Source organism: Oncorhynchus mykiss, chromosome 24, assembly GCF_057628025.1.
Source record: "Oncorhynchus mykiss isolate SJ-2025 chromosome 24, ASM5762802v1, whole genome shotgun sequence".
NCBI classification, from domain to species: domain Eukaryota; kingdom Metazoa; phylum Chordata; class Actinopteri; order Salmoniformes; family Salmonidae; genus Oncorhynchus; species Oncorhynchus mykiss.
In genome coordinates, this window is record NC_143045.1 from 22,438,796 (window position 1) to 22,648,905 (window position 210,110).

The 210,110-nt window shown below is 43.1% G+C and overlaps 4 protein-coding genes and 1 long non-coding RNA gene across 14 annotated transcripts; 2 read left to right on the top strand and 3 right to left on the bottom strand.

Moving 5' to 3' along the window:
- The first annotated feature begins 801 nt into the window (after positions 1-801).
- On the top strand, positions 802-5,146 carry lbhl (LBH regulator of WNT signaling pathway, like). Its single transcript, XM_021582801.3, has 4 exons — positions 802-1,254; positions 4,089-4,173; positions 4,386-4,680; positions 4,851-5,146. The coding sequence occupies exons 1-4, from the start codon at positions 989-991 to the stop codon at positions 4,919-4,921; spliced, it is 717 nt and encodes a 238-aa protein (XP_021438476.1). The 5' UTR covers positions 802-988; the 3' UTR covers positions 4,922-5,146.
- A 3,216-nt stretch (positions 5,147-8,362) lies between these two features.
- On the bottom strand, positions 8,363-16,058 carry LOC149972402 (uncharacterized). The gene is made up of 2 exons (XR_016491389.1): positions 15,578-16,058; positions 8,363-13,094 (listed from the first exon to the last, which is right to left on the bottom strand). It is a non-coding gene; the product is annotated as an uncharacterized LOC149972402 (long non-coding RNA).
- Positions 13,583-21,642, top strand: LOC110504024 (C5a anaphylatoxin chemotactic receptor 1-like). The gene is made up of 2 exons (XM_021582802.3): positions 13,583-14,035; positions 17,743-21,642. Exons 1-2 carry the CDS (start codon positions 13,790-13,792, stop codon positions 18,808-18,810), a joined length of 1,314 nt encoding a protein of 437 aa, XP_021438477.1. The 5' UTR covers positions 13,583-13,789; the 3' UTR covers positions 18,811-21,642.
- A 4,556-nt stretch (positions 21,643-26,198) lies between these two features.
- Positions 26,199-36,966, bottom strand: LOC110504025 (dapper homolog 3-like). Of its 2 annotated transcripts, none has more exons than XM_021582803.3 (4): positions 36,429-36,966; positions 28,877-29,000; positions 28,382-28,495; positions 26,199-28,186 (listed from the first exon to the last, which is right to left on the bottom strand). In XM_021582803.3, the coding sequence occupies exons 1-4, from the start codon at positions 36,657-36,659 to the stop codon at positions 26,706-26,708; spliced, it is 1,950 nt and encodes a 649-aa protein (XP_021438478.2). In that variant the 5' UTR covers positions 36,660-36,966; the 3' UTR covers positions 26,199-26,705. The 2 variants fall into 2 exon arrangements, with proteins under 2 accessions (XP_021438478.2, XP_021438479.2); XM_021582804.3 differs by lacking the exon at positions 36,429-36,966 and adding an exon at positions 35,120-35,207.
- A 3,202-nt stretch (positions 36,967-40,168) lies between these two features.
- On the bottom strand, positions 40,169-131,592 carry LOC110504027 (protein Aster-B). 9 transcript variants are annotated; one of them, XM_090218737.1, is made up of 21 exons: positions 131,199-131,592; positions 104,585-104,662; positions 101,521-101,547; positions 62,833-63,052; positions 57,465-57,485; positions 56,697-56,720; positions 51,562-51,646; positions 51,213-51,316; positions 50,893-50,988; positions 50,695-50,775; positions 50,453-50,568; positions 50,035-50,221; positions 49,627-49,810; positions 49,311-49,457; positions 48,935-49,199; positions 48,721-48,824; positions 48,395-48,601; positions 48,069-48,159; positions 46,451-46,558; positions 46,065-46,185; positions 40,169-44,416 (listed from the first exon to the last, which is right to left on the bottom strand). In XM_090218737.1, the coding sequence occupies exons 4-21, from the start codon at positions 62,947-62,949 to the stop codon at positions 44,327-44,329; spliced, it is 2,148 nt and encodes a 715-aa protein (XP_090074863.1). In that variant the 5' UTR covers positions 62,950-63,052; positions 101,521-101,547; positions 104,585-104,662; positions 131,199-131,592; the 3' UTR covers positions 40,169-44,326. The 9 variants fall into 9 exon arrangements, with proteins under 9 accessions (XP_090074863.1, XP_090074858.1, XP_090074856.1 ...); XM_090218732.1 differs by lacking the exon at positions 131,199-131,592 and adding an exon at positions 119,901-121,156 and having other exon boundaries at positions 50,059-50,221; XM_090218730.1 differs by lacking the exon at positions 131,199-131,592 and adding an exon at positions 119,901-121,156.
- Between the last annotated feature and the right edge of the window lie 78,518 nt (positions 131,593-210,110).

Below are 210,110 nucleotides of genomic sequence, written 5' to 3' on the forward strand. Positions count from 1 at the left end.
GGGATTGCTATAGATGCAATCCCTGGGGAACCAGTTCATATGAGTCATACCAAACTGTCAGTACTTATTGTGACATCGACATACACAGCTGAGCTCTTCTTGTCTCTAATTACTCTGTATTTTGTCATCTTTCATGTTATGTGTGGACCCCAGGAAGAGTGCTACTGCTTTTGCAACAGCTAATGGGGATCCTAATAAAATAACAGAACCATTGACGTGAATAAGATGAGGTCCTATAGATCACAGAGATAAATCAATCATGGAACAAGGTTAATACTATTAAGCGTTAACATATCAATCAGTGGCTTCGGCACAGGTGCATGAGTGGAAAATCAATCAGTGAGGCCATTAAACAGGTTGACTGGCAGTGGCCGGTCGTCTCTCTGCTTGAACCACAGGATGTGTACTATGGGGATTACAGTGACTGATGCTGCGTTTGAGTGGACATAGCTTCCCTGCTGCCTGCTGCTATATATATCTCCACCACACCCCTGAGACTTTGATCCCAAGGCTAATTCCCTTGAATTGTCCAAATCCACTCTGACGAGAGTGACAGCACACACCAGGAGAGAGAGACAGAGAAATAGAGAGAGAGAAAGCTGGTGGGGGCATAGCCTGCTTAGTCTTGACTGAAGGCGTGAAACGTCTCCTCGGCAGACTGCGCGTGAGCAGCTGCACACTTACAGAGCCAACGTAACAGTGCACCCCGCTGGATGGTGTGCATGTTTCATGTTCCACAGATTTCCTGCACTGTGTGTCCACTTGGCAGAGGGACAGGCTGATGTCACCCACCCAACCTCCATAATCAAATGAGACGCTAATCCCACAATCCCACTTCTGCAAAGCCCTACCCGTAGAGAGAGCGGGGAGAGAGAAAAAGAGAGGTAGAGGGGGAGGGAGAGAGAGAGACAGAGAGGGGGAAGCTGGTAGACAGAGAAGCCCAGAGGCTGTGGACTAGTGGACCACGTTTATTTTTTATGTCAGTCCCATGTTGACCCACAGAAGGAGCGACCTTACAGATCACAGTCTCCACCCTCAGAACCCCTCCCACGTGGACCCCGCCACAGCCCATCCAGGCGTCACCCTGGAGACCAGCTGCTCCCCTGAGGGGCCAGCGGAGGGAGAGTGCTGTAGGAGCTGCACCCCTCCGTCTGCACCCCCTCCTCGGCCCCCTATGCCCACCATGGGAGTGACCACCTTGGAAGGCGTGGAGGTCTGCCAGGATGGGGAGGACTTCTGCCTGACCACAGAAGGGTAAGACTCCTCTCTGATTGTGTGTGTGGATCACACAGGTGTGCAGTGATGCTCTAGTTACAATTGATAATGACTGTTATGGAGATGTTGACCTGTGTCAGGACCTCATAGTAGAGTGTAGAAATTATACTAAGAAAGCACCAGTGGCAAAGTGTAAAGAAAGTGTGGGTTTGGGGAAATAGAGAGTCAAATTGGTGTATGGGTGAGTGAATCAGTGGTGGAGCTGAACATATTTGTGTTATCTGTGGTCTGTCATCAGTTTACACATTGTGATTTGTCCCCGTTTCCTGCCCACAATCCTCCTGCGCTACCATGAAGTGAGTGACCATGTTAGCTTCTTACTGACAGGCTGGCAGAGGAATGTTCAGGAGCGAGGGAAGAGATTACATCTAGGCTTAGCCAGCTGAACATTTTCCATCACAGATGACACACAAACAGTTTATCCATGCACATAGCACAGTTACTGTGTCAATAACATATGATAAAATAAATTGGGTCAAAAACATGCTATTTTTTAAGCTGAAACAAATTTCACAGAAAACTGGACATGAATGTAAAAGTGGTTTACACAGTTGTTCTGCTGCTTTGAGACTCTTACAGCCCAGCCTCATTAAAACGAAAGGCATGTCAACAGGAGTGAGTGATGGCCACTGTGACAGAAGGCCATAATACCAGACTTTCACTTGGAGGAGCGGTGAGAATGGAGAGACAGAACTTCAGTTCCTCTTAATCCTCGTGGGGCTTTTCTGGAAAACATAAACAGATTTAAAGTGGAAATAACTCAGGCTCACGCAGTGGAAATAATTCCGGCTCATACAGTGGAAATAATTCCGGCTCATACAGTGGAAATAATTCCGGCTCATACAGTGAATGGGAAACTACGTTTCTCCGTTTTAGCATGGAGGCTTGGCTTTGGACGCAGCGATATGATGACCACATTCTGCCAATACATCACATAATGAAAAACAAAAAGATGGACAAGGACGTGTTAAATTTTTATATGATAAAATCCATAAGCAATCTAATCTGAAGCTCAGTGCTAAATGTGTGTGTTTGTGTGTGTGTTCGTGCACATGCATGACTGTGTGGGTTGAGGGGCCATGTGAACATGGTGATTAGGCTCACCACAACTGGGATTCACTCTGCTACCTCACAGACCAGTCCCAGCCAATCAGCTATAGCACTGACCCCTCTGACCAATGAAGGGCCTGTTTCAAAGTGATGTGGGACACGCAATGTGGCCTGCATTCATGGGCATGAGGGACTAGAGAGAATTATCAGGCAATATCAGGCAGTGATGCAACCAGTCAGGATGCTCTCGATGGTGCAGCTTTAGAACCTTTTGAGGATCTGAGTACCCATGCCAAATCTTTTCAGGGGGAATAGGTTTTGTCGTGCCCTCTTCACGACTGTCTTGGTGTGCTTGGACCATGTTAGTTTGTTGGTGATGTGGACACCAAGGAACTTGAAGCTCTCAACCTGCTCCACTACAGCCCCGTCGATTTCCTGTAGTCCACGATCATCTCCTTTGTCTTGAACACTTAGAGGGAGAGGTTGTTGTCCTGGCACCACACGGTCAGGTCTCTGACCTCCTCCCTGTAGGCTGTCTCATCGTATTCGGTGATCAGTCCTACCACTGTGTCATTGGCAAACTTAATGATGGTGTTGGAGTTGTGCCTGGCTGTGCAGTCATGAGTGAACAGGGAGTACAGGAGGGAACTGATCACGCACCCCTGAGGGGCCCCTGTGTTGAGGATCTGCATGGCTGATGTGTTGTTACCTACCCTTACCACCTGGGGGCAGCCCATCAGGAAGTCCAGGATCCAGTTGCAGAGGGAGGTGTTTAGTCCCAGGGTCCTTGGCATATTTATTAGCTTTGAGGGAATTATGGTGTTGAATGCTAAGCTGTAGTCAATGAATAGCATTTTCACATAGGTGTTAATTTTGCCCAGGTGGGAAAGGGCGCTGTGGAGTGCAATAGAGATTGCATCATCTGTGGATTTGTTAGGGTGGTATGCAAATTGGAGTGTGTCTAGGTCAGCACATGCTCGCAGTACACGTCCTGGTAATCCGTCTGGCCCTGCGGCCTTGTGAATGTTGACCTGTTTAAAGGTCTTACATTGGCTGTGGAGAGCGTGATCACACAGTCATTTGGAACAGCTGGTGCTCTCATGCATGTTTCAATCTTATTTGCCTCGAATCCGTGTAGTACTACACAGCCAGTGTAGTACGATTCGATCTTAGTCCTGTATTGACACTTTGCCTGTTTGATGGTTCGTGGGAGGGCATAGCAGGATTTCTTATAAGCTTCCGGGTTAGAGTCTCGCTCTTTGAAAGCGGCAGCTCTAGCCTTTATCTCAGTGTGGATGTTGCCTGTAATCCATGGATTCTGGTTGGGGTTGTCCCCAGGTCACTCTGGGGACAACGTCATCGATGCACTTATTGATGAAGCCAATGATTGACGTGGTGTACTGCTCAATGCCATAGGAAGAATCCCGGAACATATTCCAATCTAGGGTCTACTCTGGTGCCAGGATTGCCAGCGCTAACAAGGGTTACATCAATACCACCTGATCCAAGGTTTTGTGTAGCTCAATAGCATATATTCCTTCTGAGACACTTGTGCATGCAGAATTGTGTATGTGTACAGTGTAGTATGAGTAAGATGTGTATTTTTGTTTCTGTCTACTAAGCCATGTAAAGTGTTGCATCAATGCTGAGTGTGAATGTGTTTCTGTCTAAGTGTACTGCGTTCCAGTAGTTCATCCCAGTGGCTTTGCACAGTATATACTTTGTGTGTGATATCAGTTAGCAGAACTATCTTTTACACACAGAGGTATGGAGGCGCTTGGTGCCCAGGAGTCATCGATGGGCGAGATGTCACCGCAGAGGAATAATGAGAACAGGTTACCTTTCCAGGTACATATCCACCCAACCTCTGCATCTATGTTCAATATCACATATATGTTTCTCGTTACAAATACCATTAATAAATGGCATGCTAATCAATAGATTATGATGGGTCTTCTAATAAGGTTTATAATACAGGTGTCTATACTAGTGAATTAATGTCACCATCCATGTCAGCCTACATTCAATCACCCACCTGTGGACCCTCCCTCTGCCTCCAGATCTTCCCAGAACCAGTGGAGGTGTCTCTGAGTCCAGAAGGCTCTCCCAATCATCTGCAGCAGTTCAGTCCCTCAGAGAAGGAGCGGCTTCCCTCCATCATGGTGGAGCCCACGGACATGAGCGAAGTGGAGAGTGGCGAGTTACGGTGGCCCCCGGAAGACATGGAATTCTGTTCTGAGGAGGATGATCTGTTCCTGGAGCAGTGTATCCCCCCAGCCAACATTGCAGACTGGGGAGAGGAGGAGGAAGAGAAGTCTGTTGTCATCAACCACCAGCAGAACACATCACTCATTGGTATGTTGTGTGTACCTCTGTATCTCTCTCTATAAATGCGTGTTCTCTTTCTCTTTTCAGACTCTCTTACTTTAATCCATGCTTCTTTGCTTGCGTAGATGAAAGACCAATAGGATCATCAGTCATTCTTTCTAACTCTCTGACAATGTATTATTATGTCTGTCTTACAGACCTCCAGTCAGATGCGTTCAGGGATGAAACACCTATTCTACCACCTAGCAGCTCACCTACCCTGAACTGAGTCACCAACCTCACCCCTAAACCCCTGCTATCTTCCCGAGGAAACCACTCACAGACCATGGGTCACTGGTCAATAGGAAACAGATTCCTGGACAGAATGGTACCACAGTTCAAATATTGTCCAACAATGAAAGGAGATAACTTATTTACATAACGTTGAAGATTAAGTTAGGCAGTAGTGTAATGTTCTATGCAAAATGTCATCAATAAAACCAAGGACAGCTCTGAGAGAGAAGGGTTATCTGAAGGAGTTGTGTGAAGAAGAAAATCTAACACTATCTAGCAAGAGTGCTTATTTTAAGAAAAGTACTAACACTCATCTGTGGAAAGAAGGAAATAACACTTTGCTGACATTTGTCATTTTTTCATGAAGTCAATACTTCATTTATTATTTTCCCTTATTTCCAAGGGCCCAACAGTGGTTTTGGAGTACATTGTAGTCCATACTAGAGTTAGTAATTGTATAATGTTTACATATGTTTATTGCATTGTTTAAATTATGGGATTGCCAAGGCATATGTAGTAGTGGTCGACCGATTATGATTTTTCAATACCGATACCAATTATCAAAGGACCAAAAAAGCCGATACCGATTAATCGGCCAATTTTTTTAAAATTCGTAATAATGACAATTACAACAATACTGAATGAACACTTATTTTAACTTAATATAATACATCAACAAAAGCAATTTAGCCTCAAGTAAATAATGAAACATGTTCAATTTGGTTTAAATAATGCAAAAACAAAGTGTTGGAGAAGAAAGTAAAAGTGCAATATGTGCTATGTAAGAAAGCTAACATTTAAGTACATTGCTCAGAACATGATAACATATGAAAGCTGGTGGTTCCTTTTAACATGGGTCTTCAATATTCCCAGGTAAGAAGTTTTAGGTTGTAGTTATTATAGGAATTATAGGGCTATTTCCCTCTATACCATTTGTATTTCATTAACCTTTGACTATTGGATGTTCTTATAGGCACTTTAGTATTGCCAGTGTAACAGTATAGCTTCCGTCCCTCTCCTCGCTCCTCCCTGGGCTCGAACCAGGAACACAACGACAACAGCCACCATCGAAGCAGCGTTACTCATGCAGAGCAAGGGGAACAACTACTAGAAGGCTCAGAGCGAGTGAAGTTTGAAACGCTATTACTGCGTGCTAACTAGCCAGCCATTTCACTTCAGTTACAACAGCCTCATCTCGGGAGTTGATAGGCTTGAAGTCATAAACAGCGCAATGCTTGACGCACAACGAAGAGCTGCTGGCAAAACGCACGAAAGTGCTGTTTGAATGAATGTTTACGTGCCTGCTTCTGCCTACCACCGCTCAGTCAGATACTTAGATACTTGTATGCTTAGTCAGATTATATGCAACGCTAGATAATATCTAGTAATATCATCAACCATGTGTTGACTAGTGATTATGATTGATTGTTTTTTTATAAGATAAGTTTAATGCTAGCTAGCAACTTACCTTGGTTTACTGCATTCGCGTAACCGGCAGTCACCTTGTGGAATGTAACGAGAGAGAGGCAGGTCGTTATAGCGCTGGACTAGTTGGTTGCAAGATTGGATCACCCGAGCTGACAAGGTGAAAATCTGTCCTTCTGCCCCTGAACAAGGCAGTTAACCCACTGTTCCTAGGCCGTCATTGAAAATAAGAATGTGTTCTTAATTGACTTGCCTAGTTAAATAAAGGCAATCGGTCGACCTCTAATATGTAGCCTGGTACGCCATCCCACGTGGTCCAAAGAGTTGCCAGCCAGGTTAGGGGATATGGCACTCCACCCATAAGGGTTAGACATACCAACCTGGCTGTGGGCTTTCCCACAAGCGATAGATTTATCAGTGTTGGCCTAAACCAAGAATGGGCAACTCCAGTCCTCAGGGGCCTGATTGGTGTCACAATTTTGGGCCAGCCCCAGCTAGCACATGTGACTCCAATAATTAACTAATCAATTAATTAATTATGTTCTTCAGTTTAGAATGAAATGAGTTTAATCGGCTGTGTTTGCGAGGGATGGGGATAAAGTGTGACACTACTCCAGGCACCGAGGACTGGAGTTACCCATCCCTGGCCTAAACCTTTCAAACTAAACTCTGGACCTCAAAGCCAGTTCCACTGCTTTTTAAAAATTGTTCCCCTCTAATCACTGGCTGATTTAGACCTGGAACACCAGGTGGGTTCAATTAATTATCAGGTAGAATAGAAAACCAGCAGGCTCCGGACCTCATAGGGTAAGAGTTGACCCATATACCCATATACCAGGGTTTCCAAAATTCAGTCCTGGGCACCCCCCGGGTGCACGTTTTGGAATTTGCCCTAGCACTACACACAGTGGTGGAAAAAGTACCCAAATGTCATACTTTAGTAAAAGTGAAGATTCCTTAATAGAAAATTAAAAGTGAAAGTCATCCAGTAAAATTTTACTTGAGTAAAAGTCTAAAAGTATTTGGTTTTAAATGTACTTAAGTATCAAAAGTAAATGTAATTGCTAAAATATACTTGAGTATTAAAAGTAAAAGTATAAATCATTTCAAAGGGCTTATATTAAAGCAAACCAGATGCACCATTTTCTTTTTTTCCCCTTTTTTTTACAGATAGCAAGAGGCACACTTCAATACTCAGACATAATTTACAAACAAAGCATTTGTGTTTAGTGAGTCCAACAGATCAGAGGCAATAGGGATGACCGGGGATGTTCTCTTGATAAGTGCATGAATTTGACAATTTTCCTGTCCTGCTAGCCATTCAAAATATACTTTTGGGTGTCAGGGAAAATGTATGGAGTAAAAAGTACATTATTTTCTTCAGGAATGTAGTGAAGTAAAAGCAAAAGTATAAATAGTAAAGTAAAGTACTGATACCCCAAAAAACTACTTAGGTAAAATACTTTAAAGTACTACTTAAGTACTTTACACCACTGACTACACAGCTGATTCAAATAATCAAAGCTTTATAATGAGTTGGTTATTTGAATCAGCTGTGTACTGCTAGGGAAAAAACCAAAACGTGCACCCGGGGCGGACCGAGTTAGGAAAACCTGGGCCTAGACCACACTTTTATGGGCACCTGATAGTGGTTGCTAGATCTGCACTATTGTCTAGGATTGATGTGCATTCCCGGTAATACACTTCTGCCCATCCGTGGACCAACTTGTGCATAAAGCATCCACCATTCAGGCTGTAAAGGCATCATTTTCCTACTTAACCAACTTTAATGGCAAGCTGGAAAACTATGCTTTGGCTGAACGCGGTGTGCAACATTCTAAGTTGTCCAAAAATGGTTATGGAATTGTTTTCTTTATTTAGACAGTACACATATTTTTCAGGGCGGCTAACCATTAAAGCTAGTTGGTTGCTTAGGCTAGGGCACCCACAAGAGTAAACACATGCAAACCTTGAAGGTACTTGTTGATATCAAAAGGGAACAACACAGTTATTGTGTCTGCATTTTGGCAGTTTAATATGGAGATACAGCTATATATAAAACATATGTGCAGTACAGGTGCTGTCATCATTCTCAACATGTGTGTATAGCTTTGGCCTCCCAACAAATTGTAAATATGAACAATGTCACATTTTTTTTATGTAACAGTACTGTAATAAGCATAAGGACTAACAATAAAGTTGTGAAATTCAGATTTAGTAGTGTAGTTAGACAAGGATTCTGTAAGGCTTGCTGTGTAAATTAACAATGATGACACTAACAGCTGCTAACATTAGCAATGTAGCTCAGGGGAAACACCTTTTTGAAAAAAATATGATAAGCTATGCACAAAATATATACAGTACATCACGACTCAAATGTTTGTGAAAAGTAGGATAGTTTCTACCTGATTAGAAGTAGGCCTGGGCTACAATATACATTGCATTCGGAAAGTATTTAGATCTTTTCACTTTTTCCATATTTTGTTATGTTATAGCCTTATTTGAAAATGTATGAAAAAAAATCCCCTCAATACACACAACATCCCAGACTGACAAAGCAAAAGTTTCAGACCCCTTTACTCAAGACTTTATTGAAGCACCTTTGGCAGCGATTACAGCCTCGACACTTCTTGGGTATGATGCTACAAGCTTGGCACACCTGTATTTGGGAAGATTCTCCCATTCTTCTCTGCAGATCCTCTCAAGATCTGCCAGGTTGAATGGGGAGCGTCGCTGCACAACTATTTTCAGGTCTCTCCAGAGATGTCGATCAAGTTCAAGTCCGGGCTCTGGCTGGGCCACTCAAGGACATTCAGATACTTGTTCCGAAGCCCCTCTTGCGTTGGCTGTGTATTGGCTGTGTATTGTCATGTCTTTGGGTATGCCGGATTAAGTGATATGACATGCTATTCTATAAAATAATTTCTCTGTAATTAATATTACCTGATTAAGCTAAACAGGATAATGTAATTAACTAGAAATTCGGGGCACCACGAAATAATGTTTATAGAGCTGTTATCTTCCAAATAAACTCTTAAAGACCTGGTAATCTTTTACCTCAATAGCAGTCAATATTTAATCGTCACTTTATTTAGTCTCATCTGAAAGTTGTAAATTCTTGGTTATCTTCACGAACCCTGGCTAACAAGTTGAATCAGCAATACAAAATTGGGTTTAATTATGTATTTACTAAATACCCAAATAATCACACAGAATTATATATACACAGAATGTGTCATACATTGATTACAAATTATGTCATAAAGGAAAACATCCCTAGCGGACAGAACAGATACGACGGCTGGTTACACAAAGAGAGTGGGTTGTGTTTGAGTGAAAGAGTGGGAAGACTGAGGAGCAAAAAAGGTTTTGTGTCTCTATCGGGCCGTAGGCAGCTATGCTATCGTAAATACAGTATCTTATGCATTCTAAATAACCGCCCATTTGATAAAGGAGAATGCAAAAACATATTTATTCTGAGCTGCACTTCGGTAGATTGTTCGTAGATGGGAGTCCGGGTGGACCAGCATGGATCTCTGGTCCTCTGAAGACTGTCTAGTGGTGAACTGGAGTGTGGTAGAATGGATACTCTGTCCGTCCTCTCCTAGCCCACGTTTAGCAGACGGAGGGGGTCTTCAACAGTCAATAGTAACAAAGGGATCTTCAATAGTCACATCGGTAGAGTAGAGAGAGGAAAAAGGGGAAAGGTATTTATGAGGGTCATAAACCTTCCCTCTAAAGCCAACTTCATGACAGTACTTAGGGTCGTTGTCCTGTTGGAAGGTGAACATTCGCGCCAGTCTGAGGTCCTGAGCGCTCTGGAACAGGTTTTCATCAAGGATCTCTCTGTACTTTACACCGTTCATCTTTTCTCAATTCTGACTAGTCTCCCAGTCCCTGCAGCTGAAAAACATCCCATACCCTTCCCCAGATCTGTGCCTCGACACAATCCTGTCTCGGAGCTCTATGGACAATTCCTTCGACCTCATGGCTTGGTTTTTGCTCTGACATGCACTGTTAACTGTGAGACCTTATATAGACGGGTGTGTGTCTTTCCAAATCATGTCCAATCAATTGAATATACCACAGGTGGATTCTAATCAAGTTGAAGAAACATCTCAAGGATGATCAATGGAAACAGGATGCACCTGAGCTCAATTTCGAGTCTCATAGCAAAGTGTCTGAATACTTATGTAAGTAAGTTTTATATGTTTTATACATTTGCAAGAAATTCTAAAAATGGTTTGTCATTATGGGCTATTGTGTGTAGATTGATGAGGAAAATGTATTTAATTTATTTTAGAATAAGGCTGTAACGTAACAAAATGTAGAAGTGAAGGGGTCTGAATACTTTCCGAATGCACTGTAAGGGGATTAATACAGTTGTATCCAGCAACTGGTGTTTTACTCGGGTGAAGCCCATGGGAAATGAAGAAGAAAAGTTTAAGTACACTGGGGTAGAGGAAGAAAAACAAACATAAAAGGCTGTAAACTGCTGTTACACCATGCTAACATGATTAAAATGATATTAAACGGTACCTTTCACGTCAGAGTTTATATTTTAAGCCCATAGAAACGGTAACAAATTTGGAGGCACTGCTGAGATTTATTTTTATGTGAGCACCGGCCCATATTCCTTGAACGGACAACGAGTGAGAGACATTGGGAGAGTAGCCAGCTAGCTAACGTTACCGGGCTAACCACCCAACCAATTTTAGCTATCTTGCCATTGCCTGCATGGTCGTTGTTGCCAAGTGAGTAGGACAATATGAGTCAAGAGAGGGAAACATTCGATGAAATCAAACAGAGTTTTTGGACTTTAACTGAGGACAATTTACGGCACCTGTCTGTATATTGTGGAATAGGAGGTGTAGATGACTCTGAAGTAGAAGAAAGAGCCATTGCGCCACAAACTGATTGAAGGTTACTGTGAGAAGAAGGAAGAAGGCTTCAGCTAAAAGATTAAATCAAAGGAATATCGAACTTGGAGGACGCTGTGAGTCTGCCTACATGTCCTAGTCAGTCGGCGCCAACAACGCAAGTGGACAGCGAACCCAGCGGAGAGACAGGAGCTGCGGCAGGACGAAAAGAGGGAGAGGCTCCTCAGTCCAGCAGAGAGGTGGGCCCAGCTCCAGCAAGGCACACACCACAGAGAGAGAGTGGAGTATGCCCAGTCATAAAGTCTTTAAAATCCATGGACAGATCAGAATCAGAAAGATAAGCTCAGCTTCAGCAGCCTAGAATATCAGATTGAAAATGGACTGAGAAAAGGATACAGTGAATTAGACATCATAGAAGCAGTAATCAGAGCTGTGAGCACAGGGCTTATGATGAGAAGTTATCTGGAGGGAAAAACAGGCATGACACTCTACACACTAAGGCAAATCTTGAGGACACATTATGCAGAGACGGATGCTACTGAACTGTATCACAAGTTGACTAAGGCAACACATGAGCCGGGAGAGTCCGCTTTGGACTTACTAGTCCCAGAAAGTGTTATCAGCCTCAGCTCGTTCCCAATCAGGACTGAAATATGGCACAGAGTTAGTCAAGAGCCATTGTTACTGGATTAACAACGATAACGTCAGGGCGGAGATGAGTGCGGCGGAGATGAGGGGGCATCTCCAGAAAATTAACACCAGTGATGAACTGTTGCTTGAGAAAATGCAAATTATCCAGGGAAACCACCCCAGCATAGAGGTCTGTGGAGAAAAGAACCACCCCAGCATAGAGGTCTGTGGAGAAAGGAACCACCCCAGCATAGAGGTCTGTGGAGAAAAGAACCACCCCAGCATAGAGGTCTGTGGAGAAAAGAACCACCCCAGCATAGAGGTCTGTGGAGAAAAGAACCACCCCAGCATAGAGGTATGTGGAGAAAAGAACCACCCCAGCATAGAGGTCTGTGGAGAAAAGAACCACCCCAGCATAGAGGTATGTGGAGAAAATAACCACCCCAGCATAGAGGTATGTGGAGAAAAGAACCAACCTCAGCATAGAGGTATGTGGAGAAAAGAACCACCCCAGCATAGAGGTATGTGGAGAAAAGAACCACCCCAGCATAGAGGTATGTGGAGAAAAGAACCAACCCCAGCATAGAGGTATGTGGAGAAAAGAACCACCCCAGCATAGAGGTATGTGGAGAAAAGAACCAACCCAGCATAGAGGTATGTGGAGAAAAGAACCAACCCAGCATAGAGGTCTGTGGAGAAAAGAACCACCCCAGCAAAAGCAGCAAAAATGTTGAGAGCACTGAGTCTGAGAGCTCAGATGAGGATTCTTATCCAGTATTCATTAACAAGCCATGTAGGGATGAAGAGAGCAGATAGAGTAGCACACAGCTAGTATCAGATCAAATCAAAATCAAATGTATTTATATAGCCCTTCGTACATCAGCTGATATCTCAAAGTGCTGTACAGAAACCCAGCCTAAAACCCCAAACAGCAAGCAATGCAGGTGTAGAAGCACGGTGGCTTGGAAAAACTCCCTAGAAAGGCCAAAACCTAGGAAGAAACCTAGAGAGGAACCAGGCTATGTGGGGTGGCCAGTCCTCTTCTGGCTGTGACGGGTGGAGATTATAACAGAACATGGCCAAGATGTTCAAATGTTCATAAATGACCAGCATGGTCCAATAATAATAAGGCAGAACAGTTGAAACTGGAGCAGCAGCACGACCAGGTGGACTGGGGACAGCAAGGAGTCATCATGTCAGGTAGTCCTGAGGCATGGTCCTAGGGCTCAGGTCCTCCGAGAGAGAGAAAGAAATAGAGAAAGAGAGAATTAGAGAGAGCACACTTAAATTCCCACAGGACACCGAATAGTACAGGAGAAGTACTCCAGATATAACAAACTGACCCTAGCCCCCTGACACATAAACTACTGCAGCATAAATACTGGAGGCTGAGACAGGAGGGGTCAGGAGACACTGTGGCCCCATCCGAGGACACCCCCGGACAGGGCCAAACAGGAAGGATATAACCCTGCCCACTTTGCCAAAGCACAGCCCCCACACCACTAGAGGAATATCTTCAACCACCAACTTACCATCCTGAGACAAGGCTGAGTATAGCCCACAAAGATCTCCGCCACGGCACAACCCAAGGGGGGGGGGGCACCAACAATCAGATAATAGTGAGGAACAGGGTCAAACTTCACTGTGAAGGAGTGCCAGCCTGTCCTCAGGGAGACCCCAGAAAAGACAATCATAAATATGGAAACAGCTAAGGGCTCAGAGATAAAGTGGACACTAATTCATTGGAGTCACCCATGACCTTGACATCCTAACCTATAACACTTTAGGGCTGCCAAGCTCTTATCAGGATACAAACTAGAGATGCTCAGATTTTTTTAATTTTTAATTCTTACTAATCAGTGTGATAATATTTAGTGGGGGTTGCGTCTTTGCCCACATAGGTAAACTGGGTATGTCTATATAGTTATATGGGTGTTCGTTCAGTTCTCAGGTGTTCTCATGACCAGTACTATGTCATTTGTGTTTGTATCTCTCCCTGTATATTTGGCAATGCGTTGACATTTTTACAATTCCTGATCATAAGGAGGTCAGGTCATGATTGGGTGAGGTGTCTGTGGACAGAAATTGTGCTAAAGAAGAACAGTTCCTATTTTTTCTGGTTGTGTGCGGAGTCATCTACAAGAGGACGCCGATACATAAATCTGAAATCTAAGGTAAAGTACCACCTTAATTGTAACCTTAATTTTACAGTGTTCGGTGATTGATTATCTGATTGAAATTATTTCATTTTAGAGGTATTTTGCACTTGAATGTCATTTAAAATGCTGACTGGTCTTGTATCACTTCATAAAGTGTGCTTGTGTTATTCCTCAATTTCAAATCCTGTTTAACCCTGCTATGACAACTAAGCCATTCCAGCATTAATGAAATGTGGTTATTTACTTTGGTCTTGATATGGACAATTACGGATTGAATAAAAAAAAAACTGTGTGAATAAACAACTAGCAAGTCATCATAATAGTATGTAATGGTAAAAGGGGGGATACCTAGTCAGTTGTACAACTGAAAGCCTTCAACTGAAATGTGTCTTATGCATTTAACCCCAACCAAGATCTTGCTTTCAATGCTCTAACAATTATACTATTCCATTCAAAAAAAGATTTCGTCGCATTATTTGAGCTAATTTTTAAAGGGCTGTGGAGAAAGGAACCACCCCAGCAAAGAGGTCTGTGGCAAAAGGAATCACCCCAGCATTTTTAAAGGGGAAAGATTTGCTTCAGGAAATTCCTAAATATTTTCAATATTATTCATTTCCATATGGGCTCTATGCCCAGAAATGCCATTATCCAGAGCAAAGGATCCCAAATCCAAACTCTGCTAAGAGTAGATATTGCAGATAGATTGTAGATATTGCAGATAGATTGTAGATATTGCAGATAGATTGTAGCTTCAATCAATGTAATTGTCTGCATCACTTCCAATCTCCCATATATATATTTGCAAATATACAGTACATGCATATCTCTCCTAAAAATGTGCATTAATTCAAACGAACTGAAGAGAGATCTTATGTAATTTCTTGCCCTCTGACTTCAAATAATGTTTCTCTCAAAACTGATCCTAACCAATGTGTCCGGAGATTTGAGGCTCTATTCAAATCAAATCAAATTTATTTGTCCCATACACATGGTTAGCAGATGTTAATACGAGTGTAGCGAAATGCTTGTGCTTCTAGTTCCAACAATGCAGTAATAACCAATGAGTAATCTAACCTAACAATTCCAAAACTACTACCTTATAGACACAAGTGTAAGGGGATAAAGAATATGTACATAAAGATATATGAATGAGTGATGGTACAGAACGGCATAGGCAAGACGGAGTAGATGGTATCGAGTACAGTATATACATATGAGATGAGTAATGTAGGGTATGTAAACAAAGTGGCATAGTTTAAAGTGGCTAGTGATACATGCATTACATAAAGACGCAGTAGATAATATAGAGTACAGTATATACATATATATTTGAGATTAGTAATGTAGGGTATGTAAACATTATATTAAGTAGCATTGTTTAAAGTGGCTAGTGATTTTTACATCAATTTCCATTATTAAAGTGGCTGGAGTTGAGTCAGTGTGTTGGCAGCAGCCACTCAATGTTAGTGGTGGCTGTTTAACAGTCTGATGGCCTTGAGATAGAAGCTGTTTTTCAGTCTCTCTGTCCCTGCTTTGATGCACCTGTACTGACCTCACCTTCTGGATGATAGCGGGGAGAACAGGCAGTGGTTCGGGTGGTTGTTGTCCTTGATTATCTTTATGGCCTTCCTGTGACATCGGGTGGTGTAGGTGTCCTGGAGGGCAGGTAGTTTGCCCCCGGTGATGCGTTGTGCAGACCTCACTACCCTCTGGAGAGCCTTACGGTTGTGGGCAGAGCAGTTGCCATACCAGGCAGTGATACAGCTCGACAGGAGGCTCTCGATCGATTGTGCATCTGTAGAAGTTGGTGAGTGCTTTTGGTGACAAGCTGAATTTCTTCAGCCTCCTGAGGTTGAAGAGGCGCTGCTGCGCCTTCTTCACGACGCTGTCTGTGTGGGTGGACCAATTCAGTTTGTCCGTGATGTGTATGCCGAGGAACTTAAAACTTACTACCCTCTCCACTACTGTCCCGTCGATGTGGATAGGGGGGGTGCTCCCTCTGCTGTTTCCTGAAGTCCACAATCATCTCCTTTGTTTTGTTGAGGTTGAGTGTGAGGTTGAGTGTGAGGTTATTCAATGCAGAAGTTCAGTGTTACAACTTGATTGAAATTTAAAGGCAATGTTCCCACTTTAGCAGAGACTGCATTCACTGTAAACGCTGCATACAGTATGTCGGCTAAAACAGAAATTACCTTCATTTCTAGCGTGCAAGCTGTTACGCTTCAACGAGACAGATTGAACAGAGCCGTTGGTTACCTCCGTCAGATTACTCTGAAATCCTGAATCAGGAATGAGCCGGGTCAGCTCCACCATAATATCCTTCATGTCCTCATTACATGTGGTGCAACGAGGTGGCCTGTAAAGTGCTCTACTTTTGATAGAATTACACAAACAATATTGAAATCATCGTGGTTTGTGACGTGGTGAGGTTGGACCAAGGTGCAGAGAAGAGACAAGGAATTAGTGGTTAAAGATAAATATAGTACTTTACTGAGAAATGGTAGCTACCAATGGTAGTGGGGGGGGGGACACTAAGTCTCAAACTCACTCAGGGGACGGACGCACACACGCACGCAAACTCCATCTCCCTTATACACTGAACAACATTTTTTGAGGAGTATTTCTGTCTGCAGTTATTGACTGATTTGCTGGGCCTGGCTCCCCAGTGGGTGGGCCTATGCCCTCCCAGGTCCACCCATGGCTGCACCCCTGCCCAGTCAAGTGTAATCCATGGATTAGGGCCTCGACAACTGTTGAAAGATAATTTAATGTTCATTTCTCTACAATAAGCCACATCCAACGTTATTTTAGAGAATTTGGTAGTACGTCCAACCGGCCTCACAACCGTAGACCATGTGTATGGCGTTGTGTCAGCGAGAGGGTTGCTGATGTCAACTTTGTGAACAGAGGTATGGGCAGGAATAATGAACACAATTGGGGACAATTCCCAGTCATGTGAAATCCATAGATTAGGGACTAATTTATTTATTTCAATAGACTGTATTCCTCATATGAACTATAACTCAATAAAATCAATGAAATGGTTTTAAGATAGGAATGAATTTTGGTTCAAATATGTTTATTTTAATTAGGTTTTGGAATCATAAAGCAACTGAGGGAAAACAACATTTATACTTTGTATATCACTTGAATGATGAAGAATAATGCATTTTTTGTCAACTCCGTAAAACATAATCTCGTCTAATGTTATCTCCGTCAGAATGCTGAAAGACCTGTTTTTACTGGGGATTTTCAATTTAACAATTTTCTATACTTTACAAATAATTGTACTTAACTTTTATTTTTAGAGGTACAAATATGTCTCTTTCAAGGATCACCTCCATCAGTGGCTTGTCAATATTCAGCAAAAATATTTATTCACTGTTCTGCAACATACAGTGCATTCGGAAAGTATTCAGACCCCTTGACTTTTCCCACATTTTGTTACGTTACAGCCTTATACTAAAACGGATTACATATATATTTTTCTCATCAATCTGCACACAATACCCCATAATGACAATGCAAAATCAGGTTGTTGGACAATAAATGTAAAAATGTAATTCCTTTTAAGGTGTCTGACGGAGTTAACATAAGTCCTATGAGAATATATATTTAAAAAAAGTTTGAGATTGTCACGTCTTTCAAGAATACCTGTATTATTGTATTGATACAATGCTATTATAGGAACTATCATACTGTCTTTCCCTTCCCCTCAACAGTCATCTCCAAGCATGGATGATTTGGGCTCGATTTTCACTGATGAGGAGTTGCGCCTCCTGAACTTCACTGAATGGGAATTTGTCGAGCTTGAGGACCTTGGTCCTGTGCTGGGGCCCCGTCACCTGTCCGCCCTGGTGTTCTATAGCTTGGTCTTCCTGCTGGGGGTCCCGGGCAACGCTCTGGTGGTGTGGGTGACGGGCTTCCGCATGCCGCGCTCCGTCACCTCCCTGTGGTTCCTCAACCTGGCCCTGGCTGACCTGCTGTGCTGCCTGTCCCTGCCCCTCCTCATGGTGCCCTTGGCCATGGACCAGCACTGGCCCTTTGGCCCCGTGGCCTGCAAGCTGCTCAAGGGACTCATCTACCTGGTCATGTATTGTAGCGTGCTGCTGCTAGTACTTATCAGCCTGGACCGCTGGCTGCTGGTCAGCTTGCCCGTGTGGTGCCAGAACTGGAGGAGGCCACGCAAGGCTGCCTGGGTATGTGTCGGGTTGTGGCTCCTGGCCCTGCTGGGCAGCATCCCCCAGTTTGTCTACGTGAAGGAGGTCCAGCTAAGCACCAGTAAATCAGAGTGTCTGGGATCTCACACTATAGTTAGCGGCTGGACTATCACTACAGTACGCTTCCTGTTGGGTTTTGTGATGCCATTCATCACCATCGTGGCGTGTCATTGGGTTGTGTATAGCAGGGCCGGGCGGGGGTCTGGGGTGGGGTCTGGGAGGGTGAGTGAGGTGCGCTCCAGACGCACCTTGAGGGTCATTTTTGCTGTGTTGCTGAGCTTCTTCCTGTGCTGGGTTCCACTGCACATATTGGATTTCCTGATCCTATTGACCCCCCGGCATTCATCGCACAGCGCCAACATACAGCTGGCCCACACCCTGGCCCTCTGTCTTGCCTACTGTAACAGCTGCCTCAACCCTCTGATCTATGTGTGTCTGGGACGAGGCTTTAAGCAGAGTATTAATCGTTCCCTGCGCAGTATGTTAAACTTCGCCACCGAGGAGCCGCTACCCAGAAAGAGCATGTCCAAGAGCACATCAGAAAGAACCCTGGAGATGAATATAATGTAAAGTTCTGTGTGTGCGTGTGTGTGTGTGTGTGTGTGTGTGTGTGTGTGTGTGTGTGTGTGTGTGTGTGTGTGTGTGTGTGTGTGTGTGTGTGTGTGTGTGTGTGTGTGTGTGTGTGTGTGTGTGTGTGTGTGTGTGTGTGTAAACCATGAGAACTTGCTGAGTCAGAGTGTTTTGTGACATTAAAAAGTGCTGAGAGACGTGATTCGAATCCAGTGTTGTTTAACAGAACAGGAACTTCTGCCTTCTCTGTAATATATTTCCGCCAGCAATCACACTTGTGCAATTACATTTGGCTTTATCTGTATTTTAGGGCTCTATTCAATCAGATCCGCTTTAGCTGACATCCCCAATAAGGTTGTTTTGGTGGTGTGAGAGGTGGAACTGTGTTAGAGCTGTCACACCAGTGCCATAATTACTGTATATATGTGATAACCTTTGTATGCTTGCAATGCGTAATGATGGAAAAGTACTGGGTAAATGGAGATGTACTGCTTTAGTTCTCAGGCTGAGAATTGTCTGCCCCTGCTGATAGTCACACAGGCTCAAGGCCGAGATAGTAGAGTGAAAAACCACAGTGTAGACATGTTTTTCTCATCTTAGATGCTTTGTATCTAATCCAGTGCAACAATGTTAACTGCTTAGTGATCCCTTCACGCACCAATCCCGTTAACTTCTTGGTGACAGGGGTCAGCATTTTCATGTCCCGGATGAAATGCATACCCAAATTCAACTGCCTGCTACTCATCCCCAGAAGATAAGATATGCATATTATTAGTAGATCTGGATAGAAAACACTGAAGATTCTAAAACTGTTTGAATCATGTCTGTGAGTATAGCAGAACTTATTTAGCAGGCGTAAGTAACCCTGAGGACAAACCATTCAGATTTTTTTTTTCAGGTCACTCTCTTTTCAATGGGATTTCATTGGGAATGCAGTTCCTATCGCGTCCACTGGATGTCACCAGTCTTTAGAAATTGGTTGAGGTTTTTCCTTTGTGTAATGAAGAAGTACGGCAATCTTGAACGAGGGTCACTTGAAGTGTACTGTTAGATAGAGGCGCGTGACCAGAAAGCTAGCTACAGTTTGTTTTCCTCCTGTATTGAACACAGATCATCCCGTCTTCAATTTTATATATTATTTGCGTAAAAAAATACCTAAAGTTGTATTACAAAAGTAGTTTGAAATGTTTTGGCAAAGTTTACAGGTAACTTTTGAGATATTTTGTAGTCACATTGTGTAAGTTGGAACCGTTGTTTTTCTGGATCAAACGCGCCAAATAAATGGACATTTTGGATATATAATCAACGGAATTAATTGAACAAAAGGACCATTTGTGATGTTTATGGGACATATTGGAGTGCCAACAAAAGAAGCTTGTCAAAGGTAAGGCATGAATTACAATTTTATTTCTGCGTTTTGTTCGGGTTGAAATATGCTTCTCTCTCTCTGTTTACTATGGTGCTATCCTCAGATAATAACATTGTTTGCTTTCGCCGAAAAAGCCTTTTAGAAATCTGTCATGTTGGCTGGATTCACAAAAAGTGTAGCTTTAATTTGCTATCTTGCTTGTGGGATTTCATTTATAGTAATTTATTTTAATTTGGCGCTCTGCATTTTCTCTGGCTTTTGGCCAGACACTACCGTCCCACATATCCCAGAGAGGTTAACGGGATTGATTTGACAACACCCAGTGAAATAGCAGCGTGCCAAATTCAAAAACAGAAATACTCATAATAATAATTCAGAAATCATACAAGTGTTATGCATCAGTTTAAAGATGAACTTCTTGTTAATCCAGCCACAGTGTCAGATTTCAAAAAGCCTTTATGGCGAAAGCAAACCATGCGATTATCTAAGGACAGCGCCCAGCATACCAACACATGAAAATCATATTTCAACACGCCAGGCGCGACACAAAAGTCAGAAATAACGATACAAGTCATGCCTTACCTTTGAAGATCTTCTTCTGTTGGCACTCCAATATGTCCATTAAACATCACAAATGGTCCTTTTGTTCGATAAACTCTGTCGTTATATCCCCAAAATTTCCATTTATTTGGTGCTCTTGATTCAGAAAATACACCGGTTCCAACTAGCGCAACATGACTACAAAGTATCTAATAAGTTACCTGTAAACTTGATCCAAACATTTCAAACAACTTTCCTAATACAACTTTTGGTATTTTTAAACGTAAATAATCTATAAAATTTAAGACGGAATAAACCATGTTCAATAGCGGATAAAATGAAAGTGGAGCAAGCTTTCAGGTCGCGTGCCCCAAACACAACAGTACACTTGGCTCGACTTCCAGAAAGGAAATAGCTACTTCTTCATTTCTCAAAGGAAAAACATCAACCAATTTCTAAAGACTGTTGACCTCTAGTGGAAGCTATAAGATCTGCAACCAGGTCCCTCATAAATCAAGTTCCCCATAGAAAACTAATTGAAAAGAGAGTGACCTCAAAAATAAAATTCCTGGATGGTTTGTCCTCGGGGTTTCGCCTGCCAAATAAGTTATGTTATACTCACATACATAATTTTAACAGTTTTAGAAACGTTAGAGTGTTGTCTATCCAAATCCACCATTATATGCATACCCTAGCTTCTGAGCCTGAGTAGCAGGCAGTTGACTTTTTTTTTTGTGCACACTTTTCATCCGGACGTGAAAATAGTGCCCCCTTGCCTTAATTAAGATATGATTGACGGTAGGTTGTATAAAGACTGTTGTCTCCTGTTTCGCGATACAAATCTTTACTATGGACTACTGAGGTACTCTGTATGTGAATCTCTGTCTGCAATTGCATTGTATTACTAAAGAGTTTTATACCAAGTTTCCTGTGTCTGTGTCATCTATCTGGAAGACTGTTGAAGGAAATCACCCCATGCAAAGGACCACCCAACAAGATCTTAGTTTTGATTTTAGTTCATTGTCATAGATATGTCATTTTGACAAATATGTCATGTTTCAGCCCTTAGATAATAACAACTCTTAATGAGCACACCACAACATGAATTGTGTCCCCCAAAAATATAAGAAATAAAATAAATAATACTGATCTTGTAAATAAATGTATTTGTGTTGAAATAAACATTTGCATGAAATCAAGTTGCTCTTTAAAATGCCTTTTTGGTGTCTTACTATCCCCACATCCAAGTCTTCTTCCTCTCCACCCCTACTGTGTTAAACTCTCTTTCAGATATCATCTGTGGTAATGACTAGGGTGGCTGGAGTCTTTGGCAATTTTTACGGCCTTCCTCTGACACCGCCTGTATAGAGGTCCTGAATGGCAGGAAGCTTGGCCCCAGTGATGTACTGGGCCTTCCACACTACCCTCTGTAGGCAGAGCAGTTGCCATACCAGGAGGTGATGCAACCAGATGCTCTCGATGGTGCAGCTGTATAACTTTTTGAGGATCAGAGGACCCATGCCAAGTCTTTTCAGTCTCCTGAGGGGGAATAGGCATTGTCATGCTCTCTTCACGACTGTCTTGGTGTGTTTGGACCATTATAGTTTGTTGGTGACAACAAGGAAGCTCTCAACCTGCTCTACTACAGCCCCATTGATGAGAATGGGGGCGTACTTGGCCCTCCTTTTCCTGTAGTCCATGATCATTTCCTTTGACTTGATTATGTTGAGGGAGAGGTTGTTGTCCTGGCACCACACTGCCAGGTCTCTGACCTCCCTATAGGCTGTCTCATCGTTGTAGATGATCAGGCCTACCACCGTTGTGTCGTAGGCAAAAACGTAATGATGGTGTTGGAGTCGTGCTTGGCCACGCAGTCATGGGTGAACAGGGAGTACTGGAGGGGACTAAGCATGCACCCCTGAGGGGCCCCTGTGTTGAGGATAAGAGTGGCAGATGTGTTGTTAACTACCCTTACCACCTGGGTGCGGCCCGTCAGAAAGTCCAGGATCCTGTTGCAGAGGCAGGTGTTTAGTCCCAGGGTCCATAGATTATTGATGAGCTTTGAGGGCACAATGGTGTTGAATGCTGAGATGTAGTCAATTAACAGCCTTCTCACATAGGTGTTCCTTTTGTCCAGGTGGGAAAGGGCCGTGTGGAGTGCAATAGAGATTGTGTCATCTGTGGATCTGTTGGGGCGGTATGCAAATTGGAGTGGGTTATTTAAGCAGGTTACCTTGGTGTTCTTAAGCATATGGATTATGATGGTCTGCTTGAAACATGTAGGTATTACAGACTATGCCAAGGACAGGTTGAAAATGTCAGTGAAGATACCCATGTGAGAGACGCAGACTCGGTCTCAACCTTTAAGTCTTTACTGAAGACTCATCTCTTCTAGTCTAAAGAAGGCCAGTTGTTTTGCTTCTTTAATCAGGACAACAGTTTTCAGCTGTGCTAGCAGAATTGCAAAAGGGTTTTCTAATGATCAATTAGCTAATCCAAGTCTATCATTTTAAAAGACTAATACAACATGCCATTGGAACACAGGAGTAATAGTTGCTGATAATGGGCCTATGTAGATATTCCATTAACAATCAGCCGTTTCCAGCTACAATAGTCATTTACAACATTAACAATGTCTACACTGTATTTCTGATCAATTTATGTTATTTTAATGGAAAGAAAATGTGTTTTTCTTTCAAAAACAAGGGCATTTCTAAGAGACCCGTAACTTTTGAATGGTAGTGTACATTTGTCTTCTAATGCCTGTTAAGGGGGAAGTAATCTAAAAGTAACTGCATGTAATCAGATTACGTTACTGATTACAATTTTGGATAGATAACTAGTAACTAACGGATTACATTTAGAAAGTAAGCTACCCAACCCTGTCACAAATACACAGCATTCCTGTTCTAGCACAGGAATGGCCTGGTGTTTTTCAGTGACCTTTTTGTTAATAACACGTGTCTCATTTGAAACTCTGAGTGTTGACCATAATATTCCCAATACACACTTTAGGTATTTCTAAAATCGTGACTTACCTAAAAAAATATTCCCCTTCATTTCCGCTCCTGCCTTTTAAAGTGTCTGGTTGAGAGGTGCTTAGACCTTAACCCCTATCTGAAGAGCACAATATCCAGGTTATACAACATGATACAGAACATTAACCTGCCTTCCTGGGTTACCCGATGACATTATGGCAACGTAGTATAGAGCGATTTCACATCTCATCATTTTGCTAAGGCACGGTCTCATTCAGTTCAAAGTCTTACACCGTCTCCATTACTCAAATTACAGACTGTTAAAAATATATCCAAATGCCGACCTAAAGTTTTGGAGATCCTATCAGAGTTCAGCAACTGTGGGGCATATGTTTTGGTCATGCCAATCTCTGAGGTGGTATTGAGACCCCGTATTGGATGTATTTTCATATCTATGTAACATCTGTTGACCCCAATCCGTTTACTGCTATTTTTGGTATACCACCTTTGGATTGTACTGTTACCACACACCAGATGAATGCAGTAGCATTTGCTTCACTTCTAGCTTGCTGTCTTACCCTCTTTTAATTGGCGGTCGGCAAGACTTCCTTCTCTTACGCAGTGCGTTATGGATGTGATGTCATCTCTGCCACTTGAAACGGTTAGATACATTTTGTGCAGGGGTCCTGAGAGAAGTTTGTCCTGACTTGGTCCCCTTTCAGTGAACATGTAGAGAGCCTATTTTTCATATAGTTTAGCTCTCACATTTCAGTATAGGCAGTCAGGTCCTGTGTAAGTGGCTGCGATTTGTTAATAGGAATCCACTGTTACTGTCATACCTGTTTTATCTTTGTTATATTTACTATTCTGTTCTCTGTTGCCTTGTTGTTGTCTCCAGCCACTGTAAAGACTGGATTCTCCTGGTCCTGGGGGCCCAGAGGGTGCAAGTCTTTGTACTTGCCCAAGTGATGGAACACTTGATTCAATTTACCAACTCATTACCAAACTTGTGACTGGAGTCGAGCGAGTTGAATGTGGGGGCGGGGATGTGTGCCCCCTCGTTTCCCCGGGGCCAGGACTGGGTGACGCTGTCGTGGGCCAGATGGTGTTTGAGCTGCTAGTGGAGAATGGCTGTCATTTTTTCAGTATAGGCAGTTATGTCAGAGGCTACAGTGTGCAGATAGGATTCCACTGTTATTGTGACACCCATTGTATTTTATTTTCTCTTTTGTGTTATTTAATGTTTTGTATTATTATATAGTTTTTTTGTAAAATGCCTTGGTGGTTGCGATAAAGGACTGGGGATGTTGTATTGATGTCAATGTCTCCATGTTCTCACATTTGAAAATAAATATGTGACATAGATATAAAAACAAAATATATGTGATTTGAATTGTGCATTTGAATTTGATTTGTTGTGCAACAGAACTATCTCTGTAATACGTTTCCAGCAGCAATCGCACTTGGCAATTAGATTTGGCTTTATCTGTATTTAAAGGCTGTTTTCGATCAGATCCGCTTTAGCTGACATCCACATAGAGGTTGTTGTTTTTGCGGTGTCTGAGGTGGAACTGTGTTAGAGCTGTTAAATCCACAAGTGGCTCCTGACATTATTCCTAAAGCAGATATTCTCTTTCACATATCATCTGTGGTAATCAACAGTGTCCCTTTCTCAATAAACCACCCCTGCATTCCCTCAATTTTTTATTTCACAGGTGTCACTTAGCAATCATTTCAAACACTTTATTTGCATAGTTCATATGTAGATGCTTTAGACTAACTATCTACTAACCTCATCCTTGACTTAAAGTTAACCCTTGGCCTAACCTTAACCTAACCCTTATTCTAAATCTAACCCTAACCGTAAGCTTAGCAGGCATTTGCTTATCAATAGATAGTTTGTTGATAGCATGATAATCTGTAGAGCATCTACAGGCACAATCTATCCAAATAAAGTGTGACTAAATTGTTTATCATTCACAATCTCTGTGCTCTGTGCTTGCCTAAAGATGAGGGGGTTCAACCTTGGGACATAGTTATTTTTAAGTTAAAAGGGTAAGGCCCAGGTTAGGGTTAGTATTTTCTACCATACTCTCATTAATGCACGAAGTGATGGAATAATGTCATTACATTTCAGAATGAACAACTTTTTCATAACTTGGTCTGTGAAAATATGCGGAAGCAGATGTTTGGAGAAAGATGAAGCAATTATTGCTGTAAGTTTAAGGCAGGTTTACTGATACACCCCAGGGGGGCGACAATGATGTACACTTTCTGTTATACAATGTTGCACACGGAAAGCAATTTAGGCTGCCAGAGAGGCTATGACTACACAGGCAGCTCAATTCTGATCTTTTTTTCACTAATTGGTCTTTTGACCAATCAGATCAGCTCTGAAAAATATCTGATTTGAAAAGAACTATTTATGTGTGAGAAATATCCAGTAGGCAAACATGAGGTTCCAGGTTGAATACTAGAAAGTGTCAAATGAAACACATGGCTTAAGAGACCACAAAACTTTTATTTACAAACTACATTCATACAAACAAGGCCACAGGTAGGTATTTACAGAAGTGTGTGTGTGTGTGTGTGTGTATGTGTGTGTGTGTTGACCCCTCACTGCAGTCACCCCCTACATGGCCAGTGCTACAGACATTGGCTTCAGGTCAAGGCTGCAAGGTGGTGCAGCTAAGAGAAGAGAGGTAGCAGTTCACGTTCAGGTGTCAATATGTGACATGGCAGTGTAACCATCAGAGGAGGACTTCATTAGACAAGTTGATGGTTAATGCACATTCTGATGATGATGAAATGTGGTTTAGCTAGATGATATCATCATGCTGATCTTAGGCCAGTTACAGACATCATAGTTTTTCCCAAAGGTAAAGTAGCTGATTTGTTTTTTATGACAGTGCTGCATGAACCAGCAGAGGTAGACGGAGGGTGTAAACTGTAGGTTATGTAGGATTAAAATGTGCAGGATATGGGCAGTAGAAGCAGTGACATATGTCTCAGACTGTGGTCATGACTTTGAGAGAGCCGGCGCGGAATCGCAGAATCTTCTTCTTCAGGGCGTGAGAGGCTTTGATTTTGACAAAGGTTTTGGGCTGTGAGGAGGCCTCTGGGGAGGCCTTAGGGGAGGAGGAAGCGGAGGGGGCCAGGCGAGGGGGCAGCTGCTGGGGCCATACCAGCCCCCCCTCATCAGAATCACTGGAGAGAGAGCTGGAGGCAGGGGAGTACACCTCACTCATGCTGGACTCTGACTCCCCAGGGGCGGCCCGCACATAGCCCTCCTCTCCCCAACACAGAGGTGCTCTCTCTGGGTATTCTGAGAGGCAAGGCTGGGCATGGACCTGGGAGTGGTGGTTGGGGTTGGGATGAGAGCAGGCCTGGGTGTGGCGGGCCCTACGAGGTGGGCGTCTGTGGGTCTGCTCACCCTGGGTCTCCCCTTCCTCCTGACTGAGCTCCAGGGTGGAGCACCAGCGTCGCCCCCCAGCATTGTTCTTATGCTGGGGGCCTGCATATGGGACCTGGCCCCTCTGGTGCTGGGGGTGCTCGGCTGTGCTGTACCTGCGCTTAGGGAGAGCCCTCTTCCCCATCAGACTGTTCTCAGACTGGGAGCGGCATGTCTTGTGGCCAGGCTTTTTGGAGCTCTGTCTCTCCTCATGGCTTTTCTTCCCCATGGCCCTGGGCTTTGAGCTGCTCTGGTCTGGGGACACAAAGGTTTGGCTGGGTTTGGAGGGCTCTAGAAGATAGTGTGAGGGGGAGCGTTCTGGAGGAAAGTGTGAGGGGGAGCGTACAGGGGTGTGGCAGGCCTGCCCAGGGATGTACTGGGCACTGACCAAGTGGTTATATGAAGCCGGGGAGTGGGGCAGCGGGTAGTGCTTGGGGGAATCAGGCGCACTACTAAAACAAGGGTCCAGAGCTCCACAAACGGGGTCCAGAAAGGGTGGATGGCCCCCGGCCAGGGAGTGGGGTCTGAAGTGGGGGTAGGGTAAAGACCGATAACAATCCTTCTCCATGGATGGGGCCTCTCCCCCCCATTCCTCCCTTTCTAGCGAGTCACACCACCAGGCCTGGCACTCAAGGTCAGGGTAGAGGTCCTGTGGGTCAGAGATGCAGTGCTCGGAGGTGTGAAGAGTAGGTTTCCTTCGCAGGCTGCTCTGCCTGTTTATGCTGGAGGAGTAGGGGGTGGAGGGGTCAGGCCCCAGGCTGGTACGAGGCATGCAGGGCCGGGGTGAGAGCGCGTAGCGATGGATGAGACCCAGGATGTAGCCTTTAACCCTCATGGCCTGCTGGAAATCCTCCTGGGTGGCCTGGTCCTCATCCTCCCAACCCTGGGCACAGTGTAGGTCCCACTGCCAGGGCTCCTCGGCCGTACCCTCCTCAGCGATTCCCTCAAGGTGTGGATAGGGGGCGGAGAAGGAGAGGGGAACAGTAGCATGAGGGGCTGGCTCCATCAGACTCTCACCTGTCAGCTGGAGGGCATAGCCTGTAGACAGAGAGCACAGAGAGAAGTCAATTGATCAATTGACTGGTTTGTTTTACTACTGATACGAGCACTTAATGCAACTAAAATAATGATGCAATAAAGTAAAGACAGTCCATGGTATTGTTGCTATGATACCATGAACCCTATTGTGGTTGAAAGAGAGCTGTTGAAAGTGGAGAGTGGAACTGAACTCACCCAGAGACTTCGGCCTCTCTGTGCTGCTGAAGCCCCAGCCAGGGTGGGGCTCTAGGAAGTCAGAGTGACAGGAATGCCCCCTTGGAGACTGGCTCTCACTCGACTCATAGAGCCCTGGGAAACACAGATGATGTCACTCATTAGACCTCTATCAGGCTTTCTCAAACCATATGCTGACAAAACTCATTTCCAATTTTATGTCCCTTTGACAAACCACAGAACAACTAACAGTAGCAAGAAGGGCATGAAAACAACCTTTGTCAAAACTAATGAAATGTTAGTCATTATATATGTACTTCAGTGAAATATAGGGCCACAATTCATGTAAAAAAGTACACAGAAAATATACAGAACATGGGTCAAACATGCAAAAAATAAGTTTAATTAAAAAGTGTCTACATTAAGAAAAATATAACTACACAATGCCCCTCTGATGTGGATCAGGGGTTAAAGTTCAGAGGTCAGAGAATTGAAAGGTGGTAGCATGAGGAGTACCTGAGCTGGGCCGACTGTCCCCTTGGGTCCCCTCATAGGTGACATCATCTGTGTCCACTCTCAGCTCGCCCACCTGCTGTTCCAGTGCCAGCATCAGCCCCCAGGGGGAGCTCTGGAGCGCACTCTGAGACAGACCAATACACAAGCATGATATACATACAGTACCAGTCAAAAGTTTGGACACACCTACTCATTCAAGGTTTTTCTTTATTTTTACTATTTTCTACATTGTAGAATAATAGCGAAGACATCAAAACTATGAAATAACACATATGGAATCATGTACTAAACAAAAAAGTGTTAAACAAATCAAAATAGCGGTAGAGATACTCTTAATGATTTGCCATGAAAAGCCAACTGACATTTACTCCTGAGGTGCTGACTTGCTGCACCCTCGACAACTAATGTGATTATTATTATTTGACCATGTTGGTCATTTATGAACATTTGAACATCTTGGCCATGTTCTGTTATAATCTCCACCCGGCACAGCCAGAAGAGGACTGGCCACCCCTCATAGCCTGGTTCCTCTCTAGGTTTCTTCCTAGGTATTGGCCTTTCTAGGGAGTTTTTCTTAGCCACCGTGCTTCTACACCTGCATTGCTTGCTGTTTGGGGTTTTAGGCTGGGTTTCTGTACAGCACTTTGAGATATCAGCTGATGTAAAAAGGGCTATATAAATAAATTTGATAATTAGGGCCGATTTCAAGTTTTCATAACAATCGGAAATCTGTATTTTTGGACAACGATTGGGCCAATTTATCATTATTTTTTTTTTTTTACACCATTATTGAATCTTTATTTAACTAGGCAAGTCAGTTAAGAACACAATCTTATTTTCAATGACTGCCTAGGAATGGTGGGTTAACTGCCTTGTTCAGGGTCAGAACAACAGATTTTTACCTTGTCAGCTCAGGGATTCAATCTTGCAACCTTACAGTTAACAAGTCCAACGCTCTAACCACCTGCCTCACGAGCATCCTGCCTGTTACGCGAATGCAGTAAGCCAAGGTAAGTTGCTAGCTAGAATTAAACTTATCTTATAAAAAACAATCAATCAATCATAAATCACTAGTTAACTACACATGGTTGATGATATTACTAGTTTATCTAGCGTGTCCTGCGTTGCATATTATCGATACGGTGCGTATTCGCGAAAAAGGACTGTCGTTGTTCCAATGTGTACTTAACCATAAACATCAATGCCTTTCTTAAAATCAATACACAGAAGTATATATTTTTAAACCTGCATATTTAGCTAAAAGAAATCCAGGTTAGCAGGCAATATTAACCAGGTGAAATTGTGTCACTTCTCTTGCGTTCATCGCACGCAGAGTCAGGGTATATGCAACAGTTTGGGCCGCCTAATTTGCCTACATTTTATGTAGTTATGACATAAAATTGAAGGTTGTGTAATGTAACAGGAATATTTAGACTTATGGATGCCACCCGTTAGATAAAATACGGAACGGTTCCGTATTTCACTGAAAGAATAAACGTCTTCTTTTCGAGATGATAGTATCCGGATTCGACCATATTAATGACCTAAGGCTCGTATTTCTGTGTGTTATTATGTTATAATTAAGTCTATGATTTGATAGAGCAGTCTGACTGAGCGATGGTAGGCACCAGCAGGCTCGTAAGCATTAATTCAAGCAGCACTTTAGTGCGTTTTGCCAGCAGCTCTTCACAATGCTTCAAGCATTGAGCTGTTTATGACTTCAAGCCTATCAACTCCCGAGATTAGGCTGGTGTAACCGATGTGAAATGGCTAGCTAGTTAGCGGGGTGCGCGCTAATAGTGTTTCAAACGTCACTCGCTCTGATACTTGGAGTGGTGGTTCCCCTGCTCTGCATGGGTAACGCTGCTTCGAGGGTGGCAGTTGTCGATGTGTTCCTGGGGTGAGGAGAGGGACGGAAGCTATACTGTTACACTGGCAATACTAAAGTGCCTATAAGAACATCCAATAGTCAAAGGTATATGAAATACAAATGGTATAGAGAGTAGAGGTCGACCGATTAATCGGAATGGCCGATTAATTAGGGCTGATTTCAAGTTTTCATAAGAATCGGAAATCTGTATTTTTGGGTGCCGATTTCCGATTCTTTTGTAAAAAAAAAATGTATTTAAATGTTTGTATACCTTTTTTTAAACTAGGCAAGTCAGTTAAGAACACATTCTTATTTTAAATGACTGCCTAGGAACTGTGGGTTAACTGCCTTGTTCAGGGGCAGAGCTACAGATTTTCACCTTGTCAGCTCAGGGGTTTCAATCTTGCAACTGCACAGTTAACTAGTCCAACGCTCTAACCATTGCACTCCACGAGTAGCCTGCCTATTACGCGAATGCAGTAGAAGGCAAGGAAAATTGCTAGCTAGCATTAAACTTATCTTATAAAAACAATCAATCATAATCACTAGTAATCCAGTTTAGCAGGCAATATTAACCAGGTGGAAATGTGTAATTTCATTGCACGCAGAGTCAGGGTATATGCAACAGTTTGGGCTGCCTGGCTAATTGCGAACTAATTTGCCAGAATTTTACGTAATTATGAAGGTTGTGCAATGTAACAAGAATATTTAGAGTTAGGGATGCCACCCGTTAGATAAAATACCGAACGGTTCCGTATTTCACTGAAATAATAAATGTTTTGTTTTCGAAATGATAGTTTCTGGATTCGATCATATTAATGACCAAAGGGGAGGACAGAAGCTATACTGTTACACTGGCAATACTATAGTGCCTATAAGAACATCCAATAGTCAAAGATATATGAAATACAAATGGTATAGAGAGAAATAGTCCTAAAAATAATATATTAACTACAACCTAAAACCTCTTACCTTGGAATATTGAAGTCTCATGTTAAAAGGAACCACCAACTTTCATATGTTCTTATGTTCTGAGCAAGGAACTTAAACGTTAGCTTTCTTACATGGCACATATTACTTTCTTCTCCAACACTTTGTTTTTGCATTATTTAAACCAAATTGAACATGTTTCATTATTTATTTGAGGCTACATTTATTTTATTGATGTATTATATTAGGTTAAAATAAGTGTACATTCAGTATTGTTGTAATTGTCATTATCACGAATATTTTTTTTTTTTTTTTTTTTTTTTTTTTTTTTAAATCGGCCGATTAATCGGCATCGGCTTTTTTTGGTCCTCCAATAATCAGTATCGGTATTGGCATTGAAAAATCATAATCGGTCGACCTCTAGTTGAGATGTTATTTTTGTGGATGCACTCACAGCCAACACACACTAGCTACGCATGGTGTCCCCAGCACACACACACACTTCAATTTGCCTTAAATGACTGTTGCTACATTATGTCATTTTAACAGATATCAGCAAAATGCTGTGACCTCCTCTACATTACAGAGTCTTGGGGATGGAGAGGCTGTTAGACAACTGACAGGAATTGCTCTGTGTGTGTGTGTGTGTGTGTGTGTGTGTGTGTGTGTGTGTGTGTGTGTGTGTGTGTGTGTGTGTGTGTGTGTGTGTGTGTGTGTGTGTGTGTGTGTGTGTGTGTGTGTGCAAGGGGATTATTTAAAAAAGGATGTAGCTGTACACTGCTGGAATGCAAAGGACCAAGGTTTTAGCAGCAAGCTGACTATCAGTGTGGAAGGGAGGGAAAATTCTTCCTTGAATTAAATGAGAGTATGTAGAGCGTGCAAAGACAGATTAATGAAAAATTCAGTCTGTCATTTTGTCATAATAAGGAGCCAAGCTTTACCTGAGCCAAACCAGCATCATACCAATGCAAGCTAACATAATGAGCTAGACAGTATAAAAACACTCCATATACTGTAGATCCCAACTTTCCTATTCGGATGCTGAGTCAAAAAACAACAAGCAGCAGCATATCTGGTCATGAGGTTGGCTGCTGTTTTGGTCACTCAGCAGCGCTGGAATCATTTCTGGGATTCTGGGTCATTTTTCTCAGGCAGACAAGAGTAGATCAGTGTGATAGAAGCGCTGTGTTTGCGAAGAGACAAAATACCCAAGCCAGGCTGTGTCTACCCAAGCATCCATTATGCAATGAAACCTATTGGCGATATGCTTTCTGTCACTAAACTAATATCAAACATGAAACCATTGTATTATGGTGGTTACTAATAGGTGAGTGGAAGAGATCTCCAGGTTTTATAGCTACCTGAGTGCGAGCAAAATAAATAATACAAGGAAAGAAGGAGGAAGAGAGTGTATTGGAAATCAATTTATCCATGACACACTTTCACCAAATTGATCATTAGGCCTAGGTCCTCCGGCAAGCTCACATGGATCTAGAACTAGCAGACACTGTGACAATTAGGCTGGCTAATTAAAACATAATGACACAGAACGCAAACAAAGCTTTGAGGACACACACACAGGACACATACACAAACATAGCTGACTTCCAGAGTGTGTAGCTCTGTAGGGGTCTCTGGCGGCTCCCTTTCATGACGATACTTTTGATTCTGCTGCATTATTAATTGACGCCTCTTGATCTCATAACGCACACTGCCTGGTGTCATTACTATTTGACTGCATCCTGTGCTCTCTCCGGTGGAGAGAGGGATGGAAGGGGAGCAGTCAGGCAGCTTCGTGGCAGCACACAGACATGCAAGCACACACACACCATGTTTACATAACAGGCGTGAATGAGGCATGCAGGCTGCACATGCCAGCCTCTGTGGTCTGCCTCCACAGCAAGGACAACAGGCTCTGAATGGACTCTATCCAGCTTGACTTCAGTCAGTCAGTGCTCAGGTGACACAGCTGCTCAGAGCCTCCAGCTCAGGGGGAAGCTAGGTTAAAGAAGACATTACGGGACACAGCCCGAGCCCAGGCAGCTCTCACCTACCCATTTCATCAGTCACTCAAATCGCCGAACCCAGGCAGATCTCACCTACCCATATCATCAGTCACTCAAATCCCCGGACCCAGGCAGCTCTCACCTACCTATATCATCAGTCACTCAAATCCCTGGACCCAGGCAGTTCTCACCTACCCATATCATCAGTCACTCAAATCCCCGGACCCAGGCAGTTCTCACCTACCCATATCATCAGTCACTCAAATCCCTAGACCCAGGCAGCTCTCACCCACCCATATCATCAGTCACTCAAATCCCCGGACCCAGGCAGCTCTCACCCATGTATATCATCAGTCACTCAAATCCCCGAGCCCAGGCAGCTCTCACCCACCCAGACATCAGTCACTCAAAGCCCCAGGACCAGGCAGCTCTCACCCATCTATATCATCAGTCACTCAAAGCCCCGGGGCCAGGCAGCTCTCACCCATCTATATCATCAGTCACTCAATGCTCCGGGCCCAGGCAGCTCTCACCCACCCAGACATCAGTCATTCAAAGTCCCCGGCCCAGGCAGCTCTCACCCACCCAGACATCAGTCATTCAAAGCCCCCCCCCGGGCCCAGGCAGCTCTCACCCACGCAGACATCAGTCACTCACCGCTGAGAAGGGAACTCACACTAATGATGTGGCACTCACAGTAATGATGTGGCACTCACACTAATGATGTGGCACTCTATGGAAGACATGGGCACACAGCGTCTTAGACATGCCCAAATCACCACACACTGAGGCCAAGCATATAGATCAATAGAGACGCAGATGTATGCGCTCGCACACACACAAGTCTATCGACACACACGCACACACGGGCTTGCTAATGCTTGCACTCTCCAAACACACACAGCATGGTGGCTCAGAGTGGGGTCAATGTCTTGTGCTTTACCAGCTGCTGTCTGGCATGGCATGGCTATCAGCAACTACACACTGGGCCTCTGGGCCTATAGACAGGACAGGAGGACCTGGGGCAAAAGCAAAGGCCAAGGAAACTGTCCCAAACATTCCCAGGAGAGGGCAACATGGGTCAGTAGCTTATGTGTGAATCTGCCTTAAAAACACCACACAACATAGACTCTCTACATGCAAAATGAGATTGGGTCCAGTGGGAAACACATGGAGAAGTGATGTTTGAAGGGCTCAATAGACATTCTTGTTACACAATTCTCCAACCAATAATCTCCAAGGAATTTTCTGCAAAATGATTTGCATGCTTGGAAAGACAATTAAGTTAATATCTGTCAGTATCTATCGATCCAAATTTACAGATCCCTCAAATGGACCGACCGGAATGACTTAATGAAACGTGCACAACAAATTGCGAGAACTTGTGCGGCATTTAGGGGGAGTCAATCGTCGCACAGTGTAAAAAATAGTATTCACCATCACCGTCGAAGCGGAGCCAGTTTGCTCTGCGTTGACATCTTATTGGGTGATGTGTTCCAGTTGTGCATTCAAAGCGGCGGCCGAGGTGCATGATTCGCCTGTCGGCACACCGAGTCCCTCGTGTGCATTAGTATTCCTCTCCATATGCGCCTATTGTTTGGGCCGCGGCGGAGGAGAGGAACGCGGGGGGAAGCTGGGAGGAGAGGGAGGCGGCTGCTTTAATTTCTTTCACCCTCTTTTATAGGAGCGTTCTATTGAGAACAGTGGGCCGTGTGCGAGTCGATGGTGTAGTATAGTCTAAAGGCTACTAGCCTGTATATCTTTCTTTTTTTAAAGATAGAGGGCTGAAAATTGGGCGTAAGGAGATAACTGTTACATCCCATTCATTCAAAAGAAAAACATGTATTGTTTGAATATATATTTTATTTTTTACAAAAGCCCATTTTCTCTATAATAGGCTAATGTTAAGCATGCGTAATAGTTGCCATCACGGATAGCTAACGCTCTTTTTATTATTATTTGGGATGACATCGGTTGGATGGTCGGATTCTCCGTATGGGAGGTGATTTGAGTGGTGGGACACGCATCACGCCCACCTCTGGCAGCATAGTACATCCCTGCCTATAAACTAACGTTAGTTCCCACAAGGACAACGAAAATCTCCACAGTCTAAAGAAACGTGCCTCATAACTTATATCTAAATCACGTCATATATGATACTATACTATCAGATGAAAATGTATTTAATACAAATATAACTATTCACATGTCCTATCAGCTCCCGTTATGAACTCATTTGAAAAATAAAAGTCAACGAATGAATATGTATAAACACTTGCTAAGTAAAATACAACATAAATGTAGGACCATGCAGGGAACATGCAGGGAACAATGGGTCATTAAACAGTGGACTCCAAAAGACGGGTGCTCCACCCCCCATTCCGTTTCCCCAAGGCATATATTTGCAGCCGAAGGATGGAAACGATTAGATCCTTTCAGATGGGGATACTATTAATCAAGTTAAGTAACTTTTCTTGCAGATAAGTTTCGTCGCTGGACAATAGGCGCACACCACCAATGCATTGTCCACTAACGGGGGAAAATAAATCGTATTTTATATAGGCTACGTAGCCTATCCCTCTATAGAGCCTAGGGGTAAACTGGGGGTTAATCGCGGTGGCGACCGACCACCCTGGTCGAGTAGCCATTCTGTGCACTACAACAATGTTCCTACGAGGTGAATTAGCCTATATCACATAAAAAGGCAACAATGTCCAAACTACCTCCACCTCTTTTAACGTCTTACCAGATGACGTCTCAATGTCAAGTTCTCTTGCCCCCAACTTCTGAAACCCGATAGCTCGTTCCTTGTGTAATTTTCGGGCATGGGCTCCCCCAGGGCCAGAGCACCGAGGACCAGGCACTCCTGCCTCTGCTTGCGGATCTCCAGCTCACAAAGTCCGGTCAGACTGGCCTCCATACGCTCCTTATTCCGACTGCGCTCCGTAGTCATTGGGAAAGAAAAGGCACCGTACATGGTTCCAAAACCTTTTCCAATGGTTTGATAGAAACACCTGAATTACTTGCAATATTTATTTTTACAAAATATTCTTGCTCAAGTCCTTATCTTGTTGTTTTTGACCCCCCCTTGTTGCAACCACTTTTGTTCTTCATCGCACATGTGGATATCCAAGCTGATTTCTTTTCATTTAGGTTAGGCTACAACGCTGGTTGCCTATTTGCAGCATGAGTGCCTGTGGCTGTGCGCTATACATTTTCTATTTCGTAGCTGTCAGACGTAGAATGGTGTGCTCCGCCCTCCTCCACAGTCTATTGGCTCTGATATCACAGTCAGGATTTCATCCACCCCTTGCAATCTAGCCTCAATTGTCATTTGATAAAGAATGCTATGTGTCTTGGTGGGATGGCTATAGCCCATTCCCTATTTTTTATTTCACCTTTATTTAACCAGGTAGGCTAGTTGAGAACAAGTTCTAATTTGCAACTGCGACCTGGCCAAGATAAAGCATAGCAGTGTGAACAGACAAAACAGAGTTATTTACTTTTACGCACTATACATCTTCCTCAGCCATGCACACTCGAATACTGTGGGTTGAGGCTGGCCGGATGGTGTTATCCTGTTGATGGCATGCTTCATTGGGACATTTTGAGTGAAATATGACGAGGGTCAAGAGATATGAACTGGCCATTAACCCTTATCATCAATGGTATCGTTAGTCATATCCCAGTAAGCAACATGAAGTAACACATATATTTTAGACATATTTTCCAGGCGTTGCCATCAGGTGCAATTTAGGTGCTGAATGAAAGATGAAAATACATTTTAAAAAACGTCATTTATTTGTGATTGATTCTACGATTAAATTTCAACTGCACATACTGTATATTTTCAATTAAGTAAGCATGATATTACAATAATATTTTTTCAAGCCCATTAATATAAGAAAAGAGGAGCCAACTGATGATTGCAACAGAATATTTATTTTTGCTCCCTTCTGTCACATCCACTTATGTTAGAACTGGCAGCAATTATGTTCAAACCTATAGAATAAACCAATAGACCACTCCAACTAGAATAACATTCTCAGTAAGGTTTACAGAATGTTATTGTGTTGCTATGACTATTATATGTTGTTGTGTATCTATCTACCTTAGTTGAATGCACTGTCTGTAAGTGACTCCGGATAAAAGTAGAGAGAGTACATTAGAGTAAAGTTGGGAAGAATACAGTACCCTATACTTTTCTTTACTGTACTCTACTGTCCCCTAGCTAAAAAACGTTAGCTGACCTCTCCCACACAGCCTAACGCCTCCTCTGCTACCACACAGCCCAACGCTTCATTCTGCCCCCACACAGCCTAAATCCACACATCCTACATCCTCCTTCTGCTCCCACACAGCCTCCTTTTGCTCCCACACTTCCTATGCCTCACAGTCAGTTCTGTGTCTGCGCCTCCTAGAGACTGGGCGAGCACGAGAGTAGCGTCTGCGTCTGGGCGTTATGATGATAGATGATATTTCAAACTATACAGATTGAGCGGTTGAACCCGCGCTATTTACAGCTTTCCGCGTCAGTGACGTACGTCATCACATTCACATGATGCAACAACCAACAAAGCAAATAACTTGTGACGTCATCCCCATGGGACTATAAAAGGGACTGCACGGGCATCCCTCTGAATTCAGATGATATTTTGAAACGATCATGGATTCAATAGTTTTATACTAAATCAGAAGTATCAACAGTAGCGGCAAAGCTGCCACAGATGTGGTTCTACTGTAGTTCTACTCCCGCGCCATAATGAGAAGTTACACCCTAAAAGTCCCTTCAGTGGTGGCTTCGGCCGGGCAATATTTGTCTGGCAGGCCAGCCTTGACAACAAGAGCTGTGGCAATCACCCATTGAAAATCTGGTGGATTTCTCTATTTAGTTTTTTATTTTATTTTCTTAAAATGTTTATTTCAAAAGTATATTTATTTGAATAAATAAATATATTTTAATATAACTTTCATTATTTATTTATGTCGGATGTCTTTGTATATATTTGGGTAAATATTGTAAAACAAAATGTATTAAAGACATTTTGTATTTAATTATTTCATACATTACTGTGATACAAATTAAATATAACTTCAAATAGATAAAAATTACATACTTAAAATGTGGAGGTTCAAAATACCATGTTTCTCTTAAAATTACCTTGAATTTACCTTGAAAAGGCCTTTATGTAAGACATATTAGCTTGTTCTGTCACACCCTGATCTGTTTCACCTGTCTTTGTGATTGTCTCCACCCCATCCAGGTGTCGCCCATCTTCCCCTGTGTATTTATACCTGTGTTCTCTGTTTGCCTGTTGCCAGTTTGTCTTGTTTGTCAAGCTTACCAAGCCTTTGTCCTGTCAACTCCTGGTTGCCTGTCCTGACCCTGAACCTGCTGCCTGACCACTCTGAGACCTGAGCCTGCCTGCCGTCCTGTACCTTTTCCCCATCTGATTTCCGACCTGCCTGACAAAAACCTGACCCGACCTGCCTGAAAAAGTGCAGAAATATATCAGTATCACATTGGTGTGTGTGTGGGTCCAACATGTTCCCGCAACATGTTCCCACAATACACATTTCTGAATGTCAAGAAAGGTCTTTAAGGATAAGGAACTGATTTTGCAAGGAGAACAGTGAAGTCTGAAATCTGATGGTCAAAATATTGACACATTTTGAGAAGGTATGAGTAATGAATTTGTTGTGCGCATGGGGATTTCTGCACAAATTAATTACTGATGTGTTGTTGTAGGATAATGGCTGAAGCAGGAACAACCCACACACTATAGTGCTAAACGTACATTTATTTTACAGGTTACATAGCGTAATATTAGTCTGGTAAATATGTATCCAGTACTACAAGCGTGGGAGGGCATTATTCTAAAAAACACGTAAATCAGTCCCTCATTGACAGCCTACTTAGTATGCGTAGATGAACCATGTCCCCATCTTGTGGCCTAAATAATAATTGCATTAGCATGCCACAGGGGCATGGCTGAGAGTTTCTTGAAATATATTTATAACTAACCACATAGTTGGAATGGCTCCTCTGTGAAGTGAGCATGTGCACAAACCAATTTCGACTGTGCACCGATGTTTAATTAATGGATGAGAACATTATTAGGTGTTGAGAAAAGGTTCTAAACGGATGATTCAGTTTCATATCCCCTGTGACGTGTCTGGGTTTTTGTGTCTGTGGTTTCCTTTTGCAAGGGTGGAGACTTCGTTCTAACTCGTATAAACACAAATTAATCACACAGCTGACCAAATTACGCAAAATATTACTTCTGGGTTAACAGAGATTAAATATAGTATGTCCAGGTGAGCTTGATAAAATGTGTTATTAACCAAGACTGCAAGAACCCCAGAATCTAACTCACCAATGTTCCCCTCTTTGCCTTGCATGTTCAGTTGTTGCTGATGTAGTTATTGTAGGCTTCATCATGGAGAACATATTTTTTAAAAGAGGAAACGTCACAATCTTGAATCTTTTTGTTCAATTTTTATTCATACCTCCAATCTCAACTTCACATCTACCAGAAAGCCACTTTATCTTAGTCTCTATTAGGCAAAGTCATTGGCAAGTCAAAACCCACGCACAGCGCAGGTTTGATTCTCTTGTCAGTGTGTGTAGACTGCAGATATACACAACGTATACGTACAGTATACCATATATAAATCTAATTAAGAATCATTTTACAGATCAAAACAGGTCTAAAAAACAAAACATTAGGTTTTTGAACTGAGCTACACCAGTAAGATAATGCCAAGACACACTTGTTAGAAGTGTTCAGTAGTCATTTGTTCAGTAGTCATTTTCAAGGAGGTTGGGACTCCTGTAAGTTAGCCAGAGATTCAGCAAGGCATATTTCAATTAATGTAGTCAGTGAAGCACATAATGTATGCAGTGTTGATGACAACATAATGGCGCTGTCAAGACATCTGGAGCCTTGGTTACAGAGCTTTAGAGCCAGAATAGCAATCATACTTGCTAATGCCAAAATATGTGAGAGCGAGTGCGAAAAACAAAACACTAAAACAAAACAAAAAAAAAGCTAATCAGATCTATAAGGGGTCATGAGTTTTATTTTTTAGGTGATTGCTTGTAATGCTGAATAATATGATTGAATATCCTGTGTTTTCTATGAATATTGTTACACTATGGTATAATAGCTTGTTGCATAAACAAACATCAACCATACCCTTATAACTAGTTCATAAGCACGAGCATAAGGTGTTTACTCATATGATACATAACATGCTATAATTCTGCAAAACAGCTAATTCCATACTTATAAACGAGTTGTAATGTTTTGTGGTATTGTCCCGAATTTCAGAATTAGATGACTTTAAGTTTAACATTTGGAATGTGTGACAATTAATACACCTATCTTATGGAGACATTCTAGTTGCTAACATGAGAAACCCAATGGGTATGTTACCGTGCTTCTTTCAGATGATTTGAAATGGTCCATTTCAATTACTGAAATAAATATAGAAATCCAAGCAATTTTATAACTCAAAAAGTCCATACACTTTAAAAATAAACAAAGCATTTCAATCACATTTTTACATATGAAATATAATCACATATTTGAAACATAACCTCCGCACATCTTTCAGTATAATATAGCTTGATTGTGAAAGGGATTTCTATAAAACAGAAATACTTTCCAATCACTGATGTTCAGATCTTAAGATTTCCACAAATGATCAATAATATACCTTGTGATATTAAAAGTAATCATATGACACGCTGCAGGAGAGCCAAGCCTAAAACATGTTCATTCAGTAACCTTGGAAACCCAGAACTAGAATCTAGCCTATAGTCTGTCATGAGAGATCACTCATTCAGTAACTCACCAATGCAACGCCAGCACACATTAAAGCCAGGGAGTCAAACATTTTCAACATACTTTAAAACGACTAAAACCAAATTGAAACTGTGCAGAAATCATATAATGGACTTACATTCATACAGTTTCTTGACTGTGTCCAGCTTGTTATCAATCACCAAAATTAAAGCTAGACAGTCAGAATAGATGATTTTCTTTGTTGCACATTTTGATTGCGAGTAAATACTGTATAACACATTTTCAAAAAGTCACTCGTTCATTGAGGACCGAATGCGGCCCCTGGGGCAAAATCCGTTTGACGCCCCTGCATTAAAAGAGATAGATATCCACTCCTCCACAGTTCACGCACAACCCACTCCTGTCCTGTCTAACCCTGAAATATTTAAGAGAACAGTCACTCACAAAATCATGTAATTACATCATCAAGTGAACAGAAATGTGTTGAAAGGAAATTTCAATCAAAGATACAGAGTAAGCATTCTATTATATTGGATAAACATAATACTTGTTAGAATGCAAAAAGGGCTTCCGTTTCACTATAACATAAGGGCTGCAATACCACGGAATTTCTTTCATTCACTATTTGGAAGGTCTTTAAAGTGCAGTACTGATCCTCTTTTTGGAAGTGATTTTATCACTGAGCTCATGCCGCAGCTAGGGGTTACACTTCAGACATTGCCTACCTGAGGTTAATCCAGCAGGTACATTTACTTGTCTTTCAATAAATCAATGATAAATAGCTAAGTGAAAATGAATGGCATCTTCTGAAGGCTTTTATCTACCCTCTGTTATGGTCCAATTGAATTGTGTACAGATTCCAACCCAAACACTGGACGTGGAGAATGGGGGTGTGTATATGATTTGGAATAAGCAGGGATGCAGGTTGTTGATATGGATAAGCAAAGAGGGTGTGTGTATGTGTGTGGTTGAGTCAAGCCACTTGGCATGGACACAGAGATGTCCATATGGGCTGATTGTAAACTGTTAGCCAGAGAGGCTAATGCAAGGCTGCATCCAAACGCATGGGCATTATAAAAGGCAGTTTGGCTACATGTGCCAGAAATTAAATGTTGAGACACATCCATGTGTGGAATGATAGAAATGTCACACTGTATAAATTAACACATGTGCACACACACACGCACACATAAACATACAGTACACTCAAGCACACATGCATACTAGACATGTCACAGACATATCTGGCATGCTTTTCTGAAGAAAACAGTTTTCTTTATAAATTATTGTACCCAGCTAGAGCTTTGATAACTTTCCTATATACATAAATAAACAATTAATATATGCTATGTATATATCTTGAAATATTCAATATTGAAATATACATATATATTTCAAATATATTTATATAATTTTTTTCATCCTCAAACATTTTTAAGAGATATAGTCACAGTTTAGTAATAAAACACTTACATAAGAACACAGGTCTCCCTAATTGTCTTGCTGCAGTATCCCTTTTTCAAGTATCAATGACTTCTTAGTCTGCGTGCTGTCTTTTCCTACAGAAAAGACTACGGGTCAAGTTGTACTACATTCTCGGGTCTTATGGATCAGTACAAACTCATTTTGATAAATGTGCAACAAATAATGGAACTAATTAACACTGTGCATAAAACAAATCACCAGTAACTGATAAATAAAAGCTCCGTATTGTTGCCGTACTTGGAAAGTAGAAGTGACAGGCTAGCTATCATTCTTAAAAATGGATCAAAATACTGTTCCACAACTGATAAGTTGATAAGTCTGATGGACAATGAACTGCATTGCCCAACTAGTACAATAGTGGCAATACCACGTAAAGCTCATTCATAAACCTTCAAGAAGACTCTAAATTCCATAAATTCCTGTTGTTAACAGGAGATCCATTTGCCACCAAGCATGGATGTTTTGACACGCCACATTACATATCCTCTCTATCCCGAACAACATCCTGCAATCTCTTAACGTTTCTCTTTATTGAGTACCTGTGAGAAGGAACCTCCTCCACCTAAGTCAATCATTATGCAAATTCCAACACAACAGCCTAGCTCTAGGTGATTAGGGAAACCAGCCCTGCTGCACTGTTGAGCCCGGGGCAAAAACAAGGCAGTTGAGACATTTCAGTGGAAATGTGCTTGCACATACATATACTCTATAATATATATTTGCTGGTGATCCTGCTACTCTAGAGCATGATCTGTGGCCACGATCAGAGGAGTTCATAAAAGGGACACTGCAGCGCGCACCTGTAGGGGAGGATCGGTATGGAACAGTCAAGGGAGTGTAGAAAGTCTTGATACTGTAGGTCCCCTTTCCTCATCTATCTCTCCTCTTTTGTTTGTCTTTAGACACTCACAGAGCAGGAATGGAACCACAGACAGACGCTCATTGAGAGGAGTTAAGGTGATGAGTAAAATCACATGCTGAGCTTTTTGTTGTCCTCCATTCCCCATGTGGCAATGGCTGACAGTACGAAGTCCTTCCAACATTAAAAGACAAAGAAAAATAAGAGACAGAAGTGGCGTCAAGGTAAGCGGAGCTGTTGCCTTCCCACGATGCCTCAGTGCTGTGGGAACCCCACTGTTCAATTCCTGTCTGTGATAGGGGCACGTCCTGACCTGCGGGGTCATGACCTCTGAGCTGGAGGACGGCAGCCGGTAGGCGGTCCCTGTCACACTGGGGCCAGCTTGCCTGGCAGTCGGTTGGTCTATTGTCTCTCATTGTTTTGTTTGCATACTTATACACAAACAGTTCCTATATTGCACACCATGCCCTCATGGCCTAAGCTCGTATGTCAGTTGTAACCGCTTCTTTTCTCCTCAGCTTCTGAGCTGTAGTCCCTTAAGCCAATGCCCCTTTGAAGGTTCAGTAGAGAGTCTTTCATCTGTAGAGGAAAACAGAAAACATTAAAACCTTTGCATGTAACTATAAGCATAGTTTCTTATGAGAAATATCTTTCACACTTTGAGACCCTGCAGAAAAACCTATAGGATTTGATTCTTAGCCTTGTGTTAATGCTTGTAACTGTATGTCTTCTGTGTTCCCTACCTGGTCTGATAGTACCACTGTTCCCTACCTGGTCTGATAGTACCACTGTTCCCTACCTGGTCTGATAGTACCACTGTTCCCTACCTGGTCTAATAGTACCACTGTTCCCTACCTGGTCTGATAGTACCACTGTTCCCTACCTGGTCTGATAGTACCACTGTTCCCTACCTGGTCTAATAGTACCACTGTTCCCTACCTGGTCTAATAGTACAACTGTTCCCTACCTGGTCTGATAGTACCACTGTTCCCTACCTGGTCTAATAGTACCACTGTTCCCTACCTGGTCTAATAGTACCACTGTTCCCTACCTGGTCTGATAGTACCACTGTTCCCTACCTGGTCTAATAGTACCACTGTTCCCTACCTGGTCTGCTAGTACCACTGCTCCCTACCTGGTCTGATACTACCACTGTTCCCTACCTGGTCTAATAGTACCACTGTTCCCTACCTGGTCTAATAGTACCACTGTTCCCTACCTGGTCTAATAGTACCACTGTTCCCTACCTGGTCTAATAGTACCACTGTTCCCTACCTGGTCTAATAGTACCACTGCTCCCTACCTGGTCTGATAGTACCACTGTTCCCTACCTGGTCTAATAGTACCACTGTTCCCTACCTGGTCTAATAGTACCACTGTTCCCTACCTGGTCTGATAGTACCACTGTTCCCTACCTGGTCTAATAGTACCACTGCTCCCTACCTGGTCTAATAGTACCACTGTTCCCTACCTGGTCTAATAGTACCACTGTTCCCTACCTGGTCTAATAGTACCACTGCTCCCTACCTGGTCTAATAGTACCACTGTTCCCTACCTGGTCTAATAGTACCACTGTTCCCTACCTGGTCTAATAGTACCACTGTTCCCTACCTGGTCTAATAGTACCACTGTTCCCTACCTGGTCTAATAGTACCACTGTTCCCTACCTGGTCTAATAGTACCACTGTTCCCTACCTGGTCTAATAGTACCACTGTTCCCTACCTGGTCTAATAGTACCACTGCTTCCTACCTGGTCTAATAGTACCACTGTTCCCTACCTGGTCTAATAGTACCACTGTTCCCTACCTGGTCTAATAGTACCACTGTTCCCTACCTGGTCTAATAGTACCACTGTTCCCTACCTGGTCTAATAGTACCACTGCTTCCTACCTGGTCTAATAGTACCACTGTTCCCTACCTGGTCTAATAGTACCACTGTTCCCTACCTGGTCTAATAGTACCACTGTTCCCTACCTGGTCTAATAGGACCACTGTTCCCTACCTGGTCTAATAGTACCACTGTTCCCTACCTGGTCTAATAGTACCACTGTTCCCTACCTGGTCTAATAGTACCACTGTTCCCTACCTGGTCTAATAGTACCACTGTTCCCTACCTGGTCTAATAGTACCACTGTTCCCTACCTGGTCTAATAGTACCACTGTTCCCTACCTGGTCTAATAGTACCACTGTTCCCTACCTGGTCTAATAGTACCACTGTTCCCTACCTGGTCTAACAGTACCACTGAGGATTTGATGATCTCTCTCCACTTCTGCAGCTCAGCGTCATGGTAAAGCTGTTGCGATTCCAGGAGCTGGGCCCACTCCATCTGCGTCTGGGGCAGTTTACTAGACAGAAATACACACATACTGTCAAACACACCCAGATGCCACGGCCAAGAGCAACTTAAAGCTAAGTATTGTTCAGGGGCAATTCTGCAGCATTGTTTGTTGAGGTTGGGAAAACAGGATGAAGCCCATGTGGTTTTCAGATGAAACTAAACAGGCATATGCAGTCTGGGTTTGACTAAGTACACAGTCACATCAATTATAGTATTATGTAGGCAATAGGCATAATGCCAAAAACCTATGGGTGGTTAGCGACTTAGCGTACCTTTCATGTATCCGCAGCCCTTGCCAGGTGGTAAGATGCTGTGCAGAATACTCCAGCATCCACAGCTTATAGAACAGCATCATGTTGAGGAACACCAGCAAAACCAGGCTGAAGGAGGAGAGGAAAACAGAAGAATATAAGGAACAAAGGAAAGAAGATGAGTAATGAAAGCTACACAGGTGCTTTAGTCTGCATATTCATTAACCTCTACAGGATCGGTGTCCAGACCTCGGGACGGTTGAGCTAATGTAGGCTAATGTGATTAGCATGAGGTTGTCAGAAAACAAAAAAAATCCCAGGACATAGACATATCTGATATGGGCAGAAAGCTTAAATTCTTGTTAATCTAACTGCACTGTCCAATATACAGTAGCTATTACAGTGAAAGAATATCAAGCTATTGTTTGAGGAGAGTGCACAATTATGAACTTGAAAATGTATGAATAAACCAATTAGGCACATTTAGGCAGTCTTGACAACATTTTGAATAGTATGCAATAGTTCATTGGATCAGTCTATAACGTTGAACAGACATTGCTCGGGGGCTAGAATAATTCATTATGGCCTTTCTCTTACATTTCAAAGAAAAATACAAAAAAACATGTTTTTTTTCTTTGTATTATCTTTGACCATATCTAATGTGTTATAGTCTCCTACATTAATTTCACATTTCCACAAACTTCAAAGTGTTTCCTTTCAAATGGTATCAAGATTATGCATGTCCTTGCTTCAGGTCCCGAGCCAGACACAGTTAGATTTGGGTATGTCATTTTAGGCAAAAATTGAAAAAAAGGGGCGGATCCTTAAGAGGTTTTGATGAACCAGTTAAAATGAGGGAGGAGTATGTTTCCTGTTCAGGTCTAAGTGGTTTATCTTTAGCCAGATGTACCTTAGACAGATCCTATGGCAAGCAATGAAAGGAGAGGAGAGGAGAGGAGAAGAGAAGAGAAGAGAAGAGAAGAGAAGAGAAGAGAAGAGAAGAGAGGAGAGGAGAGGAGAGGAGAGGAGAGGAGAGGAGAGGAGAGGAGAGGAGAGGAGAGGAGAGGAGAGGAGAGGAGAGGAGAGGAGAGGAGAGGAGAGGAGAGGAGAGGAGATGAGAGGAGAGGAGAGGAGAGGAGAGGAGAGGAGAGGAGAGGAGAGGACAGGAGAAGAGAGGAGAGGAGAGGAGAGGAGAGGAGAGGAGAGGAGAGGAGAGGAGAGGAGAGGAGAGGAGAGGAGAGGAGAGGAGAGGAGAGGAGAGGAGAAGAGAAGAGAGGAGAGGAGAGGAGAAGAGAGGACAGGACAGGAGAGGACAGGAGAGGAGAGGAGAGGAGAGGAGAGGAGAGGAGAGGACAGGAGAGGAGAGGAGAGGAGAGGAGAGGAGAGGAGAGGAGAGGAGAGGAGAGGAGAGGAGAGGAGAGGAGAGGAGAGGAGAGGAGAGGAGAGGAGAGGAGAATCACATTCAGAAGACAAACAAAACAAAGAAATGTTTAACACAGAATCAGATTTTTGCTAACTACTAAATATTTCAAAGAGAGTTGAACTGAAATAACTACAAATGATACACAAATGGTTAAGATGGATCTGAGAGTGAGTGTGTATACTGCATGTGTGTGTGTGTGTATGAGTGTGTACTCACACAAAGCTGATGATGAGCAGCAGTTTGGACACGCTGTAGAGGGCGAAGCCTCCAGGAAGGTGCTCAGGCATGTGCCTGGTCTGAGTGGAACCTGAGGGGGGCAGCCCAAACACAGACAAGGTCAACTAGATATATTTAACACAATGTGATGTGTGGAAATGTATAACAGTGTATGTAATGTATGTACCTTATGAAAGTGTATAAGAATCTACAGTGCATTAAGAGTTTATAAGAGTATAAAAAATATAAAATATATAATATATATAATATAATATATATAGTTTATATAATATTAACTTTTTTAAAGTGTCCCCCTGCCATCTGACCTGTCACGCCCGCATGTTTGATGCGGTGGATGACCTCATCGTCGGTTGGCGTGGTGACGGGGCTGAGGAGGGCGTCGTCCAGGTGCTGGCTCCGTAGGTGGACCAGGGGTCTCTTCCTCCGTCTCACAGACGTCTTCACCCCATTGACCTTGGGAGAAGGCAGGGTCGACCCCAAAACCACATCCTCCACCTTCGACAGCTCCAACTCTGACAGGGCACCACAGAAGCCGTTTTTACGTTAATACATTAGGATGGCATTCAGTCATCAGATTAAATGTTGCTGGATATTTGGTGTGACAGACATAACAGCTAGTAGAGGAATTTACCAAGATGGCGGAAATTCTCGTCCAGCCCGCTCCAGAAGTTCTTCTCGATAAAGCCCTTCACTAATCCCCATGGCTGTTTTCTGTAACGCAGCTCAGTGGACACCCTAGGGACAAGGCATCCACTGGTATAAGTTGAGGCAGTGTTTCTAAATGAACATGTAACAGTTTCAAGAGCCACATGTTATTACAACAGCTGCTATAAGGCCCTCCTCACCTTAAACGGCACTTGTTTTTGGCCACCCGTGTCAGCATGTAACGGTTGAGCGTGTAGAAGTAGTCGTGGTAGGGCACGTCGTGTGTGATGACCTCAGCATCGATGATGTAGCACTCACTCTCATGGCTGGCCTTGTACAGTGTCTGCGTCTCTGTGACCGTGGCTGTCTTGGGGGCCAGGGGGTTGGACAGGGAGATGGTGTACATGATCTCTCTCGTCTGGTTCCCCGCTGCGTCGTCCTTCTTCCAGGGGTGAAACACTATATCTGTGTGGCATTATATGGATACACATTCGATCACTACATAGTCAAAGGACAACACCAATGGAAGAGACAATAATGTGACGCTAACGCCAACGGACAGAATGTCTGACGGACCTGAAAACCTGCGCTGCTCCATGAAGTCGGTCATAAACTGGGATTCTGTGAAGAGGATGTCATACATCTTGTCCACACTGAACTTGTAAACCTCATCGATGTACTGTCTCCCTTTAAGGTCATCGTGGAAGGCCTGCACCTCCCCTGCTGGAGAACCATAGAGGGAAACACACTTTAGATGAAGTGCCCTTAGGGACATAATAACATATGGAGACAGTATTACCAAGACTTAGCGGCATCCCTGAAGAGCCTGTTTTATGCCATATATACAGTATATGCATCAAATCTGTTAATGGACGGAAGATTGAAGCCGTACCCTCGTCGTGGGTCTCTGAGGAGTCGCTAAGTTCGGTGGGGATGTCTTCATTGTCGTTGAAGTCCAGGGAGGTCGAGGGCACCAGGCCGCTGGCCTCCGCTAGCCTCTGCTCCAGCACCAGGGGCAAGGCCAGCAGTTCTCCGTCAGGGAGGCAGTCGATGTACTCCTCTGGAGGTAGGTCAAACTAGGACACACAGAGGGGGGGGGGGGGGGGGGGGGGGTGTCAGTCACTAGAAAGGCACTGTAGGATACTTTAGTACATAGTTACGAGTAGGATTGGGCTGTGTTCATGTTTTGGTTATCAAATTACGAAACATTCCCCATATGCAAGTTATAGGGCAGAATAACAAATGCATTTCCCACTCCATCAAAACAAATAACATAACAGTAATTGATTTAACCTCTGACCTCTATTATGTCGCTGAGACTCACAGAGAGGGGCTCGCTGCTGATGGATGAGCTGATGGTGCTGTTGGTGATGATGCATTTCTTGTGTATGGATGGTGGGCTGCCATCGTGTTTGGCCTCCGCGCTGCTCTTAGACGAGTTGTCATTACTGATCTCATTCTCCTCGTTAGGGATCTCCTCACAGAACCTGCACCATCACCGTGGGGGAACAGGGACCAGCTGGAGGTTAGGGTTAGGAGTTCTGGAGTGTTGCTGAGAGGGATGTGAAGCGGGGCTGAGAGAGTGGTGTGTATTTGTGTATGCTTCAGTAATGAGGCCAGCCTCTCATAACAACCCGCAGAAGATCAAGGGCATTTTAATCAACCATGGTAACTGATGAGGCATTGTTTATATCTGTAGCCATGGAAACCACACCCACCCCATGGTGTTGAAGTCGTCGTCAGGGGGAACGTAGTCTTCGTCGTCACTGGTCAGGCCTAGTTCGTTGCCATAGCACTGATGGACAAAGTGCCATAGCTCTTTGGGGCACAGGGGCTACAGCACAGGGTTAGAGACGACAATCAGTACGGCAGAGACTTGGATTCAATGGAAAAGAAAAGTAGCAATATACTGAACATGTAGATCTATTTGTGATGAGGTTAATTGAGGTTGCTGGCTTACTTTGTCCAGCAGTGCATTCTGCCATAATCTGAACATCATCATGTAGGTCCTGTCCCGCGCTCCAAATGAGGTGAAAAAGTGCTGTGAGGAGAGAATGGAAATAATTCAAAAAATATGCTCTGAAATAAGGCTAAGGAGAAGGTTTGAGCCTCCCCTCAGTCAGTGAATGCCAAAAATTCAGTCCCTATCCTGTCTTACCTTCTCACCATCTGTGGACACCTGGATGGCATTGGGGATGAGGCGGGCTGTCTTCTCCTTCGTCATGGTGCAGATGTCCTTCAGCCTCACTGTCAGCTGCACACACATGCAAGCAAAATAGTTTTTGTTCCAGCATTGCTTAATATTCAGATAAATATATCTGTTGAACTGTTACTGAACCACAATAATGCAATATATACTGTGATGCAAACTATAGAAATACAATCAATTCTATTTCAATATTGCAAACTAACCAATACCAGAGTAATATAGATAAGATCAAAAGAACAGAAAGCCCCAGGCAGAGGCCCAGTGCGTACCAGCGTTTCCCAGCGGAAGATGTTGCTATAAAAACAGATCCAGTTTTCTGAGAGGTAGAGTCGGCCCTGCAGGAGGATGTCTCGTTGTAGGGCGCAGGAGTAATCTGCCAGCACAGGTCAGAGGTCAAATATCAGAGCCCAGGAAGGATACATCCACCCATCAAGGTCGGGGTTAATTATATTTCAACATAGTCAATTCAAAAGATGCATTACCTGAATTGATAGTTTAAATGGAATTGACTCCAACCAGCCGATGCAAACGTGTCCAAAACCAAAAGATTGTCCTGTATCCACCGTATTGCTGACAGAATTGGCCATAGTTGCCTAGTATTTTGCGTTAGTAACTCACCCACGATGAGTCGCTCTGTGTCCGGTAGCTGCTTGAAGAGCTTCCTGAAGTCCTCATTACGCTGTTTGTATGTGGGGCTCAACACCTGGAGAGATGGAGAGCAACAATGATAACTTCTTGAGAGAGGGACGACTCACACGTACACATTCCTGAACACACGCTCTCTATCTCACACATACACATTCCTGAACACACGCTCTCTATCTCACACGTACACATTCCTGAACACACGCTCTCTATCTCACACATACACATTCCTGAACACACGCTCTCTATCTCACACATACACATTCCTGAACACACGCTCTCTATCTCACATATACACACTGGACTGCATCCATTTTCACAAGGGCATTTTATACAAAAGCACAATCCCCTGTTGACATTTAGCCACTTCAAAACATTCAATAAGCATGCTTTTGAGCATCGTGAGCATTCCTAATGTGAGTCACATTCCCAAGACAACAATATATAGTAACATCATTATACGAACACACACAATGCTGCTTTTTGTGGCGCAACAGATAATATGTAGGACAGAGAGGGACAAAGACACAAATCAAATCTGTTCTGTTAGCAAACCCTTATATTGGTTTATCTTATCAAATTTAGTCTCTGTCCATTGTCGGTTTAGAAATGTTCTGTTCTCACACAGAGGAATTCATTCTCTCTTGTTACATTCTCAGGCATTAAGGTACATCTTATCTTGGGCCTGGATTCAGGCTTGTTTAAAGAGGGAAGTATTGCTGTGACCCACAGCCAGTGTGAGTGCAGGGGTGAGTGCTCTATGTGTCTGAGCCAGATGTTGTCTTTTAATAGGAACAGCTTCAGGAAACAATGCCTGCCAGTACGGTAACCAAATACATCCCTTCATGGGAAAAACCTCTCGCTGCTTCAATCAGAAGGAAAACATCAGACTGTTCACATTAACATCAACTAGCTACAGTACATGTTCTATACTCATATAACCAGAACAGCCCAGAATGGATAGACATAATCTGTTTCTGTTAAGCTATGAATGAAAACCACTGGTGCCTGTCAAGAAAACTTGGTAAATTTGAGAACTTTGAAGGCTGGAAAAATGGATTATGAGTCGGACATATTTACAGTCTAGAAATGTTCACAGAAAGTACTCTCTATAACTGCCTAACATATCAAGAGTATTAGAGCCCCTGTTTCACAACAAAGGCCTGGCTATTCCCCTTAAACTGCAGCCTTCTTACTTTGTCCAGGGAAAGGGTCCATGAGTACTATGGGAATGCAAATAGCTACTGACTCATGCCTTTCATTTCATTTGCTTTCCAAAATACAATTGCGGGAGGGAACCACAGAGTTATGCTCTTGGAGAAAGGTACAGTACACAAACTGCCCATCCCAACCTTCTCACCCCTCTTCCCTCCCCGCCGCTACCCCTCCTGGCATCAGCTCTCTGGGGGGAGGGTCAGTCACTTACTGCAGGGACCTCCTCTGACTCCCAGTCCTGGTCTTGGTTGTCCAAGGCGACCCAGCCCCACTCCCAGCCAAACTCTCCCTGGGCCGGATCCTGTGGGAGCCACCCAGCCAGGGCTTTATCCAGCTCCAGCACCACCTGCCAGTCTGACTCCAGTCCTCTGTGAGCCTCCTGAGCCTCCATATTCCACTCACTTCCCTCAGGCACACCTAAACTAGTGGTGCCCTCGTGGGGTCCTCAGAGCGGTCGATTTAAATGCGAGTGATCCAGTGGTCCAGGTCGGCTGCAGACAAACAGACAGAGCTGTTGTGTGTCCAGTGGTTGTTTCTTGGAGACTGCTGTGACTGACCCGGTATGGGTGCTACTCCCTTTCAGTGTGAGAGCTGGACCCAGCTGACTGCTGCCACATGATTCCAGTCCTCTCTCCCTCTCCCTCTGTCTCTATCAAACACAGAGAGGAGCTGCGGCCGTTGGCCTCTAGTAACCCTGGCCACAAGTCTTTTATTATAATGGCAGCTCTGGCAGGCATGCAGTGTTACCCTGTCCAGATCCAGACGCCTCAGAGTGCTTTGGTGAGCACAGCTCAGACACACCAGCAGCGAAAGCAAGAAAAATATCCTTGGTAAAGAGAAAAACACAGAGAAAGAGAGAGTGTTTCCTAACTGGAAAGGAGTGCAGCCCTGTCTCGCTGGCTGACAAGGTGATTGAGTTACAGAGGACAGATGTGCACACAACCTTCAGTTACTTCTATGCTCCGTGAAGAAAAACATGTCCATTAATCTTGAGTGGTGCGGCACGGAGTCGCATGACGCCTCAGTCTAATGCAGTTGGAGTATTGCACCTCTGGGAGTATGTCCACTTCCCCTGTTTTTGACCATTCAGGTATTAGAAAGCAATTGCATGAGAGGCTTAACACATTTAGAGGTGTTACTATTACTAAACACCCCCCCTGGATCCCTGTGACCTATTTCCCTACTCTCTACCACCTACAACTCTCCTGGCCCTTAAGGTCAAGTAATGCACTCCTGAAACCAGATCCCTGTCAGTTACTACGATCAGACTAGATAGACAGGCACAGAGATTGGTTCTCATCTGACTGAGCTGGGTAAAACAACCTATCAGCACAGTGGTGGGAGGTGGACACGACAACAGCAACGAAACAAAAACTGTGGCTACATTTGGCACTCCATTAGTCTCAGTTGTGGTTGGAATTGTGCCCTGGAATTCCGCCACCAATTCTACACCTTTCCTGCTTACTCAATTTCCACAACCCGCCTCAACATCTAGCCAAATCAGCGAGGAGAAATACGCTCCAGGAAACTGAATCTGAAGGGAAGCAAAATAATCCTCAGCACACTATTGAAACCAGTGCAGATCATTCACAGATCCCTCTCAGACGTGAACAGCTTTCGCCCTGTTGAAAATGCCTCTGCATCCCGTGAATAAGGTTCCATCAGACGTTGGCGAGCCATGCAAGCCCACTCTCTTCGAAAACTGCATCCAAGAAAAACAGTCAGATAATCGAGTAGTATCTGAATTCAACGTTTTTCCAAGAGCTTTTCCTAAAAAGGAAAATGAAGACTAAAGCAAATGCAGAAGCTATTGATACGACTATCTCCCATCTTCTCCAGGTGACAATGTGACAAGTCCTAGGACAGTGTAGCTGCCAGGTGGTGATGGGGCTATAGACAGTCCCTGAGGTGGCGGTTAATCATTAACCTGCTGGGTAAACAGAGAGAGATGTCGGAGACCGGCACAGTCAACCAGGGTGGGGCCCCATTAGTTTCAGGGATGGTTTACAGTCTATCCCCACACAAACAATGACGCCAGTCTCTCACCCCACTGTCCGTAGGTTGCTACAAAACCACTGTAGAGAGGAGTGGTCAGGAAGGTGTATGCATGTGTATTGTAAGTGGCACTGTCAAGGGAGTGTGCATGAATGTGTGTGTGAAGACTTTCGTCTCTATCTGAAACACACCTTTCTTTGTCAATTTCCCTGCCATTGGTCTGTTAATGCTAGGAGGGTGGAGGGTCTGTTGATTAGAACCAGATGTGGGAACAGCTCAGCAGAGAGGTGCTGGCTGGTTTAGAAACACAGCCAAGCCAGGATCTCTGACTATTCACCCTGTCCTGCATAAGACACACTGCTGTAAAAAATATGTGTTAGATCTACAGTGGTTTCCTTTGTGTGAGAATCTACCTCAGAGTAAACATGTTCCCCCCCCCCCCCCCCCTTCTCTCTCTCTCTCATATGCAGGGGAGATAAACTAGAATGTTTTCATAGACCAGAGAGTATGAGGAGGTAGACATTTCACCTCACAAATCTCTAGGAGAAAAGCAGTCTCTTAAACCAGCCACTTTAGTCACTGTCGATACTATGAGCCACTACATTCGGTGTCTGGCAGACATTGATTTCCTTGTTAATACCTCAACTCCCTGCGTAGGTCCTGTACAGTTGCCATGAAAGCATTGCAACAGAGTCATTAGGAAAGTTGATACGGCAGGGTGGGGCCTGTTGTGTGTCTCTACTGGGCTTAGACCTCATATCAGGACGGTTGTGATGTAATCCCAGTAGGTTCAGTGCCATGGGAGAACATCACTGCCTTGTAGAGAAACACAGTGACTGCATTGGCCTAACACATACCCTCAGGTATAGCACTGCATCAGACAGATACCAATATACGTTTCAATGGTCCAGAACAGAGATTAGGCATAATTACATAGTTAATGCTTCTGGGAGCAACATCATGTCTAGATTGGCATTATGATGCTTTCCTTTAGTAATGGTAGAACAGTAGAGAAATGAATGTGAGTAGCTAAAGGTGAGAGTATCAGAAAGCATTAGATGTGGACCATGTTTTTCCTCAACATTCTGGAGAATCCCCATTTCAGGTTTCACTATGCAACAATGCCCAACTATAACCAATGAGTCCATAATGACAAAACGAACACATTTGAAGACGTGGGAGGACTGGAACATGCTAACCAGTCTCATGCTCCATTCCCCTGTCATTCAAGGCATTCAGGGCTGCTCCAGACACTGACCATGGTCCGTGGGTTTAGTATGATACATTGAGCAGACTTGTTACCACCTCGGGTGTATTCAGTAGTCGCAGACTACTGGGCACAGCAGACTGGCCTGTTGCAAAATGTTTTGCAATGGAAACTGTTTACCGTTTACTCTAGGAACCAAATGGAAGCAAACGGAACGAAACAGGGAGGGACATACAATAATTAATCCATTAGAAACTCTTGTTTTTGTTTACCTCAAAAAAGAAACAAAAGAAAAAGAAACATTTTCCATTTGGAGTAAACAGTTTCCGTTGGTGAAATTTTCGCAACAGACAAAATGTTTTGCAACGGTCTCCGACTAATGAATACACCCCTGTTGCATCACCACCATCACAGCTCTGAGAAGCCTATAGTTCCCCTTCACACAGCAGCCATTTTGAAAACACACTTTTTCCAGACACAACCACAATGTGGCCATGGCATTGGGTCATCTAACCACCATAGTGCTGCACATTGTGGCTTCGCTCTCAGGTGAAAGCAACATACTGATCAATCAAATCAATGAGCGATGAGGAGCAGACAAGTGGAAAGGCAGACCAGCCAAGTGATCCAAGAAAAAGGAATAAGCAGAGAGATATTTGAAACGTTGCACAAGAATACAAGTAATGCTTACTCTCAGGATGTGTTGTCTTTCATGCTAGGGAGAGAGGGGGAATATATAGACACAAAGAACAACAAAAGAAAGGAATAAAACAACAGAACAAGGGAAAAGAGTCCCACAGAGACACCATAGGAGAAACCATGGCTTCATAATACCACCATATCTGGGTATCAAATCCTTTCTCACATAAAGATGGCCAACTGAGCCATCAAGTAGATTTACTTGGCTGTTTTAGAAGAATCATAACGAAAGGAACTCATTTCAGCCCCATTAGAATGTAGCAACCTTGTCTCTTAGTACACTGGCCGGCAACATTGTGTCAAGTCAGGACCTCTTGGTGTAATGGTCTTGGTGTTGGACTGAGATCACTGGATCAGGCTGTCACCATACTTTCGCTACAAGACGCTTCTGTCTGTCAAACATTTCATCTATGAATCACATCTGTAGTAAGGTATAGGAGTTTGCAACAAAATGGACACTTTTATTCATCCTCACAGCATTTGGTTCATTCATTATTAATCAGTCATCAGTCATTTTCTCTGATTAATTCAGCATGCCATCACACTGTAAACCTAGATTCTTAGAACTCTAAATCCCACTGGTTAGCATCCTGGGTAAGCCTCAGCTCCATATGAAGGTGACCTTTGGCAAATAACCTTGTGTGATTCTAAACAGGGTCTAGGACCCTTCACCTCATAATCTCTCTCTCACACACACACACACACACACACACACACACACACCTCTTAACAGAAATAGTAAGAAGAGGATGAAACTTACATTGTACCAGCTCTGGCTCTTCTGTAGACAACGAGGAACAAAGCAGATAGGAGAGAACAAAGACAAGTGTAAGTCAATGAGACAAGGATACACCAATACTTGGCCACAGGGCTCAATATCATAAACACATAGAGGTCAAGGGACGATAAAAACCGACAGTGGGTATTTATAGAAGGTGTGAATGTCAACCTCTGGGTGGGCACCTCCTTCATTGAACACAGACCTCTGCTGCTATCCAACAGAGTTGTATCCCTTTGAGCTCGTCACATATTTTAGTTAGACTTTTCAACGATTTCTTGATTTCTTTGTTGTTTTTGGGCCTCACAAATATTCATTTGCATGGATATTTGATAAGCAGATGGTAGATTGGGCTAGGGTTGTGTGTGGTACAATATATTTATCTTTGTTTTTAAGTGTTTAAAATAATGTATTAACGATTTACAGTTGCTTCTAAATGCTTGCATATAGACATGAATTGTGTACTGCTGTGTGTTGTATATTTTCTGACAGCAGAGGGCAGTATACACACTGTTATTGGCAGGACCATAACAAGAGTGCTTATTCCAACCATAACTCACCTGCTTCTGTTTTATGGGGCTATAAAGAGAGTGTAATACGTCTCACCATTGTGATCCGAGAGGTAGGCATGCTAGGGAGATCCAGTGGGTGAAGAAATGGCAGGATAATCAAGCACGATTTTAGTGGTAAATAAATGTCAGTTTGTGTCAAGTAGTAAATAGCAGGAGTAGAACAAAATGGCTTCCTCTTGACGTCATTAAAAAACTTAACCAGGCAACTACAAATAATATGTTTTGTCATTTCAGTGACAACATACAAGAGGCATACTGGTGCGAGGCTACTATTGTCAATCAATCCTTTGGAGATGTGAATGTAGATAATCCAATATTTCAGCTATCAGATAAGCGTGTAGTGTTTCCTGTCTGAGAGTTGTGAGGCCCCAGTCCTGTCCCTGGGCTTTGGGCTCTGACGTGGACAGGGCTAATCTCATCTGAAGGTGACAGAGGCGTGAGAGACGACTTAAGCCTTAAGGTGTCTGCAAAGTGTGTGTGTGTATGCGTGCCATTGTAAATGTGTTTTAGAGTTGGTGTAATTGCATGTTTGTAAGTGCATCTTTATAGCCTACATGTGTGTAAATGTGCATGCATGTCTAAATCACATATTTGCTTCCCCATGAAGCACATGTGTGTCTGGGGATGTGTGTCAGCAGCACTACGAATCAGGTTAACACCCACTGATTAAGTGCACTGTGTAACAGAGAGAGCTTGTGTACGGTAGTAGTGTCTTGGCCTGGATTCTCCCTGAGGATCAGAAAGGCCTGGAACGACTAGTTACTTTACACAACCAGGCCAGATTCAGGGCCAGCTCTCTCAACCAACCAACCGGGCCAAACCAGAACTGGCCAGCACTAGCTGTAACCCAGACAAACCTATCAGGTATAACCCACATAGCTTCAATCAACACTAGAACAACAACGTAGTTCTGATGAACAGAACTGAGCAGGCTTGTTCGACCTAGTGGAACAGTAAATAAAGACTGTAGCACCAAGCCTAAAGAATAATCAGATCTAAGTGCATACATTTTCATACTGGTCCCCCATGGGAATTGAACCCACAACCAACTGCTAAATCCCACAATTCCACAACTACTAAAACACACAAGCAACCATGCTCTACCAACTGAGATGTTATATCAACGTTTTGATATATAACATTGTACAAAAGGAGGGACACTTTAAGGAGGGAGGAGAGAGAGGAGAGGAGGAAGTTCTGGTCTGAGACAGGAAATGGAAACAGGTAGGGGCGCTGACTGACATCACACCACAGGAGGCTGCTGAGAGGAGGATGACTCATAATAATGTCTGGAAAGAAACCATGTCTTTGATACCACTCCATTTATTCCTTCCCAGTCACTACTATGAACCCATCCTCCCCAATTAAGGTGCCACCGGCCATCTGTGCATCACACATCTACAGATGACGGGAAGAGGAGGTCACTGGTCAAATCAGGCTAGGGGATCAATGGGCAAATAAAAGCAAGAGGAAATGCTTACTTTAATCAGGTTAAGTCTGTCATACTGAAAGGAAATTAAAGAGAAAATGAAGAGTTAACCAACATGAAGGAAAGAGATCAGAAACAAGAGAGGGGAAAAGGCTTTGTTTTTGATTTACATGTGTACTAAGAGTACTAGGCTAAAACACTAAAATATCCAGGTTTGCGTACTTGTAGTGCCAAGACACACTATTGTCCTATCTAACTCTACTTTCATGATGTGTCCATGTCTCAGTGTTTTGGTCTGAGATGGGTCTTTATGCTGAGTCTCTATGTACTCTCTCTGTAGTGCTGCTTACTGTTTGCAGTTCCATAAACAGCCTCATTGATTGGTGACAGTGGGAGACTGAGCAGAGCCGTCATCACTGAAGCGGCCAGCCAATTAGTTAGTGTGGGAACGCCGGCCCAGGTCCTATACAGAGAGGAGCCCCTCTCCCTGCCTGTCTGTCTGTGTGTTTCTGGATTGCATTAGACTAGGGTGACAGAGCTCACGTTGCCTGGGCGACTGCACACAGTGCCAGGGTCATGTGACTCCCGCTGACCGCCGGCTGGGTGCTCACGTGGGACCAGAGAGGGCTGGCACTCGGCCACACCACGGGCCTGAGGGGTGATGTCATCGACTGGGTGTGCTGTGAAATGGGACAGACACCGCCTGAACACCAACTCAACTGACCAAATGTCGCTTGGCTGCCATTAACCCCATCCTGTCTGCCTGTCTCATAGTCCGTGACAAAGCTGAATGCAGCGAATGTGCTGACATGCATCAAAGGGTCCTTACATGAGAATGCTGTAACTAACCGGTGACACATGGCCTCTGCTGCTGTCTTGTCTGAGGAGAGGAGTGGTGTATTCTGGGCTTTTGGTGCGAGGCAGAGAAAAGGAGCTTCTGATGTAGAAAGCTCTAGGGTCATCAAAAATTCATGTCACACAGGAGTGGTGGAAAGGGATGCGGAAGGAATTTGACAGTCTCCCCCTGCCACCGTCCTTCTGCATTCAGGCACATACTCAGCATCTCAGAGATTAGGGTGCTCTTAGTTTAGACACAACAACGAGCTATGTTGAAGTTTTAATGGACTTGGGACAGGGGTTGGAGGAGATAGAACAGAAGCACACTGAGACAAGCTGGGAGAGAGATGTGTCTGAAAGCCAGCAGCCCTGCAGGGAGTTAGATGAGAGGAAAGGTGGCAGGGTGGCAGAGGGGGGTAGAGGAGAAGGTTATAGCAACATGGATACCATCTGCAGGGAGTGTGTTCAGATGGAAGAGGTGGGTGGAGGGGGCACAGGACAGCTCACAAGACATGGAGGTGGGGTGGGATTAAAGAACAGAAAAGAGTAATGCTTACTTTGGAAAGTCGCTTGTGAGACTAGCATGCATCAGGAGAAGAACAAAGAAATCAGAAACTAAAAAACTGCAAGATACAACAGCTGAAAGAACCCTTTTTTTTAAACAGTCAGTTTCAGAACACAGACATTTCATATGGCAGCAGCGAAAGTAAGAGAAAGCAAGCGCTCTGTGTCAAGAAGAAAGGATGAGAGAAGAGGAGAACACAGTGACAACAAAAGCAACAGGTGTCTGACACCACAAGGACTGGGGAGCACTGTGAACAGTGAGTGAATGGGAAAACGGATGAGAGGTGAGAGAGCCATTACTGCCAACTACCACACTCCTTATCACTTCACAACAATAAGATTTTCAGAGGAGGAAAGTACTAAATGTATCACCCAATATTCTCATGTTCATGTTTTGCTTGAGATGTACGCTGAGTTACCCACAGTCAAAGCTCCTGTCCTTCACTCCACTACCTTACTCTTCAATTCAGATTCGGATGAGCGAGAAGTGAGACTACAGCCTCTTGACCTGCCTACTACCCTCTGTCAGAACGAGCCTTGCAGAGTTGAGATAGCTGCAGTTAATGACTGCCTGAGTGCTGCGATGGAGTGGGCTGACTGACTGAGTGCCCGGCCTGTGATTACAATGCTGCTCTGATAGGACCAGATGGGTCCAGGGGATGTAGGGAGGGAGAGAGGGATGGAGGGTGGGAAAAGGGAGGGAGGGAGAAAGGGAGGGAGGGTGGGAAAAGGGAGGGAGGGAGAAAAGGATGGAGGGAGGGGAAAAGGGAGGGAGGGAGAAAGGGAGGGAGGGAGAAAGGGAGGGGAAAAGGGAGAGGTAGAAAGGGAGGGAGGGAGGGGAAAAGGGAGGGAGGGAGAAAGGGAGGGAGGGAGGGGAAAAGGGAGGGAGGGAGAAAGGGAGAAAGGGATGGAGGGTGGGAAAAGGGAGGGAGGGAGAAAGGGATGGAGGGAGGGGAAAAGGGAGGGAGGGAGAAAGGGATGGAGGGAGGGGAAAGGGAGGGAGGGAGAAAGGGAGGGAGGTAATAAGGGAAGAATACAGTGAATACAGTGAATCTGAATATAGTGAAGCATCTTTCCTGATGATGATGGGTCCTTATCCACAACTGATGTGCTGAGGGTCTCGTTACTCAGTCTATGATTGGCCAATTGTACGAGAGTGACAGTTAGATCTGACCTATAGTTTGAGGATGGGAGTTGGACATTACCCTATCAGAGTCATTGCAGCGTTTATCAGGAGTACATTATACCACTGTCAATTGGGTCTACATGAGGATGGCATGTTTGATCCAGTATGGTGTGCCGATGCGGAGGTATGATGGGGGTAAAATCACTATGGAATGGAAAATAAAAGCTGATAAAACCATGCCATTTCACAAGATATCACTATATCTCACTCCTTCTCGTTGACTATTTCTTACAGAACATGTTTTATGGAATGCAGGAAGACAAGAAGACTTTACTGGCAACATTTGGAGGTTATCAAGACACTATGTCAGGGGTAAACAGTAAAAAACACAAATCTTATCACAAAACATAATTAATCCCCCTGTATCACCTCAGTGATCACCAAATAAATGTTGATTTCAGATTGTATTGGAAGTGATGTTCAGGGATGATACAAATGTCTTGCTGAACTGAAGTGATAGGCCAGACTGACATTATTTATTTGTGAGTTATGAATGCACTGTATGATGAACTAGTCATTTTGAAAATGGCACTGTTGGCAGTACTATTTGAGACTATGACCTACTGTCTTGTAGTATGATTGGTGGAAGAGGACTATTCCCCTGTACTGTGCTGTAGTGTAATTGGTGGAAGAGGACTATGATCCTGTACTGTGCTGTAGTGCTATTGGTGGAAAGAGGACAATGATCTTGTACTGTAGTGTGGGTGGTGGAAAGAAGAGGGCTCTGAGACGGAGACGGCCCACCTGCGCAGTGAGGCTCACCTTGGAGTTCTTGCCTCCACTGCGGGCGGACTGCAGAGAGTAGGTTCGCTGGACCACTTGCTCGGGGGTGGAGGGAGACTTATCAGAGGAGTGGTCCGAGTGGCCCTTCTCCACCATATTCTCACCAGGCTCCAGGCTCTGGTGCGTGGGTGAGCGCGAGCGTTTAGGACGCAGGACGGGCGAGCAAGCAGGCGTACTCCTGTTCGAGTTACTGGCAGTGCTGGGGGTGAGAAAGAGAGAGAGAGGGAGTATTAATTATATTTCTCTAAACTCTTTCATCACATCATGAAACGACATATTCTGCACTGTTAGAAAATGTAGGGACGGAGCAAAACCCATTAAAAAACAAATGACACACATTACATGACTAACAGTAGTAACTAATAGTACCACTCTACAGTTCTTTAAACACCTTATCTAAGTGTAAGCCATTTTTTTTACACTTATTTTACCAGGTAAGTTAAGTTGACTGAGAACACATTTATAGCAACGACCTGTGGAATAGTTATATGGGAGAAGAAAGGTGATGAATGAGCCAATTGGAAGCTGGGGGTGATTAGGTGACCGTGATGGTATGACGGCCAGATTGGGAATTTAGCTAGGACACCGGGGTTAACACCCCTACTCTTATGATAAGTGCCATGGGTTCTTTACTGACCACAGAAAGTCAGGTCAGCTGTTTAACGTCCCATCTAAAAGACTGCACCCTACACAGGGCAATATCCCCAATGACTGCCCTGTCCCCAATCACTGTGCCTCCTACTGGCCCTCTAACTTCCAGCAGCATCTGGTCCCCCATCAAGGGAACAACCAGGACAAACCCAGCTTAGCTTCAGAGGAAAGCCAGCAATGGGATGCAGGGTGGAATGCTGCTGGCTAAATGTTAATGATGCTAATGTGTTGCCGTCCCACAGGTAATGCTAGGCCTACTAGTGTACCATGTAAAGACCGAGACGTATGTTCCCATTCATCCCCGGAGTGAGTATTCAGGTTATATCACGGCAAATAGGCTTGAAAGCTACCCACTAATACAGTTAATAACAACAGCAGCTAGCCTACATAACCCACAGATCAATAACCACAACAACAGCAGCTAGCCTACATAACCCAGACCAAAAACAACAGCAGCAGCTAGCCAACAAAACCCACAGACCAACAGCAGAAGCAGCAGCTAGCCTACAAAACCCACAGACCAACAACAGCAGCAGCAGCAGCTAGCCTACAAAACCCACAGACCAACAACAGCAGCAGCAGCTAGTCTACATAACCCACAGACCAAAAACAACAGCAGCAGCTAGCCTACATAACCCTCAGACCAACAACAGCAGCAGCAGCAGCTAGCCTACATAATCCACAGACCAACAACAGCAGCAGCTAGCCTACATAACCCACAGACCAACAGCAGCAGCTAGCCTACATAACCCACAGACCAACAACAGCAGCTAGCCTACATAACCCACAGACCAACAGCAGCAGCTAGCCTACATAACCCACAGACCAACAACAGCAGCTAGCCTACATAACCCACAGACCAACAGCAGCAGCTAGCCTACATAACCCACAGACCAACAACAGCAGCGGCAGCAGCAGCTAGCCTACATAACCCACAGACCAACAACAGCAGCGGCAGCAGCAGCTAGCCTACATAACCCACAGACAGACAACAGTAGCAGCAGCTAGTGTACATAACCCACAGACCAACAACAGCAGCAGCAGCTAGTGTACATAACCCACAAACCAACAACAGCAGAAGCAGCAGCTAGCCTACATAACCAACAGACCAAAAGCAGCAGCAGCAGCTAGCCTACATAACCCACAGACCAACAGCAGCAGCAGCAGCTAGCCTACATAACCCACAGACCAACAACAGCAGCAGCTAGCCTACATAACCCACAGACCAACAGCAGCAGCAGCAGCTAGCCTACATAACCCTCAGACCAACAACAGCAGCAGCAGCTAGCCTACATAACCCACAGACCAACAACAGCAGCAGCAGCAGCTAGCCTACATAACCCACAGACCAACAACAGCAGCAACAGCAGCAGCTAGCCTACATAATCCACAGACCAACAACAACAGCAGCAGCTAGCCTACATAACCCACAGACCAACAACAGCAGCAGCTAGCCTACATAACCCACAGACCAACAACAGTAGCAGCAGCTAGTGTACATAACCCACAGACCAACAACAGCAGCAGCAGCTAGCCTACATAACCCACAGACCAACAACAACAGCAGCAGCTAGCCTACATAACCCACAGACCAACAACAGCAGCAGCAGCTAGCCTACATAACCCACAGACCAACAACAGCAGCAGCAGCAGCAGCTAGCCTACATAACCCACAGACCAACAACAGTAGCAGCAGCTAGTGTACATAACCCACAGACCAACAACAGCAGAAGCAGCAGCTAGCCTACATAATCCACAGACCAACAGCAGCAGCAGCAGCTAGCCTACATAACCCACAGACCAACAACAGCAGCAACAGCAGCAGCTAGCCTACATAACCCACAGACCAACAGCAGCAGCAGCAGCTAGCCTACATAACCCACAGACCAAAAGCAACAGCAGCAGCTAGCCTACATAACCCACAGACCAACAGCAGCAGCAGCAGCTAGCCTACATAACCCACAGACCAACAACAGCAGCAACAGCAGCAGCTAGCCTACATAACCCACAGACCAAAAGCAGCAGCAGCAGCTAGCCTACATAACCCTCAGACCAACAACAGCAGCAGCAGCTAGCCTACATAACCCTCAGACCAACAACAGCAGCAGCAGCTAGCCTACATAACCCACAGACCAAAAGCAGCAGCAGCAGCTAGCCTACATAACCCACAGACCAACAACAGCAGCAACAGCAGCAGCTAGCCTACATAACCCACAGACCAAAAGCAGCAGCAGCAGCTAGCCTACATAACCCTCAGACCAACAACAGCAGCAGCTAGCCTACATAACCCACAGACCAACAACAGCAGCAGCAGCAGCTAGCCTACATAACCCACAGACCAACAACAGCAGCAGCAGCAGCTAGCCTACATAACCCACAGACCAACAACAGCAGCAGCTAGCCTACATAACCCACAGACCAACAGCAGCAGCAGCAGCTAGCCTACATAACCCACAGACCAACAACAGCAGCAACAGCAAGCACCAGAAAAAATAGCATGGTCAAAAACAGATGGCATACTCTACATGAGTCATGAGGATTAGTGAAAACCATGAGTCAGATAATAGATGTAATATCCCACTGCTGTATCGTTGAAGAGCCAGGAGAAGCACTCACCCGGGATGCACGTGTAAATACACACTGAAAAATTATATTTGGAAAATAATTGGACTTAATCCACCTGACATTGACATTTAAACCTTTATTGGATATCTTTTCTGCAATCTCATTTTCATGCTTAAAAATCCTAATGATGTAGGTGCTGTTTTCAATCTCTTCAGACTGAACAAGTTATCGACACCATGGAAAGATGAGCTATAGACAAAATAAGGCTTTTCTAACGATTCTGGACAGATGAGAACAAGTCCATGAGCAGACCCTCAGAGTAACAGGGACAGTTAAGTACCATGGTTATTATAATGTTGTTGATATTCAGTTGAGTTATGGTGCAATTGTCAATCTGAAAATATGACCAGAGAACACTGTAGCAGGGGACAGGAGGAACGGTGCCAGCCTCTCTCTCTCAATCTCTCCCTCTCTATCTCTCCATCTCCAGCCTTCCCAAAATCAAACTCTCCTGGCCATTGTATACTGCCTACATTACAGACGATCAAGACAGACAGATTGGATAGAGGAAGAGAAACATGTAGCGCTAATAGAAGAGGAGTGCAGAGGAGGATAGGAGAGGAGTGAAGGAGAGGAGGAGGATAGGAGAGGAGTGAAGGAGAGGAAGAGGATAGGAGAGGAGTGAAGGAGAGGAGGAGGATAGGAGAGGAGTAAAGGAGAGGCGAGGAAGAGAGGGGAGGAAAGGAGGAGAGAAGTGGAGGAGTGGAGCAAGGGACGCTTCCCTTCCTGAACCACAGGCCAACCTGTTTATTAGGTCCTGTCTCTTGAGACCAGCCTGCAAAGACAACGTCCCAAATGACACCCTATTCCCTTTATAATCCACTGCTATTGGTCAACGCTAGTGAACTGGTTGGGGAACTGGGTGGGGATCTGGGTAGTGAACTGGGTGGATAACTAGGTGGGGAACAGGGTGGATAACTAGGTGGGGAACTGGGTAGTGGACTAGGTGGGGAACTGGGCAGTGGACTAGGTGGGGAACTGGGTAGTGAACTGGGTAGTGAACTGGGTGGATAACTAGGTGGGGAACTAGGTGTGGAACTGGGTGGATAACTAGGTGGGGAACTGGGTAGTGAACTAGGTGGGGAACTGGGTGGGGAACTGGGTAGTGAACTGGGTGGTTAAATGGGTGGTGCTGTGGGTAGTGTACTGGGTGGGGCTGGGTAGTGAACTGGCTGATCCTAACTGTCAGGGATCCCTGTGGCTGTGCTCTGCAGTACCCAGAGCTGATCTCTCATCTAACTAATGGGATGGATCATCAGCTCTGATCGAGTATATTGTGGTTACAAACAAATTATGTGGTGTTGTTATTTGATAAGCAAAAGTGTGTTTGTACAAATGTACTGCATGTTTCTGGAGAACTGACTGTATGCACATGTACCTAATGCATAATACTTCAATATACAAGACAATGATGATTCAGAATATGTTTGAGCATTTGTGAGTATAGGCCTATACTCATGTGTGTGTAACGGTATACAATTGAAGTCGGAAGTTTACATACACTTAGGTGGGAGTCATTAAAACTTGTTTTTCAACCACTCCACAAAAGTCTTGTTAACAAACTATAGTTTTGGCAAGTCGGTTAGGACATCTACTTTGCGCATGACACAAGTCATTTTTCCAACAATTGTTTACAGACAGATTATTTCACTGTATCACAATTCCAGTGGTTCAGAAGTTTACATACACTAAGTTGACTGTGCCTTTAAACAGCTTGGAAAATTCCAGAAAATGTCATGGCTTTAGAAGCTTCTGATAGGCTAATTGACATAATTTGAGTCAATTGGAGGTGTACCCGTGGATGTATTTCAAGGCCTACCTTCAAACTCAATGCCTCTTTGCTTGACATCATGGGAAAATCAAAAGAAATCAGCCAAGACCCCAGAAAAAAAATTGTAGACCTCCACAAGTCTGGTTCATCCTTGGGAGAAATTTCCAAATGCCTGAAGGTACCACATTCATCTGTACAAACAATAGTATGCAAGTATAAACACGCAGCCGTCATACCACTCAGGAAGGAGACACGTTCTTTCTCCTAGAGTTGAACGTACTTTGGTGCGAAAAGTGCAACTCAATCCCAGAACAACAGCAAAGGACCTTGTGAAGATGCTGGAGGAAACAGATACAAAAGTATCTATATCCACAGTAAAACGAGTCCTAAATCGACATAACCTGAAAGGCTGCTCAGCAAGGAAGAAGCCACTGCTCCAAAACCGCCATAAAAAAGACTGCATCTGCACATGGGGACAAAGATCGTACTTTTTGGAGAAATGTCCTCTGGTCTGATGAAACAAAAGTAGAACTGTTTGGCCATAATGACCGTTGTTATGTTTGGAGGAAAAAGGGGAGGCTTGCTACCCGAAACGTTTGACCCAAGTTCAATAATTTAAAGGCAATGCTACCAAATACTAATTGAGTGTATGTAAACTTCCTACCCACTGGGAACGTGATGAAAGAAATAAAAGCTGAAATAAATAATTCTCTCTACTATTATTCTGACATTTCACATTCTTAAAATAAAGTGGTGATTCTAACTGACCTAAAACAGGGAATTTTTACTGGGCTTAAATGTGAGGAATTGTGAAAACTGAGTTTAAATGTATTTGGCTAAGGTGTATGTAAACTTTCGACTTCAGCTGTATGCATGTAAAAGTGCACAGGAAATATGAGTGTACAGGAAATATGAGTGTACAGGATATATGCGTGTACAGGATATATGAGTGTACAGGATATATGAGTGTACAGGATATATGAGTGTACAGGATATATGAGTGTACAGGATATATGAGTGTAGAGGATATATGAGTGCACAGGATATATGAGTGTACAGGATATATGCGTGTACAGGATATATGCGTGTACAGGATATATGCGTGTACAGGATATATGCGTGTACAGGATATATGAGTGTACAGGATATATGAGTGCACAGGATATATGAGTGTACAGGATATATGAGTGCACAGGATATATGAGTGCACAGGATATATGAGTGCACAGGATATATGAGTGTACAGGAAATGTCTCACAAGCGGCCCTCATAACATGTAGTGCTGTGGTATCAGCGAATAATGCAATGAGCTGGTACAAAGCAGAGGACACTGCTATTTCTCCTGCATGTGAATCACTGCCTGAACCCAGAGACTGTCTGACACACACACACACACACACACAAACAGAAGTATAGACGTACGCACCCACAGGGCGCAGATGCACCTGGGTGCACATTCACGCAGACACTGACACACACAAGCACACACACAGAACAGTTCTCATATGCCAGTGGGCTGTGTGAGCTGCATTATCTTTCATGTCACATCCTGGCTCAGTTACTAACAATCTCACGCTCACCTGACTTTCATCAGATCTACAGAACCAGACAGAGTTAAGATCAGAACTGAGCACACACCATACTAGAACTACCCAGTCAGATATCTGCCAGTCATCATCATTACCATTAACTGTGGGTTTATAACCCCATTATGGCCAGTCTCACTCCATAAGTGTAATGGCTCTGACTGACCCCAGGGTCATAATGATCACAGGCCCTAACATCACCTGCTGTCAGCTCTGTTCTCTGTCTCCTGATTGGATAGAAGCCTATGCACCTGTATTTCAAAACATGAATCATCAACTTAAGCCGACTAATATTGCATGACTAGAGCCTAAATGCATTGAATGTGCGTCTGAAAAATGTTCAGAACAGTGCAGCCAGTTATCGTGAGCATTCAGAGTTGGATCACACATCCCTCAACATGATAAAGGCTGCGTCTCCATGGAAACCAACATCACTGCTTTTCGTCAGGGAATTCTTGGCAGTGCTCTCCTCGAGATAAAACAGAACAATGGGAACATGGATAAATCCTCAGCATATGATTGGAGGTTTGATCAGCTCACTCCCAGTAATGTGTGTCTTTGCTTATTAGACAAGACCAGGTACACATGCTGCTAACATGTACAGTCAGACAAGAGCGTTATAGCCTTAGCCAAATCAAATCAAATGATATTTGTCACATACTGGGACATGCTACAATAGGTGTAGACTAACAGTGAAACGTTTACTTATGGGCCCTTCCCAACAATGCAGAATTTAAACAAATAATAACATGAGGAATAAGTACACATGCTACAATGAGTTACTCTATGAACCGAACACATTACTGTCAAGTAAATTGTCTCCCGTTTGTTCAGCATGAGAGGAGAGGACAGATACATGGGCGGTAAGAATGGCATCCTACTGCAGAACAATAGAGACAGCTGTTTCTGGACGTTAGCCTATACCTGAAGCTGACCCAGAACAATGACACAAAATATTAAAGTAGCTGCACCATTTGTATATTATGACTCGTAAGAGAAAATGATGTGGTTGTCATGACGAGTGAGAGACAATGCATGGCGGATTGTGGGTAAACAGCTAAAAAGCCTATCTGGCTTCTCGCCCCCACAAATGAAGCGCAACAAAGCACCGTCTATATGAATATTGCTATAGCAACTGTGACTAGAGAGAATTTCTTTAAATATTCATAATATGCTTCTATATATAATCTACTGGGCAGAGACAGACCTTCTGTTGAGCTTGGCCTTTTAACTGGAAATAAGGGATTTGGAGAGGGAGGGAGGGAGGGAGGGAGAGAGACAACACTATCATGGTTGACTGTGATTGAGGATTGAGTAGAACTGGGTAACCTGCCACTTTTCCCGCTATATTAGTATAATACTCAACCTGCCATCTAATAACATCATTTGCATACAGTTTTGAAGCCTGGCCTCACAGCCATACAATACTTATTTCTGAGCCCCTCCAAGACGTATGATACCTACTAATGGTCTAATTACTTTAGACAGAAAGTAGGGAGGTTTATCAGGGAGGATGTATGAGTGTTTAGTTGCGACCGTCTAGCAATCCAAAGGTTGCATGCTCGAGTCGAAGACAACTGTAGCATTTTAACTTTTCCCCTAACCCTAATTCTACCCTTAACCCATTTGACCTAACCTTTGTCGTTAGTTCACCTAACCACCAACAGAAATTCTGCCCATAATTCCTCTTTGTTGTTACGATGCAACTAGCAAACTGGCCTCAGAGAAAGACATATAATACTATACGTTCTCAAATATGTATAATATGTTACTTCAAACAATTCATATGCTGCTGTACGACCGGGTAAGACATATGATACTGTACATCCTCTAATTTGTATGATATTTTTTACATTCATAACGTATCCTAAAGTAATGTAATTTATCATACTAAACGTACGTACCAAATCCTACAAATTGCCCTGAGACCAGGTTGAGTGTGTAGCTACAGCAGGTCCCTAAGGCAGGGAAGCAGCTGGGCTGATCTGCATTACAGCACCAGAAACAATCAGTCCTGACTGTATTATATGTAAGATAAGGTTGATAAGAACATGGACTGTACATACTGCAGCAGAACGACAAAACAATGCACTTGGACTGCACATGGAACACAAATAGACCAAATATAGACCACACAAGCAAATTATGGTCAAAGAAAGAACACTGAGCAATAAGATGCAGGTTGAAAAGCATTATAATGAGATTGGTACTCTACACATGCCCAGTGAGAAAAGCAAATCCGTCTGCTGGTGAAACTTTGTTGTTGTCTTTTTGTAATGTGCTCTAAATCTCTGGGCTCAGGCTATCCAAATGAGGAGGGCAACGCTTCGCTTCACAATGCACAGAGTTCCGGGCTGTTCCGAGGGGCCTTGTTCTCACTGACGCTTTTGCTGACCCTGGAAAATACCCATCTGGCAATGGACCTTGTGGTTCACCATGCTAAAAGTGCAGGGGTGGACCGAGCTCAACGGCAACACACGCACGCACACAAATCATGCATGACATAGCTTCAAACAGCACATACACACACCCATGCAATAAACTCCATACAATAAACACACTACCCCCCCCCCCCCCCCCAACTACCTACCTGCCTAACACACACACACACACACACACACACACACAACGTTAAATCCACTTGGGCCACAGAACTACAAGGCCACCATATCCAAGCCGATCGATGGTCTCAACTCCTCACCAGTCAATCATAGGCACAACAGCATCCTTTACATTGTTCACAAACATCCAGCTTCCATTGGTTGCTGTGATGCACTCAAAAACCTCCATATCCTCATATAGAGAAAGGAGCAGCAAGAAGCCGTTCATCCAAGGCTCATCTGAGAGCTACTTCACCTCCTCTCTCCCCGGGAGAGAACAGAACAGAATAGAGAGAAGAGAAGAGCCCTGGGAGATTTCCTTCAGCAGGCTTAGGGGTCTGATCTCCTCCTGCCAGCGTGATCTCTTAATAACAAGCTAGATTACGTCCCTGTGACAACACCTGCCAAATGGGACAAGAGGATCGCTGTGCTGTTGACTGACACTCCCCTTCCACCCCCACCCATCTGCATATACAGCAATGGAATGCAGCACAAGTGTGTCTGTCTTTCTGCATGCAGACAGGCAGGCTGCTCTCTCCCTCCCCACTAACCTGGTAGCCATGTAGACCCAGCTCCGATGCGATCAGCCCCCTTTCAAGCCAAGGCTTCATTCAACCAGAGGGAGCCACGGATGGGGGAAAGGAGGAGGGACAGGAGGATGAGGGGAAGGGGGGAGGATGGGTTCCGGAGCATGCCAGGCGGATGAGAGGAAGCAGAGAGAGCACAGATCGTTCCTTTTGGAGGGTGTACTGAGGCTAGTCCACAGCCTATTTCTATCTCTCTGTGTCTATCTCTCTGAGGCTGCTCCCTCCCTCCCCTTTTCACTCACAGACTCCCCTCTCTCCTGTTCCCTGTGCGTTTGTCAGCTCTTCCTCTTGACTGGTGCGCCCTGTTCCCCATGCATTTGTCACCGCTTCCTCATGATTTTTGCGCCTGCTATGTATGTATCCAAGCAAGGGTGTTCTCGACTCTCACAATCACCAGTTTTGTCCAATATTCACAGGCACACACAGGCTGATAGAGTAGAAGAGGGGGAGAGGGACAGTGGCAGAGAGAGTGAGGGAGGGAGAGTGACAATGGCAGAGAGAGTGAGGGAGAGTGACAGTGGCAGAGAGAGTATGAGGGAGGGAACGTGACAGTGGCAGAGAGAGTGAGGGAGGGAGAGTGACAGTGGCAGAGAGAGTATGAGGGAGGGAGAGTGACAGTGGCAGAGAGAGTATGAGGGAGGGAACGTGACAGTGGCAGAGAGAGTGAGGGAGGGAGAGTGACAGTGGCAGAGAGAGTATGAGGGAGGGAGAGTGACAGTGGCAGAGAGAGTGAGGGAGGGAGAGCGACAGTGGCAGAGAGAGTGAGGGAGGGAGAGTGACAGTGGCAGAGAGAGTGAGAGAGGGAGAGTGACAGTGGCAGAGAGAGTGAGGGAGGAAGAGAAAGTGGTGGCTCTACTTTGCATTCTGCCACTGCTTGGTGCTCTGAGCCTGCTGGCCACTCAATTATTCATGCTGTTCATGAATGGAGGGGCTGACATCACCGGCATTCAGGTCACTTTACATTCTGGCCTCTTCTGAATCATACAACCAATCCCCAGAAGGCCCACTACACCCCAGAGCACACTGATATAAAACTTACAATACACATACAGTACAGTCCACCCACCTACAAACCCACCTAAACTCAGCAAAAGATGAAACGTCCCTTTTTCAGGACCCTGTCTTCACAGATCTTCATTGTAAAGGGTTTAAACACTGTTTCCCATGCTTGTTCAATGAACCATAAACAATTAATGAACATGCACCTGTGGAATGGTCGTTAAGACACTAACAGCTTACAGGCGGTAGGCAATTAAGGTCACAGTTCTGAAAAGGTAGGACACTAAAGAGGCCTTTCTACTGACTCTGAAAAACACCAAAAGAAAGATGCCCAGGGTCCCTGCTCATCTGCGCGAACGTGCCTTAGGCATGCTGCAAGGAGGCATGAGGACTGCAGATGTGGCCAGGGCAATAAATTACAATGTCCGTACTGTGAGACGCCTAAGACAACGCTACAGAGAGACAGGATTGGCAGCTGTTCTTCCTCGCATTGGCAGACCACGTGTAAACAACACCTGCACAGGATCGGTACATCCAAACATCACACCTGCAGGACAGGTACAGGATGGCAACAACAACTGCCTGAGTTACACCAGGAACGCACAATCCCTCCATCAGTGCTCAGGCTGTCCGCAATAGGCTGAGAGAGGCAGGACTGAGGGCTTTTAGGCCTGTTTAAAGGCAGGTCCTCACCAGACATCACCGGCAACAACGTCGCCTATGGGCACAAACCCACTGCCGCTGAACCAGACAGGACTGGCAAGAAGTGCTCTTCACTGACGAGTCACGGTTTTGTCTCACCAGGGGGATGGTCGGATTCGAGTTTATCGGCGAAGGAGTGAGCATTACACCGAGGCCTGTACTCTGGAGCGGGATCGATTTGGAGGTGGAGGGTCCGTCATGGTCTGGGGCGGTGTGTCACAGCATCATCGGACTGAGCCTGTTGTCATTGCAGGCAATCTCAACGCTGTGCGTTACAGGGAAGACATCCTCCTCCCTCATGTGGTACCCTTCCTGCAGGCTCATCCTGACATAACCCTCCAGCATGACAATGCCACCAGCCATTCTACTCGTTCTGTGCGTGATTTCCTGCAAGACAGGAATGTCAGTGTTCTGCCATGGCCAGCAAAGAGCCTGGATCTCAATCCCATTGAGCACATCTGGGACCTATTGGATCGGAGGGTGAGGGCTAGGGCCATTCCCCCCAGAAATGTCCGGGAACTTGCAGGTGCCTTGGTGGAAGAGTAGGGTAACACCTCACAGCAAAAACTGGCAAATCTGGTGCAGTCCATGAGGAAGAGGCACTGCAGTACTTAATGCAGCTGGTTGCCACACCAGATACTGACTTACTTTTGATTTCGACTCCCCCCTTTGTTCAGGGGCACATTTTTCCATTTTGGTTAGTCACATGTCTGTGGAACTTGTTCAGTTTGTCTCAGTTGTTGAATCTTGTCATGTTCCTACAAATATTTACTCATGTTAAAACTTCTTATGGCTGCAGGGGCAGTATTGAGTAGCTTGGATGAAAAATGGCCTGCTCCTCAGTCCCAGTTGCTAATATATGCATATTATCCTTAATATAGGAAAGAAAACACTGAAGTTTCTAAAACTGTTTGAATGATGTCTGTGAGTATAACAGAACTCATATGGCAGGCAAAGACCTGAGAAGAAATCCAAACAGGAAGTGGGAAATCTAAGGTTGGCACTTCCTAAGTCTTCCAATAGATGTCAACCGTCTTTAGAAACTTGTTTGAGGATTCTACTGTGAAGTGGGACCGAATGAGAAGGGAATGAGTAAGGTCTGCCATGAGCTGACCATGCTCTGACCATGTGCGTTCACATGAGAGGGAGCTCTGTTCCATCACACTTCTGAAGACAATGGAATTCTCCGGTTGGAACATTATTGACGTTTTATGTTAAAAACATCCTAAAGATTGATTCCATAAATCATTTGACACGTTTATACGGACAGAAACTTTACTTTTTGACATTTCGTCTGCATCTAGGGAAAGCGCTTCATGACTTTGGATTTGTTTACCAAACGTGCAAACAAAAGTAGTTCTTCGGACATAAATGATGGACATTATCAAACTAAATCAAACATTTAATGTGGAACTGGGATTCCTGGGAGTGCATTTCTGGAAAGTTAATATTTATAATGCTATTTATGACTTCTGTTGACTACCCAATATGGCGGATATCTTTTTGGCTGCTTTGTCATCTGAAAGCTGTACTCAGATTATTGCATGGTTTGCTTTTTCCGTAAAGTATTTTTGAAATCTGACACAGCGGTTGCATTAAGGAGAAGTGTATCTATATTTCCATGTCTAACAATTGCATTTTCATCAACATTTATAATGAGTATTTCTGTAAAATGATGTGGCTCTCTGCAATATCACTGGATGTTTTTGGAACTAGTGAACGTAACGCGCCAATGTATACTGAGATTTTTTAAATATAAATATGCACTTTATTGAACAAAACATATGTATTGTGTAACATGAAGTCCTATGAGTGTCATCTGATGAAGATGATCAAAGGTTAGTGATTAATTTTCTCTCTATTTGTGCTTTTTGTGACTCCTCTCTTTGGCTGGGAAAATGTAAAGCCTATTTGAAATCGGACACTTTGGTGGGATTAACAACATGATTACCTTTACAATTGTATAAGATACATGTATGTTTGAGGAATTTTAATTATGAGATTTCTGTTTGAATTTGGCGCTCTGCACTTTCACTGGCTATTGTCATATCGATCCCGGTAACGGGATTGTAGCCCTAAGAAGTTTTAAGTTTGCTGAAAATAAACGCAGTTGACACTGAGAGGACGTTTCTTTTTTTGCTGAGTTTACAAACCAAGGTAACACACGTAAGAACTAGGCCATTTCTAATTATGAAATGTCAATAGGCAATACAAGCATCTCTTTCTATTCCCGTATGCGTCTATTTACAAGGTGTACTGAACAAAAATACAATACAACATTTTCACCAATTTTACTGAGTGCGTTACTTAAGTTACAGTTCACTTAAGGAAATCAGTCAATTGGAGAGGACGATCAGCTGTCCATCCTGTCTCTCTGTAAATTCATTAGGACCCAATGGGAGGGCCTAGCGCGCACTGCGCCCGGCCCGCCACAGGAGTCGCTGGTGCGCGATGAGACAAGGAGATCCCTACCGACCAATCCCTCCCTAACCCGGACAGAGCCTGGGCGCGAACCCAGGGACCCATGGCACAGCTGGCGCTGCAGTACAGTGCCCTTAACCACTGCGCCACCCGGGAGGCCCATGGGCTGGTGTGGTTACACGTGGTCTGCGGTTGTGAGGCCGGTTGGACATACTGACAAATTCTCTAAAACGACGTTGGAGCGACTTATGGTAGAGAAATGAACATTCAACAGATCTGGTGGACATTCCTGCAGTCATCATGACAATTGCACGCTCCCTCAAAACTTGAGACATCTGTGGCATTGTGTTGTGTGACAAAACTGACATTTTAGAGTGGCCTTTTATTGTCCCCAGCACAAGGTGCACCTGTGTGATGATCATGCTGTTTAATCAGCTTCTTGATATGCCACACCTGTCAGGTGGATGGATTATCTTGGCAAAGGAGAAATGCTCCCTAACAGTGATGTAAACAAATTTAAGAGAAATACGCTTTTTGTGCATATAGAAAATGTCTGGGATATTTTATTTTAGCTCATGAAACATGGGACCAACACTTTAAAGGTTGCGTTTTTATTTTGTTCAGTATAATTTTTGTATTTACACTTTAATCTCACAACATATAGTGGATTCAATATTTACAGTTTATTATTTACTTATAGTTGCCTCCAGCACCACCAATAGCTGGTGTAATGAAAACAGGAAACAATGAAATACTTGAGATATTACACTGGCGTATGGATCATAAATCTAATGGTCCAACTCCTACAGACCTTAAACCATATGTCAATCTGCACTTCAAAGATGTTCGCATTTACACCTTCGTCATTAGTCAATCTGCTGCAGTGAAAAACGCTTGCTTAAGTTATTTTCACTGACCTTTGCATTTGAAGTTACCACTTTAAATACTGTCATCCTCATGACTCGCTAAGAAACTGTAGTTTTAAGTTGGCAACAAGGTAATTTATCAGCCAATGCCACTTCAGTAGGCTACATAGCCTATGTGAAGCTAGGTATGCCTAAGTTTAAACAGGCAGCACAATTCAGATATTTTTCCACTAATTGGTATTTTGACCAATCACATTAGATCTTTTCACAGCAGATATTTTTCAGAGATGATCTGATTAGTGAAAAAAAGAGATCAGATTGGGGTTCCTGTGTAAACACGGCCATAATTAATAACTCATTTACACAAATTAATATTACCCTACATCAGGCTTTAGCTTCTTGCTGCTTCCGCAGGGCTGGACTTGAGTGGTTCCATCAAGGCAGAGAGCATGTAAAAATACCACTGGCAAAGTTGTGATTTATACTTTTTTTCAAAGCCTATTAAGGATGTGTATGCTGCCTGGATACACCATATCACTAAGTTCATCAGGTTGAGCGGAAAACTTCACCCACAGGTTCTCCCAAAAAGGCCTTATCCAAGGGGGTGGAACTCTTTGTCCAAAGTTAGGTCACAACACCTAACCTTCTCATGCTCTTCTCACAGCCCAGTCTCTCCCTGCCTGGATAAGACTGCCTGGCCTCACATCAAAACTAACCTACTTTTATTTGCTCTCATTGTTGTGCACCCAAGGGAGACCCAGATGGCCCAACTGACCAAGACTGAGAGAAACACTAAGGCATGACTGGGTAGTGTATGGGGTCCATAGGAGTAGCTAAATGGCATGTTCTGCCACAGGCCTGTTTTACTACTAGTGCCACACGGGTCAGTATTGTGTTCTTTTAGACGCTGTTCCAATGACCGCCCAATGTTGAGAGACTCTGTTCTGTCTTTCTGGGCCAAAGGACTGTTTACACCGTCACCATGGCAACCTCAATGCGGCATTGCACAGCTGAATCAGAAGTGTCTGTCTCAGCCGGGCGTAATTTGGCCATGTGGTTACCACGGCGACAAGCCATGTGTGTGTGTTGCCACCACTCTTGAAGTGGGAGACCAGAGAAAGACAGTGAGAGAGAAAGGGAGGGAGAGAGAGAAACAGAGAGGGGTGGAGTTGGGGAGAATGGACCGCCTCACAATCAGATATTTATCCTGTCAATGGGTGTTGGGACATATTAGGATAGCACTCACACACTAGGTTATCTACTGGCATGGTGTTTTAAAGTGCACTTCGCTGAAAGCAGTGTGGCACAAGCTCCAATCTGAGAGCATCATCCTCTGAGCATGGATCAATGTGCTTTACTCACATTAGAACTTTGTCAAAACAACACTTCTCCCCCTTACACTCAGCAGACAAGACACAGAGAAGAAATTTAGTGAGTCCTGCTGAGACAATTCAGCAAAACTGTAGTGTGTGTGTGTGTGTGTGTGTGAATACAAGCCACAATCTGATAGTGTTTTACACTAGACTATAAGTTAGATATGTATCACAGTGAAAGTACCACTGTACATCCATCCCTGCTGCCCTGCTTTGAGAGGCACTTGGGGACAGAAAGACAGCGCACTTGTGACTGCAGGGAGTTTTGGGGGCAGGGTCACTGAGAGGTGACAGAGGGAGAGGAAACAGGCTGCCAACAGGACAAAGCCCTCCACAGGACACACGGCATGGCACCAACTGCCAACGGGACAGGGACTGGGCCATCTGTGGAGGACAGGTTTCTGGGCCTGGGGGTGGTGAGGAGTGGTGATTGTGACATGCAGGACCGCCTGACTGGGAGAGAGGGGTATTTCTTTATGTCTCTGTATTATTATGCCCCAACTTACTGCTGTACCCCTGGAAATCTGACCACTATAGGGAACCACTGTGATCAAGTCAATACTTCATGTACCTGTACACCCAACGACTGTATTACAGAATGACTAGTCTGAGATTAGGGATTTTATCTAGAAAAAAATCATACTAATGCATCGAAATAACCTGATATGGATGAAACACAATTAACTATATGAAATCCTGTAAATCTTTGAAAATGATAATAAAAACATTGAAAAGAGAAACAATGCCTTAATACAAGGGTAATTCAATTAAAATGTTGTGCTTTACAAAAACATGCTGAGTGGGGTTAGAAACGGCGAAATGTCCATTCTGCCTTTATCAGCAGGCCTATGACGAATCAAAACCTGACCCATTCTTTTTTATCTGGGAGAGAGAATGATTATATTCCAACTGCTCCGTAAATCCCCTGGTGCTCAAAGGTCTCTCTCTCATGTACGGCGGTCTTTACTATGCTTTTAAAAAGCTTAATGGAAAAGAACTTTCATGTTCAGTCAACGCTCATTGAAAAAACAAGCGTACAGATGGAACCCTTCAGCGTGCACTTTCATTAGCTAGCCACCCGTCAGGCAGGAATGGCACGGACGGACGCTGTGGACTGTGTACGCCTGGCTGCTCCTAAATAACACGGCTCACAGTCCATTAATGACGAGGTGCAGGCCTCTGTGTGAATACAGGGAGTGTTAACACTGTAGACTAAATGCTCTCAGATTCTGTTAACACTCAACTGCCCCGGCCTGACTCCATACTATACATCATTACAACAGGCTTGTTTCAGCCTATATAAAGAAGAGCCGCTGCCTTTGGGTCAGTGTCCCCTGCTTTCTGTTATATCGGTTTTCCTCGCACAGTAGTATTGGAAAGCTTGGATAGAAACGTGTGAGAATATGATTAGGAAATGGCACTTAGCCTGTGAAAACTATGTCTTAGCCAGAATCTACCTCCACTTGAATGACAGTCAATCCAAAAATAACCCAAAGCTGAGATACATTCATCACCATCCCTTCTCCTCACACATAATCAACAGATATGAGCTGTACTATCCCCTTGCCAATGCCAGTAATCAAACACACAAGAGTATGTTGAAGCAAAATATGGCCAGCTAGTTATATGACTGCTGTTTTGCAGGTTTGTATTGATTATTATAGGATGCTAGGTGCATCTCTGAACACTTCAGAGCACGTTTCATTTGACCACAAATAGATAAAAGGAAGCTTAGAACCTAAAACATATCAACCTGTGACAGATTATATTGCTAGTCTATGGTGCTTGTCTATGTCACATACTGTACATTAACAGCATCATGTTATTACGTTATCCTTGCACTAATAATGTTATGTATTACAGGGTGCTCTTCTCCAGGTTCATCTCCAGGTTCATCTCTCTGTAGAGATACAGGGAAAGAAGGTTTTTTTTCTGGATTTAAAAGGGGCTTAGGTGGTGGGCGTGGCAGGGGGCATGGCAATGGACACGGTTGGCTGTTGGCTCGGCTGACTTTTAGAGAACATTTTAGAAGCCCCCATCATACCGAATTCTTGAATTTAAGCCAATTTCCTGCAATTCTACAAAAATGTTCATAGAGCATAGAGATGTTTTAAAGGTCAATTCCTGCAATTCTACACATTTTGCCATGGAACTGAGAGAAAATGTTGCACATTTAAAGCTATTTACCTACATATTCTATGCATTCTGTCATGGCTAATGCTGTGTTATTTTGCTCAAACCTAATAACAAAATCAATACTGCTAAATTCATTGTTTTAGGAATTTATTCTCCCAGACCGTCCAGCTTTTACTTTGGTTGATTGTTAGTTCTCCAAGATTATATTATAAAAATATATGACATTATCTTTTCCACATACTTTCTCTGGTTTTAGTCATTAAAGTTTACACTGAAAACTTTTTTCCATCCCGAAAATGAACTGTTTGGCAGAAATATCCCTGGCAAGCTCTGACCGCGCGGGAGGAAAGCTTATAAAGAATTGGAGATGACAACAGGCCGCTTGGAGAGAATATGGTAAATACACAGACAGAGACAGAGAGATATTAACAGTCATCACCTACAGAGAGATGAACCTGGAGAAGAATCCCTTAAGCAAGCTGGCCATGGGGCTCTGTTCAAACACAAATACACCCCACAGAGCCCCAGGCCAGCACCACAATTAGACCCAACCAAATCATGAGATAACAAAAAGATAATTACTTGGCATATTGGAATGAATGAACAAGAAAACTAGAATGCTATTTTGTTCTAAACAGAGAGGTGGAAACTGAGCTGCACTTCCTAACCTCCTGCCAAATGTATGTTCAGATTAGAGACACATATTTACCTCAGATTACACAAACCCACCAAAAACAAATGCAATTTTGATGAACTCCACATAGCCACAAGATGTGTGACCTGTTGCCACAAGAAAAGGGCAACCAGTGAAGAACAAACACCATTGTAAATACAACCCACATTTATGATTTATTTTCCCTTTTGTAGTTTAACTATTTGCACATCGTTACAACACTCTATATTGTAATGAACACGATGGGAGACAGATCGATGGTTTCAAGAGCAGGTGTTTATTTGTAAAGGACCACAGGAGGAGGCAGGTAGCTGGGTCCAAGGGCAGGCAGAAGGTCATACACAGGGGTCCAAAAAGGCAACAGTACAGGCATGGAAAAGGCTATTCATGTCTTCCGGGAGATCAGGCAATATGTTGATAACAGGAAATACAATAGGCTAAAGTACAGACAGGGAATAGGCAAAAGGCGTTGTTAGTGAGGAAGGCAAAAACGATCATACATGGGAGGATTAAATTACGGGAAAAACAGAGCTCAGAATAGAAGTGTCACAAAACAAACAATACCTCACAATGATGGGGTGCAAAGAACTGAACTAAATAGTGTGTGATAATGACATACAGGTGTGTGAACAGGTGATCAGAATTCAGGCGATTGGGATCTGGAGAGTGAACTGCGTTCAGGGGATCTACATGCTTGAGAGTGTGAGTTGGATGCAGACGTTACATATATAGCCATAATATGACAATTGAAATGTCTCTATTCCTTTGGAACTCTTGTGAGTGTAATGTTTACTGTTTATTTATCTTTTGTTTATTATCTATTTAACTTGTTTTGGCAATGTAAACATATGTTTCCCATGCCAATAAAGCCCTCTGAATTGCATTGAATTGAGAGAGAGAGACAGTAGGAACAGCAAAGCTCCAGTCCAGGGAGAACAATCGTGTGTCTCACTCAGAGAGAGACAGAAAGAGCGAGACAAGATTTTGTTCTGAAATTCTGGCAAACCCAGGCCACTTTGCAGTTGTTCTTTTCATGGCAAGTGGAAAGAGAGAGAGCGTGTAAGTGGGTGTCTGTGTATGTGTTAAGGGATAGGGGAAATTGTCTAGAATTTTGTCATGTGTTGGATGCTTCCATCGGAATCATTACGAATAATACAAATTCAGCTTGCCACATAACAGTTACCATGGCACTGGCCTTACTGAATAATACAGAGACATTTCTTTTATAAGGGCCTTCCTTCATCCCTTACGGCTTTTAATTATGCATCCCCATCTTGGTGCAGCTCGGGTTGGGGAGCCTCCATTGTTATGTCACTGAAAATAACCCTGCAGAATATGTCCCTGTAGGAAGACATGGCAGCACTGTATAATAGCTGTTTTGTGTGTGTGTGTGTGTGTGTGTGTGTGTGTTTGTGTACAGACAAACACTGCAGTCCGCTCTGAGTGCGAGTGTTTGGTCCACATGATAAAGGAACTGCCTTTACAGTATCAGGTTAAAGTTAGGGGAAGGGTTAAAGTTAGGGGAAGGGTTAAGGTTAGGGGAAGGATTAAGGTTAGGGGAAGGATTAAGGTTAGGGGAAGGGTTAAGGTTAGGGGAAGGGTTAAGGTTAGGGTTAAAGGTAGGAGAAGGGTTAAAGTTAGGGTTAGGAGAAGGGTTAAAGTTAGGGTTAGGGGAAAGGTTAAAGTTAGGGTTAGGGGAAGGGTTAAAGTTAGGTTTAGGGGAAGGGTTAAGGTTAGGGTTAGCGGAAGGGTTAAAGTTAGGGGAAGGGTTAAGGTTAGGGGAAGGGTTAAGGTTAGGGTTAAAGGTAGGGTTAGGGTTAAAGGTAGGGTTAGGTGCAGCGTGGTAGGCTACGTTCTGAATTGATTAAATGAACATGAACATTTATTTAAAAAACAAGATAAACGACACGTAAAGTAATGTAGCGCTAAACCAGCAACTAACAAAAACAAGATCCCACAACAGAAAGTGGGAAAGGGCTGCCTAAGTATGATCCCCAATCAGAGACAACGATAGACGCTGCCTCTTATTGGGAACCATACTCGGCCAAAAACAAAGAAATAGACAACATAGAATTCTCACCCCAAATCACACCCTGACCTAACCAAATAGAGAAATAAAATGTCTCTCTGAGGTCAGGACGCGACAGGGGGTTTAGGGTTTTTCGTAACAAAGCATCCTTGACTCATGCTGCCAAACATACCCTCGTAAACCTGACTATCCTACCGATCTTCGACTTTTGCGATGTCATTTAAAAAATACCCTTCGACATTCTACTCGGGGAAACTGGATGCAGTCTATCACAGTGCCATCCGTTTTGTCACCAAAGCCCAATATACTACCCACCACTGCGACCTGTGTGCTCTCGTTGGCTGGCCCTCGCTTCATATTCGTCACCAAACCCACTGGCTCCAGGTCATCTATAAGTCTTTGCTAGGTAAAGCCCTGCCTTATCTCAGCTCACTGGTCACCATAGCACGCGCTCCAGCAGGTATATTTCACTGGTTGTCCACAAAGCCAATTCCTCCTTCGGGCACCTTTCCTTCCAGTTCTCTGCTGCCAATGACTGGAACGAACTGCAAAAATCACTGAAGCTGGAGACTCATACCTTCCTCACTAGCTTTTAGCACCAGCTGTCAGAGCAGCTCTCAGATCACTGCACCTGTACATAGCCCATCTCTAAATAGCCCATCCAACTACCTCATCCCCATACCATTAAGTATCTCTACTTGCACACATCTATCACTCCAGTGTTTAATTGCTATATTGTATTTATTTCGCCACTATGGCCTATTTATTGTATAGACTTTTTCTATTGTATTATTGACTGTATGTTCGTTTATTCCATGTGTAACTCTGTGTTGTTGTTTGTGTCGCACTGCTTTGCTAAATCTTGGCCAGGTCGGTGTTGTAAATGAGAACTTGTTCTCAACTAGCCTACCTGGTTAAATAAAGGTTAAATACAACATTTAAAAAGTTATAATTAGTGTTAGGATTAGGTTTACGAGCTAAGGTAAGTTTTAGGGTTAGGTTTAAGGTAAGAGTACGGGTTAGGGAAAATAGGATTTTGAATGGGACTGAATTGTGTGTCCCCACAAGGTTAGTAGTACAAGACTGTGTGTGTGTGTGTGTGTGTGTGTGTGTGTGTGTGTGCGCTTACATATGGGAACATATTTTGTGAGAGGGTTGACATGTTTTGCCATGGGTTTTTTCATGGATGTTCTTTTCACAACACATTGAGAACATTAAAGGTATTATACATGGGGAGGTGAGGAAGCTATATCTCTTCCTGAAGCTACTGGGCATTAGTGTCACAAAGCACCAACTCCATGCCCCCTTAAAGACAACACTCTCCAAACACATTAGGCAACTAAACTACAGGCACTGACTGGGTCAGAGTGCACCCCATCCCCCCATTGGAATCACCTTAAAGAGGGCACACATGACACCTCATTAAGACAGCTAATGCAGCTATCACTAATGTTAACCACTCTCCATGTCTGTTACCACAACCCAGACCTTTACTGACTCTCTAGCTTATTACACTAGGTAGGTAGAATTACAGCAGAATACATATAACACAAATTCAATCATGTGTATTCATTGTACTAATATGTAAGTGCGACTCATTAGGGAATAATGGGGTGAAACAAAGCACTTGTCAACACGGCAGACTAGGCCTTCTTAAAATAGTTAAATGACATGTTTTTTCATTTTAATGTCTCTTTCTCACGAGGGAGGTGCATCCACAGAGCATGAGGAGAGTGAGTTTAAGAAGCAAGCAAGGGATTTGATGAAGGAAGGAAAGAGGGAGGGAGGGAACCTGGGTGTGAAAGGAGGGTGAGATCATATTAATGTTCTGGTGACCAGAACAAGCCTGGCAGAGATCCGACTCAGAGTCAGACCCGTGATAAATCTGCTGCTCCATCCACATCAGCAGAGAGAGAGAACCTGCTGCTGAGTCACTGTCCCTCACTGTCCCCCCCCCCCCCACTCTGCTCCCATTCCGGTGGGCCTGAGAGGGAGACCGAACAGAGGGGCTCACAGAATGAGCATCTTACCTCACAGAATTATGTAAATTACACTCCAAATTGTCAGATTCCAACAAGATGCTGAGCATGCCAAAATATCTTCCAGAGATGTGATAAGACATTGTCACACTATCACAGACATGTCTTTAGTCACTGTTACTAACCGGCTACCACCCAGTACTCAGCCCTGCACCTTAAACACAGCTTCCATATGTACACTGAACAAAAATATAAACGCAACGTGCAAAGTGTTGGACCCATGTTTCATGAGCTAAACAAAAGATCTCATACATTTTCCATACACACACGTTTTCCATACACACATTTCTCTCAAATTTTATGCACAACTTTTTTTTACATCTCTGTTAGGGATAATTTCTCCTTTGCAATATCCAGCAACCATTGAAGAGGAGTAGAACAACATTCCACAGGCCACAATCAACAGCCTAATAAACTCTATGTGAAGGAGATGTGCCGCGCTGCATGAGGCAAATGGTGGTCACACCAGATATTGACTGGTTTTCTAATATACACCCCTACCTTTTTTTAAGGTATATGTGACCAACAGATGCATATCTGTATTCCCAGTCATGTGAAATCCATAGATTAGGGCCTAATGAATTTATTTAAATTTACTGATTTCCTTATATGAACTGTAACTCATAAAATCTTCGAAATTGTTCCATGTTGCGTTTATATTATTGTTCAGTATACATAGTCATTGAACACTGGTCACTTTAGTAATGTCTACAAATTATTTTACACACTTCATATGTACAGTGGCAATTTTAGCATGTAAATCTTGGTGCGGGAATGCATGCCAGCAAAGCCACTACACAACACAAAACAATACATTAATTGCACTATAACGGTGACAAACGGTGCCCACAAACTGTTAGGGCCTACATTAAGCTGTCCCAACAGCAGAGTTCCAACAGAAGTCCCAAAACCTTACCAAGGCAACACCTGGCTATCAGCGGAGCCTTGTCTGGCAGTGAAACAGTTAATTCAGCTTAATTTACTGCCTTAAAAAAACATAGCTAATGTGGCTGACTTGCTTAAACAAATGGTGGTTTCTACTGACAATTAAGATATACAAACTACAGCATAAGGGGACGACGTAATTTCGATAAAGACATTAGTGAGCGAGCTAGGACGTAGTCAATATAGCTATTTGTTCAGCACTTTTTAAACATACATAATTCAGAACATGGGCCAATCTTACAGTATTCTCCCTGTACACCAAGTCAGAACCGTAGGATAAATAAAGGGCGCAAAAAGCAGACAATGAAAGCTCTTACAATATTCAATGATGACATTTCTCTAAAACAGGTTATAGGCTACATGTGCACCACCAAGTCAGAACAGTAGGCGAAATTAAGAGGGAAAAAATGACCAAATTATTAAGAAGAGGCACATGGGCTACTAATAGCTTACTACACAACATATACTTAGTATTACTTTCTTAGCTACAGTATACATACAGTGGCAAGAAAAAGTATGTGAACCCTTAAGAAATACCTGGATTTCTGCATAAATTGGTCATAAGATTTGATCTGATCTTTATCTAGATCACAACAATAGACAAACACAGTCTGCTTAAAATAATAACACAAACAATAAGTTTACTCGTCGAAAATGAACACACGAGTAAACATTCACAGTGCAGGGTGGAAAAAGTATGTGAACCCTTGGTTTTAATAACTGGTTGACCCTCCTTTGGCAGCAATAACCTGCACAACAGTCAGGAGTAATGTTGGACCATTCCTCTTTACAAAACTGTTTCAGTTCAGCAATATTCTTGGGATGTCTGGTGTGAACTGCTCTCGTGGTCATGCCACAGCATCTCAATTGGGTTGAGGTCAGGACTCTGACTGGGCCACACCAGAAGGTGTATTTTCTTCTGTTGAAGCCATTCTGTTGTTAATTTACTTCTGTATTTTGGGTTGTTGTCCTGTTGCATCACCCAACTTCTGTTGAGCTTCAATTGGCAGACAGATAGCCTAACATTCTCCTGTAAAATGTCTTGATAAACTTGGAAATTCATTTTTCTATCAATGATAGCAAGCTGTCCAGGCCCTTAGGCAGCACCAAACCATGATGCTCCCTCCACCATACTTTACAGTTGGGATGAGGATTTGATGTTGATGTGCTGTGCCTTTTTTTCTCCACACATAGTGTTGTGTGTTCCTTCCAAACAACTTAACTGTAGTTTCCATCTAGGTGCACTTTTGCAAACTTCAGAAGTGCAGCAATGTTTTCTTTTTGGAAAGCAGTGGCTTCTTCCGTGGTGTCCTCCCATGAAAACCATTATTGTTTAGTGTTTTACGTATTGTAGACTCGTCAACAGAGATGTTAGCATGTTCCAGAGATTTCTGTAAGTCTTTAGCTGACACTCTGGGATTCTTCTTAACCTCATTGAGCATTCTGTGCTGTGCTCTTGCAGTCATCTTTGCAGGACAGTCACTCCTAGGGAGAGTAGCAACAGTGCTGAACTTTCTCCATTTATAGACAATTTCTCTTACCTTGGACTGATGAACATCAAGGCTTTTAGAGATACTTTTGTAACCCTTTCCAGCTTTATGCAAGTCAGCGATTGCTTAGCCACTAATATCTTCCAAACCACTCATTGTTGAATTTCTCTTCATTATTTCTCTTCATATGACAATGATTAAAAATAATGTGCCAGTAGAATGTCAACTTGATTTATGATGACTGCTAGCTTGCTAGCTTTTAAATCCATTTTAGAATAAGGATGTAACGTAACATAATGTGGAAAAAGTCAAGGGGTCTGAATACTTTCCCGAATGCGCTGTATTTATATTCCGGGGTTTGACGCTGCTCGTTCTAATATTTCTAAATTTCTTAATGATTTTCTTTTTCTTTTGGGGATTAGAGTGTATTGTAGGTATTACTGTACTGTTGGAGCTGGGAACATAAATCATTTCGCCATATAAAATCTGCATCAAATGTACGCAATCAATAACATGTCATTTGATTTGACAAAGCATGGACAAAATACATTGTTTATAGCTTCATTGTGTGCTATAGCTGATGCAGAAGGATAGAACAGTGAGGGAGCCATCAACTCAGATTAACTCACACAGCAGGACGATACTTTACTCATACCCAGTTCCTTTATGGAATACTAAAGAGAAAGATGAACCACTACCAAAGAGACGTATACTTGAGGTCTGAGATGTTTTCCCAGATAAACGATACCCAGAGAGCCACTGGGCTCCACAGTAACAGAGTGACACAAACCACCACAATGTCTTCCACTCCACATGATGTTTCCTGGAAACCAGCAGAATTTTCAGCAATGACACGTCACATTTTCTCTTGCCCAGTGTCTTTGCGTACAAAGTTGACATGGTTATTGTGTCCCTGCCTGTGAAGAACACTTCCATGAACAAAATAATGACGCAAAAGCTTGTTGCTCTAACGATGTCATCAGACTAATGAATGTAATCAACTACACTGGCCATCTATGGGCATTGAGGAGGTAGCTCAGGTGGCCTTTTACAGTTGGATGTTTTTAGGGATGTTGTTGTGGCTAAGTGAGTGCTTACTATAACTGGTTTGATATTCATTCATTTATTTTCACTAGTTATTTTCATCCAGTGACTGTTCATTTGATGTTGAGATGATTTCAGCCCTTGCTATTCTTCTGCACTGTACAGAATGCAACAGGAGGATGCTGTGGAGGTTTGTCTGTGAGGCTGAGGCTCCAGCACAGTAGCAGGGTGGTGCTGAATGGACAGCTCCCTGTAGGAGAGAAAGCCTGTCAAGCGGGCGAGATTATAAGGAGACTACTGACCTGCAAACAACTAACCTGATCCTTACCAAGCCCTTAACCTAATTTAAAACAAATCTTGAATGAAATATCAGTTTTCAGGTCAGGAGTGTACGTATAGCCTTTTCCCTGTCAGGCAGGTGGGACAGATTTGTCCCTCTCTCATCAACACCCACTACTGACTGCACTACACCAGCAGCAACACTGACTATTAAAGGTTTGTGCCAGTTATAATAATCTCTATCACAGGAATTATAATTGTCGGTAGAAAAACAAATGGTATGCGTTTAAAAATTGTATATATTTTTAAAGAACAGCAATGTCAATGTCCTGATCTACAGCTTGCAGTGGCTGTAGATCTTGACATACATTTGTAGTTTCAGCATATCTGTACATTTATTATGTAATCTCAGTACATTTATTATGTCACTTATGCGAGTCAACAGCAAGACACACATGATTTATGTAACTATTTCAAATGTCCTGAGTCCAAATCCAGCCCAGACTTTTTATTTGTTCCTAAGAATAGTATTTCTAGCTAATCTGCATTACTCCCACACTGTGGTGTGGTGTGTGGGATGGGATGTCTATTTTCTTCTGTCAGGCAGGCAGGCCAGATTTTGTGCTGCCTGCTGGGAGTCTCTCCCTAGGACCATATTTATGGTCACTGTTTTTTTCAGACACGTATAGGTTGACCATTGCCAGCCACTATGGGCGATCAGGTGACTGAGTGGCTGTCACATTTGTTTACCGTCAGACCGACCAGGGAAAATGTGTCCACGCTCGCTAATGCCAACCCCACAGTCGCACATGGCCAATGGTAGAGACAGAGAGCTGTAATGGCCCTACTGTCACAACCACGCACACCTGATGTAATCCACATGAACAAATCTAACACACATACAGTTCAATAGTTTAAATACTATGGGATTAGCCAGCCCAGACATAACCAAAACACCACAGGGTAGAAACAATGGCCAAGTCAAGGAAACACTGTTTTCCCAAAAGTTAAAAGAGAGATGTGATCATGCTCTGGCTCCACCATAAATAAAATCAAAGTACATTAAAGCACTCATTAAAAACACAGCCACTTCCTGCTTCTGCAAGGGAAGCAGGACCAAAATAGACAGGCTCTCACACAAAATCCAACACACAGAATTAATACCAGAACAAAAAAGGAGAGGAGAGGGTGGGCCAGGGAACAGACTGTTTGGATGCATAAAGAAACCAATAGACAACTCCAACATAGCCAGTCGAGTAAAAACATTTAAGTTTCCAGACACCATGACTGACAAAGCAACTCTTGCTGTCTGTTGACTGTGAAGACGGACAGAGAAAGAGAAAACAGACTTGATGAGAGTGCAACAGGGTATCAAACACACCTCTTAGTGTGTGGTGGGGTCAAATGGAGGGGATAGTAAGTGATGTGACAATGACAAACAACTTGTAGGTTGCAGTTCTGCCACAGTGAGAGATGGGTTGTGCTATCCGGGAACCTTGGAACGTCCCTACCCTAAACCCTAACCCCTACCATAACCTTAAGCATAACCCTTACCTTACCCTAACCTTAACCCCTTACCTTAATAATTTATAATTTTTACTAAAATGGGGTAAAATCAGAGTTGGGACATCTCAAGGATCCCACTTAGACTTTTCGTGAGAGACGTGCTCCTGTACCCTTACAGTATATCAATGACTAAACCCAAGATGGGCCCTGAATGCAAAAAGTAGTGGCAGCTGTGTTTGTTCCAGGAAGGGATGTCTAATGGTGTGGTGAGGACTGGAGGATTGTGTTCTGCTCTCATCAGGTTTAGTCAGCATTCTATTTTATTCTGTATGGCTGTGTCCTCACTGATGGTGCTCCCAGGGCCTGTCTGTACTACAGTATTGTATTTACAGTACCCACTACTTGTCCCTAACTTCATCCTTCAATATTTGACTTATTCATCTCTGCAGTGGACATACAGGTAACTGCCAAAACAAAGTATATTGAAAGCAGGTGCTTCCACACAGGTGTGGTTTTGAGTTAATTAAGCAATTAATACATCACATCATGCTTAGAGTCATGTAGAAAAATAACCAGTTGCTCATTATTTTGGCTACAAGAGGAGATCTCAGTGACTTTGAAAGAGGGGTCTCAAATGAGCATAGATGGTTTAAAGTGTGTGTGTGTGTGTGTGTGTGTGTGTGTGTGTCAGTCACCAGGTCTCAACCCAATCATACACTTATGGTAGATTCTGGAGCGGCGCCTGAGACAGTGTTTTCCACCACCATCAACAAAACACCAAATTATGGAATTTCTCGTGGAATAATGGCGTCACATCCCTCCAATAGAGTTTCAGACAATTGTAGAATCTATGTCAAGGCACATTGACACTGTTCTGGTGGCTCGTGGTGACCAAACTTTATGTTGGTGTTTCCTTTATTTTGGCAGTTACCTGCACATATGAGCCAGGTTATCTTTACTCATTGTATATTTATTCCCTTTTCCATTTTTCTCTCTGAATTGTTGGGAAGGGCCTGTAAGTAAACATTTCACTGTTAGTCGACACCTGTTGTTTACTAATCATGTGACAAATACAATTTGATTTGAATGTGCCTTCTAATAAAGCTGGGAAACATAATACTCACCCCTACTCTTTAATACAAAAAAAGCCAATTGCACATTGGGGTATTACATCCTTTCCAAATGGATAAAACTGTACACAGTGATGCTTGCTGTGCTGAGTGTAGGCACAGCATCATGACGTAACCTTAACCCTCTATTCTCATAACAACAATGCCCATGTGCATGCATGGTGAGATCAACTTCAGCTCCAGGCCTCTTGTCTGTTTATAGCTCTGTGTTCAGATGCAAACCACTGGAGGTGTCCTTACAAACCCGTATCCTTACAAACCGCACTTCCTGGTGGAGGAAGCTGTTATTAAGGTCGAGGCTGCGTGACCAGATCGAACTACCCGTCCCGCCCCCCCAGGACACCTCTTCCCCATAGCTAAACAACCGTATAAAAGTATTTCACGTGTTACTTTACGTACCACATTCTTCACCCTCCCTATTCCTTCATGATTCCCACTTCTCACCCTCTTCTAAAACTTTCCTATCCATGACACATGACGATTTACATCTCTGTCTCATATTTCTGAACAGCTTAAATAAAAACCTTGAGATACGAACAAACATTCCAAGAGCAAAACAAACATTCTGTATTTTTCCAGACCCCAAAAAGAATACTCTGTTGCCATAGAGATACATGGGATGCGTCATTATCAAAGTCAGTAGTAGTTTGCCCGCTGTTTGAAGGCCATATGTGGACCTTGCCTGGTGTTTTCATTCACACACACACACACACACACACACACACACACACACACACTTTCATCTGTTACTGTTAGTTGTCATGCCACAAAACCCCACAAGGCATTCAAGAATGGCACTTGAGCTATTTTGAGCTGAGCAGATGATGCACGCCACTCACTGTGAAAAAGCAGCATCATTTACCAAAGCTTCCAGAAAACAGCCTTGCAGGCCCAAACTTCACATTCCAAAATCCCACAAAGACAGAGTACATCCTCTACAATCCCACCTCAGGGGATGAATTGATGGAAAGCTGAGATTACATCATCATCAGGTCGTGTACCACCAAAAAGGAGGTTATAGTATACTCTGATGGACATCAGAAACTGACACAAACAACACATATTACATAACTCTGCTAGCGTAATCTCAGATCAGATCATCTATTACCCTAATGGTTTGACATATTTGGTTGCGTTCCCTTGTTTGACAAATCCACCGGTACAATTGGAGTGGGGCGAATGCACCAATGCAACTCAGGTAAAGCTGTTAAAATACATCTAGTCTGGATCTAGTTTTAGGATACAGCTATCCTGTTCCTTAGGGACATACAATACAGTTGTGGGCCACCTCTGGATCAGCTAACCAGGGTGACTGTGCAGGCAGTACAGTGCAGAGCACACTGGAGCCATGGTGACTGTCCCTATACAATACAATGCTGACAGAAACCTGATAGACCATGTGCTTGCAGGAAAGGACAAGTGGCAGCAACTCTAGTACAGTATTTAATGAGACTGTGATATGTGAAGACTGACGAGCCATTGGGTCAACACAGCACCAGGGCAGTCATGGCATTCACACCATAGGGAGAATGCCCCCTCTGGTGGTATTCCTGAATATAGTTACAGCTGAGTGAAGGGTTTTATCTGGGTAGGACATACATTATAGGAAGTACAGTATGAATGGTGGAATATTAAAGGCTTTGATTTGAGTGTTTTTAAACAAACTACAGTACTTGTGTCTGTTTATTGAATACAGTATATCCTACCTTTGTGGTCTCCATATCAGTTTCTTCCACTTCCTCTGCTTGGCCTATCAGTAGAGAAGAAGGTGTGAGACTTTAATATGGCTGAGGAAACAAGGCATGGGGTGGCACACAGGAGAATTACCATGATACCTAACTTGAAGCATGCCACCGGGCAGGGGTGAGAGCACTGTGAGAGCTCTGTTAGTTCACCACAGCCCACTGGCGGGGAGTCAGTATCTGTATACCTGGTCCTCTGAGGAACAACATACAGCAGAACCCCCATTATTAAAGGAGGCCCAGGCTAGCAGACGCCTGAGGATATGAACATTGTCCCTGTCTGGCTTTGCTCAACGTGATGAAGAGCAGCATGATATTTCAATGCTTAGGATGATGTGTGCTCTGTTCTGCTATTATCGTATTATTATAAAGAGTGTGTGTGGAGAGTGGCATAAGAGAAAGACAGGCTTCATTCAGATTATAATAACAGAGCCAACTCTGTAATATCTACTTAGATCAAAATAATAGCCTTATCCTAGCCTAACTCATTTAGAGCCACTGGTTTACCAAGGGATGGTGCAGAATTAAAACCCATATAGGGGAAATCCCTGCCTCTCTCCAGTGCCCACTGGCTACAGGGAACACAGACAAAACAATCACCCAAGGTCATGGAGTGTTGATGTGTGTGGGAGGCCAGTGGCTCATCCTCCAGGCCTCTCTCTTCCACCAGTGACTCAGCATGCAGCGCTGTGCCCACACCTCCTTTGAATCACTGTTCGGCGGCCCTTAGTTCATTCTATCAATTCATATCCTCAGAGGGTGAGAGTCTTACATTACTGGATTCCACTCACTAGGCAGACTCATAACTTCCCACTCTCTCACTTATGTATGAAAGTGGGCTTCCCGGCACCCATTAAAGTGGTTCCCTGAGCTTGGCTGGCTGATGATTTTCCCTCAAACCCACGCTTGTTATTTAAGGCTGAATTCATTCAGCTGAATTCTTTACAGAAAAATATCTTACATTTGGCTCAATTTTCCTGAGATATTGTTAAATATGGTGGCTTCAAAACAGATTACATATTCTACCATCTGCTTTGGTTGATCTGTCTCTCCATACCCTCACAGCTCCCTCTGATCATCCTCTGATAAGTGCCAGATCCTCCAGGGCTTTCATCCCACGGGTAGGCAGAGTGACAGAGACCCATGCCCTCAGAGAGCTGGCCCCTCTGGGGTAGTGACATTGAACCAGGGTCTTCCTATCTCCCCACCCCTGGGCTAGAGGTGGACTGCCCTAGATTGATTAATATATGGCACCTTTAGGCCAGCTTGGGAGAAATCTATCACGTCTGGACAGATAGGATACAAATTACTTCTTGATTTATGAAGTCTGGGAGATACCTCCCAAAAAAGAGGGATGGGATGAAGAAGAGAGGGATATTTTTAAACTTCATTTAGGCTCTGCATGTCCTCTTTGAACACATCTGCCAGTTGACAGTTCTCTGTAGTTCTGCAGTATCCCTGGTAAGTTACCCACGTGGGCCTGCAGCGGTTTCATCACCAGCCCATCGCTACTCCACAATTAAGGATCTAACTTAATTACCTAACTGGGTATTGGGCAGATGGACTCTGCTCATAATGATGGGTACATGAGTGCTTGTACGCAGTAAAATTAGCATTCAGTAGTTTGTCTGCTGATGTGGTGAGATGCAGGTGTTTACTGGGCCTAAGCAGCAGGACAGATTCACTAATGATCATAACAGAATTACAGCCAGTCACCAGAGGTCTGATGATTAGTCAGCACGTCACAGCACAGCAGCTCAAGTTCAGGTCTACCTGCAGACACATGGTCTAATGGATGTGTAAGGATGGATCAGTGAGGGGAAAACATTAGTACAACATGTACAGTTCCCTATTGGTGACAGAGATGAGAGACAAAGTACCAGCCATATCATTAATACACCAGTTGGGACCACTGAGTGTCTAGCTGGGTAACTAGCCTCACCTGTGTAGGCAGATCTCAGGTGAGACAGATGCCCACCCATCATGTAGCAGGAGCTGTTTAAACCCTGTGAGACTGACTGATAGACTTTCTGACTGGGTTTGTTTGTGTGTTTAATAAATCAGCCTCCATGTGGGACATCAAACGCTTACTGTTGGAAACTGTACATCTTAAAATAGTCTTTAAAAAAATCTAAAAACCAAGACACTTGAAAACACATATAGTATTATGTGTGTCAGAGAAACCCCTCTTGGTAAACTGGTTAACTTGGACCAATCTATTACCTGCAGAATGACCATGTTGCAGTAATGGTGGACTGAGGTGGGCTTCTCCTAATAGCCCTCTATGTGCTCATTAGTGACGATCATTCACAGTAATTGAAAAGAGACAAAGAGAGTTACGCAAGGATAGCAGAAAATGGTCTGTCGGGTATTCATCACTGTGGGGTTACAGGGAGTGCCCGCAGGCCGCACTGGGTTCTCAGCTTGACAGGGAACATAAATCTAGCCAAATTACCCCTAATGGAGCCGACTGAGCAGCACAGATCCCAGGACAGATTTGGGAGGCCCACAAGCCGGCTGGAAGATCCCTATACTCCACTGGAGGTCTTAAACAATTATAAATCTATAATTGTCTAATGTTCTGTAGTGATTTAAGCTACTGTCAGCTAACTGGAGTGTCGATCTGATTATGTTACATATATAGGTGTTGTAACGAAGGATCAAATTCCACATTATGTGTTATGTTTGTTATGAAGTGCTGGGGCTGTTGAAACTGTTGCAGCAGGTTAATTGGATATTGAAACACAAAATGCATTTAACAACAAAGATTAGAGAAGTCAATGTCACCATCAGCAGAAAAAAAACGACTTAAAGGCCCAGTGCAGTCAAAAACGTTTTATATATTGTGAACATGATGATAATGCCCTTTTTGTATAACAGCTGTTTGAAAAGGTCACCTGAAATTAGAGCCAGTTTTGGCCTACCTGGTGACATCACCAGGCAGTAAATGTGGTAATACACCAGTAAGAAAGAGCGTTACAAACCTCTCTGCCAATAACAGATCGTTTTTAATTTCCCCCTCCTCACTCAGACCACCCCAAACAGTCCTAGCAAAATTCTTGATTGAGAAATTGCTCTTTACTAAGAAGCTATTTTTGTTCATTTTTGACCATTTTAAATGAAAACAATCACAGTAAGGTACTTAATTGTTACCCAGAAATGATTTGATATTGAGATAAAAACGGCTGCATTGGACCTTTAACACAGCAGTTTTACTCATAACTCACTTTCTTAGAAAATGGAAAGTAGAAAAGTGGAATACACTTTTATACACACAAGATGTCAACCCCATATGAAGAGACCACATTCTATTAACAGCGCAAATACTGTAGAACAGACTCATTTTACATGTGGTACAAGACTTAATAAACTATAGGTAAAAACTTGATAAGAATAGAGACAAAAGAACCTGACCTTATTTTTGTGCATGGTGAACAGACACCATGCTGTCCCTTCGCCTGGCTCTCATGGCCTCGCCCGCTCTGCTCTCTGTCCCACTGCGTCTCTCTGTCAGCCTCAGTCTGTCACAACACTACTGGCCTGCTATGTCATCCTCCCGGCCCCCACGAGTACAATCACCTCACCCCCTCTCACACAACACACCCAAGCTCTAACAAAGACAGCTCAAGTCTCATGCCAGCATAAAATGTGATGTCTAACGTAGACAGCAAACGTCTCAGTAGGTTGTTCTTCTGAGAAGCATTAAAACCAACATCAAGTCCAAAGAGTTAAGGTTGAGTGGCTCAAATGCTTCCATTATAACCATCAAAGTAAAAATCTAACACACAACATCCGACTCATCTTCTGCTTTAAATTCCATATGGTTAATAAAATGTTAAGCTATTTCCTCTAAAATTCTCCAGTAAAGAGGTTGTTTCCTGCTCAGGTCAGGTGCTCTATTGGTTACATTCCTACCATACCTCTCCTCCACAAATGCTCTCTCATTCTCCCTCTCCTTTCTCTTTCGCCCGTCCTTTCTCTCTCTCTGTGCTGTAGGAGCTGCGAGACATGTGTTAGCAGCTCAAGTTGCTCTAGACTGGAGCCTAGCGGTGTCTATGTGAATAGGCATATCAGCACTTCACTCCACTGCACGGAGACAGAGAGAGAGAGACAGAGAGGGGGGGGGAGGGGGGTGCAGCTGCGTCATGACCTCACAGCATCTCCTACAGTCATAGCTGTCCTGCCCCTGACCCAGAATTATCAGTCATCCATTATCACGTCATCATTTAAAATCCCAAACCATCATCATTACCGTATCATTGGCATCATCATGATCATAATCATCTTCATCATTATATTATAGCTCAGTGACAAACATTAGTGAATGTCACCTCATAAAATCAAAGATGGAGTACTGCAACTACTGTATAAACAGACTTAACAAGGTGCAGTATTATTTGAAAAAAGATTCACTTAACTCCCCTCTGCAACAATGTCAATTTTCTGCAAATTATTTATTCATTTTGTTTCCTCCAGTGCTCCCTAACAGAGTAAAGAGGGGGACCAGGTTTCACAAACTGAAGGGGGAATAGGTAATGTCTCACCCCACGGACGGAGGGATGGATCAACGATCTACCGATTGAAAGGCGGAAGAAAAACGATGTGAGAAATCTATTCCATTGAGGAATAAATGGATAACGCCTCACAAGCACTGAAGGAATAACTTTACAGTCCATTTAGCTGAACCTGTGTGGAGCTAATACATACGGCATTCACAAGCTGTGTAACAGGAGGCAATTGACCAATAACATCACATTGGCTACCTCTGGTATATAAACAGAATGTATTTTATTTAAGAGAACTGTCGTTACCATTGGTAACACCCTTGTATTTTTATGTTTTCCTTCCAAATACCCCAATTAACACATCGGCTTGGTGTATTCAACCAAAAGATCAACAGCGTACAAACTTTGTTGTTACTACGCAGCGAAACCTATATCACGACTCAAGTCAACATCTTTTTATTTTAGTCCTGAAAAGTGCAGGTTTAAACAGTTTTTAGACAACACATCCACACTTTGGCCAACTGAATGGATTTCTGCATGTATTACTTACAGTGGCCAATACAACCAACAACATACTGATCGCAAGTCAACACTGTGTGAATCATGACCACCAAGGCACTAGCACTCCAGTCTTCTGGTCTCATTGCAGGGTAAATACCCTGTTGACCACAGAACCGAGAGCTCTATTGCACAGCCTAGAAAGATAAAAGGCACTTCCTGTGCCCTGAAATTACACTTCTCAATAATGCATGAAGATGCTCTCAGTGATCTGCCTTAACCATGACTGTCTAGCATTATAGCTGGATGTTTGAGCTTGGCAAGCTTCTGAAGACCGAGGCTTCCATCCTGTGTTGTCTTAAAGCATGAGATACATTTCTAAACAAAGTTATAATATTTTGCTGAGTTGCATAGTTGACATGAAGGTACACTTAAGTTGGCTATAGAAAAGCAACAAATCGGCTTCATCCACACTCTCACAATACACTTATTATGGCTTACTGTATTGGCTATTTTGAAAGGCAGGGACTTAATGGCTGGACACAAAAGAAAGAGTATTAGATGGAGTTTAGTCGACCATCTGTAGCTCCCGTGATGTGATGGTGGTCAGGGGCTATAGTGGTCCAAACCTGGCTCTGTCTGTTCATCACACAACCTGCATGATTGGCTATTCAACCCAGGCCAGACACATACCACCACTCCACCAGTGTGCCTGATCATATCCTGTCCGCCACGATCTGAACAGATAAGGTCATAGATATTAACGACCATTAGGAATGCATTTTGAAAATGTTACAAGATAGTTATGAAAGAGGATATATCTGTGTAACCACATTAATTGTAAGTAACCATGGTAACCCAAGACAAATTACTTCAAACTTGCCTAACAATGACGAGGGACAACGGAGGATCAGCTCCCTGTGTTTTAAGCAGCTTCACCTGCAAACACATCAACATTGTCTTTAGACCCCTCTCCCTACCTATAAAATCACTTCAAATCAGCAATCCCAACCTTAACACAACAACAACCAGTTATCCCATATACACACACATCCACACTAAAATCACACACTGCTGACAGACCTACTGAACTGTGAATTGTGTGTTGATAGTAGTTTCCCCTCCTACAAACATGCACAAGGAGTAATGACAGGGGAACAAAGACAACTACCAAACTACACATCCAAATCAAAACCTTCATACCTCCCCATTGCAATACTATCACTCACCTTTAAGGCTTGTGTCATATAAACAGTGTTACTCAGACCTGGCAAGTGTCTCCACAGGTGTAAGAGTCTAAAGAGACCCTTCAGAATGAAGTGACTGCACACAGATCTTCAAACCTGACCAAACAGCGTAGCTAACAGACGAATCGCAGCAGCCTGCTGTCCACTAACAAAGCCCTGTTTGTTTCCCTTATTGTGACTGATGTTGTTTCTCCAGTAAAAAACAAACAATGACATTCCATGGCTTGCAACTGTATTCCCGACTCGCCTTTCCAAATGAAAAGCGTATTCAGACACCTCAGTCAGCAGGGACAAAGCCACAGATCTAGCACATGCAGGGTGTGTGGGCTGGGGGCCATAGGGTGACAGGACAGCAGCCTCCTATACACCACCCCATCTAACCCCACAACCTATACACCACGCCATCTAACCCCACAATCTATACACCACGCCATCTAACCCCACAATCTAACCCCACAACCTATACACCACGCCATCTAACCCCACAACCTATACACCACCCCATCTAACCCCACAACCTATACACCACGCCATCTAACCCCACAATCTATACACCACGCCATCTAACCCCACAATCTAACCCCACAACCTATACACCACGCCATCTAACCCCACAACCTATACACCACGCCATCTAACCCCACAACCTATACACCACCCCATCTAACCCCACAACCTATACACCACGCCATCTAACCCCACAATCTATACACCACGCCATCTAACCCCACAATCTAACCCCACAACCTATACACCACGCCATCTAACCCCACAAGCTATACACCACCCCATCTAACCCCACAACCTATACACCACGCCATCTAACCCCACAACCTATACACCATGCCATCTAACCCCACAACCTATACACCACGCCATCTAACCCCACAACCTATACACCACGCCATCTAACCCCACAACCTATACACCACGCCATCTAACCCCACAACCTATACACCACGCCATCTAACCCCACAACCTATACACCACGCCATCTAACCCCACAACCTATACACCACACCATCTAACCCCACAACCTATACACCACACCATCTAACCCCACAACCTATACACCACTCCATCTAACCCCACAACCAATACACCACTCCATCTAACCCCACAACCATCTAACCCCACAACCTATACACCACTCCATAACCACAGAGCAAAGGTTCCACCACCCCAGCAGAGAAAAGGAAGCATAGGGAAGAGTATAGACTTACCTGATCTTGTCCGCTGGACTGTCAGACCTGGAAGGCAGAGAGATGAGAAAGGAGATGTCATTCACAGGGGCATCCTCGTATTTTTCACTCATACAGGTGAACACCTTAACAAACCATGGCATAATCAACAGTTATCGTCCAATCGCAGAATTCTGCAAATGGCACATAAAACAATGAGAGAAGAGGCAGTCATCCTGGATAATCTTGTAAGCCAGTTAGCAAACACAACAAACCACAGAATGCATTTGTCAGAGCAAAACCTCTTCAGCTGGTGCAATAAATGCTAACGCTAATAACCTAGCCTGCTCCTATTGCACAGGAACATCTACACACTGCCACCGGCATCCCAGCTAGCCTACCGGTAAGCCAGCTAGCCTGTGCCGTGCTGTAGCTGCACTGTGAGCAAACAAACCGCTGCAGACAGCCACAGATCAGACAGAACATCCAGAGCAGACATTAAATGTAGCTGTTACCTGCAGAGGAGACATGACATTCCGTACCCTCTAAAGCTGGGTACAGACCGTTCAACCCCCAGCAGCAGCAGCCAGGTATTGCAAGCAGAGAGAAAAGAGTAGCATTCAGGAGAAATCCCATAAGGTCAAACGTAAGGTTCCTATTCGGAGCAGTACACAGAGAAATAGCGGGGGAGGAACTGTAGAGAAAAAGAGCGGGACGGAGAGGAGAGCAGGAGAGAGAGGGAGAGAGAGGAAAGGGAGAGTAGAATGTTGTAGCCCACCGTAGATACTATAGAAGAGTGAGAGAAATAAAGAGAAATAAAAAGGGGGGACTTCAACAGCACCAGCTCAGCTGATTCTTCAATAATGGTTAATACTCTGTATTTCAATTTATTCAAAAGCCATTATCACTGCTTCAAGTTTCCTCACAGTCAATTTGGCTGTGATTCGTTTGAATATCTTTTTCTGTCACCACTAAACCACTGTATTTTCATTTTCATTACAAAGACGCAGCATTTGAAAGAGGCAGCATTTGAAAGAGGCAGATATGACAGGTGCCTTCAGAAGCTTCAAACAGCCTTCCCTTTCTCCAGAGTGAGCTCAGGCCATTGAGTTCCTCCTGATGTGGTATCTCATAGCTGAGGTATGATCTTCTCTCTCTCCAGGCAGGGAGGCAGGCAAGCACCACACTCTCTCCCTCTCTCTGTTCTCTATCTGATTTACTCCCCATGCCTGACATTTGTGCTCCCTGAGACCACTGCGATATATCCCCACTGCTGACAGAGGTAATATTGAGCTGGAGCCGCAGCCAACCACCCAGTCACACCACAGCTCACTCACACCACAGCTCACTCACACCACAGCTCACTCACACCACAGCTCACTCACACCACAGCTCACTCACACCACAGCTCACTCACACCACAGCTCACTCACACCACAGCCCACTCACACCACAGCCCACTCACACCACAGCCCACTCACACCACAGCCCACTCACACCACAGCTCACTCACACCACAGCTCACTCACACCACAGCTCACTCACACCACAGCTCACTCACACCACAGCTCACTCACACCACAGCCCACTCACACCACATAAAGAGAGGAAGAGTATGTTCTCACTCACATTCAAAGCCCTGCCACTAACATGTGAATTACAATTGCTAGCAAATTTAGCATGCTTAATAATCACAGGTCACTCACTTAGTGAGGAGCGACGAACCGCCCTTGCTGTCTCTGCCTGTCTAGCTCCCCTCTCTCCACTGGGATTCTCTGCCTTTGACCCTATTACGGGGGCTGAGTCACTGGCTTACTAGTGCTCTTCCATGCTGTCCCTAGGAAGGGTGCGTCGCTTAAGAGGGTTGAGTCACAGACGTGTTTTTGACAGGTTTTGCTCCCCCACGGGCTTGTGCAGTGGAGGAGATCTTCGTGGGCAAAACTCAGCCTTGTCTCAGGGTAGTATGTTGGTGGTCTGTTGATATCCCTCTAATGGTGTGGTGGCTGTGCTTTGGCAAAGTGGGTGGGGTTATATCCTACTTGGTTGGCCCTGTCCGGGAGTATCGCCGGATGGGGCCTCTCTCGCTCCCTCTCGGAGGACCTGAGCCCTAGGACCATGCCTCAGAACTTTCTGGCCTGATGACTCCTGGCTATCGTGCTGCTACTCCAGTTTCAACTGTTCTGCCTGCGGCTATAGAACCCTGACCTGTTCACCGGAGGTGCTACCTTGTCCTGGACCTGCTGTTTTCGTCTCGTCTCGAGACAACTGACATTTAATCCTGAGGTACTGATCTGTTGCACCCTCAACCACTGTGATTATAATTTAACCCTGCTGGTCATCTATGAACGTTTGAACATCTTGATGAACCATGTGGCCTTAATGGCCATGCACTCTTATAATCTCCACCCGGCACAGCCAGAAGAGGACTCGCCACACCTCAGAGCCATGTTCCTCTCTAGGTTTCTTCCTAGGTTCCTGCCTTTCTAGGGAGTTTTTCCTACCCACTGTGCTTCTGCATTGCTTGCTGTTTGGGGTTTAAGGCTGGGTTACTGTATAGCACTTTGTGACATCTGCTGATGTAGAGGGCTTTATAAATACATTTGATTGATTGCTTGATAATATCAAGTGCCTTGAATCCTTACCTTATCATATTACTTCTTGTTATTGTTGCTAAATTACAATGATTAAAAACAGCTAAATTGAAGACTGACATGTCCCATAGAAGAACATGTTCATTGCAATCATTACCAACACCATAGAAAGTGCCTCTAAATGGTCAATAATGAGCGTTACAGTCCAGATGCCAAGCACTGCTGAGGACCAACTGCCATTTAGTGGTGAAACAGAGTAGGGCTGAGGACCAACTGCCATCTAGTGGTGAAAAAGAGCAGTGCTGAGGACCAACTGCCATCTAGTGGTGAAAAAGCAGCAGAATAATAAGTAGACAGAATAGAGTCATTTCCTGAGCATCCTGATTCATACAGTCAGCGCTCTCCCCTTGCTTTCATCAAACCAGACAAACAATTAAACCCTTTTGCATAAATACAAAACGTAGAATACAAACAGAATACACATACAAGTAAATTCAGAATCTTCTTGTATTTACCTCTCCTCTCGGATGAAGGGAGTCAGGAAGCGAGAGGAGTCATCGTCATGGCTGCTCTGCTGGCTGCTCTGCTGGCTGCTGTGTGACAGAACACAACAGAGAGGAACACATGTCAGTCATACACCAATACACAATCACACAGAATAAATCGTATGAAAACATACCATGTGGCCCTACCCACTCCAGGTGCATTCATAGAACATTTCACTGCTACAGTGATTCTGTGTCCTGAGAATATGTACATCAGTTCACCACAATAGATGCACTTCTTAGTTATATCCACTAGATGGCACTACAAGACACAAACACTGATCATGAGTCATTCAGAGATACAGAGGTAAAGGTCTGTGGTGGAGATGTTCACCAACCATATACTGTGGCATTTAAGAGAATCCCACCCGTCCTGTTGTGCTGCTTGGATACCCATTAAACCCATTCTATCTCTGTATACTGATTTGATTCCCAGTTAGAGGCATTTTAAGTCCTTCCAGAAATGTTGAAGACATACAGGTAACTGCCAAAATAAAGGAAACACCAAGATAAAGTGTCTTAATAGTGTGTTGGGCCACCATGAGCAGCCAGAACATCTTCAATGCACCTTGTCTGGAACTTTACTGGAAGCATGCAACACCATTCTTCCACAATAAATTATATAATTTGGTGTTTAGTTGATGGTGGAAAACGCTGTTTCAGGCGGCGCTCCAGAATCTACCATAAGTGGTTTATTGGATTGAGATCTGGTGACTGAGATGCACGCACACACACACACACACACACACACACACACACACACCCTTTAAACACCCTATGCTCCTTTGAGACGCCACTTTTAAAGTCACTGAGATCTCTTCTTCTAGCCACGGTAGCTAAAAATAACAGGAAAGTGGGCATTTTTATACATGACCCTAAGCATGATGGGATGTTTACTGATGAATTAACTCAGGAACCACACCTGTGTGGAAGCACCTATTTTCAATATACTTTGTATCCCTCATTTACTCAAGTGTATCCTTTATTTTGTCATTACCTGTAGGTAGCTGACATTGAGAAATGGTCTGATGTCTAAGGATGAGCACGTTTCGTCTGTAACATGATCATACAGTCATAGGGGCAGCTTTTAACATAATACATTTGCATAAGACAGATGTTCAGAATTATCCAAAAGAGAAACTGAGAGCTATGTTTCCTCCAGTCTTCAAAAGTAAAACAGAACCTATGAAATATTTTTTTGCTCACTACGTTGCCTCTGAGGAGCCAGTTTAAAACTGCAGACTAGGCTAAATAATGCTTCAGTAAAATACTGTCAATCATTACGTGTTTTGAGACCTTGTAAAATGGTGGTTGTGTCCATGACTCCATTGGTTTTTTAGAGAGGGCCTTTTTGTTGTTGTTGCTTTGGTCGTATTCCCCACTGTCAAGTTAGAGTCTGTGGTTTCTCAACTGGCATGCCAGACAGTGAAGTTGTGCCTAAGTTGTCCAGGTAGTTATTCATGTTGTTTTAAGGGTTGGAGGGAGATGTATACCCTAATGAAACATTCAGCAATGCCTGGATTGTACTTGCTCTACAATAAATCAGGTGTAGGTTATTAGTAAACTCACTGCTCTTGAGTTTGTTTGCATGTGTGTGATGGTCAGACTAGTGTATGGAGTGTACACCATTGTGCATGCCTCTTTCAAAACACAAGCAATGAAAGTTGAAGTGGCATAAAGCCTCACTAAATCATTCATAACTCATACACAATTGGTTCAATATGTGCTTTGAACATGATAGCTACTGCAGGAGATGTAACAAAACACTGTAGGTTTAAAGAGCACTGGCATTGCATCAGACTTAGAGGCACACAGAGTAGTGGTCATGGTGTTTTCTCCGAGCATTGAATTAATTCCAAAGCAATTGCTTTTCAGGATGAGTTTCTGAGAGGCAATCCAAACAAAATGGAGGACTTTAATAGACTATGAGACAACCATCCCCTCGGCAACCATATCTCCTATTATGTTATCTGTATAAGTATCAACAGTGGTTGATTCGCAAGAAATAGCCACTTACAAAAAAAACGTGAGCAGGGTTAACATTTCTCCTTCACCACATTCCTTAGTTGAAAGCTGAGGAAAACCTGTACACTAAAGAAAAATAATAATCTGCTCCTGGAAATCTCTTGAACAAACCATATCAGAAATAACCTGTCTAAAATTTCATCTGGGAGGCATTTCTAATCTCTTCTATTGCATTAGCAACACTTTCCAAGTCTTGTTAACTGTTATCTTTAATCTCCAGTATCTTGCCGAAAGCTTTTGTCTCTGAAATACTTAAATCCACAGTCCAGACAGAGACACTAATGCCTGGTGAAAGATACTGTCCTGTTTCCCTAAATAATTCCAGGTCTTATCTGCTCACAACAGAGACTCCACAGGGGCAAAAGCGACTACCACTGCCAGACCTCCCACACACACACTATACTCACACACCGCTCCCCCCCCCCCCCCCCCCACACACACTCATACAATGCCCCCCCAGTTTATAATAGCAATAAGGCACCTCGGGGGTTTGTGTTATATGGCCAATATACCACGGCTAAAGGCTGTATCCAGGCACACCACTTTGCGTCGTGCCAAAGAACAGCCTTTAGCTGTGGTGAATTGGCCATTCACTTTCAATCTTACTGCTGTATGAGAGAATGATAGACAATCCACACAGTGGGATTTGCATTCTAACTGGAATACATTTGCCATTGAAACAATTCAAACACTAGACAGATAATAGTACATCTAAGACAACTTCAGACGCTATCAAACACGTCTTTGGCAATGATTAGGCCTAGACGCTCATTTGAAACACTGTTCCGAGTCAGACAAAGCACACATAGTTGTGCACTGTCTTGGATTGTCGAACAGGAATTCAGCTAACTGCTAAGGAATAGTGCCTAAACCATGGTCCAGTATTCTCCCATGGTACAACTTATAGCGTTATCGGTAGTTAGCGTACTGTACTCACAGCATGTTTGACGGGCGTTCTCTGTGAAGTCCTGCTAAAATGTGCTAAGAACGTCCGGAGGGGTACATAAGTCACACAAGCCAGTTTAACTATCAATGTCATCGTACCATGTTTATACATTAACTGATCAAATACACAGCTAGGTCGCACTTGAGCTTGGACTTAAGCTGTAGTAACCTGTAGCCGTAGAAACTAGAGTCATCCATTCCTTCAGGTTCCAAGATTTACCTTGTGAAACAGATAGTGTATATAAAAATGTGGCTATGAGCTATCACCCTTGAGTAAGAATGTAACAATAAAACAATACTTCCTCTGTAACTGATTTACTTTTACGCATTGTTGAAATGACTGAGTTCAGGGCATTCAATACAATTACAACACAATGAATGCTTATTGCATTGCTTTCAAGTACACTGACAATGGCCTTGAACCAGATGTGACTACAATGGCTTCACCCGAGGCTTGCTACAGACAGAATCTCAATGCAAAATAGGAAACCTGGAAACTATACTTTGTTGGTGTGCAAAGGCTAGTATGACAGACCATCCATTTCCAGAACCATGCTGTGGGAGTGAATAATGTATGAAGTACATTTATTGTGGTGTTGCAGTTGCGAGGGGCTGCACATAGCATCTCTGATATGGCCATGGTATTGGAACTGAGAGCCAGCCCCTCAGGGGACATATACAGTAGCTTCCACCAGACCATCCCCCAATTTCCTCACTACATCACCTGAGCAAGAAGCAGTTCCTTGTTCCCATCAAGGCTGCTCTGACCATGCATGCACTTACACACCATGCTGGCACTGACAGCCCCCATTGCACTACGTTGTAAATCATAGCAATATAAAGAGTGGGAGGAGAACGCTGGAGCCAGAGCAGCATATGACAAACAGACATCCACTGTGGGATAAGTCTGGACCAACGGCACAGCCCTGAAAATAGTGTGCCGTCATTGGTCACAGCTTCCTTTGTGAATGCTTGATTCATGGCTGTGTGCTGCAGAGGCAGTCAGAGGCAGTGGTTCCCTTAGGGCTACAAGAGTTGAGATGGAGAAAAATATGCAAATATCTCGTTATGTTCGCTATCTGTGTCGCCTCTACCCAACATGATGGAAATATCTTGGGTCTGCAATACTGCCAAATAAATAATTGATGATGGGATCATTAATATTGAGTTGTGGTGGTTTTTGTAACATAAGCCCACTGTTGGTCTTTTCAGTCTTCATATATCACTTATTTCACAGCAAAACAGACCAAGACAACACTATTCAACAGCAGAAAGGAATACTGTATGTGTATGTGAACCATTGACAGATAATACGGTGTGAACAAACTGGTTTTTCATCCCTAGTGGGGGATATACAGTGGGGAGAACAAGTATTTGATACATTGCCGATTTTGCAGGTTTTCCTACTTACAAAGCATGTAGAGGTCTATACTTTTTATCATAGGTACACGTCAACTGTTAGAGACGGAATCTAAAACAAAAATCCAGAAAATCACATTGTATGATTTTTAAGTAATTAATTTGCATTTTATTGCATGACATAAGTATTTGATCACCTACCAACCAGTAAGAATTCCAGCTCTCACAGACCTGTTAGTTTTTCAGACCTGTTTTTCTGTTCTCCACTCATTACCTGTATTAACTGCACCTGTTTGAACTCGTTACCTGTATAAAAGACACCTGTCCACACACTCAATCAAACAGACTCCAACCTCTCCACAATGGCCAAGACCAGAGAGATGTGTAAGGACATTAGGGATACAATTGTAGACCTGCACAAGGCTGGGATGGGCTACAGGACAATAGGCAAGCAGCTTGGTGAGAAGGCAACAACTGTTGGCACAATTATTAGAAAATGGAAGAAGTTCAAGATGACGGTCAATCACCCTCAGTCTGGGACTCCATGCAAGATCTCACCTCGTGGGGCATCAATGATCATGAGGAAGGTGAGGGATCAGCCCAGAACTACACGGCAGCACCTGGTCAATGACCTGAAGAGAGCTGGGACCACAGTCTCAAAGAAAACCATTAGTAACACACTACGCCGTCATGGATTAAAATTCTGCAGCGCACGCAAGGTCCCCCTGCTCAAGCCAGCGCATGTCCAGGCCCGTCTGACATTTGCCAATGACCATCTGAATGATCCAGAGGAGGAATGGGAGAAGGTCATGTCGTCTGATGAGACAAAAATAGAGATTTTTGGTCTAAACTCCACTCACCGTGTTTGGAGGAAGAAGAAGGATGAGTACAACCACAAGAACACCATCCTAAACGTGAAGCATGGAGCTGGAAACATCATTCTTTGGGGATGCTTTTCTGCAAAGGGGACAGGACGACTGCACCGTATTGAGGGGAGGATGGAAGCGAAATCTTGGCCAACAACCTCCTTCCCTCAGTAAGAGCACAGTTACTTCCGGCGCCGACAGAGATGGCCGCCTCGCTTCGCGTTCCTAGGAAACTATGCAGTTTTTTGTTTTTTTACGTGTTATTTCTTACATTGGTACCCCAGGTCATCTTAGGTTTCATTACAAACAGTCGAGAAGAACTACTGAACATAAGAGCAGCGTCAACTCACCATCAGTACGACCAAGAATATGACTTTTGCGAAGCGGATCCTGTGTTCTGCCTTTCACCCAGGACAAAGGAATGGATCCCAGCCAGCGACCCAAAAAAACGACTTTGGAAAAGGGGGAAATGGACCGGTCTTCTGGTCAGACTACGGAGACGGGCACATCGTGCACCACTCCCTAGCATTCTTCTCGCCAATGTCCAGTCTCTTGACAACAAGGTTGATGAAATCCGAGAAACGGTAGCATTCCAGAGGGACATCAGAGACTGTAACGTTCTTTGCTTCACGGAAACATGGCTCACTGGAGAGACGCTATCGGAATCGGTGCAGCCAGCTGGTTTCTCCACGCATCGCGCAGACAGAAACAAACATCTTTCTGGTAGGAAGAGGGGCGGGGGCGTATGCTTCATGGTTAACGTGACGTGGTGTGATCATAACAACATACAGGTACTCAAGTCCTTCTGTTCACCTGATTTAGAATTCCTCACAATCAAATGTCGACCGCATTATCTACCAAGGGAATTCTCTTCGATTATAATCACAGCCGTATATATTCCCCCCCAAGAAGACACATCGATGGCTCTGAACAAACTTTATTTGACTCTTTGCAAACTGGAATCCATTTATCCGGAGGCTGCATTCATTGTAGCTGGGGATTTTAACAAGGCTAATCTGAAAACAAAACTCCCTAAATTTTATCAGCATATCGATTGCGCAACCAGGGCTGGAAAAACCTTAGATCACTGCTATTCTAACTTCCGCGACGCATATAAGGCCCTGCCCCGCCCTCCTTTCGGAAAAGCTGACCACGACTCCATGTTGTTGATCCCTGCCTACAGACAGAAACTAAAACAAGAAGCTCCCGCGCTGAGGTCTGTTCAACGCTGGTCCGACCAATCTAATTCCACACTCCAAGACTGCTTCCATCACGTGGACTGGGATATGTTTCGTATTGCGTCAGACAACAACATTGACGAATACGCTGATTCGGTGAGCGAGTTCATTAGAACGTGCGTTGAAGATGTTGTTCCCATAGCAACGATTAAAACATTCCCAAACCAGAAACCGTGGATTGATGGCAGCATTCGCGTGAAACTGAAAGCCCGAACCACTGCTTTTAAATCAGGGAAAGGTGACCGGAAACATGATCGAATACAAACAGTGTAACTATTCCCTCCGCAAGGCAATCAAACAAGCTAAGCGTCAGTATAGAGACAAAGTAGAATCTCAATTCAACGGCTCAGATACAAGAGGTATGTGGCAGGGTCTACAGTCAATCACGGATTACAAAAAGAAAACCAGCCCAGTCACGGACCAGGATGTCTTGCTCCCAGGCAGACTAAATAACTTTTTTGCCCGCTTTGAGGACAATACAGTGCCAGTGACACGGCCCGCAACTAAAATATGCGGACTCTCCTTCACTGCAGCCGACGTGAGGAAAACATTTAAACGTGTCAACCCTCGCAAGGCTGCAGGCCCAGACGGCATCCCCAGCCGCGCCCTCAGAGCATGCGCAGACCAGCTGGCGTGTTTACGGACATATTCAATCAATCCCTATCCCAGTCTGTTGTTCCCACATGCTTCAAGAGGGCCACCATTGTTCCTGTTCCCAAGAAAGCTAAAGTAACTGAGCTAAACGACTACCGCCCCGTAGCACTCACTTCCGCCATCATGAAGTGCTTTGAGAGACTAGTCAAGGACCATATCACCTCCACCCTACCTGACACCCTAGACCCACTCCAATTTGCTTACCGCCCAAATAGGTCCACAGACGATGCAATCTCAACCACATTGCCCTAACCCATCTGGACAAGAGGAATACCTATGTGAGAATGCTGTTCATCGACTACAGCTCGGCATTTAACACCATAGTGCCCTCCAAGCTCGTCATCAAGCTCGAGACCCTGGGTCTCGACCCCGCCCTGTGCAACTGGGTACTGGACTTCCTGACGGGCCGCCCCCACGTGGTGAGGGTAGGCAACAACATTTCCACCCCGCTGATCCTCAACACTGGGGCCCCACAAGGGTGCGTTCTGAGCCCTCTCATGTACTCCCTGTTCACCCACGACTGCGTGGCCACGCACGCCTTCAACTCAATCATCAAGTTTGAGGACGACACAACAGTGGTAGGCTTGATTACCAACAACGACGAGACGGCATACAGGGAGGAGGTGAGGGCCCTCGGAGTGTGGTGTCAGGAAAAAAACCTCACACTCAACGTCAACAAAACTAAGGAGATGATTGTGGACTAGAGGAAACAGCAGAAGGAACACCCCCCTATCCACATCGATGGAACAGTAGTGGAGAGGGTAGTAAGTTTTAAGTTCCTCGGCGTACACATCACAGACAAACTGAATTGGTCCACCCACACAGACAGCATCGTGAAGAAGGCGCAGCAGCGCCTCTTCAACCTCAGGAGGCTGAAGAAATTCGGCTTGTCACCTAAAGCACTCACAAACTTCTACAGATGCACAATCGAGAGCATCCTGTCGGGCTGTATCACCGTCTGGTACGGCAACTGCTCCGCCCACAACCGTAAGGCTCTCCAGAGGGTAGTGAGGTCTGCACAACGCATCACCGGGGGCAAACTACCTGCCCTCCAGGACATCTACACCACCCGATGTCACAGGAATGCCATAAAGATAATCAAGGACAACAACCACCCGAGCCACTGCCTGTTCACCCCGCTATCATCCAGAAGGCGAGGTCAGTACAGGTGCATCAAAGCTGGGACCGAGAGACTGAAAAACAGCTTCTATCTCAAGGCCATCAGACTGTTAAACAGCCACCACAAACATTGAGTGGCTGCTGCCAACACACTGACTCAACTCCAGCCACTTTAATAATGGGAATTGATGCGAAATGATGTAAAATATATCACTAGCCACTTTAAACAATGCTACCTAATATAATGTTACATACCCTACATTATTCATCTCATATGTATATGCATATACTGTACTCTATATCATCTACTGCATCTTTATGTAATACATGTATCACTTGCCACTTTAACTATGCCACTTTGTTTACATACTCATCTCATATGTATATACTGCACTCAATACCATCTACTGTATCTTGCCAATGCCGCTCTGTACCATCACTCATTCATATATCTTTATGTACATATTCTTTATCCCCTTACACTTGTGTCTATAAGGTAGTAGTTTTGGAATTGTTAGCTAGATTACTTGTTGGTTATTACTGCATTGTCGCAGTAATAGAAGCACAAGCATTTCGCTACACTCGCATTAACATCTGCTAACCATGTGTATGTGACAAATAAGATTTGATTTGAAGATGGCCGGGTCTTCCAGCATGACAATGACTCGAAACACACAGCCAGGGCAACTAAGGAGTGGCTCCATAAGAAGCATCTCAAGGTCCTGGAGTGGCCTAGCCAGTCTCCAGACCTGAACCCAATAGAAAATATTTGGAGGGAGCTGAAAGTCCGTATTGCCCAGCGACAGCCCCGAAACCTGAAGGATCTGGAGAAGGTCTGTATGGAGGAGTGGGCCAAAATCCCTGCTGCAGTTTGTGCAAACCTGATCAAGAACTACAGGAAACGTATGATCTCTGTAATTGCAAACAAAGGTTTCTGTACCAAATATTAAGTTCTACTTTTCTGATGTATCAAATACTTATGTCATGCAATAAAATGAAAATTAATTACTTAAAAATCATACAGCGTGATATTCTGGATTTTTGTTTTAGATTCCGTCTCTCACAGTTGAAGTGTACCTATGATAAAAATTACAGACCTCTACATGCTTTGTAGGTAGGAAAACCTGGAAAATCGGCAGTGTATCAAATACTTGTTCTCCCCACTGTAGATGTGATTAGTCTGAAATGGTAATGGTCCAGTTTATCTAACTTAGGGAGCTGATAGGGTTATGCACACATGCTTCTAGGTAAAATAGGATGTTCAGTCAAATGGCATGGACATGACATAATAACCCTCTGTATGTCTACCATCTGCTACTACCATCTCTGCTCCCTGTTAGGGGAGAGGGAGAACACAAATACCAGCAGAACTAGAAGCTTCTCCATTCCCCTTAACATAACAAGAATAGTCTGCATTGCAGGTTCTCATCTTGTGTAATTTGCTGACAAATCAAATCAAATGTTATTTGTCACATGCTTCATTAACAACAGATAAAGGTGAACAGTGAAATAAATGCTTGATGTTAGTGTGCTGTGTGTTACTCCGGTGCAAACCTCCCACTGGGTTGAATCAACGTTGTTTTCACATAATTTCAATGAAAGAGCAGTATGTCCAACATACTGTACATATTAGAACCATTGATTGCAAAGTTCAACAAAACTCTATACACAAGGACTGCTTTTAACAAATTCCATTGTCAATTTTACAAAAAAAAACATTTACTTGAAAAACAGTGCAGATGTGAAGCTGGGTAATAGAATGAGGTTAAAATCTCCCTCAGTTTTCTAGTTGACCATGTTTACCAAAAACTCAAGCCTCTACCTGCTCCCGAAATAAGATTCAAAGATGTCTGCAGAAAGAATGTGGTTAGCTATGACATGGCACCTTGAATTTGCAAAACATCTCTTTTAGTTATTTAGTAAGTGATGTGGATTAACACCCGGTAACAGAATTATGGTAACAGTATGACATCATGGGTCCCCTGTCATTATCTTCATTGTCATGTATCCTAAATAGGTACACAAAAGTAGAACGTGTAATATCCTCCTTCGCATGTTTAACTCTACACACTGGCTATTAGGGGTTTTCCATTAAAACAATAAGAAATATTCATAAATTCCAGGTGCACAATGCAGAATACGTTCCTATTGCGTATTTTGGGCATATTGAATATGACCACTAGAGGGCAATGAAGTTATCTACTGGCAGAATCTCAAACTGAACACTTGGCCCCTAAGGCCTTTATCAAGTAGCTACTTTCTGTTGTGTTCGATAGTGATCACTTGAGTCTGCAGTGTTTTGGCCCAAATTAACATCGAGGTTATGGACGCTCGATGTCTCAACTGTAAGGTATAAATATTCCAAAATTCTAAATCCATTTGCGTGCATTGTCTCCCGCAACCTGTCTTGTGCACGTGCGGAACCCTTTATATCCTTGGCAAATAATTTGAAAGATGCATATCTATTACTAACATTACAGCAGTGTTGCGTTAGGAATTAGTTAAAGATTCTCTATTTTTTTAGGATGATAATGATCGGGACCTGTTAGTGGTAGTTTTGGGACACCTGCACTGTGATTTAAATTTTGTGGAAGAAAAAAAACAAGGGGAAACTTACGGATTTTGGCAATGAGGCCCTTTATCTACTTCTCCAGAGTCAGATGAACTCGTAGATACCACTTCTATGTCTCTGCGTGCAATTTGAAGAAGTTGTGAACTAGCGCTAGCGCATTTGCTAACTAGCGTCTAGCAGATAGCATAGACTCCCAGTCATTGGGCAAATGCTAGTTAGAGGTAGTTTCGCAAGACAAAGCTAACTTCCTTCATACTGGACAGATATATAAAAATGCTATCCACAAATTCATCTGACTCTGGGGAAGTAGATAAAGGAAGTATCCCTTTAACATTAACTTCCCATTCTCATTTAAAAGTTTTAACATTTAAACATTCACACACTGCCCTACAAAGGCAAAACGCAGTAACTACGAATTTGGTCAAAAGTCTGATCTGTAATGCCCAGGTATATTATCCGTCTGAGGATCTCAACTCGGTACCTAATGGCAGTCAGGCTACCTCTGGCGAGCACATGGAGGGCTGTGCGGCCCCCCAAAGAAATTCCACCCCACACCATGACTGACCCACCGCCAAACCGGTCATGCTGGAGGACGTTGCAGGCAGCAGAACGTTCTCCATGGCGTCTCCAGACTCTGTCACATGTGCTCAGTGTGAACCTGCTTTCATCTGTGAAGAGCACAGGGCGCCAGTGGCGAATTTGCCAATCTTGGTGTTCTCTGGCAAATGCCAAACATCCTGCACGGTGTTGGGCTGTAAGCACAACCCCCACCTCATACCACCCTCATGGAGTCTGTTTCTGACCGTTTGTGCGGACACATGCACATTTGTGGCCTGCTGGAGGTAATTTTGCAGGGCCCTGGCAGTGCTCCTCCTGCTCCTCCTCGCACAAAGGCGGAGGTAGCGGTCCTGCTGCTGGGTTGTTGCCCTCCTATGGCCTCCTCCACGTCTCCTGATGTACTGGCCTGTCTCCTGGTAGCGCCTCCATGCTCTGGACACTACGCTGACAGACACAGCAAACCTTCTTGCCACAGCTTGCATTGATGTGCCATCCTGGATGAGCTGCACTCCCTGAGCCACTTGTGTGGGTTGTAGACTCCTTCTCATGCTACCACTAGAGTGAAAGCACCACCAGCATTTAAAAGTGACTAAAACATCAGCCAGGAAGCATAGGAACTGAGAAGTGGTCTGTGGTCACCACCTGCAGAACCACTCCTTTATTGGGGGTGTCTTGCTAATTGCCTATAATTTCCACCTGTTGTCTATTCCATTTGCACAACAGCATGTGAAATTTATTGTCAATCAGTGTTGCTTCCTAAGTGGACAGTTTGATTTCACAGAAGTGTGATTGACTTGGAGTTACATTGTGTTGTTTAAGTGTTCCCTTTATTTTTTTGAGCAGTGTATATCTGTCCAATTAAACTGGCTATTATTCTAATGATTGCCACTCCCAAAGAAGAAGACTGGTTTTGTTTGGGGGTGGAGCTCATTAGAATAATGATTGATATCAAAATTATTTGTGATCAATTCTGTACCCATCATAGTTGTTTGTTTGACAAGTTTAGACAATTGTATAGCACAGTATAGTTCGGTACAGTAGGCTATAGTGCAGTACAGTAAAGTACAGTGTATTATGGTCTACAGTACTGTATTTAAACAAAAACTGTAATCTACTGTAGAGTAATGTACTGGAGATTAATCAGGATCGAGGGAAAGACTGGGGTGACGGTTCACCTTCCAACAGGACAACGGCCCAGCCAGAACCCAGACTTGAACCCGATCAAACATCTCTGAAGAGACCTGAAAATAGCTGTGCAGCAACGCTCCCCATCCAACCTGATAGAGCTTGAGAGGGTCTGCAGAGAAGAATGGGAAAAACTCCCCAAATACAGGTGTGCCAAGCTTTGTTGCATCATACCCAAGAAGACTAGAGGCTGTAATTGCTGCCAAAGGTGCTTCAACAAAGTACTGAGTAAAGGGTCAGAATACTTACGGAAATTAGATATTTTATTTTTTTATATTTGCAAAAAAAAAAAGGAAAAACACGTTTTTGCTTTGTCATTATGGGGTATTGTGTGTAGATTGATGAGCCAAAAAATCTAATTTAATACATTTTTGTATATTGCTGCAACGTAACAAAACGTGGAGAAAGTCAAGGAGCCTGAATACTTTCCGAATGCACTATACATGTATATTCCTTCCTTAATCACTCAAGAACCCCTGCACATTGTATTAACAGTGCTGGCACTGGACTGACCTGTATATACTGTAATAGATTGTATATGGCAATACCTGTGTATATGGTAATACCTGTGTATACGGTAAGACCTGCGTATACGGTAAGACCTTATCTACTCCAATTTGCTTACCGCCCCAATAGGTCCACAGACGACGCAATCACACTGCACACTGCCCTAAACCATCTGGACAAGAGGAATACCTATGTGAGAATGCTGTTCATCGACTACAGCTCAGCATTTAACACCATAGTACCCTCCAAACTCGTCACCCACCCTAGTACCCTCCAAACTCGTCACCCACCCTGGGTCTCTACCCCGCCCTGTGCAACTGGGTCCTGGACTTTGACGGGCCACCCCCAAGTGGTGAGGGTAGGAAACAACATCCCCACCCCGCTGATCCTCAGCCCTCTCCTGTACTCCCTGTTCACCCATGACTGCGTGGCCATGCACGCCTCAATCATCAATTTTACAGACGGCACTACAGTGGTAGGCTTGATTACCAACAACAACAAGACAGCCTACAGGGAGGAGGTGAGGGCCCTCGGAGTGTGGTGTCAGGAAAACAACCTCACACTCAACGTCAGCAAAACAAAAGAGATGATCATGTACTTCAGGAAACAGCAGAGGGAGCACCCCCCTATCCACATCGACGGGACAGTAGTGGAGAAGGTGGAAAGTTAAGTTCCTTGGCGTACACATCACAGACAAACTGAAATGGTCCACCCACAAAGACAGCGTGAAGAACCTCAGGAGGCTGAAGAAAATTAACTTGTCACCAAAAGCACTCACAAACTTTTACAGATGCACAATCGAGAGCATCCTGTCGGGCTGTATCACCGCCTGGTACGGCAACTGGTCCGCCCACAACCGCAAGGCTCTGCAGAGGGTAGTGAGGTCTGCACAACGCATCACCGGGGGCAAACTACCTGCCCTCCAGGCCACCTACACCACCCGATGTCACAGGAAGGCCAAAAAGATCATCAAGTTCAACAACCACCTGAGCCACTGCCTGTTCACCCCGCGAGGTCAGTACAGGTGCATCAAAGCTGGGAACGAGAGACTGAAAAACAGCTTCTATCTCAAGGCCATCAGACTGTTAAACAGCCATCACTAACATTGAGTGGCTGCTGCCAACATACTGACTCAAATCTCTGGCCACTTTAATAATTAAAAATTGGATGTAATACATGTATCACTAGTCACTTTAAACAATGCCACTTTATATAATGTTTACATACCCTACATTACTCATCTCATATGTATATACTGTCCTCTATACCATCTACTGCATCTTGCCTATGCCGTTCAGCCATCGCTCATCCACATATTTATATGTACATATTCTTATTCATTCCTTTACACATGTGGGATTAAGGTACTTGTTAGATATTACTGCATGGTCGGAACTAGAAGCACAAGCATTTCGCTACACTCGCATTAACATCTGCTAACCATGTGTATGTCACCAATAAAATTGCATTTGATCTGTGTATACTGTAAGACCTGTATATAACTGCATTCTTGTTCTTTTCTTTTTTTGTGTTGTCTTGCATTTCAAGTGTCTTGCATTTCAAGTGTTTTAGTTCTTATCTATATTACTACTTCTATTGTGGAATATTAGGAAATAGCGCAGAGGTTAAGCATTCCACTATACTGTTTTACACCTGCTGTATCCTGTGCATGTAACAATATAACTTGAAACTAGTGATCATGGGGCTCTTTACATGGTAATGCACAGTAACCAAATCATTAGACTGCTTGAATCCACTGACCCTCGTTCTCTATGTTCTCTAAATACATCTATGTGCAGTTCAGCAGGGATTTTCAGAATGATTTTGTTACCTCTAGCTCATGGTGCATTTGAACACTGCATTTGAACAGGCGCTACTAACAGCTTTTAACAGACAGCTTTTATTCCTGCCTTGTGGTGTGTGTAAAACATACATATGTTGATACATATGTAATACATACATATAATGTTGAATACAATGGGCAGCATTGATTTTGTGGGCAGCACAATGGGCAGCAGGCTGCTGCCTCACGATCATACACCTGTGATTCTTATTCGATCTTACAGCTCAATTAAAAAAAAAACAGACATTCTAACATGACAAGGACCTTGACAAGGTTCTTTCTGTTAGTGTTAGTACTGGCTAAAACGTTAGTGGACAGTGATAGCAGGCTCAAAGCAGCATGAAGGGTTTAAGGGAGAAACAGGAGGGAAGAAAGGAGAAGTTTAAGTTTGGGGGAGGTAATACTCCATACCAACCTGCTCTCGCTGCCGGCGTGCTCCTTCTTCTCTCTCACCCTCAGCCACTTGCGGAGCAGGAAGCGCTTGCGTCGGGGTGAGGCGCTGGGCGTAGAGCAGTTGGACCAGGTGGCCCCATCCTCGTCACTGGATGGGGTGATCTCGATGGAGGGCAGCTGCAGGTACTCCTTGGAGTCCGAGTGGGAGCGGGTAGAGACTAGCCACCCATTCACCAGCCTGCCCCTGTATTTCTCCATCTCTCTCTCGCTGGGCACGTTCTTCATGCGCCGCATCTTGAAGCGCTTGCGTCGTAGTGTTGGGGTGGACGAGCTTGACCACACAGGACCATCCGAGACCCCGCCATTCCCCCCATCCGAGTAGGCAGGGGCATCGCGAGGGACGCTCAACTGGAGCGACGGGGGCCGTAAGTTCTCGTTCATGGTCGAGGCTCAGACTCACAGACACACAATCACACTCAGAGACTGCTACTAGGACAGTGGATATTGGAGGAGAGGTGCTGGCTGGCTCGCCGTTTTAGTAGTTGGCAGGCTTGCTGGGAGCTGTAGTTGGCGGAAGCTGAGGCGGTAGCTGGTTGTTGAGAGTCAGGTGCCAAGATGCTCCAATAGCACAGCACACACAAAAAATACTGGGTCGTCCTCATTTACTGATCTCTCATATAGCCTTATATCCTATTCTGGTTCCTCACCACTGGTTTTCAAGGTTTGCTTACAGGTGAGCCCTTCAGATACCCTGGGCCTGGCCTGGTCCTCAGCTGTGGGGAGATGTGTGGCTGTTGCTGGTCGTCGGGCGACGGCGAGACTAGCGATTTGCAGAAGCGTCTCGGGCCAGGAGAGACGGATGGATGAGACAACAAAGGGGGCGTCTGTTCTCCAAGGAGCAGATGAAACATGTATAAGGTCTGTCAGGGAGTGTAACAGTACTCCTCCGCTCTCCCCCGGGACTGGCAGGCCCTGTTACACACTTAAACATTCACAGCTCTCTCGCTCCCTCTGCTCGCTGGCTGCCTACTGTCCACTGCTGGCTGCTAGGACTGACTGTCTGCTACTCTCAATGCTAGACAGGAAGACTCCAAGTATCAGCAACCCTCCAGTCTTGAAGTTGACCGAAAAGATGAGCTCTATACTGTATGCTGTACTGTATGCTCCAGGTTATTGGTTACTGTCCCATGCCTGTGTTGTAGGTTGGGTAGGCTCTTGCAGTCCGTCGTCTGGAGCGCCAGTGTCCCGCTGTCCTCTCTGGCTCCGCACAGACACTTCCTACAGGTTAGAGGGAGGTGATAGGGGTGCTGAGGGCAATGACACAGCAAAGCAGACAGACACACACACGCACACACAAAGACACGCACACAAACATGCACCCAGGAAACACAATGAACAGACAGAAAACACACACAAACAAATATGTAGAGACACACACGCACACTTTCTCATTTACACTAACCTGTTCTTACACTGGGATCTCCATGTAATGCATGTAATGCTGTTAGCAGGCAGTGCTACTCTGTGTCTCCACTGTCTGAGTCCACCACCATACACCTTACTAACTCAGAGAACAGTAACCAATAAGAGAAGTTTTGAACCACTAGCCATGTGCTCAAGTCTACATTTCACTGTACAAATTCAGATGCAATTGTAGTATTAGTTTCAGATATACTCACCGTGTAATATACTGTACATAGCCCCAAAGACACATTGACGATCACTTTATTTAAGTAGCAGATGTATTTGTTAAACTGTGTGATGGGTAAGTGATATTGCCATGGGGAAAGTGTAAATATCTGAGACATGGGGATATGAAGAAGACAATTATTATGAAAGAGAAAAACACTTGGATGAAGGCTTTGATGAAGTAATAACCTGTTACTGCAGAATGGAGCTCTAGCCTTCCATTGTTACTGTATGGAGCAGGCAAGTTTCCTGTCCTCTACCCCATACTCTAAAAGGCAGGTTTCATGTCCTCTATGACACACTCAAACGGCTGTATCTGTCAACAACACTAACAGTTTTATGTGTCAACAAGCCTGCTCCATGGCCTCTTTATAAACAGTGTGAAGAGACAGCGTGGGTAGAAATAACCACTAAAGCAGACTGGCTGTTGAACCAACCCACAGAGGATATACAGGTAAATACCAAAATAAAGGAAACACCAACATTCACTCAAGTGTTTCCATTATTTTGGCAGTTGCCTGTAGGTCAGAGCACAGCAGACACACAGAGAAGTCAATGGTAATCATAACCATCTGGGTTGAACAAGCCAGTTTCCCATGACCTAAGCTTAGCATATTGACTAATACACAGTATTGAAAACGTTATGCAGAAATAGCTTATTCTGCTTATAGTCATACTGCTTATTCTATATAAAAGTACAGGCCTTGATCTTGTAAATCAAGTTGGTCTTTGATAGTGGAAGAGGATGTTTTCCGCTTCCAAACAAAACTTTTAAAATCTTGAATGTTCAAAGTTCAAACTAAGAGGTCTGTAACCTGTATAAAACTGAAACAATAATACCTTCGTTAGATGAATTGTATTAATATTACCTAGCCTACTACAACAACTGGGAAGATTGATGGATGAATGTGCCAAGGTGTTGCATTTGCAACTGAATTTGAGACATAGTAAAGAAATCTAGCGATTCAAATCACTGAGCCAGCACTGGCCCCAAGAGATAACAACATTCACCTGGGTGCCGTGGTCAAATATTGGGCTATTACTAGCAGCCAATGATGAACTAGAAGACACTACATCAGGTCGCTAGGTGTACTGTGTTTCCTCCGACACATTGGTGTGGCTGGCTTCCGGGTTGGATGCTCACTGTGTTAAGATGCAGTGCGGCTTGGTTGGGTTGTGTTTCTGAGGACGCATGGCTCTCGACCTTCGCCTCTCCCGAGTCCGTGCGGGAGTTGTAGCGATGAGACAAGACAGTAACTACCAGCAATTGGATACCACGAAATTGGAGAGAAAAAGGGGGTAAAAAAAACAAAAAAAACTTTTGTTTCCAAAAGCTGCCTACAGTACGATACTGTACCATGTAATATCAGCTTGTTTTCTACACAACACTCCACTGTACACTACTGAATGTATTATTCTGTCAAATTACCATTTAAAAGGAGGACAATGTTTAGACAGTTCACCTTCAGGTCTTAGCCATCCAATTATTTTTATGCTAGGTATTAACAATACAGACAGTAATGAACAAACGTCCCACAATCTGTGAAACGATCGACAGCAAATTTGGGAGAAATTAAAATATCACTCTTCAGGTCGATTATGCCTTTAAAGTTGGAAGGTAGTACAATAGAGAGCGGCAATTCACGCACACACACCTCTCATCCAGGTGTCAAATTCCAAGGTGATTGTCCCCGTGACTCATCAGCAGCAGATTAAGTTACCGGGGGAAACGGAGACTCGTGGTGACACTGCGGGACTCCTTTAGACCTTTCATCTAGTCCGGTCTGAGCGTGCTCCACAGCTACCCCCCCCCACCTCTCTAAATCAACCCTCACCCCCTCTCCACAGACCAACCTGTTGGCAGGCTCAGCATGGCAGTGGGAAAACAGCATGCATTATACATGCTTTATAAATTATCTTTACAGCTTCACACGTTCCGGTCGCCCTGGACATGCTCAGGTGAACAGGTGATGTAACCACCACTAAACAAGAGTCTGGTGCTAAGAATGAAGAGACAGGAGGAGAAGAGTGGTCTCACCTCTATACAGTCACTTCATTAATAAGGTGTTATATTCCACTGTAACAGCACAACAGTGAAGTCATGTCATATAACCAGTGGCAATGCATCATTCAGGGCTCTGTTTACCACCTGGCACGCATCAAAAACATATATATTTGTTGCCCCACCAAGATGTACATGCTAAAATTGCCACTGCATATAACATATGGTTTCTACATGAAAGTGCACATGGAAATGATTAATAAATATGCTAAAGAAAAGGAACAAAGCGGTACAGAAGACCACACTGTCCCCGAGCCTTTCTAAGATGCTGGCCTCCCCCTAAAAAGGAACGTGTGGCGACTCGAGGCCATCAGGCACAGATGGAGGAACCTCAAATGCCCTCATCATTTATTGTGCCTGGTGTACATTATTAGGACCAACAGCTGGACCCACCACAGAGTCACTTTGCTGTTACAGCTGAGACATAGATGGCTATTTTCCATTACTTGGACCGCTGCGGTCCATCGCTCTGCGCTACAGTCTGACTACTTGACCGCTAGCCTTCTTTCATGCCTCATTTCTGACCATCAAACGTTTCACAGTATTGTTCTGTCTTCTCCCCATTTTATTGTTCGTCCATCGCCATGTCAACAGCACGCAGTAACAAAGCATGTGCAGATTTCAGAGTCATGTTAACGATCATTAAGACTTTCATGGAAAAGTAAGCACATGATGTAAGGCTCTGGTGAGAACAGAACAGCAGCTCTAAGTACTGCAATCAGTTAAGACTTTTACACCATTCAGAGAGAGATCACAGAGGATACATAGCTGAACATTTCATTGTCCTGCCTGCTCTCTGTGGTGCAAAGCATGGTTAATACTCAGAAAATAGATACTTTGAAGTACTTTGACCGTACTACCTGTAAGTATCACACACAGGGCTATCATGAATTATCGTCAACATCTTTTCTATAAGCCTAAACTATAATAGAGCTATGGTAGCATCTCTGACTGATAAGAGTAGTCCGCTCTCCTCTCAGCATGGCAGGAAGTCAGAGTGTGCGAGTGAAACAGCTGGTGCTGTGGAGGACAGAGCTGCCTGCAGGCTCTAGTGCTCTGCTGTGATTTATACCTTTGTCAAAGACTTTCAGGCTATACCCTAGTTCATACTGCATGTCTACTGCATGTCTAGGACTCCTCTTCAAGGAGAATCATACTTTGATCCACAGTGACCATACTGCCAGATGAACTACTGATACAGAACGCCAGTGGACTCGAGTCATCAAACAAAGCTACTACTTGAAAATGAGACAGACGGGCCTCCCGGGTGGCGCAGTGGTCTAAGGCACTGCATCGCAGTGCTAGCTGTGCCACCAGAGACTCTGGGTTCGAGCCCAGTCTCTGTCGCAGCCGGCCGAGACCGAGAGGTCCATGGGACGGCACACAATTGGCCTAGCGTCGTCCGGGTTAGGGAGAGTTTGGCCGGTAGGGATATTCTTGTCTCATTGCGCATTAGCGACTCCTGTGGCGGGCTGGGCGCAGTGCACGCTGACCAGGTCGCTAGGTGCACAGTGTTTCCTCCGACACGTTGGGGCGTCTGGCTTCCGGGTTGGATGTGCGCTGTGTTAAGAAGCAGTGCGGCTTTGTTGGGTTGTGTTTTGGAAGACTCTCCCGTCTCTCCCGTATGGGAGTTGTAGCGATGAGACAAGATAGTAACTACTAACAACAAGAAAATGAGACCGACAAAAGTAAGCTACATGAACAACAAACAAACAATTACGAACATACTGTATCACTCATAAAATATTCAAACATTGCAGAAGATTTTATGCAATTCAGGTTCTCTTTTTTTCAGGATGAAAGGTTACAGACTTGGAGACCAGATTGGAGAACAACACTGTTTGAACAGAAAACTTTCAGACCCATTTAGATATTTAATATGTAACGTAAGAGGATTGCGTTATGCTCCAAAGCACTGGAGGGTGTTGCAGAAATACCATGAGTGCTGTTAAGCTGTGAGGAGAACATAAACCCTGCTTGCTCACATAACCACATTTACCCCGTCCTACCCAGTCCTTCCTACACAAAATTTAAAGTAGACCTCACAGGTCTCACAGAATGCCATAGACCTCACTGTACGCTACAGGCCTCACAGTACGCTACAGGCCTCACAGTACGCTACAGGCCTCACAGTACGCTACAGGCCTCACAGTACGCTACAGGCCTCACAGTACGCTACAGATCTCACACACCTCACAGAACGCTACAGACCTCACAGTACGCTACAGATCCCACATGCCTCACCGTACGCTACAGACCTCACCGTACGCTACAGACCTCACCGTACGCTACAGATCCCATATGCCTCACAGTATGCTTACAGGTCTCACAGTACGCTAAAGGCCTCACAGTACGCTACAGACCTCACAGTACGCGACAGACCTCACAGTACGCGACAGTACGCTACAGACCTCACAGTACGCTACAGGCTTCACAATACGCTACAGACCTCACAGTACGCTGCAGATCTCACAGACCACGCAGTACGCTACAGGCCTGACAGTACGCTACAGATCCCACATGCCTCACAGTACGCTATAGACCTCACAGAACGCTACAGGGCTCACAGTACGCTACAGATCTCAAATGCCTCACAGTACGCTACAGGCCTCACAGTACGCTACAGGCCTCACAGTACGCTACAGGCCTCACAGTACGCTGCAGGCCTCACAGTACGCTACAGAACTCACAATACGCTACAGAACTCACAATACGCTACAGAACTCACAATACGCTACAGAGCTCACATGCCTCACAGCACGCTACAGGCCTCACAGTACGCTACAGGCCTCACAGTATGCTACAGGCCTCACAGTACGCTACAGGCCTCACAGTACGCTACAGGCCTCACAGTACGCTACAGATCCCATATGCCTCACAGTACGCTGCAGGCCTCACAGTACGCTACAGATCTCACAGTACGCTACTACGGGCCTCACAGTACACTACAGATCCCACATGCCTCAGAGTACACTATAGACCGCTACAGGGCTCACAGTACACTACAGGCCTCACAGTACGCTACAGGCCTCACAGTACGCTACAGGCCTCACAGTACGCTACAGGCCTCACAGTACGCCACAGATCCCACAGGCCTCACAGTACCCTACAGGCCTCACAGTACGCTACAGGCCTCACAGTACGCTACAGGCCTCACAGTATGCTACAGATCCCACAGGCCTCATAGTACACTACAGGCCTTACAGTACGCTACAGGCCTCACAGTACACTACAGGCCTCACAGTACGCTACAGGCCTCACAGTACGCTACAGGCCTCACAGTACGCTACAGGCCTCACAGTACGCTACAGGCCTCACAGTATGCTACAGATCCCACAGGCCTCATAGTACACTACAGGCCTTACAGTACGCTACAGGCCTCACAGTACACTACAGGCCTCACAGTACGCTACAGGCCTCACAGTACGCTACAGGCCTCACAGTACGCTACAGGCCTCACAGTACGCTACATACCTCACAGTGCGCTACAGATCCCACATGCCTCACAGTATGCTACTGGCCTCATAGTACGGTACAGATCTCACATGCCTCACAGTACACTACAGGCCTCACAGTACGCTACAGGCCTCACAGTACGCTACAGGCCTCACAGTACGCTACAGGCCTCACAGTACGCTACAGGCCTCACAGTACGCTACAGGCCTCACAGTACGCTACAGGCCTCACAGTACGCTACAGGCCTCACAGTACGCTACATGCCTCACAGTACACTACAGGCCTCACAGTACACTACAGATCCCATATGCCTCACAGTACGCTGAGGGCCTCACAGAACGCTACAGATCTCACATTCCTCACAGTACGCTACAGGCCTCACAGTACGCTACAGGCCTCACTGTACGCTACAGGCCTCACTGTACGCTACAGGCCTCACTGTACGCTACAGGCCTCACTGTACGCTACAGGCCTCACTGTACGCTACAGGCCTCACAGTACGCTACAGGCTTCACAGGAATCTGATCACTAATTAACCCACTGTAGTGGGACACATTATGTACCAAACCACTGTATTCATGACCATTCATCTTGTATACAGAAGCTATACAACTGCTTCTGTGTTGCTTACTGTATGTGCATGTGACAACAATGTCAGATGGTACATGACAATCAAAATGGACCACAGATAGAAATTAGTTACGCAGAAAAATCCTGTGTAAACACAAATAGCATTTTAAATGCCTCTGGAAAGTATCTGTACTATGTTTATCTGTCGCATGAATCTTACATCAATGGCTACAAGGATTCATATCATACAAACACTCTCCAAAGGCATACTTGTGTGCATTGAAGGCCTTGTACTGTGACTGTATCTTCACACTACACACATTAAAGTGCCATCCTAAACCAAACTCTGCTTGATGAAGTGCATCACAACTAATCAGCCTGGCATTGAATACTTATGTCTACCTCTGACTCTATCCGTCCTAAAAAGAGCTGAATGTTGTTTTGGTCCACGTCCATGGAGGAAAGGAGAGCTTTCATCTTTTATTTACAGCATTCTGTGTGTTCTAAAAATAGCACTTGCTCCAGTGTGGACACTTACATGGGCCCAGATTGGAGTGTGGAACATGTGACACTGTATGCTGTGAGTAAAAAAGTCAGTCAGACAGACAAGCTTTAACAGAGTCTCATTCCAAAACAGTGAAAGGTGGGTTTTCACCAGACCGACAGTGTTTGTTTAATCACAGGAGGAAATGTCTGGGTTATTCAGCCTGATTGAGCCTGTTAGGAATTAATTAGATGACGGCACATTCATTTAAGCTTAATAGATGCGATTTGTTCCAACAAAGCATTTGACACAGTCTATTTGGGTTTGATATGCTCTATTATCCACATTCTATCTTCTATATAGGGTTAAGTGATGTGTTTGCGATAACTGGTTTGTGATAACTAGAAAGAATTGCTTTCATGGCCATAAAAAAATTGAGAAAAAATGTATCCTATTACTCCAGTGCTAGCCTCTCTACACTGGCTTCCTGTTAAGGCCAGGGCTGTTTTCAAGGTTTTACTGTTAACCTACAAAGCATTACATGGGCTCCAATTTGGTCCTGCCGTACATAGCAACACATAGACGCAGGCCTCATTATTGTACCTAGAATGTCTAAGCAAACAGCTGGAGGCAGGGCTTTCTCCTATAGAGCCCAATTTTTATGGAATGGTCTGCCTATCCATGTGCGAGACGCAGACTTGGTCTCAACCTTAAAGTTTTTATTGAAGACTCACCTCTTCAGTAGGTCCTATGACTGAGTGTAGTCTGGCCCAGGAGTGTGAAGGTGAATGGAAAGGCACTGGAGCGACCAACTACCCTTGCTGTCTCTGCCTGGCCGGTTGCCCTCTCTCCACTGGGATTCTCTGCCTCTAAACCTATTACGGGGGCTGAGTCACTGGCTTACTGCTGCTCTTCCATGCCATTCCTAGGAGGGGTGATCAACCCACTCACTTGAGTGGGTTGAGTCACTGATGTAATCTTCCTGTCTGGGTTGGCGCCCCCCTCGGGTTTGTACCGTGGGGGAGATCTTCTATACTCGGCCATGTCTCAGGGTAGTAAGTTGGTGGTTTGAAGAGCTCTCTCTAGTGATGTGGGAGCTTTACTTTGGCAAAGTTGGTGGGGTTATATCCTGCCTGGTTGGTCCTGTATCGTCGGGCGGGGCTACAGTGTTTACTGACCCCTCCTGCCCCCAGTCTACCTGCTATGGAACCCTGACCTGATCACCGGACGTGCTACCTTGTCCTGGGCCTGCTGTTTTCAATTCTCTCTCTACCCACCTGCTGTCTCTAACTCTGAATGATTGGGTATGAAAAGGCAACTGACATTTACTCCTGAGGTGCTGACCTGTTGCACCCTCTACAACCACTGTGATTATTATTATTTGACCCTGCTGGTCATCAATGAACGTTTGAACATCTTGGCCATGTACTGTTAGAATCTCCACCTGGCACAGCCAGAAGAGGACTGGCCACCCTTCAGAGCCTGGCTCCTCTCTAGGTTTCTTCCTAGGTTCCTGCCTTTCTAGAGACCGTATTTATACATCTGCATTGCTTCCTGTTTGGGGTTTTAGGCTGGGTTTCTGTATAGCACTTTGTGAGATCGGCTGATGTAAAAAGAGCTTTATAAATACATTTGATTGATTGACTGAATGAATGAAGAGAGAGGTTTAACTAGATATGGCTAATTTGTAGTGTGTAGAGAAGACAGGTTTACAGTATTAATCATCCTACATGGTAATGGTGTTATAGACATCTTTAACATTCTGTCAAAACCACACATTATGTCCAGCTACAAACAGGCAGACCAATCACTGAATCCTTTTCAGAAATGACATTTTGGTTCAGGTCATCTTAAACAAACAATGCCTTTTAAGGCCAGTCTGACTCTGTCATTTCCATAGAAGTCATTAGAGCCGCCACAGTCTCTCGGACAGACCGTTCCCATGCTTCTTCACCACCAGCCACTTCAGAGTATCTCCAACTCTCTAGTACAGATGTAGGATATTTGAGCCAGTCTGCTACAGCAGGGAAATAATCCTGCAGCAACAGGATTATTATGTGGATTCTAATGAATGGACATTTTTGCCTCCAAGCCACCTGGCACTGCAGTGTGGGAGGAGGTTTGTGAACTTATTTTATCTGTGAAGAAAACATTGTAGTTTCAATATGACAGAAAGAGAAAGGGCCCTGACTGACACTTCCTGTGAGCTAGAGAAGCATTTTCCCAGGCCTGACACATTACAGAAGAAGAAAAGCTGTCTGAGGCTGAGAGAGTCTGGCTGTGAGAAGCAACGGGTGTTATTCAGTTAGAGTTGGCTAGGATGAGAGCCAGTGTTAGCTACATTCATACTGCATGCATCCTGAGAGAGTTTCACTCAGAATGAAATGGAGATAGCACATATTATTGGTAGAGATATAGCCTACGGTACAGAGAGAAAGGTTTAGTTAGTGTACAAAGGCTTTATGGGGTAAATGCATACACAAGAGTGTTTAGAAACATGCAGAATCAGAGGCACAAGGGTAGGACTGGAGAGAGAAGGACTGGGGACCCCTATGGGTATTCCTCCAGTTGTTGCGCTGCACACATGCTGCCCTGCATAACAGCTGGCTATGGGGTCAAGTTAAAAAGCCAATAGAGAGAGGAGCTATGTGCAGAATGTCAGCAACCTGTCCAACTGACTAGGGGGTATCACACACCCAGTCTCCCAATATTAATTACTGCCCACAGTCTGATTAGTTCATTATAGACATTAAAAAAAAGTGTTCAAGAGGATCCTGAGTTATGGTCTTTGAAAACGTTTTCAATTAAGTGATACGCCTAATAACTGTTATTTGTTTTAACACTGCCAGGCATGCCAAGCAATATGATTATGTTATAAGGAAACGATGCGACTCAAGTCATGGCAGAAGCAGATACTGTGTTTTTGACATGACAGTCGATGCATGATATTTCTATTACCCACATCGATGTTCACTCAAACTAACTTATACTCGTAGGATGTAATGAATGTCAACAAGTGAACAAGGAATGTTGTATGCTGAAGGAAAATAATATCCTACCTTTGCAGAGGTCCTGCACAAACCGTGGCCAGTGTGACGCGTTGATTTCTCAGTTATAACATGAAATATTAAATTGCCTCCATCCTTATATTTCATTGTTTAGCGTACGATTTCATTGATTTAGCCTAACAATTTGTTGAAGTTGACCGTGTGGCTATATAGAGAAAAACGCCAATAAAGCCTATTCCATAATCGTTATCTGTATTTCAATGTGCTTTACCTTCAATATGTTCTTCAAAGTTGTAAAATGTTTCCTCAACATCAACAATTTTGAGAAGGCTATTCATTGAACGTGAAATTGACGCGGAGTAGTTCAGTGCGCACTGGGAAGTTGATTCGTTGAACAAGCAAGAACAATCAGCGCATCTTGTAGGCGGGGCAAAATCCGTTACTCTGGATCCGAGCAATCATTCCCTGCCTCTCGGAGCCAGAGAGAGCAGACCACTGCCCAGTGACCTATCAGTTGCAAGCACATGCTGCTGACCAAAACAGTAAACTGACCTCCCTCATTTTAACCTCTTAGTTATCGAGATTAAATACATGTTTTCCAAAAACAGAAACATCCAAAATATGTGAGGTAGGTCTTCCTAAATATGCCTACACATTGTTTAATTTCTTAATGCTATTCAGATTCACAACTTTGACAATCTTTCCACAATCAATCATCATCATCACCATGTCCCCCCATTTCACTTACATGAGGTATATGAGTCCAGGGCGACAGATACATACTCTACCTCAATGTTCAATGCGATACAACCACCCTTTAAAAACCGACAGCTATATATGATGTCAAATTGTTAGCCAACTGTTGCACAAAATGTTACTACAACATTCTCTCTCTCTCTCTCAGACTGTGCTTTAGCAACAGTTAAACTGCCACCAGACAGTGGAGCCAGAGTCAGTGACTCTTAGTCATGGCACCCAGCCCAGGAGACATCCACACAGAGCTCTCTACCCGGAACTTGGCACCACGAGAGAAACAGCTGCCAGATGGTCAAATTCTACAAGGATACAGAAATGTGCCTTTTTTGTATTCAAACTGACAGGTGCATTGGACATTTCTAACTATCGTGTTGTGGGCATAATTGGTTGTTAGTTTTAATTTAGAATTTCCCTCCAAAAATTAACCACTGTACCTGCCTGACGCAAAATTTCCATCCTAATTCTACACATTTTGCCATGGGGCAGAGAAAATGTTGCAGTTTTAAAGCCAATTTTCTGGATTTCTATGCATTTTTTCCATGACTTTGGCGACAATATCAACGAGGGCCCCCTGGATGTCAGGGCCCCTGGGCACATGCCCTGCGTGTCCGGTAATGATTAGGCCGACCACAAGGTTTAGATAGATGGCTAAACTACCCTACCTAGCAATGTTAGCTGACATGGGCTAATTGAATGTTAGTTGAAAGTTAAAAACTGCTGATGCACTACCAAATGTCGAAATTGCACCTTGTGAATTCTACTTTTCTAAATCTCAACAGTAAATTGAGACCCTGACTGAGTTTATTTATTTATTTTTGCCCCCCTAGGCAGTCACGGGGCTACGAGTATCACATAGTCTGCGTAAAGGAAGAAGTGGCACTGGTGTAATCTCATGTCTTAGCATTCAATGGTGTTTGGGATAACCTTTAGTGGTGTCTGGCAAACAACTACTGATGTTAATGACACATTTTTTGTCTCATTTACATCACATTTCACAATTGTGTTGCACTGATATTGAGTTCAGAGGGAAACATGGCTCATATAGTGACAGTGAAATCTCTATGATAGATAGTTATGTCATAGACCCTGATGCTAATCCTGACCTTTCCGCCTCTTTCAGAACAAAGGATTAAAAGGCCATAGACAACAGAGTGGACGTCTGTGTGTGTGTCACCACCTCCTCCTCACAAGAGCGCTAAGCTCCTCAATGTGACCTGTGTGTGGTTGGTCAAATTCAAGCCTTCCATCTGGCAATGGCCACTCTGCCACTATTGATAACTTTGCTAAACAATGTTTCTATTGAAGGAGCGGAGCATTTCCATCTCCTCCATGGTTCCAGTCAGTTTTTCCTATTAAAACTGACAGCAGCCAGGAGCCACTGTACATTTCGGAGTGGGAGAGACAAGTCCAGAATAGCATCTTAGCCAATGAGGTGGGGACAGATAATAGATGTGTTCTCTTTGGCTCCTTGTCTGAAGTTAGTGAACCACCAACATGCCCCTCATAATTTGAGCCTGTTAGAGCAAGAGATGTCTGTTGGATGGGAATAACAGTTTTTGTCATGGAGAATATCCTGGGTTGTATCCTGTGTTGACTGTGCCAGCCAAGTAAGTTCCTAAGGGTTATTGCAAGTGGGTGTCGGTTTACTTTAGCTTGATTGAAAGGAAAAAGGTATGTTATAAGAGAGCAAATAAAATGGACATTTTATTTACAGGGGAGGAAATTAAATTAAGTCCAAACCGGCAGAAAAAAGTATTTGTGTCAGTTTTCATCTCCAGTTTTATAAATGATTCTAAATGGAAACAGTCGTGGAGGTGGAGACTTTACTGTAATTAGATAACAGTTTAGAGAGGTGGAGACTTTTTAATTTGATTATTAGTATTTATATATTTTCTTTACTACTTTTACTTTTTTTAACTTCATTTTACGAGGTAGTTAAAGTCTTCACTGCAACTCCCATACCGACTCGGGAGAGGCGAAGGTCAAGAGCCGTACGTCCTCCGAAACACAACCCAGCCGAGCCATACTGCTTCTTGACACAATGCCTGCTTAACCCGGAAGCCAGCCGCACCAATGTGTCGGAGGAAGCACCATACACCTGGCGACTGCATCAGCATGCATCCTGGCCTGCCGCAGGAGTTGCTAGAGCATGATGGGACAAGAACATCCCTGCCGGCCAAACCCGCCCCTAACCCGGACGATGCTGGGCCAATTGTGGGCTGCCCCACGGGTCTCCCTGTTGGCTGCTACAGTGCCTGGACTCGAACCAGGATCTCTAGCAATACAGGTAGCACTGCGATGCAGTGCCTTAGACCACTGCGCCACTTGGGAGAGAGTTGGAGACTTGACTATAATTAGATAACAGTTTAGAGCGGTGGCGACTTCACTGTAATTAGATAACAGTTTAGAGAGGTGGAGACTTAATAATAATTAACTTATTATTGATGATCTGCCTTTCCTGAATCTAAAATAAATGTTTGTGAGAGGTTTGTCTATGATGCTTCTTAAACATTTGGATGTGAAATATAAACCCTAGATCCTCCCATTGATCTATCATAAAACGTTATTAAACGCTGAGTCTCAAATAGCTGCCTGTCCCTTTTAATAGCTGGGCATCAGAACACATTTCATCAAATAAACGTCTGTTTCAAATAAACGTCACATCTAAATGAATTTGTTACAAGGTTACCATAGATACAGCTCTGCTATTCCCACAGTCACGTGCATTAAACATAAAATATATATATATATATATATATATATATATATATTCGGTCAACATTGCTATCTATGGTGCCGGTATCGCTCTCAGTGATGGTAAGGCGTGAAATCGGGGGTGTATGATAGGCAGCCTAGTCTTTGCAAGTCTAATCTAGGATGGATGTTATTATAATGTTTATACTGGTCATACCGGTCACAATACACATGTGGTAGTCTTTTCAACATTTTATTTACCAAAAGCTGTGTGCATTAAGGAAATAGACGCCTGGCTCAAATAGAAGCCTGTCTCTAATAAGCACAGGTTGTGCTCCACGATTGAAAAATAAATGCCGGGGCTATTAATTGACATTTTAAGGTGTTTATGTTTGTGGTTGGGAGGAAAATCAAAAAATGTGTATTTAACTAGAGATGGGTGGCTCACGTCCCTCCTAGGATTGAATCAATCAATCAATCAATCAGTCAGTCTGTCTGTCTGTCTGTCTGTCTGTCTGTCTGTCTGTCTGTCTGTCTGTCTGTCTGTCTGTCTGTCTGTCTGTCTGTCTGTCTGTCTGTCTGTCTGTCTGTCTGTCTGTCTGTCTGTCTGTCTGTCTGTCTGTCTGTCTGTCTGTCTGTCTGTCTGTCTGTCTGTCTGTCTGTCTGTCTGTCTGTCTGTCTGTCTGTCTGTCTGTCTGTCTGTCTGTCTGTCTGTCTGTCTGTCTGTCTGTCTGTCTGTCTGTCTGTCTGAACTTGGTGGGCTTGTCAACGTTTGACTAACTGGTATTGATTGGGGAATGTATTGTATTGTATTGTATTAAACTGCCCTTTTCACTGCATTCCAAACATGAAAAAACAATTAGGCCATTAGGGCCTCTGGAATAGATTCAAAATGACCTTTTCTGATTTGAAGGCACTCCAATGGAGCAATATCACTTGGCTTGAAGCGATGCTCCAAAGGTTATGTATAATTTCTACCAGTAGTTTTGAAAGTAGTGCTCACAAGCCAAAACAGCTCCCCGATAACTGTGTACATTTGTGTACTTTTGCAAGTCATATGAAATCAAATATGTTACGAATGTGTAAGTGCTTAAGATCCCAGACTGCATCTTTAAGGAAGGGGAAAGGGGGAGATACCTAGTGAGTTGTACAATGGAATGCATTCAACTGAAATGTGTCTTCCGCATTTACCCCAACCCCTCTGAATCAGAGAGGTGCGGGGAGCTGCCTTAATCAACATCCATGTCATCAGCGCCCAGGGAACAGTGGGTTAACTGCCTTGCTCAGGGGCAGAATGTCTGATTTTTACCTTGTCAGCTCTGGGATTCGATCCAGCAACCTTTCACTTACTGGCACAACGATACTACCCGCCAGGCTACCTGCCGCCTAAGGTGATTAAAAAAACATAGGGTTTCTTAATTATTTTTGTATCTTTATTTAACTAGGCAAGTCAGTTTAGAACTAATTCTTATTTTCAATGACGGCCTAGGAACATTGGGTTAACTGCCTTGTTCAGTGGCAGAACAACAGATTTTTACCTTGTAAGCTCTGGGATTCAATCTTGCAACCTTTCGGTTACTAGTCCAACGCTCTAACCGCTAGGCTACCCAAAACTGAATGCATTCAACTGAAATGTTGAACTAAATGGGATGTGTCAGACCCGATTGTACTGGGCTGTTCTCCCATTTTGCAGTAAATGTGTCCTATAATGTCGCTGCTCTAATACATGGTTGGAAAGGGGAGTGGGAGGTGGCTAGACAGTTCTATCACTGTGAGTAATACATATGGGGCAGGAGCCCATAAAGAGCTATACCATTCACTAAGACAACTATAAAGAACTAACTCATAAATTCCCCGATTGGACTGAAGTTTCTTCTGAAGTTCCTTCATTAAAATCACTTGTCTACATAGCTGATGCCTGCTGGACTGTCCATTAATCACGGTACTCCATTCTGTTTATTTATTTTTATCTGTCGGACCCAGCTACAAATTCAGGCTCTGTGTGTAGTTAATCCGACTTTCTCTGCCTAGTCATCACCATTTTACCTGCTGTTGTTGTGTTAGCTGATTAGCTGTTGTTGTCTCACCTGTTGTTTTAGCTAGCTCTCCCAATCAACACCTGCGATTACTTTATGCCTAGCTGTATCTCTCTCAAATGTCAATATGCCTTGTATACTGTTGTTCAGGTTAGTTATCATTGTTTTAGTTTACAATGGAGCCCCTAGTTCCACTCTTCATACCCCTGATACCTCCTTTGTCCCACCTCCCACACATGCGGTGACCTCACCCATTACAACCAGCATGTCCAGAGATACAACCTCTCTTATCATCACCCAGTGCCTGGGCTTACCTCCGCTGTACCCGCACCCCACCATACCCCTGTCTGCGCATTATGCCCTGAATAAATTCTACCATGCCCAGAAATCTGCTCCTTTTATTCTTTGTCCCCAACGCTCTAGGCGACCAGTTTTGATAGTCTTTAGCCCCACCATCATACTACTTCTCCTCTGTTCCGTGGGTGTTGTGGAGGTAAACCCAGGCCCTGCATGTCCCCAGGCACCCTCATTTGTTGACTTCTGTGATCGAAAAAGCCTTGGTTTCATGCATGTCAACATCAAGGAACCCACCAGGTACAACCCTAAATCTGTAAACAAAGGCACCCTCATAGACGTTATCCTGACCAACTGGCCCTCCAAATACACCTCCGCTGTCTTCAACCAGGATCTCAGCGATCACTGCCTCATTGCCTGTATCCGCTTCGGGTCCGCAGTCAAACGACCACCCCTCATCACTGTCAAACGCTCCCGAAAACACTTCTGTAAGCAGGCCTTTCTAATCGACCTGGCCCGGGTATCCTGGAAGGATATTGACCTCATCCGGTCAGTTTAGGATGCCTGGTCATTCTTCAAAAGTAACTTCCTCACCATCTTAGATAAGCATGCTCCGTTCAAAAAATGCAGAACTAAGAACAGATATAGCCCTTGGTTCACTCCAGAACTGACTGCCCTCGACCAGCACAAAAACATCCTGTGGCAGACTGCAATAGCATCGAATAGTCCCCATGATATGCAACTGTTCAGGGAAGTCAGGAACCAATACACGCAGTCAGTCAGTAGAGCAAAGGCCAGCTTTTTCAAGCAGAAATTTGATCCTGTAGCTCTAACTCCAAAAAGTTCTGGGACACTGTAAAGTCCATGGAGAACAAGAGCACCTCCTCCCAGCTGCCCACTGCACGTTCGCTAGGTAACACGGTCACCACCGATAAATCCATGATAATCGAAAACTTCAACAAGCATTTCTTAACGGCTGGCCATGCCTTCCTCCTGGCTACTCCAACCTCGGCCAACAGCTCCGCCCCCCCGCAGCTACTCGCCCAAGCCTCCCCAGCTTCTCCTTTACCCAAATCCAGATAGCAGATGTTCTGAAAGAGCTGCAAAACCTGGACCCATACAAATCAGCTGGGCTTGACATACTGGACCCTCTATTTCTGAAACTATCCGCCGCCATTGTCGCAACCCCTATTACCAGCCTGTTCAACCTCTCTTTCATATCGTCTGATCCCCAAGGATTGGAAAGCTGTCGCAGTCATCCCCCTCTTCAAAGGGGGAGACACCCTGGACCCAAACTGTTACAGACCTATATCCATCCTGCCCTGCCTATTTATGGTCTTTGAAAGCCAAGTCAACAAACAGATCACTGACCATCTCGAATCCCACCGTACCTTCTCCGCTGTGCAATCTGGTTTCCAAGCTGGTCACGGGTGCACCTCAGCCCCACTCAAGGTACTGAACGATATCATAACCGCCATCGATAAAAGACAGTAATGTGCAGCCGTCTTCATCGACCTGGCCAAGGCTTTCGACTCTGTCAATCACCATATTCTTATCGGCAGAATCAGTAGCCTCGGTTTTTCTAATGACTGCCTTGCCTGGTTCACCAACTACTTTGCAGACAGAGTTCAGTGTGTCAAATCGGAGGGCATGTTGTCCGGTCCTCTGGCAGTCTCTATGGGGGTGCCACAGGGTTCAATTCTCGGGCCGACTCTTTTCTCTGTATATATCAATGATGTTGCTCTTGCTGAGGGCGATTCCCTGATCCACCTCTACGCAGACGACACCATTCTGTATACTTCTGGCCCTTCCTTGGACACTGTGCTATCTAACCTCCAAATGAGCTTCAATGCCATACAACACTCCTTCCGTGGCCTCCAACTGCTCTTAAAAGCTAGTAAAACCAAATGCATGCTTTTCAACCATTCGCTGCCTGCACCCGCACGCCCGACTAGCATCACCACCCTGGATGGTTCCGACCTAGAATATGTGGACATCTATAAGTACCTAGGTGTCTGGCTAGACTGTAAACTCTCCTTCCAGACTCATATCAAACATCTCCAATCTAAAATCAAATCTAGAGTTGGCTTTCTAATCTGCAACAAAGCCTCCTTCACTCACGCCGCCAAACTTACCCTAGTAAAACTGACTATCCTACCAATCCTCAACTTCGGCGATGTCATCTACAAAATAGCTTCCAATACTCTACTCAGCAAACTGGATGCAGTTTATCACAGTGCCATCCGTTTTGTTACTAAAGCACCTACTAAAGCACCTTATACTGCGACCTGTATGCTCTAGTCGGCTGGCACTAGCTACATATTCGTCGCCAGACCCACTGGCTCCAGGTCATCTACAAGTCCATGCTAGGTAAAGCTCCGCCTTATCTCAGTTCACTGGTCACGATGGCAACACCCACCCGTAGCACACGCTCCAGCAGGTGTATCTCACTGATCATCCCTAAAGCCAACTTCTCATTTGGCCGCCTTTCCTTCCAGTTCCAGCTGCCTGTGACTGGAACGAATTGCAAAAATCGCTGAAGTTGGAGACTTTTATCTCCCTCACCAACTTTAAACATCTGCTATCTGAGCAGCTAACCGATCTTCGTCTGAAGATGTGTAGCAAGGATCGGACCAATACGCAGGGTGGTAAGTGTCCTTGTTTTAATAGAAAAGACTGAACATGACACAAATACAAAATAACAAAGTGAACCGTAAACGAAACAGTCCCGTGTGACACAAACACTGACACAGGAAACTATCACCCTCAAAATACCCAAAGAATATGGCTGCCTAAATATGGTTCCCAATCAGAGACGATAAACACCTGCCTCTAATTGAGAACCAATCTAGGCAACCATAAACCTACATAAACACCTAGATGGAAACAACCCCATAAATCTACAAAAAACCCTAGACAGTACCAACACCCTAGATGAGACAAAAACACACATATCACCCATGTCACACCCGGACGTAACCAAAATAATAAAGAAAACAAAGAATACTAAGGTCAGGGTGTGACACTACCGTAGATTGACTTGACCACAAAGGCCTTTGTAGCCGAGTTGCACTGCCTGCACAATCTGATGTCTTTGAGTGAGAGAAAGACAGAAAAGAAAGAGAGGGAGTGAGAGGCGAAGTGAACATGTGCGTTTCCCACCGACTGCCAGCTGAAGTAATTGCAGTGTGTCGACAACATCACATTCATCTTCAGCTACCTGACAGCTCCAGAAACACTGAGGGAAGGAATCTGTGGTAGCAGTTTTTTTTCACTGTTCAATGAAAATACTCATTCACATACATGTTTTGATAGACATGAAGTAATAAATATACAGTACATGCTTTGGAGGGGAGACAGTTTCCATGGTAACAATGGAAGTTAGAATTTATTTTGCTGCTAAGTTTTATTTTCAGACCATTAACAAAGCTCTTGCTATTGTGATGTGTAAAATGTATTATGTTTTATTGTGTTTCCAGTCTTGGTGTTACAAAAGGAACCCATTTGAATTTAAAGGAGAAACAACAATGAACCTCCCACATGTTATCTTGCATATCTGTCACGACTTCCACCGAAGTCGGCTCCTCTCCTTGTTCGGGTGGCGTTCGGCGATCGACGTCACCGGCTTTCTAGTCATCGACGCTCCATTTCTCATATATCCATTTGTTTTGTCTTGTTCCATTACACACCTGGTTTTCATTCCATAATTACTGCATGTATTTAGTCCTCTGTTCGCCACCATGTCTTTGTGTGTAATTGTTTATTGTTATGTAGATTTTGTCAGGCGCTATACTTTTGCTATGTTCCGTGTTTTTGGCACGTTATTGTTCTTATGTGCTGTCATTTTTGGACCGGAATTAATGTGCGCCTGTTTATTATACTCTGCTCTCCTGCACCTGACTTCGCCTCCCGTACACACCCCTGACATTATCAAAGATGTTACTAACATACATTTTTTCTGTTTCACAGTTCTTCCTATTCCATTAAAGTAAATACCATGATGAAATTATTTCCAAAGTCTCATGGTTGTTCATGCAACACATGTGGTATTGCGTATTGCGTACAGTAATACATCTCAAATTATATTGTGCTGCAACAAAAAGGTAATTAATAAAAAAAATCTCTAGGCAGTCACATTTAGTTAGCTGTTATTCGTGATGCTGTTCTCTAAATAATGAAAAAAATATGCTAATTATTTCATTAATGAGGCTTCAGATGGTCGTCGGCGAAACATAAAAACAAATAAATAAGAAAGAAAACAAATGTATCCTGCACCATGCTAGTTCCATAGGGCATAGATACATCAAATGTATGGCTGCAATGGTCCCTTAAAGGGATGATAACTATTTCCTCCCCCACCTCCTATCTCCTATGTAATGCATCATAAATTCTATGGATTATCCCCAGCGCATGGACAAACCAGACCAGCTGAGGCTCACAGTGTGACACAGTCAATCAGGCCATGCCCCTGTCACCTGCAGTGTGCAGTGACTGAGAGCACACTGTGGACCCCAGGGATCCAGGGAGACTCTAGTGATATGGTCCTACAGGCACAAAGAGTTTGAGGCGTTAAATTTTTTCATGTCTGGGCCTCCCGGGTGGCGCAGTGGTTAAGGGCACTGTACTGCCAGCTGTGCCACCAGAGACCCTGGGTTCGTGCCCAGGCTCTGTCATAACCGTGACCGGGAGGTCTGTGCACAATTGGCCTAGCATCATCCGGTTTAGGGATGGTTTGGCCGGTAGGGATATCCTTGTCTCATCGCGCACCAGCGACTCCCGTGGCGTGCCGGGCACAGTGCACGCTAACCAAGGTTGCCAGGTGCACGGTGTTTCCTCTGACACGACACGCAGCTGGCTTCCACGTTGGATGCTTGCTGTGTTAAGAAGCAGTGCAGCTTGGTTGGGTTGTGTATCGGAGGACGCATGACTTTCAACCTTCGTCTCTCCCGAACCCGTATGGGAGTTGTAGCGATGAGACAAGATAGTAGCTACTACAACAATTGGATACCACGAAAAAGGGGTAAAATAAACAAAAACTTTTTCATGTCTGTGTGAAAAGGAAACTGACAGTTGATCTACAGACTTTCCACCGGAGTATAAATTAAATGTTGTTTTGACCAGCAATTCTAATTGTCTACAGATATAACGGCTCTCGTTTGTAGAATGAAGAGTGGACCATCATCTTTTTATTGATGACACCGAAACAAAATAACAAAGACAAAAAAAATGAAAGCGCACAGTTCTGTAAGGCTAAGAAACTAAACAGAAAACAAGATCCCACAAAACTCAAAAGGAAAATGACAACTTATATATGATCCCCAAGCCTCTGATTGGGAACCACACTCGACCAAAAACAAAGAAATAGAAAACATAGACTTTCCCACCCGAGTCACACCCTGATAAGATCAGGGCGTGACAACAGACATGTTGTTAGACCAAGTATAAACTGGCCAGTGGCGACCCGTCAATTTTTTGTTTGCCTGTTTTGCATATTATTTTGGCATTAATACGTGTCACATATCTGTTTGAAAACAATGTAAAAAAATCCAATCCATTCGTTGAGTTAATATATATTTTTTATTTCACCTTTATTTAAGCAGGTAGGCCAGTTGAGAACAAGTTCTCATTTACAACTGCGACCTGGCCAAGATAAAGCAAAGCAGAGCGACACAAACAACAACAACACAGAGTTACACATGAAATAACCAAACGTACAGTCAATAACACAATAGAAACGAAAGTCTATATACAGTGTGTGCAAATGGCGTGAGGAGGTAAGGTAATAAATAGGCAATAGTAGTGAAGTAATTACAATTTAGCAAATGAACACTGGAGTGATAGATGTGCAGATGAGGATGTGCAAGTAGAAATACTGGTGTGCAAAAGAGCAAAAAAGTCAATAAAAACAATATGGCGATGAGGTAGGTAGATTGAATGGGCTATTTACGGATGGGCTGTGTACGGCTGCAGCGATTGATTAGCTGCTCAGATAGCTGATGTTTAAAGTTTTTGAGGGAGTTATAAGTCTCCAACTTCAGCGATTTTTGCAATTCGTTCCAGTCATTGGCAGCAGAGAACTGTTCTCTGGCAGCAGAGAACAGCAGAGAACAAAGGAGGTGCTGGCTTTGTGGATGACAAGTGAGATAGATATACCTGCTGTAGCGCATGCTACGGGTGAGTGTTGTTATCGTGACCAGTGAGCTGAGATAAACCTAGCAAAGACTTATAGATGACCTGGAGCCAGTGGACCCACTGGACCCACATATGTAGCGAGGGCCAGCCAACAAGAGCATACAGTTCGCAGTGGTGGGTGGTATATTGGGCTTTGGTGACAAAATGGATGGCGCTGTGATAGACTGCATCCAGTTTGCTGAGTAGAGTGTTGGAGGCTATTTTATAAATGACATCACCGAAGTCGAGGATCGACAGGATAGTCAGTTTTACGAGGGTATGTTTGGCAGCATGAGTGAAGGAGGCTTTGTTGCAAGCCGATTCTAGATTTAATTTTGGATTGGAGATGTTTAATATGAGTCTGGAAGGAGAGTTTACAGTCTAGCCAGACACCTAGGTAATTGTAATTGTCCACATATTCTAAGTCAGAGCCGTCCAGAGTAGTGATGCTAGTCGGGCGGGCAGGTGCGGGCAGCGATCGATTGAAAAGCATGCATTTAGTTTTACTAGCGTTTAAGAGCAGTTGGAGGCCACGGAAGGAGTATTGTATGGCATTGAAGCTCGTTTGGAGGTTTGTTAAGTGTCCAAATAAGTGCCAGATGTATACAGAGTGGTGTCGTCTGCGTAGAGGTGGATCAGGGAATCATCCGCAGCAAGAGTGACATCGTTGATATATACAGAGAAAAGAATCGGCCCAAGAACTGAACCTTGTGGTACCCCCATAGAGACTGCCAGAGGTCCGGACAACAGGCCGTTTGAGAAACCAAGGCTGTTGAGTCTGTCGATAAGAATGCGGTGATTGACAGAGTCGAAAGCCTTGGCCAGGTCGATGAAGACGGCTGCACAGTAATGTCTTTTATCGATGGCAGTTATGATATCGTTTAGTACCTTGAGCATGGCTGAAGTGCCCTAGTATCCAGCTTGGAAACCGGATTACACAGAGGAGAAGGTATGGTGGAATTCGAAATGGTCAGTGATCTGTTTATTAACTTAGCTTTCGAAGACTTTAGAAAGGCACGGCAGGATGGATATAGGTCTGTAACAGTTTGGGTCTAGAGTGTCACCCCCTTTGAAGAGTGGGATGACCGCAGCAGCTTTCCAATCTTTAGGGATCTCAGACCATACTACATTTTAGAAAGAGAGGGTACAGATTGTCTAGCCCAGCTGATTTGTACGGGTCCAGGTTTTGCAGCTCCTTCAGAACATCTGCTATCTGGATATGGGTGAAGGAGAAGCTGGGGAGGCTTGGGCAAGTAGCTGCGGGTGGTGTGGAGAAGTTGGCCAGGGTTGGGGTATCCAGGAGGAAAGCATGCTTCTTGAAATTCTCGATTATCGTGGATTTATCGGTGGTGACAGTGTTTCCTAGCCTCAGTGCAGTGGACAGCTGGGAGGAGGTGCTCTTATTAATAAAGCTGCATACAAACTTGGTCTCTTTTTTGCTTTCTTGAGTAAGGCAGCTCCAAAATGCAGGTGTTTCAGCCTAACAGTCCTTTCTGTGGTGGTGGGGCAGCCAGCGTAGGGGTTGGTAATGTCCTCTAGTTGCGCCGTGATTAGCTCAGTGTTTTGTCACTCATGGGGACACTATGTCACTGCAAATCTACCGGTAGAGTTCGAAAATTCAAGCCCCTTGGTGAGTTATATTAGAAGTGCCCATCCAAGAAGGCTCAAGGTCATTGCCCACAGATACAATTACATCAAATCATGTTATATCTACCGTAGCTTTGATTGGACTGATCATGTCAACATCATACGTTCAAAATCTTAGCTAGCAAGCTAGCAGTCATGATCATGAATCAAGTCGACAATCTACTGGCAAATCCTTTTCAATCCTTGTCATATGAAGATAAATAATGAAGGAAAATGATAGATAAAATGTATCGGTGCTCATCGGCCATTAAACATAAACATTACACAACAAGTTGGAAAAAGCAAATTCAACAATGAGTGGTTTGGAAGGAATCAGTGGCTAACAGCAAGCATTGCAAAGCAATCCCAGCCTGCTATTCAGTGGAGTGAGTGTGTGGTCCAAGTCTGGGTTTAAGGGTCTTTTTTCCAAGCTTAAAAGGATATACATTCAACGTTGACCAAGCATGACTTCTGCTGCGCTCAAAACAACTGGAAACTGGGAACTGCGAAAATCAGTGAGTTCAAGACAACTAGGAACTCTGAGCTCTGACTGACAAAATACGCTTTGAATGGTCCTCCAACTCAGAATTGCAAGTCGGGAACTCGGGCCTCTTTCTAAAGCTCCGACCTGAAGATCACTGACGTTATCAGGAATCAACCTTGTTTTTCTCAGAGTTCCCAGTTGTCTTGAAAGCACCATAAATCCAGAGAATGTCAGACTTTGATGAGAAAGTTTGTTGACAAAATTTTCCCACAAAGGACCTATGCACCACCCTCCTGTTTAAGTGAGCACAGCACAACGAGGTGAGTCCAAAAATGTATTGTATGCTGCTGCATAAATTATGTAATATGTCAGGAAAATATATATACTGTAGCAAAGAAAGTAATACTAAGGGTATGTTGTGATGTAAGCTGTTAGTAGCACATGTGCCTCACCCTAATAATTTGGTCCCTTTTCCCTCATAATTTAGCCTACTGTTCTGACTTATTGGTGCACATGTAGCCTGTAGCCTGTTTTAGAGAAATGAACACGTTGAATATTGTAAGAGCTTTCATTGTCTGGTTATATGCCCCCTTTATTTATCCACGGTTCTGACTTGATGTACAGGGAGAATACCGTTCTGAATTCTGTCGCTATACATTTCAAGTGCTGAACAAATAGTTATATTGAATACGTCCATCCTAGCTCGATCATTAATATCATAATCTTAATTACGGATTGCCTCTTATCCGCTCGTTGTCCACTTCTTCCATGTACATCTCAATTGTCAGTAGAAACCACATTAATACCATTTAGAGACATTCACTCTCTGAGCCCCTATGTAAAGTATAGTCTTCCAATACTGAGGAACATGAGATTAATTGCTTTCCATCATATCACAGGAAGGATGGTGGAGGAAGTCAGCAAGCTATCTATTCACCTTCAACTTCAGTATGTGTAAGAATGGATGACTAAGAAACTGTCCGCCTAATGTATGTGATAAGGTGCAACTCTTTTTGTCTTCTGTCAGATATGGTCATTAAAACCATCAATACAGTTACATAAGCTTATCCCCAAAACCTTTAACTCTATTTCAACAGACAAATTTGCATCCGCTAATGATTTGTTATTGTAATACCATCCAGCATTTGTGGAGTTATTTCCTCATTTCATAATGGTACAGTACAAGTGCTGATTGTAAATAGCCAAATACACACACAGCCAAAAGTTTATTCTATAGGGACCACTGCACTGCAGTAGATCTGGAGGACAAAACAAGCTATAGGGATAATGGGTAAACTATAGTACATTATTAGTTTCTACCTCTGTGTTATAATGTTATAGTGTTATAATCCAATAAACCATGCACTAAACCCGGCAATATCCTCATACGTGTTATGTGTTATGCTAGATAACAGCATAACAGATGATTGTGGACTAGAGGAAAATGAGGACCGAGCACGCCCCCAATGTCATCGACGGGGCTGTAGTGGAACAGGTTGAGAGCTTCAAGTTCCTTGGTGTCCACATCATTAACAAACTATCATGGTTCAAACACACTAAGACAGTCGTGAAGAGGCCACAATAAATCCTATTCCCCCTCAGGAGACTGAAAAGATTTGGCATGGGTCCTCGGATCCTCAAAAGGTTCTACAGCTGGACCATCGAGAACATCCTGACTGGTTGCATCACATCCTGACTGGTATGGACCCTGCTCAGCCTCCAACCGCAAGGCACTACAGAGGGTAGTGGGCACGGCCCAGTACATCACTGGGGCCAAGCTTCCTGACATCCAGGACCTCTATACCAGACGGTGTCAGAGGAAGGCCCAAAAATGTGTCAAAGTCTCCAGCCACCCTAGTCATAGACTGTTCTCTCTGCTACCGCAAAACAAGTGGTGCCGGAGCGCCAAGTCTAGGTCAAAAAGGCTTCTTAACAGCTTCTACCCCCAAGCCATTAGACCCCTGAACAGCTAATCAAAGGGCTACCCAGACCCCTCCTTTACACTGCTGCTACTCTCTGTTTATTATCTATGCATAGTCCCTTTAACTCTACCTACATGTACATATTACCTCAATGACCTCGACTAACCGGTGCCTCCGCACATTAACTCTGTACCGTTACCCCCTGTGTATAGCCTCATTATTGTTATTTTACTGCTGCTGTTTAATTATTTGTTAGATTAATTTTCTATTTTTGACTTAACTTTAAAATATTTTTTACTTAAAACTTCTTAAAGCATTGTTGGTTAAGGGCTTGTAAGTAAGCATTTCACTCTAAGGTCTACAACCTGTGGTATTCGGCGCATGTGACAAATACAATTTGATTTGATTTGATATTGGTCTGAACTGTCCCTTTATGGACATCCAATGCTTTATGAGTGATGCTGAGTCTGTGATGACCTGTAAAACCCAGCTATAACTCAAACATCTGTCAGGGGCCTGGTATTGATAGTATGCAAGCACACTACTGTTTGGTATGGCATCTTTTATTTTTTTCATTTCACCTATTTAACCAGATAGGCCAGTTGAGAACAAGTTCTCATTTACAACTGCAACCTGGCCAAGATGAAGCAAAGCAGTGCAACAAAAACAACACAGAGTTACACATGGGATAAACAATCGTACAGTTAATAACACAATAGAAAAATCTGTATACAGTGTGTGCAAATAAAGTAAGGAGGTAAGACAATAAATAGGCCAATAGTGGTGAAGTAATTACAATTTAGCAATTTACACGGGAGTGATAGATGTACAGATGAGGATGTGCAAGTAGAAATACTGGTGTGCAAAAGAGCGGAAAAACAAAAACAAATATGGGGATGAGGTAGGTAGGTAGTTGGTTGGTTGGTTGGATGGGCTATTTACAGACGGGCTGTGTACAGCTGCAGCGATCGGTAAGCTGCTCTGACAGCTGATGTTTAAAGTTAGTGAAGGAGATATGTCAAATTCAGTGATTTTTGCAATTCGTTCCAGTCATTGGCAGCAGATATCTGAAAGGAAAGGCGGCCAAAGGAGGTGTTGGCTATGGGGATGACCAGTGAGATATACCTGCTGGAGGGCGTGCTACGGGTGGGCGTTGCTATTCTAACCAGTGCACTGGGATAAGATTGGGCTTTATCTAGCAAAGACTTATAGATGACCTGGAGCCAGTGGGTTTGGCGACGAATATGTAGCGAGGACCAGCCAACAAGAGCATACAGGTCGCAGTTGTGGGTAGTATATGGAGCTTTGGTGACAAAATGGATGGCACTGTGATAAACTACATCCAGTTTGGTGAGTAGAGTGTTGGAGGCTATTTTGTAAATGACATCGCTGAAGTCAAGGATCGGTTGGATTGTCAGTTTTACGAGGGTATGTTTGGCAGCATGAGTGAAGGAGGCTTTGTTGCGAAATAGCAAGCGGATTCTAGATTTAACTTTGGATTTTAGATACTTCATGTGAGTCTAGAAGGAGAGTTTACAGTCTAGCCAGACACCTAGGTATTTATAGTTGTCCACATATTCTAAGTCGGAACCGTCCAGAGTAGTGATGCTAGTCGGGCAGGTGCTTGCAGCGATCGGTTGAAGAGCAATAGAGTTGCAAAACAACACAGTTTAATTAGCCTCCATCAGGATTGAGTAGTGGTCTCGAAGCAACATGTAGCTAATTAGTGTTGAAGGCCGAAAACACTTCCGGCTCCAACGGCAGCCAATCTGAGAGAAACTGAGCATCTCTTTGGGGATCACAAACCCACTTCGTCATTAGTAGTTGATGGAGACCTGGCGGCAACCTTTGACAGTAATGGATGACTTCAAACCTCCATGAGCATTAAGTTAAACAATCTCTCAGGGAGAGGACAGCTACGGATTTATGTTACTATAATTGCATATTGATTTATTGACAAAGCATCTAGGCATGCAGTAGAGCAGACTGCTGTGTGGAACAGCAGTATATTTTCAACAGCCATTCTTAATGCCAAAAGTAAGCTTTAAAGGAAACACCTCCCATTCACCTTGATAAGTTGTCATGGTCCATAAAAGGTGAACAGATAGGGACAGACGCCTCTATTGTGCTGTTATCATTCTCTGAAACTCAATTAATTGACAGTACAAAGACATTAACAGCTCAGATTAGGAGCCAGGAGAACAAGTGTGGTCCCCATCCATCCCCCTTCATAAATCTGCCATTATGTGTTGGTCCACAGAGGACACTGGCCACCAGCCAACCCACCATCCTGCCAGGTGGAGGTAAACACACTTAATGGTTCTGACTGGGGAGGATGACAAACATGAACACTGCAGCAGAAATACAGTATATGCAAATGGATTACTGTATGATGTAAACTATACTAGGTAACACTTGATTTGTATGTGGACAAATTAAACAAATTCCCCCAAAAATAATGAATCTTTACCCAGACACCAACAAGAAATCCATATGAGGGCTATGTTGTATATAAGGTTCTTGACATCAAAGCTGTTCTCTATTCCACATTTGAGTGACATCCATCTATCTATATAAATCCACGAGTATGTGTGTGGTAAATTGGAAAATATGAATTAGTTTATTGAGGTGTTATGCCACAGTTGTTGCATCAGAGTTGATTTCACATGTCAAAGCCTGAACTATTTAAAGAGACTGCATCACTAATGGAACCATGGGCACCATTACCTCAGGCATACTTTAACAATCTACAGTATGTCAGGTGGACTTTCACTATAGTCAATATGGTTAACAAAAAAAAATAGAGTTTCACCTGCTATGGAGTAGGAATATGACTAATAACCGTGTATGATCTTAATTAGTCTGAACAATCAGCATGTTAAATAGGGTGCTTCAACAAAGCATGAAATTCAAAATAACACTTCTCCATTGATCCCTCCATAGGGTAATTTAGTGGCTCATTTTCATGAATGTGCTAGAGTTTAGAGCTTGGTGATGAATAATTGTTGACTATTCTTCATCCTGCAGACTCTCCCCATTGAATTAATAATTAATATACAGCTAAATGCAATTCTATGGGAAATCATAGGTTGATCGCGACTCAATGTTGAACTAGATATCATTGTTCTCCAGCAGCATACTTTGTTAATCAGACAAATATGAAATAAATGGACCAAACATAAGCCCTGATTCCCTCCAGTGCTTTGTCCTATGGAGGCATGACGGTTCTTGGACATAGTCAAATTCGAACATCATGTGAGACACAAGCAGTGAGGACAGGACCCTGAATATGATAGAGAAGTATTGACATGAGAGTGAAAAACATCACAAACATACTGAGACAATACTGATGAAGTGAGTATTAAGAGATTGAAGGAAATGTGCTTCTTAAAAGTAGCACACATCTAAAGTGTGATACCTGTCTTGGAATGGTGGATTTACCAAGTGGAGTACAGTAGTTAAGAAGAGGTACTCTGGCAGTTTTTCATCCTGATTTGTTACAGAACAAATTTTCAACAAGAATTCAGAGTTAACACCTACTTCAACAATTGGCACAGTTAAGGGATCTATTTTTGTCTGTGCTGTGAACAGGTTCAATGGGTTCTGTAAACAGTTCTCCTGAAGCTGGATTCATGAGCAGTTGGAACTAGCTCTATGGTTAACACTGTCTTCTAGCTAGCTATGGCTGATAGTGTCTTCTAGATAGCCATGGCTGACAGTATTTAATAGTTCAACCTGGTCTCAGAGCATTTCATATTATTCTGTATGGAAATCTGAGACACTCCTTTTAGAATGATATGTTACGTTTCATCTGGTATTTATTAATTTGTGGTTATCAATTACACACTTCGTATGATGTTACGAATTACAATTTGCATTATATGTTATGAATTTGCAATGCGTACAGTATGTTACAAATTCTAGCTAGGTGGTTAGGTGGATAAAATTAGATAGATGGCTAATGTTAGCTAAGCTAGGGGTTAGGGTTAAGCTTAGGGTTAAGTTTATGAGTTAGGTTGAAGGGTTAAGGTTAGGGTTAGGGGAAGGGTTAGCTAAAAGGGTTAAGGTTAGGGGAAGGGTTAGGTAACCTGCTAAGTAGTTGCAAAGTAGTTAAAAAGTAGTTGAAAAGTTGCTAATTAGCTCAAATGCTAAAGTTGTCCTTGATAAGATTTGATCTTGCAACCTTTGGGTTGTAAGATGTTTGCGTTATAAACCCACCCATCCACCCCGACCAAGCACCCTACTGTTGTTTTTGACTTAAGTAGCCATATGTCTTATGTAATGACACCAAACATAATATATCATATTAATTTGAGTGTCCCTGATTTACATTTAGCATACTATGTTTAGTCTATGAGACCATGATGAATAGCTAACTGTGGCTGACAATGTCTACGTGAATGGTTACTGGATACAGCTGCTGTTCTCTGTAAATTGAAAAGCTTCTCTTTGACTTGACGGCTCAGCCAAATATCATAATGACACCTGCTGATTATAATTGTCAGCAGCGCACATCCGGTTCTCTTAGATACCACCCACTTCCTGTGTGACATTTCAAGCGAGAAGTTAGCGGTCCATATTAATGTTATTGTGGTACTGTAATTTCTCTCAGGGGGTCTAAATACCATTTAAATCAAGTAGAATGATTCTGTCAAAACTTAGTGGTCCTGCATTTGATGAGTTGACTAATGGCACAGCAAGGAGTAATAGCACTGACCTCAAGAGGCTTCTGTTAATGGCTTTTACATGAGAATGTCTGATGCTTTGGCAAGCTGACAACCCAGCAATTATTGTATGAAATCATGAGTTTCCTACATCACCACTGGAACAGCAAGCTCCAAGTCAATTAAAAAGGTTACACCCAATTAGAAGATCATAATGTTGAAGATAAACTCATGTGTGGAGGCTAGTTTGTGTGATCCGCTAACCACCCTGAACTCTCATAGGAAATCCTGAGTAGATTTCCAATTCCAAAGTGAACTCTCAAATGCTCTCAGTTTCTTATTTGGAGAGTTTCATTTCTAAAAGTGGAAGAACTGCGCCACAAGCTTAGAGAGGGCCTGCCGTAAGCTTGCAGTAAGCTTCTGGAAATTGTAAAGGGAATGAGTACATGACCAAGAGTGTGTTCCAGAGGTTACGTGGAGGCGAGCTCCATTTCTGTGTGGGGATGATGGGGTAGTTGTGTGGCAGCCAAAAGGGTTAATCAAGGGGAACGTTGTGACCCAATGTTGCCACTACCAGTCAGTCACCATAACAACCAGCATCTATCCCGGGGCTTAAAACACATCTAAATTGCCAGAACATTTTAGCCTCGTAATTACCAGACTGATTAGCGCAGCTATATCAAACATCCATGTAAGCTCATGAGATCAGGCGGCTTGCGAGGCTAAGAACATTTAGCTGTGAGAGATATTGAATCTCATCTAATACAATAAGTCTTCTGAGTTTGCCACTAACAAGCAGAGGCACAGCTGTGGCGACATGCCATGGGAATTAAAGAGAATTACAGAATGGAGGGACAGAGTTCAGTGCCTACAAGAATGGAATATTGTTTTAAATGTGAGAGCTCTGGGCAGTAAGATGTCCAATGCATTTACAGTATTACAATTATACTTGAGAAATCTAGAAACATGATTGTAAGAGCATAGTTTATCCTGCTCTTACAATCATGGAGAGTTAATGTTTTCTTATTGTGCTGCTTTTGGGTAATTTAAGCATGGGTATAATGATGAAAAAGTAAACAGTGGCAAATACCAATAGCATCATCACCACAACACCAAATCAAATGTAATTGAATAAGCTCCGAGCTCTGGTATAGACAGGGCTTTTCTCTGAAGCATTGATGGAACTCCCCGATACAGAAACTGCTCACACAAACTATTCCATTCATCCAGCCAGATCAACCACACACCCGGTCACTGCCAGCAAAGGATGTCTGAGAGGGTTGGGCTGTACCTCATTACCCATGTGGATGATAGGGAAGCCTCAGTGTACATAGCTACAGTAGGAAAAATATATAATCATCACTACACCCAAAACTGTAGCTGCCTCCGCTGAGTGAACAAGCCACCTCTAATCAAATATAATGCAATTTAAACAAAGCTGTAACAGAGAGGCCACTGTGACTGTAGGGTAGTAATTGTGCTGATCCATAAAGGTAACACCTAATACACAGTCTAAATAGGTCACTAGGTTGAAAAATGTATGGCATTTCTTATTAAAAAGGACTTATTTTATCCCTGGTACAGCCAGTATTGCAAGATACTGCCAAAGTCAATTTGGCAGGATATCAAAAAAAGTAACAGAATGTTGAAAACTTCCAAGAAGCTAAATAATATCCAACTCTTCACGGGAGGCCAATGGTATTTAATAAAGAGGCAGCAAAGTAAACTCAGCATGCTTCCATCAATACAGTTAATCTGGATTATTATAACACCTTTGTTAATACCAGCAAATAATGTCAGTTATGCTTATGCTGAAACCACTGCCTTTAATTTCTTGTTTTCATTCTGGCTGACAATGTGATTAACAAATGAACACTAATATACAATGCTCTCCGACATGGTGATTTGCAATGAATGATCCTACATCAAGCTGTCACTGACCACTGACTGCAGTTTATTAGATTATCTGCTCTAAACGTAATGCTATGGGAATTGTGTTGATGCTAATGTAGCAGTGTGATGTTGTTCCCCTAGATTATGCACCAAGGTCAAGAGGGGATGTTAATAATTTGATAATAATAATAATAATAATAATAATTTACTGTGTTTTTTAAATTTAATTACAGCTGCATAGCTAATGTTATTCTTTGGTGCACAAACACTTTTTCATATCAATATTGTATATACACGTGATTGTAAAAGTTTTGTATATTTTGGTTTGGCCCGTCACGGGTTATCTGTATTTCCGTACCCACTTATTGTTCTCTTTTGCCTGACCTTCGGCATAGCAAGGTATGTTGTCCTTGGCTCCGAAATTGTTCAATATAAAACCGTGGTAATGTTACACAATGTGCTGTTATGTAACCACAAGTTTGTTACAATATGGACAATATAAAGATTTATGTTAACAAGTTTCACCAAGCTCGTTAACTAGGGTATCTATTGTAACTTGTGAGTACTTGGGACAGTGTTTGAGTGAGTGTCCATGTGCTTGTGCAGGTGCCTGAGAGCTATGACCGCGCCAAGGGCTAAAATATTGTGTGTTGTCTCTTCGTGTGCAGGCATGTCTTTTATTTTGTCCGAATTATGTTGTATGTAATTTTACTTGTATTGTATGGTGTGCTGTTGTGCACTGAATGTGTGTACGCAGCACCTGTTATTTCTTTTTGGCGCTCTCTTTTGCCTGACCTTTGGCTAGCAAGGTGCCTCTTCGTGTGCAGGGCAAATAACAATAATTCAACCAGCAGACCTCCAGTTGTGGCATTGTCCTAATTAAAAGTATACAACGCAGAACGAACCACGCTACACTTATCATGGGTAAGTAGTCTTTATGGATGTTAATACTGACTCAGTGCTGCAATATTACTCATTACCAGTTGGATTTATTAACATGCAAGAAACATGAGCCAGCTGATCAATTGTACTGAGAATATTTTCCTGGGAAGCAGATACTGCTATTGTTCTGATAATGGTGAGGCAGCTGGTCACAGCAAGAGAGAAGAAACAGATGAGATTATTTCCTGTAATGAATACTCAGGGAGAAACTGGCGTAGAAAAGGCAGGAATCGTGGTCACTGGCAGGCAATACACAGGTAGGCAAACAGGCAGGTGAATCAAAACTAGGACTGAAGGCTATAACTGCTTCTCACAAACGAGCTGGGAAAAGGCTTAGTCGAGTCAGACTGAAGGCTATAACTGCTTCTCACAAACGAGCTAGGAAAAGGCTTAGTCGAGTCAAAACGAACAATACCTCACAAAGGCACAAACAGAACGAACTGAACTAAATAAGGAGCTGATGAGACCAGGTGAGTAACTAACACAGGTTAAATCAATGAACAAAAGGAAAGACAGGGCTACGTTTTAGAACACAAAGAAACAGGGCTACTTTCAAGAACACAACGAAACAGAACACAAGGTTGACTAAGAAAATAAATACAGAACCTTACATTACCAACACAGATGAATAGAGGAAACTACTGTGGATGGGATAGTGTGGTTTAAATAAGCCTCTGTCAGACAAAATGGACCGAAACCCAAGAACTACAATATCTGGCCTAAACATGAAAGCACGGACAAAAGAGTTTCAGTTTTTTCAAATCAAATGTGTAAACCTCACAAACAATTTACTAATGTTATTGTTGAATGGCAGCAGGCAGGTGTTAGTGCATCTGCACGCACAGTGAGGTAAAGACTTTTGGAGGATGGCCTATTGTCAAGAAGGGCAGCAAAGAAGCCACTTCTCTCCAGGAAAAACATCAGGGACAGACTGATATTCTGCAAAAGGTACAGGGATTGGACTGCTGAGGACTGGGGTAGTCATTTTCTCTGAATCCCCTTTCCAATTGTTTGGGGCATCTGGAAAAAAAGCTTGTCCTTAGAAGACGAGGTGAGCTCTACCATCAGTCCCGTGTCATGCCAACAGTAAAGCATCCTGAGGCCATTCATGTGTGGAATTGCTTCTCAGCCAAGGGAGTGGGCTCACTCAAAATTTTGCCTAAGAACACAGGCATGAATAAAGAATGGTACCAACATATCCTCCGAGAGCAACTTCTCCCAACCATCCAGGGACAGTTTGGTGACGAACAATGCCTTTTCCAGCATGATGGAGCACCTTGCCATAGGGTAAAAGTGATAACTAAGTGGCTCGGGGGAACAAAACATAGATATTTTGGGTCCATGGCCAGGAAACTCCCCAGACATTAATCCCATTGAGAGCTTGTGGTCAATCCTCAAGAGGCGGGTGGACAAACAAAACCCACAAATTCTGACAAACTCCAAGCATTGATTATTCAAGAATGGGCTGTCATCAGTCAGGATGTGGCCCAGAGGTTAATTGACAGCATGCCAGGGCAGATTGCAGAAGTCTTGAAAAAGAAGGGTCAACACTGCAAATATTGACTCTTTGCATCAACTTCATTTAATTGTCAATAAAAGCCTTTGACACTTATGAAATGCTTGTAATTATACTTCAGTATTCCATTGTAACATCTGACAAAAGACAGATGAGGCAGATAAAGACACTGAGGCAGCAGAATTTGTGAAAATTAATATTTGTGTCATTCTCAGAACTTTAGTGCACGACTGTACAGTACATGGCATCATTTAACATATTCAGGAAATTCCAGTAATTGTTAACCTTAGCCATGGTAAATTTGGTGCCTTATGACATTTTCCACTTGGCAGTGAAAACCTGAATTGTCATTTCATTAACAGACTGACACCATGGTTGCAGTGAATATAGTCATGGGTTGGGTCTTCAAGTATTTGTGAATTATTCCAACTTACACAAGGGATCCTGTTTACTGATGCTTACTCATATATTGCTTATCTTTATGGTTATATTTCTTATGTTTGTTTATCTTTAAAATAAGATAAAACATAAAGGTAAGGAAAGGTAAGTAAGAAATAAGAGTCTACAATGGATAAAAATAGCCAAAAAACAGACCCTCTACAGGTTATACAATGTGTGACATTTAACAAGATAGACCTTGCTATTCTCTGGAAGATTCAGCCTCGGTCTTGGTTTTAATGGGATGCGAATCACAAGAATCAATATTCTATCCACTGCGAAAGGTCAAAGTCTGCTAGTAAAATGCAGCAACATCTGCTTTCCTCTCCTTTTACAGTTAATTACGAAGAGTCAGAGCTCAATATCCCAGATCTGCCCATTAAGCTGGACATGGGTGAAAACATGGAACACTGCAGGTTTTCCTCCTCTGCTTAGACCCCCGTAGGATTAACAACTCACATACTTTGTCAACCTGGCTGGGTGAATTGGCGCCTAGCAGGGGAAGGCATGTCTTTAATTAAGCTTTTTTATTTTATTTTTTACTTTATTAGGTTCCCTATTAGCTGTTGCAAAAGTAGCAGCTACTCTTCCTGGGATCCACACAAAACATGAAACATGATATAATACAAAAAAATTTATAGACAAGAACAGCTCAAGAACAGAGCTACGTCAATTAAAAAAAAAACATTAAAAAAGCCACAGGTAGCCTACATATCAATACATACACACAAACTATCTAGGTCAAATCTAAAGTTAATAATGGGAAGATCAATGGGGTCTAGATGAATGTAGAGTGACCCAGAGGAATGCAGGAGGATGTTTACCATAAATCATCATTCAGTGGAATTGAATGAGAACCTAAAATAGAACAAATATAAATCAACCATCAAACAAAAAGGGGAAAAAAAAGAGATCAAACTCATCAGAGATCCAGATTGTAATGTCTATGAATTGAATTTGCACTGTCTGCATGTTGGGCGGCTGGCACTCAAGTCTGCATGAAGGAGTTGGTCATGCTTTTGCACTCATGTCAAAATGAATAATGTGAACTTCAAAGTAATATGACTGAGATGTATCATATTTGTCTTGATTTACGTGCTAATGCATAGCAGCGATGTAAATCCATCATATGTCATTTATGACGTCAGTCAGTGCCAAAGATATGACACATGAATTCAGCCAAATGTTGTCTGTGCCCTTCAAATGCATCTGAAGAATTATTAGAGGAGATGAGAGTAAAAAAAAAAGCTCTATTTTATGGACTTTTCCTTGACAACTGTTCACAGGGCCATGAAGGATCACAAAAGAAATCTAAATGGGCAACTCAGACATCCTGACACACAGAGAGAGAGAGAGAGAGAGAGAGGAGAGAATAATAAATTCCTCTAATGCAACACGAGACTTCAATGTTTCCAGCAGACTTCTAAGCAGAGCAAAATAACGTCAAGACATGTAAGGCAGGTTTGTTTAAGACATCCAGCCCTAAATCAAATGAGGTAATTATCCTCTTAGTCATTTTTCCACTTTACGCCTCATTTCAAGTAATCCTTTTGCTTCAGTCACACTTCTGTTTAATAACCTGTGAGCTTATTCCTGCTCTTGTTGTTATGACTGATATTTTTTACAAAAACTGATCCAAGTATTCATTTGGAGACCTGCTATGTTTAACATAACATATTTTCACCAGAAAAGAGGGTTGTCAAAATGTGGCAGAACCATTGAGATCTTTCTGATCTTAGCAGTATCTATTCTATGCAATGAAAGGGTCATTTGTTCACCCAATAGCTACCATTGTTTACAATTCAACCTCAGGTTATTTGCAAATCTGGAGCTAAGTTTGTGATTTTGTGTATTTTCCATTGACTTGAACAGCATTAGAATTCAACCAGACCCAAAATGTGCAACTACATGGTCATTATCCATCTCATCATCTGACATTCCCCATCTCTCCCCTACCTACTGCACAGGATGTTCCATGTACACAATCTTTCCACACTTGTTCCTATAGCCTCTCTCTTGTGGCAAAAAATCATTATATTCCTACACAGTACTGGTTAATATTGCTCAGGGAGTGATAAACATGAGAAGGCGAGGTGCAGGGACAAGGTATTTTTCTACAGTAGATGTGTGCTGCTTCAAGCAGTGGCGACCAGCAGCATCCTTTTTTGCTGACAACAGACGGCTGATAAAAGGTGCAGATGGATGCAGACTCTAGAGGGAAGTGTTCACCGGAGGGTGCTCTCCTCAGTCACCCTTCAGCTAAACTTCCCTTCACTACGCTTCATCACATAGTTGATGCAATCTAAGGTTAGTGACAGAACAGCCATCTCCTGCCACATGAGACAATTAACTGAAGAGCGCAATGAACCAGCAGCAGATCCCTCAAAGCTGACTGATAACACACAAATGAAGTGATGATAAACTACCACTAGCCTGTAGTATGATGACATAGTGACCTGACACTGAACTTGTGCTGATTCATTTTAAACACATAATACAGTAGTTCCATTCACATCCATTCACGCAAGCATATTCAAAGCATTATACAGTACAGAATGTACAATACATGTATGTGTACAATAGACATGAGCTTTGCTAAAGCAAGGTAGGAAACATACATTACCTCACAGAGCACAAAAGAGCAGTAGCTGGGTTAGAACCAAGGATCACTTTGCCATGCCATCTGTCAAGCAGTTGGGGTGCATGGGAAGTGGGACTAATTCACTCCTTTGCTCTCCTCTCTAGCTGCGCTTTCCTCTCGTTCCACTACCCTACAGAGCAGAGAGTAGCTCCACTCCAAGTGAAGGGAATCCTCTGTCTGGAGCCCATTTAAATTCACACAAGATAACCTTTGCTGGGAATTGTGAAATAAACCTGCATGCACTGCCAACGTGTTAAGATGTCCCTCCGTCTCTTTCTCCTTTGCTCTCTCTCTCTCGCTCTCTCTCTCCTACTCTGTTCTCTCTACTGCTCCCACTCACTGGTGTTCTTTCTACTCCACACAGAAATGCACGCACGCACACACACACACCACACACCACACACAACACACCACACACACACACACACACACTCTGGCAGACTTCTGTTGTGTGTAGTTAACCCGTCAGTACATGGTGAAGCGTATGGACTTCCGTCTTTCTACACATCTCTCTAAGTGAACATACTTTATCTTTAACCATGCCAAAAGCACAACTTACATCTTTGGAGTGTTTTGGGACATATACACAGTAGACAACTAAATAAACACTAAAGCACCATTAAAACATTAATAAGCACTAAATACATTTCAATCCTCTTTCTGTGCTTCATGATACATTTTCATGTCTGAAATGTTTTTCATAATTTCATGGCTCACCTATTCTAGAAGATGATTTAAGCACCTGAAAATACGACAACCTGGGCAAAACCCCTAACAATGTTATTAGCACTGAATGAGATTAGGTAATAAGGGAAACACAGGCTGTGACTTAATAGTGGATGTAATTAATAAAATAACCTACCCAGAATGAGTCATGGCTATTTGCAGGGCCATAACCGGGGTCTGAAGGGAGGCAGAGGGGTGTCCCCTCTCCCACCAATAATTTTTTTGAAAGTTGAAGCTCATTTACTGCATTTCTATACAATTAAACAACATTCAAATGCTATTTGGAGAAAACACCAAAAACAAGCAAAAATAACCTCAGCGGCCATTATCACCTTGGCTGCTGTAGGTTCATTCACCTCAGTCGATCTACAAACACATAGCCCATTAGCTATACAATTCTAATGTTATACCTCTGAAAGGGGGGGAAATATGATGAATTATTCACACTGACACATAACATCAATGACTGTTCAGGCAGTTGTATTGATGAATTGCTTAAGATCAGCAACTCTTTACGTAGATATGTCTTTTCTCAAATTGCATAGCATTCACATTCCTAGGTATTAGTAATCAAGCTCCACACAAACTGACATCAGTGGAGCACACAGTATTATCACATTCACATTAATTATTTGAATATTACTCACGATTACTCACGATTCTTTATTAATATCAGTGATGTACAATTGGCCCAGCGTCGTAAGGGTTTGGCCGGGGTAGGCCGTCATTGTAAATAAGAATTTGTTCTTAACTGACTTGCCTAGTTAAATAAAGGTTAATAAATAAATATAGAAAAAAAATAGTGGTAATAAAGGTGGGTAATGGTTAAACTACAGTGCTTTACTTGGACTGAAATAGGTGCCGGCACTTTTGAGCTAATTTTCTACAAGAGGAACAGAAGCTCATTCAGTAATGAAATCCAATTAAATCAAGCTTTATTTATACAGCACATTTCAGACATGGAATGCAATGCAATGTGCTTCATAAAAAAACACAAAAAAACAATGAGAATAAAAACTGAAATATTTACTACAAAACAAACGTAAGAGGATAAAAACTAAAGAATAACAATAACAACTCCCACTCCAAGATGGCGTAGCAGTCAGACGTCTTTGTCTTTTGTTCTGTCGTGTCCCTTGTATATATCTTTTTACATCTTTTACTTCGCATATCTTTTTAAAATATTTTCCTAAACCTCAACTTCTAAGTACTCTCCTGAAACCCAATGTGCCGTGGATCTGCTTTTTTTCTAAAGTAGTTCTATTTACTTCGGATCTGGAATCCCTCAACTGAAGCTAGCCAGCTAACTACCTACCAGCTATCAGTTAGCAAACCATTGCTAGCGGTCATCAGCTAACCTTTAGCTCGGAAAGCTCTCGCCAGTTCGAACAACGTGACTCAAACCAGAGAATAATGGATCTATTTCTCTCCATATCCCCGGATTCCTACCTCAAACTCTGAACATTTTCATCTGGATCTTCGCAACTAGCTAACCGCAATCCCGGGTGACCACTCCTGGCTAGCGTTTCCAGCAAGCACCAATTAGCCTGAAGCTAGCCCGGACAGGGCTCCTGTGCTACCACCGAAGCCCACTACTGGGCTACAATATCCGGACCCCTTCTACTGCTGGTACGTGGCACAGAACCCCACCGATCCTCTACGATTGGAATACCGACATAATCTGCCCGAGGATTCCAACAGGCCCCTCAGGCTCGAAGCCCGCTGAAGGTCCATGACTGGTCTATCGACGTCACCGCACGAAGAGGCAAAAACAGACTTACCCCCATCGCGACGTCCCCCAAAGGCTAACTTGCTAGCCCCGGTCTGCTAACTGCTAGCTTGCCTGCAACGGTCTGCTAACTGCTAGCTTGCCTGCCCCGGTCTGCTAACTGCTAGCCCCTGCTAACTACTGCTTGCTTGCTAACCCGGTCTGCTAACTGCTAGCTTGTTTAGCCACGGCCTACTAACTGTTAGCGTGTTAGCATTGACCTGCTAACTGTCTGAATCGCCGTGTCCCCAGTCAGCCCAACCACTCACTGGATCCATATGTTTACTTGGCTACTCTTTCCTCTCTCTAATATCAATACGCCTCGTCCATTACTGTCCTGGTTAGTGATTACTGTCTTATTTCACTGGAGAGCCTCTAGCCCTGCTCAATATGCCTTAACCAACCATGTTGTCCCACCTCCTACATATGCAATGACATCACCTGGTTTAAACGTCTCTAGAGACTATATCTCTCTCATCATTACTCAATGCCTAGGTTTACCTCCAATGTACTCTTATCCTACCTTACCTTTGTCTGTACACTATGCCTTGAATCTATTACTCTCTGTTCTGAACGTGCTAGACGGCCAGTTCGTATAGCCGTACCCTTATCCTACTTCTCCTCTGTTCCTCTGGTGATGTAGGGGTTAATCCAGGTCCTGCAGTGCCTAGCTCCACTCCCACTCCCCAGGTGCTCTCCTTTGTTGACTTCTGTAACCGTAAAAGCCTTGGTTTCATGCATGTTAACATTAGAAGCCTACACCCTAAGTTTGTTTTACTCACTGCTTTAGCACACTCTGCCAACCCAGATGTCTTAGCAGTGTCACGAATCCTGGCTTAGGAAAACCACCAAAAACCCTGAAATCTCCATCGCTAACTATAACATTTTCCTGCCAAGATAGAACTGTCAAAGGGGGCGGTTTTGCAATCTACTGCAAAGATAGCCTGCAGAGTTCTGTCTTACTATCCAAGTCTGTATCCAAACAATTCTAGCTTCTACTTCTAAAAATTCACCTTTCCAGAAACAAGTGTCTCACTGTTTCCACTTGCTATAGACCTCCCTCTGCCCCCAGCTGTGCCCTCGATACCATATGTGAATTGATTGCCCCCCATCTATCTTCTGAGCTCATGCTACTAGGTGACCTAAACTGGGACATGTTTAACACCCCGGCCATCTTACTATCCAAGCTTGATGCCCTCATTCTCACACAAATGATCAATGAACCTACCAGGTACAACTCCAAATCCATAAACACGGGCACCCTCATAGACGTCATCCTAACTAACTCGCCCTCGGAATGGGAGCTGAATGAGTCATGGGTCTGGCAGAGTGTCTCTGGCTCGTGATGCGCGGTCCCGACAGAGTTAGCTCTCATTCCAGTGCTTTTCTACAGACATTGGAATTCTCCGGTTGGAACATTATTGAAGTTTTATGTTAAAAACATCCTAAAGATTGATTCCATACATCATTTGACATGTTTCTATGACCTGTTTCTACGACCTGTCTACGACCTGTAAAAATGGCTTTGTGTTTTTGTGACTTGGCTCTGACCTAACATAATCATATGTTGTGCTTTTGCTGTAAAGCCTTTTTGAAATCGGACATGATGGGTAGATTAACAAGAAGTTTATCTTTCATTTGCTGTATTGGACCCCCTTTGTTCAGGGACACATTATCCCATTTCTGTTAGTCACATGTCTGTGGAACTTGTTCAGTTAATGTCTCAGTTGTTGAATCTTGTTATGTTCATCCAAATATTTACACATGCTAAGTTTGATGAAAATAAACGCAGTTAACAGTGAGAGGACATTTAAACATGAGTTATATATATATATATATATATATATATATATATATATATATATATGCACACACACACACACATACATGAATACATACATACATACATACATACATACACACACACACACTGTTTATACTGAACAAAAATATTAACGCAACATGCAGCAATTTCAAACATTTTGCTGAGTTACATTTCATAAGGAAATCGGTCAATTTAAATAAAATCAGTAGGTCCTAATCTATTGATTTCTCATGACTGGCAGCGGCTCGGCCGTGGGTGGGCCTGGGAGGGCATGGGCCAGGCCGACCCACTGGGGAACCAGACCTAGCAATTCAGAATTAGTACTTTCCCACAAAAGGGCTTTATTGCAGAGAGAAATACTCCTCAATACTCCTATAAATATATATATATACAGTTGAAGTCGGAAGTTAATTTTGGCAAGTCGGTTAGGACATCTACCTTGTGAATGACACAAGTCATTTTTCCAACAATTGTTTACAGACAGATTATTTCACTTATAATTCACTGTATCACAATTCCAGTGGGTCAGAAGTTTACATACACTAAGTTGACTGGGCCTTTACACAGCTTGGAAAATTCCAGAAAATGATGTCATGGCTTTAGAAGCTTCTGATAAGCTAATTGATAGCACTTGAGTCAATTGGAAGTGTACCTGTGGATGTATTTCAAGGCCTACCTTCAAACTCAGTGCCTCTTTACTTGACATCATGGGAAAATCTAAAGAAATCAGCCAAGTATGGTTCATCCTTGGGAGCAATTTCCAAATGCCTGAAGGCACCACATTCATCTGTACAAACAATAGTACGCAAGTATAAACACCATGGGAACACACAGCCGTCATACCTCTCAGGAAGGAGGCGCGTTCTGTCTCCTAGAGATGAATGTACTTTGGTGCAAAAAGTGCAAATCAATCCCAGAACAACAGCAAAGGACCTTGTGAAGATGCTGGAGGAAACAGGTACAAAGGTATCTATATCCACAGTTAAACGAGTCCTATATGGACACAACCTGAAAGGCCGCTTAGCAAGGAAGAAGCTACTGCTCAAAAAACGCCATAAAAAAGCCAGACTATGTATTGCAACTGCACATGGGGACAAAGATCGTACTTTTTTGAGAAATGTCCTCTGGTCTGATGAATCAAAAATAGAACTGTTTGTACATGATGATCATCATTATGTTTGGAGGAAAAGGGGGGGATTGCAAGCCGAAGAACACCACCCCAACCGTGAAGCACGGGGGTGGCAGCATCATGTTGTGGGGGTGCTTTGCTGCAGGAGGGACTGGTGCACTTCACAAAATAGATGGCTTCATGAGGATGGACAATTATGGGGATATATTGAAGCAACATCGCAAGACATCAGTCAGGAAGTTAATGCTTGGTCACAAATGGGTTTTCCAAATGGATAACGACCTGAAGCACACTTCCAAAGTTGTGGCAAAATTGCTTAAGGACAACAAAGTCAAGGTATTGGCGTGGACTTCACAAAGCCCTGACCACAATTCTATAGAAATGTGTGGGCAGAACTGAAAAAGCGTGTGTGAACAAGGAGGCCTACAAACCTGACTCAGTTACACCAGCTCTGTCAGGAGAAATGGGCCAAAATTCACCCAACTTATTGTGGGAAGCATGTGGAAGGCTACCCGAAACGTTTGACCCAAGTTAAACAATTTAAAGACAATGCTACCAAATACTAATTGAGTGTATGTAAACTTCTGACCCACTGGGAAAGTGATGAAAGAACTAAAAGCTGAAATAAATAATTCTCTCTACTATTATTCTGACATTTCACATTCTTAAAATAAAGTGTTGATCCTAACTGACCTAAGACAGGGAACTTTTACTAGGATTAAATGTCAGGAATTGCAAAAAACTGAGTTTAAATGTATTTGGCTAAGGTGTATGTAAACTTCCGACTTCAACTGTATATGTGTAAATATACATACAGTTGAAGTCGTGAGTGTACAAGTTTAAAATCGATATATACATATACAGTGCCTTGCGAAAGTATTCGGCCCCCTTGAACTTTGCGACCTTTTGCCACATTTCAGGCTTCAAACATAAAGATATAAAACTGTATTTTTTTGTGAAGAATCAACAACAAGTGGGGCACAATCATGAAGTGGAACGACATTTATTGGATATTTCAAACTTTTTTAACAAATCAAAAACTGAAAAATTGGGCGTACAAAATTATTCAGCCCTTTTACTTTCAGTGCAGCAAACTCTCTCCAGAAGTTCAGTGAGGATCTCTGAATGATCCAATGTTGACCTAAATGACTAATGATGATAAATACAATCCACCTGTGTGTAATCAAGTCTCCGTATAAATGCACCTGCACTGTGATAGTCTCAGAGGTCCGTTAAAAGCGCAGAGAGCATCATGAAGAACAAGGAACACACCAGGCAGGTCCGAGATACTGTTGTGAAGAAGTTTAAAGCCGGATTTGGATACAAAAAGATTTCCCAAGCTTTAAACATCCCAAGGAGCACTGTGCAAGCGATAATATTGAAATGGAAGGAGTATCACACCACTGCAAATCTACCAAGACCTGGCCGTCCCTCTAAACTTTCAGCTCATACAAGGAGAAGACTGATCAGAGATGCAGCCAAGAGGCCCATGATCACTCTGGATGAACTGCAGAGATCTACAGCTGATGTGGGAGACTCTGTCCATAGGACAACAATCAGTCGTATATTGCACAAATCTGGCCTTTATGGAAGAGTGGCAAGAAGAAAGCCATTTCTTAAAGATATCCATAAAAAGTGTTGTTTAAAGTTTGCCACAAGCCACCTGGGAGACACACCAAACATGTGGAAGAAGGTGCTCTGGTCAGATGAAACCAAAATTGACCTTTTTGGCAACAATGCAAAACGTTATGTTTGGCGTAAAAGCAACACAGCTGAACACACCATCCCCACTGTCAAACATGGTGGTGGCAGCATCATGGTTTGGGCCTGCTTTTCTTCAGCAGGGACAGGGAAGATGGTTAAAATTGATGGGAAGATGGATGGAGCCAAATACAGGACCATTCTGGAAGAAAACCTGATGGAGTCTGCAAAAGACCTGAGACTGGGACGGAGATTTGTCTTCCAACAAGACAATGATCCAAAACATAAAGCAAAATCTACAATGGAATGGTTCAAAAATAAACATATCCAGGTGTTAGAATGGCCAAGTCAAAGTCCAGACCTGAATCCAATCGAGAATCTGTGGAAAGAACTGAAAACTGCTGTTCACAAATGCTCTCCATCCAACCTCACTGAGCTCGAGCTGTTTTGCAAGGAGGAATGGGAAAAAATGTCAGTCTCTCGATGTGCAAAACTGATAGAGACATACCCCAAGCGACTTACAGCTGTAATCGCAGCAAAAGGTGGCGCTACAAAGTATTAACTTAAGGGGGCTGAATAATTTTGCACGCCCAATTTTTCAGTTTTTGATTTGTTAAAAAAGTTTGAAATATCCAATAAATGTCGTTCCACTTCATGATTGTGTCCCACTTGTTGTTGATTATTCACAAAAAAATACAGTTTTATATCTTTATGTTTGAAGCCTGAAATGCGGAAAAAGGTCGCAAAGTTCAAGGGGGCCAAATACTTTCGCAAGGCACTGTATATACACAGTATATACATGCATATACAGTTGAAGTAGTTAAGGCCCTGGGTATTTGTATGTCCCTTCATTATCATGTGTAAAATGGAGTCAAATATGTGTGTGTACGTATGAATATGACACGTGTGATGTATTTTTAAGTAGATGCTCCAGAGATGTTCTATTTTGAGACTTGAATCATAATGCATAACAGAAGAAAAAGTGGGGAGGGGCTAAATATGTTGCAATCTCTCGGAGGAAGCTCATCCCCCAACCATATCTCCACGCTTTAAGGGGATAACAGTGGGAGAGAGAGGGAGGAGAGAGAGAGAGAGAGAAGTGGAGTGGGAGGGACATATTTAGGTAAGAGCTAAAAATACCCCTGGAGGTGAACGGAGCTGTTATGAGATTGGTGGAGAGGGGTATACTGTCAGCTAAGACCATTAAACACAGTCATTCCACCTCAAAAAACAGATGAGATGTTTTTGACACCCACCATCTCAAATTGTTCTGAAACGATTTCTGTAGTTAGAAACGGAAAAGATTAGCATTCCTGAAACATTATTTAGTTGAAATATAATTTGAACTCTGAGAAATTAAGCTAATTGATTGCACCCAAATTAGCCATTTAAAGTTATAGCATGTATATAATATTCAATTATTATAGTACCCAACATCTGTATTGGAACAAACCTATTCTTAACAGTGATTAAGACTTGAGGAACCTAAATCAATGGTCAACAGCCACACACTGACCCCCCGCATCGGCCGGGCTAGAGTGGGCATCCAGCCAGGACGGGTTGTGCAGGCTCTACGCTCGAGACCTCCAGTGCGCCTCCACGGCCCAGTGTATCCAGTGCCTGCTCCAAGAACCAGGTCTCCAGTATGTCTCCCAAGCCTGGTGAGTCCTGTGCCTGCTCACAGAACCAGTCCTCCTGTATGTCTCCCCGGCCTGGTAAGCCCTGTGGCAGCTCCACGCAGCGACCAGGGTCCCCAGTCCGGGGCCTGCAGCGACGAGGGTCCCCAGTCTGGAGCCTCCAGTGGCGAGGGTCCCCAATCTGGGGCCTGCAGCGAGGGTCCCCAGTCCAGAGGCGCCACCAAAGTGGGGGGAGCCAGAGGTGGAGCGGGGTCTGCGTCCCGCACCGGAGCCGCCACCGAAGTAGATGCCCACCCAGACCCTCACGCCCTGGCCATAGAGAGGCTTTTATTCTCTATTTCGGTTAGGCCAGGGTGTGACTAGGGTGGGCATTCTAGTTTCTTTATTTATATGTTTTCTGTTTCTATGTTTTGGCCAGGTATGGTTCTCAATCAGGGACAGCGTTGTCTCTGATTGGGAATCATACTTAGACAGCCTTAGCCTTAGTTGTGGGTAGTTGCCTTTGTAAGTGGCCTGTATAGCCTTAGTAAGCTTCATGTTCGTTTAGTTGTTTCTTGTTTTTGTTGGCGACATTCATAATAAAAAGAAATGTACGCTCACCACTCTGCACCTTGGTCCGGTCATTTCCCTGACAACTATCGGGACTGTAATGTATTCTCAATTAATTTGGTGATGTTTTTTCACCCAGGTTCAGAGAAATTAGCCATTGAAGTAGCTTGCATTTCCCTGCATAAATTACAAGGTTTTACACACTAGACGCCACTGTCCCTGCTACTGCCACACCCTGAAAGATTTGTTGAAATGAAATGGAACGACCTCACATGTAGGTGGATTTGGTGGCTTATATACAGTACAGTATTTCCAATAGCTTTGTTGTTTCACTTGCATTATGTAAACACATGCTTACTGAAGAAGGCAACAGAGTAGCTATCACGTTGACAATACAGTATGATTTGGTACACTTTTCCAGAGAACGCCCCCAGCGTAGGGGCACACACTGCATGTATTTTATTGCTTGGATGAATCACAATGTCCCCACACAAATATGCTCTGATCCCTTAGGGCAAGCTTGATCAAATACAAAACACAGTATATTTAGATCTGGTCTAAGACAAAGTATGTGTTATTACTGCAACTGAGCGAGGATCACAACAATACTTTTTTATAGAAAATAAGACTGAATCAATGTGATAGGTGCCTCAAAATGGTTTCAAGAACTAAACATGTCAACTTCTCCATGATCAGAAATCCTGAGTGGAGGATGTTGGGCTGAAACACAAAGAGTGCTTTGTGATTAAAATGTAATTATGGCATGGCTAACCTTAGGATTATCCATGGTCTGTCTCAGGCAGAGGCAAATGTCCTCTGAGGTATCATCAATCATGCTGCCGCAACCAAAACAGAGTCCAATATGATTCTAGATCATTGTTTTGACCTCCCGCTTGGACAGTTCACTGTGTAGTAGGCTTGGGAGGTATACCGTATACCGGGGTATTTGGAAATAGCCACGGGATGCTTTTTCAATACTGTCAATAGCAATAAAAAAAATTATTCAAAGTTTTTCAATAAATGTTAATATACCTGTAGCTACTTTTTAAGTAAATACCTGCAGTCAACTTGTGCAATACATTAGGAGATAAAGCAGAACGTGTTCGTTTCACCTGTCACATTATTTTACCATAGTTCCCCAGAACAGTTGAGCCAGTCACATGCTTGCTTGTAAATAGCACAACAGGAGACAGCGGGAGCAGGCGAGTCCAGCTGTGTATTAACAGGCGTCACGTTCTATATTGAAAGTCAGTGTTTTTTTGCCTCAATATAGTGATCCGGGACATGCCACTAAAGTTTCCTTCACAGAAAATACATTAGTCCAACACATTCTGAAGAAAATATCTTAATTTTAATCAGTGACAACAGAAGTGCAATGCTATTTGGCTGGCAGCCACACAAGTACATGAGCTTAGGGACAGATCGAAATGTGATGGGGGAGGGCTGGTCCAAAATAAAAATGTTGCATTGGGGAGGGTTGTGTGGTTTGTTACTGAGCACAGGGGAAGGCAGTATTGTCACGGGATTCTTCCTGGGAAGGAGGGGAGGACCAAAATGCAGCGTGGTTTGTGTTCATCTTGATATTTAATGACGAAAACACTGAACACTGAAACACACTATACAAAACAATAAACAAATAACGACCGTGAAGCTAAATGAGATCTGTGATGACACAAGCAATCAACATAGACAATCACCCACAAACAAACAGTGAAACCCAGGCTACCTAAGTATGATTCTCAATTAGAGACAACTAATGACACCTGCCTCTGATTGAGAACCATACTTGGCCGAAACATACAAATCCCCAAATCATAGAAAAACAAACATAGACTGTCCACCCCAACTCACGCCCTGACCATACTAAATAAATACAAAAAACAAAGGAAATAAAGGTCAGAACGTGACAAGTATATTTTGTTTCCTGATTTACTTCTGATCTTCTGCTCATATTTACCCTATAAACAATGGCTGGACATATGTTTGATATTACCCTAATAAAGTTTTTTTTTAAGGTTTGGTATGGTGTGGCTAATATTAAGCTTTAGCTACTACATTCCTATGATATGAAGGCAGTGCGCCCCAGCCCCCGAACTGACTCAGACAGTTGAACTTGAGGTGAAGAAGACTCTTTCAAACCTACCAGAGTTCCTCCTATTATCAAACAATATACAGTGCCTTCAGAAAATATTCAGACTATTTGACTTTTTCCACATTTTGTTATGTTACAGCCTTATTCTAAAATATATTAAATAGTTTTCCCCCTTATCAATCTACACACAATACCCCATAATAACAAAGCAGAAACAGGTTCTTTGTAATTTTTTCTAATTTATTGAAAATAAAAACAGAAATATCACATTTACATAAGTATTCAGACCCTTTACTCAATACTTTTTTGATGCACCTTTTACAGCGATTACTGCATTTAATCATCTTGGGTATGAAGCTACAAGCTTGGCACACCTGTATTTGGGGAGTTTCTCCCATTCTTCTCTGCAGATCCTCTCAAGCTCTGTCTGTTTGGATGGGGAGCATTGCTGCACAGCTATTTTCAGGTCTCTCAGTTCTATTGGGTTCAAGATCGGGCTCTGACAGGGCCACTCTTGGACATTCCGAGACTTGTCCCGAAGCCACTCCTGCATTGTCTTGTCTGTTTGCTTAGGGTCGTTGTCCTGTTGGAAAGTCAACCTTCGCCCCAGTGTGAGGTCCTGAGTTCTCTGGAGCATGTTTTCATCAAGGATCTCTCTGTACATTGCTCCGTTCATCTTTCCCTCAGCCTCCCAGTCCCTGCCACTGAAAAACATCTCCAGAGCATGATGCTGCCACCACCATGCTTCACCGTAGGGATGGTGCCAGGTTTCCTCCAGATGTGCTGCTTAGCATTTAGGCCAAAGGGTTCAATCTTTGTTTCATCAGACCTGAGAATCTTGTTTCTCATGGTCTGTGTCTTTAGGTGCCTTTTGGCAAACTCCAAGCGGGCTGTCATGTGCCTTTTACTGAGGAATGGTGCAGAGATGGTTGTATCCTCTGTATACCACCCCTACCTTGCCACAACACAACCGATTGACTCAAACGCATTAAGAAGGAAAGAAATTCCACAAATTACATTTTACAAGGCACACCTTTTAATTGAAATGCACTCCAGGTGATTTTTGGTTCCAACCGTTGTGTCTTTGTGAGACGCAGAGTAGTTGAACGGATGATCTGCATGTGTGGTTCCAACCGTGAAGCATGTAGGAGGAGGTGTGATGGTGTGGGGGTGCTTTGCTGGTGAAATTGTCTATGATTTATTTAGAATTAAAGGCACACTTAACCAGCATGGCTACCACAGCATTCTGCAGCGATATGCCATCCCATCTGGTTTGCGCTTAGTGGGACTATAATTTGTTGTTCAACAGGACAATGACACAACACACCTCCAGGCTGTGTAAGACTATTTAACCAAGGAGAGTGATGCGTCACATGACCTGGCCTCCACAATCACCCGACCTCAACCCAATTGAGATGGTTTGGGATGAGTTGGACTGCAGAGTGAAGGAAAAGCAGCCAACAAGTGCTCAGCATATGTGGGAACTCCTTCAAGACTCCTGGAAAAGCATTCCAGGTGAAGCTGTTTGAGAGAATGCCAAGAGTGTGCAAAGCTGTCATCAAGGCTACAAGGGTGGCTACTCTGAAGAATCTAAATATATTTTGATTTGTTTAATACTTTTTTGGTTACAACATGATTCCATATGTGTTATTTAATAGTTTTGATGTCTTCACTATTATTCTACAATGTAGAATATAGTAACAAAAAAAAAAGAAGAAAAACCCTTGAATGAGTAAGTGTGTCCAAACTTTTGACTGGTACTGAATGCATTTTTTTAACTGACAAATAAAATTAATCAATCAATCCAAACTGTGCAGCGGCCAATTGAGGAATGGAAAGAGCCATCTGTTACAAAACACCAAAACGTTTTCTGATATAAGGAGAATGTCAAGCCCAGCCTTTTGTCGTGACGTTGGACTATTCATTAATATGAAGACGGTTACATAAAATCAATTCTCTGTGTATAATTATTATTACTTGATTAAACTAATCATGTAAACGTTAATTAACTACGAAGTCGGAGCACCACGGGAAAATGTTGTTTAAAGAGTTACTGTTTCCAGAATTTAACTCTTCAGATATTTTCAAATCGTATCGATTACTGTCATTTATTAATGTATTATTACCCCATCAGTCATCCTGAACCTCGTAATTTCTTGTAGTCTGCGAGAACCCTACTTTATTGATGAATCAGAAATACAAAAATTGGCTCAATTATTTATTTACTAACTAAATCAATAATTAGAATACACAAATACACACTAACGTTATACAGCAAATAGTCTCTAGATGACTAACAAAATAGGAAAGTTAGGTTATAACACGGTGGCAAATTCAGAGAGAGGAGGGGGGAGGAAGGGAGCCAAAGGAGTTACTCTGTCTAGCAACATTAATTTATCATGTTCTACAGTGTACATTCAAATGCATTGAGACCATAGAGAATGACAGAGGACTCGTCTTTGTATCGGTCCCATTATGGCGTATGTGAGCGCACGGGCAGTGCCATTGAAGCATTCTACATTTGGGGTAGTGCATTTCATTTTTCTACTACTTCTATGAGTTGGTAAATAAACTGAAAGGGTGCATACTGCCACCTGGAGTTTGTTGTTTGAAGATATAAAGCCAATTATGTGATCCTTCCTTAACCCATAGGAAGTCCCACCCAGTTGACTACATAAAAATGGTTAAAGTCCTCAATGGCGCTGCCCATGCTAAAGCAGGCTTTTGGGCACTAGATTCCTTTCTCTAGCTCTATGATTGAAACCACGTGGGTGATGCTTACGATACGATATCTTTCCGAAATTGGCCCTCTCTGCTGTGATTAGGTTACGTAGTATTTTAACTACCACCCTCGCTTCTTCTACTACATAAATTCAATGAGGCCCATCAGTGAAATGTTCGAGCATAACGGTCACTGACGGTCATTGCGCGTCGCTCTCACAGGCAATCCAATTTGACGAGATAGGAGTGTAATCAACCATTGAGAAGAACACGATAGCAGATTGTTGCAGAGAGCTTTTCCATTTCCCTCTTGCTCCCCGTGTTCTGTCAGTGGTGAGAAGACAAAGATATTATCATAAACGCAGAGGAAAATAGTACAATTGTGCTGCCATATGTTGACACACAGGCTTACATGGAGGATGCAACCTTTAATATGTGAGAATGTAATCCCACACTCTGATGTAGCATCCTAGAGAAGATATGTGGTTGGGCAGGTATAATGAGGATGGTGACAGGTAAATGTTTGGAAATGAACTTTTGCAGATTGATAATAGGAAGATATCAGATCTATAGTATGAGAACACAGGGAAATACTCTTTGCCGTCACAGTATTTGCATGTCAAATACATAATATTCTAAAATCTATCAGTTTCTGATTTGGATGAATGCTTTGGGGCAAGTGCAGTCCTTTTCAATTTGAGGGTAACATATTCAGCCTCTATGCTGTTGCTTGAGAACGATCATCATTCAATATTTCCAAAACAAATAGACTGAGATAGGGTGCCCTCATTTTGTAATGCATGGCTCATGGCTTGCTATCATTCTCACTGGAGAACTGGAAAATAGTGTGCTGAATTCTATAAGCGATTTATTCTCTAGGGATTTATTTCAGTGTCTCTAAATCTGAGCGGAAACGACACTCAGCAAGTGAAATTCTGTTTCTCAGGAACACCAGCCTGCTTAGACATGGGGCAAAACCAAAGGAGGGAACAAACGATCAGTAAAAAGATAGTATTTCAGAAAATTCCCCAAATGAAGATCAAGGCACTGACAAAAAAAGCAATGCAGGCAAGTTCCTGTAATTTCATGTGTTGTTCAAGTGACTAAATCAAAATGCTTCATGCTCATAGCATGTTTATAACTATACTGGATTGTATCGCAGCAAGACATTTCATGGGAATTTACAGCTGTTGATGAGACGTAGATCTAAATTACACACTAACAAGATCTGAATAGTCTAAAATCTGCTTAAAACAATATGCAAATGTTCGTACCAGAGATGTGTTTCTATCAAACAGATTTATTGCAGATAAAAGACTGTATGATGACATAGTGCACATAAAAATTACTTTTGCGGTTAAACCCACATGTACAGAATAAAAGTGACAAGTTAAATGGGTTTCCATCGCATTTTCAACTCTACTGATGGAGGCTTCACAAAAAGTGTTTGATTATACAGTATGTAACGACGTGCTCTGAGAGTCAGGAAGCAAGTTCAGGGAGTGAATCATTTAATAAATAAAAACAATACAAAACAAGAAACATGACCAACGCACAGACATGAAACAGAAACAATGACGCTTGGGGAAGGAACCAAAGGGAGTGATATATAGGGAAGGTAAATTAGGGAAGTGATGGAGTCCAGGTGAGTCTGACGACACGCAGGTAGGTGCACATAACGATGGTCACAGTTGTGCTCCGGAGAGGGAGCACACGTGACATTATATAGCAAATTAGCCCACTTTGGTCTAGCTAACAACTCGCAGATACAGTGTTGATAGGCTACCTACATGATGAGATTATTATGGATGAGAGCGAGTTAATTTGATGGCAGCCAAGCATCGATCATCATGTCACTAGAATAAGACCCTTGATATTTATTGGAAAGGAGCATCAAGCTCATCACCGTCCACTATCACCATCCTGTGAAATACATCATTTATTTAATCTGTTGCCTAATAAACTGCATGCTTTCCTGAATTGTAGTGGGAGGACCACACAACAGATCATCGCGTGACTAAATGTACTTCGATATAATGGTTATTATATCAACGCATAAAGGCGTTTCCACCGCCATTTCTTGCATAATTAATTTAAGACACAAAAAGATCCACCATGTTGAACGAAGAAATGTGTCTGTCGACATTTATAAAATTACACCGGCATTACCTGTTTCCATCAACCCAGTCATTACTTTTTCATGCGTCAGGTAGTTCAGGTAGTTGGTTAATAAAGATGAACCCTGTTCTGTTCTTGAAACTGTCCACCAGCAAAGAACAATTAGTCAAAAGAATTCGTAATTAAAATACTAGAATGGACATGAACATTCTTATGATCAGATAAAGGTCAAGGAGTTGGTCAACCATGGTTTGCTAGTGCTGTGATAAGATCGCGAGTAAAATAATGAATTTGAAGAATATATCTGCACTGTTTGTTAGCTAGCTAGCCAGACAGTTTTAAAGGAATTATTACATTAATTTGTCAAATTAACTGCCAATATGCGAACATTCCATTCAAACAAAGCAGTCAATCCACAGCCATAAACTGTCTGAAATCAGTTGATGATAGGAGACAACAAGTTGTAAAGGCAACTGTTATGTTTGTTCCTTATATAATGACAAACTGGGGCGTAGGTTTAACTACTTTTAATGAACATATACTTCAGCTAGAAAACTCCATGTTTAGCCATGCAAGGCATTCTTCAAACAACTGCCTCCCGCATAGCCTGCTGGGTAACGTAGTCTAAATGTTATTAACACATAACAACACATCTTTCGTTTAAAATAGAAAAGTATTTATGTAACTACACGTCACATCACATCACATTTGTTTACTTAACCTGCATAACATGCAATTTTCAATGACACACATTTCTTTCCCCCCAATTTTTTATCCTTAAAAATAAAAAATAAAAAAATTCAACTAAATATAGTCTGTTCAACAATTCTCTATTGTGGCCCTATTTCTTTTCACATAAACCAAACATTCAGTCCAGGTGCCCCTTTTTTCAATTTTTTAGCAATTCTTAATAAGCCTTTCAGGGGCTCTGACAGTCCTTTTTGGTCATTCTGCTGAAGTGCTTCCTGAAACAGTTGGACAGCGTTCATTGTCAGTCAGGGTGTTCTGACTGAATTGTCCATTTCTAAAGGCATTTGACGCTTCAGCAGTATCCTCCTGATGATCCTCAGTCCCTTGAGTGAATGGCTGAAGCCTTAGATCCACTCTGTTTCGTTTCATAGGTTTGCGGTGCAACTTCTCTCTGCACACACCCTTGCTGCATTCAGGTTCCTGTAGTGATGTCTCGGAGTCGTACATGATCTCCAGGTTTCAGTTCAGTTAAGTGTCTTGCACTTTTGTTGTGTCACTGTTTTTGTGTGTCTTTCTGTTTTTCTTTTGCGAGTTTGACTTTGAGCACCTCTGGGTGTTAGCAAGTCCTCATGGATGGGTAGGTTGGTTCTGATGCGACATCCCATCAACATTTGTGCAGGTGAAAGTCTGTTCTGCAGCGGTGCGCTGCAGAACCAACCTGCCTTTTTCATCAGACCTTTGAGGATTTTGTAGGAGGGTCTGTTGGGTACTGGATGGCATTAGGCATTAGCGGCTCTGCTTGCGTTTTTGGCCTGTAGGTCAAACACAGTTCACATGAAGCAGTGGTCTGGCTGATTTTCTGGTTCATTCTTGGCCAGTACATTACTTCTCATGCTCGTCGTTTGCATTTTTCCCTCACCCAAGTGGCCCTCGTGTATTTTCTGTAGCATTTCTTTGCGTAGTGTCATGGGGATGACAATCTTGTTGCCTTTGAGCACTATGCCATCCACAATGGTGAGCTCTGCTCTGCACATCCAGTAATCCTGTATTCTCCTTGGACAGTTGTTTTTCTGTGTGGGCCATCCTATCAGTGTTGTTTCTTTCAACTCTGTCATTGTTTGGTCAGCTGCGGTCTCTCTTTTGATCTGCTCCATTCTCTCAGAAGACACAGGAAGTGATGCAACAATCATGTCGACGTAGGCCTGAATCTCAGTGTTTTTCTGTGTGTCGAAGCTCTCCTTGTCAACTGCTCGAGAAAGAGTGTCGGCGGTGAACGGGGTATAGATCGTCTTCACATCATACTTTTGCAGTCTGATCAACATTCTCTGGATTCTCATTGGGCAATCATTCAGGGGCTTAGACATGATTGACAACGAAGTCTCGTCCGTAGACGTATTGGTGAAACCTTTCGCAAGTGTATGTGCTTGCCAGTAGTTCTTTCTCTATTTGTGCATACCTTGTCTCTGCGCCTGTCAAGGCTCTGGACGCATAAGCGACGGGTTGCCATGTGTCGTCATGCTGTTGCAGAAGAACTGCTCCCAGGACAAACTGTGACGCATCTGCAGAAATCCTTGTGCTTTTCTCTGGATCATAGAACCTGAGCACGGGCTCTTCTGTGATTGTCTTCTTTAGGTTTTTGAAGCAGTTTTCCTGTTCATGGGAAGATTCCCATTAATTTTTTCTGTTCCAGAAGACATGAGTGGAGCAGACTGTGCTGACAGATGAGGTATGAACTTTGCAAGGTAGGTGATCATGCCCATAAAGCGTCTCACATCATCCTTGTTCTTCGGGCGCTCCATGTTGTTGATGGCTGATGTTTTCCTCGGGTCTGGTTTGACTCCGTCCTCTGAAAGTACATCTCCCACGAAGGTAAGCGTTTTCACACCAAACGTGCATTTGTCCTTGTTTAGTTTTAGGTTGACTCTCCGTGTCAGGTCCAGCACTTGTCTCACTCTCGCATCGTGTTCTTCTTTTGTGGACCCCAGACGATGATGTCATCCATCATAGTCTCCACTCCTGGAATGTGCTCGAAGATCATGTGGATTGTCTTGTGGTAGACCTCTGGCGCTGAGAGAATCCCATATGGTAGACGAAGAAATCTGTACCTGCACTCAGGTGTGTTGAATGAGCATAGCCTTGAGCTTGCATCATCTAGCTTCATTTGCCAGAATCCTGATGAGGCATCAAGCTTACTGAACCACTTTGCTCCAGCAAACTGCGACATTATCTCTTCTCTGGTTGGCAACTTGAAATGCTCTCTCTTGATTGCTTTTTTCATCCATTTTTGTGATGACGTCCATCTTTTCCATGCGTCCGAGTTCCTCTTGCGCTTTTTTCTCAGTGCAAATGGAACTTTACTGCATGCATGCACAACTGGAGTAATTTTGTGATCAGTACATATTGTGTTCTCCTGGTAAACATCCAAGACCCTCAAACCCATCCTCATACTCAGCCAGTATTGATTCTTGGTCATTTTCAGTCTGTGATGTCACTACATACACTCTTTTCAACAAATTGAGCTTTTCACATGCATTGATTCCTAGAATAGGCTGTACACTCTTTTCCACAACCAACAGCTGTGCTCTGAACTGTTTTCCTTTGTGCTGTAAAGTTACTATGCAGCTTCCTTTGACTGGTACGTTCTCCCCAGTATAACCAGTAACCTTCATTTTCACCGGGTGTATTTTGCTCTTCACCTTCAGTGTTTTGTAGTCATCCAGCGACAACAGGTTTACCTGTGCTCCAGTAACAAGCTTGAATGGTATTATAGATTAATTCACAGTCAATGGCACAATCCATTCAGCATTTACTGCATTGCATATTTCCACAGAATCAACAAAGAATTCTTCAATCTCCTCGACTGTGTGAACCTTTTCTTTGAAGCCTCAGCTTTGCAGCATTTTGAGAAATTATTATTTTTCCCACAGTTGTTACATGATTTGCCATATGCAGGGCATTTTTTTGGCTTGTGGATAAATCCACATTTTCGACATGTAATTTTTTTCATTTTTATCTTTTGCTTGTTTTTGTTTTGTAAGGCGCTGTGTGTATTGCTCCTCTCTTTTTATTGCATACACTGACGTCTCATCCCTGCACAGCTCTTTAGCTTGTGCTCTGGTGGTTTCAGCTGCTCGACACATATTCATTGCTTTTTCCAAAGTTAAATCTTGCTCACGCAGCAATCTCTCACGCAGCAGTCTTTCACTAGTGAGTCTTTCAGATTTTCAAATTCACATGTTTTGCTCAGTGTGTTCAGCTCAGCCAAATAATGGTCAAAACTGACTCCCTGTCTCTAATCATGAGAGAAAAACTTGTATCTCTCAAAAGTGACGTTTTGGTACAAAGTACTCCTCAAATTTAGCCATTAGCACAGTCAATGTCAAGTTTGCCTCGTCTTGCTTAAAGCTATTGTAAATGTCCAATCCATCCACTCCAATAACATGCAGAAAAATGGAAGCTTTCAATTTGTCATCATCTCCCCCTGCACCACTGGCTGCTAGGTAGATATTGAATCTCTGCTTGAAACGCTTCCAATTGTCAGCTAAATTGCCTGTTAACTGCATATGAGTAGGAGGACTAAGCCTGTCCATGACGGAGAACAGGAACAGTGTCAATTTCTCTTACTTCATTCAATATGTTGCTCATCAACTTGCTCGTCAACAGATTCCAATGCAGCCTCGGTCTCGCTGCTGTCACTCTAGCTGCTGCGCCTCGTTGTCCTCGCTCTTGCAAGCTAGCATCTTCGACTACTCACGTCACTTGACTTGTGGTAGAATGTTCAATTTTCGTTGCAGAAATGTGCAGTTACTCCTTTCTTTTCTCTGTCTCTTCATAGCGACTACCAATCTGACACCATATTATGTTTGTTCCTTATATAAATTACAAACTGGGGCATACGTTTAACTACTTTTAATTAACATGTACTTCAGCTAGAAAACTCCATGTTTAGCCATGCAAGGCATTCTTCAAACAGCTGCCTCCCGCATAGCCTCATGGGTAATGTAGTCTAAATGTTATTAACACATATCAACACATCAACAAGTACTGATATTGTATCATATAATAGCATTGACAGCTTTTAAAGAAAACAAAAATGTAGACAAACATGGTCTGTTTACATATATTTTAGAAGCTATTTATGTAACACCCTGATCTGTTTCACCTGTCTTTGTGATGTCTTTGTTGTCTCCACCCCCCTCCAGGTGTCGCCCATCTTCCCTATTATCCCCTGTGTATGTATACCCGTGTTCTCTGTTTGTCTGTGCCAGTTCGTCTTGTTTGTCAACCAACGTTTTTGTGTCAGCTCCTGCTTTTCCCCAGTCTCTTTTCTCGTTCTCCTGGTTTTTGACCCTTGCCTGTCCTTACCCTGCCTGTACCCTTACCCTGCCTGCCTGTACCCTTACCCATCTCTGCCTGACCTGACCCTGAGCATGCCTGCCATCCTGTACCTTTTCCCCTGCTGCTGTAATAAACATTGTTACTTCGACACGGTCTGCATCTTGGATGCAGTCTATCACAGTGCAATCCGTTTTGTCACCAAAACCCCATATACTACCCACCATTGCGACCTGTACGCTCTCGTTGGCTGGCCCTCGCTTCATACTCGTCGCCAAACCCACTGGCTCCATGTCATCTACAAGACCCTGCTAGGTAAAGTCCCCCCTTATCTCAGCTCGCTGGTCACCATAGCATCTCCCACCTGTTGCACACGCTCCAGCAGGTATATCTCTCTAGTCACCCCCAAAACCAATTCTTTCTTTGGCCGCCTCTCTTTTCAGTTCTCTGCTGCCAATGACTGGAACGAACTACAAAAATCTCTGAAACTGGAAACACTTATCTCCCTCACTAGCTTTAAGCACCAACTGTCAGAGCAGCTCACAGATTACTGCACCTGTACATAGCCCACCTATAATTTAGCCCAAACAACTACCTCTTTCCCAACTGTATTTAATTTATTTATTTATTTTGCTCCTTTGCACCCCATTATTTGTATTTCTACTTTGCACATTCTTCCATTGCAAAACTACCATTCCAGTGTTTTACTTGCTATATTGTATTTACCTTGCCACCATGGCCTTTTTTGCCTTTACCTCCCTTCTCACCTCATTTGCTCACATTGTATATAGACTTGTTTATACTGTATTATTGACTGTATGTTTGTTTTACTCCATGTGTAACTCTGTGTCGTTGTATCTGTCGAACTGCTTTGCTTTATCTTGGCCAGGTCGCAATTGTAAATGAGAACTTGTTCTCAACTTGCCTACCTGGTTAAATAAAGGTAAAATAAAATAAATTAAAAAAAAATCTGGGTCTTGATACCTGATCATTTATGCAGATTTGTTTAATAAAACCTGTATTCTTGAAAATATAAATACTTATAAACGTATAAAATATTTGAACTATTTATATGACAATATTTTACGTTGACAATAGTTGTATTACACAATTTCTCATATCACATACTCACTTTAATTTAAAAATTACAAGTAAAATCAGGATTCTACCTCTACTACCATTCATTCCAATTAGTGTCATGTCTACTCCTGTTCCTCTCATCTGACGTCGCTGGTATACTAACCACCGGTCCTGGGATCCATCATTACGCACACCTTGCGTCTATCATTATGCACGCTTACAGATCATTATGATACTAACCTGGACTCCGTTACCTTCCTGATTACCTCCCCTTTATCTGTCACACTCTTGGGTTCCTTCCTCAGTCAGTTTTGTTCCTGTGTTCATGCATTATTGCCACTGTTATGTTGTCTCGTTTCATGAAATGTTTCACCTCCACCTGCTTCTCGACTCACAGCGTCTCTGTCCACCGTCAAAAGGAGCAGTGCACTGCGACTCCTGTGTTTCACCCTAGGGACCGGGTCTGGCTTTCTACCAGGAACCTCCCACTACGCCTCCCCTGCAATAAACTGAGCCCCAGGTGGGTAGTCTATGTTCTTTTTTCTATGTTGTGGTTTTGTGTTTGGCCTGGTATGGTTCTCAATCAGAGGCAGGTGTCGTTCGTTGTCTCTGATTGAGAATCATACTTAGGTAGCCTTTTCCCACCAGTGTGGTGTGGATGATTATTTCCTGTTCTGTTTTTCTTCACCGTACAGGGCTGTTCGTTTGTCGTTTGTTGTTTTTCCAGTGTTCAGTTGTTTCATTAAAGAATATGAACACTTACCACGCTGCACATTGGTCCTCCTCTTCTTTCACCCACGACGAGCGTTACATATACACAACCGTTCAAAAGTTTGGGGTCACTTAGAAATGTCCTTGTTTTTTAAAGAAAAGCACTTTTTGTTAATTAAAATAACCCCAAATTGATCGGAAATACAGTGTAGACATTGTTAATGTTGTAAATGACTATTGTAGCTTTATTTTTTATGGAATATCTACAGAGGCCCATTATCAGCAACCATCACTCCTGTGTTCCAGTGGCACGTTGTGTTAGCTAGTCCAAGTATTTCATTTAAAAGGCTAATTGATCGTTAGAAAACAATTTTGCAATTATGTTAGCACAGCTGAAAACTGTGGTGCTGATTAAATAAGCAATTAAACTGGCCTTCTAGGCAGAGTTCCTCTGTCCAGTGTCTGTTATTTTTCCCATCTTAATATTTTATTTTTATTGGCCAGTCTGAGATATGGCTTTCTTTTCAACTCTGCCAAGAAGGCCAGAATCCTGGAGTTACCTCTTCACAGACGTTGAGACTGGTGTTTTGCAGGTACTATTTAATGAAGCTGACAGTTGAGGACTTGTGAGGCATCTGTTTCTCAAACTAAACACTATAATATACTTATCCTCTTGCTCAGTTGTGCACCCTCTCCTCTTTCTATTCTGGTTAGCAACAGTTTGCGCTGTTCTGTGAAGGGAGTAGTACACATCGTTGTACAAGATCTTCAGTTTCTTGGCAATTTCTCACATGGAATAGCCTTCATTTCTCAGAACAAGAATAGACGGGTGAGTTTCAGAAGAAAGTGCTTTGTTTCTGGCCATTTCTGGGTTTATTTGATCTTTTCCTGGCTTTCCACAAGGCCAAATACAATCATGTAACTCCATTCATATTGGGATCTGTTTTAGGTAATCCACTTCATCCTGAAACAGTGCAATCCTGCCACCATGTGGAAGAAAATCTATAATACGCAGAGACAGTGTATACTATACCATACCACTGGGCCATTCCAATTCTGATTAGTTCAAATAGCGCTGCAATGTTTGAGACTTCCTGCATGCAAGCCATACAGCACAGAGATCAAAGAGCAAGAAAACCTCACATGATCAGAGGAAACAAACTAACTCTTTGCATCCTTATTGAAAATGCATTGTTTTTGGTCACTCTATGAAAGAGAACCTGCTCCTCAGGTGCCCATTATGCACATGATTTTATAAATAAACCAAATAATGTTCCTCTAAAACAATTTGAAGCACCTTAAACCAGAACACCTAGTTTCCTGTAATACTTCCCTTTTTAGATGTTCACCTAGTTATTTCCCTGATTTGACTATAATTAATCTCTTCAGTGCGGTCGGTCAGACGAGAGGAAATTACTTTGGAGGGACTTAGTGAGCCCTGACACTGGGGACTCTCCCTGTTTTAACTCTGGCCTCTCAGACGGAGATAGGGATGGAGCAGGGAGCTAAATTAATTTTCCTGTGTTGTCTCATTAGCTGGAGCCCTGGGGTAAGCTGTGCTCCATGGAGATGCAATTGGAGAAGGAGACAGAGAGACAGAGACAGAGAAAAAAGAGAGCTTAGTCAGGGGCAGTGTGCTCAGAAGATGGCTTCTCCTTTACAGGCCTGGATGAGGACAGTAGAGTTCACTAAGGGTTCAGTATTGGAGGTGTTTAATCAAATGTGCAGTGCAATCAATCTTGAACATTTCAATGCAAAAATATTTAGTTGGTTGGATGTCTCACAAGATGCTTCAAACTGCTGCCAAGCAAAACTGATATTTTCCAAGTGATAACACCTGACTGAACAGGGCACTAGCAAGAAACACCTTCATGTGACATACGAAAAACAAATGTCATCATGCCATCTGGTCTGCACTGAGGGGTTTGGGGTGGAGACACACACCGGACACACACCCGGGCACGCACCCACATACACACTGTGACGGCAAGGCACATCTCCAGACCCATCATGACATATGACGGCCTCGTGACAGTAATGTTGCTAAACTCCGGCAATTCTATCCAATAACCAATGCAGTGAATATTGCCATCCTTCCGTGCCCTATTTTGTCAACAGGGCTGAACACAGCAACAGCATTCTCAGTAATTCCAGGATGCTGTATATATCAGAGGGCTTTTGTGATGAGGATGATCTGGATATTTCCTGGTTGCTAAAATTCTAATAGTTTCCTAATTTCAGTTTGTGACAAAACAAGCAAATACAGTGTAGAGAATTACCATCTAAACCGCTGTGAAATATACGTTCCATAACCAAACATATTGTATTTTCAGCTGTTTGAAGCTGGTGTACAAAACAGAAAGTAAAAGACTAAAAAACAAAACATAAGCATGAGAAGAATAGAAATAGCGTAAATTGAACAGATGTACCAATTCTGAGACTTGCTTTCAATGAGAATGACAGATCTATAACTCCCATTTCCATGTGAAGTTGGTCGGGTCTCCCAAAAAGTCATATGTTGCAGCTTTAAGACTCAAGTATTATACGAGACTAGCTAAGCAGATCAATTATCATCAATATCATATTAGATTTTCTAGTGATTACATCAAATCAACTAGTTATACAGTATAGGCCTAGCTACAACTGCTGGAATCAGTGTATCTATCCATTGCGGGCAGACTGAAAATGTCTTAGGTGACAAAGCTGTCAAAAATTGAATCTTGGAAGAGCCTAGGGCTACCACGGTGAGCTCGAGGTCAGTAAGAAAGCATTATTCCAGCTGAAGGCACTTCTCTGGTGCTGTATAAGAGGGAGTTACATATCCAAAGAGAAAGACGAGAGCAGTGTGTGTGTCTATCTGTCGGTCTGTGGACCTGTATGGAGTAATGGGGTCCAAGAGAGACTATCCTGTAACTGTGTATTGGCCTTTGGGGAGGATTCAGGGCCTAAGGGCCTGGGGGGAAAGAAAAGCAGTAGTGCTGCAGCCCTAGCCCTGAACAGGGCCTACAGCACTGCTCATGGCCCAGATATGGGAAACTCAATGTGATGTTTAACCCAGATGTGAAGACAAGGATGCACACATTACAGCCAAGTATGGGGTTGGGAGCTTAGTGATTTGTAATCTGGGGACAGCAAGATCAGCCAGATCTTTGACTGAAATTACAGTGAGCATAGTACTTAAGCAATACTCCATATCTATGTATAAGACGTTTCCATCTGGTACCACAAATAACAAGGCTGGCCATAAAGGCCTCTGGGCTTTCCAGTTGCCAGCACTCACAGGGAATAGCAGAGAGGGATTTGGGCCCATAAAGCTTCATGCAGATGAGTTCCAGAAAGATTTGCTTTATTCTGCCCACGTATGCCAGACCAGGGCCCCAATGCAAATGAAAAAGCATCCAAAAAGCCTGCTCCGTTTAATCTGCCTTCACTCTCGCATAATGAAACATTTACATTAAAATATAGGCAAGGCAATCCACAGCTTTCATTTCTCCCTGTAAGCAAAAATCAGCCACGCTCACTGGCCATAAGGGACTCTGCATCGCCTTGCTTTTGAAAATACATTTAAAATGTGCCAGGCTGCTTTGATCTTGGCGGTGGATTGAGATAATCAGAGGGAACTGGTGCAGTAGATCTCACAGGGATAAAAACATTAAATGAATCCCTTTACCAGGGCTCCGATCAGCCTCATCTACTAGCACAGCTTTGATTATCCTCATTAGGAGGCATGTCAACAGAGAGAGACTAGAGCTGGGAACTGTTCATTGGGAGAAAGAAAGGCCATTGGCCTAGTCCTTAGCCAACTAAAGAAGACGTTGGAATTACTTGCTCTCTGCTGACCTTTTCATTGACTTACCACATTATGTTTGTTTGATAAGCCTGTGGTGAGAAAATCAAAAGCACCATACATCTAAAATGCGATGGGGGTCATCACTGTCGGTTCACCTGACAGGTACATGACACCCTGTGCCTTCTGTGAGCCGGATGGCACTGCAATCGCTAGTCCTTCTTCAAGGCACTCAGAATCACATTTATTCGCCAAATACATTTGCTTGTTCAGGATTTTCATATGGTAAATTGGTGCAGCCACAATAAACAGAATACACAGACAGACAGACAAACAAACAGAATATATGGACAAGATGTTTTGACACAGAGTAGCTACAGTATGTACACAATGAACACCAGGCTAAAAACTACAGACTACGCTATAAACTTGAACAGAGCTCAGTGGGAACATACAGTATAGGCTAGAAATGATTGATGGCATCAAGCATAATGTACAGGGGGCTTGAATGAGGGATGGAGAGTGAGGATGGATGGCCAAAGGGGAGATGGTGGGTATTTGTGAGAGATGATTATTTCTGTCATTTCCGTTATTGTGTGCGCTTTGTTCCGTCTGCTGCTTATGGGAACAATATTTAATCTTTCCAATCAGCCTCCTGCTGTTTCAGAGGGAAGCTGTCTGGAAATCATATCAAACTTCCATGAATATAAATAGCTCTGGAGTCTAAATGTATTCATACCGTACACATCAGTATTCTCCACATATCAGCAAGCATGCAGGAAAATGTAAATAATGCACACAGTACACTATCATTATATCTTCCACGACTAGCTACAATAAGACAAAGCAGTAACTAACAGCAGAGGAAAAGAGGATAATAATATTAGCACACTATAAAACATAGGCCTAAAACTTAATGGATCACTGCTCCAAAAACACACAGCTCCAAAAATGATACTGCACATCTTCAGTATCCACACTAGTCATTACATCACCCTTGGCTGTAGTAAGTCCTGATTCCTCCCATTCTAAATGAGTGGCTGGAATAAAGAAGTCATACATATTCATCCATCTGGATGGGAACCAGGAATAGACTAGTGTTACAAGGCGGAGCCAGATGAATTCTTTATTACTGTTTCCCTGTAGTATATAAATCAGCTACCTGAAAGGCAAGTGAAAATGAAACCGCACGACCAAGCAGAGCAGTGGAGAGATGATGGACACACCCACTGGATGGCCACAGTAACGGTGTATCAATGAGTGTATCAATGAGTGTATCACTTACACGGTTACATAAATAGATGAATATAATAGTTTACATGCTTTACAAGAAGAACAATGTCCCTAATAATCCTGTTTACATGGACACATCTAAAATCAGGCTACCTGATGGGACTTTGATAAATGCATAAAATCTCAAATCAAAATAAACTTTCTACCACAGCACCATCTCATTTTGGGATGCCTATTTCATTGTGTTAGGACATATAAAGTTTGTATGTGAAAACTATTTCTAAGATACATACTTTCAGTTGTTCTGAACTCACTTCACTCGTGCTAAAGAGGGAGGCTCGCTCGGCTGGTGCTAGCACATGTGCAGATCAAATACACAGCTGGAACTCCGATTAAAGTGTTTACATGTACTAATAATTTGAAAGATTGCTCAGAAAAACTTAAAGGTAAATGCTTACTTCGATTATGAACCTATGCCAATTAAGATAAGCAAAGTAAGGGGTTTACATGACTAATGCCACATTTGGCCTACTGACATAATCAGCTTAATATTGAATTATTACTGTGCATGTATGGGAAAGGATGATCCATTCTCTCCCTCCTATTATCACATACTCCTTTTACCCCCAACCTGTCTTATCGCATTTACCTAGTTCCATCCACTTATTTACATTTATTTGACTTTCTCTCTCATGGTCAACAGGTGTGTTATACCAATCAAATAGAAAAAACATCAAAGCTTGGAATGCAAAAAAAAGCAGGTAGAGATGCCCTAGAACTCTAAGCCAAAAGGACAAAACCGTCTTAATTACATTTTATAGCCAGAATAACTGACGAAAAGGTTTGACATTTTCCTGTTAATACAGATAGGAGTACAGAAGCCAAGACAACTGACAATCACTTTCCTACTGTAGCTCTGTGCCATGACATGCAGTCTCCTGTAGTAAAACAATGCCACCATCTCTTCCTCTCAAGGGCAGGTTCAACACAGTGTTACGGGGACCATCACACATCCGTCTAGTAAATGGGTTATAGTGACAACAGAACTATAGCTCAAGAAGGTCACCCATGAAACATCATACAACTGGTTACTCATACATGCTGTATCTGCGCAATACGATTCAGTATTGTGTATGCATGCCTGAGTGAGTATGAATGACAACTGGATGGTCACAGAGTGACCCTACTTTTCAGCAAAAGCTTTTTCTTTAGTATTCCTATTAGGCTGATGCCTTTTAACACAGTAACACAGGGCTGTGTAATCGGGCTGTGACACAGTTGTCATACATCATTGTTTCTCAGATAGTCAGCGGACAGACAGACTGGTGGCAGTAGGCCTAGAGGCATGATACTGTACATGGCCACAGAGATGGAGTGATTCTTAATAGCCAGGTTACCCAGAGACCACCAGGCCTGCTAAGCACCACCGCCGCTCATATTAGACAAAGATTCACGTAGATCAGGATTGTCCCAAGTGACACCTCTAGTAGACACCATTTAGCAAGTACCCCAACTGCAATTCCGAAGACATATTACTTTTGATTGAGCAATCTTGTTACGCCATACTGTGTTATGTTGACTGAGTACATTTCTCGAAGGGGCCATTTTTCTATCTAATTGTTCATCAAGAACTAAACACACTATAGTCTGGTACTTGGTGCAACTGGATAAGGAGGGGGACCCAAGTGAGCATTAAATTAACTTGCTTTGCTCTCTGGAAATCCCATCCATCTCTGGCCTATCAATGACACAACTGCACCTTGGCTTTAGCGTGATTAAAGTCTTTGCACCCCCCGTTTATGGCCGTCATTTACTATGCAGTGTTATCAAATGTGCATCTAAAGCAGCATCATAGGTTCTGTGGTGTTTTATCCATATGAAAACCATTGCAAATAAATCCAGACTCAATAGCCTCTCCCCACATTAAGTTTACTACAATAACATCTTACATTACAGACATTGAGGTAATCATCACAAGCTGTGAGGTAACTAGGGTTTCAAAGCTACTGGTAATTTACCACATTTTTTTGCAATTAACAGAAATTCTATGGCAATCTATTGTAACTTCCGTAATCTATGGTTGAATAACTTTTTTTTGTATTATTCATATACAGTAATAATTTGTTATATCTATGTTCATATTGTCCATGAGTTTCTAGTAGATAGCTTATACTGTATATACATTTTTTGTATTTCACCTTTATTTAACCAGATAGGCCAGTTGAGAACAAGTTCTCATTTACAACTGCGACCAGGCCAAGACAAAGCAAAGCAGTGCGACAAAAACAACAACACAGAGTTACACATAAACAAACGTACGGTCAATAACACAATAGAAAAATGTATGTACAGTGTGTGCAAATGTAGAAGAGTAGGGAGGTAAGGCAATATATAGGCCATAGAGGCCTCTTTAGCATTAACACTGGAGTGATAGATGTGCAGATGATGATGTGCAAGCAGAAATACTGGGGTGCAAAAGAGCAGGAGGGTAATAATATACTCATGAGGTAGTTGGGTGTGCTATTTACAGATTCACTGTACCTGTACACAGCCATTGGTAAGCTGCTGTGACAGCTGATGCTTAAAGTTAGAGAGGGAGATATAAGACTCCACCTTCAGTGATTTTTGCAATTCGTTCCAGTCATTGGCCGCAGAGAACTGGAAGAAAAGGCGGCCAAAAGGAAGTGTTGGCTTTGGGGATGGCCAGTGAAATATACCTACTCGAGCGCTATGGTGCTGCTATGGTGACCAGTGAGCTGAGATAAGGCGGGGCTTTACCTAGCAAAGACGTATAGATGACCTGGAGCCAGTGGGTTTGGCAACGAATATGTCGTGAGGGCTAGCCAACAAGAGGATACAGGTCGCAGTGGTGGGTAGTATATGGGGCTTTGCTGACAAAACAGATGGCACTGTGATAGACTACATGTTGCGAAATAGGAAACCGATTCTAGATTTAATTTTGGATTGGAGATGCTTAATGTGAGTCTGGAAGGAGCGTTTACAGTCTAACCAGACACCTAGGTATTTGTAGTTGTCCACATATTCTAAGTCAGAACCGTCCAGAGTAGTGATGCTAGTCGGGCGGGAGGGTGCGGGCAGCGATCAGTTGAAGAGCATGCACTTAGTTTTACTAGCATTTAAAAGCAGTTGGAGGCCACGGAAGGACTGTTGTATGGCGTTGAAACTCGTTTGGAGGTTTGTTAGCACAGTGTCCAAATTAGGGCCAGATGTATACAGAATGGTGTCGTCTGCGTAGACGTGGATCAGAGAATCACCAGCAGACATCATATGAATCAAAGTGGAGGAATCAAATCAAATCAAATTTTATTTGTCACATACACATGGTTAGCAGATGTTAATGCGAGTGTAGCGAAATGCTTGTGCTTCTAGTTCCGACAATGCAGTAATAACCAACAAGTAATCTAGCTAACAATTCCAAAACTACTACCTTATAGACACAAGTGTAAGGGGATAAAGAATATGTACATAAAGATATATGAATGAGTGATGGTACAGAGCGGCATAGGCGAGATACAGTAGATGGTAGAGTGCAGTATATACATATGAGATGAGTATGTAAACAAAGTGGCATAGTTAAAGTGGCTAGTGATACATGTATTACATAAAGATGCAGTAGATGATATAGAGTACAGTATATACGTATACATATGAGATGAATAATGTAGGGTATGTAAACATTATATTAGGTAGCATTGTTTAAAGTGGCTAGTGATATATTTTACATAATTTCCCATCAATTCCCATTATTAAAGTGGCTGGAGTTGAGTCAGTGTGTTGGCAGCAGCCACTCAATGTTAGTGGTGGCTGTTTAACAGTCTGATGGCCTTGAGATAGAAGCTGTTTTTCAGTCTCTCGGTCCCAGCTTTGAGAGAGAGACTCTCAGATGAAATTGTGTCTGGTACATCAGATTGTCCACAGTATGGTCCCCAGGTACCTATGTAACTACTTTAACTTGGTCCGGGATAACCATAACTATTCCACTACAATGAGTGAAACTAACGTTGTTCCTTTTAGATTTAAAAGTGGTTTGGGGTAAGAAACTGTTTTATACTCATCTGCCATTCTTTGGAATAGTCTTCCAAAGAATTTGAAACTTATAACCTCAGTAGGTAGTTTCAAGTTCTCACTGAAAAAAGTGCTAAATAGTAGCATGTCTCAAAAGTGAGTCGTAAGATTATAGTACGTGACTGAGAAGGAAATAGATAGCATATGGTCTGCCTTTTGGTGCCTGTTGTTTATCATATTGTGAATGTCTTGTATATATTAGGAATTTATTGTTTTATATATTTAGGCTGTGTGAGAGGAGGGAGATGTCCTTTCCATAGTTGTTCATTAGGAAAAGGAATTGTACTAATTATCTCATGTTATGAAACAAACAACAATTTTGTCTGTCGTTGTCTGTTGCCCCCTTCCCTCTTCAAAAAGGACCACAATGGAAATAAGCTTAAGCTTTATTGTGTTATCCTTGATGATTTTCTTAAATTGTATGTGAAGGTGTCACTGGCTGGAGCGCCCTTATGTACAGTGGGGCAAAAAAGTATTTAGTCAGCCACCATTTGTGCAAGTTCTCCCACTTAAAAAGATGAGAGAGTCATGTCATTTTCATCATAGGCACACTTCAACTATGACAGACAAAAGGAGAAAAAAAATCAAGAAAATCATATTGTAGGATTTTTAATGAATTTATTTGCAAATTATGGTGGAAAATAAGTATTTGGTCAATAACAAAAGTTTATCTCAATACTTTGTTATATACCCTTTGTTGGCAATGACAGAGGTCAAACGTTTTCTGTAAGTCTTCACAAGGTTTTCACACACTGTTGCTGGTATTTTGGCCCATTCCTCCATGCAGATCTCCTCTAGAGCAGTGATGTTTTGGGGCTGTTGCTGGGCAACACGGACTTTCAACTCCCTCCAAAGATTTTCTATTGGGTTGAGATCTGGAGACTGGCTAGGCCACTCCAGGACCTTGAAATGCTTCTTACGAAGCCACTCCTTCGTTGTCCGGGCGGTGTGTTTTGGATCATTGTCATGCTGAAAGACCCAGTCATCTTCAATGCCCTTGCTGATGGAAGGAGGTTTTCAGTCAAAATCTCACGATACCTGGCCCCATTCATTCTTTCCTTTACACGGATCAGTCGTCCTGGTCCCTTTACAGAAAAACAGCCCCAAAGCATGATGTTTTCGACCCCCATGCTTCACAGTAGGTATGGTGTTCTTTGGATGCAACTCAGCATTCTTTGTCCTCCAAACACAACGAGTTGAGTTTTTACCAAAAAGTTATATTTTGGTTTCATCTGACCATATGACATTCTCCCAATCTTCTTCTGGATCATCCACATGCTCTCTAGCAAACTTCAGACGGGCCTGGATATGTACTGGCTTAAGCAGGGGGACACGTCTGGCACTGCAGGATTTGAGTCCCTGGCGGCGTAGTGTGTTACTGATGGTAGGCTTTCTTACTTTGGTCCCAGCTCTCTGCAGGTCATTCACTAAGTCCCCCCGTGTGGTTCTGGGATTTTTGCTCACCGTTCTTGTGATCATTTTGACCCCACGGGGTGAGATCTTGCGTGGAGCCCCAGATCGAGGGAGATTATCAGTGGTCTTGTATGTCTTCCATTTTCTAATAATTGCTCCCACAGTTGATTTTTTCAAACCAAGCTGCTTACCTATTGCAGATTCAAGCTTCCCAGCCTGGTGCAGGTCTACAATTTTGTTTCTGGTGTCCTTTGACAGCTCTTTGGTCTTGGCCATAGTGGAGTTTGGAGTGTGACTGTTTGAGGTTGTGGACAGGTGTCTTTTATACTGATAACAAGTTCAAACAGGTGCCATTAATACAGGAAACGAGTGGAGGACAGAGGAGCCTCTTAAAGAAGAAGTTACAGGTCTGTGAGAGCCAGAAATCTTGCTTGTTTGTAGGTGACCAAATACTTATTTTCCACCATAATTTGCAAATAAATTCATTAAAAATCCTACAATGTGATTTTCTGGAGAAAAAAAAATCTCATGTTGTCTATCATAGTTGAAGTGTACCTATGATGCAAATTACAGGCCTCTCCCATCTTTTTAAGTGGGAGAACTTGCACAATTGGTTGCTGACTAAATAATTTTTTGGCCCCACTATATGTACTTTAAAAATGGTCTAATAAATTCAATCCATCAATTCAAGAGAAAATAGCCTAATTAATTAAAAAAGCATCTAATTAACAATGATTTCATTTTCAGTTATCGCTGCAACTTGCCCAACTATTGAATTTTTCACAACTGCCACCATTTTGACAACAAAACATTGAAAATAAATACATATTGACATAGAAAAAAAAAGTGTAAAAAAATAAATAAAGGATATTGCATACTGAAACCCTCATATTAAACACCAATGATATTCACTAAGTTGATGGTTTATATTTAGGATAATGTTTTACAGCTTTTTCGCACCAAAAAAAGTGTCAAGGTTAGCCAGTTTGGATTTGGCTTCACTCCTATCACAACACATCAAGAGAAATAAGTCATTGACAGAAACAACTTGATGTTACTAGATGCTACTGCACTGTTGGAGTTAGAAACACAATCATTTCGTAACACCCAAAATAACATCTGCTAAACACGTGTATGTGACTAATAAAATTTGATTTGATTTGATTTGACTTGGGAACTAGGCCCACCCACTGGGGATCTAGGCCCAGCCAATCAGAATGAGTTTCTCCCCACAGAAGGGGTTTATTACAGACATAAATACTCCTCAGTTTCATCAGCTGTCCAGGTGGCTGGTCTCAGACGATCCGGAAAGTGAAGAAGCCAGATGTGGAGGTCCTGGGCTGGCTTGGTTACATGTGGTTGTGAGGCCAGTTGGACGTACTGCCAAATTCTCTAAAATGACGTTGGAGGCGGCATATGATAACTTGAGACATCGAAACTTGAGACATCAGTGGCATTGTGTTGTATGACAAAACTGCACATTTTAGAGTGGCCTTTTATTGTCCCCAGCACAAGGTGCACCTGTGTAATCATCATGCTGTTTAATCAGCTTCTTGATATGCCACACCTTTCAGGTGGATGGATTATCTTGGCAAAGGAGGAATGCTTCCTAACAGGGATGTAAACAAATTTGTGCACAACATTTTTGAGAAATAAGCTTTTTGTGCGTATATGGAAAATGTCTGGGATCTTTTATTTCAGCTCATGAAACATGGGAATGACGGACTGTTGTTTCTCTTTGCTAATTTGAGCTGTTCTTGCCATTATATGGACTTGGTCTTTTACCAAATAGTGCTATCTTCTGTACACTACCCGTACCTTGTCACAACACAACTGATTGGCTCAAAAAGCATTAAGAAATTCCACAAAATTAACTTTTAACAAGGCACACCTGTTAATTGAAATGCATTCCATGAAGCTGGTTGAGAGAATGCCAAGAGTGTGCAAAGCTGTCATCAAGGCAAAGGTTGGCTATCTAAAATCTAAAATATATTTTTATTTGTTTAACACTTTTTTGGTTACTACATGATTCCATATGTGTTATTTCATTGATTTGATGTCTTCACTATTATTCTACAATGTAGAAAATTGTACAAAAAAGAAAAACCCTTGAATGAATAGGTGTGTCAAAACTTTTGACTGGTACTGTATAGTGTACTTATTTTATTCTCTCACTTCCTTGGCTGCTCTCTCAAGAACCTCAAGTGGGGCTTGTTTTATATTTGTATACATGATGTCTGCTCTGTAACAATAAAAATGCTCTATCTTGAGTAAATATAAATTACACATTGTACCAATACTATACATATTAAAAAAAAAAAAATGACGAAATGTAATCATAAATTGTATGGGATATGGTGGCCTTAGGCTCAATTTACCCCATGGGCAATGGCTCAACTTAATCCAAGACAAACATTTTGACTATATTAGCCCACACAGCTACAACGATGTACTTTCATGTTATGTTAATGACCTCATACTGTAGCTTACCTGTCTACTTTGGTTTAGATACAAGCATCATGAAACCTATAACACAATACATTCATTTGACTTTGTGAAAATCATTTTTTTTGTTTTCAGATATCAACCTCAAATAAAATATTTCAACTCACAATACCATGCATGTTTGGAATCCTCGGGTCTTCAGTATTCTACTGTAAGTAAACTAGCGTGTTGGCTACCTGTGTTGTTTTCTGTCACTAGAAGGGGAGGTTGTTTTCCCACGTTGGTTTTGTCCTTGCTGAAAGAGAGGGAAGGAGATGCTCTTGAACAAACCGTCCTCAGCCGACTCCTCCAGCCTCAGTTGAGGGATCAGGTGTCCGAAGGACATGATGTTTATCACAACACCTGCGCACCGTATTTACAACGTATAGCCACTGATAAAGAGGGCGCACTTCGAGAGACAAGCCTACAACACTATAAATAACTAATAAAACGAGTGCTGGTGCTTCTGTCGCTCTTATAATGTGGTCTCCATCGCCCCCAGATCCTTGTCATAGCTCCTAAACGCTTTACTGCCGCTGAAAAGTATAATGTGGATGCTGAGGTGCAGTTGGTGCCAAGCGTCTCACAAATCGCTTCACTCTGGAGTCGCGTGAGCCAAACGATGGGACAGAATCATTGTGGAGGACCGCGCGCAACTGGGTAGAGTGAGCATGCGTCGTTTGTTAATGGATCTAATGAAGCCCTCTTTACGATTCAGTGGACAGTTTCAAATATGTTGATTTCATTAGAAGTTAGGAAATTAAAATGCATGTTTATGTAAACCATTATTATTTGCCTGACCTGATGCTGCCTGTCACCCCAAACTTCACATATGTCACGTCCTGACCCTGACCATAGAGAGCCCTTGTTTCTCTAAGGTGGAGTAGGTCAGGGTGTGACTAGGGGGTAGTCTAGTTTAATATTTCTATGTGAGGTCTAGTTTAATTTTCATAGGTTGGTGATTTGTATGATTCCCAATTAGAGGCAGCTGGTAATCGTTGTCTCTAATTGGGGATCATATTTAAGTAGATGTTGTTCCCACCTGTGTTTGTGGGATAATATTTTGTGTTTCACGTGTCTTTATTGTTTTGTTGTGCGGCTCACTTAATTCAATAAATAAGATATGGAACCCAGATCACGCTGCATGTTGGTCCGAGTATGCTTCCAACGACAAATGTGACAACATAAGATAGGCTATCACAGACTTTCCTTTATGTTTCGACCTGAGCTCCAGCCAATGACTGGTAATACATCCGGATCCCTTCAAGTTAAATGCTTCTCACCCACTATGTTTCTATCATGGTGATGAATGTGGGATTTGGCTAGAAAACATACCTCAATCCAGTGATGGAAGATGCAAAGTCAAGAAGATTAAAATTGGCTTTTTTTGTTCCTCTTGCTAGGCTAGCTAATTCTAAAGCCATCTATTGGATTCCACAACACTTTCAGAAGCTACTCACTCCAACACGTTGCATTTTCATTGAATCCAATGGGCTGCTTTAGGACATTTTTCCAGGTTGTGTGTTGTTTATATGTCCAGCAGTAGAGTCTAGCTCTCACCCATCCCCACCCTTTCTCCCCCTCAATTGAGAGATTGCTATCACCTCCAGCTCCTGGATTCAGCCAATCTGACAGTCTAAATTCACTTCACTCCTGTGCACGATGCTGTCTCTTCAGGCCCTGAATGGCTAGCCAGCATGGCATACGCTCTCCAAGGGTATACGTTTGGCCTGTACCCGTAAAGTCTTTTGTCCAGTTTGTGAGCATGGGTGGTTTTACAGATCTAGGATCTTAATTTGACCCCGTTTGCTACAGCAGGAAAATAATGCTGCAGCAACAGGAAATGTGAATTATTATGTCGATTATAATGAATGGTCTGACATTTCAAAGTGGAAATGACAAACATCAGAAGGCTTTTTAAACCTCAAATATACTAGACATTCTACATTTTCTGCATTGCAGGAAAGTTATCCTGCAACAGGGTGAACAAATTAAGATCCTACATCTGTACATGCATGGGATGCATGACCACAAATCTGCTTATTCCCCTCTGGTCACTGACCAGCAAACACAGAGAGCCAGGTCTCTCTCTTTCAGTACTGGACCCAGAATCAACCCCTGCGGTACCCCACATGACATACAGTTGAAGTCGGACGTTTACATACACTTAGGTTGAAGTCATTAAAACTTGTTTTTCAACCACTCCACAAATTTCTTGTAAACAAACTATAGTTTTGGCAAGTCGGCTAAAACATCTGCTTTGTGCATGACACAAGTCATTTTTCCAACAATTGTTTACAGACAGATTATTTCACTTATAACTCCATGTATCACAATTCCAGTGGGTCAGAAGTTTACATACACTAAGTTAACTGTGCCTTTAAACAGCTTAGAAAATTCCAGAAAATTATATCATTGCTTTAAAAGCTTCTGATAGGCTAATTGACATCATTTGAGTCAGTTGGAGGTGTACCTGTGGATGTATTTCAAGGCCTACGTTAAAACTCAGTGCCTCTTCGCTTGACATCATGGGAAAATCAAAAGAAATCAGCCAAGACCTTCACAAGTCTGGTTCATCCTTGGGAGCAATTTCCAAACTCCTGAATGTACCACGTTCATCTGCACAAACAACTGTACACAAGTATAAACACCATGGGACCACGCAGCAGTCACACCGCTCAGGAAGGAGACACATTCTGCCTCCCAGAGATTAACGTACTTTGGTGCGAAAAGTGCAAATCAATCCCAGAACAACAGCAAAGGACCTTGTGATGATGCTGGAGGAAACATGTACGAAAGTATCTATAGCCACAGTAAAACGAGTCCTATATCGACATAACCTGAAAGGTCACTCAGCAAGGAAGAAGCCACTGCTCCATAACCACCATACAAAAGCCTGACAACGGTTTGCATCTGCACATGGGGACAAAGATTGTACTTTTTGGAGAAATGTCCTCTGGTCTGATGAAACAAAAATAGAACTGTACCGAACTGGCCGTAATGACCATCGTTATGTTTGGAGGACAACACAGGAGGCTTGCAAGCCAAAGAACACCATCCCTGGGGTGGCAGCATCATGTTATGGGGGTGTTTTGCTGCAGGAGGGACTAGTGCACTTCACAAAATAGATGGCTTCATGATGGAGGAAAATTATGTGGATATATTGAAGCAACATCTCAAGACATCAGTTAAAGCTTGGTTGCAAGTGGGTTTTCCAAATGGACAATGACCCCAAGCATACTTCCAACGTTGTGGCAAAATGGCTTAAGGACAACAAAGTCAAGGTATTGGAGTGGCCTTCACAAAGCCCTGACCTCTCCCTGTAGAACATTTGTGTGCAGAACTGAAAAAGCGTGTGCGAGCAAGGAGGTCTACAAACCTGACTCAGTTACACCAGCTCTATCAGGAGGAATGGGCCAAAATTCACCTAACTTATTGTGGGAAGCTTGTGGAAGGCTACCTAAAACATTGGACACTATGCTATCTAACCTCCAAACAAGCTTCAATGCCATACAACACTCCTTCCGTGGCCTCCGACTGCTCTTAAACGCTAGTAAAACCAAATGCATGCTTTTCAACCGATCGCTGCCTGCACCCGCATGCCCGCCTAGCATCACCACCCTGGATGGTTCCGACCTAGAATATGTGGACATCTATAAGTACCTAGGTGTCTGGCTAGACTGCAAACTCTCCTTCCAGACTCATATCAAACATCTCCAATCGAAAATCAAATCAAGAGTCGGCTTTCTATTCCGCAACAAAGCCTCCTTCACTCACGCCGCCAAGCTTACCCTAGTAAAACTGACTATCCTACCGATCCTCGACTTCGGCGATGTCATCTACAAAATGGCTTCCAACACTCTACTCAGCAAACTGGATGCAGTCTATCACAGTGCCATCCGTTTTGTCACTAAAGCACCTTATACCACCCACCACTGCGACTTGTATGCTCTAGTCGGCTGGCCCTCGCTACATATTCGTTGCCAGACCCACTGGCTCCAGGTCATCTACAAGTCCATGCTAGGTAAAGCTCTGCCTTATCTCAGCTCACTGGTCACGATGGCAACACCCACCCGTAGCACACGCTCCAGCAGGTGTATCTCACTGATCATCCCTAAAGCCAACACCTCATTTGGCCGCCTTTCGTTCCAGTACTCTGCTGCCTGTGACTGGAACGAATTGCAAAAATCGCTGAAGTTGGAGACTTTTATCTCCCTCACCAACTTCAAACATCAGCTATCTGAGCAGCTAACCGATTGCTGCAGCTGTACATAGTCTATTGGTAAATAGCCCACCCATTTTCACCTACCTCATCCCCATACTGTTTTTATTTATTTATTTTTCTGCTCTTTTGCACACCAATATCTCTACCTGTACATGACCATCTGATCATTTATCACTCCAGTGTTAATCTGCAAAATTGTAATTATTCGCCTACCTCATGCCTTTTTCACACATTGTATATAGACTCCCCCTTTGTTTTCTACTGTGTTATTGACTTGTTAATTGTTTACTCCATGTGTAACTCTGTGTTGTCTGCTCATACTGCTATGCTTTATCTTGGCCAGGTCGCAGTTGCAAATGAGAACTTGTTCTCAACTAGCCTACCTGGTTAAATAAAGGTGAAATTAAAAAAAAAAAATAATAATATATATATATATATAAAATAAAATTTGACCCAAGTTAAACAATTTAAAGGCAATGCTACCAAATACAAATTGAGTGTATGTAAACTTCTGACCCACTGGGAATGTGATGAAAGAAATAAAAGCTGTTATAAATAATTATCTCTACAAATATTCTGACATTTCACATTCTTAAAATAAAGTGGTGATCCTAACTGACCTAAGAAAGGGAATTTTTACTCTGATTAAATGTCAGGAATTTGAAAAACTGAGTTTAAATGTATTTGGCTAAGGTGTATGTAAACTTCCGACTTCAACTGTATGTTGTCTGCCCATATGTCATAGACTAGCCTATGGTTAAAGAATTGAAGACTTCTCATTCAGAATTCTTTAGACTGTAGCTAGTAGACTAATCCTCAAAGCTCTGCTGATTTGTGTAGTTTTCCTGAGGAGTCTCAGCTCAATTACCTTACGGTGGGCTTCCTAGTCATCACTTGTATTCAATTAGCTCTCCTCTATTGAACTGCATGGAGTCAGCTTAGCATCTGTCAAATACATGTCTTAAGGGCCAAGAATAATTGTATTTTGAAACCACATGGCATGCCAATTTGGACTAGGCCTACTCTTACTTTTCTGCACTCTGCCTCCATGAAGATATATTACTAATTGCTTTAATTTACAATTAGGCCACCCAAACAATGTTTTTTAGTTGTTTTACTTCATAAATATTAATGTAACAGGTGCTCTACTTTCTTATTTAGCATCAATCAGGTTTAGTGAATTCATTAGAATCTCCAAGATTGAACCTAACGCCAATGGCTTAACTAAAACGCATTTATGTTTGAACAATTTCTCCGAAAAGTCACATGGGCAATCCTTCTGCCCAAAATAACATATTGACCAGCAGTTCTAGGGAAACAAAACATTTGTAACTATAAAAGATTCCACAATATTGTGCCCTTTATACACAGGTCAAAAGGAAGGTTGGCCACCCAAAAAAGCCATAGAGAAGGACGAATGAGGAAGAGATAAGGCAGGAACCACCTGGAATAAGGTCATGACAATTACCCAGAACCAAGTTAGCTGGAGATGCACCATTGATGCCCATTTCTCCACTATGATCTAAAAGGAATGAGTCAAGTAAGTATCTTTCTTTTAGCACTGTGAGCAGGGCAGTATCAAGAAGAAAAGTATCAAGAAGTAAATTGTGAGCAATTGAATGTCTTCAGACTGGAATGATGTCTGCACAGTTCATCTGGATGAAGGGGGAGTCGGGGACTCTTGATTTAAAAAGGGAATTATAATGCCAAATGGATGTTAAAAATAGCATCCTATTAACCTCTCCATTTGACTTTATGGCAGCGCTGTAATTAGTGTAGTCGTCAGACAGTGAAATGTGCTTTAGATGCGAGTCACAGTACAATACCCATTATCCACTGAGAGTCACTGAGAGAACTGAGAGGCAGACAGACATCGTTAAAAGTGTTATTATGTTGTTCAGATTGTATTCGTTTTGAATTGTTACATTTATATGCACTTTGTTTATAACCATTTAAAAAGTTATACTGTAAATGCACATGTGTAATAGCATCCCTCTTTTTTACATTTATTTCAATTTGTGGGATGCTGCAGTTTTGCAAATTGTTATTTATTTTTCTTTGATATGGTTCAATATTCTATTATGCTGTTCAGATTGTATTTGTTTTGAATGGTTAGATATATATGCACTTTGTTTATATACATTAAAAAGTTATACTTTGAATGCAAATGTTTAATACACTGTGGTTATTAAGGTAGAGTATGATTTCATTTAATAATTTAATTTGAATTGTTTTAACACCAATCATAGTCAAACTATCACAAACTGTTTGACTTGAAAAAATACATGTATTTTTTAAGATCCGTTTGGGAGCCAAAAGAGACGGCTCTTTTTTGTGAGCTGAGCCGAACGAGCCGGCTCACTGAAAAGAGCCGTAATGCCCATCACTACGCAGTACCAGTCAAAAGTTTGGACACACCTACTCATTCAAAGGTTTTTCTTTATTTTTACTATTTTCTACATTGTAGAATAATAGGTAAGACATCAAAATGATGAAATAACACATATGGAATCATGTAGTAGCCAAAAAAATGTTAAACAAATCAAGATATATTTTAGATTTTAGATTCTTCAAAGTAGCCACCCTTTGCCTTGTTGACAGCTTTGCACAATCTTGACATTCTCCCAACCAGCTTCATGGAATGTATTTCAATTAACAGGTGTGCCTTGTTAAAAGTTCATTTGTGTAATTTCTTAATGCTTTTTGAGCCAATCAGTTGTGTTGTGACAAGATAGGGGTGTTATACAGAAGATAGACCTATTTGGTAAAAGACCATGTCCCTATTATGGCTAGAACAGCTCAAATTAGCAAATAGAAACGACTGTCCATCAGTACATTATGACATGAAGGTCAATCAACACGGAAAATTTGAAGAACTTTGAAAGTTTCTTCAAATCAAATCAAATTTTATTTGTCACATACACATGGTTAGCAGATGTTAATGCGAGTGTAGCGAAATGCTTGTGCTTCTAGTTCCGACAATGCAGTAATAACAAGTAATCTAACTAACAATTCCAAAACTACTGTCTTGTACACAGTGTAAGGGGATAAAGAATATGTACATAAGGATATATGAATGAGTGATGGTACAGAGCAGCATAGGCAAGATACAGTAGATGGTATCGAGTACAGTATATACATATTTTTTTTATTTTTTTTATTTCACCTTTATTTAACCAGGTAGGCTAGTTGAGAACAAGTTCTCATTTGCAACTGCGACCTGGCCAAGATAAGGCATAGCAGTGTGAACAGACAACACAGAGTTACACATGGAGTAAACAATTAACAAGTCAATAACACAGTAGAAAAAAGGGGAGTCTATATATACATTGTGTGCAAAAGGCATGAGAAGATAGGCAAATAATTACAATTATGCAGATTAACACTGGAGTGATAAATGATCAGATGGTTATGTACAGGTAGAGATATTGGTGTGCAAAAGAGCAGAAAAATAAATAAATAAAAACAGTATGGGGATGAGGTAGGTGAAAATGGGTCGGCTACTTACCAATAGTCTATGTACAGCTGCAGCGATCGGTTAGCTGCTCAGATAGCAGATGTTTGAAGTTGGTGAGGGAGATAAAAGTCTCCAACTTCAGCGATTTTTGCAATTCGTTCCAGTCACAGGCAGCAGAGAACTGGAACGAAAGGCGGCCAAATGAGGTGTTGGCTTTAGGGATGATCAGTGAGATACACCTGCTGGAGCGCGTGCTACGGATGGGTGTTGCCATCGTAACCAGTGAACTGAGATAAGGCGGAGCTTTACCTAGCATGGATTTGTAGATGACCTGGAGCCAGTGGGTCTGGCGACGAATATGTAGCGAGGGCCAGCCGACTAAAGCATACAAGTCGCAGTGGTGGGTGGTATAAGGTGCTTTAGTGACAAAACGGATGGCACTGTGATAAACTGCATCCAGTTATGAGATGAGATGAGTATGTAAACAAAGTGGCATAGTTAAAGTGGCTAGTGATACATGTATTACATAAGGATACAGTCGATGATATAGAGTACAGTATATACGTATGCATATGAGATGAATAATGTAGGGTAAGTAACATTACATAAGGTAGCATTGTTTAAAGTGGCTAGTGATATATTTACATAATTTCCCATCAATTCCCATTATTAAAGTGGCTGGAGTTGAGTCAGTGTCAGTGTGTTGGCAGCAGCCACTCAATGTTAGTGGTGGCTGTTTAACAGTCTGATGGCCTTGAGATAGAAGCTGTTTTTCAGTCTCTCGGTCCCAGCTTTGATGCACCTGTACTGACCTCGCCTTCTGGATGATAGCGGGGTGAAGAGGCAGTGGCTCGGGTGGTTGATGTCCTTGATGATCTTTATGGCCTTCCTGTGACATCGGGTGGTATAGGTGTCCTGGAGGGCAGGTAGTTTGCCCCCGGTGATGCGTTGTGCAGACCTCACTACCCTCTGGAGAGCCTTACGGTTGAGGGCGGAGCAGTTGCCGTACCAGGCGGTGATACAGCCCGCCAGGATGCTCTCGATTGTGCATCTGTAGAAGTTTGTGAGTGCTTTTGGTGACAAGCCGAATTTCTTCAGCCTCCTGAGGTTGAAGAGGCGCTGCTGCGCCTTCTTCACAATGCTGTCTGTGTGAGTGGACCAATTCAGTTTGTCTGTGATGTGTATGCCGAGGAACTTAAAATTTGCTACCCTCTCCACTACTGTTCCATCGATGTGGATAGGGGGGTGTTCCCTCTGCTGTTTCCTGAAGTCCACAATCATCTCCTTAGTTTTGTTGACGTTGAGTGTGAGGTTATTTTCCTGACACCACACTCCGAGGGCCCTCACCTCCTCCCTGTAGGCCGTCTCGTCGTTGTTGGTAATCAAGCCTACCACTGTTGTGTCGTCCGCAAACTTGATGATTGAGTTGGAGGCGTGCGTGGCCACGCAGTCGTGGGTGAACAGGGAGTACAAAAGCAGTAGCAAAAACCATCAAGCACTATGATGAAACTGGCTCTCATGAGGACCGCCACAGGAATGGAAGACCCAGAGTTACCTCTGCTGCAGAGGATAAGTTCATTAGAGTTACCAGCCTCAGAAATTGCAGCCCAAATAAATGCTTCACAGAGTTCAAGTAACAGACACATCTCAACATCAACTGTTCAGAGGATACTGCGGGAATCAGGCCTTCCTGGTCAAATAGCTAAAAAGAAACCACTACTAAAGGACACCAATAATAAGAAGAGACTTGCTTGGGCCAAGAAACACCAGCAATGGACATTAGAGGGGTGGAAATCTGTCCTTTGATTTGATGAGTCCAAATTTGACATTTTTGGATCCAACCACTGTGTCTTTGTGAGACGCAGTTTAGGTGAACGGATGATCTCTGCATGTGTGGTTCCCACCGTGAAGCATGGAGGAGTAGTGACGTTGCTTTGCTGGTGACACTGTCAGTGATTTATTTTGAATTCACGGCACACATAACCAGCATGGCTACCACAGTATTCTGCAGTGATACACCATCCCATCTGGTTTACGGTTAGTGGTACTATAATTTGTTTTTCAACAGGACAATGACCCAACACACCTCCAGGATGTGTAAGGGCTATTTGACCAAGAAGGAGAGTGATGCATCAGATGACCTGGCCTTCACAATCACCTGACCTCAACACCATTTATTATTTTTATATTTAAGTCAGTTAAGAACACATTCTTATTTTCAATGACGGCCTAGGAACAGTGGGTTAACTGCCTTGTTCAGGGGCAGAATGACAGTTTAACTTGTCAGCTTGGGGATTCAATCTTGCAAACTTTCGGTTACTAGTCCAACACTCTTACCACTAGGCTACCTTTTATCCCAAGATGGTTTGGGAAGAGTTGGACTGTAGAGTGAAGGAAAAGCAGCCAACAAGAGCTCAGCATATATGGAAACTCAATCAAGACTCCATCATTCCTGGTGAAGCTGGTTAAGAGAATGCCAAGAGTGTGCAAAGCTGTCATCAAGGCAAAGGGTGGCTACTTTGAAGAATCTCAACTATAACATATATTTTGATTTGTTTAACACTTTTTTGGTTACTACATGATTCCATGTGTTATTTAATAGTTTTGATGTCTTCACTATTGTTCTACAATGTAGAACCTCATAAAAATAAAAACTCTTGAATGAATAGGTGTCCAAACTTTTGACTATCGTCCTAATCTTATCAATGCCATTTTTATTAAAGTACTCCAGTTGTTGCATTATCAGCATCCTTTCAGCAATTGTGTGAATCAGTACTGATAAAGCAGTTCCTTTGTAAACTGACATTCATATATAACCATTGGTGGACAGTGACACATGCATTTCTTCTGTATCGTTAGCTCGGTTTCCATCCAATTTGAGACAGATTTTCATGTGAATATTCTAAAATATGCTTAAAACAATATGCACATTTTCCCACTAGATGTTTCCGGCAAACTGACTTTTTGTGGATAAAAGGCTGTGCCTGATGACAAAAGGCGCATACAAATAACTTTTACAGTTAAATTCCCAGTTTTGGGGAAAAGTACAAATGGTCATACTTGAGTAAAAGTAAAGATACCTTAATAGAAAATGACTCAAGTAAAAGTCACCCAGTAAAATACTACTTGAGTAAAAGTCTAAAAGTATTTGATTTTAAATATACCCAAGTATCAAAAGTAAATGGAATTGCTAAAATGTACTTACATTTACTTTACGTATGTAAAGTAAAAATCACATCAAATTCCTTATATTAAGCAAAACAGACTGCTCAATGTTATTCTTTTTTTTAATGACGGATAGCCAGGGGCACACTCCAACATCATTTACAAACAAAGCATTTGTGTTTAGTGAGTCTGCCAGATCAGATGCAATAGGGATGACCAGGGATGTTCTCTTGATAAGTGTGTTGGACAATTTTTCAGTCAAAATGTAACAAGTACTTTTGGGTGTCAAGGAAGATGTATAGAGTAAAAAGTACTTTATTTTCTTTTGGAATGTAGTGAAGTAAATAAACGTAGCCAAAAACATAAGTAGTAAAGTAAAGTACAGATACCCCCCCCCCAAAAAAAATAAATAAAAAAATAAGTAAAAATACTTTACACCAATGTAAATTCCCATGTAGGCTACCGAATGAAAAATATAAGTTTAATGTGTTTCATCGCATTTTCAACTCTACTGATGGTTTTGAAACAAAAACTGTTGCGTTCTATAGCAAATGTGCACACTCTTCTCTTGGCTGATGCGCTCTAGCAAACATTTAGCAGGTACTGTGCGGGTAGGCTACCTATATTATGAGATGAATATGGATAAGAGCGATAGGTCTATTATTTGTATTTGTCAAAGACACTTGATATTTATTGGAAAGGTGCATCAAGCTCATCACCTTGCACATTTCCCAACCTGTGAAGTTAATAATAATTTATTTAATCTGTAGCCTGATAAACTGCATGCTTTCCCAAGTGGTAGTGGGAGGACCACACATTATCATCACGTGACTCCAACTTGTTTAACTACAAATATTTGTCTATTTATTGAGGCTACCAGACAGCCATTTTCATTATTTTACCAGACAGCCCTGCTCATTATTTTACCAGACAGCCCTGCTCATTATTTTACCAGACAGCCCTGCTCATTATTTTACCAGACAGCCCTGTTCATTATTTTACCAGACAGCCCTGTTCATTATTTTACCAGACAGCCCTTTTCATTATTTTACCAGACAGCCCTTTTCATTATTTTGTCTAAAACACATTTTGATTATGTAATTGTAAAATAGGGACCTTGTATCAGTCATAAGGGCATGACATCAGCAGAAGGCAAGGCAGGTTGACATGCTCAGAGTGTACATTTATTTATTTATTTCACTAATCTACTGACCGAACGCAAGAGGTGGCTAACAACAGACTCCATCCTATGCTAGCTTGCTACCGGTTGGCTTGGCTAGCTGTCTAAATCGCCGTGACCCTAAACCAACCTCTCCACTCACTGGACCCTTTTGATCACTCGACTAAGCATGCCTCTCCTTAATGTCAATATGTCTTGTCCATTGCTGTTCTGGTTAGTGTTTATTGGCTTATTTCACTGTAGAGCCTCTAGTCCTGCTCACTATACCTTATCCAACCTATTAGTTCCACCACCCACACATGCAATGACATCTCCTGGTTTCAATGATGTTTCTAGAGACAATATCTCTCTCTTCATCACTCAATACCTAGGTTTACCTCCACTGTATTCACATCCTACCTTACCTTTGTCTGTACATTATACCTTGATGCTATTTTATCGCCCCCAGAAACCTCCTTTTACTCTCTGTTCCAGACGTTCTAGACGACCAATTCTTATTGCTTTTAGTCGTACCCTTATTCTACTCCTCCTATGTTCCTCTGGCGATGTAGAGGTGAATCCAGGCCCTGCAGTGCCTAGCTCCACTCCTATTCCCCAGGCGCTCTCTTTTGACGACTTCTGTAACCGTAATAGCCTTGGTTTCATGCATGTTAACATTAGAAGCCTCCTCCCTAAGTTTGTTCTATTCACTGCTTTAGCACACTCTGCCAACCCGGATGTTCTAGCTGTGTCTGAATCCTGGCTTAGGAAGACCACCAAAAATTCAGACATTTTAATTCCAAACTACAACATTTTCAGACAAGATAGAACTGCCAAAGGGGGCGGTGTTGCAATTTACTGCAAAGATAGCCTGCAGAGTTTTGTCCTACTATCCAGGTCTGTACCCAAACAATTTGAACTTCTACTTTTAAAAATCCACCTTTCTAAAAACAAGTCTCTCACCGTTGCCGCCTGCTATAGACCACCCTCTGCCCCCAGCTGTGCTCTGGACACCATATGTGAACTGATTGCCCCCCATCTATCTTCAGAGCTCGTGCTGCTAGGCGACCTAAACTGGAACATGCTTAACACCCCAGCCATCCTACAATCTAAACTTGATGCCCTCAATCTCACACAAATTATCAATGAACCTACCAGGTACCTCCCCAAAGCCTTAAACACGGGCACCCTCATAGATATCATCCTAACCAACTTCCCCTCTAAATACACCTCTGCTGTCTTCAACCAAGATCTCAGCGATCACTGCCTCATTGCCTGCATCCGTAATGGGTCAGCGGTCAAACGACCTCCTCTCATCACTGTAAAACGCTCCCTGAAACACTTCAGCGAGCAGGCCTTTCTAATCGACCTGGCCGGGGTATCCTGGAAGGATATTGACCTCATCCCGTCAGTAGAGGATGCCTGGATATTTTTTAAAAATGCCTTCCTAACCATCTTAAATAAACATGCCCCATTCAAGAAATTTAGAACCAGGAACAGATATAGCCCTTGGTTCTCCCCAGACCTGACTGCCCTTAATCAACACAAAAACGTCTTATGGCGTTCTGCATTAGCATCGAACAGCCCCCGTGATATGCAGCTGTTCAGGGAAGCTAGAAACCATTATACACAGGCAGTTAGAAAAGCCAAGGCTAGCTTTTTCAAGCAGAAATTTGCTTCTTGCAACACTAACTCAAAAAAGTTCTGGGACACTGTAAAGTCCATGGAGAATAAGAACACCTCCTCCCAGCTGCCCACTGCACTGAAGATAGGAAACACTGTCACCACTGATAAATCCACCATAATTGAAAATTTCAATAAGCATTTTTCTACTGCTGGCCATGCTTTCCACCTGGCTACTCCTACCCCTGTCAACAGCACTGCACCCCCAACAGCAACTCGCCCAAGCCTTCCCCATTTCTCCTTCTCCCAAATCCATTCAGCTGATGTTCTGAAAGAGCTGCAAAATCTGGACCCCTACAAATCAGCCGGGCTAGACAATCTGGACCCTTTCTTTCTAAAATGATCTGCCAAAATTGTTGCCACGCCTATTACTAGCCTGTTCAACCTCTCTTTCGTGTCGTCTGAGATTCCCAAAGATTGGAAAGCAGCTGCGGTCATCCCCCTCTTCAAAGGGGGGGACACTCTTGACCCAAACTGCTACAGACCTATATCTATCCTACCATGCCTTTCTAAGGTCTTCGAAAGCCAAGTCAACAAACAGATTACCGACCATTTTGAATCTCACCATACCTTCTCTGCTATGCAATCTGGTTTCAGAGCTGGTCATGGGTGCACCTCAGCCACGCTCAAGGTCCTAAACGATATCTTAACCGCCATCGATAAGAAACATTACTGTGCAGCCGTATTCATTGATCTGGCCAAGGCTTTCGACTCTGTCAATCACCACATCCTCATCGGCAGACTCAACAGCCTTGGTTTCTCAAATGATTGCCTCGCCTGGTTCACCAACTACTTCTCTGATAGAGTTCAGTGTGTCAAATCTGAGGGTCTGTTGTCCGGACCTCTGGCAGTCTCTATGGGGGTGCCACAGGGTTCAATTCTTGGACCGACTCTCTTCTCTGTATACATCAATGAGGTCGCTCTTGCTGCTGGTGAGTCTCTGATCCACCTCTACGCAGACGACACCATTCTGTATACTTCCGGCCCTTCTTTGGACACTGTGTTAACAACCCTCCAGGCAAGCTTCAATGCCATACAACTCTCCTTCCGTGGCCTCCAACTGCTCTTAAATACAAGTAAAACTAAATGCATGCTCTTCAACCGATCGCTAC

Bases quoted from the DNA above. Each gene is read 5' to 3' on its own strand.
- LOC110504024 (XM_021582802.3), top strand. From the start codon at position 13,790: ATGGGTGTTCGTTCAGTTCTCAGGTGTTCTCATGACCAGTACTATGTC. The intron at 14,036-17,742 runs GTAAAGTACCAC...TCCCCTCAACAG, and splicing joins ACATAAATCTGAAATCTAAG to TCATCTCCAAGCATGGATGA.
- lbhl (XM_021582801.3), top strand. From the start codon at position 989: ATGTTGACCCACAGAAGGAGCGACCTTACAGATCACAGTCTCCACCCT. The intron at 1,255-4,088 runs GTAAGACTCCTC...TTTTACACACAG, and splicing joins TTCTGCCTGACCACAGAAGG to AGGTATGGAGGCGCTTGGTG. The intron at 4,174-4,385 runs GTACATATCCAC...CTCTGCCTCCAG, and splicing joins AGAACAGGTTACCTTTCCAG to ATCTTCCCAGAACCAGTGGA.
- LOC110504025 (XM_021582803.3), bottom strand. From the start codon at position 36,659: ATGTACGGTGCCTTTTCTTTCCCAATGACTACGGAGCGCAGTCGGAAT. The intron at 29,001-36,428 runs GTAAGACGTTAA...GGTCTGTCTCAG, and splicing joins TGACATTGAGACGTCATCTG to AGTGCGCTCCAGAGCTCCCC. The intron at 28,187-28,381 runs GTGAGTTCAGTT...CTCTGTCTACAG, and splicing joins AGAGAGGCCGAAGTCTCTGG to GCTATGCCCTCCAGCTGACA.
- LOC110504027 (XM_090218730.1), bottom strand. From the start codon at position 120,319: ATGAACGAGAACTTACGGCCCCCGTCGCTCCAGTTGAGCGTCCCTCGC. The intron at 63,053-101,520 runs GTAAGTCTATAC...TCTCACCCCCAG, and splicing joins AGTCCAGCGGACAAGATCAG to CACTGCCAGTAACTCGAACA. The intron at 48,825-48,934 runs GTGAGGAGGGCC...CCTTGTCCCTAG, and splicing joins AAAAACAAGTGCCGTTTAAG to GGTGTCCACTGAGCTGCGTT.